The sequence below is a fragment of the Eleutherodactylus coqui genome, chromosome 12 (assembly GCF_035609145.1).
Source record: "Eleutherodactylus coqui strain aEleCoq1 chromosome 12, aEleCoq1.hap1, whole genome shotgun sequence".
Classification (NCBI taxonomy): domain Eukaryota; kingdom Metazoa; phylum Chordata; class Amphibia; order Anura; family Eleutherodactylidae; genus Eleutherodactylus; species Eleutherodactylus coqui.
The window spans coordinates 111,112,782-111,331,132 of NC_089848.1; the positions used below are offsets into that span (position 1 = coordinate 111,112,782).

The following is a 218,351-nucleotide window of genomic DNA, read 5'->3' on the forward strand; positions in this document are numbered from 1 at the left end:
TCGCGCCGAACGGGGGGGGGGTTGAAAAAAAAAAAAACCCGTTTCGGCGCGGGACAACCCCTTTAAGTCTCCTCTCAGCCTTCTCTTCTGCAAGCTAAACATTCCCAGATCCTTTAACCGTTTCTCATAGGACATGATTTGCAGACTGCTCACCTACCATCCTGGTAGCTCTTCTTTTCAAATATTTTTTATTGGGATTTTTTTTTCATTATGTATATTGTAAGTCTGCCCATAGAGTTTTGAGAAACATACACAAAGCATGACCTTGTTATTTTGGCAATGGTTTCGCTGTTGAGTGCATATACAAGAAATAGTTGTTGCGTTTTCTATGCATAAATTGTTGAGCCATACACTTGTGTATCACATTCTTTGCAACAAATAGTAATAGAAATAGAAAACTAATAAAATATCACTTTAACAAAAAGCGCAGCCAGGGACTCCACATAGCTCTAGATTTCTCTTGGTTTCCTTTGGCATTAGCAATGATTTTTTCATAGGTGTAATGATCTGCAATTGTATCAAGTATGTCTTTGATGCTGGAAGGGTGCTTTGATTTCCATTTTCTGGTGATAAATAATTTAGCCACTAATAGGCAGTGACATGTCCATGTTCTATAGCTTAGTGGAATTAGATTGCAATCTAGTAGTAATAGGGATGTTTTGGGTTCTTTGGGTATTCTGAGACCTGTTACATTGTATATACCGTATATACTCGAGTATTAGCCGACCCGAGTATAAGCCGAGACAATAAGCTTTACCACAAAAAAATGGTAAAACGTATTAACTCGAGTATAAGCCTAGCTATACTCGAGTATATACTAGGTAAAGAAAAATGCAATACTCACCTCCCAGCCGGCGTCTGCGTCCCTGGCGCGATGGTCTCCCCAGCGGTGCGGCAAGCTGATTGAGAATTCTCCCCACTGTCATCTCCCTGCTCAGCTTTGAATTTCCCTGCCGTCAGCGCTGTGTAAGTAAGCGCTGTGTTTGGAACAGGCGCCAGCCAATCACAGCTATTCAGTGATGTCATCCACTGAATGGCTGAGAAAGATCGAGCGCCGGCTGTGATAGGCTGGCCCTCAATCCAATCAACAGTGCTTACCTACACAGCGCTGACAGCGGGGGAATTCAAAGCTGAGCAGGAAGATGACAGTGGGGAGAATTCTCAAGCAGCTTGCTGCACCGCCGGGGAGACCATCGTGCCGGGGACAGAGACTTGTTCCAGTTTGCCTATGTCGTTTTTAAATTTGGGTGCCCAGAACTGGTCCAGATGAGGTCTGACTAAAGAAGAGTAGAGGGGGATAATGACCTTACCTGATCTAGACTCTACACTTCTCTCAATACATCCCAGAATTGTGCTTGCCTTTTTTGCTGCTGCATCACACTGTTGACTCATGTTCAGTCTATGATCTATTAGTATACCTAAGTCTATTTCACATGTGCTGTTGCTTACCTCAAATCCTCCCATTCTGTATGTGCCTTTTTCATTTGCCTTGCCCAGATGTAGGACCTTGCATTTCTCCTTGTTAAATACCATTCTATTAGTTGCCGCTCACTGTTCAAGCCTTTCTAGATCTTTTTGAACCCTCTCTCTCTCTCTTCTCTAGTGTTAGCTATTCCCTCTAGCTTTGTGTCATTGACAAATTTCTTCAGTTTTCCATCAATACCCTAAAAATGTTAAACAACACTGGGCCCAGGACAGAGCTTTGTGGTACCCCACTTGCCACATTCTTCCAATTGGGTGTGCAGCCATTTATGACCACTCTTTGAGTACAATTACTCAGCCAGTTGTGAATCCACCTAACAGTTGCCTTATCAATCTGATATTTTTTCAACAAGGATGGTATGAGATACTTTGTCAAATGCTTTACCAAAGTCAAGATATCTACTGCATTTCCTTGATCTACCTAGTGAGTCTGTCATAGAAGGAAATTAGATTAGTCTGGCATGACTTGTTTGTTACAAACTAGAGATGAGCGAGTATACTCACGAAAGGCAATTGCTCGAGCGAGCATTGCCTTTAGCGTGTATCTCCCCCGCTTGAGACTGCAGGTTCGGGTGCCGGCGCGGGGGAACGGCTGTCAGTAGGAGGGAGCGGGGGGAGAGAGAGATCTCCCCTCTGTTCCGCCCCGCTCTCCCCCGCAGCTCCGTGCCCGCTGCCGGCACCTGAACCTGCAGTCTCGAGCGGGGAAGATACTCGCTAAAGGCAATGTTCGCTCAAGCAATTGCCTTTAGCGAGTATACTCGCTCATCTATATTACAAACCCATGCTGGCTCTGGTCAATTACTCCAATTATTCTCATCCAAGTATTTGCATACCTGCTATTTCAGAATTTTTTCTAAGATCTATCACAGTATAGAGGTCAGGCTTACAAGCCAGTAGTTTCCTGAATCCACCTTCTTCCCTTTTTCAAAGATAGGGACAACATTTGTCAGCCAGTCTTCTGGGACTTCTGTTCTTCATGAATTTTCAAAAATTACGGCAAGTGTCTCAGCAATTACCCCTGCTGCTTCCTTTAGTATCTAGGATCTAATTCATCTGAACCTGGAGACTTGAAATCATTTAAGTTAGCTAAGTATTCCCTCACCATATCTCTGTTTACAGATAGCCTGCATACTTTTATTCCCTCAATATCACAGCTGATGTTAAATGTATTTTCTGAGAGTAAACAGATACAAAATAGTAAAAGTTCAGCCTTCTTAACATCCTTTTTAACCTATTCACTATTTTCATCCTATAAGCATTCAATAGCATCTTTGACTTTGCTTTTGACATACCCCAAATCCTTTTTTATTGCTTTTGGCCTGTGTTGTAAGCCTCAATTCATTATCAGCTTTAGCTTTTCTGACACTTGCCGTACAGTTTCTGCAGACGGCATTCTATTCTTCTTTAGATATCCCTCTATTGCCATTTTTCTTCTTTTTTATCACGTGTGTACGTTCTGTGTTCAGTTCATCCATCCTGGTCTCTTTAAATGTTTCCCATTCTTCCTTCTTTTAGGGCTCTTGCACACTAGCGATAGATTTTCTTGCAATGCAAGAGTGAGTGAAAACACATGATTTTGAAATCAGTGATTTTCAATGGTTTCATTCTCATTTGCGATGTGTTCACTCAAGCCAAGTTGCTATAAAGAAAATCTGCAAAATCGCCCATTGTCTTCAATGAGCCCGGTGGCAGTAGCACCAGCTCAATTGAAAACAATGGGAGGAGTTCGCGAAATAGTCTTGAAATCCCCCATAATGACGAAAGAGAGGGGAATGGAGCTACAGGGGATCTCCTACACATCTTCCCATATTTGAAGAGAGAGAGAGAGGACGGGGCTAAAGGGCTTTCCCAGGGCTCCCCCAATAGGGGGTGGGGCTAGATAGGGGACAAGACTAGAAGGGTTCTCATAGTGATTCTTCTCCAGCCAATAGAGAGAGATGTGTAGGAGAGATGTGTAGGACATCTCCTGTAGCTCCGCCACAGCCTCTCTTTGCTATGGGGGATGCCAAGGCTGTTTTGTGATCTTCTCCCATTGCTTTTAATAAAGCCGGTGCTGCTGTCACCGGCCCATTGAAGACAATGGGTGATATCGCTGAATTTTTTAAAATCACAACTTGGTTTGAGTGAACACATCGCAAATGAGAATGAAACCATTTAAAAACATAGGTTTCAAAATAATGCGTTTTCACTCACTCTCGCATCGCAAGAAAATTTAGCGTCAGTGTGCAAGAGCTGCAGCATCACTGTACATGTTTACCAGGTGACATATTTACAGTTATGCTGCAGCCTCTGATTGGCTAGAATCGGCACACGTGACAGGGCGGAGCTACGCGATGATGCGTAGAAGGGGCGGAGCCAGAACGCCGCTGCTGCCGAACAGACCCGAAGGCAGAAGACCCTTCTGTGCAAGCGCGTCTAATCGGGCGATTAGACGCTGAAGTTAGACGGAGCCATGGAGACGGGGACGCCAGCAACGGAACAGGTAAGTGAATAACTTCTGTATGGCTCATATTTAATGCACGATGTAGATTACAAAGTGCATTAATATGGGCATACAGAAGTGCTTAACCCCACTTGCTTTCGCGAGACAACCCCTTTAAATATGTTGTATCCTTAAAGCCTTGTGTTCCAATCATGTGTATCATTCCACCAAGTTTCTGTTATGCCGATGACATCATATTTCTCTTCCTGTGTTAGGAGCTCCAGTTCTCCTTGTTTGTTTCCCATGCTCTGGGCATTTGTGTAGAAACATGTTAGTTTGTGATCGGTGTCTCTTGCTCCTCTACTTTCATTATGAATATTTTGTCTTTGTTCTTTCTTTCCACTGCTAATAGCGAGGTTCTTGAATGTATTAATTAGCTGTATATTTTTACTTGGCCTTTCACTTCCCTTCCCATAGCAGTAGGAAGAAACTGTTAAGGCACCAAGATAGGAGCTTTGTGTTAAGAAGGTGGCGAGGATGATGGAAAAATGGGGAACATTAAATGTCTGTACATTAAACTCTGCAGAGATAAATCAGGACTGAAAGGAGTGTTATGGTGGTCTGGCTCGAATTGAGAAGATGAGGAAATAAAAATTCTCAAATCAGAGACCAGTCATGTGTAGTTTACTGAATATAATTGTTGTGTATCAACTGAGTCTGATCAGGTGTGTATTCTAATGTATGTTCAGTAGAGCTGAATTTAATTTAAAAAGAAATATATCCATCCAGGAACAGTGTCTTCTAAGACCCTAGCAAGCTCTTAATAACTTACACAGAATTGCTTCCATGGTCGTTTTAGAAGTCAGCGCCAGTGAGATCTCAAGATCCTCCCAAGTTACAGTACAACGGTTAATCTCCACTTCTTTGAGGTTGCCTGCCCCTATTACAAACAAATTCCACTCTACAAATGTTCACATGTGAACATCACAGATATTGGAGGTTTAGCGCTACTCTATTGTCTGACATGCAACATAACAGATTGTTATCTGAGCTGCCACAATGCACTGCTCTCTGGTAACTGGAAACCAGATGAATTTTGCTTAAGATGTAATAGATAAGAAGATAAAGTAAGTATCAGGAATTTAACCAGGGACTTCCTGCGCTCCAGTCAGTAGCTCTCACTGCTGAGCTATCTAGCCTGTGGACAGTTTCTTTACATGACTCTCACCTTTGTTGCATGATTCAAGGTAACTAGTTCTTGCCTCCTGGTCCTGACTCCGCCTCTGTTCCTGATTTGGCTCATTCTAAAAGCCTGACCCTGCCACCACGTGATTATTCTGCTCCAGAGCGTTGGTCAAACCCCACTTTTGCCTGCTCCTCTGCCATTGCTACAAGACCTCCTGAAACCGACTCCTGGCTTCCCTTCTGACTACGCTACCCGCCTCATCCATCTGTACTGCAAACTGAGACCTCCGGTTGCTGACTCCTGGCTCTTCTCTGGCTACTCTCCAGATCTGTGGCTGCTATACCTGAGGCTCCTCTCTAGTGCCTGAAACCTCTACAATAAGATTGGTGGCACTAATGACTTTTATTATGTGTATATCCACAATCAGAGTCCTAACCCAGCTGGGTCAATAGTCTCATCACACATTCTATATGGTTAAATGCAAAATGCTTCAGGAACACAATGCTGATACAAATGGTTGGCCTTGAAAAAGTAGCCTGCCTCTGATCCTGACACCACACCGTATGGAGGAGGCCGTAGGCCTTCATTTTTTTCAACATCATAAGAAATAAAAACTGCGCTGTGATTGGTTGCTAACGACAAAAATGACAGATTTTCTTTCAGACAGCTTTTATAAATCTGACCTCCTGTGTTTTTACTGCAACAGCGAACAGTTATTGCAGAAGGCTATGTGTGAAGTGGATCAATTAAGGAAATACAAGAGGCAGACGCCAACAAGTACCTGAGTACAAAACCACTTGCTAAACATTGTATTCAGAGTCTGGTTCAGAAATGGCGCCAAGCTGGACTTCTTACAAACATGAAGAAACCAAGGCCTCCCTCAGTCTGGACGTCCAAAGTCGCTCATGACATTCAGCACCGGATTGCAAATAGCTTTTGAAAATCAACTCGGAGATCGTCCCAGCCAGTTGGTGTATCACGAACGATGTGTCAGCGAGGGCGGAAATCTCTAAACCTCAAAGCATATTCAATAATGTTTGCAGGAACTGAAGGAGTGCGACAAAGCTAAAGGCGTAAATTGCTGAACGTAGCTGCTGACGGCCAGAGGACTTTTGGACCCATTGCTGCCCTTTATGACGGATGAAGCGTGACTTCATTTATCAGGTGACGTGAACTCACAGAATACCAGGTATTGGTCTACTGAAGATCCCCGCTGACTCACCAAACCCCACCGCACAACTACAAAAATGGTGTTTGGGGCGCAGTGTCAAGAACACGAAGAGTGGCCCAATTTCCTTTGAATTCACTGTGAATAGCGCGGTTTATCTGGACTTGTTTGAACAATTTTATGACCACACACCAGAAAGACCTCCTGCGACTCACTGGCACGGGTTCATGAACTGTTTATAGAAGAGCAAACTGTGAGCAGCAGTTGTGGCCACCATGATCCCCGGACTTCTACACATGCAATTTCTAGCAGTGGGGAAATATAAAGCAGAAAGTGTCCGCCAATAATCCGCATATCCTGGAAGAACTCAAGGAAAACATCACAAACCCTATCCGTAGCATCAGCGTTGAAGAGCTGCAGAAAGTATCAGCCAACATGTAGCAATGTGCCCAGAGGAGCATAGCAGTGATCGGTGACCACTTCCAGCATCTGCTGTAACGCCGGGTCTCTACAATGTTTAGTAAGGTGGGACGTGACACAGTACCATCCAGATAATGCCAGGACCCAAGGTTTCCTACCAGAACATTTGTGAGTCCATCCTACAACCTGCCTTGGCTTGTCCTCCTCCCACCCTGCATCCTTGTGACATCTCTCCCCCGGTCAGGGCGCGTTCACACCTGCAATAAGGCTTTCCGTTTCTCGGTTCCATTTTTGGAGCAGAAAACGGGATTAAAACAATGAAACTTTTTTCCCCCACTGATTTCAGTAGATTTTCAAGAATGGGGGCTTTCATTTTGCTTCTGTTCCGTGAGATTTCTGTTTTTTCGATGGAATGGCGCCGTCCGCTGCTGATTTTTACGCTGTGGATAATAGTCACCAAATTTGCACCATGAGAGCCGATCCCGAGGGACTCCAACACAGGATGGAATTCGCCGTCGCTGAACTCCGCACGGCTAAGGGCTTCCTCGGATGAGCGCTTGCACAAATACGCTTACCGCTACGGAGCGCACTTGCGCCTGAACTAGTCAAAAGCTTTTTTCTGCTTACCATTTAAACTTTGCGCTAAAAAAAGGAGAAAGATGGCGCCGGACCATCTATTCTCACAGGTGTGACTTTCTCACCCCCAACATATTCCGAGAGCGCAGTCCTCAGTTTAGCGCTAACTGCGGTTTTGTTGTGCGGTTCTGCTATTTTCACGTTAGCGGAGCAGATTTTGGTGTCATTTTCCGTTAGGGCGTTTACGCTGCTGCGGAATATTCCGTGCTGAGAAGGTCTTACGGATGTTATTACGCCGCAGGACGCAGCTACACAGAATCCGCAGGTCTAACTACGGATTTTGATGCTAAACCTTCTGCGTTTGTGGTGCGTTGGGCTGCCCGTGCTGTGTGAATGATCCCTACGCGTGTCCACAGGAAGCGCAGCGGTACGCGGTGCCGGATTTTTTCACGCAGGAACAGACCGCGGCTCGTGGTTTGTAAGTCAATTTCTGTTGCAGATTTCACTCAATGTAGTGGATGGAAAATGGCGTCAATTTGCACCAAAATCTGCACATTGCACGGATTTGTGGCGGTTCTTCCATCCTGCGTGGACTTCGAGAGCACATAGCGAGGGAAGGTTGGTTTCAGGACTGTAGCGCCCTCCAGGGGCACGTTCTCAGTCCCATCGGCACATGAGCTGTCCGTGAGGGCCACACACTTCATTTCTATGGACTCTTATGACGGCTGCATCATGTGACCCAGAAGGTGCTCAGCAACCAATCAGAATTCTGCTTTCATTTAATATACGTTGACAAGTGAGAGCTGGAATCTGATTGGTCACCTGCTACTCTCTCTTTACACTAATACTGGTGACTGACGGCCGCATTATTACACGGAGAGCAGCCGACAAGACTTATTACATGGACCGTCGCAGAGAAACTCGCCATCAGCCGGACGAAGCCGAGCGTGCGCATGCAAGTCTTCATTCAGCGCCGTAACCATAGCTCCGCCTATAGGTGTTTCCTACTGTTGCTAGGCAGCCGAATACACTCAGTGCGCAGGCGCGATGCCATCTCCATGGTAACCGGCAACAAGCGCCGCTTACTCTAGCTGTGAAGCGTTGCTCGTCCCGTGTGCGGCGCCGGTTATATTACCGACAGGTGAGTGACGTGTGCAGTACCGATGGCCGGGGCCGGGCTGTACAACTACGGGGCACTTTTATGGGGCTTTCTGCAATACGCTGGGGAGGTGGCACCCCATAGTACTGAGCTTGAGAGTAAGAGGCTAATATGCGTTCTGTAGTGAGGGCACTACAGCGTCACAGCCATGGCTTCTGTTCTGTAGTGGGGGCACTGCAGCGCCACAGCCGTAGCTTCCATCCTGTAGTGGGGGCACTACAGCGCCACAGCCGTAGCTTCTGCCCTGTAGTGGGGGCACTGCAGCGCCACAGCCGTAGCTTCCATCCTGTAGTGGGGGCACTGCAGCGCCACAGCCGTAGCTTCCATCCTGTAGTGGGGGCACTGCAGCGCCACAGCCGTAGCTTCCGTCCAGTAGTGGGGGCACTGCAGCGCCACAGCCGTAGCTTCCGTCCAGTAGTGGGGGCACTGCAGCGCCACAGCCGTAGCTTCCGTCCAGTAGTGGGGGCACTGCAGCGCCACAGCCGTAGCTTCCGTCCAGTAGTGGGGGCACTGCAGCGCCACAGCCGTAGCTTCCATCCTGTAGTGGGGGCACTGCAGCGCCACAGCCGTAGCGTCCGTCCTGTAGTGGGGGCACTGCAGCGCCACAGCCGTAGCTCCCTTCCTGTAGTGGGGACACTACAGCGCCACAGCCGTAGCTCCCTTCCTGTAGTGGGGGCACTGCAGCGCCACAGCCGTAGCTCCCTTCCTGTAGTGGGGACACTACAGCGCCACAGCCGTAGCTCCCTTCCTGTAGTGGGGGCACTGCAGCGCCACAGCCGTAGCTTCCGTACTGTAGTGGGGGCACTGCAGCGCCACAGCCGTAGCTTCCGTACTGTAGTGGGGGCACTGCAGCGCCACAACCGTAGCATCCGTCCTGTAGTGGGGGCACTGCAGCGCCACAACCGTAGCTTCTGCCCAGTAGTGGGGGCACTGCAGTGCCACAGCCCTAGCTTCTGCCCAGTAGTGGGGGCACTGCAGTGCCACAGCCCTAGCTTCTGCCCAGTAGTGAGGGCACTGCAGTGCCACAGCCCTAGCTTCTGTCCTGTAGTGAGGGCACTGCAGTGCCACAGCCCTAGCTTCTGTCCTGTAGTGGGGGCACTGCAGCGCCACAGCCGTAGCTCCCTTCCTGTAGTGGGGGCACTGCTTGCGCCACAGCCATGGCTTCCGTCCTGTAGTGGGGACACTTCAGCACCACAGCCATAGCTTCTGTCCTGTAGTGGGGGTACTGCAGCGCCACAGCCGTAGCTCCCTTCCTGTAGTGGGGGCACTGCTTGCGCCACAGCCATGGCTTCCGTACTGTAGTGAGGGCACTGCAGCGCCACAGCCGTAGCTCCCTTCCTGTAGTGGGGGCACTGCTTGCGCCACAGCCATGGCTTCCGTCCTGTAGTGGGGGCATTGCAGCGCCACAGCCGTGAATTACGTCCTGTAGTGGGGGCACTGCAGCGTCAACGCCGTAGCTTCTGTCCTGTAGTGGGGGCACTGCAGTGCCACAGCCGTAGCTTCTGTCCTGTAGTGGGGGTACTGCAGCGCCACAGCCGTAGCTCCCTTCCTGTAGTGGGGGCACTGCTTGCGCCACAGCCATGGCTTCCGTACTGTAGTGAGGGCACTGCAGCGCCACAGCCGTAGCTCCCTTCCTGTAGTGGGGGCACTGCTTGCGCCACAGCCATGGCTTCCGTACTGTAGTGAGGGCACTGCAGCGCCACAGCCGTAGCTCCCTTCCTGTAGTGGGGGCACTGCTTGCGCCACAGCCATAGCTTCCGTACTGTAGTGGGGGCACTGCAGCGCCACAGCCGTAGCTTCCGTCCAGTAGTGGGGGCACTGCAGCGCCACAGCCGTAGCTTCCGTCCAGTAGTGGGGGCACTGCAGCGCCACAGCCGTAGCTTCCGTCCAGTAGTGGGGGCACTGCAGCGCCACAGCCGTAGCTTCCGTCCAGTAGTGGGGGCACTGCAGCGCCACAGCCGTAGCTTCCATCCTGTAGTGGGGGCACTGCAGCGCCACAGCCGTAGCGTCCGTCCTGTAGTGGGGGCACTGCAGCGCCACAGCCGTAGCTCCCTTCCTGTAGTGGGGACACTACAGCGCCACAGCCGTAGCTCCCTTCCTGTAGTGGGGGCACTGCAGCGCCACAGCCGTAGCTCCCTTCCTGTAGTGGGGACACTACAGCGCCACAGCCGTAGCTCCCTTCCTGTAGTGGGGGCACTGCAGCGCCACAGCCGTAGCTTCCGTACTGTAGTGGGGGCACTGCAGCGCCACAGCCGTAGCTTCCGTACTGTAGTGGGGGCACTGCAGCGCCACAACCGTAGCATCCGTCCTGTAGTGGGGGCACTGCAGCGCCACAACCGTAGCTTCTGCCCAGTAGTGGGGGCACTGCAGTGCCACAGCCCTAGCTTCTGCCCAGTAGTGGGGGCACTGCAGTGCCACAGCCCTAGCTTCTGCCCAGTAGTGAGGGCACTGCAGTGCCACAGCCCTAGCTTCTGTCCTGTAGTGAGGGCACTGCAGTGCCACAGCCCTAGCTTCTGTCCTGTAGTGGGGGCACTGCAGCGCCACAGCCGTAGCTCCCTTCCTGTAGTGGGGGCACTGCTTGCGCCACAGCCATGGCTTCCGTCCTGTAGTGGGGACACTTCAGCACCACAGCCATAGCTTCTGTCCTGTAGTGGGGGTACTGCAGCGCCACAGCCGTAGCTCCCTTCCTGTAGTGGGGGCACTGCTTGCGCCACAGCCATGGCTTCCGTACTGTAGTGAGGGCACTGCAGCGCCACAGCCGTAGCTCCCTTCCTGTAGTGGGGGCACTGCTTGCGCCACAGCCATGGCTTCCGTCCTGTAGTGGGGGCATTGCAGCGCCACAGCCGTGAATTACGTCCTGTAGTGGGGGCACTGCAGCGTCAACGCCGTAGCTTCTGTCCTGTAGTGGGGGCACTGCAGTGCCACAGCCGTAGCTTCTGTCCTGTAGTGGGGGTACTGCAGCGCCACAGCCGTAGCTCCCTTCCTGTAGTGGGGGCACTGCTTGCGCCACAGCCATGGCTTCCGTACTGTAGTGAGGGCACTGCAGCGCCACAGCCGTAGCTCCCTTCCTGTAGTGGGGGCACTGCTTGCGCCACAGCCATGGCTTCCGTACTGTAGTGAGGGCACTGCAGCGCCACAGCCGTAGCTCCCTTCCTGTAGTGGGGGCACTGCTTGCGCCACAGCCATGGCTTCCGTCCTGTAGTGGGGGCATTGCAGCGCCACAGCCGTGAATTACGTCCTGTAGTGGGGGCACTGCAGCGTCAACGCCGTAGCTTCTGTCCTGAAGTGGGGGCACTGCAGTGCCACAGCCGTAGCTTCTGTCCTGTAGTGGGGGTACTGCAGCGCCACAGCCGTAGCTCCCTTCCTGTAGTGGGGGCACTGCTTGCGCCACAGCCATGGCTTCCGTACTGTAGTGAGGGCACTGCAGCTCCACAGCCGTAGCTCCCTTCCTGTAGTGGGGGCACTGCTTGCGCCACAGCCATGGCTTCCGTACTGTAGTGAGGGCACTGCAGCGCCACAGCCGTAGCTCCCTTCCTGTAGTGGGGGCACTGCTTGCGCCACAGCCATGGCTTCCGTACTGTAGTGAGGGCACTGCAGCGCCACAGCCGTAGCTCCCTTCCTGTATTGGGGGCACTGCTTACGCCACAGCTGTAGTTTCCGTCCTGTAGTGGGGGAACTGCAGCGCCACAGCTCTAGCTTCCGTCCTGTAGTGGAGGCACTGCAGCGCCACAGCCGTAGCTTCCATCCTGTAGTGGGGGCACTGCAGCGCCACAGCCGTAGCTTCCGTCCAGTAGTGGGGGCACTGCAGCGCCACAGCCGTAGCTTCCGTCCAGTAGTGGGGGCACTGCAGCGCCACAGCCGTAGCTTCCGTCCAGTAGTGGGGGCACTGCAGCGCCACAGCCGTAGCTTCCGTCCAGTAGTGGGGGCACTGCAGCGCCACAGCCGTAGCTTCCGTCCTGTAGTGGGGGCACTGCAGCGCCACAGCCGTAGCTTCCATCCTGTAGTGGGGGCACTGCAGCGCCACAGCCGTAGCTTCCATCCTGTAGTGAGGGCACTGCAGCGCCACAGCCGTAGCTCCCTTCCTGTAGTGGGGACACTACAGCGCCACAGCCGTAGCTCCCTTCCTGTAGTGGGGGCACTGCAGCGCCACAGCCGTAGCTTCCGTACTGTAGTGGGGGCACTGCAGCGCCACAGCCGTAGCTTCCGTACTGTAGTGGGGGCACTGCAGCGCCACAACCGTAGCATCCGTCCTGTAGTGGGGGCACTGCAGCGCCACAACCGTAGCTCCCTTCCTGTAGTGGGGGCACTGCTTGCGCCACAGCCATGGCTTCCGTACTGTAGTGAGGGCACTGCAGCGCCACAGCCGTAGCTCCCTTCCTGTATTGGGGGCACTGCTTACGCCACAGCTGTAGTTTCCTTCCTGTAGTGGGGGAACTGCAGCGCCACAGCTCTAGCTTCCGTCCTGTAGTGGAGGCACTGCAGCGCCACAGCCGTAGCTTCCATCCTGTAGTGGGGGCACTGCAGCGCCACAGCCGTAGTTTCCGTCCTGTAGTGGGGGCACTGCAGCGCTACAGCCGTAGCTTCTATCCTGTAGTGGGGGCACTGCAGCGCCACAGCCGTAGCTCCCTTCCTGTAGTGAGGGCACTGCAGCGCCACAGCCCTAGCTTCCGTCCTGTAGTGAGGGCACTGCAGCGCCACAGCCGTAGCTCCCTTCCTGTAGTGGGGACACTGCAGCGCCACAGCCGTAGCTTCCGTCCTGTAGTGGGGGAACTGCAGCGTCACAGCTGTAGCTCCCTTCCTGTAGTGGGGGCATTGCAGCACCACAGCCGTAGCTTCTGTCCTGTAGTGGGGGCACTGCAGTGCCACAGCCATAGCTTCTGCCCAGTAGTGGGGGCACTGCAGTGCCACAGCCCTAGCTTCTGCCCAGTAGTGAGGGCACTGCAGTGCCACAGCCCTAGCTTCTGTCCTGTAGTGAGGGCACTGCAGTGCCACAGCCCTAGCTTCTGTCCTGTAGTGGGGGCACTGCTTGCGCCACAGCCATGGCTTCCGTCCTGTAGTGGGGACACTTCAGCGCCACAGCCATAGCTTCTGTCCTGTAGTGGGGGTACTGCAGCGCCACAGCCGTAGCTCCCTTCCTGTAGTGGGGGCACTGCTTGCGCCACAGCCATGGCTTCCGTACTGTAGTGAGGGCACTGCAGCGCCACAGCCGTAGCTCCCTTCCTGTAGTGGGGGCACTGCTTGCGCCACAGCCATGGCTTCCGTCCTGTAGTGGGGGCATTGCAGCGCCACAGCCGTGAATTACGTCCTGTAGTGGGGGCACTGCAGCGTCAACGCCGTAGCTTCTGTCCTGTAGTGGGGGCACTGCAGTGCCACAGCCGTAGCTTCTGTCCTATAGTGAGGCACTGCAGCGCCACAGCTCTGGCTTCCGTCCTGTAGTAGGGGCACTGCAGTGCCACAGCCGTAGCTCCCGTCCTATAGTAGGGGCACTGCAGTGCCACAGCCGTAGCACCCGTCCTGTAGTGGGGGCACTGCAGCGCCACAGCCGTAGCTTCTGCCCTGTAGTGGGGTCACCGCAGCGCCACAGCCGTAGCTCCCTTCCTGTAGTGGGGGCATTGCAGTACCACAGCCATGACTTCCGTCCTGTAGTGAGGGCACTGCAGCGCCACAGCTGTAGCTTCTGTCTCTAGTGGGGGCACTGCAGCACCACAGCCGTAGCTTCTGTTCTGTGGTGAGAGCACTGCAGCGCCACAGCTGTGGCTTCTGCCCTGTAGTGGGGTCACCGCAGCGCCACAACCGTAGCTCCCTTCCTGTAGTGGGGGTATTGCAGCACCACAGCCATGACTTCCGTCCTGTAGTGAGGGCACTGCAGCGCCACAGCTGTAGCTTCTATCTCTAGTGGGGGCACTGCAGCACCACAGCCGTAGCTTCTGTTCTGTAGTGAGGGCACTGCAGCGCCACAGCTGTAGCTTCCGTCCTGTAGTGAGGGCACTGCAGCGCCACAGCCCTAGCTTCTGCCCTGTAGTGGGGTCACTGCAGCGCCACAGTCGTAGCTTCTGCCCTGTAGTGGGGGCACTGCAGCGCCACAGTCGTAGCTTCTGCCCTGTAGTGGGGGCACTGCAGCGCCACAGCCGTAGCTTTTGCCCTGTAGTGGGGGCACTGCAGCGCCACAGTCGTAGCTTCTGCCCTGTAGTGGGGGCACTGCAGCGCCACAGTCGTAGCTTCTGCCCTGTAGTGGGGGCACTGCAGCGCCACAGTCGTAGCTTCTGCCCTGTAGTGGGGGCACTGCAGCGCCACAGCCGTAGCTTTTGCCCTGTAGTGGGGGCACTGCAGCGCCACAGTCGTAGCTTCTGCCCTGTAGTGGGGGCACTGCAGCGCCACAGTCGTAGCTTCTGCCCTGTAGTGGGGGCACTGCAGCGCCACAGCCGTAGCTTCTGCCCTGTAGTGGGGGCACTGCAGCGCCACAGTTGTAGCTTCTGCCTTGTAGTGGGGGCACTGCAGCGCCACAGTCGTAGCTTCTGCCTTGTAGTGGGGGCACTGCAGCGCCACAGTCGTAGCTTCTGCCTTGTAGTGGGGGCACTGCAGCGCCACAGCCGTAGCTTCTGCCTTTTAGTGCGGGCACTACAGCGTCACAGCTGTAGCTCCCGTCCTGTAGTGGGGGCACTGCAACACCCCAGCTTTCCTCCGCAGGCTCCTCCACCATGGCAGCTTGTTTGCCTTCATTTGGTCTTCTGGCCGCCATGTCGGACATTGGAACAACTTAGCGGCCCTGAAATCGTCCATCTGTGCACCAAAGTGAAACAGAAGTTGTCGGGCCGTCGACGCGCCTTTACACATAGCACCCGCATCAACAGTCATGATGCTGCTCCAAGGTTCTCACCAGTCTGAAACCAGTCTAAAAAAATGCTTAATCTCCACTGTGTGTTTCATGCATGTAAGCGGGTTGAATGTGTATTGCATCCGTGTGTCATCTTTTCTTCATACATGCAAATAAAAATAAAAAATGCAAGAAGGACGAAGTGTTTGGATGCCGATGCGTTTGTGTGTGTTTGGATGCCCACGCGTGTGTGTGATTGGATGCCCGCGTGTGTGTGTTTGGATGCCCGCGTGTGTGGATGCCCACGCGCGCGCGCGTGTGTGTGTTTGGATGCGCGCGCGCGCGCGTGTGTGTGTGTTTGGATGCGCGCGCGTGTGTGTTTGGATGCGCACGCGCGTGTGTTTGGATGCGCACGCGCGTGTGTTTGGATGCCCACGCGCGCGTGTGCGTTTGGATGCCCACGCGCGCGCGCGTGTTTGGATGCCCAGGCTCGCGCGCGCGTGTGTGTTTGGATGCCCGCGCGCGCGTGTTTGGATGCCCGCGCGCGTGTTTGGATGCCCGCGCGCGCGCGTGTTTGGATGCCCGCGCGCGCGTGTTTGGATGTCCGCCCGCGCGCGCGTGTTTGGATGTCCGCGCGCGCGCGCGTGTGTTTGGATGCCCGCGCGCGCGTGTGTTTGGATGCCCGCGCGCGCGCGTGTGTTTGGATGCCCGCGCGCGCGTGTGTTTGGATGCCCGCGCGCGCGTGTGTTTGGATGCCCACGCGCGCGCGCGTGTGCTTAGATGCCCACGCGCGCGCGCGTGTGTTTGGATGCCCACGCGCGCGTGTGTTTGGATGCCCGCGCGCGCGTGTGTTTGGATGCCCGCGCGCGCGCGTGTGTGTTTGGATGCCCACGCGCGCGCGTGTGTGTTTGGATGCCCGCGCGCGCGCGTGTGTGTTTGGATGCCCGCGCGCGTGTTTGGATGCCCGCGCGCGCGCGTGTTTGGATGCCGCGCGCGCGCGCGTGTTTGGATGCCCGCGCGCGTGTGTTTGGATGCCCACGCGCGCGCGCGCGTGTGTTTGGATGCCCACGCGCGCGTGTGTTTGGATGCCCGCGCGCGCGCGTGTGTTTGGATGCCCACGCGCGCGCGTGTGTTTGGATGCCCACGCGCGCGTGTGTTTGGATGCCCACGCGCGCGCGCGCGCGTGTGTTTGGATGCCCACGCGCGCGCGCGTGTGTTTAGATGCCCACGCGCGCGCGCGTGTGTTTGGATGCCCACGCGCGCGCGCGTGTGTGTGTTTGGATGCCCACGCGCGCGCGTGTGTGTTTGGATGCCCACGCGCGCGCACGCGTGTGTGTGTTTGGATGCCCACGCGCGCGCACGTGTGTTTGGATGCCCACGCGCGCGCACGTGTGTGTTTGGATGCCCACGCGCGCGCGCACGTGTGTGTTTGGATGCCCACGCGCGCGTGTGTGTGTTTGGATGCCCACGCGCGCGCGCGTGTGTGTCTTTGGATGCCCACGCGCGCACGCGTGTGTGTTTGGATGCCCACGCGCGCGCGCGTTTGTGTTTGGATGCCCACGCGTGCGTGTGTTTGGATGCCCACGCGCGCGCGTGTGTGTTTGGATGCCCACGCGCGCGTGTGTTTGGATGCCCACGCGCGCGTGTGTGTTTGGATGCCCACGCGCGCGCGCGCACGTGTGTGTTTGGATGCCCACGCGCGCGTGTGTGTGTTTGGATGCCCACGCGCGCGCGCGTGTGTGTCTTTGGATGCCCACGCGCGCGCGCGTGTGTGTTTGGATGCCCACGCGCGCGCGTGTGTGTTTGGATGCCCACGCGCGCGCGTGTGTGTTTGGATGCCCACGCGCGCGCGCGTGTGTGTTTGGATGCCCACGCGCGCGCGTGTGTGTTTGGATGCCCACGCGCGCGCGTGTGTGTTTGGATGCCCACGCGCGCGCGTGTGTGTTTGGATGCCCACGCGCGCGCGTGTGTGTTTGGATGCCCACGCGCGCGCGCGCGTGTGTATTTGGATGCCCACGCGCGCGCTTGCGCGTGTGTGTTTGGATGCCCACGCGCGCGCTTGCGCGTGTGTGTTTGGATGCCCACGCGCGCGCGTGTGTGTTTGGATGCCCACGCGCGCGCGTGTGTGTTTGGATGCCCACGCGCGCGCGCGCGTGTGTATTTGGATGCCCACGCGCGCGCGCGCGCGCGTGTATTTGGATGCCCACGCGCGCGCTCGCGCGTGTATTTGGATGCCCACGCGCGCGCTCGCGCGTGTGTGTTTGGATGCCCACGCGCGTGTGTGTTTGGATGCCCACGCGCGCGTGTGTGTTTGGATGCCCGCGCGCGCGTGTGTGTTTGGATGCCCACGCGCGCGCGCGTGTGTTTGGATGCCCACGCGCGCGCGCGCGTGTGTTTGGATGCCCACGCGCGCGCGCGCGTGTGTTTGGATGCCCGCGCGCGCGCGTGTGTTTGGATGCCCACGCGCGCGCGCGTGTGTTTGGATGCCCACGCGCGCGCGTGTGTGTTTGGATGCCCACGCGCGCGCGTGTGTGTTTGGATGCCCACGCGCGCGCGTGTGTGTTTGGATGCCCACGCGCGCGCGTGTGTGTTTGGATGCCCACGCACGCGCGTGTGTGTTTGGATGCCCACGCGCGTGCGTGCGTGCGTGTGGAAGCCCGCACATGTGTCTGGATGCCCATGTGCGCACGCGCGCGTGTTTGGATGCCCACGTGCGCATAGATAATGCGTATCTATTTGTTTGCCAACGCGTGTGTGTTTGCAGAAGGCCGAAGTGTTGTCAATCTTAACAAAGCCCACAGAAAATAGGGTGCAGGGGGAAAACGGTGAGCACTGACGCCGATGCACGTTCAGATGCCTTTACGTGTTCAGATGACGTTGCATGTTTGGAAACCTTCGTGTGTTGGATGCTGTCGTCAGTTACACATCCCAATTGTCAGGTGAGCGAGCTGTGGCTGATCGTCAGTTACATGTCCCGATTGTCAGGTGAACGAGCTGCGGCTGATCATCAGTTACACGTCCCGATTGTCAGGTGAACGAGCTGCGGCTGATCGTCAGTTACACGTCCCGATTGTCAGGTGAACGAGCTGCGGCTGATTGTCAGTTACACGTCCTGATTGTCAGGTGAAGGAGCACCCGCTGATCGTCAGTTACACGTCCCGATTGTCAGGTGAACGAGCTGCGGCTGATCATCAGTTACACGTCCCGATTGTCAGGTGAACGAGTGGCGGCTGATCGTCAGTTACACGTCCCTATTGTCAGGTGAACGAGCTGCGGCTGATCATCAGTTACACGTCCCGATTGTCAGGTGAACGAGCTGCGGCTGATCGTCAGTTACACGTCCTGATTGTCAGGTGAAGGAGCACCCGCTGATCGTCAGTTACACGTCCCGATTGTCAGGTGAACGAGCTGCGGCTGATCATCAGTTACACGTCCCGATTGTCAGGTGAACGAGTGGCGGCTGATCGTCAGTTACACGTCCCTATTGTCAGGTGAAGGAGCACCCGCTGATCGTCAGTTACACGTCCCGATTGTCAGGTGAAGGAGCACCCGCTGATCGTCAGTTACACATCCCGATTGTCAGGTGAAGGAGCACCCGCTGATCGTCAGTTACACGTCCCGATTGTCAGCTGAACGAGCTGCGGCTGATCGTCAGTTACACGTCCCGATTGTCAGGTGAACGAGCTGCGGCTGATCGTCAGTTACACGTCCCGATTGTCAGGTGAACGAGCTGCGGCTGATCGTCAGTTACACGTCCCGATTGTCAGGCGAAGGAGCTGCGGCTGATCATCAGTTACACGTCCTGATTGTCAGCTGAACGAGCTGCGGCTGATCGTCAGTTACACGTCCCGATTGTCAGGTGAGCGAGCTGCGGCTGATCGTCAGTTACACGTCCCGATTGTCAGGTAAACGAGCTGCGGCTGATCGTCAGTTACACGTCCCGATTGTCAGGTGAAGGAGCACCCGCTGATCGTCAGTTACACGTCCTGATTGTCAGCTGAACGAGCTGCGGCTGATCGTCAGTTACACGTCCCGATTGTCAGGTGAACGAGCTGCGGCTGATCGTCAGTTACACGTCCCGATTGTCAGGTGAACGAGCTGCGGCTGATCATCAGTTACACGTCCCGATTGTCAGGTAAACGAGCTGCGGCTGATCGTCAGCTACACGTCTCGATTGTCAGGCAAAGGAGCACCCGCTGATCGTCAGTTACACGTCCTGATTGTCAGCTGAACGAGCTGCGGCTGATCGTCAGTTACACGTCCCGATTGTCAGGTGAACGAGTGGCGGCTGATCGTCAGTTACACGTCCCGATTGTCAGGTGAACGAGCTGCGGCTGATCGTCAGTTACACGTCCCGATTGTCAGGTGAACGAGCTGTGGCTGATCGTCAGTTACACGTCCCGATTGTCAGGTGAACAAGTGGCGGCTGATCGTCAGTTACACGTCCCGATTGTCAGGTGAACGAGCTGCGGCTGATCGTCAGTTACACGTCCCGATTGTCAGGTGAACAAGTGGCGGCTGATCGTCAGTTACACGTCCCGATTGTCAGGCGAAGGAGCACCCGCTGATCGTCAGTTACACGTCCCGATTGTCAGGCGAAGGAGCACCCGCTGATCGTCAGTTACACGTCCTGATTGTCAGGTGAACGGGCCGATGCAAATACGTAAGAAGTATGGATAAAACAGATTTATTCACTGCCCAGTTGCGTATAAAAACAATGGGTACTTCTGTGAATTTTTTGCATGTGAAAAATGCGCAAAAAAACTGAAGAAGGGTCAAAATATGCAGAGAATAGGTGTTCAACCGCATTATAGGGATCTGGTGGCTTGTTGACTAGCTGAAGCGTGAATACAGCTCTGGGTAATATGCAGAATTAGCACGAGGCGGGGATGCTCAGCTTTTATGTCGCTTTTTATCAATATGTAAAGTATAAAGTGATGGTAAATGTGGCACAGTCTTAAGACAATTAATTTTCGGCACCGAGGGGCTTCATCGTATAATTTACGTGCCGTTTTAGTGGCCTGTAAACCGCTGCATTATAACCATTTTATAATTTTATAGATATTTTCCAGCCAGTGTAAAATGATGGGTAATTACGCTGCTTTATCTTTCATACTGTTGGCAGTCCCTTTCACTGTGTCTTTACACGTCTTTTAAAAGGTGACATCCCCGTAAAAAGCAGCTGTTGCGATGGGCGTGGCGCTGGCGAGGGCGGCTCAGTGGACAAGCGCTGGTTCTGGAGCTGGCAGACTGGAGATCACACCTCTGAATGAAGCTCTGCTAAACGACATCATAAAGTATGTGGAGCCGTTCAGCTCCCGGCATCCAGAAGAGGCAGAGTTTGTCTTCAGAGAACCTCTGGAATGGAAAACCAATTTGGAGCCATCGGCATTTGGATCTGGTTATGATATTAGGTGAGGCCAGACCAAGAGAAAAAATTGCAATACTTAAAAAGCACAATAACCAGTCTCGATTGCTTTTTTTTTCTTAGCTAAATGTCTGTGACATTCTGTCCAACTTAACCCTTTCAAATAGTGCGCGGTAGAGGTAACAGGGTCGGTCTACTGTAGTCCGTCTGCTTTAGCTTGTGTAAGGGGGTCTTCAGAAGACTTTGTCGAAGAGAAATTGGCAACACTTTCTCTCTATTCAAAAGTGTCTTTGCTCACAACTGTTGCTTTTAAGATTTTGGGCCATTATGGTTGTTGGGTAGAGCGCCATGATGGCGCAGGGTTAGTGAAAGAGTGTTATCATGAGAAAATAGGCAGTCCCAAAAGGTTTATTTTAAAATTCCGTCGGGAACTGAAGTCATAGTAGTGACACAATCGTTCTTCAGCCGGGCAGAAGGGAGAAGGAAAAATTCCCGAAAGCTGCCATGAATTGAGGTAGCCGAGAGGTTGTTGAATCGAGAGAGAGAAAGCACTCAGGAAAGATGTTTCAGTGCTTGAGGGGGTACAAAGACGGGCAACTAAACTAATAAAAGGAATGGAAGGACTGGAATACCCAGAGAGACTATCGAAATTGCAATTATGCACCCTAGAAAAAAAGATGGTTAAGGGGCGACCAAATAACTGTGTATAAATACATGAGGGGACGATACAAGGATCTCTCCCATGATCTGTTTATACCCAGGACTGCGACGGTAACGAGAGGGCATCTGCTACGTCTAGAAGAAAGCAGGTTTTATCACCAACATAGAAGGAGGTTCTTTACTGTAAGAGCAGTGAAACTGTGGAACTCTCTGCCTGAGGATGTGGTGATGGCAAAATCAATGCAAGAGTTTAGGTGGAACTAGATGTATTTTCAGAGCACTACAACATTACAGGATACAAACATAAGGTGACCGGTGGGGTTGTTGATCCGGGTCTTGGAGTCAGGTAGGAAGTCAAACGTTGATCCAGGGATTATTCTGACTGCCATTATAGAGTCGGGAAGGAGTTTTTTGGCTTCTGCCTCATTAGGGTTTTTTGCCTTCTGGATCAACAAGAGGGGTTGGAAACAGGCTGAACTGATTGGATATTTGTCTTTTTTCAGCCTTGCATACTATGTTAGTATGTAAAGTGAAGAGTAAGGAGTGATGTATTCTGTAACGTCCCCATGCACCGCACTGCCCAATGCCTGGTGTTTATAAGTAGCCATAAAAGTTACCGGTCTTTCCACTGAAGTTATTTGTTAATAAATTACATTGCACAAGCAAACATGTGGTCTGTCCGGGAATGCGTACCAATGAGCCACATGGTGCCAAGGCAGGCCTGTGGCCAGGCCTTCTTAAAGGGGTTATTAGGGGACATAGTATTCTGTAAAACCTTGCTCAGACTGTAGTAAAATAATAGAATACATACTCACCCTTCCCTGTTCCTCTGCCGCTGCCATCTTGCTTGCTCCCGCTGCTCTTCACTACTGGGTGCAGGGTGCCAGTGATTACGTCCCCGACAAAAGGGCCATGTGACTGCTGCAGCCAATCACCAGTCCCCTTCAGCTGGTGAATAGCTGCAGTGCTCACGTGACCCCTTGTCATGTTGTTATCACCCCCCCCCCCTGGAAGTTCAGCAGGGGCTGGAGATCTGGCAAGATGGCAGCTGTGGGGAGGCGCAGGGGCCTGAGTATGTATTCTATTATTTCACTCCTGCAGTCTGAGCAAGGTATTACAGAATACTATATCCCCGGATAATCCCTTTAAATCTTTCCCAGTGATCCAGAGGAAGTAGATAGTGACCGGGCCTGCGGTCTCCCCAACAGTAAGTCTAGAGAATGTCCTGTCCGAGGACCCCCTTGCCACGGAGTGCTTTCATTGATCACACTCCTCCAATAACATGAAACACCTTTGAGCACTCATTCTAATTAAAGGGCCACTCCGGCGCAAACATTTTTTTTTCCATGCCTGCACCTCTTCATCTTACTGCCTGTCACACTCTGGAGGTCTCTGTGGCACACCTTCATAGACTGCCTGACAAAATGTGGTATAATGTAATAAAATATATTATACTGTATGAGACTAAAAATAAATAAAAAAAATAATAATTTTAAAAAGTTTTATTTTTAATTATTGAAAAAAAATAAAGGAAGTTTTTTTTTTATTTTTTAAAAAGCATATTTGGTATCATCGCGTCCATAAAGTGTTGATCTATTAAAGTAACACACTCTTTATTCCACATGGTGAACTTCATCAGAAAAAGAAATAAACAATGCCAGAATTGTGCATATATGACCAAACTGTCTCCTGCAAAAACTTTAATAAAAAGTCATATGAACTCCAAAATGGCACCAATAGGAACTACAGGACATCCCACAAAAAACTGTCGACAGAAAAATAAATGAGGCAGAAAATAATTTTATTTTTTTCCAAAGATATTTGATCAAAAATGTCAAAAGACTCTGGATTAGGACATATTCCCTAATTTATTCGGTGAGCTATCTTAACCTGAGTAAAAAACAATGGGAAGTCCTGTTAAAAAAGAGGATCAAAAATACACCCCCATCTTCCAGAAAACTAATCTCGTTCTTCTTTTTAGCCACCAAGCAAACAATCGCAAAATCTTGGCGTAAGTCTTCCCTGGACTTCTCTAAAGTTAAGCGCCATACGAACTGGTATCCAGTTAATGAAAAACTAACGTCAATAACAGAAGACAGGTATAATAGGTTCCTGAGCATTTGAACCCCATGGATAGATTATGCCCTCTCTGCAACGGGGGTTGGCCCTACAACCTCTCTATAAGTCCAATACCCAACACATAGTGTTACAGCTTCCCCCACCCCTTTTGGGTCATTACCCCGAGAGGAAGAATCCCCCTCCTTCCTGAAACATCCCCTCCTCCTCCCCTCTGACCTTCATTGGCTCTGGCCAGGACATTGTTAACAGTGAATTGCTGCTACTTGAATTACAGCAGAAAACTCTGGTTACATTGGAACACCAAAACTTGGTATTGTTTATCAAACCAGATCAAATATTGTTATGTGATAACTTTTTTATAATCCGCCAACATAATACTGCTATTACTTTGTATAAAGGAAAATTTTCAATAAAAATAGTTAAAAAAAAAATTTAAATACCTTTCTTTCTTTCTGTCACCATATTCTGAGGCCCATAACTTTATTAACTCTCTGCGGGTTGTTTTTTTGGGGTGAGCTGTCATTTTCATTAGTACCATTATGAGGACATATAACTTTTTGATCACTTTTTATTCAATTTCTTTGGGAGGCAAAGTGAATAAATAATTGCAATTCTGGCATTGTGTGTGTGGAAGGAGAGGCAGGTTTACGGCGTTCACTGTGAGGGATAAATGCCATATTTTAGGTTTGGACTGTTACATATGCAGCAATAGCAATTATGTTCTGTTTTTTTTATTGTTTTTGATTTTTGTGTGAAAGTGCTTTTTTATTTCTAACTTTTAATATTATATATATATTTATTTAAATGTTTTTGATTAAACTAATTGTAACTATTTATTTAGTCCTGCTGGAGGACTTGAACATACATTTGCTTCATCACAGTATTGCGGTAAATTGTAACTATCAATGTTAAACTCTGAAGCCCTGCTGCCTGCAAGCTTTAATATGCTTCAATACCTGGGAATGTTTATTAGGACCCAGGCTGCCATAGTAAACCATCAGCACCCCGCGATCATGCCACTGGGGGGGGCGATGGGATGATCAAGCGAGCCCTGGTCCCTAAAGGCTTCGATTCTGTGGTCAATATTGACCATAGAAATCTAAGCTGAGATTGTACTTATCTCCTGTATGTAAATAAAAAAAAAGGTTTGGTCAGGTGTCGCCAGTAGAGCAAAGTGTAATTGTTCTCAGCGAAAGAAACCAAGTAATCCTGTAGATATGAGACCTTTTAATGGCTAACAAAAATACATGATGTTACAGCAAGCTTTTGGATCTTCTATCGATCCTTCCTCAGGCTAAAATGGAACTGGTTTGGATGGGGCATATATATAATATACAAATGCAGGGACACCCCGCTTGATTGTAATACATACAGAAATTTGAGACTGTTTTGCATTCAAAACTTAAAACAACAGATAAACTGAGCTGAGACATAAATACTGAATCAGTCCATTGAGCACAGGAATGTGACAGTTTTATGATATGCCTTATCTCTCTTTTTTATGAAGTTTAAAAAAAAAAAAAAAGATTGGGAAGAGGACATCCCTCTTGGCCTCCTTCAGACCTTTCATATTTTCCACCTATGCTAGAATCCCGGGCTGAGGTTCATTCCATTCTTGAGGGTATCAAACATAGCCATAAATTTGCACTCCCAAATTCTTCTGTGACGCTGTGACTTGAAATTGCCCTTCCGTATGATAACTCTCATCTGCTCTATGCTGTGTCCCTGACCACAAAAATGTTTTGCCACAGGTAATTCAGTCTTTTCCTTTCTAATTGAGTGGCGATGAGATCTCATCCTGGCCCTCGGTTTTTGCCCTGCCTTCCCCGATATAAAGTCCCCCAACAGAACATTTACTGCAGCGAATCAGGTACACAACATCAGACATGGAACATGTGATCTTATAGTCCCGCTGTGTGTTGGGGATTTGTATCCTGTCCGTGATCTGTACATGTCAGCAGGTCTTACAGCTTCTTACCTTACAGGGTTAAGTTCCTTTTTGTGTGTCAGAGGGCAATGCACTCCTGATTTATACAGTTCCTCAAATTAGGAGGTTGCCTATGACATAGGAGGGGAGGGTCCTAGAATATGGTTTTCAGATGGTCATCCTTGTGTAGGGTATGATGGAGTTTCTTTGCAGTTTTCCTTAGTCCTTAATCTCCAATATTGACTAGTGTGGGTGAGTGTCAGCTACCTCACATGGCTGGAACCCACCAGTATGAAGCGGGCTCTACTCCCGAGCCTTCTCCATATGCTCCTTGCCAACCAAGGGAAAACATGTACACCTTTGGTCATAAAGGGGTTGAGCCATCCACAGAGATTTCATATGTGTTGGTAGGTCCTGTCAATTGTATGGACATGCTGATTGATACCCTAATGGCTGTTGAGCTGCAAGACTCGGGCCTGATATGTGGAGAAAAGCAATTCCCAGTTGGTTTCAATCTTTCTGAGTTTATTTTGGCACCAGGATAATTGGAGATGACCGGCTTCTTTATTAAAATTGTCTAAAAGAAGAACGCAACCAATCAGAGGGCAGTTTTATTTTCTAAGGCTGCTTTGGTAAAATGAAACTTTTGCTGTGATTGGTGACTGCTAACGCCAAAGGCAAAATACGCACTAGAGTGCCTCTGTTAACACCATGACACCAGACCCAGCACCTCACTTGATCTTGTGTGGTTCCAACTGGAACCTAGAATACTGGCAACATGTGGCGTGATCCGTTAAGTCATGCTACCAATTGTTTTGGCTGATGGTAGGGTTTGGGGGTGACGCAGAACTCATTAAGCCACAGACCCCAGTTGTCAACAAGGTGCTGTGCAGGTTGGTGGTGGTACCATACTGGTGTGGGGGGTGTTCTCATGGCATGGGTTGGGTCTATTTTTCCACTTAAACACATCATTGACTGGTGCCCTCAACATTTCACTGCTTGGTGACCATTTGCAGCCTTTCATGGATTTCATGTACCCCACAATAATGGGATATTCTAGTAGTATAATGCACTAAGGCATCGAGCCCAAGTTGTCCACAATTAGTTTGAGGAGCATCCTGGAGAGTTCCTACGAAGGGTGCGACCTGCACATTTGCCTGACATGAGCCCAACTGAGCATTTATGGGATGTGGTGGGGCAGTCTAGTCATACCCGAGATCCGGCACTTACGAATCCCCTCCAAGCATCTTCCGTCTACTTGTGGAATCACATCGAGTTGCTTCTTCACTGGGCTAGAGGGGGTCCTGCATGATATTACTTCCTGTCTCATGACCTTCAGTATGTTAATGGATACGGTGCGGTAAAAAAGAATTTGTTCCATTCCCAACTTCTTATATTTTTTCATCTTTGTCTCACTTCAGTATTTCAGATCATTAAACTACTTCTAATATTAGATGATATGTTATAACTAGAGATGAGCGAACGTACTCGGTAAGGCCGATTTCGCAATCGAGCACTGCGATTTTCGAGTACTTCACTACTCGGGTGAAAAGTACTCGGGAGCGCTGTGGGGCGGGGCGTGGTGGAGCGGGGGGTAGCAGCGCGGAACAGGTGGGAGCTCTCTCTCTCTCTCCCTCTCCCCCCCACTCCCCTCTGCAACCCCCCACTCACCCACAGTGCCCCGAGTACTTTTCACCCGAGTAGTGAAGTACTCGAAAATCGCGGTGCTCGATTGCGAAATCGGCCTTACCGAATACGTTCGCTCATCTCTAGTTATAATATTGCTGTTTTTAAATGATAGTTTCATTTATTGAAGGAAATATGTGATAACGTAATTACCCTCTTCTGGCCCTTTTACAGTGAACGATTACACCGTGCAACACCATTTTTGGCAGATAGGCGGCTTGTAGTAACTTTAGTGCTGAATTCAAATATGATATCCGTTTTTTTCTGCCACATAAGCTTTTCCAGCTTTGGGGAATAATGTAATCCCCGCCCATTCACTTCAATGGCTTATTGCAGTGTGTAATACGCCCCAACAAGGTCATGCTGCGTATTTTTTCACGTGGTTGTATTCAAATCAATGGGTTGTATTCACTGCGTATTGCGTACAGAAGGAATCTCAGTCATTGAGGACCATTACAAAGGGAAGTACCATCCGAATATGATGGGAGACTTCTGCGGGTTCTTACAGAGGGAAAGTAATACTTCTTTCAGGAAGAAGTCAAGAATCAAGCATCATTTTCCACCAAAAACAGTTGAATAGTAATATTACGGCACGTCCAAACTGTTATCATCTTAACTCCTTAGTGACGGAGCTTTTTTCAGTTTTTCCATTTTCGTTTTTTCCCTTCCCCCTTTTAAAACACGTAACTCCTTTTTATTTATCCATCGACGTCGCTGTATGAGGGCTTGTTTTTTACGGGACAAGTTGTATTTTTCAATAGTAATAGTAAACATACCATATAATGTACTGAAAAACCTTCAAAAAATTTTAAGTGGAGAGAAATGGGGGAAAAAATGAAATTCCGCCATCTTTCAGTGCGTGTTGTTTCTACGGCGCACAAACTGCAACAAAAAGGACATAACTTTATTCTAATGGGCAGTACGATTACTGCGATACCAAACTTATATCGTTTAGTTTTTTTTTTTTGCTGTACCACTGGTATTTTCTTTCACAGATATTTAATTTCTAAAAACTATTTTCTGCTGCTAGCTTCTGCGCAAAATAGCTGTATTATTTTTCCGTTGACGTTGTTGCGCAAGAGCTCATTTTTTGCAGGAGGTCTTGTAGTTTCCGTTGGTACCATTTTGGAATTCATAGAGCTTTTTGATCGCTTTTTATTGCATTTTTTCTTTTAGACAGCGTGACCAAAAAAAGCGCATTTCTGGCGTTCTTTATTTTCTTTTTCTAAATAAAAGGGGTTGTATAAAGGAAATGGTTTGCAACTTAAAAGTGAGACGAGCTGCTAGTATCTAGTGTTACCCGCAGAATCAGCAGGTTGTAATGTTATAGAAACATACAATTACTTTCTGGTATGAATTTTTTTTTTTTAATTTGTTGCACAACGTTATCGTTCAGAATCATTCCGATTCCTGCGCTCTCACGGGAATTTAAATGTTAATTGTCTCGTGTAAATGCATGCAGCGATAGAATGGGGAGGGAAGGGACCTGTTATTTGTATAGCGCCAACTTATTTTGCAGCGCTTTAAGGTCATTTGTTAACCGACCTCATTTTACCAACCTCGGTTGGATGGCAGGCTGAGTCAACCTTGAGCCAGCAACCTGACCCATGCAGGTATTGAACCTGCAACCTTCAGGTCGTGAGTGAGAGCTTAGGAATGCAAACTGCTACATTAACCCCTTGAGTGGCACGCCCGGAAATTTTCCGGGACGAGCTCCACTGCCGATAGTGATCTCCGGGCTATGTATCACTATGGGAGCTGCAGAGCACAATGCCACAAGCCGGCAATCTCCTGCTTCTAAGTCTCCTGCTTTGTTTATAGGTTGCCATAGAGACCATCGGCTTGTCAGAAGCAAGCCGATGATCTCTGTGGCAGGGAGAGTGGGTGCTTGGCTGTCAGAGGACAGCCAGGCACAAGCTTTTACAGCAGAGATCAGAGAAAACCTCTGATCTCTGCTGTGTTAACCCTTCACATGCGGCAGTCACATAGACTATGTGACTGCAGCATGTAAAGGGCTGTCACCATCAGACCCCCGGAAAGTGGTCAGTGGGTCCTGATGGGTCCCTGTGGAAGTCCCCTAAAGGGACAAAAAAAAAGAAAGTTAAAAAAAAAACAAAAGTAAAAAAAATTATAAAGAAAAATAAAAATAAAAAACACTTGTCTCCCTTTACTTTGTAAAAAATGTAAAATAAAATCACGCATGTGGTATCCGTGTGCGTCGTAATGACCCAGAGAAGGAAGTTGGTACATTATTTAACCCCTTAATGACATGGCCCCTTTTTTTCATTTTTCCCCATTTCTTTTTTTTCCTCCCCGAAACATAAAAACTGTATAAACTTGGTATCACCGGAATCGTGCTGACTCAGAGAATAATGATATCACATTATTTATTCTGCACGCTGAACGCCGTAAAAATGAAATTCAAAAAACAAATGGCAGAATTTCTTTTTTTCCCCCCAATCTCCCTACAAATGTTTTTACAAAAGTTATGCAATACATTATATATACCCAAAAATGATGCCATCAAAAAGTACAACTTGTCCCACAAAAAACAAGCCCTCATATGGCCTGGTCAATGGAAAAATGAAAAAGTTATGGCTCTTGGAACGCAACCGCAAAATTAGTTGAAATTCAATGATTAGACCATTTAAAAAACTTGCCCTGGTGGGCACGACAGGGTCGTAGGAAACCCGCTACTCAAGGGGTTAACACTCTGCACCACACGAGGAATGAGAATCATTCAGTTTCTGCATGTAGACAACGAGCCGTTCAGTGTAAACAGCAGTTTGTCACTTCTGAAAGACTATCTGCTTACTGTGAATGGAGGTGGCGGGTGGAGAGAACCCCCACCCGGGTGCTCCACCTCCATGCCGCTGGCGCTGTGAGCGATGCAGAGGATAATTGCTCCTGTGTAATGGCACCGGAGGGGCATCCCTGGACATCGTTTGCCCAACAGCTCATCCCAAGTAATAGGACCAATAGCTTCTTGTTAACCAATTTCAATTGGGTTCAATTTTATTAGCCGCACCCAGGCAGGATTAATGCAGGGGCTGCGGAATCTAAATATGGTGGACATGGAAACTGTCTGGCAATGTGAAGCCGGCTTCAGGGTTTCAAAAAGCAACACATGATGCCACAATCTACAGAGATTCAAAAACAGATGCAAAGCAAAGTCAATCAAATCTACGTTAGGACAAAACCTTAGTATGAAAGCTGCAGGAAACGGGAAACATGCAAACAACGAGTTTCATGTCTCATCCGGACACTTCATCAGGTTAATGTGAGAAGGGCTACAATAGAGATTACTGGAGTTTTGGTATTCTATAATGTACATATGTGTTTTATACATTATTTGTATATTTTTGAATTACATATGTAGATGATTTCTTATATTTATTTACTTTTTTGTCTACTTTTAAAAGTATTTTTACATATTAAGGAATGTGAGAGTTTTATGGTCTCTGAATTGGTGTTAGGGGGTCACCAGGCCTGCGTGTTATCTCTGCCATAGATTTCTCATATTCTCCAATGACGCATGAAACCACTTCCAATGTTTATTCTGGTCTTGAGAGTATCAAAGATGGTTATAAATTTGTATTCCAACATTCCTCTCTAACGTTGAAGTTGCCTTTTAATATAGTAACTTTCATATGTTCTATCTTGCGTCCGTGGCTAGGAGCTAGGGGGGAAATGCTCAGCCACAGGTAAGTTGGTCCTTCTGTTTTTTTATTGTTTGGCGGTGAGATCTCATCCTCCCGACCTTCGGTTCTTGCTGCAGGCGGCAGCAGGTCTCTACATGGACATCAGCTATGAGTTGAGCAGTTAGAGGGGTTTTTCATGATCCTTTTTTGTGTAAAAGCCAGCTCCCCCTAAAACAGGAAGCAGTTATATACTCACCTCTCCTGGCTCCCTGTTTAGTCCACACAGTGTTTGTTTGCAGGATGCAGTTGCGCCTGGTTCACGGAACGTCCCAGGTGCGGCAGCCAATGACAGAGCATATTAATCGATCGCTGAACTCTGTCATTGGCTGTAGCAGCCTGTAAGTGTGATGTCACGGGGGAGACCTGGATTGCTGGCGTAGGACACAGCAGGAGTGGAGAAAGGTCAATATATGTCTGTTGTTTTATGGCAGGGGGAAATGTTATATCAAAAAGAAAAAAAGGTGTCTGAAAACATGCCTTCCCACGGGTTCCTTCACATTAGCGATGTTTTGTGGGCTGCTACATTGCGAGAAAAAGAAATAGCAGCATGCTCTATACAGCCGCCATGTGCGATATTTTGTAGCCCATGTTTCGCTATAGAGCCTTACTTTCTGTTGCATCGCACGAAATCACGGTTTTCATGAGGTGCGATGCAACTTTTACAGTAGGAAGTCCAACTGTCTGCATTAAAAAAAAAACAAACAATACATCACCTAACAGGCGCTGTCCGCTGTGGAACTTCTCTTTCCAAAGCTCTATGGCTCTTTAACCAGCGCTTCCTGGTCAGGGTTTTCATAAATCCCGCCTCCAGGAAGCGCTGGCTCTGATTGGCTAAGTCGCGGCACTTGAGAACCAATCACAGCCATTTAATGCGGTAATGTATTGTTTTGGTTCTTTTTGTAAATGCAGTTATGGCTTATTTTCAGGGTAGGGCTTATATTTCAAGCCCCCATCTCCACCCCCCGAAAATCTAAGCAAAGGAGCAGCAAAGTCATGCAACTTTATAGTGCCACAAAATCGCAAGAAAACACAGCAATATTGCAGACCATAGCTGCGATATCGTTGCGATTTTACTCACAGCAATCTCATTGTTACCCGTGTGAAAGAGGCCTCAGGGGGCAAATACTTTTTCACATGGGTGCTTCTGGTTTTGAATCACACTTTATTTTCTATCATGGAATGATCATATAAAATCCACATTTTGTGATAACTCGTGTGGTCTTAATCTTATATTGAAATTTGATGTATAATCTAAAACCATTTACAACACTGTGTAAAAGTTTCAGGCAGCTGTGAAAAAAATGCTGCAGAGTAAAAATGGATAGATAGATAGTAGATAGAAGGGTTAATAGTTTATTTTTGAAAGTTATCAAAATGCAAAGTGACTGAAGAAAATAGAAATGTAATCCCATCAGTATTTGGTGTGACGCCCTTTACCTGACATCAGTTCTTCTCAGTACACTTGCACACAGTTTTTGAAGGCACTCAGCAGGGAAGTTGCTCCAGACACCTTGGAGGACTAAGCCCAGATCTTCTGTGGATCTCGGCTCACTCCAATCCTTCTGTCTCTTCACGTAATCCCATACAGACTGGATGATGTGAGATCAAGGCTCTGTGGGGCCAAATCATCACTTCCAGGACTCCCTGGTCTTCTTTAGGATGGGTGATTTAAAAGTTTCTCCTGAGATTCTTGGGCACTACTCGCATCAGACAGCACTCAGACATCCCATCAGTATGCTGTCCGAAGTGCTGAACACTGCATATCGACATATGCTATTCTCGTCCAAAGAGAATAGGATTTATTTATCTATTTTTATTGGGCTATCAGCCCAAGGGAAAAAGATAAGCCCCCGTGCATACAGCCGTACACATGAATGGTTACTAGTTCCACCCGAAAATCGGAAGGAAAAAAAAGTCCATCTACATCCACCCTTATACTGAAGATAGTTCTTAATGACATCGGCTGGACGTTGGGGGTTGTTGTTCCGCTGCAGAATACATTTGGAGCCAATGAGATGTCTTCTATTTTTGAAAACAAACTTCTGACTTTGCAGCATCTTTTCCACACCTGCCTAAAACTTATAAACTATCCCGCAGCTGTGATAGACTGGCAAGAATAGAAGGAATCAGGGGAGATCGTTGTCAAGAAAAATCAAGCAACTAGAAGTTGTCGGAAGGATAAAACTTTCTCTGTGTGATTGTAGCAATGATATAAGTGATTACAATATCAGAGCAAAAGGATCATTTAGGCCGGTCTCACACAGACAAGTTGGAAGCCCACAGCAGGGTCCGGCCCTGTCCCTGGCAGCTGTCTGTGCCTACTTGTTTAAATCTGTATTGCAGATGGACCCGGCGGCTCGCCGTCGGACGTGAATGATACAGATTTTTTTTTCTCAAAACACTGCTTTTCCCGCGCCATCACTAGGTGATGATGCGGGTACATGTGACCTATTTGCAATGTCAATTGCGGGTGGCCTGCGGGTTGGATGGCTTCCATCGACTTCAATAGAAACTATCCATGTGGAATCCACCAGAAAATAGAACATGCTGCAATTTAATTTCTGCAAATGGAAATCGCAATCGCTGTCTGCTAATGTGACCGGACATGCGAATGTTCAATTTTTTTGAATGAATGCGGAATGCCTTGGGTGATGATTGCAGTTTCTGCAATTCAAATCTGGTTGTGTGAGACTGGCCTTACTGTGGAGAACCGACCCCTTGTAGGCAGGCTCTAGTACCCTGTTGTACCGCATCTAGCTTGGATACAAGATGTGATACGAGCGGTCATGGAGGCTCTAGTACCCTGTTGTACCGCATCTAGCTTGGCTACAAGATGTGACACAGGGGGCTTGGAGGCTCTAGTACCCTGTTGTATCACCTCTATCTTGGATATAAGATGTGATACTGGTGAGAATGGAGGCTCTGGTACTTTGCTGTACAGCATCTAGCTTGGATACAAGATGTGATACAGGTGAACATGGAGGCTCTAGTACCCTGCTGTACTGTCTCTACCTTGGATACAAGATGTGATACAAGTGCTCATGGAGGCTTTAGTACCCTATTGTACCGCCTCTAGCTTGGCTACAAGATGTGATACAGGGGGCATGGAGGCTCTAGTACCCTGTTGGGTCATCTCTAGCTTGGATGCAAGATGTAATATGGGCGGGCATGGAGGTTCTAGTACCCTGTTCTACCGCCTCTAGCTTGGATAGAAGATGTGATACTGACGGGCATGGAGGCTGTAGTACCCTGTTGTACCACCTCTAGCCTGGATGCAAGATGTGATACAAGCAGGCATGGAGACTCTAGTACCCTGTTGGGCCACCTTTAGCTTGGATACATTTAAGTAGGGACTATCAAAGGTTGATCCAGGGATTATTCTGATTGCCATTATGGAGTCCGGAAGGAATTTTTCCCTGAATTGGATAATTGGCTTCTGCCTCTTGGGGTTTTTGCTTTGCTCTGGATCAACAAGTGAGTTAAAACAGGCTGAACTAGATGTACATTGTCTTCATTCAGCCTAACATGCTATGTTACTATGAGGCTTTAGTACCTTGTTGGGCCGCCTCTAGCTTGGATACAAGATGTGATACTGGAGGGCATAGAGGCTCTAGTACCCTGTTGTATTGGCTGTAGTTTGGATGCAAGATGTGATACGGGCAGAAATGGAGGCTTTAGTACCCCGTTGTACCGCCTCTAGCTTGGCTACAAGATATGATATGGGCCGGCATGGAGGCTTACAGGTTCCGTATGGTATTTTACAGCATATTGCTTCACATTTGCTATAACTGAGCCATTAGATCATGCAAACGCGTAGGCTGTAGAGGTTGGCATCACAGATGATCCCATACATGCTCTATTAGTGATAAATCTGGCATCCTGGATGATAGTGGGTGTGAAAGGCCGTATACATAATGGGCGCCGTGAGACCACATATCCTTTAGCCAAGTGCCTGGAAATTGTTTCCAGAAACACAGGGGTGTAATAATGGCACCCCCTGTCTCCAGATGATGGAAAACAAAACAGTTGGAGCTGCTGGTGCTTGTCGGACAATCAGATGCTCCTCTCTACTGGTGGTCTGTTAGGGGCATCCTCAGCCCAATCACCTCGTGTGCCCTCACACATTCAGTGGTCCCAACATCTCCTATCAGTCTGGTCAGATGCTCCTCCCTACTGGTGGTCTGTAGGGGGCATCCTGAGCCTAGTCACCTTATGTGCCCTCACACATCCACTGGTCCTAACCCCTCCTAACAGTCTGGTCAGACTTTCCTCTCTACTTGTGGTCTGTAGGGGGCGTCCTGAGCCTGGTCACCTTGTGTGCTCCTATCCAGTGGTCCCAACACCTCCTAACACTCCGGTCAGACACTCCTCTCTACTGGTTGTCTGTAGGGGGCGCCCTGAGCCCAGTCACCTTATGTGCTCTTACACATCCACTGGTCCCAACACCTCCGAACAGTCTGGTCAAATGCTCCTCTCTACTGGTGGTCTCTAGGGGGTCCTGAGCCCGGTGACCTTGTGTGTCCCCATCCAGTGGTTCCAACACCTCCTAACAGTCTGGTCAGATGCTCCTCCCTATTGATGGTCTGTCAGGTGCTCCTGAGCTCGGTCACCTTGTGTGCCCTCACACATCTATTGGTCCCAACACCTCCTAACAGTCTGGTCAGACGCTCCTCTCTACTGGTGGTCTGTAGGGGGTCCTGAGCCCGGTCACCTTGTGTTCCTCCATCCACTGGTCCTACCACCTCTTAACACTCTGGTCAGATGCTCCTCTCTACTGGTGGTCTGTAGGGGGTCCTGAGCCCGGTGGCCTTGTGTGCCCTCACACATCCACTGGTCCCAACACCTCAGAAGAGGTCACTACACACAAGGAGCCTCTGAGACCCTTTTATAGGCCAAGGGTTTCTGGTGACAAGACTCTTCATCTAATCACACCACAACTCTGAGCATTTACATATCTACCCAAGATGGAACTGCATGCCGGGTTCTGTAGCAAATGGACAACTTCTTCTAGGGGTGCAATTTCTATTACCCAGAGTGTATGTGTGTGTGTGTGTGTGTGTGTGTGTATATATATATATATATATACATACATACATGTAATATTAATGGTGTGAATAATATCTTGTGTTCCAATGTCTCCCAGAAGATGTAACTCCGGAATGGTTACACTGTTATGAATGTGTTCGCTTGGCTATGGTCCAGTTTGGACTCCTGTTTTCTATGGCACCCAGATTTTATTATGCAACATTTGGCCCCTAAACAATACACAATGTCTGTAGTAAAGGAACACAGGAGCATCTGTTTGCATTGAGAGTGGATGGGTCATTTTGGGGCAGTAAATAAACATTTTGGCATGTTGGACGTGTTACATATTTGTCTAGCAGTGGGATACGTCCCACATTCACTCTACAATGTTCAGCTGTGATTTATTTCCTACGACTGCAGATTCTTCCAGCACTCACTGCAGTTTGGCAATCTGTCATTTCAGTGATTCCACAGTGAAGTCTGAAGATGCAGACAAAGATGGGAACCCGTTGTTCTTCCTTTCTTCGTCAACGGTGACAATCAGGAGCTTCGGACAGTTATCTCGCTTTCTACATATTGCCGGGGATAAAAAGTTGAAAGAAACCCAAGCTTGCCTGGAAGGTCAGTCCTCGGCTCCAGACAGAAGCAGAATAAAAGTGATTGAGGCTGAATGTCACGCAGTAGTTTTTCTCAAATATTGCATTTTTGGCAATTTTGATGTTTTGGTGTTTTGGCGGGCGGGGGGAATGTATCATCGGGAATTTTTGACGCTACTTTTCTGGCACACTTTTGTTTCCTTCTCCAGTATAACACAACAAATTTATCAAAAGTCGCACGATGTTGATAGATTTGTCACATCTTTATGTCTAGAGATGTGGGGTCTCTTCGTACCCATCCAGCGACTGCAGAGAGATGGCCAGAATTTAGAGACAATTGTAACGTGACTGTTAAAAAGTGGTAAAATTTGTGGCAAAGCTGCCGACTTTTCTAGACACTTTTGAAAAATGGAGTGAGAGGCGGAACATCTGGTCTTTTTGGTGCACATCCACAGTCGGCTAGGTTCACACTAGCGTCAAGAAAAACGTCCGTTTTACATCAACAAGAAATGTATGTTTTTTTTCATACGCGTGCAGCCACATTTGGCCTCCGTGTTTGGTCGGTATTTGCTGAGTTTTTTGTACGTTTTTGTTTCTCCATATGCCATGTGGTTTTTCACGTCAGAAAAAAATGAGACACCCAGCTTTTTTTGTTCTGTTCTTTAAAAGATAAAAAAAAACGGACAGTACAAAACTGCACATGGGTGGAATCCGCGTGCCACCCGTTATTTTTCTCTGCCTGTTGACTTGAATAGACAAGTGTTGTCCATAAAACAGATCAGAACAGTTCATGTGATGAGCTTTTTCACACTGTCCATGTCTGTGTGAAAAACATTATAGCGGAACAACTTGATAGCGGTATGACATCATAGCGGAACAACTTGATAGCGGTATGACATCATAGCGGAACAACTTGATAGCGGTACGACATCATAGCAGAACAACTTGATATCGGTATGACATCATAGCAGAACAACTTGATGGTGGTACGACATCATAGCAGAACAACTGGATAGCGGTACGACATTATAGCAGAACAACTTGATAGTGGTATAACATCATAGCAGAACAACTGGATAGCGGTACGACATTATAGCAGAACAACTTGATAGTGGTATAACATCATAGCAGAACAACTGGATAGAGGTACAACATCATAGCAGAACAACTGGATAGCGGTACAACATCATAGCAGAACAACTGGATAGCGGTACAACATAATAGCAGAACAACTTGATAGTGGTACAACATAGCAGAACAACTTGATAGCGGTATAAGATCATAGCAGAACAACTTGATGGCGGTACAACATCATAGCAGAACAACTTGATAGCGTTACGACACATAGCAGATCAACTTGGTAGCTGTACGACATCATAGCAGAACAACTTGATGGCGGTCCGACACCATAGCAGTACAACTTGATAGCGCTACAACATCATAGCAGAAGAACTTGATAGCGCTACAACATCATAGCAGAAGAACTTGATAGTACTACAACATCATAGCGGTACAAATTGATAGTGGTACACAGCTGTGAGCAGTGATGGAAACCGCAGAACGAGCACAGCACACAGCAATGTGTTTTAGCATCCGGAACCCCACCTTTTAAAACTTTTCACATGCCAAAAATTTGTAACGTTTGGTTAACTTTTCAAGCACTTTCCGACACACTAGCATCTTCTTATCTATGTGTTGGATGTGAAAAACACGGACGACACTCTGACACCTCAGACACACTACAGATTTAATTTTTTTTAAACGCAGACATGGATTTATTTTAAAAAACCTCATCGGCATGCACTATTCTGACACATGATACTCGCCCATACAAGGCAATGGGGAGGGGGAAAAATTGGATGCAGCTCATGTGCTGTTTGTTTTTTGTTTTTAAGAGGCAGAAAAAAAATTGGGCACATATCAGTTTTATTTGCGAAAATGAAAAAAATCATGAAAACCTGGCCTACAGACCATGTGCAGAGGCCACACAGCGCTGCACACGATGAAAACGTGTCCGTGGTTTGTCGACGTAAATTGGACATTATTTTCACACAACTTGCACCTTACCTTACACCAGAACTTTGCCCCCATACCAGTAATAAATGTGCTCCATTGTGTTTTTGTTAGAATTTTTTATCACTTTTGTTGTGTTTTTTGAGTCCAAGATATTTTTTTCAAAATCTCAGCACGCTCAGGATCTGCTTTTTCTTCACATTTTTTTCTCACAAGCTCCTTTTTAAAGAAAAAACGCACGTATAACCAGAAAAACTGGCACTGAAAAAAACACTTGTAAAAAAAAAATGCCATGTCGTGTTGTCTTTATGGCATCGCAATGAAAGTGGATGTGGTTGTGCTGTGACTTGACACGGCCGTCACAAGATTTGTTTCACTGTCACATCACCTCGCGGATCATAGCGCTGCCACATTCACTTTCATTGGGATGACGGCGGCGAGATCTTGCGATCTTTGGATGTGCGATGAACGTCGCGGACGAGGTCGCTGTTTCGCCCCGGCTGTTACTGACAGAAGGCTGTTTTCATGTCTACGGTCTCTCTTCAAATATGGACATGAAGTCGTCTGATGTTCTGTGGCCTCCAAATCTATTTATCAGGTTTGGTGGAAAATTTGCACAGCAATCAATTCCCGGTGCAACTAATAACGATCTCTGCAATCGGATTGTCTAGTGTTCACCATTGCATCCTTCTACACGGGTGTAGATCGCAGTTTCTGATGTGCCCACATAGAGAATTCTGCTACAATGGGAATGATATGACTCCCCAATGTAGTACTATATAGTGAAGTGTGAGAGGATGTGATGCAATGATCCTGGTAAAATTGTTACTGTGATGACGTACAACCTCAATGTTCCCTTATAAGGAAAAAAGTTGTACAACAATTGCAAGAATATGTGTCCACATCCTATTCCTCCCACAGGGAATCCTTGAGGTTACAGGTCCATTGTGGTTACCCACAATTCCACTTCAACTATCACTTTGCCAAAAGTTGTATATCTATATATCTCTCTATCTCGTATCTCTCTATCTCGTATCTCTCTATCTCGTATCTCTCTATCTCGTATCTATCTATCTATCTCACATCTATCTATCTATCTATCTATCTATCTATCTATCTATCTATCTATCTCACATCTATCTATATATCTATCTATCTCACATCTATCTATCTATCTATCTATCTATCTATCTATCTATCTATCTATCTATCTCATATCTCCTATCTATCTATCTATCTATCTATCTATCTATCTATCTATCTATCTATCTATCTATCTATCTATCTATCTATCTACCTACCTACCTATCTATCTATCTCCTATCTATCTATCTCATATCTATCTATCTATCTATTTCATATCTCTCTATCTCCTATCTATCTATCTATCTATCTATCTATCTATCTATCTATCTATCTCATATCTATCTCTTATCTATCTCACATCTATCTATCTATCTATCTATCTCACATCTATCTATATATCTATCTATCTCACATCTATCTATCTATCTATCTCACATCTATCTATCTATCTATCTATCTATCTATCTATCTATCTATCTATCTATCTATCTATCTATCTCACATCTATCTATCTATCTATCTATCTATCTATCTATCTATCTATCTATCTATCTATCTATCTATCTATCTATCTATCTATCTACCTACCTATCTATCTATCTCCTATCTATCTATCTCATATCTATCTATCTATCTATTTCATATCTCTCTATCTCCTATCTATCTATCTATCTATCTATCTATCTATCTATCTATCTATCTATCTATCTATCTATCTCATATCTATCTATCTCGTATCTATCTATCTCGTATCTATCTCACATCTATCTATCTATCTATCTATCTATCTATCTCATATCTATCTATCTATCTATCTAGTATCTATCTATCTCACATCTATCTAGTATCTATCTATCTCATATCTATCTATCTATCTATCTATCTATCTATCTATCTATCTATCTATCTATCTATCTATCTCATATCTATCTCATATCTATCTATCTATCTATCTCATATCTATCTCATATCTATCTATCTATCTATCTATCTTATATCTGTCAGTCCGTCCGTCTAAATATATTTCATGTACCATATTGGTCGCTGTAATGTTTGCAGCTTTTCCATATATCTGAATTGGGGTCTGTAAGAATCAATGCACATGCTGCAGACCCCCCCCCCCCCCCCCTCACATGTACTGTACGGAATGTGCTCTCAGATTCTGCTGCGTGTGAACATACATATATACATATACTCATATTAAGCACTCCGCAAAACTATAGTAACAGCATTCCATTTTTGGAATCTCAGGTCATATACCGCTTTGTACTTTCAGCAAACCGAGACCCCTTATCGAGAATCCTTGGGGCCGGCCTGGCCACGGTGGAGGGAGAAGATACCTCAATGCTGCGCCTGTTGGATAAAATGCGTCAGAACGAGGACCAAGAAGCAGAAGTCAAGCTGAAGATCTTCCTTCTGCTCCAGCAGCTCGACATGCAGCTGCTCAACAGCTCTTTAAAGCACATTTCACAGTAAGTACATTTACAAACTACGATATTTCCAGTCTATCATTTTTCAGACCTTTTTTTCATTTTTTTTTTCTCTTTAATGAGCCGCAACATCTGCTTTTTATGTGCTAGGAAAAAATAATGAAGGGAAGGTGAAAGATATGAAAATCATTACATTTATTGATTTAAAAACATAGAACCAGGCCGAGCTAATTGAAGTGGAAAAAACCTTGTTTTCCAGCTCATCTGCGGGATGCAAACTGTGTACATGTGTTTTAGATTTCTGGCTGCGATATAAAATATTCTAGTTGACGTCCAGTCAATTGCCAGTTGCTAAAAAAAGGAATCTATTTCCAGTTGTTAAATCAACACCACCGACTGCACTTACTAAGTGTGTGCCACACAAGCCCTGGAGCCGTCCTCCCATTTATTGGGACATCTTGTGGTCGGTGGCTTAGTAGTAGAACATTCGAACATCTCCGATGCAGCAATCGGATCCCTGCTGGTTATCAGCATCTGATAGGAAGTTGTGCACCGTTCCCACATTGGTTTGGCTCGCAGCACCAGTCAAGAGAACTGCACTGCGGCTCGAGCCAAGGACAGGATATCACTTTCCGCTGGTAGAAACAGACCTCCTGTCTTCAGCACTTGAGGTTTACATCCACTTAATCAAATAATAAAACGCTTCACTATTTTCTTTTTAAGTCAGCAGCCTTCATGAAGGTAACTATTAATACATTTTAGCTCTATGTATATACTTAGTAGCCTGGAACAAAAATGCTGCGTGACACAGGGCCGGTGTTATTGGACATGGGGCCCTGGGTAACCCTATGTATAAACATATACAGCTGCACCCCCCCTCCCCTCCCACGTCCCATTACAAATTAGGTTTTTCTGCTAAATTTACAAACATTCATCTGTTTGCAAAAAAACTATCAAGCAAGAACATTTCAAGAGCTCAACACAACGACCGTGTTTCCCCGAAAATAAGACAGTGTCTTATATTAATTTTTGTTCAAAAAGGTTTAACTTTTTTACATGTATGGCTGCCTGGACGCTATTTAAATTGACTTTTTTTAATTAACTGTTAGCAGGGCTTAATTTTGGAGTAGGGCTTATATTTCGAGCATCCTCAAAAAGCTTGAAAAATCATTTTGCATCCTCAAAAATTCTGGAAAATCATGCTATGTCTTATTTTCAGGGAAACAAGGTAATATAACAAGCAGTTGCCATAAATTCATCAGAGACTCCTTTAGGCCGCCTGCAGACAGTCGGGTGAGAATTCTCGCAGCGGGATCTGACCTGCGCCCCTGCAGGGACCAGTGTGGCGCTCACCTCTCCCACGGCTCTGGTTCTGTGATGTGCTGGCTGCCGCCCTGCTGGCGCGTGCACAGAGCGGAACCAGGGCGCCGGGAGTGACATTTCTGTGCTGGCCTCTGCAAGACCCACACAGAAATAGAACATGCCGTGATTTGTTTTCCGTGTGTATTTTCACGCGGACAAATCGCGGCCATCAGCAATGCAATCCTATGCAGGTGGGCACGGGCGGAAAATCTGCGGGAAATCCCGCCGCAGAATTTCCGCCCGTGTGCAGGGCGCCTTAGTCTCAGAATTACCCCTCTTCATTAGCAGTGTTCCCATAACTCTGAACTTGTGAACTGCTTCCAGCTGTACCTCTAGGAACATTCAGTGCCTGTTTGTACAAGAACATGAGCTTTACTCTTAAGTTTTTAGACCACTCTTTTGACTTGTGGCAAGACGCTTAGACATCACAGTCAACAAAGCCATCGCCAGTCCAGATATTTGTGTTTTATTTGAAGCGCACCTGGTGCAACTAATGAAGCTCTTGACTAGTTTCACCAGGCATGCTTGAGGCAACATCTGACTTGCAAATGTGTGCTGTTATGAGGGATTTCTATTCGGGGGTTTGAATTATTATGAGCCTGCAGTAGTAATTAGAAGTGGAAATTCGGGGAAATAATTATAAAGAAACCACTGTGCCGGCTATCTCTTTCTGGCTCATTGAAATGAGGGAAACCGTGGCTAAACATGCGCCCTGCCTCTCCATTCATTTCCATGGGGCACTTGCCTTTGCACACACATAGCTCGAGTATCTGTCTACGCCATTGAGAGGAATGGAGCCACTGCTGTGCCTGTGCGACCAGTGCAATACTCTAGTGTAAAAGTGTGAGTTCACCACTGGTTTTATTAAAGGGGATGTCCCACAAATATATATTAGGTTTCTCTTTTAGAAGTGGTAGAACATCATTTTTCAGTTGGGAGCCTTCTGTGTACGGCTGGTGCCGCTGCATATTTGTTGTTGTGCCACTGCTCTTCTTTTCATGTAATCACAGAACACCCCCCTAATGAAGCAGATTTACTGTTCCAAATGTGCCAGAAAATTGCATCTGCAAGCTGTCTTAAATGCCTTGTGCCACATTTATGATGTGTATTAGACACTTTTATACAGCAAAAAAAGACCTCGCTTCTTGGAAAGGGAGCCCGGCCGAAACATAACATCGTGTGCCAAAAAGTGCACCAAAAGTGTCTTAAGATGTATCACCCAGCATAAATCGCTGTGATAAACTGGCATATTTTAGAGCAAATGTGCCATCAGAAAATGACCTATTATATAAATCAAATTAAGTATATTTTTAAAGACTTTTTGGTGATTTTTTTCCCTGTAATTTTCAATGTCACAATCTACACATATAAAAACTTTTTCTTTAGAGAAAACTTCTCAGCTGTCATCTCATTATCATCCCAGGCAGGATTACACTGAGAGATGACACCTATATATAGATAACACAGGACCCTCCATTCACAATAGTCACAGCTCACCTCCTCCTCCTTCCTGTACAGACAGGATTACACTGAGAGGAGACACCTATATATAGATAACACAGGACCCACCATTCACAATAGTTAAAGCTCACCTCCTCCCCTCCCTGTACAGGCAGGATTACACTGAGAGGTAACACCTATATATAGATAACACAGGACCACCATTCACAATAGTCACAGTTCACCTACCCCCCTCCCTACACACTGACCACTAGGCCTAGTAATAGTCTGATACATCCTGTTCTGTAAAGAAAACTTCTCAGCTGTCATCTCATTATCATCACAGGCAGGATTACACTGGTAGGTGACACCTATATATAGATAACACAGAAGCCACCATTAACAATAGTCACAGCTCACCTCCTCTTCTCCCTGTAGAGGCAGGATTACACTAAGAGGTGACACCTATATATAGATAACACAGGATCCACCATTCTAATATATGTCACAGTTCACCTCCCCCCCTCTCTGTAGAGGCAGGATGACACTGAGAGGGGGCATCTATATATAGATAACACAGGGCCCACTATTCACAATAGTCACAGCTCACCTCCTCCCCTCCCTGCACAGGCAGGATTACACTGAGAGGTGGCACTTATATATAGATAACACGGGACTGACCATTCATAATAGGAGATGTAACAGCTCACCTGCTTCCCCTTCTTGTCACAACAACACTCTGCCATGGAAATCAGTGGGGTCCCCCCTGTCCATTGTGTGAATATCTCTCACAAAGCTGCTGTAAATGATGGCCACCCCCATAGACATGTACAGACTATAGGATTTAAAAAAAATCTACAATCAGAAAATAAAAACAAATTAGAAAATTGGGAAATGTTTCACAATCTGGTTTTAATTAGTATAAAATACAGGGGGAACCTTCCCTTAAAGACTGTCTCTCTAAATGTGCACTGCTTAGCTATAAGACAGTATTAGTTAATTTGCCCCAGTGGGTCCAGTTTTGGTGAGAAGAAGCTGATTCTTCGTAGCATGAATCCCTCCAGTGCCCATGTACAAGAGGATCCGACCGATGGGACTCTGCATCACCACTGGGCACATTAGGTGGGCATTCTGAGATGGATTCAAAAGAGCACGACAAGCGCCACTACAAGTATGGAACAGAAATAATTAGGCATGCTAACAGTTTTCAAAATAATTCCAAATAATTCCTTGTGTGTACTATAACTATGTGCACTATATCTATGTGCCCCAAAATGGTACCAATAAAACTGCAGCTTATCCCTCAAAATACACCTTCGTTGGTGGCAAAATAGAAAAGCAATGGAACAATATTTTTAAATTATTTTTCTTGTGCAACAGTGATAAAAAAAATCTCTATACATTTGATCTGACCGTAATCCTCCTGCACCCCGGAATAAACGCAGCATGTTCTTTTACATAACGGTGAACACTGCAAAAACTAAATAAAACAGGGGCACCATTGCTGTTTCTTTTTCATTACTGCCCAAACAATGAAACAAAAGTTTCCCAATACATTTATATTTACCCCAAAGTTGTGCTTTACAAAAAAAATACAACTTGTCCTGCCAAAGAGAAGCTTTTAAAAAATCGCCATGTCCACATGACTCAAATTAGTTGCATCCTTGAAGGGGTGTTCCTCCAATATTTCACTTTCTTCCCCTCATTCACTGCTGCCCACTTCCACGTTGCCATACACTTGATGCACGGGTAGACCTTCCGATTGATTAACACTTCAGTTGCTGATCTCCTTATGCCACTGGCTTGAATTTGCACGGTCCCTGCAGAGATAAGACCTATTGATCTCTGCAGAGGGGCTTCAGGGCTGCTGAGCATGCACAGACACCATCCCATACAACTCATTAGAGCAGCAGAGACATGGGCAGCCACGGAGGTAACATATATGTCTGCATGCGCACTCAATAGATGCCAGCCATCTACAATAGAAGTAATGCAGGCTGAACGGCGCATGCGTGGCCGCCACTGCTGGATCACATATGTGGTCCTAACTGCTGGAAATGAGCAGTAAACAACATGGATGTGAGAGAAGAAGATAAGGAGAGTAGAACAGGATGCATAAAGGGTCCCATTGGGTAAGGATTGTATTTTACCAAGTATTGTGCAATTAAACCTGATCATCAAGATGGGAATGCCCCCTTAAGAGTTAATAGGCATTGCTACTAGAGTATTCCATTAAAACGTTATATTCATATCTATCCGATGTCTGTCTGCTACAGATGCAGCAAAGTTTAACCCAAGACTTAACGTGTTGTGTTAACCACATCATGACCACCTAATGTAAATTTACGTTGGGCGGTCATGATGGCTGTATGGAGTGAGCTTGGGCGCTAAGTCCGCTCCATGGCCAGCAGCTATCAGCTGTTTTTGACAGCAGACAGCCTCTGTTAACCATCGCGATCAGAGCTAGCTCTGATCGCAACAGTTAATGGCTTAGATGCCACGGTCAAAGCTGGCCATGCGTCTGAACTGTCAGCAAGAAGGGGAAGACCACTTCCGCACCCCATCGGCAACCACCGCAACACAATCAGGCGGTGCAGATGGGCTAGCGTGGCACCTGGAGCCTACTGAAAGCTCCCAGGGCTGCCATGAATAGATGCCTAAAAAGCCATGCTGTAACCTTAAAAATTACTATATAATGCAATACTGAAGTACTCCAGTATATAGTACAAGCAATCAAATGATCGAAAAGTTTAAGTCCCTGTGGGGACTAAATGAAAGTGTAAAAAATATTTAATAACACTTCTTTTCAACAGTAAAATAAAAAGTTAACATTAGAATAAAAAAAACAAAAAAACACCTTTTCCCGTTTCCCCCGTAAAAAATCTTAACATTAAAAAACCATAAAATATTTGGTATCGCTGGGTAAAAGTTCAAACTAGTAAAATATCACAAAATTTATCCTGCATGGTGAAGGCCGTAACAAAAATGAACGGAACGCCAGAATTACAAATTTTCTTGCATCCCAACTCCATAAAAATTTTAATAAAAAGTGATCAAAAAGACGTATGGACCCCAAAAAATGAGCCCTCACACAGCCCAATTGCCGAAAAGATTTTAAAAATTACAAGTTTCAGAATTTGGCGACTTAAAGCAATTTCTGTTTATATTTATATTATATGTTCATGTGCTATTTTTACTGAACCGTGATCCCACCAATAGTGGTGCAGTTACATTTTTAAAGATTTCTACCCCCCTAACAATTTTTAAACGTTATTCTGTACATAAAATGGTAGCATTAAAGAATACAACTCATCCCGCAAAAAAACAAGCCCTCATGTCAACAGAAAAATGTAAAAGGTATGGCAGGGACAGAAAAAACTGAAAATAAATAAATTAAAAATCTCTGGTCCTGAAGGGGTTATGATAACTTTGTGCTCCTCGGTTTGTTTACCCGTTCACTTTCCAATGGCTTCCGGCTTTTTACTAGCTTTAGATAAGATAACTTGTTGCAGAATCTTATCTCAGTCAAGTTCAGCTTTGCTACATTTGTAGTTGTAGTGTTTGCTGGTCTGGATCCTGTCTGCTCTTCGCTCTCCGGCACTTCTCTGGCTTCATGTTCTCTCTGTGCATCAGGTGACATAACAAGAAATGCACATACACAGCAGATTATTGTCATAGACGAGGGAACGTTACCTCGTGTGACTCGGTAAGGGTTGTATTGGAAACACTAATGCTAGAACACGCGGGCCGTCCGCTTTACAGACAGATGTTCTGGGTCAAGGTAATAATCGCGTTCTGTTTCTCATTCCAGAGAAGTCCGTGTCTCTCCCACCGCAGTGAAGAATGAGATTAATCTAATCAGACGTTTCTGCAAAGATGAAGACAAATCTGTGCTGAAATCAATCGAGTACACATCAGGTCCGTGCCGCTCTCACTATTCCCTATTAATACATGCTTTTTAGGAATGGCCACTTTATTAGAGTCTGTCTCCAGCAGTCACATTAAAATGAATGGGCCAGTAGTGCACATGCATGAGCTCCACATCATTCATTCAGTAGCCTTTCGGTCCCCAGTTCCAAGAATCAGTGGGGTTCCCAGCACTTGGACCCTCAGCAATCAGATAGTTGTCCTTTATCCTACAGATAGGGGATAACTACTCCTAGTGGGGCAACATGTGAAGGGAACATGTAATCAGAAAATGACTTCTTGTATGAAACAAATTTTATAACTAAACATTTTTCGAACATTTTAGATTTTTTTTTTTAATTTTCGGTCACGATCCATATTTTAAAAAAATCTAAAATCCTGCAGTCCTCACACTGACACTAGGCCTAATAATAGTCTGACACTTCCTGTTCTGTAGAGAAAACTTTTCAGCTGTCATTTCCTTATCACAGGCAGGATTACATTGAAAGGAGACACCTATATATAGATAACACAGGATCGACCATTCACAGTAGGAGATGTCACAGTTCATCTCCTCTCCTCCCTGCACACACTGACCACCAAGCCTAATAATAGTCTGAAACTTCCTGCTCTGTAGAGAAAACTTTTCAGCCATCATCTCATTACCATCACAGACAGGATTACACTGAGAGGAGACACCTGTATATAAAAAACACAGGATCCTCCATTCATAATAGGTGATGTCACAGCTCCTCTCCTCCCCTCCATGCACACTGACCACTAAGCCTAATAATAGTTATTCTATTATAATAGTTCTTGTGAGAAGACTTCCTCTTCACAAGAAAACAGGAGTCCTCTGATTGCCAATCCTCAGTCCTATCAAGCCATCTCTAGAACTGTCATAGACATCAATGGAGAGAGGGCAACCTATATTTATGGCTGCATTAGGTGGGGTCTGTAGGCCAGAGGTGGAAATTTCTTGCCCTGGAGCAGAGGCATCGCAACCATGAGGTGACCTGAGCTTGCCGCCTCAGAGGGCAGTGGAAGGATGCCACCCAACTGGTAATTAAGTATTTATTTTTTACTGGCCATATTAATGGTTGACAAAAAATAATTGCTAGCTGTTAGCCAACTGCAGATGGTAGGCGGAGAGGTCAGGGGTTAGAGGCCAACTACAGCAGCGGCAGCTGCTTCCACACCAGAGCTACAGCTCAAGTGACTTAAACACTTGTGTTGGGTTGCTGCCCACTGGAGGTCCACTATGGGACACTGTTACCACTCGGATCCCTATGGGGTTGCTATTACTATTAGGGCCACTAAGAGGGTCACTATTACTACTAAGGGTTACTGTGGGGGATCACTATTAATACTGGGTCCACTATGGGGGTCACTATTACTACTGAGGGCCACTACGGGGGTCACTATTACTACTAGGGCCACTATGGGGGTCACTATTACTATTGGGGCTACTGTGGGAGTCTCTATCAATACTGGGACCACTATGGGGGTCACTATCAATATGAAGTCTACTATGGGGGTCACTATTACTACTGGGGGCACTATGGGGGTCACTATTACTACTGGGCCACTATGGGTGTCACTATTACTACTGGGAGGGCTATTACTCTGTCACTTCTGACCAGTCTCAGTGGTTCAAATATGTGTTGGGTATCTTGTAAAAAGTAAAAGGTTTGATCCGGTGTCGCCAGTAGAGCAAAATGTGATTGTTCTCAGTAAGAGAAACCAAGTAATCTTGTAGATATGAGACCTTGTAATGGCTAACCAAAATACATGATGTTATAGCGAGCTTTCCAACCTACTTGGGTTTTCTTTCTCAGGATTAATCGAATTCTTCTACTGAGACCCGTCACATTTGGGTATCTTGTGTTTTGGCATTTTCGATACGTGTAAAATTAGTGTGTTTATTTTTTTTGTGAAAAAGGGGGCGCGCCATTTCACACCTCGCCTCAGGCTGCATAAAGGTCTGGACTAACCTTAATCTGATTGTGTAACACGTGTGTGTATATATATGACATACCATATACCTTTCTAGATTATGAATTCTCGAACGGCTGTCACTCTCCACCCTGGAGGCAGGTTCACGGGGAAATCTGCTATCTGCTGATTACGCCACATGACCGCGAGCCGTTCTGTGTGACCTACAGCACATCAGGTGCCTTTATAAACTCGGTAAGTGCATTTCTAGCAGTTAACCCTTCCTTTCACTTGAGAGGAATTTTCATTCACCTTCACCAAAATCCTTTTTCAGGGTAAAATGAAGGATAAAGACGAAATTAACTACGAGAGACAAAGTCAAGTTTATAAAGATCTGATAACCTTGCTGAAGGCCGAGTCGGCCCAATTTGCGGAGAACATAACTAAGCAGGTAGCGTATTCCGATGCCTCGTTGGCCGCTGTGATATGAGGTGGCTTTATGTTCCCACTGGAAGGACGTGCAGAGCTCTAGGGGGTCATCTGAGACCTTATTCGCACTCAGTTGGGTTTATTTGCTGCGGGGATGAACTTTACCCCTTTAGTTTGTTTTCTTTTTTTTTTTTTTTAGTTTTTCACCCCTGCCTTCCAAGAGTCAGAGCTTTTCCATTGTTCCATTGACACATATGACGGCTTGTTGTTGCGGGATGAGTTGTATATTCTTTAGTGGTGCCATATAATGTACAGAAAAACATTAACAACTATGCAGTAAGATTACATATGAGCTTTGTTCTGTGGCTCAGTACGATTACGATGAATCTGAATTTCTATAGTTTTTTAAATGTTTTTCTATTTTTAAAAAGTGAATAAAATATTTCCTTAAACAAAAATTGCTTCCCGTCGTCGCATTCTGAGAACTGTAACTATTGTTCCAACAATCGGGCTGTGTGAGGGCTCTATTATGGGGATGAGCTGTAGTTTTTTAGTATCATTTTGTGTAACATATGTGTTTTTTAAATAATTCTTTATTTACATTTTTTAGGAGCCGGGATATAAAAAAAATCTCAATTTTGCTATTCCAGCCTCCTTTTTTCTACAGCCTTTCCTGTGCTGGATAAATATTGTAATGTTTTAATCATTTGGACTTTCATGTACACAGTAGTATGTGCGGTTTTAAATCTTTTTGATTTTTTTTACCGTTAAACTTGTTTTAAGGCCCAATGTCCACGGCACACAGGGCCATGGGACATTTCTTACCTCTCCGGATGCAGTGCGGGTCCCTTCCGTGCCGGCCGGATCTTCTTTCTTCAACACTGCGGATGTTTCCAGGCGCGCCAGCCAATGCGCCCAGCGCATGCACAATGCTTCCTTTTTTTTCAAATCTCCTGCTTCCCCACAGGATCCATGGCACGTCCGCAGTATCAGATGCGGGTGTGCCGCGGATCAGTCAGCTTCCATTGACTTCAATGGAAGCCATCCGTGCAAGATCTGCAGGAAAATGGAGCATGCTACTATTTTATTTTTTTGGGGGGGGGGGGGGGGGGGGATTGGACGGTCCATAAATCAAATCCACATGCTTTAATTGCATTTGTGAGCACCTTGATTTGTGGATCATCTGCAAATAAAATCCGCCCGTGGACATTGGGCTTAAATTTTTTTTTCACACTTCTTTTAAGTCTCCACAGGGGTCTTGAGCTTGCAATATATTTCAACATTGCAGTGTGATTTTTATTGTTGCGTATGAACAGACCTTTATGCATGACCACCCTGGGAGCCAGTAGGCTGTGGGCTGCCATGTGGACCCATCAGCACCCCTTCAACGCAATCGAGTTTCCCCCCACTAATTATTTAAAGACAGCTAATCACTTAGCTGACACAATCAATAGAAATGGCTGCAAGCCACCATGTATGGAGTGGACTTGGCTTCTGAGCCCACTCCATTCTCCTTTCACTACCGCATGACGTAAATTTACATTAGGCAATCATGAAGTGGTTAAATGTGTTTTATCAGTTTAAAAAAATATGTCTGTTTTCTTACAACAACAGCGCCACTCCTGGCCATGATTGTGCATGGCCCTGTAACATTAGCCCCATTCAAACAAATGAGTCTGAACTACAGCACCGTACACACGCCATGGACTCCAGTGGCACTGTTTTTGTAAGACTGCAACTGTATTTTTTAATCTGATACAACCTTTTTAAATCTATACAATCTAAACATACAAATTGGAAAATAATATTATAATACACTGTTGTACCTTATTGTCACTCTTGCAAATCACAGAGCAATCACCCTGAGAAGGGCGACCTCGAACAGGAACCTAGACCTGGAAGCCCTAGGTTGGCCCTAATGAAAAAGCCAAAGGCAGAATATTGAAGAGAGCTTTTCAAAGTCACTTAAAATGTATCAGTCTTATAATATATTAAGAAGATGCAAAATTAATAAGATCTGAATGACCAATAAGAAATGTCACAGTTTTCAAAATATTAACAACCAACTGTCCGTCCGTGCATGAGTTACATGCTCCGCCCCTGATCACATGTCAGTGATTTCATCAAAGGTCCTTCATCCCTGTGCAGATACTAAAGTCCACCTGCCCGTGAGTGAGTTATGCTCCACCTCTGATCACATGACGGTGATGTCATCACAGATCCTTCATTCCTGTGCAGATTACGGGTGGGTGGACTACATCCCCTACAAACCCCCTGCGCCTCCATTTACTATGGAATACTAATGACCACCTAGCCGGACAGCAGCCATGTGCTTAAAGGACCTGTAATGATTAGAGATGATCGAACATGTTCGGCCCCGCCCCTTTTCGCCCGAACACCGAACTTTGCGAGTACTTCCGTGTTCGGGCGAAAAATGTTCGGCGGTCGCCGTGGCAGCGCGGGGGGGTGCGGCGGGGAGTGGGGGGGAGAGGGAGAGAGAGAGGGCTCCCCCCTGTTCCCCGCTGCTGCCGCCCGCGTTGCCACGGCGACCCCCGCCCCCCGGCGGCCCCCGAACATTTACGCCCGAACACTGAAGTGTTCGGGAAAGCCGGTGTCCGGGTGCGTAAGTGTCCGTAACGGACACGTTCGATCATCTCTAGTAATGATCTCACCGTCATGTGATCAGTCACTTGTGTGGAGGAGTCCGGGGTCAGATCAGTGTGTGCAGGACTCTGATGTCCTGCTTGTGTTCTCTGTTGTATGTGATGTACATGTAGCAGAGCTGTATGTGTGTGTGATGTGCATATAGTAGAGTTGTGTGTGTGACGTGCATGTAGCTGAGCTGTGTGTAATGTGCATGCAGCAGAGCTGTGTGTGATGTACATGTAGCAGAGCTGTGTGTGTGTGACGTGCACGTAGTAGAGCTGTTTGTGTGTAACGTGCATGTAGCAGAGCTTTGTGGCACATTGTGCCACCAGAAACACCTAGGCTAAAATTTCCTAATAATTACTAGTCAATCATATTGATCAGACGCAAGGAAGGTAATTATGACACCTAAATGAACAATGAAAGATGCCACCAGATCAACAATTCCATAGAATCCTACAATGGTAGAGTTGGAAGGGGCCTCCAGGATCATCGGGTCCAACCCCCTGCTCACTAAATCATCCCAGACAGATGTCTGTCCGGCCTGTATATTCCTGTATTGTACTGATCAGACACATAGACAAGTAACCAGAAAAATATGTCCTATAAATAAACAATGAAGGATGTCATCAGACGCCACACATTTCACCCACCAAATACCGTAGTTCGGGCTCATCAGGAAAACAAAATCTCTAGAGTGTCACATATGTATTATGATGTGTGCATAAAGCATCCAAAGTATTTAATCTCAAGAGATCCGAGAAATAGTGTCACAATTCATGTAAGTCAAAAGAACCTGGGATCCTGAGCTGCCCCCCATACTGGTAGTCGTCAGGCCTCAACCTGTGTAGCGTCTCTGATGAAAGCATGCATTAAAGGGGTTGTACCAGAATTTCAAGTCATCCACAGCATAAGGGATGACTTACTGATTGGACAGTGGTCTTGTGAGTGCAGCGTACCGTGACCCCTGTCCTGTTCACTGGGGGTTTTTTGCATCCCCTGTGCACAGAGGAGACTAAATGGAGCGCTGGTCACGCAAGAGCACTAGGGCTCCAGTATTCTGTTGAGACTGTGGGGATTGCCGAGTGGCACCCGCTTGGTTATTTTCATCAGCCCATTGAAATGAATGGAGGGTTGACAACGCATGCACGGCCAGCACTCTCTTCATACTGACATCACTGTGGGCAGAGAAGCCACCCCCCCTTCTCCGCAGTGACAGCAGAGCGGTACACGAGAGTCCCTTTCTTGGGATCAGTGGGGGGGCAATCAAGTTATCCCCTATCTTGTAGATATCCTGTGAATAAGGGATGATTTGAAATTATGATACAAGCCCATTAAGCTTAAAATGACCATTTTATATACTCAATACATCAAACATATCCAAAGACCGGCATCTATGACATTGTATTTAAGGGGACCATATTAGTACCAAAAGCCACCAGTCATATCTAAGATGAAGTATACTCCTCAAGATATCAAAACACAAAGAGAGACATTTGTGGAAAGATTGAAAAGGACTGCTAATATGGATAGTATCCATCACTTGCAGACAGAGGTGGACTGGCCATAGGCTGGACACATCATGGACCGATCTGGTCAGGCGGGGCTGGCGTCAGCACCTGGGCAGATGCCGGGCCCCCTGAACACCAATGAGCTCACTGCAACTGAATTGGGATTGATGCATTATGGAGCACAGATTCCGCTCTTCTGGTGACTCACGGGCCCATGTAGCAGCTGCAGTAGGGGACCGCTATTAACAGAAGGCAGTGTGGCTGCATAGCGTGGAGGTGGAGCTAGCCCCTGTCTCATCATCAGGCAGCTGCGGTGCGTCTTCTAATTTAAATATCCCCCTCTGCTTCCTTTCTGGTGCAAAAAAGAGCTGAGGTGTTATACCATATTTTTTAGACTATAAGATGCACCCAGGATTAGACAACAGAAAAGAGGATAAAATATTTCATATTAATTAAAATTTTCCCATTGGGACAAAGAAGTGGAGGATTTGGTTTCAAGTTGACTTGGATAGCTGCAGTGGCGCTAATAGTAACTGCTCCCTGTCAGGGGCTCTATAGTATTTGTCCCCCTTTCCAGTGCCCTCAGTAGTAATTATGGCCCCAGAGTGGTTATAGTGTCTCCAGTAGTAATATTTGCCCCAGTTGTTTCAGTATAAATAGTGGCCCCCAGTAGTAATAGATGCCCTCACTGATCCCAGTAGTAATAGTGGCCCAGTACCTCTGGTGGGGCAGCAGCAACCCCACCAGGAATTACTTTACCTATCTTTGCAGGTACGTTCTAGCCACCACTGATTATTACAGGCTCTGACCTCTCACCCCAGCGTCTACATCCTGTACACATCAGAGAAACCCTATGATAATTAGTGGCAGCTAGAGTGGAGCTATGGAGGGAGATAAAATACATCCTGGTGGTCCTAAGGATTCGTTACAGTGCAAAATCGATGATCAGTATGGAAGCAGTCAGAGGGGTCTGGCACTGCCGGACCCTTCTGACATCAGACCTGAATCTATACACACTTATTAGCAAGATTTTTTTCCTGCTAAAGAGTGCGTCTTTTTATCTGAAAAATACCGTATGCAAATCGTTGTTCATATGATAAATACTATAACAAAAAGGAGCGTAAGCCCCACTGAGCAGAGCGTCAAAGTATATGAAAACTCAGGAGACTCGCCGCCCTTCAGGTGAGGAATCCAAGCTGGCCTGCCGGACAAAGAAAGGTGATGTCTGTTCTTAGTTGCTGCATCTGATCACTTTATTGATTGGAAAGTTGTGCCATCTCTTATTGGTCATTCAGGTTTTATTCATTTTGCGTCAGATTAATATATTATGAAGATTGATGCATTTTGTGTGCCTTTCAATCATTCTCTTTGGGGTCCTGGCTCTGGTTTTTTTCATTAGGGTCAACTAGGGTCTTCAAGGCAAGGTTCCTGTTCAGGGTTACCTTTCTCCGGGAAGTGACTATGGGACGCAATAGTTTTTTGAAAATGGATTGTTTTTAATAATATTGAATAAAAGTTTTAGATTCATAGATTTCAGTTCAATTGACAGTCACTGTGAGAGCTGTTCTGGGGTCTGCTGAGAACCTGCAGCTCTGACATGTCGGGGGTTGCCGACGACCACGTCACATGCAGGAAGCGGCAGCACAGTTTAAAATCTGCTTCTGCCATCTGATTGGAGTCCCTAACTGTGTCTGACAGCCAGCCTGCTCCTGCTACATTGCTGGAGAAGGAACTTCAATCCTGGGCCACATTTTTACTATGGTACGGGATTACAGTCCAGAACCAAGCGCCGTATATTTACAGTGCTTGGTCCTTATCGGGTTAATACTGATCAGTGTTCATTTGGTATTTCCAAGGACAACAAGTAGTTGGGATCTGTGTTTTTTTTTTTAACCCCTTTAAATCTGTGACAAAAATCCCCACGTTTTACATGCAGATTTTGTAGTGGAATTCAGTGCAGATTTTGCTGCAGTTTTCACCTCTAAAATCTACTGCAAATTCGGAAAAAAAATCTACCACAGATTTAAAAATGCCTAAATCCACACTGATATGTTCTCTCTCTACAGCAGTTACTTTGTATTTTTTTCATCTTGTCTATTGTTATCTTTTCCATTCGAACGCATTTTTTTCATTCGCTTTACTGGGTTTGTTTACAGCCTATTTCACCGTTAGTTTATGTCAGCAAGAAATACACGGTGCATAAAATTGTATTGTCTATTCATAGGATTTTATATATTTTGAAGACCCACCAGTGGCTCAAACCATTCAACATGTGGATGTAGTTGAAGCAGAGGAACCAAGCCAAAACCAGTGGTCTAATGAGTATCCAGAAAAGAAAGCACCGGAGAAGACAAGGAATCCACTTGTAAAAAGCAAGACTAACAAGGCAAAATTAGAGCCGTCTCTGAAATGGAAGAACCTAACCCTTAACGGTCACCAGGAGTATGTTGTCTTTTCAGTCCTAATACCTTGCAATTCCCATAGTTTATGGACATTTTAAATGAAGCAGATCCATACACAAAGGCCAAATTATTTTAGTTAGTGGCAGCGATTTTGGAGATGGAAAAATTCTCTGGAAACCTCAGTCAAATTGGAGATTGTGAGTCTTCATACGTCTAAGATGACAGACATAAAACATTATTAAATTCTGTCTTGATTTACGCGGACATTATAATTTACTAATCTAATAAAGATGAAAAATTAAGAAGCAGCGAGTGCAGCACAAAGCAGGGCTGTAGTTAGCTGCTTTATTGCCCTATAATTGTCCACATTTACGTACTTCTTCGCAACCACCTTAGAGGGGCAGTAAGATTCAAATTGCCTCGCAAAATGATGTGCCATGTGGAAATGATTTCCATTTGGCTAAAAGTCCTAAGATGTAACCAGAAAACCTGCAGATGTAGTTTTAGACTTGTTCTTGTATTTTCTTGAGTGTTATTATCATATCACTTGGGCCTCATGTACAAGTACAAATTAACGGCTCCATTCACCTTCCTTTGTAATACAGGGCTGCAATGACACGAGCTGAGTGCTGAAAGGCAGAACTCAGTTTCACCTTTAGCGGTCACCTTTCCTGAGTACTAACAGTGTCTCCCCAGGACTTAGTCTGGGTTCACACGGGCGGAATTGCCGCAGAATTTCCATACGGAAATTCCGCCTGCATTTTTAAACCAGAGACTAAGCAGCAAAGTGGATGAGATTTTCAAAAATTCCATTCACACACTGCCCACAGTCCGCTGTGGATAAGCTGTGCGGAAACTGAAATGCGGCACAGAATTCAAATCCGCGACATGTCAATTGTATCGCTGTTTGTGCTGAGGGCTCTTCTCTCTATAGGGAGAGATTTCCGCAGGTGGAAAAGCCGCTTCAAAACCACGCCCAATAGCGCGGGATTTGAAGCAGCCTTTCCACTGCAGAAATCTTGCGGAATTTCTGTTCGGTCTCGCTGCGGACATTCCGCGAGAATTCTGTCCCATGGGAACCGAGCCTTAAGGTAAAGCCGAATAGCATAACAACCGGTCATCACAAGAAATAATAGTGTGAAGCAGATATCAACACAGTGAAGACACAAATGTAAGTAGGACCTCCCCATTGGATGATGGGGCACAAGGTGATGGTAACTGGATGATGAGGATGTATAGAATGAAATTTGTAGTGGAGACTGGAATAGATGCCTCAAAACTGAAATTGGAACCAGAGAAATGCTGAACCTAACACTGGCTCTCCCTATATCTTCCCCTGACACTATTCCGTAAATGCCAGATCCCACTGTCCCTAAACAGCCCTAAGTTGTCCCTATGGATGACCTAGTCTAAAACACTATGCCTGAGAGCATGAGGGCATCTGGTTCCTGACAAATGGCTAAAAAAGAGAATGCTGGAACGACTCAAGGCAGACAGAAACAAACAAGAAAAGATTAGACAAACCACAAATTGGGAAACACAGACTGGAGACGAAAACCAAGGAGGAAGACACACTGATTGGACAGACTAGACAAGAGAGGACTTAGAACTAGGTACTTGGATCTAGGACAAGGAATACTAGATAGAGGACACATTTTCACATCTATCAACCACACCACACTGCAGAAACCAAAAATATTTATAGAGATGAACCAGTCAGACCTTCCTCTCTGTAATGATGCTGACCAGTGGGGTCCCTGATCCGAACGTAATGCCCTCGCCATATGTCACTGATGCCATTCAATTGCAATTGCCAACCATTAACTCCTGTTGTTAAAAAAAATTAATATATATATATATATATATATATATATATACCAAGTGGTAAATGTTTTTTCCTGTATTGAGATAATCAACTACGTTTTTCAGTAGAGTGAGAAGAAAATGTACAACATATATGCGATTGTGCAACAATACTAAGACGTAGGCTGCAGTGGCTCCCGCTCCACATCAAAGCATAGCGTCACACTGCAGCGCCAGCTGCCTGTTTATAGATTTCTCTAATAGAGATTCAGCCATAGCATTTCAAAGCCAGCGACCTCCTGCACAGATTCTTTCCACTCTTTGCTACAGAATCTGTTTTTTGTGACTCTGCTAATAGGCCAATTACATCCAATAATTTGTTTCCCAGCCACATAGCCCTGAACCCTACGTGCAGCCATAATATCTGCGACATCTGTGAAACCCAGGAGTGGCGCAAGCAGCAAACGCTCCGTGCCCTTGGCAACCCCTCCTGTTATTTTAACTAGTTTTATACATTCTTCCACTTAAATTTTGCAGCTACAGAAACAGCGTAGAAAAGTTTAATATCTATACAGGATAAGACTTCGGCCATATTCAGACAGCCGGGAGGACGCCCGAGAAACACCCGTCCATGCGCTCTCCTATCTGCGCACTGGACATTGCAGGTCATATTCACGGACCGTCATTCGTGTGGATAGTGTCATAGGCTACAATAGTGTGCTGCCAGAGGAATATAAAAGGCAAGTGCAGGCGGGTCGGATCAGAAAATCCGTAGCAGCAAAATCCCGATCAAGTGCTGCAGATTTTGCTGCCAATTGTGGTGCTGTGGAATTCAGGCAATGGGTGAAATCCACAACAAATCCGCACTACCATTCGCAGCAAAATCTGCAGCATCTAGGCTCGTTTCACACAGGCGATCTCGATTTTGCAGCGAGAAAATCGCAAAATCGCGTCTTTGTATTTACACTATGAACGAGGCTCTGATTTAAGTTGCTATTTAGCCTAATGCGTTCCAGATGAGTCCTTTCTTCATGGAATTGCGCAGCGTAGTGCGCATCTGTTGCTCACCTCCCATAGGCTTCTAATATGCACAAAATGGAGAAGGTCCTATATTTTTGCTCATGCGAGAAATGCGAGCGCAAAAAATAGTAAATGTGCACAAACTCATTGATATCAATGCGTATTGCGCTCGCAAGTTTTGCGCGTGCACGTACACCTGTGTGAAGGAGTCCTTATATGCAAATTTTGGCGTGGGTTTTGATGCAGATTTTAGCACCACATTTGAAGGATTGAAATCCGCTCTGAAAGGCCTCGGTCAGACGACCGTTTTTTGACGCGATTTGCGGATCGCATGACGGATGCGCATCCGCAAATCACATGACCGGGCCGACGATTCGCTGAAAAATCTGCAGCTAGCAGCGTTTTCGGCGAAACGGGCCCGATCAAAGGAGCGCTGTCCGCCCATTGAAATTCAATGGAGCCGGCAATACAGCCAGCTCCATTGAAAAATGGGCTGCCGGCGAGCACAGGATGAATTTTCGGGAAGGGCTTAAACATATAAGCCGTTCCCTGAAAACCATCCAAAAATATATAAAAATAAAAAAAAATATATATACTCACCTTGTCCCTGTAGCTGGAGTTCAGCCGTGGCCAGCCGGCAGTTCTCCTGAACTGCTCTGTGTAGTATTTAGCAGGCGGGGATTTAAAATCCCTGCCTGCTGAATGGGCTGCCTCTGATTGGTCACAACTAGAGATGAGCGAACGTGCTCCGCCACGCCCCTTTTTCACCAGAATACCGCGATTTTCGAGTACTTCACTACTCGGGTGAAACGTACTCGGGTGCGCCGGGGGCGGGGAGAGGCGTGGCGGCGTGGGGGGTAGCAGCGGGGAACAGGGGGGAGCCCTCTCTCTCTCCCTCTCCCCCCCACTCCCCGCTGCAATCCCCCGCGCCGCCACGGCGACCCCCGAATTTTTTCGCCCGAGTACGGAAGTACTCGAAAATCGCGGTATTCGGGTGAAAAAGGGGCGTGGCCGAGCACGTTCGCTCATCTCTAGTCACAACCCTCACCAATCAGAGGCAGCTCTCACTCACCCATTCATGAATTCATGAATGGGTGAGTGAGTGCTGCCTTTGATTGGCTCAGCGCAAGGACCAATCAGGGGCTGCTCTCAGCTATTGAATGACAGCCGCGCTCGCCGGCAGCCCATTGCTTTCAATGGAGCCGGCTGTATTGCCGACTCCATTGAATTCAATGGGCGAACATCGTTCTTCTCAGCCACAGCTGTTACAGCTGTGGCAGAGGAGAATGATCTTTGCAGTATATGTTCTCAATGGGGTCGGCGCTGCTGCTGCCGGCCACATTGACCGCATATATAGAACACAAGGAAACGCAGATAGGCACGATCTGCGATTCCTTGTGTCCTATAATTTATCGGACATCCGCATAAAAAGCGCCCATGTGTCCGATACCATTCCGAAGGCCAAAACTGCGGATTTTGATGAAGAATTGCAGACCAGTTTTAGGCTATTTTTAATTCCGTATCAGGCTGCCTGTGGATGTTTGTACAGAATGTACTGCGACTTGCGGTGCGTCGTGCGTCCTATTCTGTCCCGTATGGGAGGTCGCTGAGGGTAGATTTACACAATTTTTCTGTCCTTTTTTTTTTGCGCTGCAGATTCCTCGCGGATGTTTTCTACATGTGGATGAGGTTTGTTAAAGTCTCTTCCACATGGCTTGTACTGTAGATGCTGCAGAGTTTCCATGCAGCATTTACGCTACATATGAGCATTTCCTAAGCGGCGCTTGTAAATCAGTTCCTCACATTGTGCCCTCAATATGCAATATTCACTTGAAGACATTTAATTGGAAATGACCCGTTGTAATTGTCTCGAAGTGACCGCTCCCATATATAAACCTCACATAAAGTCTTTACAGGATAACATCATAAAGCCCAATAACTGCACGTGGGAAAGGAAAATGTGAAGAAACCAAGATCCATTGAGAATGAGAATAACTTTTTGCCCCCCTCCAAACGCTTCATTTGTTTTTCCAGAACCTCAATTACAAGCAAGGATGAGAGGCCTGCAGACAAGAAGGACGGATCCAAAGAGCCGAAAACTGCTAAGCCAACCAGCGCAGAGAGTAAGAAGAGGGCCTTCATCGTCACCCCGGGGCACAGAAGGTCATCCGCCTTAAAAAGGTAGGAATTGTTCTGATCCATTTCTTATTAACCCTTAGACAACCACAATCCATATATTTTCATTTTCAGTACACGAAGCGTCCGCCCATTTCCTACTAACTTGTACACTATGTTGACAAAAGTATCGGGACCCCCACCAATCCGGTGCTGTCAGCCGAAAGCGATATGCAAATCGGATGTGAGAGCATCTTATATGTAAAACGTAAAATCTGTCTGTTTGTGTCGTAGACAAATCGACAGTTCTGGTCCGATGTGAGTGAAATTTTGCATGAGTGTTCTTCAGCACCAGGCGACAAATACTGGGGTAATTAAAAATCAAAAACTCACGGACTTCCCCTGTAATTTTGTTGCCAATAGCAACCAATTGCAGCTCAGCTTTCATTTCTTACACAGCTGAGGTAAAATGAAAGCTCGCTGTGATTGGTTGCTACTGTATTTCCCCAAAAATAAGTCCTACCCCAATTGTGATTGGTTGCTATGGGCAACATAAATTTTCTTTGGAACAGCTTTCATAAGAGTGTAGTGCTGGACTCGTTTTTGTGGCCCACTTTGTATATTCCAGGACTGCTATTCATAAAATCGCTGTGAAACGCACTGGGATGACATCTAGTTAGGTATAAAGGAAAGGATCACACAGGCAGATGCCAGTACATAAACCACCTGGTGTAGAGCTGACAATGGGGTCTGGTGATGGGATGTCACCAGGTGTAGAGATGACAACGGGGTCTGGTGGTTGGATGTCACCAGGTGTAGAGCTGACAACGGGGTCTGGTGGTGGGATGCCACCTGGTGTAGAGCTGACAATGGGGTCTGGTGGTGGGATGCCACCTGGTGTAGAGCTGACAATGGGGTCTGGTGGGGAGATGCCACCAGGTGTAGAGCTGACAACAGTGTCTGGTGGTGGGATGTCACCAGGTGTAGAGCTGACAACGGGGTCTGGTGGAGGGATGTCACCAGGTGTAAAGCTGACAACGGGGTCTGGTGGGGGGATGTCACCAGGTGTAGAGCTGACAACGGGGTCTGTTAGGGGAATGTCACCAGGTGTAGAGCTGACAACGGGGTCTGGCGGTGGGATGTCACTAGGTGTAGAGCTGGCAATGGGGTCTGACGGTGGGATGTCACCAACCAATCAGTATGGGACATCACAGCTTCTACATCATATTTGTGTCTCAGGGAGGATGCAGACAGGCTACAGACTTAATATATACAGCAGAGGAGTCTGTCGTTGCTATGCTGTTGGGTCCTTGGTGTTTTTTGGTTAGTTTTCGCTGTGTATCAACCATCTGGATGTGATATTTTATAGGCGTTGGACATCGAGATTGACTTTACTTATCCTGATGAACTATAATCTGTGTCGCACTCGGGACCAGACAAAAAAAATTGTAAGATCGTTGCTGAAAGATTATCTTTGATTGATGTCGAGCAAAAGCAGATGTTAATAAATTGAACAGATAATGAGTGGCAGTCAGTGATTTGTTTAATTTCTACAAGCGAACGCTCATTCCCTCTAATGGGAATTTGGAATTTTTAAGATGGAAAAGATAGAAAAGGAGAAAACCGGAGATTGTTTTTTTTCTCTCTATTCTCAACAAGGATTCGCTCTCCTTGAGAGGTAATACAAAACAGATGTCCCGTCCGGGATGATACACCTCCCACACAAGGTATTCACGTAATTATTTTTCTATCTAATTTCACCTTTAAAAGCTCGGAGATGCTCAGAGATTTCTCTCAGATGTTGAAATCCAACTATGGAAATAATTGTTCATGGAATTTGAATCTTTACAAAAGCTGAGTTTTTATTAGCTACATTATTTACTTGGAAGAAAAAAGACATTAAAGGGTCACTCTGGTGGAAAATGTTTTCCATTCATTGTGTAACTAGCCCCCCAGTATATATAAGCCGGCTAGTTTTACCTTTTTTGGTTAATCCTGGAGTCTTTCTCTTCAAGTGGGTCATGTGATCTTATGGTGACCATCTGGGAATTACTTGTCTTTATGTTCTCACCAGGAGTTACCAGAACATCTTATATAACGAAACTGCATGGACTGTACCACACAGGCTCATCACGGAGGGGAGAAACTCCTATGACGGTTATTGCATTATCACAAAGTTATAATGAAGGAGATTACAGCTCATCCTCCTAATTGTATGATCTTTAGCTTATTTAGGTGAATATATAGAGTAGTGATAACCATACTGTCCTCCCAGCAGGTAGAGATGGTACGTTCTCTAGCTGGTCATGTGATGCTGTACTAATGGTTCATGGGATTGCCAGTGTATCATAGAGCAAGAAAAACAGGGGGAAATCTAATAAGTCTCTGATAAGTATGAGGCCCGAAGCTTCTCTGCAAAAACGTGGGTATGATATAGACTATCCTTCCAAAAGTAATTGTACACCTGTACAAGAATGAAAAGTAATATTTATTTGCATATGCTCCTACTTAGCGGGGCTCATTTGGCCCTAATAACACTGGCTGCTTTCCATGGCATACTTTCTATTAACGTCTGATACACTTCAGATGGTACTTCCCTCCAATTGTCCTGAAAACGTATGGTGAGTTCTCTTAAAGAAGATGCATCAATCTGTCTGCAGAGGTGCAAGGAGCATCAATATTGGACAGTTGAGCAAAGGCAGAACCTTCTATGTATTGATGAATCACTCTACTCCATCTTCAAATCAGCTGGATGTACCTGGGTGCGGAGGATGTCTGGGGACGCCTTTTGTCTCAGTATGTTGTGCCCACAGTTAAGTACAGCAGTGGTTCTGTTATGGTCTGGGCATGGTCCATTGGTTGTAGTGACAAGAACCATGAACATGGAGATGTACGTTGACCTTCTAGATAATAATTTGCTGACAACAATGTGGCAATGCTCTGGAAATGGTCATCCATACTTCCAACAAGACGATGCGACTTGTGACACATCTAACGCTGTGTTACGTTGGTTTGGGGATATGGATTGGATTGGCTGCACAGAGTTCCAACTTGAACCATACTGAACATTGGGTCAAGAAATATGAACAGCGTCCATCTTCTTTGAGAGAACTCACCAGTCATTTGCAGGATGCATGGAGGGATGTGTAACAGATGTTAGTAGGAAGTATGCCACGGGGAGTTTCTAATATCATTAGGGCCATAGGAGCCCCATAAAGTCTTAGCATATAGAAATAAATACTACTTGTGATTCTTGCTCAGGCAGCCACTTACTGTTGGTAGGATAGTGCATACAGTAGATTACACTGCTCAGCTTCTCCTGCTCTGCTACATGCAGACTGTATGTTGAAGGTGACAAGTTCTCTTGGAATCATGGGAGAATGCATTTAATCCAGAATTTTCAAATTGAGTTAATGAAACAATCCATTTAAAGGAGTTTTGTCCATACCTCAGAAGGAGCTACAGCATCTAATCCAGGCATGATAAACTTTTTCTTAACTATTATAATACTTTGTATAAAGCCCATGATAGCAATATCTCGATTCTGGGACACTAATTCCTGAACTTTATACCTATCCCCAATCTTACTCATTATCAAAGAGATTCTCTGGAGACACTATTAAAAATCTCAAACTTGGAAAGACTCCAGGCCCTGACGGGTTTACAGCACTGTACTATAAAAAATTAAAGATATGTTGGTTCAACCCATAACTAACTTGTTTCAAAACCTTATGAGGGGTTAGACTCTTCCCATGAATTTCTAGACTCCCGCCTTACAGTTATTCCAAGAGACAATAAAGACCATCCGTTCCCTATAAATATAGAGACCCATCTCCCAGTTAAATCTCGATTACAAACTATGTATGTCTATTTTGGCCATCTGACTAAACCATTTACTCCAATCTATAATTTGTGGGGATCACATAGGATTCACCCCTTCTAGACAAGCCCCTGACAATATACACAGAGTTTTAAATATTATTGATTTTGCTACCAAAATGAAAACTCCCTCGACCCTTTTAGCCTTAGATATAGATAAAGCCTCAGATACCCTGTCTTGGAAATACTACCCTCTAATACTGACACATCCATACCTATCAGGTGGAGTACCAGACAGGGTTTCTGAGAGGAGACTTAATAGCGGTCTACAAATATCTGAAGGGCTGTCACAGTGCAGAGGGATCAACCCTATTCTCATCTGCACAAGGAAAGACTAGAAGCAATGGGATGAAACTGAAAGAGAGGAGACACAGATTAGATATTAGACAATGAGGGGGATCAATGAGTGGAACAGGTTGCCACTGCAGGTGGGGAGTTCTCCTTCAATGGAAGTCTTCAAACAGAGGCTGGACAAATATCTGTCTGGGATGATTTAGTGATCTTGCACTGAGATTGGACTCGGTGATCCTGGAGGTCCCTTCCAACTCAACCATTCTATGACTCTGTTTGCACTTGTCATCGAACCTCTAGCGTTGGCCATCAAATCTAATCCTAATATAAAGAGAGTGCAGCTTGGTAGCTCTGAATATAAATTAGGCCTTTTTTTCCGATGACCTGTTGTTGACACTTTCCAAGGCCCTAACCTTCTTACGAAATCTAATGTCAGTGATGGATAACTGGGCTGCCTCTCATATCCTAGAATAAACTTCGATAAATCTGAGATTACATTTATTAATTCGCCCACCTTCCTAGTAAAATTAATTAATCTCAATTTCCACCATAGGCTTCATTATATATCATACCTGGGTATAAATCTGACTGCTTCTTTGCACTCTCTTTATAAATGAAATTTCCTCCTCCCTCAATTAAAAGACTAATGTCAGAGTTGTTGCAGTGGGACAGCCCTTTTTAATCTTCGTTTGGTAGGATTAATGCTATAAAAATGGCCACACTGCTACACTTGTTATAGCCCTTTAGGTGCCTCCTTATATCCATTTCTCTACCTGCTTTAGAACATTTTTATTTGGGCTCACAAATGACCCAGAATTAAAAATACCATAATGCCCTGGCAGGTCTGTCAGTGCTAACCTAATTAAATATTATAAATCAGCTCAATGGGCGGTGGCCTCAGGAGGTCCTGTAGCCCCTCCTTGGGTACAGCTTACAGAAAATCGAATTGCCCCACACTTAGCTTTCCTGAACTGGGCTTTAGAGCCGTTGACTCCAGGACTTTTTTCATTGAGCCCACTCACATATTATTCCTTTCTTCTTTGGAGGAGAAATAAGCCTAAATATGGACTGTCCTCTTGGTTCTCCCCTTTTTTTCTTATTATCGCCAACTCTAAATTCCCCTCGAGCCTCAAATTACCTTTCTTTGCCTGGTGGAGCACCAACCAGATACCTAACTTGCGCTAATTTAGTGTCAGATCTCAGCTGTATACATTACAACAATTTATGACCAACTTTAACCCCCCCCCCTCCCTAAACAGGAGCATTTAAGAGTCAATCCAGTTTTGCATTTTCTCCATGTCTTGTCTCTTCTGTCTTCACTCCTTAACCTTATTCTATATGAATCTATTTATGCACAAAATCTGTTACAAAGAGATGTTATTTCTGTGATCGATAGTATATTAAACCAACCACCAGATGAGGGAAAATTTATATGGCGGTGAGAGGCAGACTTACAGACAAAGTATCAATTGGTAGATGGCATCATTGTTCTGCCACTATTTTGAAACGTAGTCTTTAGGTCTTCCTTATGGAGACCTCAATAAAGATTCTCCATAGGGCCTATCTGGTCCCTCAGCGGCTTCATCACTGTTTTCCTTCCTCTTTACCATTCTATTTTTGGGGAAGAAATCGGCACTCCACTCCATAGTTGATGATCCTGCCCAGAAGTCAAAAGGTTATGATCCCTGGTCTACTCAATTGCTTGTTTGTTGGTCCAGTTCCAAAATCCACAACTGTTTTCCTTCTAGGTGACCGCCCTTCCCTCCTAGAAGAACCAAGCCCATAAGCTTATTCAGTATATTTGCATGGCCACAAGAATCCATATAGCTTCCAGATGGAAATCACCATGAGGTTACCAATAGAATACTTACTAGAATCTTATATCATAGAGTGAATTCATGCTGTTACAATTGACACTCTGTTTGCTTTCTCAAATACTTGGCAACCCTGGGTCAATTATGTAGATGTTCCAGATCTTCGCCATAATGTTTTTTCTGCCTAACCATTACCCTAGGAAATCTAGTTTATATCTTCTTTTACTACCCTCCACTCTGGATAACTTTGGAATTCCGTATGAATTCTTGACAACCTTTTCCACTGTTGTCCCCCTTCCCATGACTTGCTGGCGAAGCATAATATATATTGTTGCTTTTCTATATATTATGTATACCTTTGGCTTTCCTGCATGTTTCTATATTTGCCCTCTGTGAGGGCAAATTACATTTTTTTAACGCGTATGTGGTTAATAATAATAAAAAGCCTTGAAACTAAAGGAGTCTTCTAATTGCTAAAATTTGCAGAAGTCTCTCAGAAGCAAAGATGGAGTCACAGTAAACCAGGGTTTACAAGCAGCACGCCTCACTCCCAAGCATGGGCCGGGATTAAAGGTTCAATGCAGCAGGCACATGGGTCCGGACCATACCCACCAGTACAGTAGCAAAATGAACAAAAGTGGCAGCATCGCTTGGTGCAAAGGAAATCACAATTCCCCCCCCCCCCCCCCCCATAGCAGAGGAGACACGACGTTGTGTCTCCTCTGTTATGGGGGAATAAAGATTGTGATTTCCTTTGCACCAAGCGATGCTGCCACTTTTTTTCATTCAGAAGCAAAGATGGTCAGAGGTTTACCAATCCGTGAAAAACTGCGTCTAAATATTGTGGGACATTTTCAGAAAAATAAAATTGTGAAGACTTTGAGTATTCCACCATCTACAGGACATAATATCATCAAAAGATTGAGGGAATCTGGAGAAATTCATGTGCACAAGGGACAAAGCCGATGGTCAATATTTGATGCTCGAGATCTACGGGCCCTCAGGAGTCACTGCCTTAAAAACAGGCATGATCTTTGATACTGAGAGACTCGTCCTCTCTAACATGCTCTTTTTATAGACAAGTGACTTCATAGAAAATCGACCCTCCAGCTGTTTTTCTTTTGTGCCACTTCGTTCTCCAGCCTTTTGCTTCCCCTGTCCCAACTTTTGTGAGATGTGTTGCTGTTGTGATTTTAAAGTGAAATCGAAAACTGTTTCCCTTTCCCTTCTGCTTTGTGTTCTATGTTCCATCATGAATAAATCTGGTTAGATGAGACTTCTAAATCATTGCATTCTTTTTTTCTTAACATTTTTTTACATTTTACACAGCAGATCAACTTTTTCGGAACGAGAGTTGTAGGATATTTGGAAAGGTCTGCAGCAAGATGAATGGAATCATTTTCCCAGAATCTTTCTCAGCAATGTTTTAAAATATTAAAAAATCTTCTTAATACACACATTTTTTTTTCCTTTTGCCGTAGTAAAACTTCCGGAGCAAAATCTGAAGAATTTAGTGAAAGTTCTACTGAGAGTGAAGAAGACGAGGAGCAGCCAGAGCGCCGTCCAGAGCCGGGGAACACAGATCTCCCCTCAGAGTATTGGCATATCCAGAAATTGGTCAAATTTTTAAAGGTAAATATTAGTCGAGGAAATATCGTTATTTTATGCCGGCAAGTTCTGAAGTGCTGTTCAGCTTCATATAAAAAGGCTATTGATTTCGGCAAGTGCCGTGTAATACTACGTTTTCCTGGAAGCACCAGTGCACTATGTACAGTATTTAACACTTTCCTAAGATTTGACGTACGTGTTCATCGTAATGTTGGAAGGGGAGAATGGAGCTGGCTTAGCTGTTACACAGCTAACACCCGCCTTCTGCAGTCGGGATAGGAGCTAACGCGGATCCCAGCATTTTTAAGGGGTATTCTGGGCTTTTTAAAAGACCTATTCCCTAGATTAAAAAAAAAGTCATAAATACTGATACATATGAGGAATTGGTTAATATTTTGGCCAAACTACGTAAGCCCGCAACCCACAGCAAGAGTCCTCATTGTCTTGCACTAACATTACAAACAAATCACAGAAAAAGGACATGTCGGTTCAAAAATTTCACTGCTAGCGGCCGTACTTCCTGATTGCAGTCTATGAAGCCTTTCGTGGTTCTATACGGAAGCTGTTGTTTGCCTATCCAGATGCAGCCGTGGGACAAAACTCCACACCGGGTTTCCGAACGCAGTATGAATGTAGCCTTTATTGGGCGTAGCCGTATGGGTCTTCTTTCACTTTTTATGGTTTTATATCCACAGTATCACAGAAGTGACATTTATCATCCTTACAAGTTACATGGAGGAGTTTAGGCTTCCCATTATTAATATTTATAGAACAAAAAGTTGCACAATGTTCCCCAGAAGTGTGTGAGAGATTTATGTGTTGTCTACACTTCGGTCTGGAGACGCAGTTTAAGACTTTGCTAAATGAGACAAGACAAACATTGACGTTTACAAAAAAAAAAAATCAATCTAAATAGTCTTGTGAATACATTGGAGACAAGTCGGGGAGCTTCTGGAACTAATTACTGCAGAACACTGTTTGCCATTTGTAATTATGTTCAATATGGAGGGAAATATCAGAAACACTTCAGCAATATTGTTCTTGGTCTCGGCGCAGGAGGCTACTCTCAAACTGCACATGAAGTTATAGGAAATTAATGATTTGAATCTGGGAAGTTGAGATGAAACTCTGGGAAACTAAGAAGAACATTTCCACACAAGTATTAGTGTTCAGAGATGTAGATTACCTGGAACGGGCAAAACTGTGATGAAAAAATGGCAGTTAGCTACTAATGAAGTAGACTTCAGGTTATTGAATTTTTTGCAATATCACGCAGAGCAGGACAGAAGTCATTGCAAGTCACAACTAAACTGCTTCAACTGGAAAGTCTGACATGGACTGTACTATTGTCCCCTGTCAAAATGCAAGCAAGTGACTCCATTGTTTTAACATTGTGTCCTATGGAGAAAAAAAGACATAACTGATGCCCAGAGGTCATTATTCACTAACACTAAGATAGTGCAGTGTTTTAATGCTAGTGTAAACTCACTCTTAGACGGGGTTCTCACACGGTGGTTTCTCGGCGGAAATCTCGCAGTTTGGCCGCAGCGAAAAAACGCGAGATTTCCGCCAGGAGAACCGCCGCTGCAAAACCCGCGGTGGCTTTGAAGCGGCCCGGCCGCTCGCTCTTCTGTTGCGGCCGGCGCTCCCATAGAGGAGAGCGCGGCCGCAGCGGGAAAAAAAAATGGACATGCTGCGGTCGGCAGGTCCGCGCCTCAGCGGCAGCTTCTGCCGGCTTAGCCGCAGCGGATTTGCTGTCCCGTGTGGACGAGATTTCTGAGAAATCTCGTCCACATGGCTGGTTAATCCCGGGATTAGCGGCCGCATGCGGATTTGCCGCGGCGAAATTCCGCACGGAATTTTCGCGGCAAATCCGCCCCGTGTGAACCCAGCCTTACTGTGACGTAGAGTGTGTTCTTTATACAGATGTAATGACAATGTCTGGATCCAAAACAATCTCACCTGTATCAGCCAGGTGAAGAAAAAAGGACGGGGGAGTAAACACAAAAAAGTGCCAGAAAGTATTCATTTACAAAGTTAGATGTGGCATCTTGTTTTGAGGAATTGAAAAGGGAATGACGCTGCTGCCAACCTGGTTGGATGCCTCACTCAAATGAGTGGCCATAGGATTAGGAAACCAAGTAACTGGAAGACTAGGCCTGGTGCATGGCATAACTGCCGATAATGACTGTATCTCACATTATCCAATGTATAGATAACATTTTTATTAATAGTAGTAAAATGTGAGCAAAAAAAAAAACACATTTCAAGGCACAAGACCTCTTCATCACTTAAGCTGGAGTGTGAAACATAGGGAGTAGTATTCTAACATGTGGTATGAATGGTGATGGTAATCACATGGTGGCACAGATAGATGCTGGTGATGGTAGTCAGAAAACGGAGTAAATGGGTTATGGTGTACAGATATTATCAAGTTGACAATAACTAACCCTAACTCTAGCTTTCCCTAAGTCTTCCCCTTAATCTCCAATTCTGACCCTAACACCAGACACCACTGACCCTAAGTATCCCTAAAGATATTCCTAATAGAAACCCTATCTGCATTACTGACCCTGAGAAGCAATGAGATGGTGCTGAGACCAAGAGGTGAGAAAACCAAACAGAGAAGAACTAAAAGCCTCCATACACATTACAGTTTAGTCTTCCAATCCTGACGATAATGGTGAAGTTGGAAGGATCTCTAATGTGTACAGTGGCAGCTCAGGTTTACAAATGATGTTGAGGGAAAGACAAATCAAGGCCATTGAATTTCAATACATAAACCTTTTGTGCCCCGAGAAGTAAGCCACAGCTAGAGGTGTCCATCCGCAATTTAACTCCCTAAACACACTAAGCCAAATGTTCCTGTGTATGGCGATACCGGTTAAATGACACTGACAAGAAACAAATCTAGACTAGGAACAAGATATAAAAATACAGATGTAGTAACATGTAACTTAAAGCAACTCTCTGATTTCGGGACAAAATTCTGTCCTGAGACTGAAGTAGAGGGGTATGTATTACCTGCATTTGTTCTTCTCTGCTGTCCCTCTGATCTGCTGGTCTCAGGTCATGTTGTAGGTTATCTAAGATGGCCCATGCAATCTTCAGAATGCCTAATCCCCAAAGTGCATTGATAGGCTTAGACTATTAATGTATTATACTTGCTCTCTGATTGGCAAGAACTGTTCATGTGATCATCACTGGCCAAACAGAGTACAGTACAAAGTGTGCAATAGGTAGATAGAAAATTGCTACAGGTGTCGCGCATCAGAGGGGTGGCAGATTAGGTCAACTGTATGTAATATATCCCCTTCCACTCCAGTCCAAGGACTGAATTTTGTTGTGAAACCAGAGGGTCACTTTAGCTGTGATAACATGCTGTAACAAGTGTTCTTATCTTAAGCAATTTAAAAGCTATTGTTATCGTAACATATTAAAGCCATTGAAACCCATTGAAAAGGCAAATAAACTGTGGCACAGACCATTTTAATGTGTTAAGTTGAATTCCACTAGATCTGTATACAAGGAATATTGGATTTACATGCACAAAGCTTACGCTATAACCAGCAGCACATTTTAAATATTACTGACTTTTGCAGATAGGCTAACCAATTGGGAATTCTTCTCCAAATGAGGCTTGGCTCTAGCGATGTGGTCAGCTGACCCACTCTAATTGATCAAAATGTGAGACAGTTGCATAACAACTGTCCCAACAACAAATGTTTAGACGAAAGATGACAGAACAGCAGGAGCATTTCTGCTGATTGTAACAGTGCTGAGATGTAATGCAACTGACTTTGTCATCTGACATAACATGATATCATGATAACTGGTCATACTTAAAAGAAGAAACAGTACACAGCAGCACTCACCCATAAACCAGCGTCTGGCGGAATGTTTTTTTTGTAGGCGATGCAAGCTTTGAATAGGATTGGATCCTGATTCTTTGTAATTTGGTCATAGTTGAAAGACATTACTTGTATTAGTATCAGGTATGTCAGCTTCATTAGTATTCCACATGGTACCTGACTCATTTTTACTACCCATAGTGCCAACTGCATAGCAAGTAGAACATACCCACTTGTTCCGCTCTCCCATGCTGCTGCCTTTTTCTCTGATTTGCTCTCATGTAAATTTCTGGTTGCTTTCAGTGGCTAGTACATGTAACTTTAGTTATAGAGATTGGCACAGAAGGAAGTTGTCTAGGCAGGCTCGCTACGTTATTGATCACTCTGGCTCGAACTGCGCAGGGCTTAGTACAAGAACATTCAGCCTATTTACAAATAATTTCTCCTAAACTCATCACTACGAGAGGCAGACAGCTCGCCTGATCTTATTGATGATGTAGGTGACTTCTTGCCTAAATCTGAAGCCAGCGCTGAGTCTTCTGCATAATATCTTCAGGAAATTGCCTTGGAGCATTAGGTGACGATAAATCCCATCATCCTGTATCATCTACTGTTATCACTGCGAGTTCCTCCAGGCTTCTACTCTTCCCCTCAAATAACATGCAAATATGTACATGTGAATTCACTAGAGATGAGCGAGCATACTCGTCCGAGCTTGATACTTGTTCGAGTATTAGGGTGTTCGAGATGCTCGTTACTCGTAACGAGTACCACGCGGTGTTCGGGTTACTTTCATTTTCTTCCCTGAGAAATTTGTGCGCTTTTCTGGCCAATAGAAAGACAGGGAAGGCATTACAACTTCCCCCTGCAACGTTCAAGCCCTATACCACCCCCCTGCAGTGAGTGGCTGGCGAGATCAGGTGTCACCCGAGTATTAAAATCTGCCCCTCCCGCGGCTCGCTACAGATGCAGTCTGACATTAGTTCAGGGAAAGTGTTGTTGATGCCGGAGCTGCTATAGGGAGAGCGTTAGGTGTTATTTTAGGTTTCAAGAACCCCAGCGGTCCTTCTTAAGGCCATAGAAATCGCAGATCGCACATAGGTGCGATCTGCGATTTCTGTTCTCTTCTCTATATGCGTTCAATGGGGCCGGCGGCAGCAGCGCCGACCCCATTGAGAACATATAGAAGACAAATCATTCTTCTCTGCCACAGCTGTAACAGCTGTGGCAGAGAAGAACGATGTTTGCCCATTGAATTCAATGGAGCCAGCAATACAGCCGCCTCCATTGAAAGCAATGGGCTGCCGGCGATCGCAGGATGAATTGTCGGGAAGGGCTTAAATATATAAGCCCTTCCCTGCAATTCATCCAGAAATGTGTTACAATAAAAATATATACCGGCGTATAAGGCGACAGGGCGTATAAGACCACCCCCCAACTGTCACCTTATACGCCGGCAATACAGTGGAGCAAAGAATAAAAATCATTACTCACTTCTTCTGACGTTCTGCGGTGCTGCTGCAGGCTGTCGCTCCCTCCTGGTTCCCGGCAGAGCATTGCTTTCTCTACGAAGGGCTTTAAATCCCCGCCTCCAGAAACACACGTGCCTTCAGCCAATCACAGCCAATGACAATGATGTCATTGAATGGCTGTGATTGGCTGAAGGCACGTGTGTTTCTGGAGGCAGGGATTTCAAGCCCTGCGTCCAGAAAGCAATGCTCTGCCGGGGACCAGAAGGGAGCGACAGCCTGCAGGAGCACCGCAGAACGCCGGGGGAAGTGAGTAATGATTTTTATTCTTTGCTCCACTGTATTGCCGGCGTATAAGGTGACAGTTGGGGGGTCGTCTTATACGCCCCGTCGCCTTATACGCCGGTATATATTTTTATTGTAACACATTTCTGGATGAATTGCAGGGAAGGGCTTATATATTTAAGCCCTTGCCGACCATTCATCCTGCGATCGCCGGCAGCCCATTGCTTTCAGTGGAACCTGCTGTATTACTGGCTCCATTGAATTCAATGGGCAAACATCGTTCTTCTCTGCCACAGCTGTTACAGCTGTGACAGAGGAGAACGATCTTTACGCTGACAGTGTGGGGGGGGGGGGGGGCGCTCTTGCCGCTATTGTGGCTTAATAGTGGGACCTGGGAACTTGAGATGCAGCCCACCATGTAGCCCCTCGCCTGTCCTATCCGTTGCTGTGTCGTTCCCATCACTTTCTTGAATTGCCCAGATTTTCACAAATGAAAACCTTAGCGAGCATCGGCGATATACAAAAATGCTCGGGTCGCCCATTGACTTCAATGGGGTTCATTACTCGAAACGAACCCTCAAGCATTGCGAAAATTTCGTCCCGAGTAACGAGCACCCGAGCATTTTGGTGCTCGCTCATCTCTAGAACTCACTATAAAAATAGCCTTGATATTAACTTTATAAATCCCCCTACACATTAGTTGTCTAAAGACGCCGATCTCAATGGCCAAGCTAGATGACTTTATAACTGGTATTGGGGCCACTCAACTTTCCCTTGACAGATGAAGTTGGGGAAAGAAGGTTTCGAAATGTGGAATTTGCATGCTCGATCCTTTTGTTATCCAGGAGATATGCCGCCAACAGGGGTGTCTAGCTGGGGCTTACCTTCCTAAACACATGAACGCCCGACTGAGCCAAGCGTTCGTGGGTATGGTGTAGATTGGGAAATTGGCTGAAATGGCTGTTGAAGGTTTATGGACACATTAAAATGCTATTCCTATAACAGCAAGTTATCCCCTATTTACAATATTACATGTTGGTTGATGGGAAGTCCTACCATTGAGACTCCATTAATCTGAAGATTTCTGCCCCAACACACCCAAAATTGTGGGCAGAGGAGGACGTGCTTGTGCACCTTCCCTCTAGTCACTTCAGTGGGGCTGCCAGAGATGGCCAAGTGCTTGAACTATCTTCAACAGTCCCATTGAAGGAAACGGCTGTATATTTCATCTATTGACTGGGAAATATGGTTTTATATACCGAAGTAGCAATCATTGATATGACTGGCTCATTGTGATAACTGGATTTATAGCATTATAGTCAGTATAACATTTGTTACATTAGTAGCAGCCATTTACTAATTAGTTATCACTCGCGGTCCTCAGTGGCTCTGTGTGCTAGCTAAGGCGGAGAACACACTTGCGTATTTTGGCTCCGTGTTTGCATCCGTAATATGGAAGCGTGTGCCGGCTGACCATGAGTCTCCTGACCCCATCTCTGAGCATCATAGGAATTCTTCTTAGATTAAAAGCTTATTTGCATTCATAACTTAAAAGGGTTTTAACATTACAGAATACATTTCTGAGCAGTCAGGCCCGGTGGAAAATAAAAAAATAAAGCATACTCCCCTCTCTTCGTTCCCTCTTTATACAGATGAACGGCTCTCATGGCTCCTGTGCGGGCTCCCGGGTGTACCGCACTGCAAAAATCTGATGACTAGCATCATGGCGCTGAGGATCTGGGTGCCAATGCCAGCAGTTCGGATGGTGATGCTTTAGCCTCTAATTGACCGCAGTAGTCACCTGACTTCCGCTGGGCGTTACACCTTGAGGCCAGAGCTGTGGGAGCCGCTCAATTGCGTACTGGGGGGCCAAGGGGGCGAGTATCCTTTTTTTAAATTTCTTTCTGCAGGGCCCGGTTACTTGGAAATTTTTTTTTTTACATAACTGGACCCCAAGTAATCCTGAGAACTTTGCACCCAAATGAGCCAAGTGAATAGAGCAGCGCTTGCGTATGCCCCACCAAGAGATGAGCGAGCATACTCGCTAAGGGCAATTACTCGAGTATTGTCCATAGCGAGTACCTGCCCGCTTGGAAGAAAAGATTCGGGTGCTGGCGCCGGTGAGCAGCGAGTTGCTGGAGTGAGCAGGGGGGAGCGAGGGGGAGAGAGGGAGAGATCTCCCCTCCGTACCCCCCCCCCCCCCCGCTCTCCCCCGCCACTCCCCACCCCCTGCCGGCACCCGAATCTTTTCTTCCAAGCGGGCAGGTACTCGCTAAGGACAATGCTCGCTTGAGTAATTGCCCTTAGCGAGTATGCTCGCTCATCTCTAGCGAGCACCCAAATGCTCAGGTCCGCGTTATTCGAGTTGAGCTTTTCGTAAAATTCGAGAGCTCTACTCGAGTAATGAACCCCATTGGCTATGATGGGAGACTCGAGCATTTATGTATGTGGGACGCTGGGTCCTGAGTCTGTCTGTCTGTCTCTATCTATCAATCTATCTATCTATCTATCTATCTATCTATATATATATATAAAAATTTACCATTGACGTGCGCTGCGTCATGGCAGGGGGGGGGGGGGGGGCAAAACAGGCACGTCACAGTGGGGAGGAGCCAAAAACTGGCGCGGGGTCGAACACGTCCTGATGCTCGTTCGAGTAACGAGCACCATCGAGTACGCTAATACTCGAACAAGCATCAAGCTCGACAGAGTACGTTCGCTCAACTCTAGTGGCAGTCGATCATACATACCACTGCTGCATTTACAGGGGGCACTTGGGTGCGCTGCTCTTTGGCTGTCCCAGCAGTCAGATCCCCAGCGATCAGATATTTAGCCCTAAGGCCCTAACCCCTTTAAGTTATTCCAAAAACCCATAAATCCTCTTTAAATTAGCATCAGGGGTCAGTAAAAATGAGTTTCTCTTCTGACGTGTAGTAATCCAGGCTGATGTTTATGAAATAGTGGTGGGCATGTTAACCCTTTAGGACTCACATATCCCTTCGCCCCTAGTCCATCCTTCTCATCCCAGACAGCATTTGATTTAACATGCGTCAGTAAAACCGTCGATGACCAGTAAATTCTCAGCACGTAAATCTCTTGCAGCCGGTTACACAGCTCAGACACATGAATCTCCCACAGACGTACAGATAGCTGCTGCGCCAGGAACAAAGGAGCAAATTCATACGTGTTTCTTCACTTCCATGATTTTCTTTTACTGTTCTAACATTGACAGATTAATTGAAAATCAAGCCGCCTGCTTGTGTCATGTTGTGATAAGCTGCTTTAAATAATGTAGCTTCCAAAATTTCCAGAGTGAAAACATAACTTAAGCATTTGGCCCTATTAGAAAAAATGGAAGCCAGTATACCTAACAAGTGTCATATGTAGCTGGAAGGAGATAGTGCCATACCACAGGCAATCAGGCAAGCCGTATTGATGAACTGTTATATCAGCTCGCACATGCTTTTAATTATTTGCTGAAGAATAAGGAACGCACACTTGCCCAAGCTAACAAAAAGTTTTGGCTTGCTCAATGTTGGAAAAAAAAACTCTTCATGATATATGAAGTTGAAAGTTAAGTCTGCAAAGAGCTACCTTAGAGCAGCGATGTGGTGAGCCACTCTCGCTAGCCGGAGCGTGAACGTTGCTATAGTCGGTTCATAGATACAAGTGCGGGATTGAAGTAATTACTTGATAGGGAACTCTTCATGATTCCTCAATGGCCCGAGCGTAAACATAGTGCTAGGAGGAACACAAGTGACCTTATTTTCTCCGGACACCCACTTTCAAGGGGTTGTCTTGCTGTAAACTATTGATGACCTGTTTTCAGGATAGGTTATCGATAATACACTGTCCTACCAAAAGTAACTGGACCCCAGAGCAAGAATCACAAGTAGTATTTATTTCCATATGTTAACACTTAGTGGAGATCCTTTTGCCCTAATGACAATGAATACGCTCCGTGTCATACTTGCTACTAACTTCTTATACACCTCATCTGGTATTTCCCATCATTCATCCTGCAAACGTCTGGCTAATTTTCTCAAAGGAGATGGACGCTGTTCATATTTCCTGACGCAACGTTCCAGTGGATCCCAGAGATGTTCAGGCTGGGATTCTGTGGTACGTCCATATCCTCAAACCAATATAAAACAGCATTGGATGTGTTGTCTTGTTGGAAGTATGACTGACCATTCCCAGAGTATTATGACATTGTCAGTACCACATTATTGTCTAGAATGTCTGGGTCACCTCTGTTCATGGTTCTTCGCACTACAACCAACGGACCGAGACCATGCCACGTAAAACATTCCCCTCCATATAGCGTCCTTCAGTTGCTCAACTATCCAATGATAACACTCTCTGCACCATTGTAGACAGACCAATACATCTTCTTTGAGAGAACTTGTCAGACATTTGCAGGATGAATGAAGGGAAATACCAGCTGCAGTGTATCAAACATTAGTAGGCGGTATGCCACGGAAAGTATTGGATGCTATTAGGGCCAAAGGAGCCCCACTAAGTATTAACATATGGAAATAACTACTACTTTTGATTTTTACTCAGGTGTCTTATTACATTTGGTAGACTAGTGTAGATTGGCTGGGGTCCACAGCTTGGGACCCCTGTCGATCAACAATTTTCCGGTCTGGTGTGTTCGTGCACTGAGCTTATTTTTAAAGGAAGCAGACATCTCTGTTCTCACTGCAGGGGGATTCTGGGGCCGTGAAGTATCACTGCATAAGTAAGATTTACCCTTTTGGACTATAGATAAAATGAGTGATGTCTTCAGTCTTTGCCATATCGGTTTGCACTCCAAGGTTTCCTTCACACGGATGTATTAGCACGTGTTCATGCGTACAAAATTTGCACACGCAATACGCAAAAATAGAATCCATTGATTTCAGTGGGTTCATCCTCATTTTCTTTTGTTGTGTGCATATAAGGACGCAATATGCTCTATTTTTGTGTGCATTAGCACACCAGAGGTCCCCATAGAAGTCTATGAACTCAATATGCTGCACAATTCAGTAAAAAAAAAAACACATCTGGACCTCATTAGTTTTTTTAAATCACAGCGGATTTTAGAAGTGGAATTCACATAGAATTTTTCTTTCTTGAATTCCACTGTCCGAGTGCTAACGACCACTTGTCCGTGAATGTGTGTGTGAGTGCTTCACATGCTCCGCCCCTTGATCACATGACGGCGACATCACCACAGGTCCTAAAGCATTTATAAAACACAGAGCCTGACAGCAGACGTGTGCTCACAGGACCTGTGATGATGTCACCGTCATGTGATCCTGGTTGTATCCCTTCAGAATATTCACAGGTTTAAATGTTGCAGTATCAGAATTGCTATTTTGTACATTTACTGACGGTTTCTTATTCATGGGTGTTTGCACTGTTCAGCTAAATTGTAAATAATGCCAAGAGCTTACTATTTGCATGGAAATATTTTGACCAACTCCAATCCCTTTCACTATATATTACATTAGTAAGTGGTGCGTTGCACCACCAGAAACACTGGTACTGTAAATAATGCTAATAACTAGTATGAACATACCTGTAAGATGTTATCTGCTTACCTAAAAGGTTGTTGCAAAGTCTCCAATGGTAGGATTGCAGCCCAACATTCTGCGCACGCAGGTTTAACATTGGGTAGTAATGCTGCTCTGACCCCGGTCACATGAGGAATATGCTGAGCCTGCGATTGAAGAAATGACCATGCAGCTTTTTTCATCTTGAGAGCCAAGATGAAAATGCAAACAGACTTGACATCAGCAAATATGAGAAAAGCCAGCACAAATTAGCAACTAGAAGAATCAATAAGACCACTGGCCATGGTATCCAGTTGTAAACGATTTACGACCTATTAGTAGGATAGGCCATCAATAATAGGTCACCATTTGTGACTCTAGCTGATCAGTTGTTCGCGTGGCTGGTATACTTGTGTGCTGAGATGATTTTTGCAGAAGCAGACAGTTCCATTCCTACTGCACTGGGTATTGCAGGCAAAGGTTCGATTCACTTTAATGCCTGCAATACCAATCCTGGCCACTGCAGAAGGAACGGAATAGTCTGCTCCTGCAAAAATCGGCTCAGTACACACGTATAATGGCGTAGAAAATAGCTGGTTGGCGGAGCTCCCATACAGCAGACCCCTGCTGAACTATTTTTGATGACCTATCCTGTGGATAGGCTATCGATAGTTGGCAGCTAGACAGCCCCTTTAACCCCTTAGAGACAAGCCTATTTTTTGCCTTAACCCTTTCCAATCCACTGTCTGACCTGTGAAGACATCATGATTTAAGGCTGTACAGCTCTGATGTTGGAAGACGTCTGTCGAGGTTCTCTTACTATATATTGCCAGCCTCTCTGCTGTCGGAGCCTATCCAACGTGTCACCTCATGCAGTACTGGCTTTACCCAGCATATAGCGCTGTTGTATAACGGCAGAAAAAGAGTAAGCCCCCTAGGAAAACCAGGATACAAATTGGATTGGAAAGGGTTAAGGATGGAATGATTCAATGGCTGACAGAAGGAGATCCTTCCACCTGTCATCTGCTTACATGCTGTAGTTGCTATTGACTGTGGCATGTAAAGCGTTAAACTGCCGGGATGGGACATTTCTCCATTCCTGGCCATCAGTAGTCAGCCAAACCACTGCCTTAAAAAGATGTATGTGCCGGTTTAATTTGAGGTCAGTAAAAAGGCTAATCGGCCGTCACTACGAGATTAAAGGGGTAGTGAAAAGTTATAACGTTACCCCTAATCCAAAAAACAGGGATCTAGTCGGGCCCCAAGTGAATGCAGCAGAGCTCATGCAGGTAACTGCTCCATTCACCACAATGACATCGCTGGAGATTGCTGTAGTGCCTAAACTTGGTAACCTTTGGCGCTGTCATTTAAGTGAACAGGGCAGCAGTGCATCTGCACAATCTCCTCCCCCATTCACCCGGGGGCCTACTGGACTCTAGTTCTTGGAATTGAGAACCGATCATAAACATATTTTCTACCCTGTGGATAGGGAATACATTTATAACCTGGCACAAGCCCTTTAAGGTGGAAACCATTCGTGAAGATTCTGCACCACAATCTACTTCATATTCTGAATTAATAAGGTTTAAAGCGTTCCTCCATGGATTCTCTCCCTCCTGACCTGGAGAGATGCAACTGCACGCCTGGGTGATGAAGATGCCCAACGAGTATCATGCACAAGTCCTATCCTAATTAATAGGACCCACGTATGATACTCTTTGGCAACTGTATTGCCGGTATGCAGTTGTCTCTCCACGTCTGATGCCAGATCGGGAAGGAGGGTTTGCATGGAGGAACACTCAGCCATCAGAGTTTAAGTCTTTTCAAGAAGCAGCAGAAACGACTTTATTTATTGCGGTATTTCACTGAGTACATATGCCATGGCTGCGGTCCATGTTCTTTACCAAGATACCACGACCCAAAAAATGTCTACTGAATATAAACCTGATAGATTCCACGATCAAGTTCCAAAATTGTATGTTCCAAAGATCGTGTTTCAAAGGATTTAATGGCATCAACATGCTGGTTTTGTGTGAAGCGAACTGACAGCAGAGGGTTTCCATGTTGAGTAATATGTGCGCCCCACCACTGGAAACCTCTTGTATTCGAGCCGTCGCTGTAGACCTCATGTTCTAGAACACATGAAACCATTTTATTGTGGTTTGCTCGAAAATCGAATATTAGGCTGTGTAAGCAATTTGCAACAAAGGAAAAATGTCTTTAGCATTTTATACTCCTAATTTCGATATTAAAATATGGTACAAATAAGGGACGCTTTGTTCGTAACCGCTCGCAGTTCTTTCCTCTTTTTAATCCTATGTGATGGGCATTAGTGTTTAATAGATAGAAACAGGACAAACCCTCTAACCACAGCTGAGAACAGTTTCCCTCTGCTGGAAAAGGCTTATTGGACTGCACACAATGAAAATAGATGGATGTGGCCACCTGGTTTAGATCTGTTGCGGCGTTTGTATGCAAATAGCCAATCAAAATTACACTTTCCCATGATGCATTTCCAGGTTGGGCTTTTTTTTAATTTTTCCTCCTCCTGTTTGCTCATAGGAAATTCGAAACGTGTGTTCACTCTTAGGTTTGTCAACACGTCGTACGGCGTCTGTCTTGCTGTAATAACTAAATCACCGAAGGTTTCTTCTGGGGAACTAAGAACAGCATTAGAAAACAAAATCGCTTACATAAACTATGGACACCTGCCCAAACAATATTTTGGTTCTAATGCTTTAATGAAGAGTTAATGACAGCAGTTTGGCCTAGAGGTTGCCGGCTGTTTTCAAGGGCTTCATTCAGTTTTGGATAAGAAATGATTGCAGCGTTTCAGCGCACAGGAGGAAACTATTGGAGGGAGATTTCCAAGGGTTTCTTGGGTTGTTTTATTTTGTAAGAAGGTGCCAGCAGTTCTTAACGTTTTCCAGTTGGCGCTCTGGTGAAAAGTTCATTTTGATGTCACTGATTTTAGAATAAATTAGGATTGTCATTAAAGTGGCTACTTGTTGGCTTGTTAGGTGGACGCGAACGCAGCCACGATGCTCTGATAATGTATAACTGCTATTTTATGGATTCTACTGCACGTTCACACGGCAGATTCTTGCAGCGGATTTGACATAGAATCCACATGCAATCCACAAAGATTCTGCATCAAATCCGCAGCATTATTTGAATGGTGCACATATATCATAGTTCTATTTAATTCTTGTAAGGGACCTTTCACACGGGGTGAAATAGGCCCCACAATGCACCATAAGCCGCATTAAATTCCGCACCAAATCTGCAGACTACCTATGGACTGCAATGCAGAACTGACAATGCCTTCAAACCTGCCTGCAATTCTGCATCAAAATTGTCGGTCAGGGCTTAGTCACACGGGCGCATCGGCGACCGTGTGACTGCAGGAGGAAGACGGCCGTACCTCAAGACGGACGTCTCACTGCAGCGTCGGGAGAAAGAACATGTGACCGGCTTCATTGCCGGTCATGTGTTCTTTCTTCAGCGCTCAGGGGGAGTCTTCCGTCTTGAAGTACAGCCGTCTTCCTCCTGCAGTAAGGGCTTAGTCACACGGGCGCATCGGTGCCTGTGTACGGGTGCCGATGCGCCCGTGTGACTAAGCCCTTAGACCTGCGAATTTTGGCATAGAATTCCACAACCACAGATTTGGCTGGGTTTTGCCGTCCCACGAGAAAAGTCCCTAAATGTTCCTTCTATTTTTAGTTTTGCTCCCCTTTTCACTGTCTGTCACATCCCGTCCTTCAGACATTTTTATGGTTCAATCACTTTTATTGAATAACCGCGTAAAGAACACAATATGAATGGAAACTTGATATATAATGTGCTCACACAAAACCGAATGAAGCAATAATGAATCCCATAATAAAATACAAGATGTATTGTTTAAGAAGTATCAGGCTGTACGAAACACGAGCAACAGTTGTCATATAATATCAAAAACAAAAGAAAACTGCGAAACAAAAAACAGAAGGGTGAGAAGTAAGATAAAAGGAGGGGATTGGAAGGCGAAGCTGCTACGATGGTAAACTATAGGCTGCGTGGCCAGGTAGACATTTAAGGGGTATCTTAGAGTGCTATCCAGGGGTCCACATTCGTAAAAACATGTCACATATGTCTTGGTCCAAAGCTGTGATCTCTACTCAATGGTAAATCTCAGAATGTGTCAAAGCACTGCGTAAAACTGGATACCTGAGAGGGTTTGTAGTGACGGATGACCAAACAAGCTGGCATGAAGTGTAACACCCCTTCTTCAGGTATCGTAGAGAGTAAGGTCATCTCCAGGGACCAAGTATGATGGGCACAACAGACTTATTTTTAAAGAGACTGAAAGAGAGCACTTTTCCTACTCCCACCAGATGTCAGCATGAGTACCCCACGCTAGCCACTAAATTTCTGCACTAACGCATTTTGTTGCAGATTTTGGTGCAGAAATAGCTGGAGATTTCACTCATTGCATTGACATGGATGAAATATATGACGAAAAGCCACGGGATATCTGCAATAGATAGAACATGCTATCCACAACACAACTTGTATCCATTGCATTTTTTTCCACTGTGAATGAATAGCGATAATTAAAGCATCCCTTTGGTTTCAGGACAAGATCCTCTCCTAGGACTGAAGGGGGAGGAGGTATGTTAAATGCAGTTGTTCTTTTCCGTTGTCTTTTCAGTCGCCAGCTCAAGTTTCCATTTTTTAGCCATCCAGTATGGCGGATGCAATCTTCAGACTACCTAATCTTCACAGTGTATTAGTAGTGCTAGATTACTGATCCACTATACCTACTCTCTAACTTGCCAGAGCTGTTCATGTGATCAGCACTGGCCAATCAGAGAACAGTGCAAGTGTCTATTAGATAGTTAGAAAATTGGCTGCAGCCATTCCGGACATCTGAAAATGAGGCCGAGAACCAGCAGATCAGAGGGGCAGGAGAGAAGAACAAGTGGGAACAACAAAACTAGAACAATAGGGGAAGGGAAGTGAAAAGCCAGGTAAAATATACAGCTAATTAATATATTTGAGAACCTCACTATTAGAAGTGGAAAGAAAGAACAGGGACAAAAAATTCTGAAGGAAAGAGGAGCAAGAGACACCGATCACAAACTAACATGTTTCGACACAAATGCCCAGAGCTGGGAAGCAAACAAGGAGAATTTGAGCTCCTAACACAGTAAGAGAAATATGATGTCATCGGCATCATGGAAAATTGGTGGGATGATGCACATGATTGGGATACATGGCTTGAAGGATACAACTTATTTATAAGAAACAGACCTAAGAAAAGGGGAGGAGGTGTTGTGTTGTATGTTAGGAAAACATTCATCTCCACAGAGATGCAAGCTTCAGAGTATGGGAGCTCTGTAGAAACCGTTTGGGTAAGAATAGAAGGAGAGAACAACAGAAAGGACACCATTGTAGGCATTTACTATAGGCCTCCTGGACAAGCAGAAGATATGGAGGAACTCTTTCTACATCAGATGGCCAAGCTCTCCAAAAAGCCCAACATAGTGATCATGGGAGCTCGTATCATCCAGATATTGGTTGGGAATCTCTCTCAGGTAAAAGTAATGGATCCAACAAATTCTTATCCGCTCTTGCTGACAACTTTATCTTCTAAAAGTTAGCAGATCCTCTTGTTTTCTCTTCTATCTTAGATCTAATTCTTACTAACAGGGAGGAAACGGTTGGGGAAGTAAGGGTGGCCAGGACGTTAGGAGGCAGTGATCATGCTATCCTTGAATTTTGCATAAAAAGTGGAGGAAGACCTGACAAGACTCAGATCTCAAGGTTGGATTTCAGAAAGGCAAATTTTAATGGACGATAGGATAAAGATGATAGGAAGAATCCAATGGCTGGATGTTCTTAAGGACAGAAATGTCCAAGAAGGTTGGGAAATATTGCGAAATGAGGTTCTCAAAGCACAATCGTTAACAATCCCTAAAAGAATGAAAAATGGGAAGCATTTAAAGAGACCTGGATGGATGAACACAGAACTTGCACACATGCTAAAAAGGAAGAAAACCATGTTTATCAAATGGCAAGAGGGGGGAATATCTAAAGAAGAATATAATGCGGTCTGCAGAAACTGTAGGGCAAGTGTCAGAAAAGCTGAAGCTAATAATGAATTGATTTTGGCAACAGAGGCGAAAAGCAATAAAAAAGGATTTTGGGGGTCAAAAGCAAAAGAAAAGTCAAAGATACTACCGGATGCTTACAAGATGAAAATGGTGAATTGGTTAAGAATGATGTTGAGAAGGTCAAACTTTTACTTTGTATCTGTTTTCTCTCAGAAAGTAGATGCAACATCAACTGACCTTCCCTGTGCTATTGGTGGCAATAAAAGAATGCAGGCTATCTATAAGCTGAGAAATGGTGAGGGAACACTTAGCTAACTTACATGAATTCATGTCCCAAGGTCCAGATGAATTACATCCTAGGATACTAAAGGAAGCAGCGGAGGTAATTGCTGAACAACTCGCCATAATCTGTGAAAATTCCTGAAGAACAGGAGAAGTCCCAGAAGATTGGAAAAGGGTAAATGTTGTGCCCATCTTCAAAAAAGTGGATCCAGGAAACTACAGGCCTGTGAGCCTGACTTCTATACAGGGAAAGATCTTTGAACAAATTATTAAGCAGCATGTATGCAAGTACTTGGATAAAAATGGAGTAATTAACCAGAGCCAGCATGGGTTTGTAACAAACAAGTCATGCCAGACGAATCTAATTTCCTTTCATGACAGAATCACCAACTGAGGTGATCAGGAAAATGCGCTTGCTATAGTATATCTTGACTTTAGTAAAGCATTTGCCAAAGTATCTCATACCATACTTATTAAAAAAAGACCAAATATGGGATTGACAAGGCAACTGTTAGGTGGATTCACAACTGGCTGCGTGATCATACTCAAAGAGTGGTCATAAATGGCTGCACATCCAAGTTGAAGAATGTATCAAGTGGGGTTCCAAAAGGCTCTGTCCTAGGCCCAGTGTTGGTCAACATTTTTATAAATGATCTAGAGGAAGTAATTGATGTGAAATTGATCAAATTTACCGACGACACAAAGCTAGGAGGGATAGATAACACTAGGGAAGAGAGAGAGAGATTATTCAAAAAGATCTAGAAAAGCTTGCACAGTGGGCAGCGACTAACAGAATGGGATTTAACAAGGAGAAATGCAAAGTCCTGCATTTGAGCAAGAAAAATTAAGAAAACACATAAAGAATGGGAGGAATTGGGCTAAGCAGCAGTACATGTGAAATAGACTTGAGTATACTAATGGATCATTGACTGAACATGAGTCAACAATGTGATGCAGGAGCCAAAAAGGCAAACACAATTCTGGGATGTATTAAGAGAAGCATAGAGTCTAGATCACGTGAGGTCATTATCCCCTTTTACTGTTCCTTAGTCTGACCTCATCTGGAATGCTGTGGCCAGTTCTGGGCACCCCACTTTAAAAAAAAACAAACTGGAGCAAGTTCAGAGAAGAGTTACCAAGATGATGAGCGGTCTGCAAATCATGTGCTATGAGGAACGGTTAAAGGATCTGGGAATGTTAAGCTTGCAGAAGAGAAGGCTGAGAGGAGACATAGTAGCTGTCTACAAATATCTGAAGGGCTGTCACAATGCAGAGGGATCAGCCCTATTCTCATCTGCACAAGGAAAGACTAGAAGCAATGGGATGAAACTGAAAGGGAGGAGACACAGATTAGATATTAGACAGTGAGGGTGATCAATGAGTGGAACAGTTTGCCATGGAAGGTAGGGATTTCTCCTTCAATGGTAGTGTTCAAACAAAGGCTAGACAAATATCTGTCTAGGATGATTTAGTGATCCTGCACTGAGCAGGGGGTTGGACCCGATGACCCTGGAGGTCCCTTCCAACTTTTCCATTCTATGATTCTAAGTGCATCTAAGAAACCACCAAAACAGAATTTTGTCTGGAAACCGTAGGGTCACTTTAAGGCCCCATTGTCTAACATTGTACTTTTAGTTGGTTGCAGAATTTAGTTGTGGATTCCACAACTAGTCTACGGTGTTTGATACCAGCCTAATTGGTGGTCAATAAAGGCTTATTCACAGGAGCGTAAAAAGAAACGGCTGTATTTTTCCAACCCACTGAATACAAATTTACTACAGTTGCTTCCTCTTCACCAAGTAAAGAAGGCATTATTTTTGTGTCTCCTGTGAAATTCACAGCCAGAGCCGGCTGTGACTGACAGCTAGCCTCCCACTATTAACCCCTTACATGCCACCATCAATGTGACATCATCGGCCCTGTGCCATGTAATTGTTGAAGGCTGATTCGGACACCAGACAATGGCAGCTCATTTTGCCTTCCAATAAAACTCAATAAGAGTGATGGTAAAATGGTAGTAATAAAAACTACAGCTCATCATGCAAAAAGAAGCCCTTAGGTCGCTTTCACGTGGCCGAGAAAATCGCACAAATCTCGCATGAATATGAAACCTGTTCTTTTGAATGGAGTCATACATGAGAGATGCAGTATGGGAAAAAATTTTGTCATGCTGTATCTCTGTGCATTCCCCAGAATGCATCACTGCTTGTTTTGAATGGGACAGGAAAACACATCACATGCCGAGTTCGAAGTGAAAACAATGGGAAACACTTGCTAATCCTCCAACACAGCTGGAAGCCGCACCGGAGGAACGCAACCTTACAGAAGTGATGGGGGGTGTTTTTGACAGAAAAGTGCCTCGTATCTGCCAGTACGTCACTCGTGTAGGAGCATGATATTGCGCTGAGCTTCACATCTGATATCACACTCGGCCGTGTGTTGGAAGCCTTTGAGGGCTCCGACCGCGGGGAAATAAAAAGTTATGGAACTTTAAATGCAGCGATGCAAAAAAAAGGTTATCCAAAAAAAAGGGGAAAAACCTAAGCTCGTTACGCAAAAAGAAGCCCTCATAAGGCCATGTCAGAAATGTAAAACGTTATGGCTTTTGAAAAGTGAAGATGTAAATCCCTATAAAATCGTCACATCCTTAGGTCCAAAATAGGCTGTGTCATTAAGAGGTTAAACTAAGAATCGGGCATTGTATTTATTTTTTAAGGCACAGAAATGATAACGTTGATACACTTTGAACTTGAGCTAAACCCATTGTGGGACTAGTGCTTCCTGTGCCCACTTGGCATCTATAAGGACCTTTTGCACATCCACTTTTAATTGCATTGTACGTTTTGCTGTTACCAGTGCACACTTGCGGTATATTATCAATAAGGAGTGGCAACTGGTTGGTTTCAATATCGGCTCCAAATAGGGTTTCCTGCTGGAGATTTGTGGCTGGTTATTGCATCAGAGCTTGAACCCACAAGAGGATCCTTCATGCTATTGTGGGCTGGTCTGACAAAGTCTTCTTGGATCAAAGTCCACTGGTTTCCTATTTGGTTTCAGGTAGAGATGAGCGAACGTACTCGTCCAAGCTTGATACTCGTTCGAGTATTAGCGTGTTCGAGATGCTCGTTACTCGAGGCGAGTACCACGCGATGTTCGGGTTACTTTCAGTTTCCTCTCTGAGACGTTAGCGCGCTTTTCTGGCCAATAGAAAGACAGGGAAGGCATTACAACTTCCCCCTGCGACGTTCAAGCCCTATACCACCCCCCTGCAGTGAGTGGCTGGCAAGATCAGGTGTCACCCGAGTATTTAAATCGGCCCCTCCCGCGGCTCGCCACAGATGCATTCTGACATAGATCAGGGAAAGTGCTGCTGACGCTAGAGCTGTTATAGGGAGAGTGTTAGGAGTTATTTTAGGCTTCAAGAAACATTTTTTTTTTTTTTTGTATATCGGCTGTGCAGAGCATTGCGTCCTCAGTCTGCAGTCATTGTACATAGTATAGGGCCAGTACTGGTGAGGCAGGGACAGTGGGAAAGGTGAAAGAGATATACTGTCTATATAGGCAGTGGGGTTTTTCAAACAAATTTGGGGAAAAAAATATATATTTGGGCTGCCTGTGACCGTCCTCAGTGTACTGCATCTCTGCTGGGGGTAGTAGTCTTAATTAATACGCAGCTATGTGTTACAGCAGGCTTGCGCAAAAGTGTTTCCTGGCTCTGCGTTGCCCGTTACATCACCGCCGTCATCCCGTCCAGAAGGAAACAGTCTGCAGTAATTTTACATAGTATAGGGCCAGTAGTGGTGAGGCAGGGACAGTAGGAAAGGTGAAAGAGATATACTGTCTATATAGGCAGTGGGCTTTTTCAAAAAAATTTGGAAAAAATACTATCTTTGGGCTGCCTGTGACCATCTTGAGTGTACTGCGTCTCTGCTGGGGGTAGTAGTCCTAATTAATACGCAGCTAAGTGTTACAGCAGGCTTGTGCAAAATTCTTTCCTGGCTCTGCGTTGCCCGTTACATCACCGCCGTCATCCCGTCCAGAGGGAAACAGTATACATATATACGCTGCCTACAGTATCTGTCTGCTGTCTCAGCTCAGCCTTTAAAAAATAGAAGCAAAACACTTAAGGCCTACTAGTGGCATTTGGACACTTGACTGCTTCTGCGCTGTGAATTCCACTAGCTCAGTCATACGCACCTACGTCTCACTACAGGCTTGCGCAAAATTCTTTCCTGGCTCTGCTGTGCGTTCCGTAAGCAAAGTCAGCCTCCAACCACAGGCCAATAAGCGGCACATTTAATTACAGCGTTCTGTTTCTGCACTACTGGTAATATACCATGCTGAGGGGTAGGGGTAGGCCTAGAGGACGTGGACGCGGGCGAGAACGCGGAGGCCCAAGTCAGGGTGTGGGCACAGGCCGAGCTCCTGATCCAGGTGTATCGCAGCCGACTGCTGCGGGATTAGGAGAGAGGCACGTTTCTGGCGTCCCCACATTCATCTCACAATTAATGGGTCCACGCGGTAGACCTTTATTAGAAAATGAGCAGCGTGAGCAAGTCCTGTCGTGGATGGCAGAAAGTGCATCCAGCAATCTATCGACCACCCAGAGTTCTGCGCCGTCCACTGCTGCAACTCTGAATCCTCTGGCTGCTGCTCCTCCTTCCTTCCAGCCTCCTCACTCCATTACAATGACACATTCTGAGGAGCAGGCAGACTCCCAGGAACTGTTCTTGGGCTCCTGCCCAGAATGGGCAGCAATGGTTCCTATCCCACCGGAGGAGTTTGTCGTGACCGATGCCCAACCTTTGGAAAGTTCCCTGGGCCCGGGGGATGAGGCTGTGGACTTCCGGCAACTGTCTCAAGAGCTTTCAGTGGGTGAGGAGGACGACGACGATGAGACACAGTTGTCTATCACTCACGTAGTAGTAATTGCAGTAAGTCCGAGGGAGGAGCGAGCGCACAGAAGATTTGGAGGAAGAGCAGCAGGACGATGAGGTGACTGACCCCACCTGGTTTGCTAAGCCTACTGAGGACAGGTCTTCAGAGGGGGACGCAAGTGCAGCAGCAGGGCAGGTTGGAAGAGGCAGTGCGGTGGCCAGGGGTAGAGGCAGGGCCAGACCGAATAATCCACCAACTGTTTTCCAAAGCGCCCCCTCGCGCCATGCCACGCTGCAGAGGCGGAGGTGCTCAAAGGTCTGGCAATTTTTCACTGAGAGTGCAGACGACCGACGAACAGTGGTGTGCAACCTTTGTCGCGCCAAGATCAGCTGGGGAGCCACCACCACCAGCCTCACCACCACCAGCATGCGCAGGCATATGATGGCCAAGCACCCCACAAGGTGGGTCGAAGGTCGTTCACCGCCTCCGGTTTGCACCACTGCCTCTTCCCCTGTGCCCCAACCTGCCACTGAGATCCAACCCCCCTCTCAGGACACAGACATGACCATCTCCCGGCCTGCACCCACACCCTCACCTCCGCTGTCCTCGGCCCCATCCACCAATGTCTCTCAGCGCCCCGTCCAGCCGTCGCTAGCGCAAGTGTTTGAGTGCAAGTACGCTGCGACGCACCCACACGCTCAAGCGTTAAACGTGCACATAGCCAAATTGATGAGCCTGGAGATGCTGCCGTATAGGCTTGTGGAAACGGAGGCTTTCAAAAACATGATGGCGGCGGCGGCCCCGCGCTATTCGGTTCCCAGTCGCCACTACTTTTCTCGATGTGCCATCCAAGCCCTGCACGACCACGTCTCCCGCAACATTGTACGCGCCCTCACCAACGCGGTTACTGCCAAGGTCCACTTAACAACGGACACATGGACAAGCACAGGCGGGCAGGGCCACTATATCTCCCTGACGGCACATTGGGTGAATTTAGTGGAGCCTGAGACCGCTCACGTCCTACCCACCCCCAGAATTGCGGGCCCCAGCTCGGTGCTGGTATCTGCGGCGGTGTATGCTTCCTCCACTAAACCACCCTCCTCCTCCTCCGCAACCTCTGTCTCGCTATCAAGATGTGTCAGCAGCAGCACGTCGCCAGCAGTTGGTGTCGCGTGGTGTGGCAGCACAGCGGTGGCCGCTGAGCCTCCAACCGGGCATGGTCGTGTGTGACAACGGCCCTAACCTGGTGGCGGCTCTGCAGCTCGGCAGCCTCACGCACGTGCCATGCCTGGCCCACATCTTTAATTTGGTGGTTCAGCGCTTTCTGAAAAGCTACCCACGCTTATCAGACCTGCTCGGAAAGGTGCGTCGGCTCAGCGCACATTTCCGCAACTCCAACACGGACGCTGCCACCCTGCGCACCCTGCAACATCGGTTTAATCTGCCAGTGCACTGACCGCTGTGCGACGTGCCCACACGGTGGAACTCTACGCTCCACATGTTGGCCAGGCTCTATGAGCAGCGTAGAGCTATAGTGGAATACCAACTCCAACATGGGCGGCGTAGTGGGAGTCAGCCTCCTCAATTCTTTACAGAAGAGTGGGCCTGGTTGGCAGACATCTGCCAGGTCCTTGGAAACTTTGAGGAGTCTACCCAGGTGGTGAGCGGCGATGCTGCAATCATTAGCGTCACCATTCCTCTGCTATGCCTCTTGAGAAGTTCCCTGCAAAGCATAAAGGCAGACGCTTTGCGCTCGGAAACGGAGGCGGGGGAAGACAGTATGTCGCTGGATAGTCAGAGCACCCTCCTGTCTATATCTCAGCGCGTTGAGGAGGAGGAGGAGGAGGTGGAGGAGCATGAGGAGGAGGGGGAAGAGACAGCTTGGCCCACTGCTGAGGGTACCCATGCTGCTTGCCTGTCATCCTTTCAGCGTGTATGGCCTGAGGAGGAGGAGGAGGAGAAGGATCCTGAAAGTGATCTTCCTAGTGAGGACAGCCATGTGTTGCGTACAGGTACCCTGGCACACATGGCTGACTTCATGTTAGGATGCCTTTCTCGTGACCCTCGCGTTATACGCATTCTGGCCACTACGGATTACTGGGTGTACACACTGCTCGACCCACGGTATAAGGAGAACCTTTCCACTCTCATACCAGAAGAGGAAAGGGGTTCGAGAGTGATGCTATACCACAGGACCCTGGCGGACAAACTGATGGTAAAATTCCCATCCAACAGCGCTAGTGGCAGAAGGCGCAGTTCCGAGGGCCAGGTAGCAGGGGAGGCGCGGAGATCAGGCAGCATGTATAGCACAGGCAGGGGAACACTCTCCAAGGCCTTTGACAGCTTTATGGCCCCCCAGCAAGACTGTGTCACCGCTCCCCAGTCACGGCTGAGTCGGCGGGAGCACTGTAAAAGGATGGTGAGGGAGTACGTAGCCGATCGCACGACCGTCCTCCGTGACGCCTCTGCCCCCTACAACTACTGGGTGTCGAAGCTGGACACGTGGCCTGAACTCGCGCTGTATGCCCTGGAGGTGCTTGCTTGTCCTGCGGCTAGCGTCTTGTCAGAGAGGGTGTTTAGTGCGGCTGGGGGAATCATCACAGATAAGCGTACCCGCCTGTCAACCGACAGTGCCGACAGGCTTGCACTCATCAAGATGAACAAAGCCTGGATTTCCCCAGACTTCTCTTCTCCACCAGCGGACAGCAGCGATACCTAAGCAATACGTAGGCTGCACTCGCGGATGGAAGCATCATTCTCTATCACCATAAACACGGGGACCTTTTAGCTTCATCAATCTGTGTATTATATTCATCCTCCTCCTCCTGAAACCTCACGTAATCACGCCGAACGGGCAATTTTTCTGAGGCCCACAAGGCTCAGTCATATTACTATTGTAAACAATGTTTATACGTTTCAATTCTCAATTCAATAAAGCGTTGAAACTTGCACCTGAACCAATTTTTATTTTAACTGGGTCACCTACAGGCCTAGTTACAAATTAAGCCACATTAACCAAAGCGATTAATGGGTTTCACCTGCCCTTTTGGTTGGGCATGGGCAATTTTTCTGAAGTACATTTGTACTGTTGGTACACCAATTTTTTTGGGCCCTCGCCTACATTGTAATCCTAGTAATTTTTAGCCCACCTTCATTAAAGCTGACGTTACCTCAGCTGTGCTGGGCACTGCAATGGGATATATTTATGTACCGCCGGTGGGTTCCAGGGAGCCACCCATGCAGTCGGTCCACACGGAGTTGTAACTGCATGTGTCCACTTCTAAAGAACCCCAGTCTGACTGGGGCATGCAGTGTGGGCCGAAGACCACCTGCATTAAACCTGACGTTACCTCAACTGTGATGGACAATGCAATGGGATTTATTTATGTACCGCCGGTGGCTTCCTGGGACCCACCCATGCTGTCGGTCCACACGGAGTTGTAACTACATGTGTCCACTTCTAAAGAACCCCAGTCTGACTGGGGCATGCAGTGTGGGCCCAAGCCCACCTGCATTAAACCTGACGTTACCTCAGCTGTGATGGGCAATGCAATGGGATTTATTTATGTACAGCCGGTGGGTTCCAGGGAGCCACCCATGCTGTAGGTCCACACGGACTTCACAATAGGGAGTTGTACCTGCCTGTGTCTATTAATTAAAAACCCCGGTCAGGTTGGGGCATGCAGTGTGGGCTGAAGCCCACCTGCATTTAATCTGATGTTAGCTTTGCTGTCCAGGGCATTGCAATGGGATACATTTATGTACAGCCGGTGGGTTCCAGGGAGCCACCCATGCTGTGGGTGCACACGGAATTCCCATTGCGGAGTTGTACCTGCCTGTGACTATTTATAAAAAAAACCCGGTCTGACTGGGGCATGCAGACACCTTGACAGAATGAATAGTGTGTGGCACATGGGTTCCCCATTGCTATGCCCACGTGTGCAGCTCTTGATGGAGGTGGCACAGGATTGGATTTCTTATTGCTTCTGTACAGCATTATGGGCTATCACCCCGCCCCTTTTAAAGAGGGTCGCTGCCTGGCCGTGCCAACCCTCTGCAGTGTGTGCCTGCGGTTCCTCCTCATGGCAGACGCGCTTATAAATAGACATGAGGGTGGTGTGGCATGAGGGCAGCTGAAGGCTGCGCAGGGACACTTTGGTGTGCGCTGTGGACACTGGGTCGAGCGATTTTCAGGCGAGTGTGATGCGATTTTTTATTTTTTTTTAAAATTTACCTATTGAAACAATATGTAATTTTCACACGCGTGAAAATCGCATGCGCAGAGATACGCGGTGATGCATTTTCTTGCAAAATGCATCACACATGCAGGCAAAATCGTATTTTGCAAGTACAATATCAGTCTAATTTTCTCGGACCAAGACCGTACTCTGCCTTGTAAATACAGCCTCATGCTTCTCATCCGGTTATCATCACCCTTTGCACTGTCATCTAATGGTGAGTACCTAGTTGTATTAATGTTTTCACTGTTGATATGTGCTTCATATCTATGTTTCTTGTGATGTTCGTTAGTTACGCTATTTGGCTCCACTGGGGATATCTGAGCACTGGGACGCGCTCTTAGTACCCAGCAAAGGCGTTCGCTAATGGTGAAACCGGGTTCTGTCGTTTAGCGAACAGTCAACAATGTAGTGTTTGCATCAGACATGCACTTTACTGTATTGCTGTCGCCTCCTGGTCTTGTTCCCTATCCCTGTATTCTGTATCCCATTGAAAGAACATTATATTCAACCCTTGATCACCCTATATTGCATTCTACAGTTCGGAAACCAGAGATCATGTTAGATAGAGCTTGGATTTAGCTAGACCATTTCAAAAATATTCCATTTGGGTGTTGCTGCGCATACTATTCTTTTCCATTCCATGTTCTATCACTGTGTGATTAGGAAAATCTTGCTCATATTGCTCCACTGCATAAACGAGATGGCGGGGAGTGCCAGCCCGGAGGTATGATTAACAATAGAGCTGACCTGAAGATTACACTCATTGTCATAAAAATCAAGCCTCTAGCAGGAGTTGTCGGAATCAAATGAAACTTTCTCTGTGTGATTGTAATGCTGATATAAGTGATTACAATATCAGAGCAAATGGATCATTTAAGCTGAAAACTGAACCCTTAGGCTGGGTTCACACAGGGCGGATTTGCCGCGGTTTTTCCGTTGCGGCTCTGCGGCAAAACCTCTTCAAAGGTTAATTTTGGCTTGTGGATTTTCCTGCGGAAAAATCCACCAGCGTTTTTTTCTGCAGCGCTTTTTTACTTTTTGCAGCGGATTTTACTGCGTCCATAGAGGTCTATGGACAAAAAAAGCGCCGTGGAAAAGACAGAAGAATGGACATGTTGCATCTTTAAAAAACGCGCCGCAGTTGCATTTCCACACTGCGGCTGTGCGGAAAAAATCCGCCCTGTGAGAACAGCTTTTTTCCAAAACTCATTTGTGCTGCATTGCACTGCAAATGCAGCGGTTTTGCCGCAGTGCGGTTATGCAACAGTGGCAAAACTGCAGCAAATCCGCCCTGTGTGAACCCAGCCTTAAAGAGAGGCTCTAGTACCCTGTTTTACCACCTCTAGCTTGGATACAAGATGTGATACGGGTGAGCATGGAGGCTCTAGTACCCTGTTGTACCACCTCTAGCTTGGATACAAGATGTGATACGGGTGAGCATGGAGGCTCTAGTACCCTGTTGTACCACCTCTAGCTTGGATACAAGATGTTATACGGGCGAGCATGCAGGCTCTGGTACCCTGTTGTACCGCTTCTAGCTTGGATACAGGATGTGATACAAACTGGTATGGAGGATCTAGTAGCCTGTTGTACTACCTCTAGCTTGGATACAAGATGTGATATGGGTGAGCATGGAGGCTCTAGTACCCTGTTGTACCGCCTCTAGCTTGGATACAAGATGTGTTACGGGTGGACATAGAGGCTCTAGTAACCTTTTGTACCACCTCTAGCTTGGATACAAGATGTGATATGGGTGGGCATGGAGCTCTAGTACCCTGTTGTACTGCCTCTAGCTTAGATGTAAGATGTGATATGGGTGAGCATGCAGGCTCTAGTACCCTGTTGTACGGCCTCTAGCTTGGATACAAGATGTGATACAGGCGAGCATGCAGGCTCTAGTACCCTGTTGTACCACCTCTAACTTGGATACAAGATGTGATACAAACTTGCATGGAAGATCTAGTAGCCTGTTGTACTACCTCCTAGCTTGAATACAAGATGTGATATGGGCGAGCATGGAGGCTCTAGTACCCTGTTGTACTGCCTCTAGTTTGGATGCATGATGTCATATGGGTGGGCATGGAGGCTCTAGTAACCTCTTGTACCACCTCTAGCTTGGATACAAGATGTGATATGGGTGGGCATGGAGCTCTAGTATCCTGTTGTACTGCCTCTAGCTTAGATGTAAGATGTGATACAGGCAGGCATGGAGGCTTTAAGTACCCTGTTGTACCACCTCTAGCTTGGTAGGAGGGTGTCAAAGGCTTTACACTTGGGCACTATGAGACCAAATGTCCTTCAGCCAATGTCTGGAATTGGTTCCAACAGACACACAAGTGTAACACTGGCGCCACCTGTCTCTGGATTTCGGACAATGAAACAGTTGGAGCTGCTGGTACTTGTCGGACAATCAGACGCTCCTTTCTACTAGTGGTCTGTAGGGGGGGTCCTGAGCCTGGTCACCTTGTGTGCCCTCACACATCCACTGGTCCCAGCACCTTCTAACAGTCTGGTCAGATGCTCCTCTTTACTGGTGATCTGTAGGGGGCGTCCTGAGCCCAGTCACCTTGTGCGTCCTCACACATCGACTATTCCTAAAACCTCCTAACAGTCTGGTCAGACGCTCCTCTCTACTGGTGGTTTGTAGGGGGTGTTCTGAGCCGCATCACCTTGTGCGCCCTCACACATCCACTATTCCCAACACCTCCCAACAATCTGGTCAGAATGGCCATACAGCTTCTCACATCCCAATAATGCGCCCCTCTCAGACTCTGGTAACGGGGTGTAATCTCTTCTCTGCGTCGTAGAGGCGTGTAGTGGTCAACAAGCTCTACACAAGCGGAAGATGAGGTCACTGCACACAAGGAGCCTCCGAGAGCCTCTTATAGGACAAGGGGGGAACCACTTTTAGGGCCTCTGGTGACAAGACCGTTCATCTAATTGCCACACAACCCTAATCATTTGCATATCTACCTGAGATGGAACTGCATGTCGGGTCTTAAAACGAAGCAACTTCTGGGGCCGGATTGATTTTTTTGCAAAGAGTGTATTTTTGTCCCAACCCATAATAACTATAAATTGGCAGTCATTTGAAGTTTTAGAGGATGAAAGTGGTTATCAAAAAGTTATTCATTCATCAAGTCTCAGAATTGCTCTTTGACCCCTTGACTTTCCATTTTCCTGAAACTCCGAATTATTTAAGTACTTTAAATGTTCCAGTCATTTATTGTCCAGATGAAGAACGATCAACTTTCCCTCTCCAATTATCTCTCTTAGATCTACTAGTCGGCGTATCTCCAGATACTTTTCCTGGCTCGTTGTTCTTCTTTTCCTATGTTACCATCCACGACCGTTATTATATCTGCCACTCCGTATCTCACTGTAATAACGAGACTATTAATAGAATTTTATACTATTTATCTTTACTAAACTAATAAAGATTAAATCATTTTACCGCTCTGCCCCCAACCCCGCGCACCAAATTAAATTAACTTGTGGTTTAGGTAACCAAAAATTTGAGGAACATTAGTTTATGGTATGCATGTAGGACTTGGTTTACCCATAGGGCTTGTCACATGTTTGCTGCTATATGAAACATATCTTAAAAATCTACCTATAATTAGTAGCATAAGGTTGGAAGATAAAGATTACAATCTATGTAGGTCATGTAAAAGGCAAAGTTTTGCAGCTGGTTACGTATTAGCTTCGTCCAAAAATGTTCAGGTGGTTGTGAGAATAAAACCAACTTCACAGTTTCCCTCATTCATCATCGGCCCTCTGAGCCTATGCATCAAGGTACCGTAGCTTTAACACTGCGCTGTATTTCTGCTATTGTGGGATATTAAAGCTCAGGACCAAGAGCCACATATTTAGAGTGCTTGGTCCTTAATGGGTTAGGAAGGGTCCTTCGATGATAAGCTCATCCCTCCGCACCACCAGCGATCAGTTGCAATCTCTTGGAGAATATGTCACCAAATGCTCAGTTCCTGTGTAGCGCCACCCCAGTGAAAATAAAGCATTGCACATTTCTCATCACAGTCTATGAACTGTTTGTATTTGGCAAAGACATGCCAGGACCTCGATAGTGAGAGGAGCTCTTTATCCCCGATTTTGCCGTTGGCTACACAAGGGATGCTCTTCACGAAGCCATGCATTTGAAAATGAGGTTTCTAAATCAGACTACCTCTTTGAGGCAGATAATATGATACGGGGCTCGGAAGAAGGGAAGCTGCAATTTTTTCTTTTTTTCTCATATTCATCAGAGTTGTTTTTGTAAATCAGAGGAAAACCTTGTTTTCGTATGTTTCCATAGACGTGTCCACCTACCAGTTTGGTTAGCAACTGACGTGTCCTTGTTTAATTCCGGATCTGTCATCGTTCTCAGCTGGATACATGTGGCCTTCCATAAAGTTTTATGTTTTTACTTTACCTTAGTAACTCGAACTTCTGCATATATTCTCAACAAACGTGAAATAAACCTCCTGTACACATGTAATTGAATTTGCTGAATGAGCTCATGACACGCTGCGGGCACAGCATGTTCTGTTTAGGTAGGCTTGTGCAGTTTAGACTTCCCCACAAATGTTTTCATGACTTAAATTGTTTGTTATTCGGAGACGGGCATATTTCAGACCTAAATGCCATCCCAAACACAGCGCTGTGAAACAACAGTCTTCCTCTTTCTCTTACCTCATAAATCTTTTCTGGCCACATGACCCTGCTCCAGATCGAGCGCTCGGCCCGCTTCCAAGCCTCAGCAACGAGGTTGCTCTCTAAGGTCCAATAACATAAACTGACTGTGTATGAATGTAACACTATAAATGGTTTAATATAATAACACTCCGACTTGTAATCTCTTTTCGCTTTAGGTCTCATTAGTAGCATTGATACTATGTGTAATTAATAAGCACTGTTTCCGCAGGATACTGAGCTCATGATATTCATGCAGAAAAATAACAAAAAAAATTACTGTCCTGCTGGAAACTTTAGTGTTTTGACCAAAAAAAAGGGAGAAATCGCTCACACATTTCTACTACTGGCCTATTAACAGGTCTGATTTATATCTGATAATCACTATAATAAAAGGTATTTTACTACTAGGACAACAGGACATTTTACTAATAAGTTTTAACTTTTGTCCTTTATATACACTGTCCGACCAAAGGCAATTGGAGCGAGACTCAAAAGTAGTATTTATTTCCATATGTTAATACTTAGTGGGGCTTTTTGGCCCTAATGGCATTGGATACTCTCTGTGGTATACTTTCTACTAACGTCTGATACACTTCAGCTGGTATTTCACTCCATTCATCCTGCAAATGTCTAGATGCTTTGGCCTGTCTATAAGGGTGTAAGGAGCATCAATATTGGGCAGTTGAGCATTGGAAGGAACATTGTATGGAGTGATGAATTACACTACTCCATATTCAGATCAGATGGACGCACCTGGGTGTGGAGGATACCTGGGGAACGACACCTGCCAGAGTGTGTTATGCCAACAGTTAAATACAGCAGAGGTTCTGTTATGGTCTTATGTTTTACATGGCATGGTCTTAGTCCATTGGTTGTAGTGACAGGAACCATGAACACGGAGATGTACCTTGGCATTCTAGATAATAATGTGCTGCTGACAATGTGGTAATACTCTGGGAATGGTCGGCCATACTTCCAACAAGACAACGCAACTTGTCACACATCCAACGCTGTGTTATGCTGTTTTGAGGATATGGTTGTTCCATGATTTGATCGGCTGCACAGAGTTCCAAGCTGAATGTAGTGAGCATCTCTGGGACAACCGGAATACGAACACTGTCCAGCTTCTTAAAGAGAACTTGTAAGAAGTTTGCAGGATGAATGGAAGGAAAATCAACAAGAAAGAAATAAGTCTACCATTGTTACAGCAGTGGCTGAAATGTATTTTAAGTGTTATTTAACATATGGAAATAAATACTACTTTAATTCTTGCTCAGATGTCTAATTAATTTTGTTATTTAGTGCGCAGCGTTAATTTGTATTCAGCAGTCCCTCAACGTATAATACTAATTGGCGACTGCTTAAATTGCCGCCGTGTTCTGACATTGTCTCTGAATAATTAGATATCTCCAGGATTTACAGAAGACCCAAATAGTGTAAGAACCAGGTGTCACAGGAATATAGATATGAAGCACATATCAACACAGTGAAAATACAAATACATCAAGGGACTCACTGTTAGATGACAGGCAGAGGGTGATGGTAACTGGTTAATGGCAATGATGATGAAACTGGCAGTGGAGGCTGCAATAGATAGTATGGAACTGAAATAACAAGAAAAGTACTGACTATAACACTGTCCCTGGAAACCAGACCACATTGTCCCTAAACAGTTCTGACCGAGTCTAAAATACTATCCCTGAGAACAGGAGGGCACTAGGATCCAGACATGAGGCTAGAGAAGAAAATGCTGGAATAACGCAGGGCAGGTAGAGGTAAGCAAGCAGAGATTAGACAAATCAAAAACTGGGAAACACAAACTGGACTATAACCGAGGAGCATGCCACAGTGACTGGACAGACAAGACAAGACCAGACTAGAACTAGGTACTGCAAACCAGTTGAAGGAACACTGGTTAGAACATGTCACAGCTATCAATTGCACCACGCTGCAGAAAGCAAAAGTATAGAGAGACGAACCAACCAGACACTCATCCATTAAGCCTTTCATGATAGAGGTTTTTTTCCTTTCTTCAGGCCCATTCTAAGTTTTTATTTCTCCAGTGTTTTTTTTGTGTGACATGTATTTTTTATAAGTATAATTTAATATAATGTACATGGCTTTTATTTTAATAGCAATCGTGGTGCGATCAAAATGACATGTTCACTTTATTCTGCGGGTCAGTACGATTACGACAATGACAAATATATATAGTTTTTTGAAAATGTTCTAGTACTTTTAGAAAATAAAAAAAAAAATTTAAATTGCTCTCACTTTTTTAATCACTTTTCAATTTTTGGGGGGGTTAGATGCAATTATTGAAATAGATTTTTTTTCTACATCTTTCACCTTCTGGGATAAATAATGCAGTATCTTAATAGTTTGAGCTTTAAGTGATGTCAGTGACGGATGTAGCAAAGTTTAACTTGACACTAACATTAAATTAAACTGAACTTTTCTTAACACTTCAGTAGCTTTGTAATGGCTTTTGTTGCATTAAGACAAAATAATTTGCTGCAGCAAGTTATTAGTGATGGGTTAAATTTTGCCACATCCTTATTTATTTTTTTTAATTGCTTAGATTTTTATAGGAAAAAAAGATTTTTTGAAGTTGTAATATTTTTTACCTTTTTAAAAATATTTGTAAAAGTTTTATTAAACTTTTTAAAAACTTTTTTTTAAGTCTAACTCAAGGACTTGAACTTGCAAGCACTTGTCCGATATACTGCAGTACTTCTGTTCTGCCTCCCCATCATACACAGCTAAGTTACCACAGACTGTGGCAGCTAAGAAATTAAATGGCCATGATTGAAGATGAACATAGTCTCAGCTCCCGAGCCCCCTGCATACAGCCCTCGTGACCACATGGTGTATATTTACGTTATGCGGTCGGAAAGGTGTTAAAGGGCTTGCTTTTTTGAGTAAGAATAAAGTATGGATAAAGCTGATCTGCAATACCACGCACGGCCCTTTGAAAAGTGTGACACTGTTTGTGGAAAGTGAAGCAAGCCATTTTTTCTAATTCTGGACAAAACCTTTAACCTTTAGTACACTTTTACATGCAAATATTTGGTAAATGGGGAAGTTTATACTTTATAATTACTCCACAAAAATAAATCTGTCAATCCTCAGATGCCGCTTTATACCAACTCCTAGAAAGCGAATAGATCAGCTAGATGCCGAGCTTTCTGCAAGTATTTATGCAAACCTACTGTGAGAAGTCATTACAAATATTACATTCTTAGTCTCGATGGTAATGGCTTTTCATTGATCCAAATGAGTTTAGCAGTTGAACTCCTGATGTTAGAATTGCTGGGGTCAAAAAGAGCAGCATTAATGTAGAAAAGTGGAGCTTCTGGAGCATTTACATTCACATTACTGCACATAGCCTCTCTGACTGGGTTATGGTCAGAAGCCACCGTGATGGGGTAGGTTGAAGAAGCGGAATCATTTTGGGAGCACATATGCCAAACTCAACTTGTTTGTGGCCTGCCACTGGGCACCGGGATTGCGGCCACCATCTTGTCACCATCCCTACACTGTGGTTGCATGCAGATGGAGTGCTGTGGCTGTTACTGCACCTCCGAGCCCTTTGTGTGCATTCCCTGTCTGCTTTTCATACTAAGCCCATCTGCAGTACAGCACCGATTGCCGGGACTCAGACCGTGAGGCGGCTTGTACATCCTGGCTGGTCCTCACTAGCATCCTGTTGAGTACAGTCTGCTGCAGCCTAGCTGCCCGTATCCTGTGAGCCTGCCGCACGGATCAAAGATGACATTGTGTTGTAACCCAGTTAGGGATCTGTGCTGAGGAATTATTTGGGAACCTTTCACCAGATTCTGATAACTCCTAGAAGCTTTCTTTTTTTCTGACTACCTCTCAGTTTAGAATCAAGCGTCTGTGTTGGGGGACTTGTGCCCCAATTTTCTGTCCTTCCACCTTGCTCTGGTCCATCTGTAATCCTCAACTCCCTTTTAATATATCCTTTAAAACACAATCTTACAATTACAAATGTCTCATTGAAGGTGGCCATGATGCTGATGTGGCCCGCGGTGACAATGATCTTGAGATCCCAGGTCTACAGTCTACGTAGAAGAATCGTTTAGAATCAATGGCGGGTTTGATTACTTCTTTACCGCTCTATTTTACAACACTGACGTATCTGGACGGGTCTGCCAGAGTGCTCAGGAATCGGTTGACATTAGCATTATCCATTAGGATAACTTTATGGGGGTCATGATGATCACTCATCAGCTTCTCTTTGTGCTTGATGACCTGGAAGGCTAAAAGGGATCTTTCTACCTAAGCTGGTATTTACGTGGCTGATCTTCTCGTACGAGTTTTGTGCGTTGCACAAGATGCCGAAAACTCACACGGAAATGCGAGCTATTATTCCCAATAGGTGTAGCTACATGTTCGATTTTTTTATTTTTTTTTTCTCTCTTGCAGAGATGCTTCGAGGTAGATTATTCGCAGCATGTTTTATTTTTTGGGGGGATATGGCCCAATCTTTTCTATGGAAGCAATTAAAAAAATGTATTTCAGGTTTACAAGCGCAATATCGGTCTGTGTTTCCTGACCAATATCATGCTTGTTTGTGTGAAAACACCCTAACATACAATAAACTGCACCTTTTTTGCCTGAGTGAGGCCATATTAATACAGGCGAGCGTGATATCGGACCGATATAGCCCTGTAAACATGCACTTTTTCCTGCAATGTGTTTTGTGAGAAAGGGAGGGGTATCCTCTCTCCTTAGGGAGAGCACCAAGAAGGTGAGTGAGGAGACTTAGAAGGCCATCCATGCTCCTCTGGGTAATATGCAAATAAGGAAAATGGAACAATACCTATTTGACGGCAGCATTCCTTTAAATCAGTGCTTGAGCCTTTATACAGGTCTGTAGAGCAATGATTGGGAATTGAAAACCAAGCCAGAATCCATACACAGCTGTTTTCGGGGGTTTTGCCCCGTATAAAGGGGTGCGGACTCTGCATTATTCCTGCTCTAGGATGCTAAAATGTAATTTTTTTGCTAAGAATTGACAGTATTCCTTTTCTGCATATTAGGGAGGTAACCAGACGGCTACCGTTATTGCTCTCTGCTCCATGAGAGATCTGAATCTTGCACATGAAACGTGTCAGCTGGCGATAAGAGACGTCGGAGGGCTGGAAGTTCTTATAAATCTGCTGGACACAGAGGAAATCAAGTGTAAGGTATGGAAGGGTTATAAAATACACTAATACAGGTATATTAAAACATACCCGCACCCAGTACGATTGTCCTTGATTCACCTCTACAGCTAGTTTAAAGGGGTTTTCCCACGACTTAAAGTTGCTTCACAATCACTTTGTCCTACCTGGTAGACCAGGACATGTGACTGCTGCAGCCAATCACTGGCTATAGAAGGTCTACTATAGCCACTACTATTGGCTGCAACAGTCACATGACCTGATTAGCAGCAACAAGGGAAGACAGAATGGTTGTAAAGCAATTTTAAGAAGTAGGAAACCTCTTAAAACTTTGTGGAGGTGATCATTAGGTCATTCATGCTTTCAGTTTACTCATATACATCATACTATTTATTTCCCATTGCTTACATAATACCAGTATATCTACAGCATCAGAGATTGTTATCGTTCACCTCAGTCCCTCTGTCACACATATACTTGGGACATAGGTTGCCAGTTAAAGGGGTTGTCTCACTCCTGACATCCTCAGCAAATGGCTAATTTTTCTAGTGAAAGCCAATATTACCAGATGGTCATTTTAAATGAATGGCCATCTCATAATGCAAGGACGGTTCAAAGTCCGCCGAAAGGGGAGCTGCTCTTCATTCCAGTTCATAGAGGGGGTCGTTCACATGCCCTAATTTGCCTAATAGGATATATGGGTTTTTGTTGTTCGCACAACCCCTTTATTCAGACAGTATGTTTTTGGAGTATGTGCTAACTGGAGAACATGGAGGAAACCCACACAAGCACGGGGAGAACATACAAACTCCATGCAGATGTTGCCCTTTAAGCTTAGGACTCCAGCATGCTGCGCTGTTTCTTCCAGGATTTTAACAGAAATCTGTAACGGAGGCTCCGAATGTCAACGAGTGCTTAGAAGGCATTAACCTGATTGGTCTTAAAAGCTACATGTACTTCATATGTGTAAGCCCCGTCATTTCTTCAGTGCGGGTTGGTGGCTTAGATGGAAACTGTGGCAACAATCGTACTGCGGATTTAAAAAAAGTTTTTGTGAAATAATTTTTTGGGTTTTTACTAGATTGGTGCTTTGAAGATTTTAAAAGAAATTAGCCACAATTCACAAATCAGAACGGCTATCGCTGATCTTGGGGGACTTCAGACTATGGTCAAAATACTTGATTGCCAGGACAAAGATCTAAAATGTTTGGCAGCAGAGACAATCGCAAATGTTGCCAAGTTCCGGCGAGCCAGACGAACAGTGAGACAACATGGTGGCATAAAGAGATTGGTAAGTGCTTTGTGCCTGAAACACTCAATTACATTATATAATGCACACAGTCATAGTATGTAAATGTATGCAGTGATGTCACACTGCAGGGATAATACACACGGTGATGTCACAGTACAGGGGTAATACACACGGTGATGTCACAGTACAGGGGTAATACACACAGTGATGTCACAGTACAGGAGTAATACACACAGCGATGTCACAGTACAGGTATAATGCGCACAGTGATGTCACAGCACAGGGATAATACACATACTGATGTCACAGCACAGGGATAATACACACAGTGATGTCACAGTACAGGGATAATATACACAGTGATGTCACAGTACAGACATAATACACACAGTAATGTCAAAGTACAGGGGTAATACACACAGTGATGTCACACTACAGGGATAATACACAGGTGATGTCACAGTACAGAGATAATAAACAGTGATATCACAGTACAGAGATAATGCACACAGTGATGTCACAGTACAGGGATAATATACACAGTGATGTCACAGTACAGAGATAATACACAGTGATGTGGCGGTACAGGGGTAATACACACAGTGATATCACAGTACAGAGATAATGCACGTAGGGATGTCACAGTACAGAGATAATATACACAGAGGTGTCACAGGACAGGGATAATACACACAGTGATGTCACAGTAAAGGGATAATACGCACAGTGATGTCACACTACAGGGATAATATACACAGTGATGTCACAGTACAGAGATAATACACACAGTGATGTCACACTACAGTGATAATATACACAGTGATGTCACAGTACAGAGATAATACACACAGTGATGTCACCCTACGGGGATAATATACACAGTGATGTCACAGTACTGGGATGATGAACTGAGTTCTAGCACAGGAGGTACAGTACACAGTGATGTCACATACATGGTGACTGTTGGCCACAACACATTACTATCACAATGTTGTGCTGCTAAATTCAAACTAATCATAATGACTTTGATCATGATTAGAATTCAGCTGTTTTGGAGATTTGGCGACTGTTGTGTCGTGGTCAAGTATTAGTAAAAGCTGTTGCCTCGGATTCCTACATGTGTGCAGTATGTCCCACTGCATGTTATATGTATCCTGAGGCTGCAAACAAAGCTGCTTGATATATGTCTTCCATTAATGGCTATTCCCATCTGAGAATCCAAAGGGTCCATAAAAGTCTGATAGATGGGCTCCCGCCTCTGTTCTGTACCCATCTCCAATTATGTCCCTTACCACCCCAGGCCTGGCTGAATGCGGTAGCTAACGATTGTCGGAATTGACAGAAACATGCGAACGAGTTTGTTGTGTCGTTTCCATAGTTCCAGTAGAAGTTAGTGGAAGTTACGGAAACAGTGTAGCATAGCGAGTGACTATGTTGTCTGTGTAACTCCCATTGACTTCTGTGGGATTTACGGAAACAGTGTAGCCAAGCGCACTCAGCTATCTCTGTAAGTCGCGACCACCCCATTCAGTTGGGAGCAATGGGGGTCAAAATTAGAGCCGGAGGTCGGACTCACATCTATCAGACTTGGCATATCCTGTCCAATCTGGTAATGAAGATTATCATTGTCACAGCTCCTCGCTGCACTTCGCAGAAGTACACTTATTTAGTTCGGTTAGACTCCCACCGGTTTTACTTGAATGTTTGGATCAGGAACTTGCCACCTCCGGTCATACTAACTAGCCGTACCAAGTGTGATAATTTATCACTACTAATATATCAGATTTTGATTGTAAGGAACGGGTAAATATTACCGCGCTCGGCATATAACCCACTGAGAGCTTCAGAGAAGATCAGAGCCTCCCCCCCTGAACGAGCAACCAGAAAGTGAGTCACGAGCCACGGCTTGGCAATCACCGCTGAATGTATATACTGGGGCTGTGGCTACGAACAGAGGGGAACATTTTTGCTTTGTTAGCAGAACCAGGTTTTCTCTGGCAAAACATTTGTCAAGCTGTGAAAACGTCTCGCTTGTTTTTACTTTATCAAAAGCACTAAAAAGAAATCTGCCGCAACCTCGAAAGAACCTTTTTCTGAATTCTACAGAAGATAAAACATCGATATTTAAAAACCCGATACCACAAAACCACCCCTATGCGCGCCGTCGTAAAATTGACAATACCTCTGCATGTCCAGTCGTATAATTATGTTTTCCCAATTCTTGAAATTGCTGGGATTTTCATTATAGCGGGATTTATGGCAGGCAGATTTATAACTTGTAAAGTTTATGAGCAGAATTAATTAATCATTGACAGCAGGGCAGTATACTGCATTAGCGATGGCTCCGCCCCCCTTGGCTCGGCCCGACGCCTCTTCAATAAGTAATTTTCCAGTTCTTAAAACTGACTCAATCTGACATTCTTTGGAGAAATGAAAAAAAAAATTCCATTTGAGATCTTCTAGAAAATGTTGGGGAGAGATCGGAATGTCAGTTTTGTGGGTCGCTCCACATCTGGAAAATGCCAGTCGTTTCTAAGGCAGTTAATAAAAATTAATGGATGCCCGATGAGAAGACAAATGTGCGGAATATAAACAAAAACAGTCTTCAGAAGAAGAGACGTGACAACATGTGTTAGTCCGAGGGTCGCCGGAGATGGTTCCGCCATTAGACCTACTGTTCCTTATACATGTTCTATTACTGTTTCTGAGGTTCTTTCACACGTAGAGAATTTTCAGCAGCAACAATCTGCATCAAAGCCCACGTGTGCCGCACGGGTCCTGATGCAGATTTTAATGCACATTCACTGCAGATTTTACCCTCATCTGTAGGCATTTAGTGAAAATTCACAGTATAAGGCCTCGGTCAGACGGGCGTTTTTTCATGCAAATTGCGCATGCGATCCGCGCATATATACACCCAATGCTTCGCAATGGAATCGGTCACATGTTTTTCTGCGGATGTGCGATAAATTATAGGACACAACGATTCGCAGAACGCGCCTATCTGCGTTCTGCGATTCGTTGTGTTCTATATATGCGCTCAATGGGGCCGGCGGCAGCAGGGCCGACCCCATTGAGAACATATACTATAAAGATCGTTCTCCTCTGCCACAGCAATACAGCCGGCTCCATTGAAAGCAATGGGCTGCCAGCGAGCGCTGGATGAATTTTCGGGAAGGGCTTAAAAATATAAGCCCTTCCCTGAAAACCATCCTGAAATGTGTAAAAAAAAAAAAGTATACTCACCTTTTTCCTGCAGCTGTCCGGCAGTTCTCCTGAACTGCTCTGTGTAGTATTCAGCAGGAGGGGATTTAAAATCCCCGCCTGCTGAATGGGCTGCCTCTGATTGGTCACAGCCCTTTCGGGAAGGGCTTAAAAATATAAGCCCTTCCCTGAAAACCATCCTAAAATGTGTAAAATGAATTCATGAATGGGTGAGTGAGTGCTGCCTCTGATTGGCTGAGCGCAAGAACCAATCAGAGGCAGCTCTCAGCTATTGAATGACAGCTGAGAGCTGCCTCTGATTGGTCCCTGTGCTCAGCTAATCAGAGGCAGCACTCACTCACCCATTCATTAATTCATTTTACACATTTTAGGATGGTTTTCAGGGAAGGGCTTATATTTTTAAGCCCTTCCCGAAAATTCATCCCGCGCTCGCCGGCAGCCCATTGCTTTCAATGGAGCTGGCTGTATTGCCGGCTCCATTGAATTCAATGGGCGAACATCGTTCTCCTCTGCCACAGCTGTGGAAGAGGATAGCGGGCAGCGCTGGGCCGTTTCGCCGAAAATGCTGCTAGCTGTAGATTTTTAGGCGAATTGTTGGCCCCGGTCACGCGATTTGTGGATGCGCATCCATCATGCGATCTCCAAATCGCGCGAAAAAAAGCCTATGTGACCAAGGCCTAAGGGCGGTTTCAGGCGGCCATATGTGCAACTACGCTCACCGTTACAGAGCGCAGTCGGGCATAAACAGCTTTCTCCCCCTCTTTTTGGGCTTTTCAAACTCCATGCCATAGCACAGTTAATACTATACATAGGGCAGGTCCAATCTTTTTTCGCACGTACTACTAACAGGCGAGAATCCCGATAGTGGAAATAAAACCTCAGAAATCAATTGAAATCCATGGTTTTGTTTTGTCCCATTATGCGGCCATGATTATCATAGCCGCGTAACAGGACTAAAACATGGTCTTGTGTTTAAGCCCTTAGGCCCCCTGTCCACAGCCGAGGCAGAATATTGCTAGCAACCCTATAGAAAGCTTTACAGAGCGTGATCCGCAGGCGATCATCGCCCGTGGACAGGCAGCCTAAAGCTGCATTCAGGCGTAGTAGAATCTCCGCAGAAATAATCTACGCACATTGGATTTGCCCGAAATGGCACACTTTGCAAAGGGTGAAAAATGTCAGCAAACAATCGACATTTAAAATCCTGAGGACTTCTTCAGATGGCCGTATTTGCAAACATTTTTGCATACGTAAAATATACGCCCGCAATGCGCAGAGAATGGGGCATCCACAGGAGCCCCAGTTACAGGGGAAACTCCTCCCTAGTGTGACAGTAGTCACTGTCAGAGCTGGTCAGGGGTCTGCTGAGACGCCCTGCAGTTCTGCTGCGCCAGGGGGGCATCCAGCAGTCATGTGATCACCAGGTCGAATGGTGGAAGCATCACATCCGCCTTCTCTGGTCACTACATAGTACTAATATATTCACTTGTTTACTTTATTTGGAAACAGATTTGAAAAATGTTCTATGTTTCTGAGCAGGGACGTAACTATAGAGGGTGCAGGGGATGCGGTTGCACCCGGGCCCAGGAGCTTTAGGGGGCCCATAAGGCCTCTCTTCTCCATATAGGGAGCCCAGTACTATGAAAAAAGCACTATAGTTGGGGGCCCTGTTACAGATTTTGCACTGGGCCCGGGAGCTACAAGTTACGCCCCTGTTTCTGAGCAATTTAGGAGACTTATTAATTTAACATTCATATTTAAAAATTAGAAATATATATTATTTTAAATGTATTTATATGCATGCTGTTGATTACAGTAATTTATGTAATAACTAATTGATATAATAAATTAATGTAAGTAATGTAATGAGAATGTATGTGTGTAAGTGGATAAGTAACTGGTCAGTGATAGACAGCAGAAGGGGGTTTTAAATGGTGTATACACTGATTGAGTCACCGTTACTAGTAGGATACCACAGTGGGTGGTATTGGAGGGGGTCACTGTTACTAGTGGGGTACCACAGGGGGCAGTATTGGAGGGGTCACCGTAACTAATGGGATACCACAGCGGGCAGTAGTGGAGGGATCACCGTTACTAGTGGGATACCACAGTGGGCGGTATTGGAGGGGTGACTGTTACTAGTGGAATACCATAGTGGGCAGTATTGGAGGGATCACCATTACTAGTGGGGAAACACAGGGGTCAGTATTGGAGGAGTCACCATTACTAGTGGGGTATGACAGTGGGCAGTATTGGAGAAGTCACCGTTACTAGTGAGGTACCACAGGGGGCAGTATTAGAGGGATCACCGTTACTAGTGGAATTCCACAATAGGCAGTATTGGAGGGATCACCGTTACTAGTGGGATACCACAGTGGGCGTTATTGAATGGGTCACCGTAACTAATGGGGTACCACAGGGGGCAATATTGGAAGGGTCACTGTTACTAGTGGGGTACCACAGGGGAAGTATTGGAGGGGTCACCGTTACTAGTGGGATACCACAACGGGCAGTATCGGAGGGATCACCGTTACTAGTGGGATACCACAGTGGGCGGTATTGGAGGGGTTACTGTTACTAGGGGGATACCACAGTGGGCAGTATTGGAGGGATCACCATTACTAGTGGGGTAACACAGGGGTCAGTATCGGAGGAGTCACCATTACTAGTGGGGTATGACAGTAGGCAGTATTGGAGAGGTCACTGTTACTAGTGAGGTACCCCAGGGGGCAGTATTAGAGGGATCACCGTTACTAGTGGAATTCAACAATGGGCAGTATTGGAGGGATCACCATTACTAGTGGGATACCACAGTGGGCGGTATTGAAGGGGTCACCATAACTAGTGGGGTACCACAGGGGGCAGTATTGGAGGGGTCACTGTTACTAGTGGGGTACCACAGGGGGCAGTATTGGAGGGGTCACCGTTACTAGTGGGATACCACAACGGGCAGTATTGGAGGGATCACCGTTACTAGTGGGATACCACAGTGGGCGGTATTGGAGGGCTCACTGTTACTAGTGGGATACCACAGTGGGCAGTATTGGAAGGATCACCATTACTAGTGGGGTAACACAGGGGTCAGTATTGGAGGAGTCACCGTTACTAGTGGGGTATGACAGTGGGCAGTATTGGAGAGGTCACCGTTACTAGTGAGGTACCACAGGGGGCAGCATTAGAGGGATCACTCTTACTAGTGGAATTCCACAATGGGCAGTATTGGAGGGATCACCGTTACTAGTGGGGTACCACAGGGGGCAGTATTGGAGGTGTTACCATTACTAGTGGGGTACCACAGGGTTCAGTATTGGAGGGGTCACCATTACTAGTGGAGTACCACAGGGAGGAATATTGGAGGGGTAAAACTATGTATAGATATAACAGGGGTCAGTACAGTGATCTCTCCCATCATCCATTATACCCAGGACTGTAACAAGGGGGCACACTCTCTATGTCTAGAAGAAAGAAGATTTCTACACCATCATAGAAGGGGGTTCTTTACTGTAAGAGCAGTGAGACTTTGAAACGTGGTGATGGCAAACTCACTAAAAGAGCATAAGAGGGGCCTGGAGTGTAAAAATGTTACATGTTAAATCATTGATTACGTCAGTAGGGTCGATGACCTGGGAATTATTCCAATTGCTAAATTGGAGTCAGGTAGGATTTTTTTTGCCTTACATGGGGAAAATTGGCTTCTACCTCATTGGCCCCTGAACTAATGGAGTGACGGTTGAGCATGCGCCCCACCACTCCATACATTTCAATGGGGTTGCCCAAAATAGCTGAGTTTAAAGGGATTCTGTCACTAGGTTCATGCCAATGAGCCATGCCGATTTCTCCCTACCCACAGTATGCAGAGTGACAGCTCTTTCCTTATAGACAAAAGGGGAGAAAGTGGGCATGAAGTGGGCAGCAAGAAGTTGGCATGAAACTTTATGAACCTGGTGACAGAACCCAGTTATCTGTTGCTATTTCTGTCAGTCCCATTGAAATAATTGCATGCATGACTACTGCTCCATTCATTCCAAGATCTACAGGACTCCAGTCTTGGCAATGGTTGGTGTCCCAGCAGTTGGGATGGGAAATAATTTGGTGGGATGATTCCTTTAAAATTCAATTTTAACTCTTGCAGTGTCTGAGGACAACACGAATGGGTGAAATACTGATATTTTATAAATCATGCATGTATCGTGTCTCCTGACTGCGATCTGACATACAATTCATCCATAAATGTTGTCTTTCAGGTTGGATTGCTGGACTGTGTTCCGATGACCTCAACCAACCTCACACCAGAGCAAGAGAAGGACATTGAGGTTGCTCGCTGTGGAGCATTAGCGCTATGGAGTTGTTCCAAGAGTAGGAGGAATAAGGATGCGATCCGTAGAGCTGGTGGCATCCCGTTACTGGCAAGATTGCTGAAATCTCCACATTCAAACATGCTCATCCCTGTGGTGGGCACCCTGCAGGAGTGTGCATCAGAGGTAACGTAGATGTGGTGCATCTTTCTGCAGCACCCTTGTACTAAAGACCGACGTTAGAATGTAGCTTTTCTCCGTTGAGTTATCATAACTGGTTGTAGTCAAACTCACCCCAGCTATATACACCCAATATTATATCCAATATATATATATGTATTTCTACATCATGTAGTCAGGTTGTTACATGGCAGAAATACTGTGGAACATCTGCTGCAGAAAGCTCACTGTGAATTTACAATGTGCGAAGGCACCCTTAAGACTATCGATGCACTACCAATGAACAGTGCGCATTCGGTAGTCAGAGAAGTGTTGTGGCCATCTTGGATTGTCCGGAAAGGAGGGTTCCTTTAAAAGGTGTGTGCCTCTTAATGAATTTGGTGCATCTTTCTCCAGCTCACGTCTACTAGCGTAAGAATGTAACTTTCCTTCGTTGAGCTGTTATAATGGGTTGTGTTCAAATTCACCCCTGCTATATATATATATATATATATATATACTGTATATATATATATATATATATATATATATATATAAAAGACCTACCCTGAAAATGAGCCCTAGCCTAATTTTCAAGGAGGCTTTAAATATAAGCCCTACCTTGAAAAGAAGCCCTAGTTACACTATATTAAGAAAAAAAAGAATACATTACCTAGCGGGCTTGGTTCAGGTCCCTACCGCTGCTTTCATGAGGTTCCTGCAGTCCTCAGTTACTCATACAACATCAACCACGTGATGGTTGTTTATTGGTTCTTCCACCATCGCTCAGCCAATCGATGCAACACTGGATAAACCAATCACGGCAATTGCATTGGTACATTCAGCGCTGCATTGATTGGCTGAGCAGCAGTCAAAAAACAATTACCAATACAATGCTTCCTGGAGGTGGGATTTATGAATCCCGTAACCAAGAATTGATCTTGTATGAGGTGGAGAGCAGCAGGAGGGATCTCGGCCAAGCCTGCTAGGTAAGTATAATAAGACCTCCCCTTAAAATAAGACCTAATGCCTCTTTTGGTTAAAAAATGAATAGAAGACAGGGTCTTATTTTTGAGGAAACGCAGTGTGTGTATATAAATATCCTCAGGATACAGGTGTTCACGTGTTGTTTGCACAGAAAATTTTATGAATTCAAGGTTACTTTAGAGTGGCTGAGGAATAAAATATGTATACACATAGAGGAGCATTAGATTCTCCTCTAGCTGCATGTACAGATGTCCCTCTGCAGAATGTGCCTCCCCTCCCACTATCCTCATTTAGGACCTAAAATGCTCATGTAAATTTTATGCTTGTACGACACCGAGAAGTTCCATTACATAGGTGTGCACTTAGTTTTGCACTTAGTACTGAATAATCGAGTTGTGACCCCTTTGCTTTTCCTATTTAGGATCTAAAGAATGGTCATGCCAAATTTCATGTTTGTACGACACCAGGAAGTTAGAGAATTAGATTTGATACATTACACAGGGATGCCAATACTTTTGCACTTAGCTTTGTATTTTCGATTTGTGGCCTCTTTACGTTTCCCATTTAGGACCTAAAGAATGCTCCTGCCAAATTTCATGTTTTTGCGACACTGGGAAGTTAGAGAATTAGTGGCGAGTCAGTCAGTCAGTGAGGGCTTTCACCTTTATATATATATATATATTTTTTTTTTTATACATCATGTAGTCACATTGTTACCATGGCCACGTACAGTATTTTGCGAACTAGAAAGTAACTTTAAAATGTCTTTTTGCAAATGCAAGCAAGTTAAATTTGATTAGCGAAGTCAGATGGGAGCGCAGATATTAAACCATTCCTGCAGTTTATACTCATAATATTATTACAGTATAATATCTAGTGAAAATCTGACCCCTCGGTCGTTCCACCTTGGCACGAGTCTGCTAATATAATTGCGGTTTTATACATTTTACCTTGTTGAATTTCATTCCCCCCATAAGAGCATAGAATAAAAATAGAACCTTTTATATGAAGGAGCCATCATCTTAGTTTTCACGTAAACACAATAAGTTCTTCGGAAGATTAATGTCCCTGGAAACACGAGGCTCAAACATCTGCGCACCAACTAATTGAAACGTCTTCTGTTAAATCCTCCATTAGCGTTTATTACGGAATAGCTGGTAATAATGTTACCGTCTGAGTGTTCTACCGTCTCGTTATTAACAATTTGTTTGGTACTTTAATTAAAGCCGCATGACGAGGTAAACCGCAGATAAATCAATACAAACAGCAGATTTGGCAGATGATACAATGTTACAAGCTGCTGGAGCAATTCGCCTTTAAAGCTTCTGATTATTAAACTTTACTGAATGTGTTAAAACAATATGTTTTGTCATATTATATTTAGATGTTATATAAATTATCTCTAATAGCTAAAAGATTTATGGACGTTATTACACAGCATCTATCAGATATTACACAGGTGTGCACATACACGGCTCGTTATTGGTGTCACCAGCTGAATGCAGGAATCTGGCACTTAATGTGGGAATGCCCGCACATTTTAAACCTTTGGGCAGATATATACACCTTTTTGTCCTCACTCCTACCTCTTCCCCTTACTTTGGACCCGAAGATAGCGCTGTTTGGTTTAATGGAACAGGGAATATGGCTGTTTCATACCCAAATTTTTCTCAGGGCTCAGTCAAACGGGCGTTTTAACAGGCGTTTTTCCGCGCGTGAAAAAATCGCACTAGATAGAACCAATGCTTTTCAATGGCAGCGGTCACATGTGCGAATTTTACATGTGGAAAAACATCTGCGGTGAAAATTATGGGACACCGGTTTGCAAAATGCAGGTAACTGCGGCAGCCGGTGTTTTTTGTATGTGAAACCCCTGGATGCTATCTGATCCAGGGCCGGTGGCAGCAGCGCTGGCCCCAATGAGAACATATAGTGAAGATCGCAATCCTCTGCCACAGCTGTGGCAGAGAAGCGTGATGTTCTCCTATTGAATTCAATGGAGCCGGGAATACAGCCTGTTCCATTGAAAGCAATAGGCTGCCGGCAAGCCCTGCAGTGATTTTCGGAGAAGGGCTTAAGATACAAGCACTTCCTTAAAAATCAATCCAAAATGTGTAAAAAAAAAAAATCTATACTCGCCTCTATGCAGATGCCGGGGCTCAGAGGTGTCCAGCCTGCTCTTCTCCTGCACTGCTATGAAGAGCTTTCAGCAGGCGGGGATTTAAAATCCCCACCTGCTGAAAGGGCTGGCTCTGATTGGCTGAGCACTGTGACCAATCAGAGGCAGCTCTCAGCTTCTGCATGAGAGCTGCCTGTGATTGGACCCTGCACTCAGCCAATCAGAGGCAGCACTCACCTATTCATGAATTCATGCCGCCCGCTTCGATCACGCGAATCAGGTATGCATACAAAAATTCATGTGTCAAAACGCCCGTGTGACTGAGCCCTCAGAGAGGTGTTGTATCTGGCCAGGAAGCTAATAGCTATGAAGTGGATGGCGGTGGAGTCACCCTCTGTCAGGACTTGGAGGAAGCTGGTGGACGTAGTAATTCCATATGAAAAGATAATATTGAAACACAGGGGATGTTCTGACAAATTTTGGACTATATGGGAACCATGGCTTAACTCGCACCACACCTTGTTGATGGATTTGCTGCAGTGGCCCCTATGGGTACTATGTATGTGGGTGATTAGGCACACATGGAGGACGATAAGTTTATTACAAAATCAGAGTAATTTCTGTTTATAAGAAGCAGGAAAAAAGGGGGGGGGGGAAGTGTGATGAAATTCTGTACTCTTCATAATATTGCCGTATTTTGTATTGCTTTTTTTGTGTACAAAGACAGAATGAACGCTGGAAAATCTATGTACAATTATGTATCTTGTACCGGCGTTGCAACATCTTTGAATAAAACAAAGTAAAAAAAAAAAATTAAAGACGTTTCTAGGAAAAAAGGCCATCGATGACGTATCTTCATGATATGTCATCAATAGTTGATCAGCTGGGGTCCGCCATTCTGGACCCTGGCCGATCAGCTAATCGGGCGCCTGCTGTTAGCTGCTGCTCCAACTCCTGTGTAGTGGCCGGCACTTGTAATAGCAGGCGCAGCTTCCATTGATTTCAAGGACAGCTGCATCACATCTGCAGTTACAAGCAGTGGCTACTACCCAGGGGTTGGAGCAACAGCTTTCACTCTGACCCTAGTGTATCACGGGACTGACTACAGGCGCCCGATCAGCTGATCTACAGAGTCCTGAGTGGTGGATCCCAGACCATCAACTATTGATGACCAATCGTGAGGATACTTCATGAATAGTGTTTTTGCTTGGAAAACCCCCTTAGGGTGCGTCCGCAGAAGAACTGCAGCATGTTCACAACATGTGAACTCACCCTTAAAGGTTTGTACGGGCTATTTTATTGAAGACGCTGACAGCAGGTGCCCAACAAGCTGATCAGTGGGGGTCTTGAGTGGTGGACCACAGCCAATCAACTACTGTTGACCTATCCTGAGGATTGGGCATCAATAGTATTTGCCCATAAAACCCCTTTAAGAGAACACTTAAATCAAACATCAGATCTTGGCGGTCTCCATCATCTCCAGACTCTCACATGTCAGTCACATGATCAGTATGGACCTACTCTCATCTGTGAAGAGAATGGGGCACCAATAGTGAACCTGCCAATTCTAGTGTCCTCCAGCGAATGCCAATCAAGCTGCCCGATGCTGGTTTGTGAGCTCAGGTACCACTACAGGACATTGGGCCCTTGGGCCACCCTCATAGGGCCTGTGTATGATAGTTTGGTCAGTAGTAGCTGAAGGGCATTTTGTAGGGCTCTGGCAGTGCTCCATCTATTTCTCTGGTCCTGGTGCGGTGCCCCATAAGAGACGCCACTGGTTGTAGTACCCACTATGACAATACATTTTGGTATTGGGACTCATGTGCTACAATTTCACTCACTGTGGGTATGGCCGAAGGCCTCGTCCTTGTCACGGTGTAACACGAGGAGCAATGCTTGTGAAAGTATATATGTATATCACGTCGTGATGCCACCGTTCCCATACTGTTATTCTATATGGTTGGGCAATAAACACAGAGACTTGTGTATCGTACCTCGGGACCTCAGGAACAGTTGAGACCCGGTAAACTTTACTTGCATAAACTTGAATAAACAGGCAATTACAGGTACATTCATGGCAGCAGCTACAGGCAGAAGCTCCGAGGTTTGGAGGCAAAATACACAAGAACAATACGGCTCTATAGTCCACGTTATCCATATGTCACTGATACTGGACATTATATAAACTCTGGAGGAGGCAAAAGTAGAGACCTCTTCACATACACTCTAGGAAGTTACTGAAGAAAAGGCTTAGCCTAGATGCACCCCGCACATCATCCGTGTGGGGGTCTCACAATCATGTACCTCTGTGTGGGGATCCTAATGGCGGACGGCCACACAGGAAAAATAAAGCTTGTAGTGTGAACGGGTACCTGGTTTAGTGAAACTGGGATGTTGGGGGTTGTGCTCTCTCTCACTTTAGACTGGACTCACTCCGATTACATCCATACTCCAAACGCTGCGGGATGTTGTTCCTCTTCTTCCTTCTTCACCAATGTGGAAGCTAAAGGTGCTTCCATGCGGCTCTGTGTTTGCTCCGAGCAGCAGGTAAGATGGAACCCTGCTCTAACACAGATAGAAGAAGACCCTTCCCGCTCTCAGTCACTCACATTTATCACCTCACTTGTACCACATGACACTGTAGGATTAGATACATTCAGCAGCAGAGCTGACATGCAATGATTTTAGGGGAGTTAACCCTTCAGACTCTGCAGCTGTGCAACACACATACAGAAAATGGCATGACAGCTTTGCACAGTGCGTCCACATGAGACAGAACATGTATGACAATTATGGAGGGGACCAGGGTGACGTTCTGGGACTTTACATTAGTCCTGGAGGGTATTTTGTAGGGCTCTGGCAGTGACAAGGACACCAAACAAATTGCGCAACTAGAAGAATCAGTCAGAAAGAAAGAGAAAGGGTCCCTTTCTGGGGAGGGGGTTGTCTTGCTCTCACCTCTCCAGCACCCCGGCTGTCACTTTGCACCAAAGCAGGTGAAACAGATTTACAATCACTTCTGCCCAGACAGATTTATGTCCCTTATGTGGAAGAGACTTGGGGTCACACTGGGGGGTTAAGTGTTCCTGACATTTTTGGGGGAGCCTATTTTATAACAATGTCTTGGACAAATGTAATCCTGCTGCTCATTGTAATAATAATTACTTTAGGGTCCAGTGTCTACGCCTGGATTAGAATTGCGGAATTCGAGCGGACGATTCGCATTTCAAGCCGCCCGTAGGGAAGCATGGGGCATCCGCACTTCAATTGACATCATTTACGAATGCCACGTGCGGAAAAGTAATCGCAACATGCTCCATTTTACCGCAGATTCCGCGCGGATGGGCTCCACAGATCTCTACGGAAGCGAGCAATCCGCAATGTTTCTGCAATTCATGCAGATGCATTGCAGATTTGTAGGCAGATACCTCTCTGTTTGCTTGGAGACCAAGCAGGGAGGTGGGGAGGAAGGGGAAGGCAGGCACTTTGGGCTTGCTATTTTTTTTCCACACTGACAATCCGCAGCACATCCACGTACATTTACACACTGACACGCAGGTCTTCTACTGAGGAAATCCGCGTGCAGAATCCATGCATGCCATGACATGAGGCCTAAGACAAGCAGAAGTGAGATGTGCGCATCAGATAAAACCAAAACCTCAATTATTTATATAATTCCGGGCAGCCATAGAAGTGTGACAGTGTTGTGGAGACATTCCTGTGACCCCCCTTGTGTGTGCCGCTTCACAGCAAAGGCAGAATTAATGCGCTCACCCCTAGGTCTCCAGACATGAATACGGCCGTCGTCAGCACCCTGGATTCGTTGTTGAAGGCAATCCAGTTCCACTCTGCAGCAGTTCAGTTTCGTCATTCATGACACCACTGCAAAAGGCTGGAAATGATTCAGACAGACCAAGGGGTGTAACGATGGTCCCACCTGTCTGGGGATGGCGGACAACGAAATAGTCGGGGCTTCTAGTGCTTGCCGGAAGATAAAATGGTCCTCTCTGCTGGTGGTCTGTAGGGGGTCCTTAGCCTGGTCACCTTGTCTGCCCTCACACATCCACTGGTCCCCAACACTTCCTAACAGTCTAGTCAGACGCTCCTCTCTACTGGTAGTCTCTAGGGGGGTCCTGAGCCCAGTCACCTTGTGTGCCCTCATACATCCACTGGTCCCAACACCTCGTAACAGTCTGGTCAGATGCTCCTCTCTACTGGTGGTCTGTAGGGGGTGTTCTTAGCCCGGTCACCTTGTGTGCCCCCATTCACTGGTCCCAACACCTCCTAACAGTCTGGTCAGAAGGGCCGGTGGGGGCAATTCATCGATATGACCATCCAGCTTCTCCCATCCCAATAATGCGTCCCCCTCTGGTAACGGGGAGAAATCTCTTCTCTACGTCATAGAGGCATCTAGTGGTCAACAAGCTCTACACAAGCAGAAGAAGAGGTCACTACACACAAGGAGCCACTGAGAGCCTCCTATAGGCCAAGAGGGGAACCACTTTTAGGGTCTGTTTTCGACAATGAGTGTATATATGAGTGTGTGTATATATCTGCGGCATGTGTATATATTTAAAAGGTTTGGCAGATAATGATGCAGTTTTGCATACAAGCGGTGGGGTAAGAGTGAAACCTGTCAACTTGTAAACTTCAATCAACGCCACCCAACCGACGTCCATAGTGCAAAAGGAGCGTTTTTGCGTATATGCCCGCGTGAAGCCGTCCTAAAGAGCGATTTCTGTTTTTTCTGCATCACAGATTTAGGCCGCCGCAGGATTTCCCGCGGGATTTCCGCCGCTGAAAGTCTGCATAGGAGTGCATTACAATACGCACTCCTATGCAGACGGCCGCGGTTTGGCCGCGCGAAATGTCGCGCGGCAAACAAACCGCGGCATGTTCTAATTTTGTGCGGGGCACGCACTCACCTGGCCGCCGGCTCCGGTCTGCGCATGCGCCGGCTGCGCGGCAGCCGGCACATCAAAGAGCCGGGGCCGCCAGGTGCGGGTGAGTACGCGCTCGTCCCTGCAGGCTCTGGGGTCGGATCGCGCGGCGAGATTTCTCGCTGCCGGATCCGACCCGCTCGTCTGCAGGCGGCCTTAAAGTTCGCATGTGGAAAAGTCTGTGTTGCATAGACTGCGGAGCGGGGAGCCATTAAAAGCAAAGGGGAACTATTGGACTACCTGTGCCGATTCCAAGCAGACGTTTCATCAAATCCGCAGTGAAATTGACCACGTTAACAGCAGCTCCCGTGCAGCAGGGATGAGGGGTGACATGGACCAAAATAAACGTAAAAGAAATTCTAAAAGTAAACTACCCCAAGTCAGGTGCGGTAACTAACCTACCTTCCTCTCCCTACCGCCTCGCCGCCTCCCTTAGGCCATCTTCTTACGGTCCTTTTTTACGCATCTTCAAACGCCGTGATTTTTGGCGGTGTTTTTGGGGACGTTCCTTCTTTCTAATGTTTTGTGCAGATATTTTCTTCTGGCGTTTGAAGTTCTATAGAGAACAATGCCAGATAAATACACCATAGTAGGAGCACGGAGACTGGGAAATATCTGCTATAGACTGCGAAGGTAACATCCGCAGCATTGAGCTAAAAGAAATGCACTGAAAAGCAGCAACTAAAACGACACCAAAAAACACAGCAAAACTGTTATAGCGATGGAATACACTTATTTTAGTTTAACTATTTAAAACCAGATAGTAAAAGATTTTTTGTTTTCCTAATCTGTTTTTATTTTCTCATTGTAGATTTTTCATTATATTATCTGTACATGACTATGGGGGCGGCCATCTTGTTTGAGTTGCAGTTAACAGCTTTAGAGATATGCTTTACAGCAGCCTCGTAGGCCATTCACACAATGAACGAAAAGTATTTTTTTACTTCAATGGGAGTGTGTTGTGGGCATGCTTTATAACCTGTGTAGGAAAGGGGAGGAGGTGAGCTGTGACATCACCTATTGTGAATGGTGGATCCTGTGTTATCTATATATAGGTGTCACCTCACAGTGTAATCCTGCCTGTGATGATAATGAGATGATGGCTGAGAGGTTTTCTCTACAGAATTGGAAGTGTCAGACTATTATTAGGCTTAGTGGTCAGTGTGCAGGGAGGGGGTGGAGGAGAGCTGTGACTATTGTGAATGGTGGATCCTGTGTTATACATATACAGATCAGGAATCCTCAGACTATTATTAGACTTAGTGGTCAGTGTGCAGGGAGGGGAGGAGGTGAACTTTGACATCACCTATTGTGAATGGTCCAGTGTTATTTATATATAGGTGTCTCCTCTCAGTGTAATCCTGTCTGTGATGATGATAAGATGACGGCTGAGAAGTTTTCTCTACAGAACAGGAAGTGTCAGATTATTGTGAGGCTTAGTGGTCAGTGAGCAGGGAGGAGAGGAGGTGAGTTGTGGCATCACCTATTGTGAATGGTGGCTCCTGTGTTATCTATATATAGGTGTCACCTCTCAGTGTAATCCTGCCTGTGCAGGGTGGTGGAGGAGGTGAGCTTTGACATCACCTATTGTGAATGGTCCAGTGTTATCTATATATAGGTGTCTCCTCTCAGTGTAATCCTGCCTGTGCAGGGAGGTGAAGGAGGTGAGCTTTGACATCATCTATTGTGAATGGTCCAGTGTTCTCTATATATAGGTGTCTCCTCTCAGTATAATCCTGCCTGTGATGATAATGAGATGATGGCTGAGAAGTTATCTTTACAGAACAGGAAGTGCCAGACTATTGTGAGGCTTAGTGGTCAGTGTGAGAACTGCAGGATTTTAAGAATTTTAAAAAATATAGATCATGACATTGAAAATGTAAAAACTAATTACCAAACCATATTTAATAAAATATGTTTAACATAAACGCTTGACTATACAAGAGGTCGTTTTCTGGTGACACATTCCCTTTAAATACAGGTCAAAAAGCACAGATGATTCTAAGCATATTTTATAGCATGATTGCGCTAAGAAGCTGCTCAGTCTTGAGACTCCTTCATGGTAATTTTGCTGGACTTCTGCTGCTTTTACGAACTCCCATATTTTATCTACATGCATTCCTCCTGTGTATAAATCACTCCGGCACGGCTGCGTATTTTTATTACCCATAGACATAACATATATCAGCGCTTCCTCTGGCACCGCGCATCATTCTTCATTGTATCCAAGAACCATAAAACTAGTAATAAGGGAGATGGAGTATATTTAATGCCTCAGCCATGACAGGTCAGTGAATGAAAGGAGGAAGAATTCCCTAATTGCAGCTGCTGTTTCATCATTTATGTCTTTTCTCTTCCAGCCAAGTTACCGACTTGCAATTAAAACAGAAAAGATGATCGAGGATCTTGTAAAAAATCTAAACAGCGAAAATCAAGAATTGCAAATGCATTGTGCTAGAGCGATCTTCAAGGTGCGTCTATAAGATGTTCTATGGCAGGTGTTATGGGAAATCTAAAGGGCTTCTTTAGGGCGCATTAAGAGAGGTTGATACAACTAAGTGGGGGACGCGGTTCTGCGGGGTATTTACACTAAGTAGCCACCTTATTAGACCACTCATCTACAGTAGTAGCGCGTTGGACCTCCTTGGGCCTTCAGAACCACAACGATTTGCCATGGCGTAGATATCGGGGCGTCTGTCAGGGTTTACAGAGTAGAAAGCAAATACCTCCGGACACATTAAAGCGATTGGGATTGGTAATTCAGGCATATCGCCCATTAAATGCAAGTATTTGCTGACATTTCCAATAAGAAAAAAACATTTCATTAACCCCTTGAGTACAGGGCATCCAATTTTTGTTTTTTCATTTTTGTCTTCCCTTCAAGGGGTGATCAAATAACTATGTATAGATCCATGAGGGGACAATACAAGGATCTCTCCCATGATCTGTTTATACCCAGGACTACGATGTTAACAAGAGGACATCCGCTACGTTTAGAGGAAAGCAGGTTTCATCACCAACACAGAAAGGGGTTCTTTACTGTAAGAGCAGTGAGACTGTGGAACTCTCTGCCGGAGGAAGTGGTGATGGCAAAATCCATGGAGGAGTTTAAAAGGGGACTTGATGTCTTTCTGGAGAGGAAGGATATTATAGGTTATAAATCTTAGGTTAATTGTTAATCCGGGTATACAGGCAGGTAGGAACTATTAGGGGTTGATCCAGGGAACAGTCTGATTGCCATTAGGGAGTCGGGAAGGAATTTTTCCCCCAAAAGGGCTAATTGGCTTCTGCTCTTGTTTTTTTTTTGCCTTCCTCTGGATCAACACAGGAGGATAGACAGGCTGGACTAGATGGACATTGTCTTCATTCGGTCTAACGAACTATGTTACTATGTCACCTCCACAACAGCACCATAACTTACTTTATGGTGCTTTTCTGAGGTGATAAGTCCCCTTTAAAAAGGAGCTGGAGGTGCCAAAAAGTCACCGGGGCGGTTCTGTGCCCGCTTCTCTGTGTCTACAATAAGAGATCTGTCCATCTTGCTGGTTTGGAGAAGCTGTCAGGAAGTTGCCCTGATGGCTCTCCTACCGGTTCCAGACTCCTGTTTATTGTTGTTTTCTCTGAAACCTGCCACATTTCCAACTAGATCTGTAATATCAGTACTTGTCGGGATTTCATGCTTCCCTACTTTGGGCATCATAAATCGCCTAACTGGTTCACTTTCAATATCTCTCTGTGCACAATATGTCCACTATAATAAATAACACCCCTCATTAGAAACATGTCTGCCTGCAAAAATAGCCCATCATGAGCGATGAATGAACTGAAACAGAAGAACCCTGTTTAGGGTTGAACTTTGCTTAAGGTTTGGTTTGAACCCATGCCTTGGGCGGTTTGCCTCGGCCAGACCCGCAAAAATTCCTTCTCATCAAATGTGTCATAATGGTTAGCACTGTTGCCTTGCAGCACTGGGGTCCTGGGTTCACGTCTGCCCAAGGACAACATTTACTGTTTGTATGGGTTTCTACCAACATTAATATAAAAGCCATGCAAATGTTGTCCTTGGTCAGATTTGAACCAAAGACTGCAAGGCAACAATGCTAATTACTGAGCCACCATGCTTCTACTTCCTCTGGAGGAGAAGATCTTTTTCTCCTTCTCTTCCCTCTCATTCTTCTACTCCTCCTCTGGAGAAAAAAGAACGATGAGGAAAAAGAAGCATAGTGGCTCAGTGGTTAGCAGTTTTGCGTTGCAGCACTAGGGTCTGAGGTTCAAAGATGACCAAGGACAACATCTGCATGATGTTTTTATGAATGTTTCTAGAAACCCATGCAAACATCCATGCAAATGTTGTCCTTGGGCAGACTTGAGCTTAGGAACCCAGGACTGAAATGCAACAGTGCTAAACACTGAGCCACATTTATTGAGAAGGAGGACTATTTTATACATCAGTTTTGGGGGCATTTGTGAAGTTCTGATTTGAACTACCGTATATACTCGAGTATTAGCCGACCCGAGTATAAGCCGAGTCAATAAGTTTTACCACAAAAAACTGGTAAAACTTATTGACTCGAGTATAAGCCTAGCTGTGATTGGCTGGTGCTCAGTCCAATCACAGCGCTTACCTACACAGCGCTGATGGTGGGGGAATTCAAAGACGAGCAGGGAGATGACAGCAGGGAGAATTCTCAAGCAGCTTGCTGCACCGCTGGGGAGACCATCGTGCCGGGAATACAGACGCCGGCTGGCAGGTGAGTATTTTGGGTTTTTTGTTGTTTTTTTTTTTTTACCTCACTCGAGTATAAGCCAAAAGGGGCTTTTTCAGCCTAAACAAATGTGCTGAAAAACTAGGCTTATACTCGAGTATATATGGTAATTTGAACCAAATTTTTTGCTGAAATGTAGGGGCCGCCAGAACAAAACCTTTCAAAAGTTTGCTCAACACTATTTTTCATATAATAAAAAACATAAAAACAACACAAATAAAATAAAAATAGTGAAGAGCAAGCATACTCGCTAAGGGCAATTACTCGATCGAGCATTGCCCTTAGCGAGTACCTGCCCGCTCGTGAGCAAAGATCCGGCTGCCGGCGGCGGGCAGGGAGCTGCGGGGGAGAGCGGGGAGGAACGGAGGGGAGATCTCTCTCTCCCTCTCTCCCACCGCTCCTCCCTGCTGACTGCCGCAACTCACCTCTCACCCGCGCCGGCACCCGAACCTTTTCTCCCAAGCGGGGAGATACTCTCTAAGGACAATGCTCGATCGAGTAATTGCCCTTAGCGAGTATGCTCGCTCATCTCTAAATAAAAACATAACTAACAAAAACGTCTTATACTTTTGAGCCGCAGTTGTTTGGGTGCATCTTTTTGGAGACTGCTTTCTCCCAGCACATTCTAGAATGCTGTGTGAACTCAGAGTATTGATCAATGTACTCGATAATACAAATCTCGACACTTGCATCTTAAGTTTAGTACATTTTACCGAAATTAAAGAAAAAGTTGTGCCCCTCCCCATCCATTCTGTTTCTACTTTCAGCAGCTCTTTGGGTCTAAACCAAAGCATTGCTTAAGTAAAATGAAACATTTTCTTCTCTCTTCATTTGGCACGGCCTCGCTCATCGTCTCTCTTCAGATCATTCCCGTAATGATGTCCTCGCATTACGTTCTGATTTGATTTTGCAGCCTACATATGTTGTGGTTTAAGTGACGACAAACGTTTCACTCTTTTATTTTTTTATTCGAGACGTTTCTGCCTTTGCCTCTTTTTTTTTTTCGTATTTATTTTATTGCTTTGCTTCTTAGTATTTACCATTTGTACTGCCTGGGTATTGTTTATGACATCAGGTTTTATGATTAAGCCGGCTGCCAGCATTCTTCTCTGTTTAAGTCATCCACTTTGTCTCTATAACTAGACAAAAAATAATTCAAGTGGCAGCAGTGTTTTTTTGTAATTGATGTCATATTAAATGTCCAAGTATTATGAAATGGATAACATGCACAGAGATGTTTTGGCAGAGCTACAGCAGCCACATGCAAGCCGTAATCACCAATTCCCACCTCATAAGGCAATTCATATTACCCCAGCCTGTGAATCTTATTACTTATGGAGTTGATTCTCAAACACAAAAAAAAAAACGGTAATGTTTTCTCCTGGAAAATATATGTTGTGTGCGGGACGGGGGAATGTTTCTGAAATGGCTTTCTGTTTTGTGATGTATAGTGTGCCGAGGATTCAGAGACTCGAGATCTGGTCAGACAATATGGAGGACTGCAACCCTTAGCCATGCTCCTCGGCAAGTCCGACAATAAGGAACTCTTGGCGGCGGTGACGGGAGCCATCTGGAAGTGTTCGATCAGCCGGGATAATGTGACAAAGTAACGAGTAACATTTTCGATTTTGTCCATACCTCTAATGTCATTGATGTGTGTTTCGCATTATCTAAATCCCAGACGTTGATAATGTTCAATCCGAAAGCCGTTGGAGGCTGTTACCGGCCAGCTGGTAGAGTTGAAAGAAGGTCATAGGCAGGGTGAGGGATTTCTTGCAGATGAAGAGGACAAGATCAATGAGTAATGAAAGTAGCAGGAAACTTAAATGAGTTCTTTGGCTTAGTTAACAAGTGCCTAGACTGCAAATATCAGATAGATTGACACAATAAGCACCTCTCAGGAGCAGTTATATACATCAGGCTGTCTCGGAGGAGATCATTTAGAGATCAGTCTCAGTGATAAGCAGCTGCTGGCTAAAGAGTGAGGACAACAAATATCTCCATATATCGTCAAATCTGCACATAACTTATTGGTAGCCTACATATTAGCTGAGAAAAGCCTACAGCTCATCTGCTGCACGACTTAACCGCCATGTCACATAATTGGCCTGGCGCTGATGTATGGCGTGGTAGATCGCGGATAGAAAAAAAAACAGGTAATCCGTACTTAGACAAATCAGTTTACACCCTAAAGATTTATAACATTGTTCCATGCTTGCTTTTATGGTTCTTCTTCATTCTGGGTGTTGGAAGAACATCTATTCATAGGAGCCATCCCCCTAGACCTAATAACAGAGTGTTTTATGGCTACTGCTCATGGAGGTTCCTGAGTCACGAAACATCTCTGAGAGCTGTCAGAATATAAGCCAACAGGGTCACTGGGAAGAAAGCATTTACTTTTTACTGAAGCGAACTGGAGTTAGAGATGATTAGAGGGGTATTTCGTTAAAAAACAAAAGTGTCCTGGCCATGTGATGATCAGACGGGTGCGCGGCTCGTTTCAAGTCTGGTAGCTGTAACGAGACAAGCGTCCGTGGGATCCTGATAGAAACAGGGCGGAGTTTCATCCTTTGGAAGTAAACCGTGAACGTTCACATTGTATGACAGCAAGCAGAGATCTTAAAAACAGTGAGCAAATACAGAACGCATATTAGAAAATGTAAAGGTTTTCCTAATGTTCTACTATAAAATTTTAAAAAAAAGTAATGGTTTTAATAATGAATAGCTTTTTAATTGCTAAAACTGGAATACACCTTTAAAGAGGTGCCAACATGCACACCCCCTTCCAGAATACAGGGCCCAGGGGGAATTGCTGATGACTGCCCCCGGTTCCACAAACGGCACCCCTGGCAAACAGCTGATTTTGCCAGGGGAACTTGTAGTCTACACAAAGAGGCCAAAGGATGAACATCAACTCAACATGTACTGATCAAAGCAATTAGTCCTGGAAATCCACCCAAAGCATGGAGGAAAGAAAGACACCGAGACAATTCTCAGGCAAAGTAGTTCAAAATTTTAGGTGTTTCCAGCTTCAGTAAAAATTCAAAACTTTATTATAACATAGTAAAAAAAAACTGGGGTGCACAAACTACAAACTGGGTAAAACTTCCTCCTACGCGTTTCAAGCTGTGATTAGCTCTTTCTCATAGAATACGATATTAGAAATGAGACAAGTATTTTATACATGTAGAGTAGAGTAAATTGAAAAGACAAGCACAGAAGCAGATTCCACTGCAGGTCTGACAGAGCAGCAACATAAATGCGCAAAAAAACCTAAATAGAAATGAAGAAAAAGTAATGCAAACATATAAGGTCATGTTTGAAATGTAATCCAAGTGGGGTCCACATACACAGCTCCATAAGTTTACTTATGCCAGTCACTGTTGAAGGATGGGCGATTAATCTTTTCAATTACTAAAATATATAAAGTGGATACACTGCCTGAATGCTCCTCATAAAATGGAGGAAGCAGAGATATCGTATGTAGACACAGATGCATTTTGGGTTGTTCCGGCCATGTGCTCAGCTAGTCTTACTTTTAGTTTATGGGCAGTCCAGCCAACATATTGGACATGACAGGAAGAGCAACTAAGAGTAAAAACAATGTATAGAAACAATTGCAATTCGAATGGCTTTGGATTTTATATATTTTAGGTGTAACATCAGAAGAAAAGGTTTTCCGTAATGCTGTATCTGCAGGTACTGCAGCGACTGCCGCAGCACTTAGAAAAACCAACAGAATTTAGCTGTGTGTGAGAGAGATTACTTGTAGTTTTTCCAATTTACTCTACATGTATAAAACCGTTGTCTCATTTATGATGTGGCAATGTATGTGTAAGGCCTTAGTCAGACGGGCGTTTTTTCGCCCGATTTGCGCATGCGTCCGGCGATTTTTATAAAACCATTGCTTTGCAATGGTATCGGACACATGGGCGCTTTTTATGCGCTCGTCCGATAAATTATAGAACAGAAATCACAGATCGCACCTATCTGCGATCTGCGATTCCTGTTCTCTTCTCTATATGCGCTCAATGGGGCCGGCGGCAGCAGCGCCGACCCCAATGAGAACATATAGAAGACAAATCATTCTTCTCTGCCACAGCTGGAACAGCTGTGGCAGAGAAGAACAATGTTTCCCCATTGAATTCAATGGAGCAGCAATACAGCCGCTCCATTGAAAGCAATGGGCTGCCGGCGTGCGCGGGATGAATTGTCGGGAAGGGCTTAAAGGGGTTGTCCCGCGAAAGCAAGTGGGGTTATACACTTCTGTATGGCCATATTAATGCACCTTGTAATATACATCGTGCATTAAATATGAGCCATACAGAAGTTATTCACTTACCTGCTCCGTTGCTAGCGTCCTCGTCTCCATGGTGCCGTCTTATTTCAGCGTCTAATCTCCCGATTAGACGCGCTTGCGCAGTCCGGTCTTCTCCCTTCTGAATGGGGCCGCTCGTGCCGGAGAGCTGCTCCTCGTAGCTCCGCCCTGTCACGTGTGCCAATTCCAGCCAATCAGGAGGCTGGAATCGGCAATGGAACGCACAGAGCCCACGGTGCACCATGGGAGAAGACCTGCGGTCCACCGTGGGTGAAGATCCCGGCGGCCATCTTCGCAAGGTAAGTAAGAAGTCACCGGAGTGCGGGGATTCGGGTAAGTACTATCCGTTTTTTTTTTTTAAACCTCTGCATCGGGTTTGTCTTGCGCCGAACGGGGGGGGGGCTATTGAAAAAAACAAAAACCCGTTTCGGTGTGGGACAACCCCTTTAAATATATAAGCCCTTCCCTGCAATTCATCCAGAAATGTGTTAAAATAAAAAAAAATATATATACTCACCTTGTCCCGGCAGACGGAGTTCAGCGCGGCCGTCCTGCAGTGAGTATGAAGGGGGTGTGAGTCAGGCCTGCCCCTGATTGGCTCAGCGCTGATGCAGCCCTTCCCGACAATTCATCCCGCGCACGCCGGCAGCCCATTGCTTTCAATGGAGCGGCTGTATTGCCGGCTCCATTGAATTCAATGGGCAAACATCGTTCTTCTCTGCCACAGCTGTTACAGCTGTGGCAGAGAAGAATGATTTGTCTTCTATATGTTCTCAGTGGGGTCGGCGCTGCTGCCGCCGGCCCCATTGAGCGCATATACAGAAGAGAACAGGAATCGCAGATCGCAGATAGATGCGATCTGCGATTTCTGTTCTATAATTTATCGGACGAGCGCATAAAAAGCGCTCATGTGTCCGATACCATTGCAAAGCAATGGTTTTATAAAAATCGCCGGACGCATGCGCAAATCGTGCAAAAAAACGCCCGTCTGACTAAGGCCTAAGAGCTAATCACAGCTTGAAACATGTAGGAAGATGTTTTTACCAAAGTTTTTAATTTTTACCAAAGCTAGAGACATTTTACACTGTGCAGCTGCGGCTTTCCAATAAATACAAGAATCTAATACATTCTAGTGTATGATGTGAACAAGTTAACCATTTAGCTGCTGCTGTTTACTAAGAAGAAGGACATATGTATATGTGTTTGCATAGGCTGATGTGAGAAACATATGAAAATATATATACAATAGAATACATATATTATTACTATGATAGAAGAGGAAATGTCCTTATAGCCAATCAGCACAGCTAAGTAGGTGATGTCATAAACTTTTCTGCAATCTTGAAGAACATTACGGTGAAGTTTTTAAGTCGATGGGCTTCTTCTCACATCTTCTGGTCCAACTGATTGACTTAGGCATTTACTGAATATGATTGCCTCCATTACTTGAACTGTGATGTTTATCATAAAGGTGGTTTAGTCTAAAGGAAATCTGTCATGGTTCCCTTTAAGAAAATTTGTAGAGGAGAGACCACTGGCATCACTACTCAGTAACGGGAGCTGTGATGCCAGGAGTAGGGCACATGAGCGCCTGCAGTTGTCATCAGCAGTGCAAAGTGCCACTGTTGCCCACATGTACACAAAGATCATGGGGGACCACCAGAACTTCAGTGCTGGATCACCGGAGGAAACGTGAGGCGAGTGCTGTTTTTTTTTTCCACAAATGGCAGCAGTTTTTTTTATTTTTTCCCAAGGTTGGATAGCCCCATTAACTTCCATCACCCTCTTTAGAACTGATCATTTGAAGTTGTTTCTTGTAGCACCAACGATAATCATATCTCAAGGGAAATGTTTCCAGTGTAGTCCAATACTTCCCTCCTTTTCCTCATGTAATTCTATGGAAGACATAAAGTGTTCTGCTTATCTGGACATCCCACATAGCCGTCCACACCGGCAAGATAACATATGGAATGAGCTAGTGGTAAATACATAATGCGATATGTAAGCTCGTAGATGTCATCGAGTCTAATGATTTAGGCCGTATGCTGTTTTACAACACTGAAGCTGAGCTAAGGACCTAAACATGAATGCAGGTCCAGCAGAGCAGATGTAGTCGTTGCTGTTTTCACTCTAGATAGCAGAAAAATCTGCCGAAAATATCCTGCGTCTAATATTGTTTATTCCATACAGTTGGTGTTCATTTAACTATAAATGAGCCGGATGGATAGTCCGAGTGGTGTAACTAGAGGGGATGCAGAGGTTGCCGTCACACCCAGGTCCTGAGATGCCAGCTCACCAGCGTCCTGCTCCTCGCTCCTGTAGGCACAGACTGCGCTCCAGCACTCCGCTACTACCCAGCCTTTAGTCACACAGCATTAAATGCCACTATTACAAAAGTCTACAGGTTTCTGTAGCATGCTGCGTCCCACAGGCCGGCTCTTGGATTTTCTGCATCTTGTTATGGTAGATTTTAACCCTTAGTTCACTTCACTTGTTTCAGCAATCACCATTCACCTTGTGGGGTCAAAAAGAGTACATTTTTGAATTTTTTGAAGTTTTTTCACTAAATAATCATATTTTTCTAACATTTTAGGAGATCATAAAAGTAGAACACCTCTCATTTTGTAAAGTTCTTTTAGGTGTTGCACATAATGCAAACTAAAAAACGTAACCCTTTGCAATCCAATTTTGGATTCAGGGTTTCCTAGGGGTCTTTCTCTTTCTGCCATTATACAATGGTGCCATCTGCTGGCTAGAGCCAGTACTGCGGTATGGGACATGCTGGAGAGGCCCCACGACAACATAGTGGCCAGTAATCTACAGTAAGAATACCCTGCCAGACGTCTTCCGACATCAGAGCTGAATAGCCTTCAATCAGAATGTCTTTAGATGTCGGACAGTGGATAGGAAAGGGTTAAGGAACGTAATTAATTTAATGGGGTCAGATATGACCCCCAACCAGGTATTTACGCTGTGTAGTTTTTGCTGTAGACATACGAGTGTGTGGCACCAACCACAACCCACGGCAAACTGAGATTAGGTAGAAGCACGCTGAGTTACGTTGCTTGTTTCAGAAGTAACACACAGCATTAGACGCTTTAGGGTCTTTTTTGACCCTGCCGGGTGAGTTAAGCTGAACTCCCCCCCCCCCCCATCGTTTTCCTAGTCACAGGCAGGCTCTGGAGCCTAGGGCCGCCTTCTCATGGGGCGGGATCACTGCGAGCATTCTACAACTAAATACCTACAGGAATTCTGCAATAGTTCTTCAGTTGCCAAATCTGCACCTAAATCGTGTGAATTTGGCCTTTTTTTTACTTGCGGCTGTGGAATGTGAGCTTCGTGTTGCAAGGGTTGAATTTCACAGCTTAAATAGACAAGCTGCGGATTTAGAATCTGCAACGGTTTTTAAAAACACTGTGGATTGATCGCAGAAAATCTCCATACCGTGTGAAGAACATTACTGGAATCTGCTTTGCATGGCTTGTACTGTAAATGCTGCGGATTGTCCACAGTGTTTACTGCATGCGTGAAGGCAGCCTAAAGCTTCGTTCACATGTAATGGATTTACTGTGGATTTTCACAGCAAATCTACATCAAATTGGCCTAAATTTTGTATGAATTCACTGTGGATTTCACCCCATCAGCTGAAAGGATAAAATCTATGGCTAATCAGCGCCAAAATGCACATTAAAATCTGCACCATTTGCTGTGGAATCGATGCCGAAAATCCACAAAGAAGCTTTCATATGCATCTGAATATTTGAAACAGAAAGCCTCGGCACCCAACTGTACACGTCTAATATACATTATGATCGGTAATTGCCGTGTAATTGCTGCGGGTTTGCAGTGAAGAATCCATTACAAATTGGCAGCGATTCCGTCACAAATCCATGTCCAAATCTACATGTTAGACATGCAGATTTTGGGGCAGATACTTTCCATGTGGAATATTCTGGCGGTAAGCACCCTGAGGCCGGATTCACACGGGCGAATGCACGTTTATGTGTGCATTTGGAAGGCACATCAGGCATTGTGTTCTTCTGTACGCCTCTGCATTTTACTGTAACCATGGTCCTAGCCATTGAAATGGCCAATTAGTGTAATTAGTTCCATATGTTCTATTTCCCTTCACAAATGCACTGGAAAATAGAACAAACTGTGCATTGTTTTGCATGACGGAAATGCGCACTCAAAATACGCGCATGTGAACAAACCCATTGAAATCAATGGATTCTATTTACTGCATACTGTCCGCCAGCTTTTGTGCGCACACATACACTCCTGAGGCTGTCCGAAAAGGTCTCTGCTCCAGATAAGGAGACCAGTAGTATTAGGTTACAACCACGAAAGGTGGATTTTCCACAACAGAACTTCTTTTGTGGATTTTGCAACAGATTTCATGGCTAAATTCTCATGTGCAAATTTGTTTTTAGATTTTGTTGTCCATTAGCAGTCGGTGGCAGCCTATGCATTGCAAAAGGTGCAATCCACATTGAAAAGCTGCAACATATTATGATATGCTGTGGATTGAAAACCAGCATTACAAGCCAATTCTGCTGTGGATTCTGTACAGCGTCTGCTGCTATCATAGTTAGCGGGTCCCGTTATATATTTGGAATCAGAGTTACAATTCTGACTGCATTTTGCCTGATCTAATGGTAATAATATATTAATTTGTAGGGGTCTTATATCAAAGTAGAAAATGCAACTTTTCTGACCAGCAGATAATTGTTTTCTTCTCTTCCAAGGTTTCAAGAATACAAAGTTATAGAAACCCTGGTCACCTTCTTGTCTGACCAGCCAGAAGAGGTCCTCATTAATGGCGTAGGAGCACTGGGAGAATGTGGCCAGGAGCCCGCCAATAGGGCCATCATTCGGAAATGTGGGGGCATTAATCCATTGGTCCACTTACTAACCAGCACTAACCAAGCATTGCTGGTGAACGTCACCAGAGCAGTCGGAGCCTGCGCATCGGATCCAGATAATATGGCGTAAGTTTGAAAAAAATGTATCAATGTGGAAATACTGTATGCAAGGAAATATGTCAAGGCAGGTTCTAGAACATGTGTTCTTCTATGCAGAACTGACTTCACATTAATGTATCCCAAAAGTTTGGGTGGGAAGGACACAAAAAACTAGATTTATAGGGATCGTTCTGATTAAATAAAACTTAAACTTCACCATAAAAACACTTCTATCAAGGCCTGTACTTTCATGAGATATGTATTAAAAAGCTAAGAATGAAAAGATAATAGCAAAATATGATTTTCCAAATAGCTGCAACATTAATTCTAGAGCCAATCAGTCAATTAGGGCTGTGAAAAGTCTACATATACACTACCTTAATTAGGACCAAAATTCAACATAGTGGTTTTCTCACTTTACTCACTGTTAGTAGACCCTCAGTTATAAGACTTGCTTTAACCACATAATAGTTTTGCCTAAATGGTGCTCAGGCGTGGTGAAAAGGACCTTACAGTTTAGTCTAAGCACCCTTCTGGCAGGGGCAGGGTCTATTCTAATGGCTCTGGCTCCACCCAGAATAGGACTAGAGTCTTGGCCTTCAAACAATAGCCCCTTTCTATGTGGAGAGAGATAGAGCGGGTTGGAGTGCCACAGTCAACATTGCCTTGGTCAATGTTGACTGTGGCACCTAAGTGGTTTTATGGAAAAAATAAACTTTTTTTGTCTGGCCGTCTGCAGCCCCGGACCTATTAAAAGGAATAGGAGAAGATCGCGATCCTCTGCCACAGCTGTGACAGCTATGACAGGGGATTCTTTTGTCCACGTGTGGAGTCCCATCATCACTGAACACTGTGGCAGTGCTGTCACAGTGTTCAGTGATGAGAGCACTTCCCGCAGGTAATCTTTATGCGCAGCATGGACCTTGCCACTGCACGCATGTTCTATCTTTTGCACGTGCAAAGATTATGTGCCTCTAAAAGACAGACACGTGAACACATCATAGGGAACTAATAGTTTTATCAGACGCGCTTTTTTTGCGCACAAAGCTGCATGCAAAAAAAACCCGCTCATCTGACTTTGCCCTTAAAGAGAAAGTGTTTATGACCGCTGGAACACGGGGCACAAATTTTACTGGTCTTTAAGGCTAAAATTAATTATGTCGCTAAGGAGTTAAAGAGCATTTATGGCGGCCAAGTTATGCACCAATATATTAACTTGAGACATGAATTAAAAATCTATAATACAAAGGTGGCATTTTTAGGAGCCTCTTTCCGATTTCAATGTGACTCATAAGGCGCTCTGTGGCCCGTTGGTTTCCATAAATGTATGGCGGCGGTGTAGATTAGCTAGATAAAAAGGTCACCTAATTCTCACCCTATTTTAGCTCCACCTTACAAATCTAATCCTCACCCTGAAAAGAAACAAACAGTTACAACAAAAAAGACTCCTGCGATTGGCGTACCAAGAAACACCAGAAACACCGAATAATAAATGATGTAGGGGAATTACAGCTATAGAGGAACCTCTTGTGCGATCAGGAGAGAATGATCATGAGGAAGTGATGAATCCTCCGTATTTAGATCAAATGTGTATTTATTGACACACAGTACAAAGTGCGACGCGTTTTGGATCCGATGTTGCTCCTTTTTCAAGCACAAATCAAACTGTGACAAAATGTCAGAAAGAGGAGGAGAGAGAAACAATTCCGCCCTCTTCATCGATGACTCTCTGCTATAGATCACCTAAAGAAGTTCTTTATAGCATAACAAAACTTCCCGACGTGCCTCCTCAGTCTCTGCGGGGCTCTTCAGGGGTTCAAGACAGAAAAAAAAATAGAGTAGAGCAAAAGATGTAAAGATATAGAAAACCCCACAGCCCACCGATACCGACATCCAGGTGGTAGGACACATCACAGCAGCTCCTTACGGTTAGGTAGCCGATCCCATCCCTCACCTGCGTCTTGTATCTCGTCATTCTTAGGTATTTAATGCCCATTTAATTAAAAAACCTATAAAATATGAAGGGCATTTTTTTTTGCTGTGAAGTTTTTTATTTTGTAACTAGCCTCTAATATATCTATATCAGTCTTTGGAAGTAAGCCACTGCTTTATATAAAACCATAGCAAGCGCCATACACTCTCTACAAACTGCCTGCTTTTTAATGCAAGTCATTCTGCAAAAATGAAACACTTATGCAGCAAGTATAGAGGGTCACTGCTGTGACCAGTGATTGGCTGCAGCAGTCACAGGTCCTGCTCAGCAGCAACCTGGAAGCACAGAGTGTTTGCGGAGCAATTTTAGGAAAACTCATTTAGGGCTCAGTCGGAGAAGCATTTTTTTGTGCATCACGTATTAGCAAAATGCATGTGACCATGGCTCCGTACAGACCACCAGCCTAATTGAAAGCAATGGGATGCAGGCAACACCTGCAGTGATTTTCGGGGAAGGGCTTGAAATATAAGCCCTTCTCTGAAAATCATCACTGGCTTGTGTAACAAAAATAAAAAAAATATTGCTACAGCAAAAATAACAAATTGTCCTCCTAAATATTCTTATTATTTGTCTTTCCTATTATTGTACAGAATGTAAGATTATAAGAACTATTCTTTGTAACGTATTCTAATAACAAATTTAAAACAGCATTATATTCCAAATTATTGCATCACTTTTTTGTGAAACCCTCATGAATCCTACAGTTTTTCTGTTATTTTTATTATCATTGCATTTACATTGTTTCATATTTTTTTGAAACTTCTGTTATTTTATACATTTTTTTTTGCATTGAAAGCACTATAATAATACTAATATATATATATATATCTTTTGTATATAAAGCACTCTAACAATACTTATTTGAATCGGGATGTGCCATGAGTAAGGACTGCTATAAATAAGTATAGATTAAGAATGCATATGGTAGATTTGCTTGGGATTTTAAATCAATTTAATCACCCCCCAAAATCTTGTCTGGGATTGTGAGCCTCGAGTGTGCCCCAGATCCAATTACCTCTAAATCACACGGAGACCGTTGTGTCACGGTGATATGTTTTTGCAGAACTTAGTTGTGTGTTCTCAGCAGATAATAACATCCCCTCGTACGCCTGAAGCCGATACATTTCAAGCCCACTTTCTATCTTTTCACAAGATTTCGGATCACAGCGTCTCCATGCAAAGATAGGATTGTAAGGGGGTATCAGGTTTAGTCTGGCCTGCGACTCCCTTTAAAGTCCACCGTGGACCCTGATGTAAAGTTCTGATCCTGCTTCTGACTGGTGTATAAACAGCGGACAGACGGTGGCGAGATGATTCTGACAATAGTCCCTTCTTCAGCTGTTCAGAAAGCTCGTTTGATTAGAGTGTGTTTAAGTAATTAGACAACGCTATTTAATGCCGGTCATGTTAGTTGGCCGCACATGGAAAACAAGTTAAACTTTATACCTTCCCAACAAAGGATGCACTGTGGTATGGAGGTTTAAGCCTCTATCAGGACTACAGATGCTTTTCCTTTCACGGACGGTCGACGGTTTGTAGAATGGGAAGCTGCGTGAAAAAAAAAAATTTAAAAAAACACACACATCCTCTTCGAGAAACGAGGCGCGGCAATAAATATTGGTTTGGGATAATATGGCACTTTAGAACGCGGCTCCGTTCTTGCCTTCGATTGTATCTGGAGGCCAACGAAGTTTCACAGCTCAGAAAAAAAAAAGTGCGAGCTTGTTTGTAGCTTTAATATACAGATATGGCGCGCGCGAACTAATAGAAGGGAACGGAAAGCGGTTATAATAACCTAAAAAAACGGGAGTTGGAATGAAATGTTAAATCCACAAGAAAGTCTGCGACGATTTCACTCTTATTTTTTGGTCAAATACAATTCTTCACAGTCGGGATCTTAGATTTCTGCCGCTCTAATTGATGTTTATTTCTTCATTGCCTGGCTGCGCGACAGGGTAATTGACCGATTAGACGGAGTTCGTTTGCTGTGGTCTTTGCTCAAAAATCCTCATCCAGATGTTCAGGCAAGTGCAGCGTGGGCCATCTGTCCCTGCATCGAGAATGCAAAGGTGGGTATAACATGTTAATTCTCTGCGGATACCCCGCAGCCATACTTTACAGTTCAGAGCTACTCGTATTACTCCGCAGTCTATGGAAAATCATTTTTTGGTGAGTGATTTTATACAAACCAGTAAAACGCTGCACATACGTATAATAAAGATAATTACAGATGGAGCAGAAGTTAACCCAATGCTGATAACTTGCAGAAGCAAGCCATCTTTACACAGCACCGAAAAGCTAGTTAAAAGGCAAATAAGTTCTGTGCCGCAGTTTAACCCCTTCATAACCTCCCACAGTAAATCTATGTTGGGCGGTCATGCAGCGGGCTCGGGAGCTGACTTGGATTCCGACGGTGACTGCAACCATCAGAGTTAGCTCGGTCAGACAAAAAATTGAGTAGCAAGTGTGTATATAAAAAACCTCGGCACCAATATAAGCATAGCCAAAGGAGGACTACTACTACCCTGTTTCCCTGAAAATAAGACATAGCATGATTTTCCAGAATTTTTGAGGATGCAAAATGATTTTTCAGGCTTTTTGTGGATGCTTGAAATATAAGCCCTACTCCAAAATTAAGCCCTGCTAACAGTTAATTAAAAAAGTCAATTTAAATAGTGTCCAGGTAGCTATACATGTAAAAAAATGTAACCTTTTTGAAGAAAAATAAATATAAGACACTGTCTTATTTTTGGGGAAACACAGTAGAACGAACTTTATTAAACGCATAGGAATATAAAACAGACTTATTCAAAAACAATTAAAACTACTGGTCAAAGCTCAACAGGATCACGGTGGTGAGCCTCTGTGCTCCTCTGACGCACCCATAAAAAGGGCAAAACATAAGAATATAGGGAGTCAAAAACTAGGAATCCACATATGTGTAAGACAAGGGCTGATCATGAAATACAACCTGGTGAATGTAATGTAGAACTACAGGTACAAGACTAACTGTCCTTGATAGAACAGATATTGGAAAAAAAGGTGTGATTTCTTTCATTGCTATTACCAGAGTTTCCTCTGATCGTGGCAGTTAACTGTTTAGATGCCGCCGTCAAAGGAGACCACGAGTTTAAATAGTCAGCGGGGGGAACCCTTCCCACGCCCTATTGGCATCCTCCACAATGCGATTAGGGAGTGCTGCAGCCCAGAGCCTAAATAGTAGAAGCGATTAAATGATCACAAGTTCAAGTACCCCGTGGGGACTAAATAAAAGTGTAAAAATAGATTTAATAAAGTTTTTTAACAGTACAAAATTTGAGAAAAAACTTCTCCCCATAAAAAATCTAAACAGTTTTTTTAAAAAGCCACATATTTGGTATCACCGTGTTCATAAAAGTCTGAACTATTAAAATGTAACAATATTTAACCCGCACTGTGAAAAAAAAAAAGACAAGATGCCAACATTTCTTTTTTGTGTGCCCTGGCTTCCAAAAAATGTGAAAAAAAGTGATCAAAAAGACATATATTTCTCAAACTGGTACTAATAAAACTTACAGCTCGCCCCGCAAAGAACGAGCCGTCAAAGAGCCAATCAATGACAAATAAAAGGTTACGGGTCTCAGAATATGGTGATGAAAAGCAAGTTTTGTTTTAGAAGAAATTTTATTTAGTTTTCAAAAACAGAAAAACGTAAAAAATATCTATAAATTTGGTATCACCGTAATTCTACTGACCCATAAAACAAAGTTCATATGTTTAGTGAATGCCATAAAAAGTAGTCTCTAAATATTGCGGTAATTGCTTTTATATTTTTATTTCTCCCCACTTACATATTTTTTAAGTTTTTCCGTACATTATACGGTACATTAAATTATACCATTAAAAAATACAACTCATCCTGCAAAAAGGCAAGCGGCATACGGCTCTGCCAATGTAAGAATTACAAGGTTACGGCTCCTGGAAGGCAGAGACCAAGAAACGAAAATAAAAATTCAAAAACCTGTGGTCCTAAAGGGATTATTTAAGGCGGCGTCAAGTTAAACTTTGCTAGACCTGTATGTATGTAAAGATATATTTATATAGTGAGAACCACTATTTTTTCCCAGATGTGTTGCTCTAAAGGACGGATCGTTGGCAGACATTAATATTAGCTTTTTTAATGCAATTGCTTTATGTTCATTTTCATGTCACATATATTTCTCATTGTTAGTCGAGGTGATGTTTTATGTGCAGACTATTGTTATTGTGCTCCTCGTTGTGGGCAGAATGTATTCCACAGCTGTAATGCAGCAGATTTAACCCTTTCCAATCCACTGTCTGACCTCTGAAGACATTATGATTTAAGGCTGTACAGCTCCGATGTTGGAAGACGTCCGTCGGGGTTCTCTTACTGTATATTGCCAGCCTCTCTGCTGTCTGAGCCTATCCAACGTGTCACCTCATGCAGTACTGGCTTTAGACAGCATATAGCGCCATTGTGTAACGGCATAAAAAAGAGTAAGCCCCCCTAGGAAAGCCAGGATACAAATTGGATTGGAAAGAGTTAAAGTTATATATTGCAAAATCCTTTCTAAATGCAACCATCCGAGCTACTGATCATGGAATCCCTGGTGCCGCTGAAAGAGAAGTGTAGTATTATATGGCACCCTAGAGGGGGATCTCGAGTGCGGCACCCCTACTATGACAGTCATATGCCTCCATTAGGAATATGGAAAGGAGTTCTTCTCCGAATCCCTTCAAGGGATGTTTAATTTAAATTTACCTTAAACTTGTGCGGTCATAAACTATTGATGGCCTATCTTTGAAAAGGTTTTCCAGCACCAAACTATTGATGAATCATCCACAAGATGAATTATTAGTAGTTGATCGGTGGGGGTTCATCGCTGAGGATAGGTCATCAGCTCCTTTAAGACAAGCTATCAATAGTAGATTGGCAGGGATCTGGTGTGCTGCCAGGCCAGTGTGCTCATGCACTGAGCTGATTTCTTCAAGAAGTAGATAGCTTCATTCCCACTGCAGCAGCCAGGCTTGGTATTGTAGGCCATTCACTCCAATAGGAACTGTGGCTGTAATACCAAGTCTGGCCACTGTATTTGGTATAGAGCTATGTGCTTCCTCCAGAAATCAGCTTGATGCACAAGCGCACTGGCCTGTTAACTGCTGATTGGTGGCAGTCCCAGGTGCTGGATCTCCGCCAATCTACTATGGGTGGCCTGTCTAAAGAATAGGCCATCAGTAGTTTATGACTGGACACCTTTTAAAGGGGTTTTCCAGAACTCCAATATTGATGACTAGAGGTGAGCGAGCACACTCGTCCGAACTTGATGCTTGTTCGAGTATGAGGGTACTCGAGATGCTCTTTAATCGAGTCAAACACCACGCGGTACTCGAGTCAATTGCACTTCCTTCCCCACATGTTTAATGCCATTTTTTAGCCAATAGACATGCGGGGAAGGCATTACCACTTCCTGCTGTGACGGGCCAGCCCTCTCCCGCCCCACAGTAGTGAGTGGCTGGGCCGATCAGGTGACCGCGGAGTACTTAAACTGGTCCCGCCCGCGGGTCGCCTCAGATGCATGCTGGCAGAGTTTAGGGATAGTGCTGCTGCTGATATAGAGACAGTATTAGTGTAGGATCCTGTCGTAAAGAACCCCAACGGTCCTTCTTATGGCTACTCTTCATAGTGTGCATTACTGTTGTGGCTGGCTGGGAGCAGTAGTACAGCATTTTTTTTTTAAGCATCTCGGGCTGGGCAGGCCATTTCAGCTATAGCGTTCTCAGTCTGCAGTGCATAACGCAGAGTTTAGGGACAGAGCTGCTTCTATAGGGAAAGTGATACAGTCCTGATCCTCCGTACAAGAACCCCAATGCTCCTTCTTAGGGCTACATCTGACTGTGTGCTTTACAGTTGTGGCTGGCTGGGAGCAGTAGTGGATCAATTTTTGTATTACGCATCTAGGCCTGTTCCCAGCCTTTCAGTAATAGCTTTCTCAGCCTGCAGTGCCGTACAACCAGCTCTCACCGTGAAACTGCACTCTAACATTTCCTACCCTGCTGCAAATGACTTCAGTTATACTGTTCTGTGTCTGCAGTGCATTAGACAGCGGTCTCACCGCTAAACAGTACTGTAATATTACTGGGGCCACTGCAAAGTATTTCAGCTCTGCCGCTGTGCAGAGCGCCTCACAATACCCTTTCCTTGGTGGGGTTGAGATCGCCGCAGTTACCAGCACTATCCACTGGCTTTAGAGTCTTCTCCCACTCCACACAGCCTCTATTATCTACAAGTCTCTGCGAACGGTAAATTACCCCTAGGTATCAGTGCAAGACAGCGGGTTAATTTTTTCGAGTCACAGCATAGACCCTTTGCTATCTACAAGTCTCTGTGTGCGGTGAATTAGCCACAGTTGTCAGTGCTGTACAGTGGGGTAATTTATTTGGGCCCTGCTCTATTCTTAATCCGCCATGAGGAGGAGTAGGGGTAAGGGTCAAGGACGCGAGCGTCCAAGTGAGGGTGTGGGCACAGGCCGAGTTCCTGGGCATGGTAAATTACAGCCGGCTGCTGCAGGATTAGGAGAGAGGCAAGTTTCTGGGGTCCCCAGCTTCATATCACAATTTACGGATCCGCGTGGTAGACCTTTATTACAAACAGAGCAGTGTGAGCAGGTCCTGTCGTGGATTGCAGAAAACGTGTCCAGCAATGTATCGACCACCCAGTCTTCTACGCAGTCCACTACTCACAGCCTAGGGACTGCAACTCTGAATAGTCTGGCTGCTCCTCCTTCCTCCCAGCCTCCTCACTCCATGAAAATGACATATTCTGAGCAGGCAGACTCCCAGGAACTGTTCTCGGGTCCCTGACATGAGTGGGAAAAAACGGTTCCTCTCTCACCTGAGGAGTTTGTCGTGACCGATGCCCAACCTTTGGAAAGTTCCCGGAGTCCGGGTGATGAGGCTGGGAACTTCCGGCAACTGTTTCAAGAGCTTTTTGTGGATAAGGATGATGAGACACAGTTCAGTTGTCTGTCAGTGAGGTAGTAGTAATTGCAGTAAGTCCGAGAGAGGAGCGCACAGAGGGTTCGGAGGAAGAGCAGCTGGACGATGAGGTGACTGACCCCACCTGGTTTGCTAAGCCTACTGAGGACAGGGCTTCAGAGGGCGAGGCAAGTGCAGCAGCAGGACAGGTTGGAAGAGGCAGTGGAGTAGCCATAGCGAAGAATCCCCCAACTGTTTCCCAAAGCACTCCCTCGCAGCAAGCCTCCGTGCAGAGGGCTAGGTGTTCAAAGGTGTGGATATTTTTTAGTGAGAGCGCGGATGACCGACGAAGAGTGGTGTGCAACCTGTGTCGCACCAAGATCAGCCAGGGAGCCACCACTACCAGCCTCACCACCACCAGCATGCGCAGACATATGATAGCCAAGCACCCCACAAGGTGGGACGAAGGCTATTCACCGCCTCCGGGTCACACCACTGCCTCTTCCCATGTGCCGCAACCTGTCACACAGATCCAACCCCCCTCCCAGGACACAGGCACGAGCGCCTCCCGGCCTGCACCCACACCCTCACCTCCACCGTCCTCCACTCCATCCAGCAATGTCTGTCAGCGCAGCGTTCAGCTGTCGCTAACACAAGCGTTGGAGCGAAAGCACAAATACGACGCCACCCGCACGCACAAGCTTTAAACGTGCACATTGCCAAATTAATCAGCCTGGAGATGCTGTCGTACAGGCATGTGAAAAAGGAGGTTTTCAAAAACATGATGGTGGCGACGGTCCCACGCGACTCGGTCCCCAGTCGCCACTATTTTTTCCCCGGTGTGGGATAGAGAATAACTAGCTGATCAGTGGGGGTCCGACTGCTGGGACTCTCACTGACCTGAGAATGACGAGGCAGTTGAATATCTCCTTTCGTTTCCTGAATTCAAGCGCTTGGCTATCTCCAGCAGTCAAACCAAACTTTTTACCCAGATGCAGCGAACTGACTGAACCGAACTCTTGAAGAGTTGGCTCATCGCTAACGAGGACTCGTGTTTCTGTGAGACAGGTGGGATCAGTGAGGCCCACTGCATGTGTGTGGCTTATAGTCACAGTCTATTAGCAAACCTTTCTAGCTATGGTGTCCATTTAGAGGGCATTAAGACCATTCGATATTTGGATCTTCTGTTTCACCACTCTATTACATATGACTATAAAGAACATTTTTTTTATTGGTATATGTAAATTGGAAAAAGCTGACGGCTTTACCACGCCAAAGAATAGGGTCAGAATTACATCTACCAATGCCGAGCACTTCATGCTCTTTATTCCTGCCTTTCACTATATTACCTATAAAATTAGACATTCTGACTGACAGAAAATCTAAAATAGAAATGAAAAACTGGAAATTTTGATAAAACCCATTAGTCCAGTTGACCACAAAGCGTATGCAAAATATATAGAGTCATTAACAATGCCACAGTGTTGCCAACGGCCAAGACTTCCCGCTGGTGCCAAATCTATATTTCTTGTGCTTTCCTCCCCTTATGTGGTTAATGATGTAGAGAGATGTTAAATTTGCGCTATTTTTATGCTGCAGTCGACACCCGTTAGTAAAACTATAGCTGGCACTGCCATGTCTTCTACATTACATCTCCCATACGAGGCAGGCGCCAGTCATGCTGCTATGTGGGCACAACATGTTGGAAGAAACATCAAAAAAATCCTGTATGTAGGCTAACATTTTAAGGATTTCTGTATTTCCATAACCACGACCGTTGCTTGGTCGCTCTCTGAACTTGCCTGCTCTGATATACCGCTACACACTGTTGCAGCCAATGGCGATACTACATAATAATTGGTCAACATAACAAAATTCTAGATCTCATTTATCACAGCTATCCTACTGAAAAACTGACTTTTTTTGCTCATAACAACCAATCAGTACTCAGCTGTCAACTTGTTTTCTTTAAAGGGAATATGTCATCAAATAGTGACCTCTTGTATAATTAGCGGTTTTATGTTTTTTTTAAACTTTTGTTGATTTTTTTTTAACATCTTCAATGTTGCAATCTATATTTGAATAAAACCCTGAAATCCTGTGGTTCTCCTACTGAGCACTAAGCTGAACAACAGTCTGATACTTCCTGTACTGTAGAGAAATCTCCTCAGCAGTCATCTCATTATTATCACAGCCAGGATCACATTGGGAGGAGACACCCATATATAGATAACACAGGACCACCATTCACAATAGTCACAGCTCACCTCCTCCCCTCCCTGCACAGACAGGATTACCCTGAGAGGTGACACCTATATATAGATAACACAGGATCCACCAGTCACAATAGTCACAGCTCCCCTCCTCCCCTCCCTGTACAGACAGGATTACACTAAGAGGAGACACCTATATATAGATAACACAGGACCACCATTCACAATAGTCACAGCTCACCTCCTCCCTTCCCTGTACAGACAGGATTACACTAAGAGGAGACACCTATATATAGATAACACAAAAGCCACCATTGACAATAGTCTCAGCTCACCTCCTCCCCCTCCCTGCACATCCAGGATTACACTGAGAGGAGACACCTATATATAGATAACACAGGATCCATCATTCACAATAGGTGATATCACAACTCACCTCCTCTCCTTGATGATCGTCCCGTGTAAAAGCATGCAGAAACTGAATGATTGGACGAAAATTGTCCAGTCATTCAGTTTTAAGCAGCTCAAAATCCTGAACGACGATCGTTCAGTGAAAACAGCAGACAGTCAGTACTGAGCGGCCGCTACTTGCAGTGAATGGAGAGGGGCGGGGTTTACAGCTGCCTGTACATAGCTGTGGAGGAGCTGCCAAAGGCTCTAGACCGGACATCAGCAGCATGAGCATGCTGAGCGTGGCACACTAGTTGCTGTGAAAGGTGCAGGACCCAACGTGCCGGCCAGCGACTCATGCAGTGTAAGCCACAAGTGCAGGAGCTAGCACGTACAGCCAGGCACCGCCCATCCCAACCTGTTCGCTGTCCGTACATTTAGTGCTGTCTAACAGTGCATGGACTTCACCGAGCAACAAGGAAGGCCTGCAAGTAGAAGCAGGCAGAGGATACTGAAATGGAAAATCCTCTGGCATTTTCAATAGGAATGAGGCGGATTTGGGTAATAAAGCACATGGTTTCCTTAATAGCCCATTTACTGTTAGTATGTGAAAAAATAAGTTTACTTACTCTTTAAAGGGGTATTTCAGCTTTCACTATTGATGACGTATTCTCAAGAATAGGTCACCAATAGTTGATGATCAAGGTCCACTGATGCTCCATCCCGCTGTCAGTGCAGTGGAGCCGTCCGTCATTGTCAGTGGTCAGGGCCGGAAGTGTAATACATGGCTTCTCTCCCATTGCAATCAATAGAAGCAAAGCTTCCCAGTACTTTTCAGGCTTTGACTGCCCACCGACAACAAGCATATCGCTAAGTGCGGTTAACTGCAGCTCAGGCAAGATGACTGTTATGGCCACATAGATTCAAATCACAGACTTCTCTTAAAGATGTTTATATATTCATTTCAACCCCTTTAAGACTTAAGCCTGTTTATGACTTAAAGGGGTTGTCCCGAGGCAGCAAGTGGGTCTATACACTTCTGCATGGCCATAATAATGCACTTTGTAATGTACATTGTGCATTAATTATGAGCCATACAGAAGTTATAAAAAGTTTTATACTTACCTGCTCCGTTGCTGGCGTCCTCGTCTCCATGGTGCCGACTAATTTTCGCCCTCCGATGGCCAAATTAGCCGCGCTTGCGCAGTCCGGGTCTTCTCCTCTTCTCTATGGGGCTCCGTGTAGCTCCGTGTAGCTCCGCCCCGTCACGTGCCGATTCCAGCCAATCAGGAGGCTGGAATCGGCAATGGACCGCACAGAAGCCCTGCGGTCCATGAAGACAGAGGATCCCGGCGGCCATCTTCAGCAGGTGAGTATGAAGACGCCGGACCGCCGGGATTCAGGTAAGCGCTGTGCGGGTGGTTTTTTTAACCCCTGCATCGGGGTTGTCTCGCGCCGAACGGGGGGGGGGTTAAAAAAAAAAAAAAACCCGTTTCGGCGCGGGACATCTCCTTTAAGGCCCTTTTAGACGCGACGACTGTTGGGCAAACGATGACAACACTCGTCCCAGCACATACTAGCTCCTGTGTGCCTGCATGGGAGCTAGGTTCGCTGGCTCCCAGCGGGGAGGCAGCAGGAGATTTATTTCCTCGTGCTCCCCCGCCCCTCTTTATTGATATAATACATAGGCCGTTCAGTACTGAAGGCTCTTATTTACACTGAGCGATGCAGCATAAACGATGGACGATGAGCTGATCACTCATCATTCAGTGTAAATCGCGGCCGTTCAGTAGTGAACAGCCGCTGTATAATGTCAGTGGAAAGAGGCGAGGGAGTGAGATGAAAGAAATCTCCTGCAGCCGCCTCACCCTCCTGCTGGCTTCTCTGCAAGCAAGCCAGCGCTTCTAGTTCCCGTGCAGGAGCACTGGAGCAAAGACACTCAGGTGTTTCATCTACTTGAGGGGAGATGATCGCCTGCTGAGTGAAGAACACAAATTCACTTCACTGCTGCTAAGAGTCCAACACGCAGCCTAAATTTGCAGTGGGTAGTCACTAAATGGTTAAAGATAGGTTAGAAACCATGTAATGAAGCACTTACACACTTGTGAAAAGCTCTGCCCCTTTGCCCCTGCACTTCCCGTGCAGTGGTACACCCTATACATGGACATTACCAGGCCCGTCCATCAGAAGAGACCTCCATTGAATGACACAACATAAAGGACTAGTGCAGTACTATTTAGTGGAGGACGCTGATTGACATGTCTAGCCTCATGCCTCTCCAACAGCAGTAGGACAGTACCGTTGTGCGGGCAGCACACATGCAGGGTAGTATCGGAGCTAGTCTGAAGACATAGGATTAGTAAGTGCCTCAATGCATAGCTTCTACCATCTTTAAAAATATATAAAGTGGACAATCTCTTTTACATCAGTGTAGTTGATGATCGCAGAACACAATCGGCTTTCAGAATTAAGGAGCTGCAGCATCTTTTAGAGCCCTCAAAAATATTCCGAGATCCAACCCACACATCTTAAATTGTCTTTCTAATATGCGAGGAGCATTCAGATTCTAAGGTCTCCTGATTTTTTTCTAAAGAACTACTTACCTGGAAAACTAAAAGTGTTGTCACTACTCAATATGACTTCTTCCCTCTGGATATACACTTCTTCTTCACACTGTCGACGCCACAATACTTCTTTAGGGGTTTGTTTTGTCCACTGAAAAATCAGTGCTATAAGAGTGGCACAACTGGAAAACGTACAACCATAGAGAGCGTTCTTGATTTACGCCACATCCATGGTGACAGTTGACAGAGTGAAGGCACCATTCTTGCCATCATCCCTTACCAAGGTTGCCTGACACATTGCCACACGTGCAGCTTTCTGATTGTGAGTCAACATTTGCGTCAGCCACTTGGAGTAAATTTTCCGCATCTTCAGGTCTTCACACAGAATGGTGTGTGCAGATCCTACAGAAATGCCAACTTTGCAGGCAATCTCTTCAACAATCAATTAATGGTCCTCCATAACCACTTGCTCCTCTTGCACAGCCATGTTGTCGGACCAGCTGGTGCATGGCCGAGGCTCCTTTGGCTTGATCTCACATGATGTTCGGCCTTCTTTGAACTGTCGCACCCACGAGTGCACATTTTTCATGTCCATGACATGTTCACCATGTCTCACTCATTTGATGATGAACGTCAATGGTCTTCATTTCACACAAGTAAAGGAAAGAAATGATTAGACGCTGTTCTGGGAACGAGAGCGGCGGCATTTTAATTATTGAAAACATTTCTCACTCCAGCCAACTTTGCAGGCAATCTCTTCTGCAATCAATCAGTGATCTTCCATAACCACATGCGTCCTGTGCGCCGGACAATGCCGCCATCCGTCTCACTCATCCTGAACAATGCTGCATCTTCTAATATGTGTCCCATGAGTTACGACACCCCGTATCAGAGATTTGTTGGAGAATGGGAACATAAAAACGCTACAAAGCATTATGGGACCTGGGGGGCTGGGGAGTGGAGCATGGTTTCAGTACCTCCAAATCTGTAGTTATGCCCGCTCCTTGGGCCCATTGGGACAACTGAGCAGGCCCCTGAGTAGGTTTGAGGAATTTTGTGTGGCAACTGACCCACCTAAAGCTGAAATCTCTTTCTCATACCGCATCTTGCTAGCAGAGGAGACAAAGGACGATAAAGTAGGGTTTAAATCACGCTGGGAAAGGGAGTTGGGGCACCCAATACTAGAAGGAGATTGGGTGAAGGCTCTAACTTCGACACATAAATTATCTATTTCCAGCAAACTTCAGGAAACAAACTACAAACTGATCTCTCAATAGTACAGAACCCCATCTAAATTAGCCAAGATATATCCACGGCAATCAGATAGATGCTGGAGATGCCTTGAAGAGGAGGGTACATTCCTTCACTTATGGTGGTCATGCTCCTTGATCCATAGTCTTTGGACAGATGTAAACAAACTTTACAACACGTTGACGCATGCTGGGATCACCTTCTCCCCTGAATTGACCCTTCTGTCGATTTTTCCCGGGTTCCATCTCAGATGCGAAAAAAGACTTATTAAGATTCTTCATTCAGGTCCTAGGACAGGTAATCCGGAGATTTTGGAAATCAATAACTCCCCCATCCAGAGTACGTTGGTTGGAAGCCGTGGACACGTTGAGACGATTAGAAGAAACCATAGCTACAGATGACAACAAATTTCAAAAGTACTATGCAACATGGGCGACATGCCTAAAGCCTCGGTCAGACGGGCGTTTTTTCGCGCGATTTGCGCATGCGATCTGCGCATATATAGAACCATTGCTTCGCAATGGGATCGGGCACATGGCCGCTTTTTATGCGGATGTCCGATAAATTATAGGACACAAGGAATCGCAGATCACGCCTATCTGCGATCTGCGATTCCTTGTGTTCTATATATGCGCTCAATGGGGCCGGCGGCAGCAGCAGCACCGACCCCATTGAGAACATATACTACAATGATCATTCTCCTCTTCCACAGCTGTAACAGCTGTGGCAGAGAAGAACGATGTTCGCCCATTGAATTCAATGGAGCCGGCAATACAGCCGGCTCCATTGAGAGCAATGGGCTGCCAGCGAGCGCGGGATAAATTTTTGGGAAGGGCTTAAAAATATAAGCCCTTCCCTGAAAATCAACCTAAAATGTGTAAAAAGAAAAAAAATATATATATACTCACCTTGTCCCTGCAGCCGGAGTTCAGCTGCGGCCGGCCAGCAGTTCTCCTGAGCTGCTCTGTGTAGTATTCAGCAGGCGGGGATTTAAAATCCCCGCCTGCTAAATGGGCTGCCTCTGATTGGTCATAGCCCTCACCAATCAGAGGCAGCTCTCACTCACCCATTCATGAATGGGTGAGTGAGTGCTGCCTCTGATTGGCTCAGCGCAAGGACCAATCAGGGGCAGCTCTCAGCTATTGAATGACAGCGCTCGCCGGCAGCCCATTGCTTTCAATGGAGCCAGCTGTATTGCCGGCTCCATTGAATTCAATGGGCAAACATGATCTTTGTAGTATATGTTCTCAATGGGGTCGACGCTGCTGCTGCCAGCCCCATTGAGCGCATATATAGTACACAAGGAATCGCAGATAGGTGCGATCTGCGATTCCTCGTGTCTGGCCCGTTTCTCCGAAAACGCTGCTAGCTGCAGATTTTTCGGCAAATCGTCGGCCTCGGTCACACGATTTGTGGATGCGCATCCGTCATGCGATCCGCATATCACGGCAAAAAACGGTCGTCTGACCGAGGTCTAACACTACATTCTTCCAGTCGACTTGGAGACTGGCTCCTTAGAGGGGAAATTCACCCTTAAATCAGTAAGAAACTAGCAAAAGATGATATAATTAGGGGCAGGCAGCCCGATCTGCCAAACATGGAGGAGTTTTTCTTTTCTCTTTCATTTTCACCTTTTCTCACCTTTATCTTTAATTCTTGACTCTTTTTGCTATTCTATGCCCTGATATTTTAAATCTGCATGGGGAGGTTTTCCTCCAGAGGGCATCCCCATAAATTATTTTGTTGATGTTGGATGTAGCTTTATATACGGAAATTTCGATACTTATATAGTGAAAGTTATATGAACCAGACTTTTTCTGATGTGACCATGTGTCAGATACACGTATGTCAAAGCTGTTCGTATTGAATGATCGTACGACCAAATCAAATACATTTGAACCATAAAATGTGTCCCATGTTTCTATCTGCTCCTATTCCCGAGGAAAAAAATTAGGCGGCCCTAGAACTTTAATCCACCTTGTAAAATTTGGAGAGTTTTCTTCTTTTGCCGGCGGGGTATTTAGTGCATCTACTGCATGGCATGAAAATAATTGTCCTCTCACCTTATATCAAGGATTTCATGTTGTTAAACCCCAGAATGTTGCAGAATTTCCAGTTGGCACCTGCTTTGGTTTCCTAGATATTCAGGCACCGCAAGGCTTTGTCTCCAAATTTTTTAGTGGGTCTCCGTGTCAGACTTTACAGTTCCTCAAATTCACAGTCGTAGATTGAAGTGTTTTTCACATTACGGTTCACCGAGTCTTCTAATTAAAAGGTATCGCGGTGTTCTTTACATACCCTTTCACCCTAACACGTGTCTCAAAAAAAAACGTCAGCCTCTTCCAAATTTTTTTCCTCCCTTTTTTGTAAGAAAAAAAAAGAAAATTTCCAGTCTTCTACCAAAACAGTCTAATTTAATGGTTCAATGTTCTGAGCATTTACAAAACAGATTTAACATAAAACAGCTGGTAGACACATATCTAGACATAATAACTTTTATATACCAGCACTGTTCATTGTGCTCAAATTCCAGCAGTTCTTTCTTCCACAAATTTCTGTAATGAATAATAACATTTCCTAGTTTGCGAAGTGGATCCTGTCCATATTCATTAATCAGGCCAATTGCCTTAAAGAGGCAGTAACCTATTTTATTGCTGCGCTCTAACAATATTTTTGATTCCAAAATCATATTAAAGAATAATTTCCTAAGGGATGGGTTAATACTTCCTCTGATTTTAGAGATATGCTTTGCAACAGCCTCATTGGATATACACACAATGGACAGGAGGAGACCCACTGAGTTCCATGGCAGAGGGCTGTGGTCATGCTCCGTGACATATGCAGAGAGGGGGAAGAGGTGAGCTGTGACATCACCTATTGTGAAAGGTGGATCCTGTGTCATCTATATATAGGTGTCTCCTCTCAGTGTAATCCTGTCTATACAGGGAGGGGAGGAGGTGAGCTGAGACTATTGTCAATGGTGGCTCCTGTGTTATCTATATATAGGTGTCTCCTCTTAGTGTAATCCTGTCTGTACAGGGAGGGAAGGAGGTGAGCTGTGACTATTGTGACTAGTGGATCCTGTGTTATCTATATATAGGTGTCTCCTCTCAATGTGATCCTGGCTGTGATAATAATGAGATGACTGCTGAGGAGATTTCTCTACAGTACAGATTACTCTACAGCCTCATTGGATATATACACAATGGATAGGAGGAGATCCACTGAGTTCCATGGCAGAGTGCTGTGGTCATGCTCCGTGACATATGCAGAGAGGGGGAGGAGGTGAGCTGTGACATCACCTATTGTGAAGGGTGGATCCTGTGTCATCTATATATAGGTGTCTCCTCTCAGTGTAATCCTGTCTGTACAGGGAGGGGAGGAGGTGAGCTGTGACTATTGTGAATGGTGGATCCTGTGTTATCTATATATAGGTGTCTCCTCTCAGTGTAATCCTGTCTGTACAGGGAGTGGAGGAGGTGAGCTGTGACTATTGTGAATGGTGGCTCCTGAGTTATCTATATATAGGTGTCTCCTCTCAGTGTAATCCTGTCTGTACAGGGAGTGGAGAAGGTGAGCTGTGACTATTGTGAATGGTGGATCCTGTGTTATCTATATATAGGTGTCTCCTCTCAGTGTAATCCTGTCTGTACAGGGAGTGGAGGAGGTGAGCTGTGACTATTGTGAATGGTGGCTCCTGTGTTATCTATATATAGGTGTCTCCTCTCAGTGTAATCCTGTCTGTACAGGGAGTGGAGGAGGTGAGCTGTGACTATTGTGAATGGTGGCTCCTGTGTTATCTATATATAGGTGTCACCTCTCAGTGTAATCCTGTCTGTGATGCTAATGAGATGACGGCTGAGAGGTTTTCTCTACAGAATGGGAAGTGTCAGACTATTATTAGGCTTAGTGTTCAGTGTGAAAACTGCAAGATTTTATGAGTTTTTTTGTTATGTTTTAAAATATAGATTGTGACATCAAAAATAAAAAAACATTCTTAAAATAGATTAAATATAAAAGCTTCATTTGTACATGAGGTTATTTTCTGACATTCCTTTTAAAGACACCATTTTACTGAAGCAAGGCATTTTGATGGTATAGGAAACTGTACTGACGGCCACCCTGGCTTACCTGAGAATTTCTTTGTAGGACAGACTTACACTTCTAATGCTTATAATTGTCTGTCTGTCTACTTTGATTATTTGCCTTTTTCTTGCCATTATGATAGCAATGTGTTCTATCTTCATGTGCAAAACTGCCCAGATCCTGCCATAGAGGATGTACTGCCGTCTGTTCCAAGACTGGTTCTATAGAATCAGAGGGTTTGAAAGTAATCTACAAAAGTTGAGACACCTGTAGGAATATTTTGCATCCAATTTCAAACCATAATTTGCTTCCTTGCTGCAGGGCAGCTGTCTATGAAGTGTTCACAGAAAATATCCTTTGAATAAAATCATAAATTCAGACTATTGTTGCGTTTCAGGTTAAAATTTCGGAGTATTTTTTTTATGTTTCTAAATTACCTTTGAACCTTCGATCAATTTTCTGTTATTTGCTGGCTTTGAACTGTGCTGTTGTCAAAAATAACAGGAAAAACGTAGGCGTTCTAAAATGCTGAATGTTAGTCTATGTCCCCTAACACCACCCCTCTCTGGCACTATGACGTAGGAGACATCAGTGCCTCTCATCACAGATCAGGAAGTGGGAAATTAGCCACACATGTGGTTCAACTAGCAAATCTGTCCACAAAATGGCCAGATGAACTGCGCATGCGCAAGGTCGGTATATCCCAGTGTATGCGCAGTCTCCTAGATCATCCACAGCACAGGGTCACAGAGGGACGGTGTTAGGAGGCCTAATCTGGCCAGCAGAAATGTCTTGGACAGCCCACCGCAGACGGCCGGCCCGCCCACTGTGGATTTACATGCAGCGTGGGAAAACGTTTGTATCTTTTTTAAGGTATGAGTTTATCATACTGTTTTGTAAAGTACAATACTTCATTGTTTTCCTGGTATAGCTAGTTTTATGCACACGAAGATGATGATAGGTTCCCTTTAATGCATAACACAGAGTACTTCCATCTTCCTGCATATTTCTGCTCTTCAAGCCTGACTGTACCGTAATACAAACTATGAATTTTTGCGCCTTTCCTTGTTAGCGCCTGCCCACTGCCCACCCATGAGTAATACGGAATAATGTGATTTTCTCATCATTGCTGGTGTAGGAGGCCTGAAGACGACCGCTGCTGATAAGAATTAATTACTCTACAATTATTCCATCATGCTTTAGGCCCAAGTGCTGACGGATCGCTTCTGACATCACACGGCTTCACAAGAATACCGCTGATGTACGAGAAGCATTTATCGCCGCCGCACGGCCCTGTGTTTATTTAGTTGTAATCTATGAAGTAAGAGAAATTCTTGGTTTTGGAAGCTGATTTCGCTTTGGGATTATTTTTTCCTGGCTGAATTCTGTTTGCTACTTTTTTTTTGCTCTAAGTTGATGAACTCTGCTTTCTGGGGAGAGCGAGAGGGTTTTACTTTCTGGAAAATAGATCTCTCTAAATTTAATTTACTTTATAATGCAGAATAAAGTCTCTTTGCTGATCTCTGTGCCACATACGGCCCATTTTCAACCTGTTCCAGATGCCTGAACATCTCAGATTTGAGACGTACTAAAGACATAAAAGAAGATCGGCTGAGAGTTATAGATGATACAAAATATTAAACCAATCACAACGTACATTTGTGTTCAACCAAATCGATATTTTATACTTAAACCACTTCCATGTGAAATGCTTGAGGACGACAGCACCCAAGAGCGGAGAACAGGCAGTACTTCATAGGCCTGTCTTAGTTTATGGGTCAGGTCATCTTGCAGACATTTGAGTCCTGAGTTGTTATTCTACTTTTAGGACTGTTTTCTTTAGATTCCTTTCATACCAATAGAGCTTTGATTGCAGAGATCACTATTAAGCCTCATGTCCATGGCATGCGCGGATTCCAGCACTGCTCATGGTCAGTGAGCCCTGCTTACATGCATTTCCCTGGTAGCAGTGTCCGCGCGGATCCTTCCACTTCCGGCATCGCTGTATTGCGTATTGTCCTCACGGCTCACCTTTGAACATGCACAGTACAGTATTTTTTAAAAAAAATCTCCTGCTTTCCCGCGGATCCGCGGCATGTCTGCAGTGTCAGCTGCAAGTGTGCCGCGGATCAGACGGCTTCCATTGACTTCAACAGAAGCAGTCCGTGCGAAAATCGCACAAAATCGGAGCATGCTGGGATTTGTTCTACAGACCAAAAGATCCGCAAATCAAATCTGCATGTTTTAATCCATGCATCTCTATGGGCGGATCGATTTGCGGAACTTCCACGCAGATTCCGCAAATCAAATTTGCCCATTCACATTGGGCCTTACAAATTTATGTGGCATCCCTAACCAGGCGATCTGTTGTGTATTGCAACACTGCCCTGTACAAGTGAATGCAATGCCTACGCAGCCTCTGGTCAGTAGTAAGAGAAACAAAATGATCCTGGAGATGTGAGACCTTTAATGGATAACAAAAACAACTGATGTTACAGCAAGGTTTCGAGGCCACTTAGGGCTCTTCATCAGACTGGTATAACGGTAGCTGGAGAAACATATACACAAACGAGCGGAGACAAAGCTGTTATTATTATACCTTTAATGAATAGCAAAAGTAAATTATATTACACCGTCCTTCGAGGCTTCTTACTTAGGCCTACGTCCTTCTATGTCCTTGCAATAGCAGTGGCGTATCTCTAAGCCTTTGGTGCATGCTACTGTTGTCTCTGAGACCCATTTAATTCTGTAGGTATCCTTCGTTAGTGTACAATGGAGCACACTTGTCCCCTATGGCAATGCAATGGTTAGTCCTTCTCTGTCCCTGAGCTCTGTTGTTGCAGCTGGTTCCATTGAGGTTGTTAGGTTTCCTATATATACCCTGCTTAAGCATTCATTCTTTGCCTAAAGCCAGTTTCACACCAGCATCACTGGCATACATATAGGGGTCGCAATTGTGACCTGGCCTCTTCGCCAGGAGGGCCCAGAGGGCTTCCTTTCCACATGTTGACTGACTGCAGAGTTACTTTCACTAGGTGCTCTGTGTACCTTCTGCATGCTAGCGGTTCCTTCCAGACCTCCGCTCAGTCTCCTTCCCTGTCTTGTTTTCCTCCATGATCACCAAAGGGGAGGATTCTGAGCGGAAGTCCAGGAGGAAGTGTCTGCGTGCAGAAGCTCACCGTGGTGCACAGAAGGGAAGAGTCTGAGCGGAGGTCCATGAGGAAGTGTTTGCATGCAGGAGAAGCTCCCTGCGGTGCGCAGGGGTGAGGAGTCTGAACAGAGGTCCAGGAGGAGGTGTCTGCATGCAGGAGAAGTTCCCCGTGGTGCACAGAGAACCGAAAGAAAGTCAGTCAGCAGGCGGACCTAGGGCTTTACATTGTGACCCCTCCCCCAGGCTCCTGCAAGCACATCCTCAGCCAGCGCAGGGGAATGGAGGTGGAGCGGCAGCAACCTTACAGAAGATGTAAGTACTGACTTACATATGTCTGTCTCAGTGGGGAAGAGAATCAGGTAGAAGCATCCTGAGTCCGAAGGGGGAAAAGATAGCCATGAGGGGGCAGGGGTGATCCATGCTGGGGCATCCTGTGTGATGGGAGAGAGCCATGAGCCCACTCTCACACAGGCGCTGATTACATTCAAAGTGCTGCGGTAATCGAGGTATAACGCTCCCGTTGTTTTCAGTGGAGACTCGCAGACATGCGCTCGAGCGCTGTTTGCTGTATTTTGCTGGTTTTAGCACACCTCATCAATGATGGTGTGCGCTAAAACCCGGCATCGACCAAAAACTAAAATAAAATTGTGGCAAAACGCCACAATTGGAAGCGCCTGTGTGAGAGTGGTCTAAAGCCACTGTCACACACACTATGAGTAAAACACAGCGTTTCAAACGTAGCATTCTACCGTGATTTTGAGGGGTGTTTAAGAACACATTGTACAGCGCTGCATGGCGTTTATTATGCACTTCATCATTATAATGGGGGTATAACTGTGTTAAAAAGTGCTTAAACACATGAAAGTAGAGCAGACCACTCTCGAACATCGCAGTGTTAGAAACGTTTTATGTGAACGCTAGTCTGCGAAGCCCCATTGAAATCAATGGAGGCATTGTACAGTGTTTACTGTAGTGTTTAAAACGCGACGGTAAATTCTGTAAAAAGGCGTTGTGTGTGAGAGCGGCCCAAGGGTAGGTTCCCAAGTACAGAAAATGGTGCAGAGCATCCGTAGTGGACAGTTCGCACCAGGTTCGCATCAAAGCCACATCGGGGAAAAAATTAAAAATCCGCGCCATTGACACAGGCTTTTATACGTATCTGCAGCAGATTTCACCCTTCCAATTTTGTTTTGTGGTTTTGATGTGAAATTTTGTGCGGATCGTCCGATGCAAACAAGAGCTGTTTTTCACCTCTTGGAAACATACACGGGCGATAACGCAGAATTATGAAACCAATGGTTTCCTTCACATTTGCGATGTTTTCACTCATGCCAAGTTGCGTGGAAAAAAAAATCGATGCATCGCCTGTCTTTCTGCGTTCTGCTCTTTATCGCCCATGTTTCCCTATGGAGCCTTCGTTTATCGCATCGCACGAACCTGTGATTTTCGTGCAATGCGATTTTAACATTAGAAAGTCCTATTGTCTTCCTCACAAAAAAACTGCAAGCGGCAGCAATGTTTTTGTAAAAAAAAAAAAAAGCATCAGTGACGCTCAGACCTCTCCATGAGAAAAAACTGCAACATTGCTGCGATTTTGTGATTGCCATGTAAAGCTATCCTGAGGGCATGAGGATGGGGCCCAAGCTGAACTTTTGCACCCGGGCCCCTGAGCCTCTAGTTACGCCCCTGACCAGCGTATTATGGACATGTTTATGACGAGTGACTCAGCCAACCGCAGGTCTTCTGACCTAAACTCGCAGTATTATCCTATTCTGCTCAGCAGGCCCTTGATTGGACATTTGTCTGTATTATGGACTCATAAATGCACCTGTAATACCCTTGTGTGAAACTGACCTGAGTCATTGCAGTTACTTTCTGTTTCTGTCCTGTGTATTGCTTCAAGCTGTCTTGTACTTGTAGTGCTACTACAAAAGTTGGTTCCAGGCTTCAGTCAGAGACTTCTTACCACTCAGTTACATTTTGCAAGTTCCAAACCTTTTTGTTTCGCCCTCATTTCTAATGGATAGTTTTCCTTTGCATCCCATCATTTCCAACTCCGCTGCACTCATGTGTGATGGACACATTGATTTCCATTTATTTTGGCACTCAGTCCCTCCTTATACAGGGTGTCCCACTTGCTGGAGCTGAAAAAATGGCTAGAACTCCAAGACTAATGAACACATTTTAATGGAATTAGGTCAAAACATACCTTACTCAGTGAGAATCGGGAACCCCTTATCACATGTGCTGGAAGTGTCTTCCATTTGCGGTCAAGCAAAAAAATGCTTCATATGGCTGAATGCCCCGGTAAGCTCGTCCATCATCAGTGCCGCACTTTCTTTACAACTCCTTGATAGTTTGGGATGTATGCCAGTATACTTTTCCCTTCAGTATTTCCCACAAGACATAAATCCAGTGGGGTTAAATCAGGTGACTGCAGTGGCCAAAGTCCCTTAGAAATGATTCGATCCAGAATTCCAAATGGGAAGCTTTCAGTTTTTGAAAACCAATTGAAATCAGTGGGTAAAAACCAAAAATGTTTAACACTGTTTTACTTCCATTTCTATGCTCCAAAAATGGAACAGAGAGGAAAAGCCCGAGCGTCGGTGTGAACGAGCCCATATTGTAAAACGGATCCTCAGAGAAAGCTAACATGACAAGTTTTACAAGTTTTGGTCTTTCTAATGAACTTTTTAGGCGTTTGACTAGTGTAGGTCGACCTACTGCACACGGATAGGTTCAAGTAGACATCAGCATTTCCATCTTAGAAGTTATTACCCAAAACGTTGGTTAGGTTAATGCCACCCACTAGGAACAGCTGTTGGGCGCTCGAGCTTTACGACATACTCCTAGAATATGATTGTGACTTTGATTTTGTGCAGGGCATAATCAGGCTTTATAAGTTGTTTTCTCAAGAAACAATTCGACATAGTAAAATGTTGTAATGTAATGGAACTTAAAATAATGTACAAGGGAAACTGAGACGTATAAAATTGTCATGTAACACCACTAGCGAAAAGAGTCAAGTAAAATGTACCTTGACATGAACGAAGTAATAAACAGAAACTAGAGAAGCCTGACCAAAACTTACATTGTAACCGTGAACACCTTCCAGCCGTTGTGGAGGAATGTATGACGATCCCGAAGAACGGTCTAATATCTCACATGTCCTCCTGAGAAAATAAAATCATGCCGTGTAGATCTGGGGTTCGTGCCTCTGATGAAAGACATAAAGAGGATGAACACCAGAAAGTATCGAACAGGAGAAAGGAATTGGTAGATCTAAAAGCCCGAAAAATTTACGAGCAAGGAAATCTAAGACCTCTTTAGATCAACATGTACCAGAGCCTCTCAAGTTAGTCCAAGCGCCGAATTCCTGAGTTATTACATTATACCTGATTCAACATCTTACAGAAAAAAAATACAAGACACTGAATTTAAGAGGAATACGATGCTAGTAAAGGGTAATTGCTCCTCAGATTGCTCTTATTTGCAGTGAAGTTGTAGAGAATGAAGACATATTCTATCTCTGCCGTCAGTGTTGGACTAGGTGAATGTTAAAGGGAACCTGTCGCGACCCCACAGCATCGCAAACTAAGGGACGTGACAAGGAGCCGGGTGCTGAATTTTTTAACCTTACCCGCTCCCATGATCCAGCGCTGTCACCTGGTGAAGAGTGGGCGGCGCAGGAAAATCAGACTCTTTTTAGAATCGTGTGCTCTCCTAAACAAGACTATGTAAGAATGCCAACTTCAGAGGGGAATCGGAGAGCTGATGAGTATAATAAATACATCACCTGGCTGCCTTGTCACGTCCCCGAACAGCACCATAACTTAGTTTACAGTGCTGTGGGGATATGAAGGGTTCTCTTTTAGAGAGGAGTGAGCACGCTTGGATAAGGCTGTTACTCGAGAGAGCATAGCTCTTCTCGAGTAACTGCATTCTCGTCCGAACAGGCTCGGGGAGGAGGTGGAGGGTAGCGGGGGGGAGGGGGGGGGGAGAGAGAGAGATCAGTTCAGATCATGTCCTATAGCACAGAGTTCCTGACTGTTTGTTTATGTGACAAAGACTAGAAGCCATGAGCCCCCTATGTACCCCAAATCCACCTGATCAAGGGTCTGAGCTGCCGGAGGTGCAGCGACAGCACCATTGGCTTGTCCCTGCTCAAGTTCCTGTGGTTGAAGGTCAGCACACAGAACACATGGCAAAAGAGAAGGCTGAGCCAGCGCCAGGTCTTGTCTTCGGTCAAGCAGTACGCGCTGCTTTTATACACTGTGGCCATTGTCAGTAGATGGCACCAAGCAGTGGAAGGAAGCACAGCAAGGAAGAGATGAGTATGGCTGGTGATTTATTGGCTTTTATGGGGGACCAGGAGATCTCCCCCTTTTACCTGGAAGTTTTTCACACAATTTGGGAGGGTTGGTAATTATAAATAAAAGTATAAAATTCTTAATTCGACCCTCATAGGAGCAAGAGCAGCTACAACGAGCATCTCCGGTAGATTCAGCTGTTCTGTGCATTACATGGACAGCTCATTTATTGTAATGGAAATGTAATGCTTAATTTCCCCTCTGGAGGTGCTATAGGGGATATGAACACTTGTTCCTCATTAAAAGCAGCTGGACATTGAAGCATACAGCAGCGAAACAGCCAGTGAGCAGTTTATTTTTGTGTGACCTTTCTGATGAAAAAGGGCTTGTCCATAGTGGACTCCCTCTTTAACACCCGAAAAGTCACATTAAAATTGGGAAATTCCTGAAAATCTCACATTTTTTTTCAATTGTAGATTTTGAATTTATGTCTCATATAAATATATTTGATGCAGAACTCAGTCGCCTTAAGTGCACTGTTAACCCCTTAGTGACATAACTAATTTTGGAATTAAAGGAGTTTTGTCATCAGAACCAAAAAATTCAATACTTACCTATTTCTCCCCCGTCAGTCTTCTTACCACATCTTCTCCTCACCAATCTTCTCCTGGCTCCTCCAGCCCCCCTAGTCACCTCCCCACAATCTGGATGGATCTTCTACTTCCTGTGATGTGGCGTAGATTTGTGGCAGCGACTGCGCATGCGCTGTGTCTTATGAAAATAGTATATGAACACTTATGGCAATAACCCGCACCTGCTTGCTAAAGCAGGCTGCCAAGGATTCGGCATTTCGCGCTAGGCAGTGAATGCTATGTCACTAGTGACTGGGGACACTCACCTGCAGAAAGCAGATTGCCACGAATCAACACTATGTCACAGGAAGGAAAGGATCCGTCCAGCTTGTGGTGAGGTGACCCAGGGAGCTGGAGGAGCCAGGAGAAGATCGATTAGGAGAAAACGTGAAAAGAGGACTGCCTGGGGAGGAATAGGTATATTGCGCAATTTAAACACTTTGTTTTTAATAAAAATACTTTTTGTGTGTTGCCACATTCTGGGACCAGAGCAGTTTTATTTTTCAGCTGACAGGCCTGATTTTTGCGAGACAACTTGTAGTTGGTATTGGTATCATTTTGAAGCATATACGATTTTTAAATTGTGTTTTGTTCCTGCTTGGCAAAGTTAGATGATCAGAAAACTGCTATTTTGGCTTTTCTTAGTTTGTTTTTTACTGAATTTACCATGCTGGATAAATAATGTAATATTTCATAGTACGGGTTGTTACAGATGTGGCAATACCAAATATGTGTAGGTTTTTTTGTCTTTTTATTTTTATTATATTTAAAGCTTTGTATAAAGGGGAAAAAAGTTTTTAAACTGTCGTAGATGCCATGGTCAGCAATAATTGCAGCATCTGCATGGTTAAACGGTGTAATTAGAGTAAAAGCAAGTCCTCATCATTTCACCTTTTCTGGGAAAAACCCTCATGTGACAATCAGAGAGCAAATATTCTCTCTGATTGACTGTGGTTTGACAACACGAACAAAAATTCATGTAATCCCTCTCCTGGGACAAGAAGATATACAGGAAAATCACAGATCTTTTCTGCTGGCCCTGCGTCCCCCCTCTCTTCCCTGCACACCCTGACTGAAATGACAGCTGTAAATTCAGTATTCCCGAACCAACTTCAAATGGCTACAGCTCCAGTTCTATAAGGAATACTGACATGCTTCTCGTGTTATTTTTAGAGACAAGCTTAAATTTAAAATGACACCAAAAGCTTGTTGATAGAACTAGAGCTATTGATGTTTAAAATCGAATGAGCTCTGCTAGTCCAAAACTGCAATGTCCTTTTCCTGCAGAACAGAGCTACTCCGAAACTGCTGGGGGAGGGGGGGGGGGGGGGGGGTAATAGTAGAGCAACAGGGAATGTGATGCTCATCAATGATTAAAGGAATACTTGTTAACTTCTATATACTGTCTGCAAAATAGACATGGTATTGGGTCGGTGAAGAAAAGGCAGCTATACACAATGGCAATAAATAAGACGGGTGTGATACAGATACCAGCAGAATAATTAGGATTGGTGCTACATAAATGAGGATGAAATTTTGGATGCTTGATAAAATGAAATGATGAGTTTTATATTATAACCTGCAAGTCTTGGATCAGCAGGAAAGACATTTTTATGGTATCATTTGTTCTGTCTGGTTTTGGATATACAGGGATTTTGGCATGGGTGATGCAATTCTGCATGTCAGCTGTGATTATTTTCAACTGCTTCTATTTTTATAAGTGTGTGATTCTGACAATGTTTTCAGCAGTTCATGATTTAAAGGGAAACATTGAACCCTGAAACCGTAACTAGAGAATTAAAAATACGTAAAGTGTAAAAGATGTTATGTCTTACTGGATGTGATGATCCATCTCTGGACTGAGATCTCCGCAGTCAACAGTCTATGTAAACTCTGTCATCATTGGGGGGTGAATAGGCTGAGCATACTACGTTACTATCATATGACACCCGCAGTCTATGCACCTCTCTGCTAAGAGCAGCCATTGACATGGAACTGGACGTTGTCAATGACAGCAGTGGAGCCACAAAATGCAAGAAGAAAAGTCTGGTTCCCAGACTCAATTTCTTGTGGCAACCTGACAGCCAGATTTTGTTGAGCCCTCAACTCCACTGAATGCCCACTTTATCAGAGACCCCCATCTAGTAGTGCATGGGACCTCCTTTGGCCTTTACAACCACAGAAATTCATTGTGGCATTCATCCACAACAGGTATCAAAGGAACTGGTGTGCCAGGAAAATATTCTGCACACCTTTACTCCACCAGCCTGACAGGAAGGGGTCAGCGATTCATGCCACTTGCGCCAAATTCTGACCTCCCATCAGCAACAGAAATCTGCACCCATCAGACCAGAAGACATTTTTTTGCTGCTCAGTGATACAGGTTTTGCGCTCTTTTGCCTGCCGGAGTCTTTCTGTTCCTCTTAGACAAAGTGGTGCTGGAACTGACAAAAGTATTGGGATTCACATAGCGGGTGATGAAATTCATCTTTATTCACATTTTTCTCTCTGTTGTTGGGCCGCCTTTAGCCTCAATGATTGCAGTAACCCTCCGCAGCCGCTTTGCCCCAAATGCCCATAGATGTGTGGAGGGATTTTCCTTGATTCCTCAAAGAAAGCTCCAGGAAAATATTCTGCACACTTTTACTCCACCAGCCTGACAGGAAGGGGTCAGGCGAATCGCGGTACAACACTCCCATTGTTTTCAATGGTATCGCTCACACAGGCACAGACAGCTGCTCGATCGTGGCGCTTTTCAGCGCCGTGATTTTCGAGAGGTGTGTGTTCTATTTTGGGGCGTTTTTAAACACTGTGCGTTGCCCATTGCAATGAATGGGCAGAGTTTTCAGTGCTGCATTTTTGACAGTGCTAAATGCCCCTGCTACACTACATATACTTAAAAAAGCAATCCTCACTTAGCAGGCGCTGTCCGAGTTCCTTCAGCTGTTTTCCAGTGTTCCTGCAGGCTTGCTTGCAGTTGTCAGCGCCTACAGAGCATCTCTTACTGGTAACAGGGAAAGAAAACCTGCCTCTGGCAAGAGATTGCTCTGACTGGTTCTTGAGCGCTGGCTCAGCCACTCAGAGACAACGCTCAATGAACCAATCATAGCCATTGAATGAACCAATCACAGCCATGCATCAAGTGAGAACCAATTGGAGCAATTTCTTGCTGGAGGTGGGGTTTTCAATACTAGGAAGCGATGCTTTGTCGGTGCTGACAATTGAAAGCAAGCCTGCAGGAACGCCGGAGAGCAGCGGGAAGGACTCCGACTTTGCCTGCTAGGTAAGTATTGCTTTTTTTCTTTTTCAGCCTCCTTGGCTGCATTATCAACTGTGCTGAAAACGCAGGCAAAATGCATGCAAACCGCAGTAAACACAGCATTGAAAACGCAGCATTTTTGCAAACACCTGTGTGAGGGGGGCCGTACAGTGATAAAGTAGTAAATTAGATCTCCATGAACAGATTGCAAGTCGGCTCAGCATGCAACATGAGGACCTTGACGGGGACCTATCTGTCAATACTTTCTGAATGTTTCAGCATCTGTGTGCAAATGGGAGATGATAGCGAATGCAAGAGGAGCGTTGTATGGCCTATAAGTCTACGTACGCCTTCTTGGGGGGAGCAGCACCCCTCCAGCTAATGTGGGCAGCCATGTGATATGTCTGAGCTGGAAAACTCATTTAATCAAACAAATTTGAACATGGTTACCCCATGTGTCTCCGCGAACACCTTTATAAATCCTGGGACTAAAAAAAGTAGACGTTAAGCTGAAAATGAGTGCAGAAATACCGTCCAATCCCCAGCGCAGCGTCAGCTTGTAAACAGAAGACCCGCCGGGCACATTATCAATTACACAAATGTTGCCTTTTCAGAATATGCCAGTTGTTGGAAATAAAAGCCAATGACCGGGAGCCTTAATTCACTCCGAAACATGAACGTTCTGGAACATAACACCCAAGAGAACATGATTACTTTTGAAATGCTCCTCAGATCCAGACCCAAAAACGGAATTTTAGATGGTGGTGATAACATTTTAAATAAAACAATGTTTAAGAATCCCGCATGCGAGTTTAGTGGAAAAATCTGCTGATAATAACCCAATTAGGACAAGATCCTAAGTAGATTTCTGAACCAAGTCTGTGGCAAAATTAGCCATTACAAACAAAATCTAATTTGGAAAATGTAAACGCTCTAATCTGTTTAAGACATTGGAGGCCCTGTCTTAGATTATTGCCATTCAGAAGTAAAACAAGCTGCTTAGTAATAAATGAGTGTTCCCAACCAGAATATTGTACGGCCTTTGTTTTGTCTAAATGGAATGTGAAACGAGACATTTATTAGAGTGCAATCCTAAATATGCTTTGATACCACCACATTATTAGTCTCCGGAATATCATTATGGGGTGTATATATAGTTTTTATGTTCCCGAAAGGACAAGCTTTATGCAAACATCAGGGCCGTTTGGAATTGATTTTGTTGATTTCCGTAGGAGAAAATGCACACAATACATACAGTCATCCAGACAGTAAAAGTAGTCGTTTCTTCAGGCATTTCCTTGGGAATGCCAAGCTGGTGCTCAATGAGGTTGTATCAAGATTTCAAGTTATCCCCTGTTCACAGGATAGGGGATAACTTGCTGATTGGCAGGGGCTGCACCAAGAATGGGGGTCTTGTGTCCCCTGTCCTCCTCACTACGGAGTTACTGCATCCCCTATGCAGGGCTGAACATGCCAGTACACTAACACTCCGTTCACTTTCAATGGGACTGCTGAGATAGCCGAGCGGGTGCTGCCGAGTCCCGTCACTGCAGGAGGAGAAGCAGTCACAGAAGAGCAGATCATAGGAGTCCCATTCTTGAGGTTGGTGGGTGTGAGACCCCAACGATCAATAAGTTATCCCTATCATGTGGATGGGGGGGGGGGGGGACTTGAAAGCTTAGTACAACCCATTTAATGGGGTTGTTGTCCCACAATTTTTTTTTTAATCAGCTGTTCATGACCTAATATAACAAAATAGGAATTCTTTCTTACCACCCCTCTCCCCATAAGCAGCGCAACAACTCCCGCACCTCTCCCAGTTTGTGTTTACAGCAGGGGTCAGGTGACTGCTACAGCCAATCAAAGGCCACAGCATCACTGTCCGGAACTCTTGGCATCATGGTGCCCACGATATACGCACTGATGCCAGGAGAACGGACAATGATACTATGGCCGCTGATTGGCTGTAGCAATCACTTGACTAGGAGAGACACAGGAGCTGTTGCACCGCTTACCAAGAGGCAAAGAGAGGTGAGTATTCCTACTTTGGTTATTTTAGGTCATGGCTAGCTGTTCAAAAAAAAAAATAGTGGCACAACTTTTAACGTATAGTCAGAGAATGGCGGGCTGTTTTGTTTTTCTTTTTAAAACCAGTGTGACTCCTGTGGGCTGTGTCTGATATTGCAACTCGGTCCCCATCAGGTGAATGATGAGCTGGAGTAATGGACGCAGTGCTGAACTCAGGTGGCTTCTATAAGTGATGGGCCCATTTTTTGCCCTAATGACCAAGCAGTTTTAATTGTTGCAAGAATTGTAACTTGTTGAGGGTCTAATGAGAGCTTGTTTATTGTGGGATGAGTTATTAACTAATCGCCGCACTCCGGGGTCAATATCATGTGTTGTAGAACTTTTATTATATCTTTTGGGGGGGAAAATGGAAAAAAAAACCATCAGAAATTCCGCCATCATCTTTTGGTCTTGTTTTTATGGCGTTCACCATTCGGCAAAAATAACCTGACCTCTTACTTCTTCGATCGGCACAATTACTACGAGACCAAGTGTTACATGCTGTAGATTCTTTTTTACTACCTCTGCGCAATAAAAACACGTTTTTAAAGAACAACGATTGAATCTGCATCGTCGCATTCCGAGACCCCAGACATTTATGTGTTTCTGGCAGTTGATCTAATGAGATCTTGGTTTCTGCGGGAAGAGTTGCAGTGTTTTTGCTACCATTCTGTGGTACATGTGACCTTGGGTTGCTCTTTTGGGAGATGAACAAAATAAAAATAGCAATTTCTGCAGTACTTTTTAATTTATTTTTACGCATTCACCATGAATATTTACATTGTCTGGGTCGTTATGAACGCGGTGATATATCATGTGTTGCTTTTTTTAAATTTGTTTTGGTAGTTTATTCATTTAAAAAGGGTTCTTGTGGCGAAAAATGTGGTTTTGTTAACTGATGTTTTTCTGTAAATTAAACTTTATTTGACTTTTTAAACGCTATTTTTTAGTTTGTTTGTTCGGGTCGTCACAAATGTGGTAGTACCTATTGTGTGTTACTTTTTTAAGCATTTTGGTGTTGTATCCATTTAAAATGAGTTTTGTGGGGAAAATGTGTGTGTGTGTGTATGTGTGTGTATATATATATTTAATTTAAAGAAAAAAAATCTTTAATATGCTGAGTTACATGGCAGACATGGAGGCCTTTGTCAGGCGTCTGGCTGCCACAGGAACCAATTGGTACCTTGTAATTGCACTGCGGGGAGCTGATGGGTAACAGAAAGGCCTCCTCCCCTTGTTATCTGATTACATGCTGCAGTTGCTAGTGATTGGGGCATGTAAGGGGTTAAACTGCCAGAATCTGAGGTTTCTCAGTTCCTGGCGGTTAGAGCAGAAGCCGGGCTGTTAACAGTCAGCCAAACCACCACCTTTAAAAAAGACGTATGTGCAGGGTTAAAGGCCGTTAGTGAGGTCAGTAAAAAAGCGTATTGGCCGTCATTAAGGGGTTAATATAATTTTTGGATTCATGGTAAACAGACTCTACGACTCTTCTTTTTTAGGACGCTGGTGAAATGGTTCGATCGTTTGTTGGGGGCTTGGAACTAATTGTTAACTTGTTGAAGTCTGAACACAAAGAAGTGCTGGCGAGTGTCTGTGCGGCCATCACCAATATAGCGAAGGACGAGGAGAATCTGGCGGTCATAACCGATCACGGAGTGGTTCCGTTGCTATCTGCACTGACAAACACGGTATGTATGTGGATCGCGGGGAGGGAACGCGCAGTCCGCGAGTAAAGGTCTCATGAAACACACTGACATTTCTGCTAATCTGGGTCAATATACCGTAAATACGAGAGGTCCGGTAACAGTAATAATCTGCAACAGCAATAAGGAATAACTGCCGGCTGGAGCTATATTTGCCACATTTACCGCAACGAGAATGAGAACGCCAGAATGACCGAGCGTGTGCCACTCTAATACCTGGAAGAGCCATTTAAATCTTTGAGATTTAGGCTCATAAAATAGGATATTACTCCAATAAAATGCTGATAAATTCTACATTTTAGTTGCATTGCCTCTCCAAACCACTAAATAATATCCATGAATGTAGGGCAATGTTATGGCTGAGCACCTTATGGCCAGAGGCACACGAATAAGACATTACATAATAAGCACAACGGTGACTGTAGCTATGATTTCAGTGCAGAAATACTCTAAGCAGATGCAAGACGCTGGCTGAAGTCTCTATTGTATCTGGCATCCATCGTTTGACTTCACGGAATTCATCATTTAATGATACAAAAATATCTGTATACACTATTCTACCGAAAGTAACTGAACCCCTGCAAGAATCACAAGTAGCATTTATCTGCATATGTTAATACTCAGTGGGGCTCCTTTGGCCCTAATGACATTAGATACTCTCCAGATAGAGCTCACTAGGCGTTTGCAGGATGAATGAAGGGAAATACCAGATGAAGTGTATCAGACGTTAGTAGCAAGTATGCCACAACGAGTATCTGTTGTCATTAGGGCAAAAGGGACCCCACTACGTATTAACATATGGAGATAACAACTACTTGTGATTCTGGCTCAGCTGTCCAGTTACTTTTGGTAGGAGAGTGTATGCAGGTCCTGAAATTGTTCTGTCAAGTTGCTTAATGCTATTGGGAGCTGCAGCCAAGAACCCCTGAAACAGTTATATTGTATAGTGATACATAAGGCCATCCTGTAGATGGATGGCACCCTGTGCAGTATTATTTAGTCGACCCCCACCCCCCGCACAATCACAATAGAGTATCACTCCTTTTTCAAATATAAAATAAATAAATCTTGCTATTTGTTTAGCACCAACTTATTCCGAGGTGCTTTCAGGTAATTTATGTATTACCCCGCAGAAAGCTGGGTACTCATTTTACCAACCTTGGAGGAATAGAAGGCTGAGTCAACCTTGAGCCGGCTACCTGAACCAATCAGGGATTGAACCTGCAACCTTCAGGGTATCATTAGACGTTCCAACAGGACAATGATCCGTTGCACTCCTGAAAATCCTCCAAGGCTTGGTTTCAGAAGAAGCCCTGGAAGGTTCTGGAGTGGCATCACAAACGCCTGACTTGAAGACCATAGAAAATCTTTGGTTGGATGTGAAGAAGAATACTAACGACCTGGAGGTTATTGCCCATGAGGAACGGAGTAAAACTCTTCAAGAACGCGGTCAGAAGCTGCTCTCTGGTTATGCATCACTAGAGATGAGAGTGAGTATACTCGCTAAGGCACATTCCTCGAGCGAGTAGTGCCTTAGCCGAGTATCTCCCCGCTTGTCTCTAAAGATTCGGGGGCCGGCGGGGGGTGGGGAGTGGCGGGTGAGAGCGGGAAGGAACGGAGGTCTCTCTCTCCCTCTCTCCTCCCCGCCACAACTCACCTGTCACCCGCGCCGGCAGCCGAATCTTTAGAGACGAGCGGGGAGATACTCGGCTAAGGCACTACTCGCTCGAGTAATGTGCCTTAGCGAGTATACTCGCTCATCTCTATACATCACATCTGTACCAGCTCATAACAGCAAAGGCGCTCTACTAAGTACTAAAGACGCTTCTCATGACGGGATGAATAATTATGAGACTGCAGGAATCACTGAAAGCGGCATTTTGTGGTGAATTTGAACAAAACGCTTGTTATATTAGTTGTGTTCTGCTATTTAAATTGTTCTTGTTTGACTGTTTGTTTTTCTTTGCAAACAGCTGAAATTATGTAATTTGCCAAATTAACCCAATTTATAATTGTGGGCTCATTTTGATTGTAACTGTAGCTAGTATATTACTATAATTGGACAGTGTGTTCCGATGTACAAGTTATTGGAAAGTTTGCTATAGAAAACAATTCTCCACACATTTCCATTGACTTATTAACCCGTTCAGCGTTTCTAATCCAGTCGTTTCTTATTTGCCACACTATTGTAGTTCTTGGCACATTTTAATGCATAAATGAATTCCTAAAAGATCCTGAGTTTATATCATATTTTAGTAGGTTGTTATATAATATGAAAAGTTAATATGCGAGCCTATAATTGAAAAAGGATCTGCTTGTAAGACTGCGGCCACAAGCTCCTAACCCCGTGTCTCGCTCCTATCACTCCCATGACACCTGGCTGCTAAGAAAATGTTAGCAAGTCGATGTCTCCCTCCTTGCGAGGAAAACCAGCATGCTGAAATCGGCAATAAAACCGGAGATAACATTTCACTCCTAAGATTTTGATGGCACCTAAGCCTTGACAACCTCTAACTTCTTGGTCATGGAAAGCCAATAACCCGAATACTTTCTTTACCACGGCGTGTGAACCTCTCCATATTTTTTAAGCATTATCCGACCCACCGAGGGACCTATTGTTAATATGATGACTTTTGAAAGGAAAATGTACAAAATGACTTGTAAAGTTTGAAGCCTTGCTTAGAAATACGGCGCATTATCTTCTTTCTTTTCTCTAGACGGATGATAAACTGAGGCGCCACTTGGCCGAAGCCATCGCACATTGCTGCACTTGGGGGAATAATAGGGTGGCATTTGGGGAAGCTAACGCCGTGGCTCCTCTGGTACGGTACCTGAAATCAAGTGACCCTACAGTTCATCGTGCTACAGCTCAAGCTCTGTACCAGCTCTCCGAGGACGCCAACAACTGCATAACAATGCATGAGAATGGAGTCGTTAAAGTAAGTTATACTCAGGAGATCTCTAACGTAGAATCAGTATTCAAATTACTGTTTTTGCGTCATATTTTCTTACACAATGGAGTATGGTGGCCATATTAAAGGGGTTGTCTGGTGGCACTTATGTTTTTCCTACAGATTGGCACAGAAGTAAAATAATAGGCTGTAATCACTTGTTCCTGCTCCTATCCTCAGCCACTCTGATTCCCTACATACTTCCAGGTAGTGTGGTCGCGTTCACTGACCTCATTAGTACCAATGTTCAGGCCAGTGATTGGCCTCCCCCTGAAATATCCCTATGTCCTTATCACTACAGAAGCTCTGTACCTAACAGAGAGTGGATTGCAGAGAAACTGGAAGACAGACCACTAGTGGCACTTCAAATGGGATTCATAGTGCTAAAGCAACAACATTTTTAAAGCAGGTATACTCTATGTCAAAAACAAGCCGCCCCTAGGAGTTGTCATTTTGCTGTAAAATCCATCCTGCAGTTCCATCTCAGGCAGATCTGTAAATAATGAGAGGTGTGGTGATTAGATGGATGGTCTTGTCACCGGAGACCCTAAAAAGTGGTCCCCCCTTTGGCCTATAAGAGGCTCTCGGAGGCTCCTTGTGTGCAGTGACCTCTTCCTCCACTTGTGTAGAGCTTGTTGACCACTAGACCCCTCTACGACGCAGAGAAAAGATTTCACCCCGTTACCAAAGTCTGAGAGGAGCGCATTATTGGGATGTGAACATATATAAACAAATTGCCCACCACCGGGCCGTTCTGACCAGACTGTTAGGACTTGTCGATGTGTGAGGGCACACAAGGTGAACGGGCTCAGGACACCCTCACAGCCCACTGGTAGAGAGGAGCATCCGATAAGCGGAATCCAACTATTTCGTTGTCCGCCATTCAGAGATAGGGGGCGCCATCATTACAGGCTCCTCTGTCGGTCAGAACCATTTCCAGATGCTTAGCTGCAGGTATTTGGTCTCATGGTGCCCAATACATTTACTGTCTTTGACACCCACCCACCGTTACCTCAGTTTGCAGTGGTTTTGTGAACGATAAAACTGGACGCTACGGCATGGAACCAGGTTGTCTTCAGTGATGAATCTAGGTTTAGTCTGGGCGCTGACGACGGCCGTGTTCATGTCTGTAGACCTAGGAGTGAGCACCCCAGTACACACAAAGTATTATCCCCCACCTAACTAGTACACATCATTAACCCCCTCATAACGAGTCCTATATACTAACTATGTCTGTCAAGTGTGTGCACACCTAGTCACAAGAGGCTGACCTCAAGTGCCTAGCAGCTTTTGATGTTCCGGGTGCATTTTACCGCCATCTACTTCATAACCAAGGCCCTGCAGGAAGGGAGTCTCCCTCTCCATCCACGTGGTTTGTGTTGTTCTCATTCAGCCCTGGTTATTGGGCCCTTTCGGTGTCCTTAGCATCTGCCCTCTGGTCACCAGGGCTATTCCCGTGACCTCCTTCTGCACTGCTTTCCAAGCATGGGGACAGTGCTGTGGTCATAGTTTACACACAATGACCGCCGCCATGTCACGCATTGTTCCTGCTGGCTGCTCTTCTTTCTGATGTAGCTTTGTCTGTCCCCATGATGATGCAGCTACTTCCTTTATATTGTGCCTGGCTACACAACAAAACTGTTTACAGCACTCTTTCCTGCAGTGAACGCATTCTTTTCAGCGCTAACGTGCTAATCATGTTGGCACTTACCCCTTCCCATATAGCCTATATGAGGCTATAGTAAGATGATGCCATGCAGTGCTCTACAACATGGCGCCCAATGCTCTTTCTCTACTTCCCTTCCCTAGCCGTGGTTCTGGTTGGTGGAGGGAAGTGCAAGACAGCATAGGCAGGCACTGCAACACTGGGACCTCCCTGTGCACTGGGTCTCTCTCTCAGCTCCCAAGAGTCGGTGCCTGGGACCAGGGAACCACAGTTAACTAGGCCTGTGTAAGTCACCCTGTTTCTTCCGTGTTTCCTCCCTGTCGCTACACATTTGAAGTGGCTAGGGGTCTCCCAACTTCTCTGCAGTCCACTTACTGTTATTAGGTACAGAGCTTCTATAATAACAAAGACACAGGGATATTTCTATAGCAACAGAGGGTGGGTCTATTTTCACAGGCAGTTCCTGTTCACTCAGAGGCTGCAGGCTGACAGATCTGCAGAAACTGTGGTAACAATCCCCATAGTCTCTGCCTCTCCTGCTGTTACAGTATGTGTGTGTTTGTGTGTGTGTGTGTGTGTGTGTGTGTGTGTGTGTGTGTACACACATTATAGTGGGTTTACTCACCCTTTGATCAGAATGTCACTAACTACTCGATCATCCTCGGAAAGCAGAGGGGCGGGCATTCAGATACTGCCTCCCTGCTAATTGTTCCAGAGACTGTGCAATGCAGCATGTGAAGTAAGGGCAAGGAAATTAGGACTTGGAACTACTGGCAGAATGCTAGGCTTACTACTCGCCCCCCCCCCCCCCCCCCCCGATAAGGGATTGCTAGTAGCAGGACAGTAGAAAAATGAGGAAGAGCACCTGAAAATCAGAACTTAGAGACATGAAATAGGGTGCAAACAGCAGCAAATGAGAGGAGGGTGAGGAGAACCTGGGATAGTCTAGAAAACTTTTTGAAAACTCAGGGAGGCTTTAAACTCAACTTGTTTCCAGTTCAAATGCCGAATTCTGGATGAATGTTCCCCTTAAAGATGTGTCTTTGTTCCTGTCGTGGCTCCTATTTATGATGCTCTAATAAATGAGTCTCTATCTACAACTGCCGCCGCATTCTCCTCATCAAAGACCCCTTCATACATGGGATTCAGTGCTTCCTTATTTCCTGGTCATGCACATATAATTTTCTCGTTTAATATTTGTTTTTATTGGAAGTAAATTCTAATAGAAAATCTTAATTACTTAATACAAAAGCTCTATTCAGCAGTAACGGCCGCGACGGCGAGCGGAGTGTTTACCCGATGCTGAAGAAGCAGCAGGAGAACCATCAGCTCACCGGGAAGCAGAAGAATTGTTGTCTTGTAGAAATAAAGTCATTTCACCCAATAATTAAGTAGCTGCAATATATTTCTGTACTATTGCTCCAGCAGACGACGTCCACACGCTGCAAAGGCGGCAGCAATGAAGGCGTCACCCGTCACTGGATATTAATTAGTCTTTACTCACCGGCTAATCCGTCACCCCAGCAAAACGGGGTAATACAACTTCAGCTCCACTAATGGCATCAATCCTATCACTCTGAGAAAGGGTTCACAGATACGGGCCAACACTTTTTGTAGACAGAAAGTGGGCTGCTGCATGATGAAGACCCGTAAGTGTCATTTAACCCCTTAGTGACTGCAATACACTTCTGTACTGACCTCATTAATGGGCTTTAATCTTTTTACGGCATAGGCTTACCTGACGACTGACAGCAGGGCTCCTGCTCTAACCCCCAGGAGAGGACAAACTTCTGATCCTGGCAGTTTAACCCCTTACATTCCATAACCAATAGCAGCTGCAGCATTTACACAGATGACAGGGAGAAGGCTTTCCTCCTGTCACCCGTTAGGCCACTCACACACATGCGTTCAGGCATTTTACCGTGGTTTTTGAGCGGAATTTTTGAACGCATTCTACAGTGTTTGACAGCGCTTTTTAATACAAATGAAAACACACAGAAATAGAGCAGATAGCGCTTGAAAATCACGGTGTTAGAAACTGCATGTTCGAGCACAGGTCTGCGAAGCCCTTTGGAAATCAATGATGGCGTTGTACCGCGGTTAGCGCAGTGTTTGGGATGCCGCACTAATCGCGGTAAAAAGCGGTGAGTGTGAGAATGGCCTTAGTGTGATCGCAAGTTTACCAATTGGTTCTTGTGGCAGTCAGAAGCTTGACAAAAGCCTCCATGTCTGCCATGTAAAGGCCCTTTTACACGGGACGATTATTGTTCAGAGTTGTTCAAAACCCCACACTCCTGCTGGAGTTTGAATGATAGTCGTCCCGTGTAGATGCATGCAGAGACTGAACGACCGAGCGGGAGTTGTTCAATTTCTACATGCAAAAAAGCGAACGACTAGCCGTTCAGTGTAAACAGCAGTTGTTCAGTTCTGAACGACTGCCTGCTTACAGTGAATGGAGGTGAGCGATGAAAGACCGCTCCCCGGCTGGCCCCGCCTTCATGCTCCCCGGCTGCCCCGTCCCATGCTGGCCACACTCCGAGCGATGCCAGCGATACTCTTATCTGTGTAACAGTACAAGAGCAAGTGTCACTGGGACGTGCTGTCAGGCATTGTTTGCCCAACATATTTTCTTATGTAAATGAGGCTTAACTCAGCCTATTAAGCCCCTCCTTCTGCAGAGTCTAATAGGCTGCTGTCATAGGCTTAGTAGAATGCACTATATAAGTAATGCAGTGTAGTATCATAGAGATTGAATTATCACATCTTCAACTTCCCTTCAGGACTAAAAAACATGTCAAAAAATTTCAATAAAGTTTAATTTAAACAAAGAAAATCCAGTTTAGAAAAAAAACACAAAAACTTTTTTTAAAAATAGATAAAATACCCAAAAAAGTCTTAAAAAACAGCGCATAATAGTTATTACCGTGTTCATAACAATCCAGACAATTAAGATATTTTGTTATTTTTCCTGCATGAACGACATAAAAATATTTTATAAACTAACATCAGAATTGCTATTTTTCTTTTGTACGACTCCCAAAAAACCTAATAAAAAGCAATCAAAAAGTCACAGGTACCTTAAACCGGTACCAATAAAAACTACAACTGTTCCCACAGAAAACAAGATCTCCCAGAGCTCCGATGCAGCAAAAGTAAATTCTGGATCTTAAAAGTGTATTTTTAATGTGCAAAAGTAGTAAAACATAAAAAAACTATATAAACCTGATTCAGATAAGGAAGTTATCATTTTATTTTTACTGAATAGTGAATGCTGTAAAAACAGGGGTTTTTTTTCCGGCTCCTCCCCCTAAAAATGGACTAAAAGTCCTACAACACATTATATGGACCCCAGAGTGCGGCCAGTAAAATATATAACTTGTCCAAAGAAAAAACACGAAAAACAAGCGCTCATGCAGCCGTGTCAATGAGTTATGGCTTTTGCAATGTGACAATGAAAATTGCTAGGTCCTCAAGGCACACAATGGACTTGTCATTTAAGGGTTAAATTGTGCTTAAAGGGACATCAGGTGCTAAGAATCTCTGGAAAGCAGCAGGAAACTGCGAACCAAGGCTTCTGCGCACATTGTTGGTGTCATCCTGTTTAGATTGAGGGTCCCCGCTTATTACATAGAGCCACCATGTGGGAAATGTGTTTCCAAGTCTTCGTGTTCCTCTTTGGAGGTCAGGTAGGTTTGACTGGAGTGAAATATTTTTTTCAAAAACTAGAGTAGGCGATCGCATTACATTCCAGTCTGTCTTATCCCAGCGAGGGGGAAATCATTCGGCAAGGGAGATCGGCTTATCTTTGCCTAACTGAGTCCTGTAGAAAGACATTGGTATCGTTCTCATGCCCTGCTGCGCAGTTGGCATCACAGCTTCTCTTGGCAAACACCTCATAAGCAGGAGCTTCTATCTTATCCTGTTTGCTAGAACTGCCCGCCCACTTGTAACTTCCCTCCGGGCACATGAACCGCTGTGGATTAATCAATTCGCTATTATTTAAGTGGATCATTTTTGATATTTAAAGGGGTTGTCTGAGTTACTGTATGTAAATGACATCTTAAAGGAAACCTGTCAGCGGTTCAAACCCTATAAACAGACTAGAGAACATTCCATACAGGTTTGTCATTATTCCTTGTGAAATTCTACTTGCAGAAAACGACTTTAAAAATCTCCCACGCTGCATGATAATGTCCGTGGTCCGGTGGGCGGGCCTGGACCATCTTATCTGGCCAGTGGTTTTAGCATTAACCCGCCCACCTCAGCTGCTGAGCTCTGACCGGCGCATGCACAGATCATGTGTCTCTCTTGTGGTTAGAGTCGTGGTTCCTATCTGTGGATACGCCGGACCGCAATCCTCTGATACATGTGTGACAAATTAAAGCACCCCAATGGATGACAAGGAACTCAGCAACCAAGGTGCCAAGGTGGGCGGGTTAATTCTAAAACCACCAGCCAGAAGCGGAGGTCCAGGCCCGCCCAATGGACTGGACCACGGATATTACCATGCAGCTCGGGAGATATTAAAACTCATTTTCTGCAGGAATACTTTCACAAGAAATACATATGTATGGAAATTACGGCAGTTCACTGTTCTGCTCCTGTCAGTAATTTATTAGTGATGGAACTGCTCACTAGTTCCCTTTAACAGGTACTCCATGGTGTTAAATAACAAGGCAGCCAACACTGACCTCTCCCTCTCATTTCCAGCCAGTATCCCCAGGTCTCCACTGAACTGTTTGTTTATAGGCTGCAGTCAGCTTGTGACATCCCATAAACCTGCTGCTGCAGCCAATGACAGCGCTTATTGGCTGCAGCAGCTTGTTTGGTAATGGCTCAGCCTGACTGCAGCCTTAAACATGATGTCAACTAGGAGACTTGGAGCCACAGGGAGAGGTAGGTATTGGCTGCTTTGTTATTTTACTCAATAGGGCACCCGTTAGGATGAACTTTACATAACTCGGGAACCCCTTTAAGAAATCTTTTTTTTTTCTATCTTCAAATTAAAAAAAATTGAGATCGGGTAAAATAAAAAGTATAAACAAAGGAACCTAAATCTATGCAGCTCAATTTAATGGAAAAGATTGCTACTGACTGCGTCTGCCAGTTCCTCAGCGAGCCAGAATAGAGGAATCTGGCACTGTCCTCGGTTAGCAACTTCATCTTTCATCTGTATTTCTCTTCTGTATTTATCTTGCTTCAAGAAAATTCAGAGAATGTCTTTTCCTTCCGACTTGGCTCCGGCCATAAACCACAGAAATCCTCGGAGCAGCGTCTTGCAATTGTTCGGCTCTGTGTACAGTACACGGCCGGCTCTGCTAAATAACAAATGTATATTTAATTTGACAGCTATAAAATAAAAGATGAAGCGCTGCTTACAACTCGCCCTTGTATACCGTAAAAAGGCGGTAAAGCTGCGATTTTACATACTGGCTTTGTCTTTGGTCGGTGTGATCTGACATCCTCTGGGTGACCTCACTCTCGGGCGCGGGGCCAGCTGATTTTTAGTTTTTCTAATGTTAATAAAAACATTATCATAGCCTTTAGCATCGCAGGATCTCAATATCTGGCTAAATACGGGAGCCAAAAGTGGATTTTGACAGGCAGACTCTAATTCTGCCTTTATGAGAAAGGTTCCTTTGTACAGTATATGTATATGACATGTAAATTATTATTACATGTGAATCATACATACAGATTGCCCTCATATTTCAGACACATGTTATTCTGCGGGCAATTATGTGTCAAATAGAAATCACATGGAACTTGGAAATGCAGACTGCTATATCAGTCATTGTTCCACCCTCTTTCTTTGCATGTGGCATTCATGTTACCGACAACATGGATAGAGTTTGTGAATCGTTAAAGGGGTATTCCCATCTCGGCAATCCTATTTCAGGGAGTTCAAAATGCAAAACTATGCCCTCACCCATAAGAAGTTTAATTCCTAAATTCTCCGTTCTCCAGACATTGCAGCTTTTAATTCCTCTGCCCTCTGGTTGTTTACTGCTCGTTGCCATGGAAACAGACTACCTCTTCTATGGAAAGAAATGGCAGAGGAGGCTAACACTTCTTTCAACTAAATTTAGTGGCTGGGAATTCAGGAGCGCATGCGTACTAGCTTTGTCCCAGCCACCCGTTACCACTGTACTCTGCTATTTCTTTTCATAAACGAGGCGGTCTGTTTCCATGGCAACGAGCAGTAAACAACCAAAGGAATCAATAGCTGCAGTATATGGAGAATGGAGCATTTTGGAAATAAACATCTTACGAGTTGTCCCCTTGTCATCACTTTTGTGCCACATAAACTATGTTATGGGGTTCAAAGGAGAGGGAATGGGGAGTCCAAGGAGCTGTGTTTCATACTTGCCAGGTCCCCTGTTCCTGCTCTGTTGCCCTGCGAAGTTGAAGCGTGGACAAAAAGTTACTCTTTTGGTGATGTCAGCAGTATAGCAAATGCTGGATCCCAGCAGCAGCGGAGGAATAATTAGTTCAGTTTGTTGCTTTACTACAGCCAGCCCTACTGAAGGGATGTTAGACGGTGACCTTAGGGATCTGTTTCTCTTCTCTGTAGCCCCTTCATCGGTGACTGTAGCCTAGAATCTGCTCTTCCACATTACAAGTAACAGGATGTCAGCGTCTGCCTTCAATTTCTGCCTATATTCAGCAATTCAGGATCCCAAGCTGTGTTTTAGCCATAAGGAAACTATGCAGCTGGGATGAGTGATAACAGATTTCTTTGAGGTTATCAGCCACATTGTCAGTATGAGTAGAAGATCTGCTATATTTTATCGGAGGGGATGGATTTCAGTGGAGCACTTAACATGAAAGAATGTTTACTGCGCTGTTCAACAGACCTGTCATTGTCAGACGCGGGCCAAAGATTACCTTTTTGGACAGTTTCAGAACATTCCATTAAGTTCCCTCAATGGAGAATGATGTGGATTACTGTTTTATCTCCTGGCTCGACTTTACGATTGCCTACTGTGCTGAGTGCCACCTGGGAGCTAATCAAATAGATCCTCCTTTGTAAGAAGACTAACGATGTTCTGTGCCATGAAGATGAAAAGCAGCTGTCCAAGTACCAAGTATAAACCGGTCCTAAGACTTTATATCCTCGCTGTCTACATGCCTCTCATTATTTATAGCTTTCATTTTGTTGTCTAATTTCCACCCAAAACAGAAAATGGCAGGTAAAGCTATGGAAAACGTTTCAAGCGAAGGTGGTAGAAACCCCGCCTAGTAACAAGGCTCATTTTTACATAAATATGTCAAAAAATGTCAACGTCTATGGAGTGTTCCAGAGTACTGTTATATTCCTTGTTGAAATACGAGTCCCCACTAGTAACTGTGCCAGAATTGGTGAGAAATACGACACGGATTATCATACCTTCCAATAGTAATGATTTCGGCAGTGTAGTGCCGAATTTTTTAATGTGCCCAAAACTTGTAAAGCATCATAGTTTCTTCTGCCATTTTATAGGTTTTATTACAAAGAATCTTTGGACTCCAACAAATGGAAACAAAAAAAGAGAAGACAAGGGCACAGATCTAAACGTAGTGATAAAATACCATAAAAGACGCAAGAGATGTGTAAACCTCTCATCTGATGGGCACAACTCCAATGAACGCATGCTATTCCAAGGATATGACCATTCCCTGCTACCACCAGCTTCAAGCCGTGATGAACAGGGGAAGTTCTTGTCCTGAACCCCTTAAAACCTACTCCACGGTCAGATGAAGATATCTGATGAAGACCCCTAAGAGGCTTGAAATGCACTTTATTGTACTGTATGTTCTGATGGTTCAGTAAATACCTATGGACATATACTATGTTGACAATAGTATTGCGACACCACCAATCCTGTGCCGTCAGGTGAAAAGGATATGCAAATCAGATGTGTGAGCATTGGGAATAAAGGTGGGGATTACACAGGAGATCCCAGTACAGAAACCATCAGATGCTACCAGGTGTAGAGCTGACAACGGGTCTGGTGGTGGGATGTCACCAGGTGTAGAGCTGACAATGGGGTGTAGTGGTGGGATGTCTTCAATCAATCAATCAGTACGGACATCGCAGCTTCTGGAGTTTCCAGAATCCACTGTTGGCCATGTTATTGGGAGATGGAAGCCATCCAGTGTGTGCAGGGCAGTGACATTCGTGGAGACCTCGTAAACTGACAGAACGTGGACAACTTATCCGTCTGTAGAAGCACTCACTCAGGAGGTCGGACAAGCGGCTGTGCCCAACATCACAGCAGTAAATGCACAGCAGCGCCTGCGATGGGGCTTGGAGCGTCATTGATGGAATGTAAATAAGTGGAAGCAAGTGTTGTGGATGAATCACAGTACACCATCGTCTGATCAGATGGCGGCACTTTGGTGTGGCGATTGCGTGGAGAGCCGTTTCTATAAGACTGCATCCCAACGGTTAAGTTTGGAAGAGGTTCTGTTATGGTGTGGGGAGTTTCTGCTAGGAAGGACTGGGGCCATTAGTTATAGTGAAGACCCCCCTCAACATCAATGAGTACAGGGACATCCCGGACAATGTGGCATCACCTTCCCTGTGGCAATACTCTGGTACAGCTCTGTGTGTCTACCAACATAACCGAGCTCCATGTCATATGGCACGCAGTGTTGAGGCTTGGTTTGAGGAGCAGAATGTCTGCAAACTTCATTGGCTAGCCCAAAGTCCATATCTCAATCCCATCAAGCATCTTTGGGACAAACTACATAGCCGTATCCATGGACGCCCAACACACCCATAATTCCCCACATCACTATCTACAGTAAAGCTTTCCTCCAGAAATGGATGCAAATCCCTCCACACCTCTATGGGAATTTCCTTCCATTGTTCATCTTTGTTCTAGGAGCTCAATAATTGTACAAGCAGAAGTGCAACTCATGATATGATTTAGGGTGCACTCACACTTCCGTTAAAGGGGTTTTCCAATTATAAATACTACTATAAATACATCAATAGTTGATTGTCTGGGGTCCACTGCTCGGGACCCAACCGATCAGCTGTGCAGATGCATGCTATCAGCGCCGCAATAGCAGAGGTCATAGCGGAACCCTCCGCGCCGACCTCCCATATAGTGGCCGGCGCTTGTAACTGCAGGCATGGCTCCCATTGATTTCAATGAGAGCTGTGCTTGCACTTACAAGCACCGACCACTACACAGAGGTCGGCGAGGAAATTTTCGCTCCGACCTCTGTTATTGCGGCGCTGACTGCATGCGCCCGCAGAGCTGATCGGTCAGGGGTCCTGAGCAACGGACCCCAGCCGATCAACTTGATGACCTATCTTAATGATCCTGATGATAGGTCATCAATAGTATTTATGCCTGGAAAACCCCTTTAAGGCCTTAGTCACACGGGCGTAAATACGCCCGTAAAAAAAACGCGCCACCAATATGTTCTATCTTTTGTACGTGCGTTTTTACGCGCGTATATACGCCCGTGTGACTAAGGCCTTAGGCTGTAAGTTATAATTCCACCTCTCTGTTCCATTTTTGGAGCAGAGCGGAAATAGATGTTTCTATTATTTTCCTCGTTGATTTCCGCCGCAGTCTGCGCTATTTCTTCTGTTACAAAACGGGAACCTTATGGAATGAAAGCTCTCCGTTTGCTTTCTGTGTTTTTTTAACCTACTGAAATCAGTGGGGGAAAAAACTGAAACATTTATTTCTGTTTTAATCCCATTTCCTTGCTCTAAAAACAGAACAGAGAGACGGAATTCTAACTGGCAGCCCTAATGGAAGTGTGAGTGGCCACTTATGCCGGCACTTCAGCAGTTCATTGATATTATTGGAATATCTTAGAATGCAGCTTATTTCTCTATTTCCTACAAGCCCGGAGCCGGCGCGGTGTCGCTGTGTAAATACTGAGTGTAAGAAGAGGCATTTCATATACTGGGATGAAGTATGGAAGTAGTCATTCTGCCCCCGTATACTTAATCTCATTAGACCACTTTGGCTTTGAGTTACATTCTAGTTGCGCTTTTACAATCTCTGTGCTCAGTAATTTTGTGGTGGAGAAGCATGCACAGCGCATATTTAAATGATAACATAGCCGGGGAGCGAAAACAGACCCGAAGACCTACTTATGACTGGAGCTATTCTAGTACTACCCGTAGTGAAACTCCGAGAAAGTGGAGCGGCACCGTTCTCTACAGCCCAATACATCATTATTCTCTTCATTCATAGCTCTGTGAAATATTTAAACTGTACCCGAGTTTCCAACAAGTTTTCTACAATCCCCCGGGTTCTCCTCACCCTCCTCATTTGCTGCTATTTGCAACCTGTTTTCTTGTCTGTAAGTTCTGATTTTCAGGTGGTCTTCCCCATTTTTCTGTTGCTTTGGTGTTTTCTATGCACTTCTAGGTAGGGGTCATTGAGCAAGCCAAGCGTTCTGCTAGTAGTTCACTGTTCTGACTTTCTTGCCCTGACTTCCCATGCTGAATTGCACTGTTTATGGTCCAGTCAACAAGAAGACAGTATTTGATTGCCCGCCCCTCTGCTTTCCCTGGACGATCAGACATTTACAAACATTCTGGCCTAATTCCTAGTAAACCCGCTATAATGTGTGCACATACACCTACACACTGTAAGAGCAGGAGAAGCAGAGACTCTGGAGATCGTTATCGCAGGGTCTGCAGATCTGTCAGCCTACAGAAACTGAATGGACAGGAACTCTTCAAACATGATTTACAGTGGAAAAGCAACAACATTTCTAATGCAAGTATATTACAGAAATAATGAGAATAACACAAGCAAGCAGATGAGCAGAAGTTGTCCAAAAAGTTAAAGCAGCTTTAAGGGGTCTGGACTCTAGTAAATAGCATTCCACAGAGTTACTAAATAGAAGATGTTTTTTGCTACATTGTGCAGCACTGGGACTAGTGTGTATCTCGAATTCACTGCTGGGGATGACAGATAGCCGTCAACCTTATATATTTTCACAGACAGACAAATACGTGTGTTGATGGATGCCTGCGACGATCTCCTAACAAGGGTCTGTAGCATCAAAAGACATACAGTACATTGAATGACCACTTTATTAGCCCCATCTAGTAGAGAGTTGGACTCCTTCAGCCTTCAGAACTGCAGTAATTTCTTGTGCAAAATTCTGCCCTCCCATCAGCACGGGGCAACAGAAATCTGGACCCATCTGACCAGGAGATGTTTTTCCGCTGCTCAGTGATACAAGTTTTGTGCTCTTTTGCCCTCTGGAGTTTTGTCTTTCTGTTTCTCTTAGACACATTGGCGCTGGAATTGGTCGTCTGCTGTTATAGCCCATCTGTGCGGAGGAACGTCGAGTTGTGCGTTCAGACACATTAGTTGGAGCTGCAATGTTGTGTTCGGCTTCTATAGACTGTGCAGCCTGTTGGTCAGAATAATTCTTGATGTCCTCCTTTGACCCCTTTTGGTGACTAGCTGTTCCCATCCACAACCGGTCATCTGCTTTCGCCTCTTAATACCTGTGTTTGCACTGATCCCGTCACATAGTGTACTTAGACCAGGGTATGAATTGCTAGTCGAAGTAAATATGCTCCACTGTATTTACCTTTAGGTTGCTCAACACAGAACACACTGGGGCAGATTTACTATTGACATTGCACAAATTTTCTGGTGCAAATAGAGGCAGAAAACTGTCTTACATACTTTGTACCCTATTTATGATGTGTGTCCGAAAAGTGGGTGTGGTTTCATTGGGAGCTGGTATGATTTCATATAAAAGGGCGGGACCTAAATGTGAAATAATGGGACAAAAAATGCCCTAAAACTGGCGTAGTCTAAGAGAACTAATAGGTGGCATAACATTTGCCAGAAGTGTCTGAAGGTGTAATAAATCTGGCTCATTGTAAGACTGCCTACATTTTCACTGTTAGGGTTTGCTCACATGATGTTGATTTGCTGCGGATTTTGTCACAAATTTAGGTGTAGATCTGCAGCAGATCTCATCCCTTCAATTTGATTCAAGCTGAAAGAGTGAAATCTGTTGCAGATCCATACCAAAATCAGCGACGGGTAAACGCACCCTCAGACGGGTGTAGGAGGTCCACCCCACTATGTCATATTAATGGTTTGCATTGTGTTTCTTCTAGCTTCTCATAGACATGGTTGGCTCTGCTGATGCCGTCCTCCAAGAAGCCGCCGCTGGTTGTATAGCCAACATACGCCGACTTGCTCTGGCCAATGAGAAAGCAAGATACGGCTAAGCAGTAACGAACATTTGTATATTTACTCAACTTCATAGCCAAGTCACCGGCTGGATTCCACTTGAGTCATACGGAGCCGGCGGGCATCGTGTAGTCTGAAATAAAGTTAACGAGGGCACAAATACTGAACCAATTCTATGGACATTCCTTCTATCTACTGCACCGAATGGCGGCTGTCCTGCATGTAGGCAGATGCCACTTTGTAACAGATTTACTTGGAAGTCCACGGTGAGAATGTTATTTCAGCGTCACCAGTAAAATGTCATGAAACACTGGCAGTTGTACGCGTCCTTGTGTCACAATGTGTTTAGTGCGCAGCGAGTCTCCAGCCTAGATCCTGTAAACCCGTCTCACATCCTGAGATCCACAATAAATGCACTTACTAAAGAGCAGAACGGGCGGCTGGTGGCATTGAGGAAATAAAGACGTGACCGGCTGGAATGTCCGCGTCATTCCAATGTCATACCGTCATGTCTTATAATGTTCCCGGTCTCCACAGCAACATCTAATAGGAGCTGATATATATTCCAATTGGCTTCACACTGTGCAAATAGACAGAACCTTATTATGCCTTCTGTCCCGATGTAACAGCAGCTATATACTGCAAGTACAACTCTCTACACGGGCATTGGCAATAACATAGTCCACCCAGATAGAACCGTCGGATTGCTGCAGAACGCGGCCTGCAGTTATGTCTTCGGCAGATATGTAGATGGTTGCAGTTGTGGTCTGATTAGACACGGGGTCTTGTCACCACAGACTATAAAAGTGCTTCCCCCGATGACCATTAAAAGGGCCCCTGGAGGCTACTTTTGTGTAGTGACCTCTTCTTGAGAGGGGCCGCATCAGTGGAAACAAGCTGGAATGAAAGAAGCTGGATGGTCATAGCGACACATTGCCAACCATCCCCTGACCAGACTGTTAGGTGGTCTTGGAGCATTGGTTACACGAAGGCATGCACACATGGTCAACAGGCTCTGGTTGGCCCAAACAGACCACCAGTCAAGAGGATCCTTTGATCCACCGACAAGACCGAGCAGATCAAACAGTTTCATTGTTCATCATCCAGACACAGGTGGTGCCTTCATTACAGACTCCTTTCTCTGCCCGCACCATTTCCAGGCGCTTTGCATAAGGAGATTTGATGTTATGGCGCTAATTACATACCCTGCCATTAGGACCAAAATATTGTTGCCTCCATTCGCTGTGGTGTCGGAAATCATTAACCTGGACTGCCGCAAACGGGAACCATGTCGTTTTTAGTGACCAGTCCAGGTTTTGTTTGGGAGCCAATACCGCTTGTGTTTAAGTATGCAGGCTTCATGGTGAGCGCTTCAGTCCTGCCTTTGCTGTGGAGCGGCACACTGCCCCCTGCTAGTACGATGGTCTGGGGAGCCACTGCATATGATAGTCGGTGACTAAACAGCTCAGTGATATGTGGAGGAAATCCTGCTGCCACATGTGTTGTCTCCAACAGCAGGATAATGCTCACCCACACACAACAAGGGTTTTCCAGGAATGTCTCCGCCGGGTTGCCACACTCCTTGGACTGCCTGGTTGGCAGATTTATCGCTGATCAAGCATTTATAGGACCCACTGGGACAACAACCTTAGCAGCCTATGAGTGTACAGGATGTAGAGGCCCAGATGCAACATCTGTGGGCAATTGTACCAGGGATAACATACGGAACCTGTATGCCTCTATGCCTGCCTGTATCACATCTTGTATCCAAGCCAGAGGTGGTATAACAGGGTACTATAGCCTCCATGCCCACCCGTATCACATCTGTATCCAAGCTAGAGGCAGCACAACAGGGTTCTAGAGCCTTTATGTCCTCCCGTATCACATCTTGTATCCAAGCTAGAGGCAGCACAACAGGGTTCTAGAGCCTTTATTTCCTCCCATATCACATCTTGTATCTAAGCTAGAGGCGGTACAACAGGGTACTAGAGCCTCCGTGCCTGCCTGTATCACATCTTGCATCCAAACTAGAGGTGGCCCAACAGGCTACTAGAGCCTCCATGCCCACCCGTATCTCATCTTGTATCCAAGCTAGACGTGGTACAACAGGGTACTAGAGCCTCCACGCCCATCCGTATCTCATCTTGTATCCAAGCTAGAGGTGGTACAACAGGCTACTAGAGCCTCCATGCCCATCCGTATCACACCTTGTATCCAAACTAAAGGTGGTACAACAGGGTACTAAAGCTTCCATGGTTGTCCATATCACATCTCGTATCTAAGCTAGAGCCTCCATGCCTGTCCCTATCACATCTCGTATCCAAGCTAGAGGCGGTACAACAGGGCACTAGTGCCTCCATGGCCATCTGTTTGTTCTGTTGCGATAAAAAGGAGGCTTAGTAGGGAAATACGGGAGATAAATAAAAAATCGCACATCACAGAAAGATAGGACGTGGCGCGATTTTTTGTTTTCTCAATATCGCATGAGTGAAAACATCGCAGATGGGAAGGAAACCATTGTAAATCATCGGTTTCATAATCTGCTTCTTTACTGACTATCACAGCAGGCAAATATCGTGCAATTTTCTTGTCTGGGTGAAACCACCCTTTCATCCGGTTCCAACAACTCATTATTGGGGTATTATTTTTTTGTATATCGCGTTGATCCGTGACCTTTATTTTTCCTTGAAAATCTAGCTGTTATGCTTTTAAAGTATAACTGCACTTTACAAAGAATTTTGACATGCCACAGGAACATGCGGAATGTTTTGCCCTCGGAGGGTCCAGATGCTGAGCTCCACCGATTGCTAGATTGAAGCAGCTGAAGTGTACATCTGACTGCTGTCACTGGTCAATCGCTGAAGACGGACTCATAGACTTTCGATTGAGTTCATTTTCAGCTAGCAAGTATCGATCAGTACTTTACCGTGTTTCCCCGAAAATAAGACAGTGTCTTATATAAATTTTTGTTCAAAAAGGTTTAACTATTTGACATGTATAGCTGCCTGGACACTATTTAAATTGACTTTTTTAATTAACTGTTAGCAGGGCTTAATTTTGGAGTAGGGCTTATATTTCAAGCATCCTCAAAAAGCCTGAAAAATCATTTTGCATCCTCAAAAATTCTGGAAAATCATGCTATGTCTTATTTTCAGGGTATGTCTTATTTTCAGGGACACGGGGTAGTTGCTTTGTTCTCAGTATCGGTAGGGGGCTTAGCAGCCAGACCCCAAGCAATCATACCTTTTGACCTATTAAAAGTTGTGGAAAGTGCAAACACTTTAAACCATTAGACAAACATTAGTGTACATCATCAGGATTGTTGCTTCAATGACATCTGAGTCACTCTGAGCCGATACTCTATTTTTGGCCATATTATAATATCAGTCCACAGACTGGCAACGTTTCAAGAACCACAAACCTGAATTCATCAGACGTTCAGTCCTTTTTTTCTATGACATTTGCATATAAAACATACAGGAGCATGAATAATTAACTGAACTGAACCTCCTGGAACCCCTTGGATTTCAGCAGCGATTAGTAAAACAATGCAGTCTGATTGTTGTCTTGTCACAATTATAGGCAAACACAATATAACTAATAATATAGATAGTTGTACCACTCCGGTCTTTTATTGAACACATTGGGGGATATTTACAGAATTCTGGCAAGGAAAGTTGCCAATTTTCACACAAGTCCCATTTGCACCAAAACTTTGTGACTTTTCTGCTTTCGATACCGGCCTCACTAGTTTGACTCATGGGAAACAATTGTCAGATCGATTTTTGCCAGTCGTGGTGTAACACAGAGCAGATTTATTATTTGTTATGAATGCAAACTGCACCCAACATTGACTCTATTACAAACAGGCATCAACAGTTGGCAGAAAATGGCCGAAATTGGACTTTGTGACCCTTTTGATTGACCAACTTTAGAAAGGCTATGATCAGAGCCAGTGGGTTCGAAATTACATCTCCCCTCTGCAACTTTGTAGGTCCATAATAAATTTCAGCATTTTTGAAGTTAATTATGGCATCAAGTTCTTGCTTTAGCAGTGAATAAAGACAATTTCCATATCACGTAAAATGTAATCCAAGTAAAATACCCAAATGCAGGACCATAATAAATGATACACAAAAATGCTTACTTTTTGAAAACCAGAATTCCCTCAGAATGCGTCCACTGGAGTCCCACACATTTTTATTTTCCTAAACTCTATGTTTTATTGCCATTCCTGAAAAGAGCAGGTTTATGAGATCATTACACAAACTGAGCCGTTCCAACCACAAAAAAGTGCTGATTTATTTTTATATAAGTTCTACCACAGGCTAAACAGAGCGAAAAGAATGATTACGCCAATATATTTCAAGTTCAGATCTCCACATGATATCAGTGGCATGAAATGGAGCAGTAGACACGTACAAGAGTGCGAATGTCCTGTCCTGCTACAAGAGAGCACAAGGTCATCAAGATCTCGTGTGGATTCGTTGCCGGTACGAGACATATTCAAGTTCTAAGGTCCTCTATTATTTCTAAAAAAAATGACTTACACCAGGAAGCTATGAGCATCGTCACTTCCCAACATAATCTCCTTCTTGACATACACATTTTTCGATGCCATTGGCCACGGGAAAAGCACTGAGGCAAGAGTGGCACAACAAGCCAAAAATCCCTAGGTGCAAGGTCAGTTGGGTAGGGAGCATGAGGAACCACTTCATCATTGCTGAAGAAACCCCTGAACAAGGGCCGCTCGATAAGCAGAAGCTTTGTCTTGATTAAAGATCACACATTCAGGCTTTTCTCAACTAATGTAATGTTTCTTGCAATGGAGGAAAAACTTCATTAACACATCTTCGTAGGTTGCAGTCATCATTGTATTACCCTTTGAAATGCAAAGGATTACGCCTTTGCTGTCCTAAAACATGGCCACCATCATTTTCTCAGCGCTGGCGGTAATCTGGAATTTCTTTGGTGATGGTGAGTCAGTGTGCTTACTTTCCACCAACTGCCATGTGTTTCGAGGATTGAAAGAAGGCATCTATGTCTCATCCATTGTGTCAGTTAATATAATGAAGGCACAATTCATGCAGTCATCACGTCAAAATTGGCTGACACATTGCCACATGCACATTATGCAGTCTTGTAAACGTCAGTCAGTATTTGTAGCAACCAGATGGAGGAAACTTTCTACATCTTCAGATCTTCGTGTCTGATGGTGTGCTCAGATGCTATGGGAATGCTGACTTTGCAGGCAAACGTTTCCACAGTCAATCGGCGGTCCTCTATAAACACTTACTCAACTCGCACAATCATGTTCTTGGACCGGCTGATGTGTGGCCAAAACTCCTTTAGTCCATTCTCAAATGATGTTTGGCCTTCCTGAACTACTGAACCTGCGAACACACATTTGTCGTGCCCATGGCATCTTCACCGTATGTCTTACTCACCTGACAATGAATGTTCATAGGAGCCATTCCACGCAAGTGAGGAAAACGGATGATTACAAGTTGTTTTTGGAGCGTGAACATTACCATTTTAAGTATTGAAATACTTCTAACTCCATCCGCTGTCAGGTGGGTTCTGTCCGCTGAACAATGCTGCCATCTGTCACTCATCCCCCAAGCATGCCGGCATTTTCTAAAGTCTGTCCCATGTTTCTATGTGCTCCTATTCCTGAGAAAAAATTAGGAGACCTTAGAACTTGAATGCACCTCATATTCTTCACAGAGGATCCTTCCATTAGACAGCTTCACATCTTTAGCGCGATAGAAGCAAGGCTTAAATTTCCTGTTGGAAAAATGCTTCTATTATGGGGCTGTCTTACTGAGACAACTCCTGCCAGTATGTCCCATTAGGGCATCTGGATTTCATAGAAAGGGGTCTTCCACTCTGCTGGACCCAAACCATAATTATATTAAATAGACAACCATTCATCGGAGTGGTCACTGCGTAAAATGACATTTAGCAGGCACTGCAGGGGAGATTTCTGGCTGGCATCACCTGTTACTGGGGGTGTTGGCATCCACAGGGATTGTCTTTAATATCTACGTGCAGTTGTAAAGTTTTCAGCCCTTTTCAGTTGTTTTACATTTTGTTATGTTGTGGTCTTGTGCAAATATAAAAAAAGCAAGTTTTTCCCCTCATTCTGCACACAGTATCCCATAATAACAAAGTGACAAGAGAAGAAATTAAAAATGATCATTTTACATTAACATAAGTATTCATACCCATTGGTATGGCACTTGAAATTTAGCTCTGGGGGCTGCCCATTTCTTGTGATTATCTTTGAGATATTTTTACATCTTGATTGGAATCACCTGTGGTAAATTCAGTTGATTTGGACATAATTTAAAAAGATCCCCTCCTGTTTGTATAAGGTCTCATAGCTCACAATGCATATCAGAGCCCAAACCACACCAGGAGAAGGAAAAAACTGCTGGCAGAGCTCAGAGACAGGATTGTGTGGAGGCACAGATCTGGAGAAGGCTACAAAAACATTTCTACTGCACTGAAAGTTCTCAAGAGCCAGCAGCCTACATAATTTTAACATAGAAGAACAACCAAAACTCTTCCTAGAGTTGGCCAACCCATAAGTCATCAGCGAAGATGGCCTTTGTAAGAAAGGTGTCCAATAACCCAATTGTTATTCTGGTTGAGCTCCAATGATCTTGTATGCAGATGGAAGAAATTTCCAGAAGGTCAACCATCACTGCAGTCCTGCACCACTCTAGGCCGACCTGTGGAGCATAGCGATCTTTTCTACATATACTTGACTCTAGGCTTTATGGCAGAGTGTTCAGAAAAAAAACTGCTTGGAGTTTACCAAAAGCAACTAAAGAATCCTCAGACTGTGAGAAATAAGATTCTCTGGTCTGATGAAACCAAGATGGAAATTTTTAGCCTCAATTCTAAGCGTTCTCTCTGGTGGAAACCAGGCGCTGCTCATCACCTGCCAAATACCATTACTACAGTGAAGCCTGGTGGTGGCAGCATCATGCTGGGGGAGGGGAGACCGGTCAGGTTTGATGGAAAGCTGAATGGAGGAAAGTACAGAGATAATGAAAACCTGTTCCAGATCGCAAGGGACCTCAGGCTGGGCAGAAGGGTCGCCTTCCAACAAGGCAATGACTAAGCACACAGGTAAGATAATTCAGGAGTGGGAACAACTCTGTGAATGTTCTTGAGAGGGCCAGACAGAACCCTGAATCCAATGGAACATCTCTAGAGAAAGCTAGAAATGCCTGTCAACAGACGGCTCCTATCCAACCTGACAGACGTCAGAAAACCTCCAAATCCAGGGGTGCAAACCTTGTGACATCATACCCAAGAAGACTAGAGGCTGCAATGGCTGCCAAAGGGGCTTCAACTAAGTACTGGGTACAAGGTGTGAATACTTATGGCAATGCAAAATGTTAGTTTTTAATTTTTTTTTAAAATCACAAAGATTTATTCCATTCAGTTGTCACTTTGTCATTTTGGGGTACTGAGTGCAGAATGCGGGAAAACAAGGCCAAAACTAGCAAATTGTAAAAGAAGAGGGTGTGAAGACTTTCCACATGCAGCATAACCTCTTACTTCTACTAGCTCATATATATTTATATTTAGGGTGTACTCACATGGTGTAGTCTGGCTCTTCTGCCAGAAGGATAAATTTAGGACATCATGGAAGCACCGCCGGTCAAAGCATCGGCACCTTAGACTATGTAATTATACGTGCCAGAGACCGCCGTAATGTACTTCTCACAAGAGCCATGACAGGCGCTGATGATTGCTGGACAGACCACAGGTTAATTTGATGACCATCAAGATCACCCCCAAATGCAGACTCCAAGGAAGAAAGATAAGATGAAAATGAACACCCAAGCCCTTCAAGAGCCCTCTAAACAAATAACATTCTCCAAGCAACACTCAAGCATCATCTATGCATGGAATACCCTGAAAATGTTGAGGAACATTGGAATAAACTGAAGATCACCATTATTACAGCCTGTGAAGAAATCATTGGATACCAAACTAAGAAACATCAAGACTGGTTTGATGAAAATGATAACGAGATCCAACAACTAATCGATAAGTCGAAAGCCTTCCAAATATGGCAAAGAGACACCAACTGTGTTGCTAAGAAAAAGATCTACACTAGTGCAAAGGCTGAGGTCCAAGGAAGGACCAGAGAACTCAATAACATCTGGGGGACAAAAAAGACTCAAGAAATCCAACATTTTACAGATATCCATGATGCAAAGGTCATCTATGGCCCAACAAATCCTGGCATAAACCCCCTACGTTCATCAGATGGAACCTAGTTTCTAAAGGACAACAAATCAATTGCACTACATTGGGAAGAACACTATCATAAGCTCCTTAACTGCAGTTGTAATATGCCTGAGGAGCCTCTTTCGCAAATCTCATAACAAGTCAAGGACAAGCTTGCAGCACTGCCCAGCTTGGAGGAAGCAGCAAAGCCATCCGCCAATTAAAAAATAACAAAGCCAGTGGACCTGATTATATCCCTGCTAAAATCTTTAAACAAGCAACTCCACGAGCTAATTGACAAAGTGTGGGAGACCGAGTAAATCCCAGCAGATTTTAAGGATCTTCAAAAAAGATAAAAGAAAAAACTGAATAATAGCACTCCAATGGTTTAAAGGAAATGATTTAGAAACAGGGAATTTCTCAAAAACAACGTATGGGACTTACCCAGACGTAACGGGACCCTCCTGGTGTCCCGAGACGTCAGCAATCCAGAAGAGCAGAGAATGGTCAAGATTGTGATCAATTTATGAAATTTAATGGGAAGTCCAATAGTGCTGGTCAGACCGACATTCCTGAGGGAGAGCGTCACGGGGTAGCTCTAGGTATGTAGATACCAGAGAACAAGAAATAGTGCTAGAGATCAATAGAAAAAGGCCTCCTGGCGCTCTAGCAATATGGATGTATAAGTTATGCATTACATCCATATTGCTGGAGCACCAGGAGCCCTTTTTCTATTGTTGTCTAGCACCCTTTTCAAAAAAGGGGAAAGCACAGACTGTGGAAACTATCAAGGTATCTCCCTTCTAACTTCCACTGGAAAAATCCTTGCAAGAATCCTTGCAAACTGTCTTCAACCCATTTCAGAAGACGTCCTCCCGCCTTTCCAGAAAATAGTGGATATGATCTTCAGGGGACGACAGCTCCAAGAAAAATGCAGGGAACAAAACTAACCACTGTACGTGGCTTTCATTGACCTCACAAAGGCATTCGACACAGTGAATGGCAATGCTCTTTTTGGACCATCCTCCAAAAAATCGGATGCCTTGATAAATTTGTGAACATCCTGCGGCTCCTCCATGATGACATGATGGCAATAGTCTTGGACAGCAATGGCTCCCAAAGTGACCCATTTAGGGTGGAGTCAGAGGTGAAACAGGGCTGGGTTATTGCCCTAACTGTATTTTCAATCATTATAGCTATGATACTGCACTTTGTTGATAGGAAGCTTCCAACCGGCGTGGAAATCATCTATCGAACGAACAGATGGTAAATTATTTAACCTTAACAGACTTAGGGCTCATGTCCACGGGGAAAATATGATTTAGGATCCGCAGCGGATTACCTGCACGCGGATCCGCACCCCATAGGGATGCATTGACCACCCGCGGGTACATAAATACCCGCGGATCGTCAATAAAAGGGTTTTTAAAAAAAATGGAGCATGAAAAAATCTGGACCATGCTCCATTTTCGTGCGGGTCTCCCGCGGGGACGGCTCCCGCGGGCTTCTATTGAAGCCTATGGAAGCTGTCCGGATCCGCGGGAGACCTAAAATAGGAATTAAAAGCATTTACTCACCCGCAGCGGGCCGGGAAGCTCTTCTCTTCCTCACGGCTGCATCTCCCTTGCTTCGGCTCGGCGGATGTGCCCGGCGCATGCGCGCGGCACGTCGACGACGTGCCGGCGACGTGCCGCCGGCGTCAGGAATTCATCCGCCGGCCGAAAAAGAAGATCCGGCCATGAGGAAGAGCAGAGCTTCGCCGCCCGCTACGGATAGGTAAATTCTTATTTATTCGTATTTTCAGCGCTCATGTCCGCGGGGCAGGAGGGACCCGCTGCAGATTCTACATGTAGAATCTGCAGCGGATCTGATTTTCCCCGTGGACATGAGGCCTAAAAGCCAAAACCAAGGTCACAACAATGTGTTCTAGAACTCCAATAAGCTGATGATAACATAGTCTGTGCTCCTTCAGAAAAAGACATATAAGCCACTTTAAACATCTTTGCAGAAGCATGCGAAAAGCTTGGCCTCTCACTGAACATCGAGAAAACCAAAGTGCTCTACCAGCAGGCACCAACTTATCCTTCTGCAATGCCAGAAATACAGCTTAAGGCCTCAGTCAGACGGGCATTTTTTCGCGCGTTTTGCGCATGCGTTTCGCACATATATAGAACCAATAGTTCGCTATGATATCGGTCACATGTCCGCTTTTGCGAAAAATTATAGGACACGACGATTCGCAAATCGCGCCTATCTGCGTTCGCCGTTTTATGTGCGCACCAAAATCATTTTTTTCACCGGTCAGACGAAGTTTCATGCGCATTTTGATGCGCACGGCGATTTTTCTCCGGTCAGACGGGCGTTTTGCAGCAACGATAAACGCGGGTAGGTGCAGATTTTTCCCGCGATTTTTCGCCTCTGGTCACGCGATTTGCGCATGCGCATCCGACATGCGATGCGCAAAACGCGCGAAAAAACGCCCGTCTGACTGAGGCCTTAAGGGCTCAGTCAGACGAGCGTTTTTTTGTACTTTTAAATTCAATGAATGGCTGAGCGCTGCCTCTCATTGTCTGAGTGCTATGACCAATCACAGGCAGCGCTCAGCTGTCATTCAATCAATGGCTTAGCGCTGCCTGTGATTGGCTGAGTGCTCAGCCAATCAGACCTAGCATTTTCAGGAGGCAGGAATTTTTAAATCTGCATCCTATTGCTTTCAATGGGGTCGCAGTTGATAGATAAATAGATAGATATTAAATAGACAATAAATATATAGACATAGGTAAACATTAGATAGATAGATTAGATAGATTAGATAGATAGATAGATAGATAGATAGATAGACGAGAAAGATAGGTAAATTTATATGAGACAGGTACATATTAGATAAATAGATATGAGAAAGAAATTAGATAGATAGAAGAAATATAGACATTAAATAGATATGAGATAGACAGATATAGATAACTTTGAGATAGATTGATAGATACATATTATATATGTAAATATGATAAGGATTAGAGATGAGCGAACGTACTCGTCCGAGCTTGATGCTCGGGCGAATATTAGGGTGTTCGGGATGTTCGTTATTCGTAACGAACACCACACGATGTTCGGATGTTCGTCTATATGCGCTCAATGGGGCCGGCGGCAGCAGCGCCAACCCCATTGAGAACATATAGAAGACAAATCCTTCTTCTCTGCCACAGCTGTAACAGCTGTGACAGAGAAGAACGATGTTTGCCCATTGAATTCAATGGAACCGGCAATACAGCCGACTCCACTGAATGCAATGGGCTGCCGGCGATCGCGGGATGAATTGTCGGAAAGGGGTTAAATATATAAGCCCTTTCCTGCAATTCATCCAGAAATGTGTAAAAATAAAAAATATATATATACTCACCTGGTGCCGACAGACGGAGTTCAGCGCGGCAGGCTGCAGTTCTCCTGAACTGCTCTGAACGGCTGTGAGTAGTATTCAGCAGCCGGGGATTTAAAATCCCCGCCTGCTGAATAAGATGCCTCTGAATGGTCACAGCCTGACCAATCAGAGGCCAGCCCTCACTCACACCCATTCATGAATTCATGAATGGGTGAGTGAGGGCTGCCTCTGATTGGCTCAGGGGCAGCTCTCCTGCCCCTGAGCCAATCAGAGGCAGCCCTCACTCACCCATTCATGAATTCATGAATGGGTGTGAGTGAGGGCTGGCCTCTGATTGGTCAGGCTGTGACCATTCAGAGGCATCTTATTCAGCAGGCGGGGATTTTAAATCCCCGGCTGCTGAATACTACTAACAGCTGTTCAGAGCAGTTCAGGAGAACTGCAGCCTGCCGCGCTGAACTCCGTCTGTCGGCACCAGGTGAGTATATATATATTTTTTATTTTTACACATTTCTGGATGAATTGCAGGAAAGGGCTTATATAGTTAACCCCTTTCCGACAATTCATCCCGCGATCGCCGGCAGCCCATTGCATTCAGTGGAGTCGGCTGTATTGACGGCTCCATTGAATTCAATGGGCTAACATCGTTCTTCTCTGCCACAGCTGTTACAGCTGTGGAAGAGGAGAACTTGCTGTGTCGTTCCCATCATTTTCTTGAATTGCCAAGATTTTCACACATGAAAACCTTAGCGAGCATCGGCGAAATACAAAAATGTTCCGGTCGCCCATTGACTTCAATGGGGTTCGTTATTCGAAACGAACACCCGAACATCGCGGGAAGTTCGTTTCGAATAACGCGAACCCGAACATTTTGGTGTTCGCTCATCTTTAATAAGGATAGATAAATGGATGCTGGATAGATAGGAAAATGAATAGATATGAGATGAATAGATAGATATTAGATATGAGATAGAAAAATGTAGATAAATATGAGATAGATAAACATTGTTAGGATAAGATAGATATAAGATAGATACATATTAGATAGAGTTGAGATAGATATATTATAGATGCACGTTAAATAGATATGAGATAGATATTAGACCTTAAATAGATAAATAGATGACTATGGTATAGCTTATAAATAGTGTTGATTCAGAAGAAAAAAAACAAGACTAGAAAAAACTAGATAATAGATATGTATGATAAATAGATATGAGATTAGATAGATAGCTTTGAGAAAGATAGATAAATAGATGGATATGAGATATGTATTAGATAGATATGAGAAATATAGATAAATAGATATTAGATACATAGATATTAGACATTAAATAAATAGATACAGATATGAGATAGATATTAAATAGATTAGATATAGCTGCATATGAAATATATAGATCGATATATATTAGATAGATATGAAATAGATATACATTAAATAGAAAGATAGATGGGTGATAGATAGATTGATAGATATATACATACAGATATATATGATAGACAGATATGAGATTATGTAGATAGATGGATATGAGATAATGCCCATTTAGACGGGACGAATGTCGGGCAAACGATACCGACACTTGTCCCTGCACATACTATCTCCCGTGCTGCTGTTACATGGGAGCTAGTATCGCTGTCTCACAGTGGGACGGCAGGAGGATATTTCTGCAGCCTCCCCATTCTCCTGCAGCCTCCCCATTTTTCCTGCTGGCCCCTCTCTGAGCGAGCCAGCGATACTAGCTCCCGGGCAACAGCACGGGAGCTAGTATGTGCAGGGACGAGTGTCGTTTGCCCGACATTCGTCCTGTCTTAATGGGCCTATAGATATTGGATAGATATGAGAAAGACAGATAAATAGTTATTAGATAAATAGGCATTAAATAAATAGATGCAGATATATAAGAATGATATGAGAAGATTAGATATGAGATTAGATAGATGTGAGAAATATAGATAAATAGATATTAGATAGACATTAAATAAATAGATACAGACATACGAGATAGATATTAAATAGATTGGATATAGCTACATATGAAATATATAGATCGATAGATATTAGAAAGATAGATATGAGATTAGATAGATAGATATAGACATTAAATAGATATGTGATAGATTAAAAATAAATATTAGATATGAGCTAAACAGATATAGATAACTTTGAGATAGATTGATAATAGATACATATTAGACAGTAAGATATGAGAAAGATAGATAAATAGAGGGATGCTGGATAGATAGATAGATAGATAAATAGATATGAAAAAGATATAGACATTAAATAGATATGAGATAGATTATAGATACATATTTGATATAAGATAGAGAGATCTAGCTAAATATGAGATAGTAAAGATAAATATGAGATAAATAGATATTAGATATATATAAGATAGATTGATTATAGACACATATTAGATAGATATGAGATTGATATTAGATAGACATTAGATAGATAATAAAATAATCTTTATTTGTATGAGATGGACAGAAAGATATTAAATAGAAATGAGATAGATTATAGATAAATATTAGAGATGAGCGAGCGTACTCGGAAAAGCCCTACTCGCTCGAGTAATTTGCTTTATCCGAGTATCGCTGTGCTCGTCCCTGAAGATTCGGGTGCCGGCACGGAGCGGGGAGCTGCAGGGGAGAGCGGGGAGGAACGGAGGTAAGATCTTTCTCTCCTTCTCTCCCGCCCGCTCTCCCCTGCTCCCCGCTGCGACTCACCTGTCAGCCGCAGCGGTCCCCGAATCTTCAGGGACGAGCACAGCGATACTCGGATAAAGCACATTACTTGAGCGAGTAGTGCTTTTCCGAGTACGCTCACTCATCTCTAATAAATATTACATGAGATAACACATAGATTATATAGATACATATTAGATATACATTAAATGGATAGATAGATGGTAGATAGATAGATAATAGATATATATGATAAATATATATGAGATTAGATAGATATAAGAAAGATAGATAAATTGATTGATATATGAGATAAATAGCTATTAGATAGATATGAGAAAGACAGATGGATATCGAAAAGATAGATACATTATAGATACATGTTAGATAGATATTAGATAGACATTAAATAGATAAATGGGTGATAGATAGATATGAGAGATATAGAAAGATAGATATGGGATATATATAATAGTAGGATATGACATAGATAATAGATAGATATTATATAGATAGATAGATATGGGATAGATAGACAGATATTAGATAGATTATAGATACATTTTAGATAGGTATGAGATAGATTTTAGATATACATTAAATAGATAGATGGGTGATAGATAGATAGACAAATACAAGAAACAGAAAGATAGATATAAGAAACAGAAAGATAGATCAATAGATATATGATAGATAGATATTAGATAGATAATAAATAGATACAGATGTATGAGATAGATAGATATAGTATACAGATACATATAGATAGATGCTATAAACTCTATGAATCAATGATCCCATCAACCAGTTTATGTCTCTACAGTTTATTCTTACTATTATTCGTATACATTAGACCTATACATCTTCTCATCCTGCAAGAAGCCCCCTGACGGATTTCCCATCTGAATAGTTGTTCTGTGCGGAGCTGCTGTAGGTATATCGCTCACTGACTCATTTCTGGTTAAGTCCTGTTTTTCATGATGTAGTTGGTGAGTTTATGGCCGCCGCGGGTCCGGATTGTTTTCATCTATCAAAAAAAAAGTTTCATTTAGCAGCTCAAGAACTACATGAAGGCCTCACAAATCTGTCACGCGGACCCCACAAGGAGCGGCATTCTGAAGCCTTTCTAAATCCTGTCAGATTACATCGTTATGGCACACATGTTACCGGTGACTATAAGGGGAAGCAATTCACACCGCTGTTAGGAAATATGTAAATGTGGGCTGTGTAGGATATTATGTAAGGCCGAGCCGTCTTTACACACAAACTGTACTGCCAGGAGAACACTAAAGTGCAGGTGTCGGAGGAATAGTCACATTACAAAGCTCCGGCATTACAGTCCGCCCCGAGCACGTACCCTCGTTGTTTATTCTACACATTGATGGAGGTTCACAGCTGGCGCTACAAGTCAGGATATCCCATATAGGCTCACAGTACCGGATATCAGCTTCTCTCTACCCCGCTGTCTTCTTAAAGGGAACGTCTCATGCAGCTCATTTTAGTTTCATTAATTAGAGGTTAGCTTATAGAGCAAAAATATTGGATCGGAGGGGCGGCCATATTGGAGATATTTCCTTCCTGTATTGCATGTATAGATAGTGCAGCAGGGTGTGAGCGACTTATTGTATCTGAATATATGAGAGATCACAAAAAAATACTGGCCAAGGTAAAAGAGGGTGTGGTTTAGGGCGTGGTTTTCACAACATGTGGTTTTAATGTCGTTATTTTAGTGCCTGCAACTAATAATTGTGTCCACATAGTAGTAGTGGCCCCAATAGTAATAGTGGCCCCAGTAGGGGGCTGATAGTAATAAGGCCCCCTCCTTATGCCCTATCCACCCTCAACATGCAGCCCGGCAGCAACCCTGCAGCATCCAATATGTCACTCACTCTCTCTAGCTCCCATCCGGCCTCCGCTGTTGTAATCAGAACCTGTGACCCCTAACCTCTCCTCCCGACATCTGCGTACAGGATGTAGATGCCAGGAGGAGAGGTCAGGGGTAACAGTACTTGTTTACAACAGCGACAGACAGGAGCTAGACAGGGTGAGTGACGTACTCGATGCTTTGGAGTTGTTGCTCGGCCGCACATGCTCTCAACTTATAACTACCAGCTATTAATATGGCTGGTAAAGAATAAATACCAGCACCTGCCTTTGGATTTAATTACCCACTGGCTAGTGAATTACCAGCTGAGTGGCAACCCTAGAGGTAGCGGCGACAATATCTGGCAGAAGGTATGCCAGCGTCACTGAAGAGGGAGGGGGGAAGCGCCCTCCTTGTCTTTAGACTCTAGAGACAACTTCTCCTGGAGACTTTAAGGAGAGGTGAGAGCTCAATTAATGTAGGAGGCAAAGTTGTGGACTTCTCTCTTTGGACTTTGGTTCTTTCTAAATACGGTTAGTTTAGTGTCCAGTTTTTCCTGTTTTAATGTTTTCTTCAGTTATAGTGGTTGTGGTTGCATGTGGTGTGGAGATGGTGATGGGTATTAGTGAGTCTAGTATACATTTTAGCCCGAACCAGAAGGACCTTTGGTTTAGATTTTGACCTGAAGTAAGATGAGTTTAGTTGGCTGATGGCCTGGTGTAGCTTTAGTTTAGTATCAGCAATATTTGGTGTATTCTTTGCATCATATAGTACGTGAGATATATTTCTGTTTTGTTACTATTATATTTTTTTTATTTTATAATAAGGAGATCTCCAGTGTCTTCCAGGACTTCTTCTGAAACCAAGTCTTGGTGGACTCTGAGGTCTGCTTGGGATGGTTGCCCTGTTGGAAAGTCCAATGGCGCCCACGCTTCAGCTTCCTCACAGAAGGCATGATGTTCTCTCCTAGGTTTTTCTGACACTTGATTGAATCCATCTGCAGGTTTCCAGTCCCAGAGTGTTGGGCCACTCTCATACATGCACTTTTTATCACGATTACCGTGGCGTTCAAAATGCTAAACATGGTACAACCCTACCATTGATTTCAATGGGGCCATGCAGACCTGCACTTGAAAGCGATGTTTTATAACTTCGTGTTTTTTGAACACTTTCTGCTCTATTTTGGCATATTTTTGCAGTTTTTAACGCACCTCATCACCCATCACAATGCAGTATCTTGCGTTCAAAAACGCTGATAAAAAAATTGTGGTAAAACTGTTTTAGGGATGCCGTGTGTGACAGTGGCCTTATTGAGCAATCTCCATGCTTCACTATAGGCAGGGGGTTCTTCAGCATCTGCTTCGTTCCTCCTGCTCCAGATACACAGCTGATCCAGAGGCCAGAAATGTTCCAGTTTCGTTTTTTCGCTCCACAGAATGGAATCCCAAAACTTTTATGGTTTATTTATATGGTTTTGAGCATACTGGAGGCAACTTTTCTTGGGCTTTTGGATCAGTAACGGTTGTATATCTTGAAGTTCGGACATGAAGACCTTCAGCATTTAGTATACACTTAACTGTACAAATGGAAACCTCACTGCTGCCACCAGATCTTGAGCAGGTCTTTTGTAATCACTGGAGGGTTTTTGAGCATCTACCTCCTCAGGATTCTAGTGGCAGCTGCTGATAGCTTCCCCTTTCTGCCACATCCTGGTAGTGTAGATATAGTTGTCCAGTATACCGTCTGGTCCCCTCCATAAATGTCATACATGTTTGTCCTATGTAGATGCACTGTGCAAAGCTTGTTCTGTCATATCCAGTGTCTGTGTTGCACAGCTGCAGCGCTTGAGAGGTTAACTCCAGTGAAATCACTGCCTGCCTGTAAATGTATCAGTCTGTCATGTTGTGTGGTATAAGTGAGGGTATAAATAGGAGTGAGAGCTTGAGAGCGGGAAAAGGGTCTTCAATATGTGATCTAAAGTCCATCTTCAGAGAGTTCCAACTGGTCTACCTAACACAGAGCCGCATGGAAGCACCTTCAGCTTCCTTGTGGTGAAGATGGAGGAGAAGTAGAGATATCCCATAGCGACTGCATTTTGGAAGTGAGTGGAGTGATCCCCAAAAAGTAAGAGAGAGCATTCCTAAGTAATTCTGTATAGAGAGACCCAGTGCAGAGATACTAATTCAGACACACAAGTTTTGCTTATGCGGCCCTCCAAAGCCAGGATCACCGTATAGAAGTACGCTACTACGTCCCACCCACGCGTCTCCCATGTTGGGTGCTAATCTGTAAAGTAATCGAATACTGCCAGAGTGTCTGCGGAGTGACCCCTACCACCTTTTCCTCCTCTGGAGTGCTCCCTTTCCAGGAGTGGTGCCGTATGGATAACGCAAACTGTAGGACCGCTTTCATCCTGTGTATCCTCTCTGTCCTCTGATCTCTGTTCTACCTGCACTGTGAAGAATTGTACCAAAAATACTGTAAATAATTCTTTGCAAAAGTTATTTTACATAAAGTTTATACCAGACCCTAACCCTTCCTGGGGATCCGAGGTACTATACACAAGTGTCTGGGTTTATTCTTTGCCGTGTAGCATACCAGTGTGTGGGAGTGGTGGCGTCACCCGTGTCAACTACTACACCCCTCATCCTGTTTCCTGGCATTCCCTATCCTAGAGGTGTCGAAGGTGTCCTGCAATTCTGCTCTGGCCTTGGCTATGTGTCATCCCTCAGGGAAGAGGAGCCTGGTAAGTGCCGCCGTGACAAGCCAACACTTATCCCTCCCAGCTCTTCCCGTTTGTCAAGTGTCCAGGGTCATCTCTCTGGGGTGTTGCATAGTGTTCTTAGAATCATAGAAGTTCTTGTAACTTTGAACTTTGAAACTGCTTCCAGCTGTACCTCTGGGAACATTCAGCACCTTGTACTTGTTTTGTACCTTAATTCAATTGCTCATCCCTCCATTGCCATTTTAATTGTGCAGGCTGCTTTGTTTTGGTCCGAGCAGAGCAGTTACATTCTTTTGGGTTTTGGCTCATTACTCATCGTTTTGGGCCGCGTATGCGCGTTGCTGATAATGCATCAACGCGCTTATGCATATCTTAATGATCACTACATCACTAGTAGTATATATTGTGCTGGACAAAAGTACTACTGGCGGTATGTATAGGATTTTCACAGAACCATCGGAAATGGCCTGGAGCAGCATCACATGACCGCGTGTTGGATTTACATCCGAGAGCAAAGTTGTGGAGGGGATACATTACAGAAGTGGTTTGGGTGCTCCAAAACATACATTGTGCCAATGTTCTTTAAAGTGAAACAATCCCTTTCATGGATGACAATTAGCCCTTGTTACTTGGTGGTGACCCCAGAAAATGTAGGGATATTGAGTAAAGAAGGGATGTCTTACCAGACAGAGGAGTCGATTAATTTAATAAGGTTGCTATAAAGTATGTATCCGCGTAACCTCGGTATAAAGTAACCGATGACGGCGGTATATCACATCACGTACGTGGATATTCCAGTAGATTCCAGCGATGTACAGTACGAGGAGCCGGCCGGTGACTTTCTTGTGGTCAGTGGTGGACAAATATTGTTTTTAGAGCTGGCAGAGTAGAAGCAGCGCTCTAACAACCTATTTCCCTTTTTAAGGTCATAAGAAGGACACCGGTTCTCACTTCACCACAATGTGTTCACTGAACATAATTACCAAATCCCTGCAGAATACGCCGTAAATCGGGCTGCACGTCCAAACTCTGTTTTTCTGTTTGAAAGAAATTAAAACTCTTTAGTATAATTGAAAATACAGTTCTAGAGGCGAAGAATAAACCTGGAAGCGAAGGTGCGTTAATGCATAGTGAGGGTACATTAAAGGGGTCGCCTGCAAATACTCTATAATAGACAGTGAATCCCATTCAGGACCTGAGAGGCCAGTAAGCGTATCTCCTGCTCTGGAGGGCCCGGCATCAGCGGTGCTCCGCCTCAGGTGAGCTGAGTTGGCCGCCCCAGGCAGCAGTGGGCAGGACCTCAGAGGACACTAACATGGTCACTATTACACCTGTGGCTATTAAGGGTGGGTCGCTATAAACACTGGGGCCATTAAGAGGGATACTTACTATTGGGGCCACTATAAGGGAGCATTATTACTTTTTCACTTCAGACAGGTTTCAATGGTTCAAATATGTATGGGTATGTTGTATATTGGAGCTTTCAATTCTGCAAAATGAGTGTTTTTTTTTGGTGGGGGCGCTATTTCATACATCACCGTGGGCAGCATAAAGGCTTAGGGCACCCCTGCCCGACGTGTCTGCGTGTTACATGGACAGCCAATTGATTTAAAGGGCTTGAACCAAGGTACACTTATGTCATCTGTCTGCGATGGGGCTCCATTACATCCCTGAGTGTAATGCCACTTCCACATGGGCGACGTGATATCGCCGCAAGAAAATCGCAGCGATATCGCATCGGTGTGTGCAATATTGCTGCGTTTTCTCGCAGCGAGATCGCGATTTTGTGTTGCTACAAAATTGTACATGGTGCTACAAAGTTGTGCGACTTATAAGTCCTACCACAAAAATAAGCCCCAGCTGCATGAAAAAATAAAAAAAAGAGAATACATCACCTCTCCGGCGCTATAATCTCCCCGTGCGTATTCCGTGAAGCTCCCCAGCAGTTGCTTGAAAGTTCTCCTGCAGAGCTTCCTGGTTGGGGCTTTGAAAATCCCAGCCTCCAGGAAGCTCTGCCTCCAATTGGTTGTCGAGCGCTGGCTCCGCCAATCACAGCTAGCGCTTGATGAACAAATCACAGCCATTCAATGATTCAATAAATGGCTGTGATTGGTTCCTCCAGTGCTGGTTCTGATTGGCTGTCCCGCGTGCTCGGGAACCCCACCCACTCCTCCGCTTTGGTTTTAAACTTCAAATTTGCTTACACTGCACCAAATTGTAAATGTAAGTTTGTGGGCTAACGGTGATTCTTCGGTTTTATGAAGGCAAATGTCTGGGGTTTATGGGACCTGATATTAAGCACCAGGGTGCTTAATGAAAATCACGATGACAGGTCCTCTTTAAAGGAATCATCAAGGTTTTACAATCCGATCTATGATAAACCTTTATCAGCGCTTCTCATGAGATTCCCTTATCACCTTCTGCTTCTGTAATCCGCATCTCCATACCTTTATAAACGGCTTTTAAAGTTTTCCAGCGCTGCATGCTAATGAGCTGAGAAGAGTCACATTTTGCAGAAACGTGTCAGACTCTACCTTCGGCCCGGCGCACCACTGTACTTGGTTGGCCTGCATACAGATTTCTCTCTGCTAAAATCCCGCGCAGACGTTATAGAAAACTGCGCCCGCGCACCTCAGCTCTCCTCTACTAGCTGTAACTTCAGTGGCGTACTGCGCATGCACCTTGAGGATCACTGTGGAATATGTTGGCGCTATGCAAATAAAGATTATTATTATTATTATTACTCACTGCATCCGAGGTCAGATGACTGTGGGAACAACGATCCTCAAGGCGCATGTGCAGTAAACCACTGATGTCTCAGCAAGTAGGGGGGAGCTGAGTTGCCCAGGAGAGGGGGTTGGCTACGGCGCCTGCGCGGGATTACAGAGAAGAGAAATCACTATGCATGCCAATCATGAACGGCGCTGCCCGAAGCGGCGCTGAGGGAGGAATCTGACTCTTCAACTTAATTAATACAATGCAGGAAAACTTCAAATGCAGATTAAAAAAGGTATCGGGGCTCGAATGACAGAACCAAATAGTGATAAGGAAATCTCATCAGCAGCGCCGTTAAAGGGTTATTGTGGGTCGGAAACACTTTATGACAGGTTCGCTTTAAATAGGTACCAAGAAATGCTTACTTTTACCTGCGGAGGTGCTGCAGGGGGATCGAACATCTTCCGCCAGGTTACTCTGTAGATCACAGCTGATCACTGGGGGTCCTAGAAGGTCCTAATAATAAAAAGGGATTTATCAAGTCAGACAAACACTACACATTTATTTACACAAAGTATTGCGATAAACCCCCAGGGCCGTTCCGTTTAAAGCCGTACAACCACCTTCTGTCCGCTGTTCTGGTCCTGCAGATGGAAACCCTCTCCAGAGCGGATACTATATCCGTACAGATTGTACCTTGGTTAGGATGAACCCATATCCTATAATCTGCAAGTAGTTGTGATGACCAGCGCACACAAGAATGCACTTCTGACCAGCTGACTTTGTGTTTGGAAGGTTTCTACTTTATATTTGAAGCATAAAACTATTAACCCCTTCTTGCTATATGATGTATAGTTACATCCTGCAGGGTCATGGTATGTATGAAGAGAGATCGTGGGGGGACCTCTCTTCATACAGCGTGGGCACCAACTGTTTATTACAGCTGACACCCGCGGCAATAGCTGCAATCAGCCACGCGGTCAATCGTGGCTATCATAGGCGTAGCATCAGGGGTCGCTGGGGTCACCGTGGCGACCCGGCCCTTGTGCTCAGGGGGCCCTAAGGCCACCCTCCGCCATCCATATATGCACTTTCTGTGCATTAACGGTTAACCGCTCAGTCTGCTCCGCAGGACAGATCACACGGTAAGCAGAGCGGCCAACCTCAGAGGAAGCAGGAAAGAGCAGGGGGGAGGAGGAGAGAGGCAGTCCGATGAGCCGGCAGGGACTGATCATGTGATCATGTGCTGCCCCTCCCTCCTGCTGAACGGAAGCTGCAGTGTCTGCCTCTGCTGTTGTACCATGGAGGAGAAGTGGTCCGGACCCCGGGGTATGTGTGTGTGTGTGTGTGTGTGTATATATATATATATATGTCTGTCTGTCTGTCTGTCTGTCTATTGTGGCATTTTTACCTGAATTTCGAGCAGCGTTTTCAAACACAGGTTACAGCATTTGACAGCGCTTTTTAATGCACCCCATCAATGCGATAGGTGATGAGATGTGTTAAAAACAACAAAAACACAAAAATAGAACAGACAGCTCTTGAAAATCACGGTGTTAGGAACACTTCATTCGAGCGCAGGTTTGAATAGCCCTGCGATTAGTACAGCGCTCGGGACACCGCGCTAATAGTGGTAAAAAGTGTGTGTGTGTGAGTGCGGCCTGCGGGGCTACCAACAAATTTTCATGTAGAGCAGGAAATGCGTCAGGTTTGGAAAGATTACACCAAGGAACAGATCATGTATGCAGCACGAGTTAGGTGTGGGTACGGGGGAGTGAGGGGTGGAGGCCCAGGGGAAGCCCCGAGCTGAACTTTTGCACCCGGGCCCCTGAGCCTTTAGGTACGCCCCTGGTGGCTATTAACCCTTTAAATGCCGCTGTCAATTCTGACAGCGGCATTTAAATCCACTGAATGATGTTTGGAGGTCCCGTACGACTCCCTCACGGTGAGATCACAGGGAGCCGTGTGACTGTCATGGCAGCCGGGGCCCTCGTGAAAGGCCGCAGGGCTGTCTCAGCAGACTGCCTATGAAGCCATTCCCTAGTTGTGGTCCCCCAGGGGAGATAAGAAAAAAAAATCAGATCAATAAAGTTTTACTAATTGTAAAAAAAAAAAAAGTTAAAGTTTAAATCACCCCCCTTTTGCCATATCTATAATAAAAAAATCTAAATCATAAAACAAAATTACATATTTGGTATTGCCGTGTCCGTAAAAGTCCGATCTATTAAAGTAGCACACTATTTCCCCCACACAGTAAACGTTGTCCAAAAAAAAATAAAGAACATCAGAAATGCACTTTTTTTTCAGTCACCCCGTCTCCCAGAAAAAAGCAATATAAAGTGATTAAAAAGTCGCATGTATTCCAAAATGGTACCAATGTAAACTACAGGATGTCTCGCAAAAAATGGGCCCTTGCACATCTACGCCGACAAAAAAATAAAAAGGTTATTGCGCGCAGAAGATGGCGGCAGAAAATAATATAAAAAAATTAAATGTCTTTGAAAAAAATAAAAGTAGTACAGCAAAACGAAAAACTGTACAAGTTTGGTATCGCAGTAATCGTACCGACCCATAGAATAAAGTTATGTCATTTTTGTTGCAGTTTGTGCGCCATAGAAGCCGGAGGCACTGAAAGATGGCGGAATGACGTTTTTTTTTCCCGTTTTACTCCACTTAGAATTTTTCTAAAGTTTTTCAGTACATTATAGGGTACATTAAATAGTAGCATTGAAAAATACTACTCGTCCAGCAAAACACAAGCCCTCATACAGAGACAGCGATGGATAAATAAAGGAGTTACGTTTTTTTTAAAAGGGGGGAGGAAAAGCAGAACATGAAAAAAAAGGGCCACGTCATTAAGGGGTTAAAAAGCGAAATCAAATCCAAACACAGTTTTGCATGGTCAAACATATCGCAGCGCTATAGGGCTGATCTGAAACTTCACTACTGAAATTAATGCGACCACTTGATTAGAGACCCCATGTAGTCGCACTCTGAACCTCTTTTGGCCTTCAAAGCTCAAGCTGTGCCATGACATCCTTCCCCGCATCATCACTGCACCTCCACCAGCTGACAGGAAGGGGTCAGCGATTCATGCTGCTTGCACCAAATTCTGACCTCCCATCAGCAACAGAAATCTGGATCCATCTGACCAGAATATGTTTTACTGCTGATCATAAGCACAATTTTTGCACCCCTTTTGCCCGCTGGACTCTCTTTTTTGTTTCTCTTAGACACAATGGCGCTGGAACTGGTCGTCTGCTGTTATAACCCAATTATAACGGCCCCAATATTAAGTGCCCTTCCTTAGTGGCTCTAATAGTAATAGAGTCCCCTTAGTGGTCCCAGTAGTATTAGTGACGCTCATGGTGGTCCTAGCAGTAATAGTGACTCCTGTAGTGAACCTCCAATCTGGTAGCATCACAAGAAGCATTTAACTCACTCCATCTGTAGCTCCAGTCTGGCGGCTGCCACTGCTGCTGTAATCAGTCTGTGAACCCCGACCCCCCTTCCCCCTTAACCCGGTGTCTGCGCTGCGAACAGAGCAGTCTCTATAAGCAGGAACGCAGACGCCGGGGAAAGAGGTCAGGGGTTACAAAGCAGTGGCCATCCAACAGGATCTGCGGCCGATCTCCGCCATCACTCACTGATCGCCCTCCACCTCTTGCATTCTCTACATCTGTCCTTGCGCCTTATTCTGCCTGATTGTTCCTCCATTATCCAGTTCCGTTTGGCCAAGTCCCCATGATTCCCTCTGCTCCCTTGAGTCTGTCCCCTGCCCTCCTTAGTGCTTCTCAGCCGCTAGTTCATTCATCTCTCACGCTTTATTTTAATGTTATTTTATTAGCTATACATATATCATGTTTTTTCTCTCCCATCTTATGTGTGTAGATTTTACGTATAGCTAATAAAATAAAATTAATGTATGTATATTTTTTTTCCAGTGAACCATTATATTTCTGCTACCATGACCTTTCTTCTTCAGTCCCCACCTCTGCCGGTCCTTCTCCTAGTATCTCTAGGTGTTCCAAGTATTCTCCCTTTTTACAGTTGGAACCACATTCCCATCTGGTATCTAACTGGTAAATTTACTTACGTCCTAAATGTTCCCTTAAAGGGGTTGTCCCGCGCTGAAAAGGGTTTTTTTTTTTCAACCCCCCCCCCCCCCCCCCCCCCGTTCGGCGCGAGACAACCCAGATGCAGGGACCTAAAGAAAAATCCGCACAGCGCTTACCTGAATCCCCGCGCTCCGGTGACTTCTTACTTACCGGCTGAAGATGGCCGCCGGCATCTTCTCCCTCGGTGGACCGCAGGGCTTCTGTGCGGTCCATTGCCGATTCCAGCCTCCTGATTGGCTGGAATCGGCACGTGACGGGGCGGAGCTACACGGAGCCCCATTGAGATAAGAAGAAGACCCGGACTGCGCAAGCGCGGCTAATTTGGCCATTAGACGGCGAAAATTAGTCGGCTCCATGGAAACGAGGACGCTAGCAATGGAGCAGGTAAGTGAAAAACTTCTTATAACTTCTGTATGGCTCATAATTAATGCACAATGTACATTACAAAGTGCATTATTATGGCCATACAGAAGTGTATAGACCCACTTGCTGCCGCGGGACAACCCCTTTAAATTTTCCATTACACTCAGTATACAGCGGCTGCCTCAACCTTGTGCATATACTTTCCCCTGTGTATTGGGGCTTCCACTTGGCACCTTTTTGATACAATGTATCTCATTATGCTGACTGTGCAGCACAGGAGCTCCTCCAGCTTCACTCCTGGATCCGTGATCTGCTTGGTGTGGTTTTATATATTCTACTATTATATTTTATCTCATGTATTCTAATCCTCCTGATGGATTTTATTCTGTATTATTTCATTTGATGTATTTCATTTTATATAACAGATAGGTGTCTTTATACTGTAATCTTATTGTTGCATGATTTATCAACGCGTCCTTGTCTGCTGTATGAATGTCTGTATTCTCTTATATGTTATTTTCTGGGCCTCAGTTTTTATGATTCTTGGTATCTTATATATGCTTTTTATTTTATTATTTTTTCCTTTGTCAATTCTTCTTATATATTTCCCCCCCTTTCCTTTAACTCTACCCACCATTGCCCCTGTTCCAGCCAAGCTAATGACTGGGTCTTCCCTGAAACACCTATTTTAATGCTGGTTGTTAAATTTCAATACTGGTTGCCTAATAAAGGAGAAGTTAATCTTCACTCACTATAGTTTATTGTCTGAGAACGGCGCCAGTTTGCCAGTTCTTGCTTAATAACTCTATTATTACTACTGGGGCTACTACTTGGTCACTGTTATTACTGGGGCCCTGTACATGGTCACTACTACTACTGGGAGCACTATCAAGGCCAGTATTGATATGGGCTACTATATGGGTCACTATTAATACTGGGCCCACCATGGGGGGCAATGTTACTATTGCGGCCACTATGGGGATTCTATTGCTATTGCCGCCACTATGGTGGACACTAATAATACTGGGTCTACTATGGCCGATTACTATAAATACAGGGGCCACTATGAGGGAGATTATTAAAACGGAGCCACTATGGGGGTCACTATTACTACGGGCCACTATGAAGGGGTCACTATTAATACCGTTAGCCACTTTGAGGGTCACTATTACTACTGGGGCCAATATGGCTGTTACTATTAATGCTAGGGCTACTCTAGGGGGTCACAATTAATACTGGGGCCCCTAACTGGGTCACTATTACTACTGGGACTACTCTAGGGGGTCACTTTTACTACTGGGGCTACTAATAACACTGGACCACTATGGGATCGACTACTACTAGTTAGCCACTATGGTGTTGACTGTTACTACTGGGATCACTATAGGGCGCACTATTACTGCTGGGACCATTAAGGGGATCACTATTACAATTGGAGACGCTAAGGGTGTCACTTATCATTGGGGCCACTAATGTTACTTCAGACAAGCCTCAATGGGTCAAATATGTGTTGGGTATCTTTTGTATTTGTGCTTTTAATGTAGGGTAGGGCGCCATTGCACGCTTCAACTCAGGCAGCATAGAGGCTTGTGGCACCTTTGAGAATTACTACATGTCCTAATAAATTAATGTAAGTTTGTCAACGATTACACAATTGCACTGCAGTAACACTTCCTGAAAACTGCTGCCCCCTACTGCCTGCAACATGAATAGACAGGACTGTGCGCTCTCTTCAGAACCCAGGGAGGCAGCGTGCACACAACACTATATTTTTAGAAGTCCCAGGAATGATCCGTGCAGCGAGAATCCAGGAGCCGCACATAAACCAATCACATCCGAGACATCCAGATATGGCGGAGATCCAAGAAGGGAGCAGAAATAAGAAGCTCCTATGTGTAAAACCAACAAACAAAGCCACTCGGAAAGGAGGTTCTAGAAAAAGAAGGTGCTTAGAGTCAACACAAGTTTATTTATTTACTCGTTACATTTTTGGTCGGCTCCTCAGAATGAGTCACAGTCAAACACTTTTCAGGGAACTGTGTCCGGATTGTTGTACGTGGAAGCGGCGCCTATTTATTCAGGGTTATTTTCACTTTTCGTTTTCTATAAACATTCTGTAAAATCTTTTGGCTTCGTGTCTTCTGCACAGAAAGAGGTTTATTTATTCCCAGACCGGGATTTCATGGAGCTTCTACCAAGGATGCTACACTGCCTGGCGGCGCACAGGAGGACGCTGCCCCTAGTGGTGACATCCGGAAAGAAGAAATGGTTCTCCTGACAAAATCCCATCATCCCAGAAATATTGATGCACTGGAACACATTTGCAGGGAGGAAGGGGCCGAAACTCCTCCTCGGTGTTGGACAAATCTTATTTGCAGTTACAGGAAACATTTGGTGAGGTGATTACTGCTAAAGGGAGATCAACAGGTTATTACATTCAAGGGTTCACTTACTTTTTCATCCTGCACTATGATGACTATTCATTGTGCTCAGTCCTGTTGTTAGTTATTAGTTACATTGTGTTTGTCTATAAAGGTGCGTTTACACCGGCGATGCTGCAAGTTAGAAGAATTACAGCGCGTCCTGCTTCACTTTGTCAAAAAACATCCCACCCCCAGGGGAAGTTGTCCCACTGCTGAAGAACTCATCCTGCAGTTCCATCTCAGGCAGATCTGTACATGATGGGAGTTGTGGTGATTAGATGGACGGTCTTGTCACCTGAAGCCCTAAAACTGGTTCCCCTTTGGCCTATAAGAGGCTCTCGGAAGCTTCTTGTGTGTAATGACCTCTTCATCCGCTTGTTGACCACTAGACGCCTCTACGACGCAGAGAAGAGACTTCACCCCGTTCCCTGCAGCCTGACGTGCTGTGAGGCTATTTTCCTATGAAAATGCTTTTCATCCCTAGGGAATTCACATGGCCGTTATTCGCAGCCCAATATCGCCCTCGCCCGTGTCAAGTTTTTACGCCAAAATTTCGCTCTGTCCTATGGAGACTTTGTGAACCGGCCGGCAAAGGGAGGGAGTTTAACACTGCGGGCATGAAGGGAATCCCCGAGGAGATGAAGAGAGTCCCCGCGGTTGGGGATTCTCCACATCCCCTCAAGGACTCCCTCTATCTCTGCAGGGACTCCCTTCATTCCTTCAGAGATTCCCTTCATTGTTCTGGCGGCCGAGGGATTCCGGGGCTGCGGCGGCAGTACATTGCAAGACACCGCAGCCAGACAGGTAAAATCACGATTTTTTTGCATGGCTATCGGAGCACTAAAATGGCATTCGTGTGCATTCGGCCTCAGGCTGAGAAACTCAGACCGATATCGCATTCCTAAGGAGGCTTCAGACTAGCGTATTTGTACATGTTTTTGCATACACAAAAATTTTGTGCGCAAAACACAGAGATCAGAACCCATTCATTTCAATGGGTTTGTTCTCATTTCTTTTTTTTTTTTTTTTGTGCACACATTTCTCGTGCACGCAAAAAAAAAAAAATGCTCCATTTTCTATTTTGTTTGTGCACCAAAGGGCTCCATCGAATTCTATGGGAGGTATGCAAATGCGTAAAACGGTGCGCAAAACCATGGGGAAAAGACAACATCTGGACAACATTAGGCTAAATTGCCTTTTAAATTAGGGTGGGGGATATTATATATGAACAGGCCCTGGGCCATGCAGGCAAATCAACCTCATCCACCTTGTTCACTGCGCAAAACACGCGGCGCTGGGGAGAGCGTGTTTGTGCATCTGGTAGTCTAAGGCTCCGCTAAGAGCTTCTTCACAGGACCGTATTTGCGCATGCTTCTGCACACGTAAAATAAATGCGCACGAATCCCAGAGAATACAACCCATTGTTTCAGTAAGCTCATCCTCAGGACGCACACGCAGAATAAAGCAGGACCTGCTCTATCTTTCCAAATTTTGAGCGGCAAAGGCCTCCATAGAAATATGGGAGGTGCGCAAACACGCAATGGGATGTGTGAAACGCTGCACAAAACCGTGAACTCATCAGGACCTCATTAGGCTAAATAGTCTTTTAATCCATGGAAGGGGTGTGGTGCGCATGTGAACTGGCCCTGCGTGCACAAAAATACAGTACCATGCGTTGACACGCGTGCAAATCAGCCTCATCAACCTCCTTCATATGCAAATATGTTCGGCAGCAGCACCCTCACATATGCGTGCACCCCCACAGATTTCTATGGGGACCTTTGGTGGGTAAATGCAAATGCCCAAAATATAGTGTATCACGTTCTTTTTCGCATGTGGAATGCGCGTGCAAACCCGGAAAATGGGAGAGAACCCATTGAAAACAAGAGATTCTATTATCTGCGAACGC

At 44.9% G+C, this 218,351-nt stretch overlaps 1 protein-coding gene across 1 annotated transcript; it reads left to right on the forward strand.

Annotated features, from left to right (window-relative positions):
* The first annotated feature begins 8,308 nt into the window (after positions 1-8,308).
* ODAD2 (outer dynein arm docking complex subunit 2) lies at positions 8,309-188,221 on the forward strand. The gene is made up of 20 exons (XM_066585733.1): positions 8,309-8,395; positions 20,388-20,641; positions 36,137-36,294; positions 40,645-40,840; positions 47,412-47,518; positions 49,560-49,696; positions 49,776-49,892; positions 56,252-56,469; positions 61,287-61,433; positions 68,833-68,983; positions 105,362-105,508; positions 106,566-106,775; positions 114,206-114,442; positions 124,822-124,932; positions 128,679-128,833; positions 136,294-136,536; positions 140,457-140,571; positions 170,900-171,088; positions 173,821-174,042; positions 187,830-188,221. The coding sequence occupies exons 2-20, from the start codon at positions 20,418-20,420 to the stop codon at positions 187,941-187,943; spliced, it is 3,198 nt and encodes a 1,065-aa protein (XP_066441830.1). The 5' UTR covers positions 8,309-8,395; positions 20,388-20,417; the 3' UTR covers positions 187,944-188,221.
* The last annotated feature ends 30,130 nt before the right edge of the window (positions 188,222-218,351 follow it).

Bases quoted from the DNA above. Each gene is read 5' to 3' on its own strand.
- ODAD2 (XM_066585733.1), top strand. From the start codon at position 20,418: ATGGGCGTGGCGCTGGCGAGGGCGGCTCAGTGGACAAGCGCTGGTTCT. The intron at 40,841-47,411 runs GTAAGTACATTT...TTCTCATTCCAG, and splicing joins TCTTTAAAGCACATTTCACA to AGAAGTCCGTGTCTCTCCCA. The intron at 136,537-140,456 runs GTAAGTTTGAAA...GCTGCGCGACAG, and splicing joins TCGGATCCAGATAATATGGC to GGTAATTGACCGATTAGACG.